This window comes from Equus quagga, chromosome 3 (assembly GCF_021613505.1).
Source record: "Equus quagga isolate Etosha38 chromosome 3, UCLA_HA_Equagga_1.0, whole genome shotgun sequence".
Lineage (NCBI taxonomy): Eukaryota > Metazoa > Chordata > Mammalia > Perissodactyla > Equidae > Equus > Equus quagga.
In genome coordinates this window covers 42,423,180-42,711,537 of record NC_060269.1, presented here as the reverse complement: position 1 = coordinate 42,711,537, position 288,358 = coordinate 42,423,180, and the positions used below count along the sequence as shown (strand labels likewise).

At 37.4% G+C, this 288,358-nt stretch overlaps 5 protein-coding genes across 15 annotated transcripts in view; 2 read left to right on the top strand and 3 right to left on the bottom strand.

Moving 5' to 3' along the window:
- Window positions 1–48,596: 48,596 nt before the first annotated feature.
- CTSO (cathepsin O) lies at window positions 48,597–72,031 on the top strand. The gene is made up of 8 exons (XM_046656826.1): window positions 48,597–48,758; window positions 58,488–58,596; window positions 59,195–59,334; window positions 61,705–61,872; window positions 63,099–63,220; window positions 68,377–68,540; window positions 69,118–69,210; window positions 71,568–72,031. The coding sequence occupies exons 1-8, from the start codon at window positions 48,621–48,623 to the stop codon at window positions 71,600–71,602; spliced, it is 969 nt and encodes a 322-aa protein (XP_046512782.1). The 5' UTR covers window positions 48,597–48,620; the 3' UTR covers window positions 71,603–72,031.
- Window positions 72,032–76,242: 4,211 nt separating this feature from the next.
- On the bottom strand, window positions 76,243–93,771 carry TDO2 (tryptophan 2,3-dioxygenase). Its single transcript, XM_046656639.1, has 12 exons — window positions 93,640–93,771; window positions 93,321–93,426; window positions 91,728–91,818; window positions 89,717–89,787; window positions 88,482–88,609; window positions 87,102–87,288; window positions 85,498–85,605; window positions 81,962–82,073; window positions 80,741–80,798; window positions 79,460–79,539; window positions 78,674–78,764; window positions 76,243–76,782 (listed from the first exon to the last, which is right to left on the bottom strand). Exons 1-12 carry the CDS (start codon window positions 93,672–93,674, stop codon window positions 76,629–76,631), a joined length of 1,221 nt encoding a protein of 406 aa, XP_046512595.1. The 5' UTR covers window positions 93,675–93,771; the 3' UTR covers window positions 76,243–76,628.
- Window positions 93,772–112,644: 18,873 nt separating this feature from the next.
- ASIC5 (acid sensing ion channel subunit family member 5) lies at window positions 112,645–149,094 on the top strand. 3 transcript variants are annotated; one of them, XM_046655645.1, is made up of 12 exons: window positions 112,645–112,803; window positions 114,605–114,827; window positions 115,426–115,933; window positions 118,636–118,942; window positions 130,298–130,535; window positions 132,217–132,342; window positions 134,127–134,276; window positions 135,189–135,336; window positions 137,569–137,625; window positions 139,903–140,071; window positions 146,793–146,884; window positions 148,384–149,094. In XM_046655645.1, the coding sequence occupies exons 3-12, from the start codon at window positions 115,888–115,890 to the stop codon at window positions 148,572–148,574; spliced, it is 1,524 nt and encodes a 507-aa protein (XP_046511601.1). In that variant the 5' UTR covers window positions 112,645–112,803; window positions 114,605–114,827; window positions 115,426–115,887; the 3' UTR covers window positions 148,575–149,094. The 3 variants fall into 3 exon arrangements, with proteins under 3 accessions (XP_046511601.1, XP_046511602.1, XP_046511603.1); XM_046655646.1 differs by lacking the exon at window positions 114,605–114,827; XM_046655647.1 differs by lacking the exon at window positions 114,605–114,827 and having other exon boundaries at window positions 112,760–112,803; window positions 115,673–115,933.
- A 24,609-nt stretch (window positions 149,095–173,703) lies between these two features.
- On the bottom strand, window positions 173,704–220,557 carry GUCY1B1 (guanylate cyclase 1 soluble subunit beta 1). 2 transcript variants are annotated; one of them, XM_046656923.1, is made up of 14 exons: window positions 220,076–220,557; window positions 219,351–219,424; window positions 204,036–204,136; window positions 202,397–202,515; window positions 190,670–190,867; window positions 186,319–186,549; window positions 184,934–185,050; window positions 183,843–183,976; window positions 181,150–181,347; window positions 178,337–178,574; window positions 177,168–177,308; window positions 176,505–176,659; window positions 176,090–176,180; window positions 173,704–174,886 (listed from the first exon to the last, which is right to left on the bottom strand). In XM_046656923.1, exons 1-14 carry the CDS (start codon window positions 220,076–220,078, stop codon window positions 174,863–174,865), a joined length of 1,824 nt encoding a protein of 607 aa, XP_046512879.1. In that variant the 5' UTR covers window positions 220,079–220,557; the 3' UTR covers window positions 173,704–174,862. The 2 variants fall into 2 exon arrangements, with proteins under 2 accessions (XP_046512879.1, XP_046512878.1); XM_046656922.1 differs by having other exon boundaries at window positions 176,054–176,180; window positions 220,076–220,549.
- A 25,140-nt stretch (window positions 220,558–245,697) lies between these two features.
- The window catches only part of GUCY1A1 (guanylate cyclase 1 soluble subunit alpha 1), a 67,761-nt gene continuing 25,100 nt past the window's right edge, over window positions 245,698–288,358 (bottom strand). For 4 of the 8 annotated variants that reach the window (XM_046656840.1, XM_046656839.1, XM_046656841.1 and 1 more), the window contains 8 exons: window positions 281,612–282,025; window positions 275,663–275,724; window positions 272,388–272,446; window positions 270,378–271,087; window positions 268,575–269,060; window positions 264,915–265,058; window positions 260,417–260,571; window positions 245,698–252,502 (listed from right to left, as the gene is read on the bottom strand). In XM_046656840.1, coding sequence (XP_046512796.1) covers window positions 252,301–252,502; window positions 260,417–260,571; window positions 264,915–265,058; window positions 268,575–269,060; window positions 270,378–271,087; window positions 272,388–272,446; window positions 275,663–275,724; window positions 281,612–281,866 — 2,073 coding nt within the window. In that variant the 5' untranslated portion in view covers window positions 281,867–282,025 and the 3' untranslated portion in view covers window positions 245,698–252,300. The remainder of the gene's footprint in view (window positions 252,503–260,416; window positions 260,572–264,914; window positions 265,059–268,574; window positions 269,061–270,377; window positions 271,088–272,387; window positions 272,447–275,662; window positions 275,725–281,611; window positions 282,026–288,358) is intronic. The other 4 variants (XM_046656838.1, XM_046656845.1, XM_046656844.1 and 1 more) reach the window with 1 other exon arrangement.

Here is a 288,358-nt window from a genome sequence, read left to right as displayed (position 1 = left end):
TTAACTCTAACTATGACCCTTGTGAAATAAGCACTTGCTATAGAAATTGATTTGAAGCTGTCAATTGAAGAGTCAATATGCATAATGGAACTAGCATTTGGGTAGCTATGCAATAAAGTTAATGGCTGGAGAAAAATTATTACTCATACAGGCAGATTTTTCAATTTTGAAAATACAGAGCTATGCTATTACATTAAAAATATGATTTAATTTATGAAAATTCAACTTACAAAAGCCTTTTCCTGTATAATTTCCAGCATTGAGGTGTTACTTCACCATTACATCTGTACAAATGGAAATGACTATTACATATAAGCACCATGCAGCCTGGCAACTGCATGCTTGGGCATTTATCCCAGAGAAACAAAGACATGTTTACACAAAAACCTGTACACAAATGTCAAAGCAGCTTTATTAATAATAATCCCAAACTGAAAAGAGCCCAAATGTCCTTCAATGGACGAATGGTTAAAAAAAAAACTGTGGTACATCCACACCATGCAGTACTACTTAGCAATAAAAAAGGAAAAACTATTGATACACACATCAACTTCAATGACTCTTCAGAGAACAAAGCCAATCACACAAGTTTACATATTGTATGATTGCACTTATACAAGATTCTTGAAACCACTAAATTATAGAAATGGAGAACAGATTGGTAGTTTCCAGGGGTTAAGGATGAGGGTGAGGTGAGCAGGAGGGAAGTGGGTGTGGTTATAAAAGAACAAGTGAAGGAATCCTTGTGGTGATGGAAATGTTTTCTATCTTGATTGCGTCAATGTCAATTTTCCTGGTTGTGATAATGTACTATTGTTACAAAGTGTTACCACTGGAGGAAACTGGGTAAAGGGTGCATGGAATCTCTGCATTATTTCTTACAATTGCATATGAATCTCTAATTATCTCAGAATAAAAGATTAATTTTAAAAAGCATTGTTGAAAAATTGAACAGAAAAAATACTATTATAAGCGAATTCCCAAGGAATTACATATATGCATATATAACTTTAAATTAAAAGCATGAAAAGTATCATCATTAAATCATATTCATCCAACTTTCAGATGAACAAGTGCATAGAATTATTACACTACCTAATAAGTGTTAATGCTGGTTGAACTTCTGATCCACTTCTCTTTGGCTGGAACAAAAGACAGAATTGGTCTAATTACTAAGTATTACTAAATATTCTTTCAATAGAAGCAAATTCAGGCCAAATAGTAATTTTCTAAATGTCTATCTAGTTTATGGAAACTTTCCAAAAATTGTTATCACATGAAAGGCTACATTAGATGTGTCACTTCATCAATAACTCTGTTCAATGGGGACATTGTAAGCTTGAACCTCAATTGGAAGTCACTTTTATCAACAAAAGTGGAAAAGCCATTCCTCTTTTTCCTACCGTAAGGTAGAGGATGCCAATAAGGCACAATGTAAGTTGACAGATAAGAGTGAAATAGAGCAAAATGGAGACCAAGAAATGAAGTTCTTAGTTCCCAAAGACTCATGCAAGTCTCGGCTCCTCGCCAAGCGGGAAGAAAGAGAATCCTGAGCTGAGGTGCACAACACAGAAAGGATCAGAGGAAGCACCCTCTGAGGCAGGTCACTGGAGCAGGTGCACAAGCAGAGACTGAACTTCAAGAACCTTGATGTGAAAGAGCCATCTCTCTGCACACATTAGCACAGGGGAAGCTGGATCGTATAGGTGAAGAGCGATCTAGCAGAGCTTATCTTCCAACAACCTTGGCTCACAAGTTTTTATCAGGTCCTTAATGAAAAGAAATGGAAAGCTTATATCAGAATCCTCATGCATATCACTTGTGATTGTGTATAAATTATGCATACATTAATTGTGCAGTTTTACATTAATTGAATAGAATACGTCTTATTTCTAAAATTAAGATTTTTCAGATCTCAGCAAGTCCTTTCTTATGTTCACAAGGTACCAAGTTAAAAAGAATTACGCCGTCCAGATATTATTGGTTGGTAGACACCAGGAACACACAATGCCAAATAATGACTGCAGTTAAGATTTGGTGCCCAGAAAGGACAAAACCAATTAAGTAGCATAGGAAGGCTGCTTTTGTAATGCTTATTGACAACTGTTTATCCTGTAGTGTACACCATTAAGGTTAGAAAATATATTGATAAAAAGTTGTTTTATTTTTACGGAAAATCTATTTCACATTTCTCAGAAGGAATATACATTTATAGCCATTATATATAAAACTGTAAAAAATAACAGTATTATTATGTTTTTATTCAGGGTTATTCAATAACTTTTGAAGAATCAAATCAGGTTCCCACACAATTAATGTCTTTACTTCAATGTGTTATCATTTAAAATTCACAATTCCAACATGAAGTACTGTCACATGTACCAAGCCATTCACATTCAGATGAGCCGGGTGCATTTATTTTCTGACGTTCTTTTTGGACCAGGTTGATAAATAAGTCAAGTTGCAAGTAAGGGAATATACAAGTGTTTCAACAACCACATCCAAAGGATGCTAAGTTATATCCAAGTGTGAACTTGCAAAGAGTCGACAATGCAATTCAGAGACAGCAGAATGATAAACTTTGTATTTTCCAAATCAGTGTTAGGAAAAGAAATTTTAATCCTGCGTTTGATTTCATAACACCAAATTTGCAAGCCCAGGAAAGGAATGGGAATGAAACTAAAAAAAAACAAGGTAAGAACAGAATAAAACCTGAAGTGAAATATTCGAAAGTTTTAATAAATGTTCAAGAGTTCATCTGAATGTCTCTCATGTACAGCAAGGACTGGTGGATGGTGATGGAGCTGGTTCAATATAATGTGAAAGCACTGTATTCAGTGCTTCCCAAAGAAGTGGGTTTCCTTGGAAGGCAAGTTCTCAATTACTGTATGTTCAAGAAAAGTCTAAACAATCATTTAGTGAATCTGTTGGATAATGTATTCAGGCATTAGATGAATAGTTGTAATTACATGAGAGTAAGGGATCTAACAGGGTCTAGTGGTTAAGATGCAACGCTCTCATCGCCACAGCCTGGATTCGTTTCCTGGGTTGTCTGTCTGTTGCTGTGATGTTGAAACCTATGCCACTGGTGTTTCATATACCAGCAGGGTCAGCCATGGTGGACAGTGTTCAGTGGAGCTTCCAGACTAGGAAGAAGGACTTGGCCACCTGACTGCCCACTTCCGAAAAAACTGGCCATGAAAGCACTAGGAATAGCAGGGGAGCATTGTCAGATATACAGCAGGAAGGTGAGAGGATGGTACAAAAAGACCAGGCAGGGTTCTGCTCTGCTGTGCACAGTTGTTAGGAGTTGAAATCGACTCAGTAACACCAACAAAAAAAGGATCTAATAGTTTTTAATAAACACTCTGTATGTGTCTGGTAATTACCACTTCAAGGGACTATATGTACATCTATTTATAACTTGCATGTTGTTTGTCTCTTACAAGAATATATGATCCATTAGAACAGGGACTTTGCCATTCTTTCTCCTCACATTACTCTCATGACTGGGAAATCATAGGTACCCCAGGAATGCTATGGAATGAATGACGGCTCTTCATTTAACCATCAAACAGCTGTATTCAGTAGGCACTGCTATCCCCACTTCACAAATGATGACAATTAGATGACACTCAGACTTAATAACTTGCCCAAGTTGCTCAGCTAGGACTGGCCTTGACTCCAAAACACATGCTTGGTATATTATATTTGAAATTTCCAAGAAGGAGAAAAGCACAGGAAAAATAACAGGTAAATAACTCTGGTGTATTGCTCTGTAGAATGTCCCTCCCTACTTCCCGGAGTCAATGGTTGCCATGGTTTCTTTTATCAGCACACCTACCATGACAGTTTAGCTATCAACCTGCTAACTAAAACTGGGTAACATTTTCAAATACATTAGAGCTAACTGGGTGATCTATTTATACCTTCAATTATATTTCTTTAACTGCTCTCAATTTTGACACGCAAAAAAGGGAATAAGAATAAGATTCTACTTGGAAGTGCATGCGCCATGCTAGTAAATGTCAACGTTTTATTAACTCTGGCATGCAGTGCAATACTGAGTAAACAGGAATTCTTTGTCATTAGATTTGGCTTATGCAAAATACGTAATACAGTACCATTCCTCTACAACTTAAAAAAAAAAGAAAAGTGATACCAAGGCATTTATCATTTTTATTATTTTCTCCATTCAATATAGGACTTTCATGCAGTGGGTCAGAACTTTCAAATCAAATAATATAAAACATTCTAAAATAGCAAGGTATATGAGGAAGGAAAATATATTTTGTGCATCTATATTCTTGGTAATTTTGTTGCTTTACCTAAAAAAAGTTGATAGTTCATCATAGAACATTAGATCTAGAAGAAAATATAAAATCATGAGCTTTTACTTGTGTTGTTTTGCAATTTGTGGAATGTTCAGGCCCAAAGAGTTTCAGTGATCTGAATTGCCCACCAAGTCAGCGGCAGATAGGAAAAAAATCAGAAGTCTCTTAGCTTCCATTCTATTGCTTTTCCCGCCAAAATATCCTGCTTCTTATCTTCTAGAGATGCTTCAAAAATTTACTAAAAAAGAACTAGAACATGTTAGCTCTCCTCAAAACACAACCTGTGTCTATTGGAACGTTTGGAGATAAACTTTTTTCACTTCAACCAGCAATAAGGCACCAACAAAAATAAAAATAAAATTACAGCAATTGTAACATAATATTCATACCTGACACACATTGCATATTTAGATAGTTGGCTTCTATAGATGACATCTCATATACTTTGAAAGGTGGTTTCTCTGTTGGTTGAAAATGTGTCATACACATGTTTGCGGAGAATTTTTCTCTCTCTCACATACATACACATACACACACACAAGCACGTGCCACAAAAGAAGTGCAAAGCAGAGCCGTTATTAATTTTTAATGACAAATGGGAGAACAGTAGTCTGATCTTTGTATGCCATCCACGTGACAGACTGGTACTTAATGTAGTTCAGGAAAATAAAGCAAATCAAAGTAAAACATTTTTAATTAGTGGTTTAACTACGTGATTAATGATGCCTTTCTAAAGAAAATGCCTGTACCAGTAAATGAAAAAGTCATTATTTCTAAAAGCTGGTTTCTTCTACTTAATGACTTCTTCTAATAGGCAGATAAATTGAACAACAACGTATGAAACCTATTAGCCTGAGCATTTTCACAGGGAACAAAATTGAAAGTTGTGTTGCAGGTTGTTGATCAACTAATCTGAAAGGAATGAAACAGACAACATGATACAAAGGCTTCTGTTCAAATGGTGCGCAACTAGCTCTTCAACAACCATGCACCAGAGCTGAATTTTAATTGCATAACAGACTAATCTGCACGAAAATGAAAAGCACTTACAAAAAGATTAAATTAGCCCTCGAAAACACAACTCTAGTTTTGTTGCTATGCTTTATTTATTTATTTGGGGGAAATTTCAACCATATTTGAGAGGTCCAGAAAATAAAATTTATCCCAGGAAAAGAAGTCAAACAGGTCTTGAAATATCTGGTTAAAAATACTGGTAGTCTGCAGAATTCAAAGGCAGCGTTCTCTCAAAAGTCAGTAAAACAGTGACTTTGTCATTAGAATCTAATAAGCAGGGACTTGGCCTCTAGGGCCAGAGGGGGCTTTGTATGACTCCAGCTTAGCAATGTCACAGATGAAAGTAGCCTGAACCTCACTGAGCCTCAGTAGACTGATCTGTAAATTGGAGATAATAGTATTCTATTTCAGAGGGTTATAGTGAAGAGTGACACGATGCACGTAAAACTTTTAGCACGTATTAGTTATAGACACTGTTTTTATGAACCATGTTATTGCTCGACTATATGCCAATAAAATATGGCTAATATCTTCGACAATTGATTGTTCTCACTGCTATAGATGAGGGTCAGAAAGCTGGGATGCTCAGTCTTTTTCCTTGGAAATGTAACCAATTTCTCCTGTGTTGTTTGTACAAATAAATTCCCAAAATAAAACGTAAATATGACTCTTGTCATCAGAGTTTTTCTAGGGTGGTCATATGCCACCCATGAGTAAATATAGAATTTGGTATGTGCTATTTTAACGATTGAATTCCACTTTTTTGGGGGGAGGGTAATATGTTTATTTAGGGTAGGAGAGTATTTATTTACTTAATGTTGTTTAATACACTATCCAACAGCACACTTTTCATTGGAACTAGTTATTCTCAGTCTAAAAATTGTGGAAAGCACTCATCTCCTTTCTCCCCCTCTATTGAAAGTGTAGTCATTCTTAAGGCATAAATGTTATTTTTTTCCAAAAAAGATTTATGCCGATGCCCAAGTCAGATTAGATTGTTCTTTTCTCTCTGGTGTAACATTCAGTTCCTTGTACCTCCATTTGGCCCTTCTTGTATTCTGTTTCCCATTATAATTGTCTGCTTGTGTAGACCGTAGGCTGTGATCTGAAATGGCTTCCATGTGCATCTCAAACTCGTCAGAGGGTTTACAAGAACAGACATGGTGAACCATTGTCCCCACTGCCCATACTCCAGTAACTGGTACCCACCGGTACCTGTATCTGTCTGGAAGGCTCTTTTCCTGGCTCCTCATGTGTCTGTTCTCTTCCTTCTGGTTTTAGCTCAAATGCTGACCCTTGAGAGAGGCTTCCTCTGACCATACTTTCAAAGCATCCAAGCCACTGTTATCACTCACCTGGACCACAACAATAGCTTTTAGGCTGCTGTCCCAGTTGCCATTCTTGACTTGCACCCTCAGCATTATAGCAGCCAGGGTGATGATTTAAAAAATAAGTCAAGGGGGCCAGTCCTGTGACCTAGCGGTTAAGTTCAGCATGTTCCACTTTGGCAGCCCGGGTCCGGTTCCTGGGCGTTGACCTATACCACATGTCAGCGTCCATGCGGCGACCCACATGTGAAATAGAGGAAGATTGGAACAGCTGTTAGCTCAGGATGTATCTTGCTCAAGGAAAAAGAGGGAGATTGGCAACAGGTGTTAGTCCAGGGTGAATCTTCCTCAGCAAAATAAAATAAAATAAAATAAAAGTCAAGGGAAGATGGTGGCAGCTTCATAGTTTTTGAAGATCCTTAATTCTCCCAAAAAAAAACAGAGCAGAGCAAAAGGAGAGAAAAATGAATGAATGAATGAATGAATGAAGAAAGACAGAAAACAAGAGACAGAGAGAGAGAGAAGGGAAGGAAGGAAGAAAACCTACAGGCAGATGCTACATCTAGGAAGAAATGAATGTCTAGGTATCTCCCAAGAACTCCAACAGGCAAGTGGATGGGGCCAAGCCACCAAAAGCAAAACTATCGGGTTGTGTATCAGCAACTGTGTGGGAGGAGGACAAATAAACTTCCGACAGTTCCAAGACCCTCAACAAAAAAAAAAATCGCGAACAGGTAACAATCTGTAAATTGAAGGGTCTCCACTTGGTGTGGAAAGTTCAATGAGCTAATCTGAAAACTGGAGCCAAATCTGCAACTAGGTTCGATCATGGGCAAGTGTGAGGGACACTCACAAAGTTTAGAACAGTCTGGGCTCTAGCAACTAACGAACCTAAGCAGGATGCCCTGAGGAAAAACACTCAAACAAAAAGGCCAGAAAAGAACTGCCTTAACCAAAAGAAAGGAAAGGAGAGGGACTGACTGACAAGTTAAAAGCAGTAATCATTGAGTTTGAAAACCAAATGAAGAAACAAAATAGATAAATATATCTAAAATCTGGTGCTTTGGCAAAAAGAAGAACAAAACAGACAAATCACTGGCCAACCTAATCAAGCAACGAGGAGCAAAACACAAGCACACAAAACGAAAAATGATGAGAAAAGGAACCATAAAATTAAGGGAATGTATAAAATTATAAGATATTGCTTTTCATTAGATTAAGCAAATAAATTGAAAAAGAAAATGAAATGTATGATTATCTAGAAAAAACACCTATAATATGCAGGGCGTTGTTGTGTACACCATTATGTTCTCTAGTCTCTCAGAAATATACACACACCCACACCTGCACACGATATTGCAATCTTCAGGGCAGAAATGTAGATCTGTTGCAACATTTCTATAATGTAATCTTCATCTTTGGCAGTAGATCCTTCATTCTTATCCGATGAAGTCATTCTGGATTTGTATAGGAAATTTTTCATCTTACGAAAAAGAAAAAATCTATTTTCTGTTGGAAACATAAGCATAAAGGGCCCCAAAATCTTTAAGCTCCTCTTCTCATTACCATATAATAAAAAGAACGCTCCTACCTTGCAGAGAAAATGCAGCCACAAAAGGGATGCAGAGAAGGTTGCTGACGTTACAGGGAGAGACAGCTGTAGTATCTTGTTACTGTTGCGAGTATTTTATAAGAGAGCAAAGCAGATCGTTCCTCAGTAATCAAGAGGTAAAGACTCAGTATTAAAGGCTGTGCATTGAATAAGTGTGTATTATCACGTATCGAATCCTACGATCTAGTTATGAAAGTCCTGAAGCAAAAGATGAGCTGGTTGAAGTCAAGCATGGGACACGTGGAAGAAGATATACTTGGAACCCTTAGAAACAAGCATTAAGGGTTAACACAGGTTCCCTAGAGGAGAGGTTGATGTCAGAGCTGTCTCTACGTATCTATTAATTATAGAACTGTGTGGTAGGAAATATGGGTGATTTTTATGCCAGAGAATAGGTTCAGTCATTATTAACAAATTTCATCAATGAGCCCTTATAGATGTTTCTTAAAGAAGCTCATTTCCCTCTAGGTATGCCACATGTTACACTCACGCATTAAATACTTACCCAGCCATGAGTATGAGCTTCCCAGACCTCTGACTATGTGGAATGTAACTGACTGACTGAGAACTTCAGCGGCTGCTCTCTGAAATGTATCACCTTGTTTGTGCCCGGCCCCTGCTTCCAACAGCCAGCTCCCCTCAGTGAGGGAGCCCAGCAGGGATACCAGACAAGCCTGAGAGAAAGACCTTCTTTGATGCCCAGCAGCCTTGCTAACCCTTTCTCATACTGCACGGAAGCAGAGAAAGCTTGCATCTGACCTTCCTTCCCTCTCTCCTTCACTCAGGGTTAGCCTTGCAGGGTGGGCTGACTGCTCTCCCAGCTTGATCCAACGCTCTCCCAATTTTCTCTCGCACAAGACTTCCATGTCATAAAATTGTGCGTTTAATCCCATCGTGTTACTTGTTTCTCAGAAGATTTGGACTGACAGAGCACAAAAAAGTTCTCGAATTGTAACAAAAATACTTTAAAACAAATATTGTTTACCTTCTGACTTCTGCCTTATAAAAAAATGAATAGAAGATATTATAAAGATAATATTGAATTATCACGTTAGATTAGGAATCACCTGCCCACGATCTAAAGAAAGAATCATTTGAAGGAACACATCATACCTTATATATGGTATCTGTTGTTTAGCATGTTTCTGGAATATAGTGAGTATACAAATAAATGTTGATTGAATGAATGAACTGCATTTGAAAATTAAGTATTTTAAGGACAAACGTAATATCCCTATGATATTTTGAAATTGTAAATTACTTAAAAACTATGTAAACTCTGGTAATACTTATGCATCTAGGGTGGAAGCGGACATGATGATATATAAATGCTAACTTTTTTGTGTGTGTGGTAAAATATATACAACATAAAACTTACCATATTAACCACCTTAAGTATACAATTCAGTGGTAATATATTCCCACTCTTGTGCAGCCATCACCACTATCAATCTCCAGATATTTTTCATCAACCCAAACTGAAACTTCGCGTGCATTAAACAGTGACTCCCGATTCTCCCCTCCCCCCAGCTCCTGGTAACCACTATTGTACTTCCTGTCTCTATGAATTTGACTATTCTAGGTACCGCGTGTAAGCGGAATCATACAATATTTATCCTTTTGTGCCTGGCTTATTTCACTTAGCATGTTTTTAACTTTCATACATGTTATAGCATGTATCCAAATTTATCCAAGTCCATTCCTTGTTAAGGCTGAATAATATTCCCTTGTATGTCTTTACCACATTTTGTTTTTCCGTTCATCTGCTGATGGAAGGTTTGAGTTACTTCCACTTTTTGGCTATTGTGAATAATGTTGCTGTGAACATCTGTGTACAAATATCTGTTCAAGTCCCTGCTTTCCATTATTTTTGGTATATATCTAGAAGTGGAATTATTGGATCATGTGGTAATTCTATGTTTAATTTTTTGAGGAACCATCATAATTTTTTTCCACAATGGCTGCACCATTTTACATTCCCACCAGCAATGCAAAAGGGTTGCAATTTCTCCACATCTTCACCAACACATCCATTCTGCTGGATGTGAAGTGGTTTCTCATTGTGTTTTTAATTTGCATTTCCCTAATGATTAGTTTGGTGAACATCTTTTCATGTGCTTATTGGCTGTTTATATATCTTTTTTGAGAAATATCTATTCAAGTCTTTTGTCCATTTATTAAGTGGGTTGTTTGTTTTATTGTTGTCAAGTTGTAGGAGTTCTTTATATATTCTGGATATTAACCCCTTATCAGATATATGATTTTCCAGTGTTTTTTCCCATTCTGTGGTTTGCCCTTTCACTCTGTTGATAGTATCCTTTGATGCATATAAGTTTTCAATTTTACTGAAATCCAATTTATTTATCTTCTTTCTTTTGTTGTCTGTGTTTTGGATGTCATATACAAGAAATCATCACTAAATCCAATGACATGAGGCTTTTCTTCTAAATGTTTTCTTCTAAAAGTTTTATAGCTTTATTTCTTATGTTTTGGTTTTTGATCCACTTTGAGTTAACTTTTGTGTATGGTGTAAGGTAAGGGTCCAATTTCACGCTTTTGCATGTAGATATCCAGTTTTCCCAGGACTATTTGTTGAAAAGCCAGTCCTTTCCCCATTGAATGATCTTGACACTTCTGTCAAAAATCTTTTGACCATACATGCAAGGTTTTAGTTCTGGGCTTTCGACTTTATCACATTGGTCTATATGTCTTTTTTTATGCCAGTACCACACTGTTTCGATTAGTATAGCTTTACAGTAAGTCTTTAAATCAGGAAATGTGTGACCTCCAAATCTGTTCTTTTTTATCAAGGTTATTTTGGCTACTTGGGGTAACCAAAATATAGATGTCCCTGGAGGTTCTATATGAAGTTTAATATGGATATTTTTATTTCTGCAAAAAACATCATTAGGATTTTGATAGAGACTACATTGAACTTGTAGATCACTTTAGGTAGTATTGTCAATTGAGCAATGTTAAGTCTTCCAATCTGTGAGCATGGAACGTCTTCCCATTGATATGTGTCTTCTTTAATTTCTTTCAACAATATTTTGGAGTTTTTAGTTATTAAGTCTTTTCCCTCCTTGGCTAAGTTTCTTCTTAAATTTTTTTTTTTTTTTTTTGATGCTATTGTAAATGGAATTGTTTTCTCGCAACGTTGTTTTTGGATTGTTCATTGTTAGGGTATAGAAATGCAACTGAATTTTGCATTTTGACTTTGTATCCTGTAACTTTGCTGAATTCATTTAATATTTCTAATGGTGTGTGTGTGTAATATTCAGGGTTTTCTACATACCATGTCAACTGTGAACAGAGATAATTTTATTTCTTCCTTTCCAATTTAGATGCCTTTTATTCCTTCACCTTGACTAATTGCTCTGGCTAGGAGTTCCAGGACTATGTTGAACAGAAGTGGTGAAATCAAGCATCCTTGTCTTCTTCCTGATCTTAAAGGAAAAGCTTTCAGTCTCTCACCATTGACCATGATATTGGTTTTGGATTTTTCATATATGAGCTTTATTAGTGAGTGGTTTTATCATGTATTTTGTCAAATGCTCTTTCAATTATGCATCAATTATGTGGTTTTTCTCCTTCATTTTATTAATGGGCTGTGTTACATTGATTGATTTTTCCTGCTGAAACATCTTTACATTCCAGGCATAAATCTCTCTTGGTCATGGTATAATCCTTTTCGTGTGCTGCTGAATTTGGTTTCTGGGATTTTATTGAAGATTTTTGCATCAATATTAGTATGGGATATTGGCCTGCAGTTTTCTTTTCTTGTAGTGTCTTTTTCTGGCTTTGGTATCAGAGTAATGCTGACCTCATAGAATGAGTTAGGAAGTGCTCTCTCCTCTTTAATTTTGTGGAAGAGTTTGAGAAAGGTTGGCATCAATTCTCCTTTAAATGTTTGTTAGAATTCCCCAGTGAAGCCATCTGGTCTGGTAGGACTTTTTGCAGCACAAACACAGACTTGGCAAGCCACTGGTAATCTAACCCAGCAAAGCCCCAGGGGGAAGTGGCAATTTCTTAGAGAGCTTGGATCATACAAAATACGGGTAATTTGGTCGCTTCAATTTGATTCTGTATGGCAAAGCCTCTGACTGTACAAAATAAAGTTAAGGTCAAGTTGGTGAATTGAAAAATATTGTTAAGTGAGCTTATTCAGTGACTTATTCTCACTGTTATCTTTGGAAACCTCATTAAGAGCATGGTTACACTCACTACATGCATAGTCTTTCTGAATGCTTAGGAATTGACTGAAGCAAACTGAGAGATAAAGCCATCTTTTCTCTAATAAAAATTAACTGTATTTTTACTTACTTGGCATCTATTTATAAGCAATGGGATAGAATGGTGTGATGTGATGAATTTCCTTTATTATACCTATCAGGGCATCATAACACTAGTTTCCCTACTCTCCTAGCTTTTAGGTAACACAAAAGAAATGACATTAATTTATGGTTCTGAATCTCTGGTTCAGTACCAAAGGACCTAATTTTTCCTCAATGGTTTGGTCAGACTTACATTTTTACAGCCCACTTTGGGCCTCTATATGATCTAACAAAATAGTAAAAGAGTGTTCCACAGTAAGCCCATAAATACATAAGCTCTAAGGATTGAACTAATTGTGAGGAAAATATGGATTCTACTGTAAATACAATAAATTTTCTAAATGCATACAGTAAATAGTAAGCATTATATCCATGAATGAAGTTTAATTTGCTAAAGATGGGCTAATAAATTTTTATTAAAGTCTATTTTCAATCATATCAACATTATTCCAGAAAGACTCAAAATTACTATCTCTATTATTTACTACAGTAACAATTAAATATATTTCACTTAATTCTTACAAAATTTAAATATTACAGAAATTGTTTTAAAAACTTCATAAAACTAACTAAATCACCAATACATTTTGGTTTAAAATCTTTATTTGAATCAATCTCTGAGCCTTGATACTTTTCAAGCAATGCACATATTCCTAAAAAATAGTGTTTGTATAGAACTACAATGTTTGCAAAGTGCCTTTACAAATTCTGGAAAGATGGCAGAGTAGATATTAGTATTTGGGATTAGAGAACAAGAGTGAGTTGACCAGTGTTTCTTGTGTATCTTCCTTATGCATTTATAAACTGACAGTTTTCTCCATCTCGGCATGTTATAGCTATTCACATTTCACACAGGTTGATGTGTTATATGAGACTGTTCTTCATTCTTCGGGCTGTTTAGTATTCCTGGGCTTGCTAGGTAAGTTCTGCTTGAGTTTTCTTAGACGTTGAAGCAGCAAGAAAAGCATGCACTCATTTATCCAAAAGCCCCTAGGAAGCATCATGCTCCCAGGTGAGAACCTCTGACCTGGAGGCATTCTAGTGCTCAACACAAGTTCTGAAACCTGTTTTTGTTGTTGTTGTTCTTGTTGTTTTGAGGAAGATTAGCCCTGAGCTGACATCTGCTGCCAATCCTCCTCTTTTGGCTGAGGAGGACTGGCCCTGAGCTAACATCTGTGCCCATATTCCTCTACTTTATTTGTGGGACGCCTGCCACAGCATGGCTTGATAAGCAGTGTGTAGGTCCACACCTGGGATCCAAACTGGTGAACCCCAGATCACTGAAGTGGAGCACATGAACTTAACCACTCTGCCACCAGGCTGCCCCTGAAACCTGTTTTAAATCACTCTATAACAAAGGCTTACTTCATGGTTATTTTGTGATTAAAATTTTCATAATAATTAATTGTTTGTAACTGGGGATAAAATTGATTAATTGACTAAGGGAAGAGTAACTAAATGACCTCTTTAAAACTGTGTTTCAAAGGTGGTGAAATTCACATAGACATGGATAATGATGTAGCTTTTGAAACAAACTTTCCAAATGGTGAAACACTGTTTTAATCATTTGTCAATACTTAATTCATTTTTATTCAGACCAAAATTATCTTTTCAGATTGTAAAAGTAAATGGTGATCATCAATCTCTTGAAAATGGATTTAAGCTTACAATTTACATAATTAAAAATGTTTTTATTTACAAGATAAATGATCAACTGTTAAGTAGCTAAACACTGGACATATGTTTTGGCTATTCATTCCAGGACCTTAACTTGTTAACTTCCCTAAAATTGCTTTTAAAAGAGTAGAAAGGAGTTACTGGGTTTATATAATGTTATTTACATAATGTTATTTCAGAACTGGAAAATGTGAAGATATTTACAGGAATAGTTTTTGTTAATTTTTGTCCATATTTAGGCAATGGTACCATCACAACTTAGTACTGCAGAAAACGTTAAAGTATTCTGATTGTTTCAAGTTGGGTTTTGTGGGAAGCAGGCTAAGACTAAGACGTTTCTCAGGGAGTGCTCTTGAAATTGAGCTCGCGGAAGAGAGGGAAAAGCAGGATTAGGCAGCGCTGAAGCGCAGCCAAAACAAGGACCATAGCTGACCTCAGGGAAGCTTCAGGGCTGGAGAGGGTCTTGAGAGAAAGATCCATGTGTTGATCAGTCATTGGATCCAGGATGTCCCTGGAAGGAGGTGTGACCAGGACAAGGCAGTTACCTTTAATTGAAGCTATGCGCACTGACATGATTGACACCTGAGGGGCATCTTCTGGCTACACTTCCATCTGTTGGGGGAATAAGCCCCTCATTCCTAAAGGGAGAAATGCTTGAATAGCGGATAACTGTTCATTACTATGGTCTTCTAGTGTCTAGTATGGCTGAATGTTTCAATGCAGTGAATGGCCATATATTTCACCTCTCTTTTCTTTTGCGTTGTGACAGTGATGGCTTGTTGAGTCCAGTATAGTTTGTGTTTCTTACATGTCACTTTTCAAGACAGTGCTATTATGTTTGCTATTATATCTGCCATGGCTGCCTGTGCATCCTCATGTCCATTAGGCCTTGCTACTTCAACACATCCCCACTCCCCCACAGATTTCCAGCTGCTCATATCTGTATGTTCTTGCTGAATAACTTTCTCCAAAATCCTTGAAGACCAATATGTCTATGCACTGTACAGCTGAGAAGTGCCAGGGAATTAATATGCCCCGCTTTTCCCAGCTCTCCATTCTCAACCAGGGACTATCTTGAAGGGTAAATGTCACAGCGATCTCATCCCCAGGTGGCCCATGCTTTATTCCATTACCGGGAGTTTCCCAGAGGGTGTAAGTTCCAGTCACCTACAGCAGGAGCTGACCTAATAATGCTGGCTGCCTGGTCTTTCCTGGATCAATTCTCCATTTACCTGCTGTTGTTTCTTACACCTTCCAAAACAACTGCTTTTGCTCTTATCCTTGCCTAAGGTCCTCTCGGGGAACCCAAACTAAGATCATATCTTTTCATTCCATATCTTTATGAAACTGCATAAAGTGAACTGAATGGATCCTGGAACCAGACTATGCTGTCAGGATCCAGATATCAAATTCTCTACACATTTGCTCCAGGATTTTGAGTAAATTAACTAATCTAATGTTTTGTTTCCTACCCAGGGTTAGCCGAACTCAAGATTAAGGACACTGCCTTCCAGACTGCCAAATCTGCCCAAATCCTGCAGTGAGATTGTCAAACTGCAAAGTCTGAGGGAACAGTCTCCACAAAACTGCCCTCACTTCATACACAAGTTGTTAGGTTGAGGGTCCCCAGGACTGCCCTCATATCAGAGCAGTTGGCTGCAAATTTGAGGGTCCTCACAACTTCCTTCAGGATTAATAATTTGCTAGGACAACTCATAGAACTCAGAAAAGTTATATATACTTACTATTTATATACTTACATTATGTATACTTACTATCACAGTTTTATTATGGCCAAAGGATACAAATTAGAACCAACCAAAGTAAGAGATACAGAGTGGAATCTGGGAAGGTTTCAAATGTGAAGCTTCCTTGTCCTCAAGGATGTGCATAGAATATGGCCAACCCAGGAAACTCACTGGAGCTGAGGGTTCAGAGTTTTTATTGGGGTTTCATTATGTAGTCACAGTTGATTGAATCAATCCCCATGTGGTTGAAGTCAGTCCCCAGCTCCTTTCTCCCAGGAGGTTGAGCTGATATCACCTGGCCCAGAGCTCCAACCCTCTAATCACATAGTCAGTCTTTCTGGAATGGCTTGCTCACACCAAGCCATCTCATTAGCATAAAGTATCAGGTGTGGTCTCAAAGGCCCACCATGACTAACAAGGACATGCCAATCACTTTGGAAAAGCTAAGAGTTTAGAGGCTACTTTCTAGTAACTAGGTTCAAAACCCAGACTTCTCTTTGGACTGAGATCAGTCAGTTTTTTATTATGCATTTCCCAATTTATAAAATGAATTCAAAAACTGTACCTGTGTATGGAGTTTTAGAAGGATTAGATGAGATTTCTGTGTAAATTAGTTGTGTATTTCAAGGTAAACACTAAAAGATGTTAAGTTCTCTTTTATTATCATTATGATTATGTTTTCTTTTCCAGCCAGTCTTAATTCATTTACTCCTTTGACGACTATATAAGAACTTTCATAGTTCAATTCTCTGAATAAAGGATTGGCAGTGTACATATTTGCAAAGAGAGCGATAGAGATAATCTAGGTGTCACTTCGAAGACTTGGCAAAATTCAGCTTTAGTGGTTTTTGGCAAAGACAGATTAAGTGTGAAAGTAAAATATGAAATAGTAGTTTATAATACTGAGTGAGTCTGTCACACGCAGATCACCATCCAAAATAAAATGTAGAAAAATGTGGGGTGATATTTCAGAAAATGATTGCTAGGTTCAAATATAGACAAAATAAAATTTTTTTCTACTTCAATTTTTTCAAGTTATGGAGGAAAAATAGTTTTTCTCTTCTTTTTTGTTTTCTTATCTCACACTAAAACATGGAAATGATGAGCAGTTTGTCCAGCTATTATTGATCACAAAGTACATTTAGACTATGGCTGAGATAAATAGTTACTTATCTAATGTGCCAACTCATCAAATGTGCAATACCTGTACTGTGGGAAAATAAATCAAGACTAAAAGAAATATACGAAGGCTATCAATTTCACAGATGAAACTAGTCCAACAAATTCTCATTTAATTCTGTACTAAAGTGCTCTGTGAAACCAATTTGTGTCTTGCCAGAATTACATGTTTAGTATTCTCTTTATAATTTTAATTTGTTCTCTATCTTTTCTCCACAGCCCTTGATATTAAAATTGGAAACTCTACATCACAATTATAAGTTTAACCTTTACCTCTATCTGATTCATGCTCGCTTTCGCTAAAGTGTAGAGTGACGTATGGTAGACAAACAGAAAAAGTATTTTTTTTAAATTTCCATGTGTTTTGTATGTAATTGGCATATCTAATTATGTTCCCAGTGATTTTAAATAATGAATGTTACATTAATTGTGTCACATAATAGAAAATAAGTTAAAATGCTTTATTTATCTCACATAGTAGGCAGGGTCTGACTTAGAAATATTATGAACACATGAATTTGCAAAGTCCTCTTCTTTATATTTCCACATATGTATATTGATTTAACTGACAGTTTTCCATCTAGGAGTTAGTTCAATTTTTGTTCCTGGGTTAAAAGCTTGGATCAAGGACTGAAAGGAAGCCTATCTTTGCTTTTCAGTATTTCCAAGACTTGCTTTACAATCTCATTTGAGTAAGTACCTCGGGTGTGGAGGGTGGCATAAGTTCATACGCGGTAGTGAAAATCCACTCTGATCATAGATGTGTCAATTTCCCGTGTATTTCTGCCAAGTTTGGTTTCATATTTTAAGACTCAGAGACCTTAGAAATTTTAATTTTCATACTAAACTTCAAATGATACATTGAGCGTGGAAAATTTAACTCTGATTTTTATGGTATACTTATTGTGTATTTCAGCTTTATTTTCTTTTTTTTTTTTACTCCAGAAGGTAGTATTTTATATACTCAACGTTTATTTAAATATGCCCTTATATTTACTACTTTGCTTGCTCATCATGGCTTCTTGCATATTAGACCTTTCAACTAGGATTGCTTTTGGGATAGAGAGAGGCTGGAATATACTCTTTACTTAAGGTCTATTTGCAGCAAATGCTTTAGTTTTTGTTTATATGAAAATGCAGTTAGTTTGCTCTCATGTCTAAAGGATGGTTTTGTTAATTATACAATTCTATGTTCATGATTATTTTCTCTCAGGATTTTAAAGTATTATCCCATTGTCTTCTGGTTTCTATTGAAAGACTAGCTGACAGTCCAATTGTTATTTCTTTGATTGTAATCAGTCAGTTCTCTGTGGTTCCTTTTAAGAACTCTGTGTGTTTGGTGTCTGCAGTTTCACTATAATGTGTCTCTGTGCATATAACTATTAGGATAGGCTACGCAGGGGTTCTCAACCTTGGCACTACTGACACTTTGGGCTGGATACTTCTTTGTTGCGGAGGTTGTCCACTATCTTGTAGGATGTTCAGTAACAATTCCTGGCCTCTACTCAATAGATGCCAGTAGCACCACCACTACCTCCCTCCCCCAATTATGCCAACCAAAAATGTACCCAGACATGGACAAACACCTCCTGGGAGGCAAAATCACTTCCCATGGAGAACTGCCCAACTAGTTTAAACTGCACTAATAGAAAAACTTCAAAATCTATCACTAGATTATAGCAACAAATGTCTATATCTCACCTGGGCTACATGTCCACGGTGGCCTGCCTATGGCTTTGCTCCACGTCTTCATTTGTTTTGGATCCAGCCTCATAGAGATGATTTTATTAGAGCATCTTCAGTAATCATGGCAGAAGAGAAGGCAAGCCTGACAAAACATGTGCTAGCTCAGAAGGCTTCAGTTTAGAAGAGACCCATGTCACATCTACTTCTAGTTCATTAACTAAAGCAAGTTACATTGTCAAACTCAATATTAATTGAGTGGATAAATATTTTCCACCAAAATATTTGGGAATAATAATACAGTCTCACACAATGTGGATTTGCTTTTATTTATTTGACTACTTGAATCTTCAGATTATAATCTTGTATCACTTCTAAAATATACTCAGTATATCTTCAAATGTTTTCTCTTTTTGTCATTCTTCTCTTCCTCTGGAACTTCAATTAGTGGTATGTTAGACTTTCTAAAAACTCTGCAACAAACTCTCTTTCATTTTTAGGTATGCTTATTCTTTCGATCGCATTCTAAATAATAGCATTAAATATATCTTCTACTTCACTCACTTTCCCTCAAGCTTTATGTAGGATCTTTTCTTTTGTTGATTACCCTTAAATTTTAAAGTACATATTGGACTTCATAAAGGTGCACATTAATTAATATTTTTGTTTTCCTCTTAAATAACACAAGGGACTTAAAATGCTTTGATCCATCTTCCACTGTATTTTTTCCTGTATAAAATATTAGTTCCCCTTTGTATCTAAAATCTCAAATTTGTTTTTATAATCATTAAATAGTTATTACAGTTTACACACATTTTAAATATTATAATGTATATACATGCACCAGCTTCTTCTTCTCCTTCTGCTTCTTCTTTTTTTTTTTTACTAGAGCTCTTTTCTGGGCCCGGTTTCTTTCTAAATAAGTTTCGTCCCTTAGCGGTTCTTACTGTAAAATTCTATGAGTGATAAAAATTCACCTTTGGGTCAACTGTCTTTATTTTACCCTCACTGTTGAAAGATGCTTAAAATTGATAATTATTTTCTCTCAGTATTTTCAAGAACATATTTTTTTCTGCCCTCAATTTTTGCTAATGTGATATTTGCTGTCAAATTGTAATTCCTGTGATTTACTGTTTATAATTTGTGATTTACCACTGCTCATTTTAATATTTTTATCTTCAGCTTTATTGTTCTGCAGTTTATCAGTAATATATCTTAGTGCCTATTTACTGATCAGGACTGAAGTTGCTTCTACAACCTGAGGGATCATTGATCAGTCTGAAAAAATCATCTATTATTTCTTCTAATTTTGCTTCTTCTCTCTTTTCATTTGTCTCTTTTTTTGGAACCCACATTAGATAAATGTTGCCTTTGTCTTAGTCCACCTTTGACGTCTCAGCCTCTTTGTATTTTCAATCTCTGAATTTTTTTTTCCTGTGCTCTGGAAAGGGAGATAGATTCTTATACAGTATACAGGACATTTTAAAAGATGCTATAAGCAGGTGCAAATAAATATAGCACAAATGGACCACTAAATATGCAGAGACGAGGAAAACTTTCCTGTATCATATAAATTATGAAAAATCCTTTCAATGGCAAAAAACAAAAAAAGAAGCCAGTTTTTTAGGCAAAAATATAAAAATAAACATTCCCATATGTAAAAGATAAATCACTTTGAAAATGAAAATGAGTGCTCTTTTATTTAAAAATATATATTCTGTGTGGTTTTTCATTATTTTGTTAAGAAAAATCCTAACATTGTAATGTGAAGCATAACATGGAGGTTTACAAAAAATAGAAAGGAAAGGATCTATGAATATTTCTAAGCTTTGTGATTTTCCACCTAGATTTGTGACGTCTTACCATCCTCTCATTGTACACTGAAATAAAAAGGAAATAACAGTAAGAACAGTTCTGGAAAGTCCATTTCGTTCATCCCTGCAGTAATTCCTGCGATAATCACTACAATTCCAAACTTGGAGGTGCCAGGCAAACTTGACTCCATGCTCACCGAATCTCTTCGTTTACACCTATGCCATTTCACTCCGTCTTCTCTTTGACCAGGAGTTCTCTTACAAGATCACTCTCAGCTACATTGCAGTAGGATTGCTCTTCTACTAACCAATAGAAAATGTGAACAACTTTAAATCTTTGACCTTTAGACCTGAAAAACAGCAAAACAAGAAAATTTTTCTCTGAACCAAAAGAATTGCGATCATTAGTGGCTAATGCTACGTGCAAGAGATGGAGATACAATTGAACAGAGGGAAGCCACATTTGGAAAATTCAGTTCGGCTAAAAGAAAACAAAGGTCAAGATATTTTATGTGGGTAAATAACTCTGACAGCTGTAGAGGATTTTCTACTTTGTGTGGAATAGTCTCCAAACAAAAATGTCCGAATACTCACTATAATAAATACATTACCAAGCTTTGCACATATCCACAATTAATTCTTATCTTTCTCAATTTTACCAAAAAAAGCAGCATTTGCTGAGAAACTATGGTGGTCAAGGTCATAAATTGTTCCTATGCTAAACACACCTAAGTGGATTTAGAGCAGAAACATACTTAAAGAAAAAAGAAGAGAAAACTACACTTCTATATATGGATCATGTAATTAATGTTTATAGACTTCAGAGAGAAGTAGTCTGAAAGAAAATTTCTTCACCTTTCCATAATCTCAAAACAGACATTTCCAGCTAAACAATCATTTTTCTCTCCTTTCTTCTGACACTGAGAAAAGTGACCTTGAAAGCACATAAATGATGCATTTGTCAGAGTTGAACATTGAGATACTCTGCTAACATTTAGCTTGCCTTTCTTTCTACAGATTTGGGGAATAGACATGCCATTGTAGCACAACAAAGAAAGGATCTAAGTAAGAATCATTTAAAATGACGTTATATAAAAAAGTTGTTATCCCTCACTTGGCGAGTGAAAACTTCAGATCCTTCTGCTCACTAAACTTGCCATAGAAATCACATCTTTATTTCCACCCTCGTACATCTAGGAGAGACCTGGCAGCTAGTTTTGGAAGAAGATGAGAATAACCTTAATTAACATGCCGTAAGTACAATAAGAGGTAACTCAAGAACAAGCCTGGAGCCTGCGACTTCATCGTCTCCGCATTTCCCTGACTCAGAGAGAACCAGGTTTTCCTGCTTATGGTTCTTCCTTTGTCTCTTCTGCTCACTCTGACAGCCTTGATAAGACAGAAGGTGGATTGGCCCTTCTTCTTGGGGTCTTCTTAATATATTTACAAATGTGGGAATGGAAGAACCAAGAATCGCATTCCACAGTCTTAGCCATCAAAAGCAGTATTGTATAGGCAGGAGAAAAATAGAACGTCAGCAAATAGTCCTCTACTGGGCAAAAATTAACCTGAGATAACCCCATTCTAAACTGTTCAATTACACTAATACAGACATTTAAGAGAAATAAAAACATTAACACTGATTAGAGTATGTAACAAATTGTTATTTTGAAGTTTCCCTGAAGAATGCCATCTCTCTCATTGATACAGACAGGCCTGCAAAATAGCTTTGGCATTTTAATTCTAGTGAATTCTAAAGTTCCAGATGACAGCTGCATAGCCAACATTTTAAAGCGATCAGAAAATTCATGGTACACAATGGTCACAGCTGGACCCATCGATCAAATTGTTTTTACTCAAATGAGATTCAGTAGTTGTTGGATAATTAAACAGTGCATGTTCTGGACTTTAGAATTTTAGCCATGGGAGCTAGATTTGGAGGAAAACAAAAATTTAAAGCTCTCCCTGTTGCTTTAGCCTGAGATGAAGGTTATTCAAGCCCTGCACGACTCTAGGACATTTAATAATGTCTGCATTCAGAACTGTACCCTCTAATTGTTATCAGCGATATTTGTCATGAAAGTGGAGAGCATTTAAATGTTGAAGATTGAATTAGAATAATAATGTTCAACCTTGTGAAAGCAGAGTGTTCAGTATGAGTAAGAATTTCTCCTTCCTTCCTAAGCAGGGTCCACACTAAAGTATGGGGGAGAAAGAAGCTCATGGCTCCGATGACCTCAGCTGTGATGGACGTCAGTTCCACTATGTCTGCACTTCCGGGCAATATGTCAGTTATGACGATTTTCACTGGAAGATAAAGAAAAGCCTCATTCTAATGTCTCAAATTATGGCACAATTTTTTAAAAACCTAATATAAAAGCATTTCAAGGTTAAGATAGCTCCAAGTTCAGTACAATCAGGGCTTCAGTTCTGCTTCCATGAGACGACCTTGGCTCTGCCTTCCTGCCATTTTGTTTTGTTTCTAGTTAACCCTTATTAACACTATTCATGTGCGAGCCTTGGTTTGAGTGCCTTGGATATGTTTAAATTCATGTAATGCTCACAATAGTCCTACGAGGTAGACTTCTGGTTGTTCTTATTTACAAGCGAGGGAAGTTTAGATACTAATAACTCATTTATTCTCAAAATATTCCATGAAATAGGCTCTATTATTACCCATTTTACAGAGAAGAGAAATGAGGCACAGAAAGATTAACCAGTTAGCCCAGGAAGCCATGGCTAGCAAGTGGCAGAGTTGGAAATTGAACTCAGAATTCTAACTCCTAAGCTCCTATTCTTAACCATTAGGCTGTCTAACTTTATTGTTGCAAGATGGAATAGCAGCTGTAGAAATTCCCTTCACATGTGATCACGTCTAAGGGCAGAGGAGGAGCTCACTCTCTTGTTTTTATTTTTAAGAGCCCTCCCCTTCGCCAGAGGCCCCCATGCAGACTTTCACTCAGGCCTCTCTTACCAGAATTGTCACACTTGCATGACCTGAACGATCATCAGCAAGGGGGACAGGACCACCGTGATGGGCTCAGGCTCTCACAGTTCACCCTGTGGGGATGGGGTACAGCCAGGTCCTCCTGAAGTCTCCTTGAGAAGGAAAACTGGGACACCCAAATAGTCTGCCAGCAAGGACACAAGGGACAATGAATGTGGGTTCAACAGCCAATGGTGTCTGCCATGGGTGCCTACCACAAAAGTTAGGTTTTGGCATTGTTGAATTATGGATTGAGTATGTGAAGGCAAACAGTCCCCAGCCTTAGCCTTCCCTTTGGAATTTAAGATCATGAAGTCATTATACCAGACATAGACCAAAGAAGAAAAATGTCTGGAGCAAATTCATTCCCCCTACAATACCTCTTACACCAAACATTCATTCTTTCCTCTGACAAATATTTGTTGAAAACCTTCTATGTGCCATTTTTCTGGTGCTAGAGATACAGTGGTGAACAAACAGATATATTCAGCCCTCTGGAGTTTACAGGCAGTAGAGGAAAGATTTAACATGTAATACATAAGTGAAGGTCATAATTGCAAGGTAAGGACTAGGGAGTAATTGGAGTGTAGTGGGAGATATTTAGATAGCATGGTCAAGTATTTTCAGAGACGGTGACATTTGGACAAAGTCTTAGATGACATGGAGGAAAAAGAGAAGGGGTTTGACAGTGTTCAGCATCAAGGCTCTGAGGTGTGACTACATCAGTTCAGATCCCAGGGCTGCCACACACATGCCTGTCCATCACAGCTTTGTGCCCCTGGTTCCTCACCTGTAAAACTGGGACACCTCCTACGTTTGTTGGGAGAATTAAGTGACTTAATACATTTCACAATGGATGTACCGTGGAGTGCCTGGGACATTGTGAGTGCTCAGTAAATGTTAGCTGTTGTTATTATCTCAGAAATAGTAGTTCAGGTACAGGTAACAGCAGGTTACCCTTGGTGAGAATGATGCTACTTGGGAGCATATGCCAAGACGCGGGTAGTGGGGAGTTAAGTGAACATAGGACAACAAGGTAGAGAATGAGGTATGAAAGGGAGGCAGGGCCTGACCCCTCCACTAGTAAATCTCAACTCTGGCTCTACATGAAGATTACCTAGGGATGAATTAAATCCAAAGCTCTGGGAATGAAAGTCAGGCATTAGATACTGAAGTTAAGCCAAAGAGGGAAATGACTGCTGTGGACTTCCTATACTGAATAAAATAGATAGAATTTTATTCTAAGAGCAAAGTCAAGCCATTGGAATGTTTGTGGTTTCAAGCCTACCTCTGCCCTCAATCTCATTTCTGCATATCAAATTCTTATCTTTCAAGGATAGCACATTCTTTTAGATTAGAAGATTCCTATGACAATCTCTCCTTCCTCTGTGCCCTCCAACACTTTTTCTTTACCTCCTGATAACATGAGCTTCATAGATTGTGTTGTGTTGTGTACATGCCTTTCATTCCCCAATAGAAGCTAAATTCTTCAGCAGCAGAAATCATGTATCCTCAAATGGTGTCTTGTACTTTAAGACACGAAGAGGTATTTTTAATGAGTGAATTTAAGGAATTATCTCAGAAACAACTGCTTAGACTAAAGGCTGATGTTATACCAAAGGCCCTATTGCTTTAGCAAATCAGCCCATTCAACAAACATCAAAATTTTCAGCACTGAAAAATGAAGAGACCAAAGATGGTTACAGCTGTTTGTTGAAATAGGGAACACAAGATGCAATTAGGGACAGAAGGACAAAATAAGAATGCAAACTACATGATCTAAGTGTAATTTCCTCCAGCAAGTTTAATAAAGTAACATATACGTGATGAAAGTTCTAGGTTTTGTATCATCATGGCACCAAAGAGTGATGAATTCAATATTGGAGTAATTTCAAAAGTGTCAGGAAAAATCATGGAAAAAACATGGGATTCCTCAATTTAGACTGATTTAAGACAGAATTATTTGAAGGCTTGGTGTGCATTCTACTTCACAGATAAAACTGCACCTAGTTTTACGTGTACAATTTATATTTATTTACCAAACATCATCTGATTTTCATGGCTGTGATGGACATCTGGTTTGTCATAAATTCACAGATGGATGAATATTGAAGGAGAAAGAAGACAAAATTACTTTCTAGAGCTCCTAAAGTGTTTTGCGAAGTAATAAAGAAGAAAAAATTAGATTGTCCATCTAACAAATAGAAGTGAACTCCGTGTGGAACAAAGCCAGTCGTTTTACGTGGAACTTACCTTGGACAGCAGTCTACAAACAAAATAAGGCTAAAAATGGCCTTGTAAGTTCAGGGCTGGAAGAGCATTTAAATGTCTGGCCAACTCTAGTTCACATTGTGATATACAGTCCTCTTGGGTACAGACTGTCAAACTGAGTTAGTGTCAATGAAAGAAAATAGGAGATGGACTTTCAGATGTTCTCATTCAGCTAAAAAGAAAAATACAGTTCAAAGAGCTTTTACCCACTGAGCCTTTCAAATAACCACTCAGTAGGATGGATATGGTGCTTGGAAGAGAGGAGTCAAAGGGAATACCAAGAGAACTGGATATTCGTCATCATTTTTTAAAGTGAATCCAGCAGTTGCTTCTGATCTTCGACCTCAAAACAGTAAATAGATGCTCAAGATAATATAATCACCTGATTCACATGGTCGCTTAACTGGAGAAGTGAATTTAGAATAGATGCTCTTAAGCAGCGTTCAGCCAACTAACTCCCTGCATCGACCAACTGATGGCTTCCAGTCCATCTAAATACCTCCCAGCAGATGTTGGCCACAGCCTGTGACCTTCTGAACTCCACCTTCTACAGACATTAGGTCAGGAAGAGCACCACCAATGGACCTTAAAGTTGACAGCAGGGGCATTCAAGATACTCCAGGTGGGATCTTTGTAACTTTTTTCCTCTGGGCATACAGCAAAACTTAGACTTACTGTGGTGAGATGCAAATATAAAACTTAAACTGAAATTTTCTTAAGTTGAACTCTTATCCAAACTATACTTGCATATATCGTTGGTTGGGAACCCTAAGCCACTTCTCATTTGCCAAATTTAGACATTTATACAGCATCTTGCAGTTAAATATTTTGAATTATCTCATTTTGGATGGTCCTCTGACCAACCACTTAATCTCCGAACATTGCTGTATTTATCAATACAGAATGTGGATGTGATTATTTGAATGTTTTTCTTGTTCATTGGCTTTTATAGGGCATATACTCTTATGCTTTATAAAAGTAGAGTGAAAACAAAAATTAAGTGCTGATGCTTGTTATAAGAAGTATAGTCTCAAAAACTTCACAAGGATGGATAAGATTAAACTGGTCATCTGTCTCAATTAGCCTACTCATCCGGCCTTAAGTTAGCCAACCATGAGTACAATTGTGAAGGTAGAAATCAAAATATAAGACATATATGCTATTCTGGAAATACAATTTCAAAGGTTATATCTTAAAAGTTCCAGGTATACTTAGAGATTTTATTTACTTTTTTTTCCTTTTTATTGTCTTCAGTACAGAAAGTTGATTAAACCTCTCAATTTATGATGTATAATTAATAAAGTCTATATAGGTCTTTTTTTTTGTTTTCTTATTTTTTTTCCTCTTCAACTCAGAGATATCTTTCTGTGCACTGAGGAGAGACTAATGCTTTGCCTACCGCAATGAGACCAGCTAATTACTGGTTGAAATGAATGCCAGGTCATTTAAATTGCTACAGATATGCGATTGGAAAAAATAAACTCCAAATGGATATAAATGTTAAGACTAAAAGCAGATGTGATCTTAAGGTATGAAGCTACTGAATATCCACAGTATAAGAGGAAATGTCCCTGATTGGCTCCAAAGAGGAAGATCCTACAATATAGGAGCAAAAAGAGACATTTGACGTAATTCACTCTTAGCTCTAATGATAAACTAGTAACTTTAAGTAGACTTAACCAAACATGAAGGTACTAGTAAGATTTAATCAGATACTGAGCACAGAGTCAAATACAAATCCTCAAAACCTGGAAATAATTTAATTCAGGGAAGCTAAGGGAATAGATGAATATCAGAAAAATTAAGCTGTGATTTCAGGATGTTGGAATTCCAAAGATGGGAAAATCTGAGTAAATCACTTGGTTGGTGCTTGCCTTCAGAGTTGTTCTGCTAAGAGCTCCAGCATGAAAAATTCTTAAAAGCACCATGCCATCTTCTCTGCACAGCCCTTCTTCTTGCCTCTCCATCCCCCAGCATTCTTCAAAATGGAAATTGAAACATGAACTTCAGAAATCTGAACCAGAAGCAAACAAAAAAGAAGCTAGTCATTCAAAGTGAAAATGTGTCAAGAGAGAAGGTGTGAGTCAAATCCAGATGGCGATGTGCCATGGAATGCTAACAGGAGTCTTCATTTTCAGCAGAGAGCAAGAACAGGCAGTGTTTACACTGAGGCCTTAACATCTGTCTGTGAATATCATCTCCATGGTACCAAAGCACACTGCCCAAAGAGAGGAAATTCACAGTGAAGGCCAGATTCCATACTTTTTTATAGGGAATTAGTATTTGAACTGACAAAGAATTATCATATACATTTGACAAGTCCAATTAAAGTATACCATACCTCAAAGAATGACTTTCTGTTGTTGCTTTTTGTTTTTTTTTTTTTTGAGGAAGATTAGCCCTGAGCTAACATCTGCCAATCCTCCTCTTTTTGCTGAGGAAGACTGGCCCTGAGCTAACATCTGTGCTCATCTTCCTCTGCTTTATATGTGGGACGCCTACCACAGCATGGCTTGCCAAGCAGTGTCATGTCCCAACCCGGGATCCAAACCGGCAAACCCCGGGCCACTGAGAAGTGGAACGTGTGAACTTAACTGCTGCACCCCCGGGCCAGCCCCAAGAATGACTTTCTTACCAGATTAGACATCAAAAAAAAGCAGGCGTGAAGGAAGTTTTCACATGGAGTATGTGTAACACCACACCTCAGTTGGTAGCAGTGGAGGGCAGTAAAGTTAGTACTGGTTTTGAGATCATATTTACTTAAATTTATTCCCAGATCCATCATTCATTAGCTGTGTGTTCCTGGGTAAGTTGCTTAACTTCCCTCAGTTTCAGTTTCACTGTTTAAATGAGGAGAATTGTGTGCAACTTTTTGTGAGAATAAATAAGATAATGGATACCGACTCTTAGCAAACTACCTACCTGTTAATACGTGCTCAATAAATGTTAGCTTTCTTACTGCTTTCCTTGTAAAATAGTCTCTGTTACTTTCACTTGGTTCATAATTGTTCTTTCATTGTAAAAGCAGTTCATTGAGGCTATAACCATGAAATGGTTTTGTTTTTATCCAGTCACTACTTTCAGTAATACTCGCTTAAATTCCCTTTCCCATCCCTGAATGTCATCTCAGGCAGACTTCGTAAATTTCTGAGTATTTTCCTTATTAGAATTCAGTCCAGTCCAAGTTAAAATTCCAGTCTCATATCTAATTTGATGCTTTCCCTTCTGCCGTCTCTGGCTATGCTTCTGAAGTGGTCTGGGGGAGAGAAACGGTCAGCTCTTTCACAGTCTCCCCCACGCCCGTGTAAACTTTAAGCCCTGGATCATGGTGACCAGGAGGATGGACTCGGGGGAGAGGGAGGATGTGACTAACAGAGATCAGCTGCAGTCCTCCTGGGGTGGGTTGTTGCCGCCCCTCCAGCTAATGCTGACAGGCCGTCGGTGATTTCTATGAGGCACACATCACTGTGCTGGCCCCCTCCTTGAGCACATGTGTGAGGTCCTTGCTGGGCGCTTGGAGCCTCCTAGTGTACAGTTCCCTGAAATGAGAAATTTGGGTCTAGTTCAGTCTCCAGTCTCCAGTCCACTCCAGCTCCAGCACCCGATAGTTCACCCTAAGCCCACTGCTACTAGGGTCCCCTTATGTAGTGAGCATGCTAGAAAACCAGCTCAGCTCAACTCCCTCTGGAGGTTTCCACTAGACCCATGAGAAACACACCTTCTTGCCATGCCAAAATGGTGGGCGCAGTCTGCTCTGTTTCTCTTCCCTCTCTCTGTCCCACCTTTTCTCTCCCAAATCACCCCCTCTCCCCTGCTCAGGTGAGCATCACGCAGAGAAGCAGGCGTGTTGCCTAAGCAGGCATCCAATTGTGGATCAGAATGCCAGGCTTCCTTTATTTTCTGTTTTCACAGACAAGTCCTCTATCTTTTATATCCTCCCCAATAAGGGGAGATCAATAAGCGTAGGGACTGGGAGCAGAGCGCCTCTTCCTTAGTTGGGAGTAGAGGGACCCAGTTCTCACCACTAACACTGTGAAGGCTGATGACTTCTTCTTCGCCTCCTCAAGCATCCCCTCACAGAACCTCGGAGGGTCGGAGGTTCTCATTTTCAAGGAACTGATTCTGCAGGTGTCTGCCTGTGACAGTTGGTAGTTCTCTTCAAAATGTAGGGAATGTGCTCTTGTTAGTCTTCAGCTATGGACAGAGGCCACCAATTTTAGGGTCAAAAGGAAAGTGCTAATCAATGTTGGATTTTAATATCATCGCAAATACAAAGAATGGCAAAAAAAAGTGAAAAACAATGAAATTGAATAAATGGAAGAAAGCATAAATATTCTGCATATACACAGCTTGATTTTCTCTCTGTGGTGTGGTCACAAACTTTCTCCAACTACAGCTTTATAGCTAGTCTAGTCTTCTTCACAAGCTCCCACGCATGATAGTAGGAAAAATTCAGCCTCTTAGTTCTACTCTCCAGCTCCCCTTCCCGTTCCTCTCCAACACAGTGTTTGATGTGTGAGTGCAAGAACACTCCTGGGATCTTGAGGAAGCATGGGGAATGGATTCTCAGATCTGTACAGTGTCCCTGAGGTCCATTCCAGACTTGACTATACAGTGAGTGGTCAGCCTGATATTTCTTGGGGCGCACATATCCTGGTTCCATCTCTGGGTGTTCTAACTAACGTCTGTGCCTGAATCAGCAGCTAAGTGCAGACCTACTGGTACTTAGCTCACTTGTGGCCAGCTGTGTCTCCATGTGGTCTCAGCCTTTGCCAATCTTCTGCAGAGCTAGACACCCCACATTCTCTACCAGGTCCCCTGGCCCTACCAGCTTTTGAGGCAAGTTCATCTCACCGCTACCGTGGTGGGTACCATGACAGGCCCGCCAGCCCTCTATGCAGCATCCATCACGTATGGGAACCAAGTAAGATTAGAGGTCCCATTGAGAACCTGTATATCTGGCCATTCCATTCCATTCTCTTAAGGAGGATACTGGCTCCTCTGTCCGCTATGGGATGATTTTAAAACCATGCTGTGCATTTCCTATTGATTCCCTATAACTGTAAGTTTCCCTCAGAAATTTCCAATAACTTTTAGACTAAGAGACTGAGCCGTCAAACAGTGAGTTGACTGAGATTCTTCAGGATGGTCATCACCTCAAGAGTAGTTTATAGAAGAAAGAAGCCATCATTATTTACTTGGTAATTTCTAGTAGGCATTTTATTACATTATTTGTTGCTTCAATTTAATATAAATAAGAATCTTCCTACAGTATTATAATATGATTTGATTGCCCTCATTAAAAACAGAGAAATAGTGGAAAACAAAGTTTGCAATAACCGTAAAGCTGGGAATTGTGTTACCATTGTTTTGTGTGGGGTCTCTACATTTATAGAAATTTAGGGAACAGAAAATAAAAGTGGCACTTAAAAATAATCCCAATTACTACAGAAAATAAATATTCCTCCATAATTTCTGGAAGTTTGCTCCTTTTTGGAAAAGATACATTAGCATCATTGAGATTTTTCAAATGCATGATCTGTAATTTGATAGTTGGAAAAATCTAATTATACTTAACATCTGAGAAATGAGATACTTGAGCTGAAGGTCATTTTTTTCTTCTAAGAAATTCCATTGTATATCATAAAAGAGATTTTCTTTTTATTATTTTTTAAAAGGTTATTTAAAAAAAAGAAACTAGCGCCATTATCTTCCCAGCCTCTTCACTGATTTTGCACTGTAAACCCTATGGTGTCTAACTTTGAAAAGCCTCAGGACCAATATTTCAAAGCTGCAGCTGGAGTAGATTTAAAAAGTATTTATGTCCCAAACTATCTTCGAAAATATGCTTCTGTTAATTTAACTGGTTTATTTTTAAAGTTACTAAAATTTTCCAGGTTTGAGTCAGTTTTGCTACGTTTTTAAAATAAAATAGTTACTGGTGTGTGAAATGATGACCTGTGTTCAGCCAATCACATAAAAATGTCTCAGAAACTCTGAATTTTCAGAACAGTAAAATAATTTGGCCTTTAATTGGATCGTGGCTTTTTAATTCATGCCCTAACTAGAGCTTTCCTTCAGTGAGTGATGGGTATTTGCTAGTTTTAAATAGCAATGTTCGCTTCTGCCGAAAGGATGATTATTATCTGAATAAAGGTAGTGGCCATTCAGACAAAGAGTCTTTGGCCAGGTCTGTAGTAGCAAAGTGAAGTGGGGAACAGAGGTAATTAGCAACAACTTCTGAGTACTCACTCTTCACAAACATTTCTAGCATGTCCTGTGGATAATTTTAAAGAAAGCGAGAGTTTCTACCTTCACAGTGTTTAAAATTAAATACGAAAATTCTTTTAAAAAGTATCTGTACACATGAATGAATATGTTAATAATTTAAAAACATGAATGCAGCAGACATAGCTTTTGTTTGTAGCACACATACTTTCAGAGATGAGAAAATTGCTGCAACTCTTTACATGTTTGCAACAGACAGTTTAAGAAAGAAGAGTAGGGTGCAAGATAATACAGGAGCATTCTATTATAATAGGGAGCAATAACCATAGGCTCTCCACATTAGAGGAATCAGCAGGGCCATACATTACATGGGGTACATGGTTTAGTCAAACTGGTAATACGGTGTTCCTCTGAAGAGCTCGCTGGGAAAATCCAATTTGGAAAATCCCAATGCGCAGATACCCATGTCCTGGTCTGAGTTTACTGTCTGTCCTTCCTGAAAATAGAATCTTGCCCCAGGCTTGCTTTCTGGCATGAAGAAAGAGCTATAGCAGCTCAAAGGCCAGAGTTGTCCTCTCCAGCTTGGGTTGCTTTTAGACATTGTTGTAGGTAAATTATTGGAATCATCCTAAAGAGATCTTGTCAACTATATTGGATACGATTTTTCAATTTCTATAAATATTTTTCATTTAGCCATTTTATATTCTCTTCAGTAAATTCACTATTTTGTTATTTTTATCAGTTGATGAATTAGTCAAGTTTCTGCTATAAGCATGCTGTATAACAAACATCTACCAAATTTCTGTGGCTTACAACTTTTTTCTGCATTCATTCTGCACATGTTGGTAAGATATCTGCCATTTGGCTGATGTCAGCTGGGCTTGGCTCACCTTTCCAGAGCTAGGCTGGCTCATGGGTTTCAGATTAGGTTGAGTCTTCCTTTCAGGATACAAGCTGAGGAAGAAATCGCTTCATGAGATTTGCTCTTCTTATGGCAAAGGGCAGGTGTTCCAAGAGTATTGACTGAAACTTTCCACTAAGACACTAGTTTGGAAAAGCACATGATAATTTCTGCCCAATATTTCATTAGCCAAAGCAGGTGCCACTTTGCCAAACCCAAAGTCAATGGGGCAAGAAACTACAGTGGTCCCCTCTTATATGAGGGAGATATACTCTAAGCCCCCCAGTGGATGCCTGAAACTGGAATTTAAAACATATTAATTGTTTATTTATGGAATTTTCTATTAATATTTTTGGACCGTGGTTGACCACAAGTAACTGAAAACACAGAAAGCAAAACTGCAGATAAAGGGCTGTGGGGGGGACTACCATATAGTCCATCCACAGGAGAGTGATAGCACAGAGGAGGACGGAGGAAGAATTATGGACCCATAATACAATCCACCCCAGTAATGTAAGTGAAGAGATAGATAATAAAACCCAGTGTCTGGTGATAACCTGCAAACACCACTCTAAGAAAATCACAATTGCATAAGAAGTCAGGATGTAGCAATTTAAACTGCTTCATAAGGATGACCCAGGCTCATACCCGGCCTCAGAGCGGCTCCAGGCCTGTTCAGTCATCTCTTTCAGGCGCTGATGTGGATGCTTCCCTGACTCAGTGGGATAGCACGCCCTCTTCACCTTCATTTCGTTTAGTATTTCGGCAATAATTTCCCACACAACAACTTTTCTTCTCAGTTTAGCTCTAGCTGCTCACATATTCACTCTTATCAAATCCTTCATTTTTACTCAACCTTGATCAGGTTCTCCAAGCATACAAGCTCTCACCATAGGCCTTTGGCACTCAGAACCTGACAACCACGACTCCTGACTGTGTGTGCTCTACCTTTAAATTATTCAACTGCTTATTGAGTGTTTATTCCCAAAATATGAAAGTTATCAATCAGTGGAATTTTAAGTTTAGACTACTTTATCAATAACACTTAAAGCAAAATTGTGACTAGATTTTTTATATTTTTATTTTAAACAAAGAGTAAATGTAAGCTATTGGACTTCCTAAATACCAGAGAAGTCATGAAATATGGTAGAATAAGATAGCTTAGATTTTTACCCTTGCCTCTGTCATTAAGACTTATGGGTCCTTTTCACATGATGTATACCTCTGTATTTGATCTCTTGGTAACCTCATTCACATGATGGCATTATGAGCTTCCAAGGTTTCATATAATCCTATTCAACTGATACTATTTGAGACAAGATCACAAGATTATCTTTATTAATTAAAGGCATACATATCTTTTATTCAAAATTAATCCCAATCACACTCACACTATCCCTTCAAATTGAAAGTTTAGAAATTCCATACAAATTTAACAAATAAATTTAAATAACGCAGTTTCTGATTTAGATGGCATTTAAACATTTGAAGTTTTTCTTTCTTCTTTAGTCTTGAATCATATTTTCAGATGAGCATCTGATGTAGAAGTCACATTGCCAAGAAGTGCATTTTCATATTCTTTTTTTCTTTGAATCAGAGTCACTCATTTCAGGGAACATTCACTGATCATCTAGCATGGAAAGGGCATTGGGCGCTCTACCAAGTATGAGGCAACAGTGTAGACATCTGTCTATCTTGGAGATTATAATTTATAGATATTATGTGCCAGGGATACAGATAAGAAAGAGCAAAACGAATTAAAAAGAAAATATACTTTGGGATAGTTTAATGTTTTATGAAGAAAATAAACAGAGAAATAGGATAAAAAATGACTCCCCGTATGTTGTGCTACTTGAATTATGAAGGTCAGGGAAGACATCTGAGCTGAAATCTAATGGAGGAAAGGGATGAGCAATGTGGCTCTCCAGCCGTGATGAGATCTGGGAGAAGAGATCTGAGGCTCAGAGGAAAATAAGGGAAAGTTCCTCGTCATGAACGAGCCTGTGGTGTCCAAGGGACGTGGGAGCGAAAAAGCAGGATGCTGATTCTCAGTGAGCAAGGGGCAGCGTGTACCTGGCAGGTAGGAACCAGGTCACTGAGGGAGTTCTGACATAGATGATGGTGGTTTCCAAAGGGTGGCGTATGCAGGCCAACAAAGAGAAGCAGTTTGCCTAGGAAGAAAAAGCAAGAAATGGGTATTTGGGGACATGATTTCAAGTAATCACTCTCCTTCACCACCTATACAAACTTGGCCAAACGAACCACTCTTAATGCCTCTCATCTTTCTGTGGGCGTCTATACTGTCCAAGTGCCATTATAGATTTTAATAAATAAAATTTTTTAAAAGTCCAATGATCTAACATTGACTGACAACTAACCCTGTACATTAAGCCTCTTTATCTTATGTTAATCATACTTGGCAATCTGCTTTGTCCTTCAGCCTAAAACTCTAATATGCATAGCTTCGTGGCTGGACAAAGTGGTATCTTAGTAACAAAAATAAGCACTTTCTTTGCACTAAGCTAGCAACCTTAACCTGCTCACACATAGATCGAAGGAAAAATGCTGGAGCTCTGATAGAAACAAAAGTCCTTTCACAAGATAACAGATAGAATTTAGGTATTCATTCATTCAATACCTATTTGTTCAATGTCCACCAAAAGCCAAACACCATGACGATCACTGAGCACTGGAGGTCAGTGCCCAGCATAAGGTAGGGGTTCCATATTTAATAGATTATTTATTAAACTAATGAATAATCCTAATTAGTCATTATTATACAAATGACACTGTGGTTTTCATTGAAAGTGTATTGAAGAGAGCCAAAGTGGCTGCATTAGTGAGGGTTTTCCGGAGAAAAAGAATCAATAGGATTATATGTATGTATGTATATATAAAGAGATTTATTATAAGGAGTTGACTCGAGCAATTATGGAGGCTGGCAAGTCTCAAGATCTGCAGGGTGAGTCAGCAAGCTGGACACCAAGGACAGTCCACAGTCCAAAGTCTGAAGGCCTGAGAGCCAGGAAGGCTGATGCTGTAGTTTCAGGCCTGAGAGCTGCGGGCTCCAGACCCAGGAAGGGCTGATGTTCCAGTTCTAGTCTTAAGGCTGGAAAAAAGCCCCAGTGCCAGTTTGCATGCAGTCAGGCAGGAGGAATTCTCCCTCACCTGGGAGGATTAGCTGTTTTGTTCTAGTCTTTTCCTGCAGCTTTCAACTGATTGGATGAGGCCCACCCACATGATGGAGGATAATATTCTTTACTTATTCTACTGATTTAAATGTTAATCTCATTCAATAGCACCCTCACAGAAACACCCAGAATAACATTTGACCAAATATCTGGGACCTTCATGTTCCAGGCAAAAAGACACATAAAATTAACTATCAGGTGTCCGATTTGTTGAGGCTGATGGAGTAATCCTGATGAGCAATAATGATGGCAGTAGAGAAGGAAAGAACTGCAAAGATTTAAAAGGTATTAAGGGGGGACTGGCCCTCTGGTGTAGCATTAAGCTCAGCGCACTCCACTGAGTCAGCCTGGGTTCACAGGTTTGGATCCCAGGTGCAGACTTATACCACTTGCCAGCCATACTGTAGCAGTGACCTGCACATAAAGTGGAGGAAGATTGGCAGGGATATTAGTTCAGAGCTAATCTTCCTCAGCAAAAAAAAAAAAAAAAAAAAAAAGATAGGGAAGTAGAGGGAAATCAGGACAGTGGGGTTATACAGCAAACATATTCTATTTACCCATATATCTGATGTTTATTCGTAAAGTATGGAAAGGGGTATGTACAATGAAGGCTATGGGTGCAAAGTGAAAGCATTTCTCTGGCCCCTAGATACTTTCACTATGGTACTGTCACTGGTGAGTATGCATTTTTTTTGCATGTTTCTGGCTGTATATGTGTATGTGTTTGTATGACTACCTGACTGGGGAGGGGGATGCTGAGAAAAAAGAGGTTAAAAAAAACCCACAAAAACGGGGAAATTTAGTAGGCAAAACTGGTGTGCCCTCTGCCTTTGCCAGCTCCTGCTTCTTGGAGACAGTGCTGCAGTTTCAAGGCAGCTAGCAAACACGTGGTTGTGAGCAAAATATTAATGACAACCTTGAGAAGTTACAGAGGTCAATCTTTTGCCTTTAGGTACACTGTTAAGTCTTCTAGAAATGAGACTGTATCTTTTTATTTCTCTATTTCTCCAGAAAGGAGCATTCCTGTGGCTATTCATTATGAGGAATATTTGATTTCCTCTAAAATATTGTCATACAAAATATTAGCGTGTAATAAAAAGTCTCTTAGAGTACCTGGGTGCTCCGATGATGCAATTACTGTTGCTCCTATGAATGCTGTGGCCCGGCCCTTTGCTCTCCTTTGTGTTTGCTAGGATTTGTATTTGCATGACGGGACTTACTAATTGGCCTCTTTGGACCTCAGTTCCTTCACTTGTAAAATGAAAGTTTGGATTAGAGAATCATTATGGAGTCTTCTAGTTTTAATTTTCTATGTATGATTTCTATAGCTTTAATACTAGATTTTTCCCCTCTCCCTCCAGGCTGCGTCCCTATCTTCAAAGGTACCATGCTGCCCTCATGTGCTCAGACTTGAAATAACACACAGTTACTGGAACCACCAAATACATTTTTTGGGGTTTTAATTAACGGCAAATGAAATTCTGTACTTTAAAAGTCAAAATTCATGAAAGATCAGTAACAAAATCAACTTGAATCACCTACCCACTGAAAGTGTCAAGTTTTACCCATTCTTGATGATGCAAAATTTTTATGTAGGAATGATAATAAGAATACTAATATTAGTTAACATTACTGAGCACTATCTAAGTCCTAGGCACTATAAATCTTTTATGTATCTTATCTCACTTGATTCTTCAAAGATAGGTGTTTTTTCAATATGTGATATTTCAGATGTGGAAACTAAAACACAGTGGGGAATGTGCCAGGACGTCACAATAAATAAATGGGAAGGCCAGTATCAATCCACATTGTCTGACTCCGTAGCCCAAACTCGTTCACCACTATACTCTCACTCAATCATTTCATATTTACGAGAGCTCATTTTCTAACATTCCTGTGTTTCAGGAGACATTCATAAGGAAATGGCAAAGAATTCTTGAAAATGTGATGAGATAATAGATCTGAAAACTTCACAAATGCAATACCTGATAAGAAGATAGAAGCTCAAAGAATGTTACTTTACTTTTGAATTATTTATCCTATTGCTAATAGTACAATATGGCTTGTTTAGTAATTAATATTCACTATCAATCGTGGTGTGAATCAATAAAGAGAGTGAATTTCTTTTTTTTTTTAAAGACTTGTTTTTTGGGTTTTTTTAAAATGCTTTTTTTGGTGAGGAAGATTGGCCCTGAGCTAACATCTGTTGCCAATCTTCCCCTTCTTCTTTTTATTTTTCTCCCAAACCCCCAGTACACAGTTATATATGCTAGTTGCAAGTCCTTCTAGTTCTTCTACGTGGGATGCTGCCACAGCATGCCCTGATGAGCTGTGCTAGGTCCATGCCTAGGATCCAAACCAGCAAACAGTGGACCGTCAAAGCAGAGCACACTGAACTTAACCATTTGGCTACAGGGCCGGTCCCAAGAGAGTAAATTTCTTACACTAACCAATGAGTAACCATTTTGTCAACTGTTCAAACTCTATTACTAGTGAGTGAGAAAAGGTTTGTCAGAAATTTTGTAATGAGAGGGGATTTTTTTTATAGCTCTATTCGATGACTTCATCAAGCTGATCAGCAGTCGCTGGGTTTCAAGTTGCAGAAAAGAAAAATAGAGTCATGCCTAGTTTTTAAAGTGGGAGAACATATCCACTCAAAGAGGCAGCGTCAGATATCAGAAGTTTGATAGTAGGGACCAGGGGACCATGTTAATCTCTGGCTCTCCAAGTGCTAGCTATGTAATGTTAGGTGCTCTTTGCTCTTCATCTCATTAGGAAATTTCTCACATGCAAATTAAAGAGATTAGACTCTAGGATTTGTATATGTTCTATTAGCTTCTGCATTTCATTTTCCTAGTGATTCTAAAAAGTCTTGGGTTCAGATATCTACCTGCATTTTGCTCACTTTGTTTAATGACGTCACAGTCATCCTTGACTGTATGGGTTAAGTTACAAAAAGCCCCATGGTGGGAGGATTTGTGTTTGATTAGGCTTTCTTTAATTTACTTAGCTAGTTCTCTACCACCTCCCTAAGACTTGAGCTTAATGGTCTTATCTCTGCCCATAATAACAATGACAGAACATGTGCCATCAGATCCTTTTAATGCATCATATAGTCACAGAGAGCTGGGGATTCACTGTTATGTAAACATTCTCTCTCCCTAAATTCCATTCAGAAATCATGCTTCCGGCTCTGCCATTCATGTTATTCTGCTTTCCATTCCAAACTCCAAGAACCTTATTTCCTTAAATATCTCTAACTGTAAAAATGTAAACAAATAAAAATGCTCTGAATTTGCTGGGTCAATGAGAATGTCTAGGAGGAAATTATGGCTGTATTTATAAAGCTCAAACAAGTTAGAGTCATTAGGAAATTACCTAGTTCCCTCATAATGATGATAGCTAGCTCTTATACTGTATTACTACTAATGTAACATTGACAGTGAAGAAGATCACTTAGATGGAGAAAAGACAGAGAAGGGCTACAATCTTCAAATATGAAATTATTTTTGTCTGAAGATTTAACACGGCAGAGAGTAAAGTCTAAAAATATTGGTTCTGAATCTTGTCCCCAAAGGAAACTTTATAGCCAAACAATTACAGCTACTATTAAGAATCAACTTCTATGACCCAAGCACTCTTTATTTATTATCTCTAATTCTCATAACAACACCACAACCAGAAATTATTTCCAATTTATATACAATAAGATTGAGGTTCAAGAAGGATAAATAATTTCTTAAGGTCACAGAGACAATAAGTGAACAAGTATAATAACCCATGTTTATCCAAATCCAGCGCTGGGTTTTATCCTCTATGTTATGTCACATCCACTTTGGCATTACCTAGGGTCTTAGCCCAAGCTTTGCAATGCACAAATAGAGTACTAAAAATGGCTAACATCAGGAAAAAGGCAGAGATGTTCTCTTTCAGCACTGCTTTTCAACATTGTATTTGAAGTCCTAGCTAATGCAACGACAAGAAAATAAAATAAAAGCTATACAGATTAAGAGGGGAGAAATAAACTGCCTTTGTTCACAAATGACAGATTCATCTGTATAGAAAATCTGAAAGAATCCATCAAAAAATTCATGGAACTAAGTGATCATAGCAAGGTTGCAAGATGAAGTTAACATATAAAAGTCAATCTCTTTGTTATATACCAGCAATGAACAAGTAGAATTCGAAACTAAAAATACAATATCATTCACATGAGCACCCCAAAAGTGAAATTGTTGGGAATAAATTTAAGAAAATATGTACAACATCTATATGAGGAAAACTACAAAACTCTGATGAAAGATATCAGAAAAGAACTAAATATATGGCAAGATTCCATGTTCATGGAAAGGAAGATTCAATATTATCAAGATGTCAGTTCTTCCCAATTTGATCTGTAAATTCAACACAATCCCAGTCAAAATCCTAGGAAGTTATTTTGTTGATATTGACAAACTGATTCTAAAGTTTATATAGACAGGCAAAAGACCAGAAGAGCCTACACAATATGGAAGGAGAAGAGCAAAGTCAGAGGACTGACACTATCTGACTTCAAGACTTAGTATAAAGCTCCAGTAATCAAGCCAGTGGGATGTTGGTGAAAGGACAGACAAATAGCTCAGTGGAACAGAATACAACCCCCAGAAATAGACAAACATAAATGTAATCAATTGATCTTTAACAAAGAAGCAAAGGCAATACAACAGAGGAAGAAAGTCTTTTTAACAAATGGTGATGGAACAACTGAACATCCACATGCAAAAAAATGAAGCTAGACACAGACTTTATCCCTTTCACAAACATTACCTCAAAATAGATCATAGACCTAAGCGTACAAAGCAAAACCATAAGACTCCTAGAAGACAACACAGAAGAAAACCTAGACGATCTTGAGTATGGTAATGACCTTTTAGATACAACACCAAAGGTACAATATATGAAAGAAATAAATCATAAGTTGGATTTCTTTAAAATTAAAAAGTTCTGCTCTTTGAAAGAGTGTCAAGAGAATGAGAAGACGAGACACAGACTGGGAGAGAATATTTGCAAAAAACACATCTGATAAAAGACTATTATTCATAATATACAAAAACTCTTAAAACTCGACAATAAGAAAATGAACAACCTGGAGCAGGCCCTGTGGTGCAGTGGTTAAATTTGGCATGCTCTACTTTGGTGGTCTGGGTTCTCGGGTTTGGATCCCAGGCATGGACCTATACCACTCATCAGCCACACTGTGGTGGCAACCCACATACAAAACAGAAGAAGGTTGGCATGGATGTTAGCTCAGGGCCAATCTTCCTCAGTGAAAAAAAAAAATAGAAAATGAACAATTTGATTAAAAAATGGGCAAAAGATCTTAACAGATACCTCACCAAAGAAGATACACAGATGGCAAGTAAGCATATGATAAAATGTTCAATATCATATTAATATCATGTTAATCATATAGTGATTAATTCATTAATCATTAATGAATTGAAAATTAAAAGAACAATGAGATACTACTATACACTTATTAGAATGGCTGAAATCCAAAACGCTGACATCGCCAAATGCTGTCAAAGATGTTGAGCAACAGGAACTTTCATCATCAATGGTAGGAATGCAAAATGGTACAGCGACTTTGAAAGGCAGCTTGACAATTTCTTACAAAACTAAATATCCTCTTACCATATGATACAGCAATGTACTCCTTAGTATTTACTCAAATGGAATTCAAAACCTATGTTCCCACAAAAATTGCACATTCTATAGAATTGCAAATTCTATAAACAGATGTTTATAGAAGCTTTATTCATAATTGCCAAAACTTGGAAGCAACCAAGATGTCCTTTAGTAGGTGAATGGATAAATAAACTGTGGAACATCCAAACAATGAAATATTAATCAATGCTAAAAAAAATGAGTTATCAAACCATGAAAAGACATGGAGGAAACTTGAATGCATATTACTAAGTGAAATTTAAGCCAATTTGAAAAGACTACATAGTGTATGATTCCAACTATATGACATTCTGGAAAAGACAAAACTGTAGTGACAGTAAAAACATTAATGGTTGCCAGGGATCAGGAGGAGCTAGGGATGAATAAGAGTACAGAAGATTTTCAGGGCAGGGGAACTATTCTATCACGGTGGCATATTCTGTACATGTCACTACACATTTGTCAAAACCCATAGAATATTCAACACCAAGAGTGAGCCCTAATGTAAGCTACAGACTTTGGGGAATAATGATGTGCTAATGCAGGTCATCATTCATAACAAATGTACCACTCTGGTGGGGGATGTGGATAGTGGGGAGGGTTGTACATATTGGGGGACAAGAAGTATTTGGGAACTCTCTGTACTTTTGGCTCAACTTTGCTCTAAACCTAAAACTGCTCTAAAAATAAACTTTATTAATTAAAAAAAATGGTAACCCACAAACTTCCTCTGTGGTTTGGCCGCAAGTGGCTCTCTTTTCACATGCTACCTGAGCATCAGAGTTTTCTATAATTGCTAAGCGTAAGGCTAGATTTACAGTCAGGATGAGTCACCCTCATTTATACAAATTCCACCTAAAGACTGGTTTTTCTCTGCTTGCCCCCTGCTGTGAGCCTTCCTTTCTTCTCACATCTCATCATTGGGAAAATGTGATTTTTGCACAGGCAATAGAAGTCACAGGTTTGTTATTCTTGCAGGCTACATCTAAATTAACAGAAATGGAGAGCTATTAAAACGGAATGTACATTAGTACTAATGACATACTCAGAATAAAAGATACCAGAATTATTTTCTTAGGTGATGAAAATGACAAATTTCTGCTCTTTAAAATTATAACATGAGAGAGAAAGTTTTAGGCTCCTGTAAAACGTTATTTTCATGTAAAATGTATTGTTTTTACCTATTAATCTCTGACTTTTCCAAAGTACTTAAGACTACGGGCTAGCCTACATCTATGAGCATGGCAGTGACACTATTTTGCTAGAGTCGTTAATAATGGTTCTAAAATAAACCCATTAGCTCTGTCTCCACAGTGCATGTAATGCAGCAGAGCTAAAGCATGCCTCTGTTCACGTTTATTCAAATGTCAGCAGAATAGAAATGGATTGAGGTTTCCATAGAAACCAGTCGTGTTTTCAGGTGTTTCTCAGGCCATTCTGTTCCATTAACTGTTTGGAGAAAGAAGGTATCCATTATGGCTTTTCATTAAAGGTATTTTCCCTCCTCGTTAGAAGCTGGCCCGTGCAGTTACCACATTCGCCTTTGTTTTACCACATTCTTGGCAGCCTCTGCTGCAGCCTTTCCCCTCCAGCTGAGAAACTGGAGTGATCTACTTCTAAGGTCTGATAAATCCTGCCCATTAGCGGTGGCTGTTCGGACAGCATTTCTTCTGTTTTGGTCAGAAAGGAAATTTAAACTCGTACCTAGAAATTCATGTAACACATTTTCTCCTTCAGGATTTATATAGTCCCTGTGAAGTGTTGCCAGTACAAGAGGTGAAAGACAGCAGCAATGACTCTATGAACTCAATCAACAGCAAGAATAACAAACGGGGGTGAGGGAGAAGATTTCATGGCGTTAGGAAAATTTTCAGTGTAAAATCCTAGGCTGGAGCTAATCAGATCTCTCAATGCAGACACTAGCTAATTAATTGCCTAGAAGAATAAGATCCCTTCTCATAGTTTATGGAGAAAAATTAAAAAGGAATAAACAATTCCTCAACTCAAAGGGAATACAATGACTCAACTGCATTACCCAGTGTCAAGCTTTCTTATAAGTTATATTAGAACATAGCTTATAGTGGACTACAAAAGGTATGATTAATGAAATGCTAATACAAAATAAAAAGAAGAAGAAGAAGCAACCGCAAGATATGCCTTGGAATAAGTGAGGGCAGCCTGGCGTAGCTGGAAAAGCATGCGTGGACTCTGAAGCTTGACAGCTCAATGTAACCTCACCGTGACCACCTACGACTTAGGATCTTGAATAAATTCCTTAATCACTATACAAGTCAGTTTCCTCTTCTGAAAGGTGAGGATGATACTTCCTACTTTGCAGGGTTGTTATAAGGATTAGAGGTAACGGACAAGATTCCTTATCGGTGTGTTCATAATCTGAACCCTGCAGTCCTGAGGTTGTGCAGGGAGGTAAAATCCCTCACATCACAAAAACAGTCACTAAAGAACTAATCTCTTATAAAATTAATAGCCATTCAATCATTTTTCCTAGTTTAACACTAACGTCTTTCTCTGCTTGTGTTTCAAATTATTTGACAATCTTTAGTTGATTATTTGAAGCTACAGTATCTCATCCAATTATAGTGATCATTGCTAATGAGTTAATGATGCATATCTTGAGAAGATGCAGAATTTCATGAAGTATATAAAAGTGATGACAAAGAACTGGAGAGGCTGCACAGCATACGCCAGTGTAGACTCCATGGATTCAAATACTGGATTCACCAGTTACTAGATTGTATAACCTTGAGCAAGCACCTCAACTTTTCTATGCCTCAGTTTCCCTATCTATAAAATGGAAATGATAATACTATATACTACAAGGGTGTCTTATGAGGATTAAATAAAGGTAATATTTGCAAAGTGCTTAGCACAATGCGTGGTAAATCATACTAACCACATGAGAGTTTACTAAGTAAAAATAAAAACAAACAAAATAACTCCATAACAAAGCCGTTTTAAAATGAAGTAGAATGCTTAAAAACTGAAGAAAAATCAGACGGTTCTTGACAGGATAGAAACAACAATAAATAAGGTATTGAATATCATAGAGTTGGGAAGCATTTGTGAAAATGGATGAAGTCCTGGATTTTTATCATACACAAAAAATGACCACATTTGTTACCGGGCTACTAAAATCAAAGATGAGCTTCTGGTAGCTGGCTTTCCAGATGACACTCACTGAGCCCCACCTTCCACACTATACCAGGCTTGGTCTGTGTAACCAAGAGTAGAAGAGATGGCATGCTACTTTCAAGACTAGGTTCCATCTTAGTCATTCCCTTGCCAATTCTCTCAGTCTCTCTAAGCACTCACTTTGGAGAAACACAGTTGGCATGCCACAAGCTACCCTCTGGAGAGTTCAGGTGGTAAGAATCTGAGGCTTTTGTCCAAAAGCCTGGGAAGAATTAAGGACTCCTGCCAACTACCATGTGAGCTTGAAATCAAATCCTCCAACCGCGTAAAACCTTCAGATGCCTATAGCCACTTTTGACGGCCTGTCTGCAACCTCATGAGAGAGCCTGAGCCAGAACAACCAGGCGAAGCCGTGGCCAGGCAGCTCCCCACAGGACCTGTGTGAGATCAGAAATGTTCGTACTGGTAAGCTGCTAAACTGGGGGGTTATTGGTATGCAGCTATAGATAACTAATACAGGAGTGAAGGAAACCCTATCTACCATTTCTCAAATTTAATGAAAACAATTACACCTCCCATATAGATGCAATTTATAGTGTTTATTCTAAAAATTAGCAGATACTTCTAACCTTCGTTTTTCAAGATAATAGCCTTTCAAGCCACTTTTTTTTTTTTTTACTATTTAATAGATCATTTTGATTCCCTTTTAACTAACCTACAAGGATATAAACAATCTGTGTGCTTCTTATTTCTTCCATCTTCTACTTTCCCCCTCTTTCTCTCTACTCCATCCACACAGACTTCTTTTAAGTTTCTAGCACAGGCCAGGCATTCTTCTACCTCAAGGCCTCCGCACTGACTATTCCTTCTCTCTTAGTTTCTTTTCCCCGAAACATCTGAAGATCTCACTCCTCCCTCCTTCAATCTTTGTTCAAATGCCTCCTCCTCAGGAACATCTCCCCCAAACACCTTACTTAAAATTGCAACCCCCAGCCCTGGCACTCCCGACTCTCCTGAGCCCATTTTATCGTTGCATAGCACTCACTAATTGCCCTGTAGCTCTCCCCACTGGACACGGGCTCTGTGAGGGCAGGGATTTTTGTCTCTTTACTCACTTCTGTGCTAATGCATCCTCATTACCTAGAACAATGCCTGGCACTTACTAGGCGCTCAAAAAGCTTTCGCTGATGTGGGCTTAGGAAGCCAATTTAGTTCAAATGGCTCTTTTACTGCACCAGTTATCCTGGGGTAAGGATGGCTGCGTGTATTTAAATTTTCTGACTCAGTAAGTTGTCAATAAACAGTAGTTAGGATCTAAAAGCAAACCTGCATTTAAAAATAAAATGTGTTGGCTTGAGAGACTTACAAGACGACGCTGGATGAAGAGAAACTGTCCAGGTTGAGGTGAACATTGATCTGTGCACTTAGTACCTAAATTAAATCTTTATCCTCACACATTCTAAGAGCAATATATCTCATCACACATGCATTTACAAAGTCTTCCATATCTTTCCTCGTAATATTCAGAATAGAGGTACTTATTTTTATTACCAATTTTGCATCAGAGAATAGTATGACTCACTTTAGGTAAAAACTAAAGATATAAATCAGATGGTGGTTCTAAAAAGGCTAAGAGGGCTATGGCAACAATTTTGAATGCTTATGGAAGCCTTGGTAAGAAAAGATTATAGGAGCTGTCCCTTAGCCAACTAGTTAAGTTCTCATGCTCTGCTTTGGTGGCCTGGGGTTTGCCAAAGTGGATCCTGGGTGCGGACATGGCACCACTCATCAAGCCATGCTGAGGTGGCATCCCTCATGGAAGAACTAGAAAGACTTAACTAGGATATACAACTATGTACTGGGGCTTTGGGGAGAAAAAGAAAAAAAGAGGAAGATTGGCAACAGATGTCAGCTGTTAGCTCAGGCCCAATCTTCCTCACCAAAAAGCTTAAAAAGAAACGGTTACAACAAAAGGCCCAGTAGAGATTCCTTCATGGATGTGTGGCCTGTGCAGTCGAAGAGGAGCCCGTGCTTAGAAGCGCTCATCGCTTGGTTTAATGCTCTGCTGCTGCCGTCTTGAAATTCTGAACAATTTATGAATAAGAGGCCTCCATTTTCATTCCACACTGGATGCAGCAGATTACACAGCTGGTCCTGAGGCCCAGAGAAGACAACATCACTCAGCTACTACTTTCGGTCCAAGGACACAAACAGAGGAGGAATGCCCATAAAAGCATGCAGAATTTTCTGAGGTGGATACCCCAGACCTCTTCTCATTTTCCCCTTGCATGAGGAGAACTGGAGAAACAGTGGCGGTGGCATACTGCTTGCTACTCAAAGCGTGCCCTGTGCCACCAGCAGCAACAGCAACCCCCGGGAGCTTGTTAGAAAAGCAGAATCAGGACCCACTCCAGACCTACTGGACTAGAATTGGCATTTCCTGTGCACTTTAAATTTGAGAAACAAAGCTGAGCTGATTCAAGAGTCATCCAGCACTGCTGTGATGACAGACATCTGAAAGGGACTTGCTCCCCTTCCCCCAGAAAATCCTTCCCCTGAGATGCTGCCAGGTTGGGATGTTAACTCATGTGAATATGACTTTGTTCCTTCTGCAATCTTCTCTAATATTGGGTTACCATGAAGTGAAATGCTTTGAAAAAATAGCAAGGAGAAGAAAGCATGAAGAATGGTTATTATGAACTAGGCTGTGCAGGTGGAAAGCAGTGTAAAAATAATAATATAACGGGAAAAGCTATCTTAAAAATTAAAATCAATAGCTAACATGGAGCACTTAAAATGTGCCAGGCATCTTACAAAATGTTTTACGAGGATGGTTTTATTTAAATTTCATGAAAACTTAAGTAGGTGCTATGCCTATCTTCCTTTGCAAGTGGAAAAACAGGCTTCGAGAGTGTTGAAATGGCTATAATATATCAAGAAATTGTGTATTATTTTCACAACTGTAAATTTTCGTTATGTATTTATAAACTTCTGCTGAATGAATGAATGAAATGTTTGTGTGTCAACTCGCAGCATTATTTCAGAATTAGGTCTTGAACATTAGGAACCACTGCAGGAGGAACAGGGTGAAGGTCAAGCTAAATTCAACTACCGCCTGAATCTTCCAATCTGAGATAAAAAGAAAAATAAAGGACTTCATTCTGGAAGTGCAGATCACACAATTATTTGTGTTTTCAGGCTTTTCTTTAAAAGACCGGAGATGAAACCAGAAAGCACGTGCTCATACGCCTGATGCTTCCACAAAAACACAGCGAGGAGCCCAACAGTATCCAGCCAACCAGACTTCCAGGGACAGAGTGATGGGGACTAAGGAAGCGTCAGAGTCTCCAGGACGCCGCACCCCGCTCCGCTGCTCCCGCCCCTCAAACCCTGGGAGGGGCGGAGCAGAGGAATCGAAAGAGAAAGTGGCGGAGGCTGGCGCCCCGGCCTTGGGCTCAGGGATGGAGCTGCAGGCGCTGTGGCGGCTCTGGTTGCTCTGCTGCTGCTGCTGCTGCTGCTGCTGCATCTGCTGTGGCTCCAGCGCCACCTTCACCTCCAACCGGCCGCGGAGCGGTGACCGACAGGCAGCCGCCTTCCGGGTACCAAGCGCGCGCCTCCCTGTTTCTGTTTCCTTGTCGCCCCTTCCTGTCCCGGGGCTGGGCTGGGGCAGAGGCCACCGAGAGCTACCACTCCTGGTGGTCACTTGGCCCGCAGTTCTCTGACTTGTCTGGGGTTTCGGAGCCGGCTGTACACAAGCGATCTTCTCCCCGGTTCCCCACGTGCCAAGGTGTCGCCCTCTCCCATGCCTTTGCTAACCGCAAGATTTGATTTTCCAGGAAGGGTTTGTCTCTGTAGATTTATATGACGCGCCCTAAGTCATCAGTAGATATGTCCAAGGTATTTTTGATTGAGAGAAGCACCTCCTTTTTGCAGTCCCCGCGACGGTACTCACTGCCTTCCAAAGCTGTTCCATTTCGCCTCCAGAAGGAGGAGGAAGAAACCCGCCGTTTTTCTTCCGGAGGGGGGCGCTGGTAACCTCCTTCTGTAATTATAATTTTATAAACGAAGTGCCTGCATTTAGCAAGCTCAGAGAATCTTGCCCATTTATGATTTTTCTCAACTGGGGCTCCTTAAATTAGTGCGGTGCTTTCAAAATTCTTCCTGACTTGGTGGAGACTGATTTAAAGAAAGGGGAAGCATTTCATTTCCTTTTCAGATTATTTTGAAAAGCCTCGATAATAATGCTTAGATTTTACCCCAGCCTTAAAACTCTGGAAGGGACTAGTTAGCTGAGTATAAATAAGGTTTTTCCTGAAATCAAGGAAACTGAAAGAGATACTGATTTAGTGTGCTGCACTGTGTTCTGTATATCTAATACTACTTAATTTTTTTAAGTCATGAAAGATGTTGTCGTGACTTAAAGAAAATTCATTCATTCTGAATCAAAAATAAGTATGAATTTAGTAATACTACTGATTGGGGTTGTATTTATTATTTTTCCTGATATTTTCTTGAGATTTGTCATGGGATTCTATAGCTGTGGGCTTTTCTCCTCCTCCTCTTCCCTGGAAAACTCCAGTGTTTAGGAAGACCCAGCCTTGCCTGATTCTGTCCATTCTTATTTTTTGCCCAAACCAAGGTGTGTCCTTTTTTTCTCTTGAGTTCCATTCTAGCTTTGAAAACCAGAAGCACGGGTACAATCAGTTGAGAACAAAGTTTCTGTCTTGTATTCTATCCCTGTCTTTAGCTTTGTTGCATACAGTGGTGATCCAAAACCCTTAGGGAGAAAATAGTCAATCTTACCCATACTGGTAATATGCTCATTGGCTGAATAAATAAAGGGGCTGCTATAATCCTCAAAAATATCGTATTTGAAGATTGGACGCACAATGGGGCCAGAGTAATAAATATATGTTTAACATCTGTAATTTATACAATTTATGTATATATTATATGGTTATTCCTGTTGGTCCTGTGAAGAGGCCATACCCAAGAGATGAATGTCTAGAAAATAGAACTCTTCTTGGAAGAAATACCAGGATCCAGGTTGGGAGATGGAAAGTTGTAAGTGGAGGAGGACAGAGTTATGAAGATTCTTGGTACATTTTAAAAAGCTTGAGTTGAGAAAGCCTGGAAGAGTTTTCAAAGCAACTGCTTCTAGTGGAAGTTACTTCATGAGTTGGAAGCCCAGAAGGGACAGCATTTAAGCCCCAAGACGTAGTAGGTGGAAGTTGTGAACACCTCTTAGTGTCTGAATCTAGGTGGCTGTTTGCATGTGAAGTCGAGAGCTGGACACAGGCAAAGATAGAAAGGGCCTTGCTTTCTTGGGACCCATGAGCATTAAGAAGGATTCTTCTGGCTTGGCAGGATGGATTAAAGTGCGTGGTAACTAGAACTCGGTATAACTCTAGAAAGCTTTCTCTCTCTAAAATTATGTCAGATTGTGAATTGGTTGAGACTGCCCACTGTTTACTTATCAGGTAAATTATGTTCAGAATCTAGAAAAGTTTCTTGCTACATAATGAAGTTAAAATTAAAAAAATAAAGTTTAAAAATTAAAATAGAATTATAAAGCATACTGTGTTGTGCTTGAGACAATTTATAAACTGTAGCATGAAAAGTAGACAAATACTAAGGACCAACAGCTGCAGTCTTTGGATCTTGGTATCTTAATTAGGGGCAGCAAATAGGTCTCATCATGTTTGCAAACTGATTGATTAATAGTGGCTGCCTGGAACATGGTGTTGAGAAGTATTCAGGGCATTGCACCTGGAGACAGAGTTGGAGAAAGTGCCTGATTGATTAGTAATGTCTTTCATAGTCATGGGTTCAGAGAATGGTGAAAAGTTTTTCTCATCCCTTAGCATGTATTTTCATAAGCTCCCCAGGAATATTCCTTAAATGGAAATTAGGTGACCTGTGACACTTGCCCACAAACCATCATTACATTATTGTCGGGTGAAGATCTGGCTCCTCGTTGGTTTATTATGGGATGCTGTAATCTAGGATTACCGACAGCAGAAAGAAGGGATGGCAGCCCTTGTCTCTGCTCTTTCACTCCTTTAGAAACTTCCAGTGCTCAGGAAGCTCCTAACTGTGGGAGTCAGGTTACTCCTCCTTGTGCTAAAACCTAGGGGTGCACTGGTATTTACTGATGCTCTTTATTTTACCACAGAGCAGTAGGTATTGAGATCCCTCTGGGGGCCACAGATCCAATAATGGAGCTAATAAAAGTTGTATTTACTCACTTCAGAATAATATTTACATGCCAATACAAATGTGATTTTGCATAAAATTTCAGAAGCTTCACCTTAAAAATTCTTGCCGTAATGACACATACTGCATGCTAATTTTTATAAAATTATGTATACTTTTAGGCATGTTTGTTTGTGTGTAAATAGAAGATCATAGCATTTTACAACGGATGATCCTAACTCATGAACCACAGATTTGTTTGCTGTAATTAGCCCACTGAAATCCGGATTATCTCCTGCAAGTAAACTTTATCCAAGACTGCTTTAAGCCACATTTTCTACCTAACATAAAGATGAAGAGTGAATTAGCTGTAAGATACTGATATTCAGATGGCCATTTCTGATGTTTCTAGCTTAAAGCGTACATTGTCTAAATGGAAATATATCATGAACTTGAATTCTTGGGCCAGAGTTTGCTCATTCATTTGTCCATCTCTCCATCCATTTATCCAATACTTTAGCATTTACTGTGTACAGGAAGCTGTTCTAGGTTTTCTGAGTGATTCAGTGTATAATAAGACATGTTCTGACCTCTAAGAAATTATACTCTAATACATGAATATTGTTATGTTTAAACATTGTACTATAATCCATTTTCCAGTGAACAAACAGAAGAGTATAAAGAATGGTACACTAGAAAAATAGATTGCCTCAACCAATTCACAGAGGAATGTCTTTTTAATTCAGTATTTATGCTCAGAACCACACACACAAATACTAAATGACTACACGTTTCTTCTTATTTTATTTTGCGTAGTAATTATATATAAGTATTATTTGTACATGGACATCAGCACAACATATATAACATGCTTTGTCCAAGAAACTTTTCTAAAGCAGTAATTTATAAAAGTATATCCTATGAAAATTTTTTATTATTCTAATACAGGGCTTTTTAACAGCGGCACTGTTGATGTTTGGAATGGCTAATTATTTGTTGTGGAGAGCTGTCCTGTGCAATGTGGCATGATTAGCAGCATCCTTGGCCTTTGCCCACTAGATGCTTGTAGCCTCCCCCCACAGCAGGGTAATCAAAAATGTCTCTAGACACTTCCGGTGTCCTTGGGAGGGAGTCCGGGGAGGACGGAGATTGCCCTCAGGTGAGAACCACTGATCTCAGGTTCACAACTCCTAAGTCTTGAGAGAAGTTCTCAGCGATGCTCCAACATTGTATGCTAATATTTTACCATTTTTGCTCATCCCTGGGCATACTGCAACTTTCAGAAACTAAAGCACTAGCAAGGAGAACATTTTAAATCTGTGTGTCAAACTTATGATTTATTTTACACCAAACTTCAGAATCTGCAAACAAGGGCTGTTAAGAGAAAAATGTAAATAACAGAAGGGAAAGGCGGTGAGTTCAGAGTGTTCAACAACCTTTGTTTCTCTAGTAATTTCCTTATACAACTTATCCCATTGATGCGTGGGCTTCATGATAAGGAACATACACACCATATTGATAAGTACAAAATAAATCACTATTAATAGATGAAAACCAAGGTACCAGTGAGAGAAGATTTCAGATTCTCACTGCCTTCTCAGCCAATAAAAGAGACCAGAAGTCTCTTAAAGTTTACCACCCGTCTGAGGATCTCCTAGAACTTAGCCACACCCCTCCACCAAATACTGGCCATGTGACCTTAGGCAAATTAGTTGTCTGCACCTCAGTTTTCTCATCTGCAAAGTGGAATAATATTAGCAATTACCTCATACAGGGCTAATTTAATTCATATAATAAAGCACCTAGAAAAAATACTTATACTTGTGTTCAATTTGATAATCCCTTCAACCCTGTGTATTTAGTGTACCCAATAGCTAAGAAATTTATTTCAGAGCCCAACAATTTGGTCTTAAAGGATTTACACTTACTTAGAAGCCATTGAGTATGTGCAAGAATAAAATGCTTGATTTAATTTACTCTTGCTTAGTGGCAGTCTAGGAAATGATGTTACTGATTTTTCTTCTCCAGAGGGTGGGGTAAATCCTCGCAAAGAGCTCAGAACCCCCTGCCCACCCCCCACTCCTATGGGTTTCTGCTTTCAGATCTTTTTCAGAATGACCATTTCCCTCTCAACTTGCCCTAAACAGAGTAACTTCTGAGGTCGTTGTTACCTGCGATTGGAAAGTTAGGGGAGTTAAGATGCCTGGGATGGAAGGGGGGGTTTTCTGATCCTATAAGAAAAATGTTGATTTCTGAAGAATTTTAAAACTCCAGACTAATCTCCCCATGAGACTGCCTTAGGTCTCTTATCAATAGAGTTGTCTTTTATTATTATTAGACTGAACAATCCTGTTTCTTGTTTCGAGCAAACAATGCCCTTCCTTTCCTCTATGGGTTGGTAAAAGCTGTAGAAAGTTAATGAGATATCCTGACTAGACCGGCAAAGCAGCAAATTTGAATACAAAAAAGACTGCTTAGGAACGTATGACATGGAAATTGTTAGTTGGAATGTGTGATTACCTAAACATGTGCACACATGCATGCACACACACACACACAAACACACACAGAGGCAACTTTAAGTACAAGAGATGCCAGCCTTTAGAAGGATGACTGGCTATTAGAAGTCATAGTAAAGGTACCTTCAGGGACACGCCCTAAGGTATGATGGTGATTAGAGAAATTTAGGACAATATCTATTAATATCTACACAATATCTGTTAATGTGAAAAGAACAGGTTTTCACTAGTTTTATAATCATAGGATAATTTCCTAAAGTTCTTTGGCCCAGGTAGGAATCTGGTTTGTCTTATTGTAACTCATTCAATTAAACACTTTCAAGTAAACAAACTAAACAAAACAAAAAAATATGTAAACATAATTTTTCACCAGATCTGTTTAAAGGCTATTTTGATTTATCAGCTCTAATTTCTCTCCTATATGATCCATCTGTTTTCAAACTTCTACACCTTTCAGAGCTACTAATGATGTTTCCTGTATATTGCTCAAAACTTCACATCTTTTCTTTCCTAAATGAAATTAAGGTCTTTCGTTTTACTATTTCATATGGCTGTAGGGACGTTTACTATACAGTGGATCACAGCTATATCCTGTATTGCTTTATGTTAAGAACACATGCTAGGGGCCAGCCCCGTGGCCGAGTGGTTAAGTTCACGCACTCTGCTTTGGTGGCCCAGGGTTTTGCCATTTCGGATCCTGGGCACTGACCTAGCACCACTCATCAGGCCATGCTGAGGGGGCGTCCTACATAGCAGAGCCAGAAGGACCTACAACTATAATATGCAACAACTATGTCCTGGGGGGCTTTGGGGAGAAGAAGAAAAAAAAAGATTCGCAACAGATGTTAGCTCAGGTGCCAATCTTTAAAAGAAAATAGAACATATGCTAATGGGTCCTTTACCTACACTTGATTCTATGACAGAGGCTGTTGACATGATGAGGAGCAGGCTTTCACTACAGACTCACAGTTTGTGATGCTTCTGTGAAATCCGCTCTGACAGCAAGAATTGAAGTAGACCAGAAAAGTCACTTGAAAGAACCAATAATTCCAGAAATGAAATATAAGGCTTTTTACAGTTTAAATGATTTTGAACCACTGTTAGGTGGACTTGATATGCGTCCTATTAGAAAATAGGAGAACAAATATTCTTAGATACACTAACAATATTATTTTACTATGAAAACAGTCTGTTGCTTTCACTAGATAATTGGTCATTTCTAATTCCATGCAAAAGATTTACTCCACGGTAACCCAAGAAACCGTGAAAACACGATCTTTGAATAACATTTTCTATAAGCCAAGTATTCTATGTTTAAAGGGAAAAAAGGTGCAGCATGAGAATATTTAATCAAGTATTTTTCTGTTAGGCACTGTAATATGTGTTTTCCAAACATTATCTTATTTAATCATCGCATTCTGCCAGGTCACTATTACCTTGTTTGTCAATGAAGAAAATAAAGCCCAGAGAGGTTGAGTATAAAGCCAAACACTGCATAGCAATGGGGTGTCTGTTGACGTAGTAAGGACATTTCAGTCGTTCAGTTTGTTGCAAAGTTGAGAAGAGATTAGAGAAACCCAGTGTGTGTGTGTGTGTGTGTGTGCTTGTATAGATGTAGAAGAGAATCACGCTTTGTTCACAATGCTCCAGGGAAGTACTTTTAATCTTTTTAGTGGTCTTGCAGAGTCAAAAGAAGGGGATAGAGAGATTAGTAGCAGGCAGAGGGCAAAGCAGAGCACGTTGGGGTTCAGAGTATTTTGTTCTTGGCAAGAAGTGAGATTATAAATATCAAGGAGCCTTGGTACGGGCTGTAGACAGCCATGAAATGACAGGAGTGACTGTACTGGAACGACATACAAAATTCACACATGAGGTTCTTTTAGAAATTGGCCTCTGGTTGACACAGGCATTTCATAGATAGTCTCAGACAAGTTGAAGAAGTTTCCCTTCATTCACTGTTTGCTGAGAGTTTTTATCATGAAAGGGTGTTGAGTTATGTCAAGTGCTTTTTCTACGTCTATTGAAAATATTGTATGCTTTTCCTGCCTCTTTTGTTCCATTAATGTGGCATATTACATTGATTTTAAAACATTAAACCAACGTGGCATTTTTTAATAAACTTTGCTTGGGCATGATGTATTATACTTTTTATATGTTGTTGGATTTGATTTGCTAATATTTTGTTAAGGATTTTGCCTCTATATTCATGGGGGCTATCGAGCTATAGTTCTCTTTTTTTTTGAGATGTTTTTGTCTGGTTTTGTAAACAAAATACTGGCCTTATAAAATGAGTTGCAAAGTGTCCCCTTCTCACTTATTTTCTCAAAGAATGTGTGTAAGATTGGTATTATTTCTTTTTTAATTACATAGAATTCACCAATGAAGTCGTCTGGGGCTGGAGTTTTCTTTATGGGATGATTTTCAATTATGAATTTAATGCCTTTCGTTGAAAAAGGGCTGTTCAGATTTTCTGTTTCTTTTACATTCAGCTTTAGTGATTTGTCTCTTCCAAGGAGTTTGTCCATTTCATGTAGGTTGTCAAACTTATTGGCAGAAAGTTGTCAAAATATCATTCTTCTAATGCCTGAAGCATCTGTAGTGATGGCCCGTCTTTCATTCTTGATATTGGTAATTTTTGCCTCTCTTTCTTTTTTTCTTCATTTGACACAGGAGCAATGATTGATAGAAAATGGTAAGTGGGTTATGGTGAGCTATCTGATTACAGTGCAGTCTGACTTTGAGTGAAGGAGAGAGGAAGGAGAGGTTGGAGGAAGTGCCCTGGACTGCACTTGGATGCAGCCCAAGGAAGGGTTGGAGAGGACTTTGGGAGCTCATTAATCAAGAACCAGCTTTCGGGAGAGTTCCGTAGTTCCCCCAAATAGGACAGCCTTAGTGCTCAGTCATTGGCTAGGTGCAGCATGTGGGAACCATGGCCTCCCTTAGTGTAATCAGGGTAACTCAGCGTGCAGCAATTACACTCTCTGTAGGAGGTCTGTGAGGCCCACTCTCATGACTACCACATGCTCTGTGCATTCTTAACGTCCTACGTTCTCAATGCCTTCCCTGATTACTGCACCTCACAATGATGGTCAATAAATACTTACAGAACAAATGAATCCTCTGAATTCCTTCGCAGTTAGCACTCTCTGGCTCATGTTTGTCACTTGCCATGTTCACACTTGCTTTGTATTTCAGTTCTATTTTTATATTTAAGCATCTATTCTCCAAATTATATTCAAAGCTTTGCTTCATGAGGGATTATTTATTTATTCAGTTGTTTTGAAGAAGGTAAGCCCTGAGCTAACGTCCACTGCCAGTCCTCCTCTTTTCGCTGAGCAAGATTGGCCTTGAGTTAACATGTGTGCCCATCTTCCTCTATTTTATATGTGGGACACCTGCCACAGCATCGCTTGATAAGTGGGGTGTAGGTCCATGCCTGGGATCTAAACCCATGAACCTTGGGCCGCCGAAGCAGAGCGCATAAACTTAACCATTACACCACGGAGCTGGCCCCTCAAGATTATTTTTAAATGCCTAAAACTCAACAACAGTTTATTATTTCATTGATTAGCAGTCTTTCCAAGCATGCTTAATAAGGAAAAAATAAGATTATTATAAGTCCCAGTAATAATTTACTTCAAAATAAACAGCTTAAAGCCGTTAAGTTTTATATGACATATATGAAATGTCAGTTATGTATTTATTCAACAACAAATATTAATTAAGCATCTTTTGTGTGCCAATCATGTGCTCGGTGTGGGGTATATGGTGATGAATAAGTCAGTGAGGCCTTACCTTCGTTTGCTAATAGGTTTATGAGACAGACACACAATAAACACATAAATGCATAGACACATATGGAAGAGCTAGAGTCTGAAAGTTACTATATGGTGGTCTCCTGACGTTTTATTTATCCTACACAATTTGTTAGTTTTAAGAAATAGAGGCATGTACACATATAAGGCAAGCCTAAGATAAATGATCATGAAATTCAGAGCTGAGGAATCTGTATATAATCATCATATTTTCCCTCCAGATGGACAAGCCAGTCTATCTTCCTGGTAAATTTCCAGGATTGCATCTCTTTCCCAGTCTTTTACCCTAAATGAGATAGAGTTATCTATTAAGCTCTAATAGAATCAGATTTATTTATTCATTATTTACTCATTTCTTTTTTCATGCTTTGTTACTTTGTGCTGGGAAATACAGAGATAAAGAGGATACATTTTCCAAATTCATTATGGTTTAATCAAGTGAGTGTCTATTGGTGACAATTTCTACTAGTTATCTAGTGTTTATTTGCAATTTATTTTTTCCACCATGTTAGACAAGCACATAATTAGTCCTTTCAACATGGTTAGTGAAGGGGAATTACAAAAGCTAAGACATACCTTTCCCAGCCTCAAAAATATACCTGAAATCAGATAGTAATTCTTATACAAAACGTTTGTAAATCTGATCTGGATGTCCTGTGGGCCCTTTCACTTGTGATCTGTAGGAAATAATCAAGCTTTGACTTTTACACCTCAAAAATATCCCAAGTTAGTTGTATGCAGATTGTTCTGGAAAGTTAACATAGGTGATATAAATTAGCTTTTTGTTTTTCTCTTTTAGGAAAGTCTTAATAGACATCGATACTTGAATTCTTTATTTCCTAGTGAAAACTCCACTGCTGTCTATGGGATAAATCAGTTTTCTTATTTGTTTCCTGAAGAGTTTAAAGGTATGGTGTGATGGGCCTATTAGTTTATTAGTTTCCTGGTTTTAATTTGTTTCCTTAATTTTTGAGGAATTGTTTAATTGTGAATCTTGTAAATTGAGTAATAGTTAGCCTTTATTAAATGCTAAGTGTCAGATATATACCAGGTGCTAATAGAAAAATAAATTCATGGCCATTCTCTTCTAATTATTACTGAAGAACTAAATATTATAATTGTAGACATTTCCATGTGGCTATAAGGGACAATACCTCCTTCCTTCTGCAGTACTGCAGTGTGATTTTCCATTCAAGACACCCCTGGTTCCATGAGTTATGATAAAACAAATGATGTCAATTATACTCATTTTTATTATTGACCTAATTCTATCAAACAAGTTATTTTCTGTGGCAGTCCCAGGCCTATTGTAGGAATTCTTATCTTTGTAGCTTTCAGCTGAATGCATTTCATGTTAAGGAAAAGCATGAAGGAAAATTACAAGTGGCAGACTCTGCTAGAAAGCTACTGTTTCTGTTTGAAAGTTCCTCCAAAAAGAATCCCAAGGGCCCCTTCCTGTAATATAATATTGATTGTCTTGTCTTTTCATTTCATGTTTCTACTCAGCTATTTATTTAAGAAGCAAACCTTCCAGATTTCCCAGATACCCAGCAGAAGTGCAAAGATCTCTCTCCAACGTGTCTTTGCCATTAAGATTTGACTGGAGGGACCAGCATGTTGTAACACAAGTGAGAAACCAGCAGGCGGTAAGTTTTAGGTTTTGGGGGGTTCTTTTTAATCATTTCTCTGAGTAAAATCACACCCTAATCATCCAAAAATGACAATGAAGGGAGAATCTCGGGTGAAATGAGAGGCAGATGTCAAAGCCCAACTTTTATTCTGAAGATAAACCTTCCTTGGTGTGTTCTCTCACTAAATGCCATTGTCACCAGCACAGTAACTCGGAGGTGCTTCCCAGTGGCTGTATCTCAGTTACTAAGCCTTCTGTAAAATAGCAGATGAAGGTCAACTTGACTACTAAGTGCTTGAGTAGTTTTCAAGGAGAACAACAATGAAAAAGTAACATGAAACCAGATATACTTACCCAGAGTGTGGCCTGATCTCTTGGGTTGTCCGGCATCATCCCTTGAGCTCCATCAGAAAACCCTACCTCCATCCCCACACCCTACAGGATCATACACTTTTTATCTGTGATCCTTGAAAAGGCAGTCAGTTCTGATCTAATGTGACATATACATTCCTCAAGTCACCTTGTACAAAATTGTGCAATGAAAACGAATGGGATTATGGGAGAAATGACCTTAGGGCACAGCACTCAAAAACTTAGTGACACAGTAAAGAAAACAAAGTATTAAAAATGGCAGGACAGGTTTACACTGTTAAATGATTAAGAAATGTGTAAGTGCTGGAATAAATATAGCAATTTACCTTGAAATTGACCTGAAGTGGGCCTATGAAAGTGATCAATGGAAGGTCTGCAGCTTGTGAGTTATTGTGAAGTGATGGAAGGAGGGTTATCTGAAATCGGAAGGAAAGTGGTAACACCAGATGTGAATGAGTGTGCTCGTAATACATAGTGAGCAATCTAGCTGGTAGATATTTGAGGAGTGTGCGTACATGCTTTGCTGACATTCTCTACCCCTCTGCACTCCCTTGGTTGACATAGGGAATGTCAGCTGACCAGGGAAAGTCAATCCCTTAAACTCAGGAGTATAGTCTCAATGTGTCTGCAGTAGAAACCTCAAGAGGTCACTCAGCCTCCCCTTCTACGGCAAGTGTTTGGGACCAGCAGTTTTTCAGTCACCATCCAGTTGCAATGATCCTTTTTACTTCTCAGATTCTATATCTATTGTTGTGAATGAAATTTTACCACCAAATCATTTGCTTTAGTGGTGAATTCGTAAAGAAGTGTGAATTAGTCAGAAACCCAATCCTTCCGGAAAGTATCTACATTGTATAAATGGGAAACATTTAGTTAGGAATCTTTGATTAAAGGAATATACTGGAGAGGTATTTTTGAGCAGGAACTGCCATCCTGGGACAGCTACAGGTAGGCAAACTAAAGCTAGTGGTACGTATGGTGTCAGCAACCTGTATTGACATTTCTCAAGAGGTGGAGATCCTACAGTAGAGTCCATTAGTGAATATTTTACTATGCCATTGGCCCTGGAGATAGAGACATAAATAAGACTATGTTACGCCATAAAATTGCACAAAAGTTTACTCCACAAAGACAGCCAATTGTTTTCCTTCCTTTCTTTGCCCAACTCTGCAGCACATGTCCTATGATTAAGTCACTTCTGCCCAGTTTCAAATCTTACTCTCACCTCTGCCTTTTCCATGGATCCTTCTTCTTTGTGCATGATTCTTGATTTCATTCCCTCCATGTCTTCCCTTTTGTCCCAGACCAGCCCTTTTATTTTTCTGTTCTAGTTGGTCCAATAAAAGCCAGTTAATAGATTCAGCATCAAGAAGATTGGGTCAGCCAGTATTTGAATGAGGAATGACTAAAAGGGGTTTCTATCGTTAGGACATTTCATGTGCATCCATGATATGCCCTTGCTGGCATCTTGATGGCCTAAAAAGTAACTCCTTCAGCTCCCGTGTCCATCAGATAATGAGTACAACATATACGACGTACATCTTCACCTCACCTCACCTCATCACTGCCCCTCACCTTTGCGGTGGAGATGGTGGGTAGAAGCAGAGTGTCATGAGAGAAACAAGAGGGAGTGAAGAATGGGGTGGGAGTTGGTCCACTTCATGGAAACAGAAATCACATGTTCAATGAACGGACTAGCCTTTTAAAAGACCATCAGTTGGTCCAAATGTTTTCCCAATCTCTAAAATTCACTTTTAACTTGCATTGGCTAATTTATAATCATGATACTACCAATTTACCTTAACTGATAATTATATTTTTATGCTTAAAAGAGAATTTTGGTTTTCTTTTCTTTTTTCAATTTGGAAACCTATAGGACGGGCATTTATATTTTGTAGGCCTCCAGATTTTGCTCAGTTTACTTGATTTGGTAATGTGGTATTTAGAAATGTTGCTAAACTTGATTTGCACGTTATTTGATAATAACTACTACTCTGTTTCTATTTTTAAACAGTGTGGAGGATGCTGGGCCTTCAGCGTGGTGGGTGCAGTGGAATCTGTATGTGCAATAAAAGGGGAGCCCTTGGAAGACCTGAGTGTACAGCAGGTCATTGATTGTTCATATAATAATTACGGCTGCAGTGGAGGATCTACTCTCAATGCTTTGAACTGGTTAAACAAGGTGACCAATTTCTCAGCCTTTTAAACTCTTTGTTTCTTCTTTTGCTTGTTTAACGTGTGTTCAGAATTAAAACAATTTGCTCTCACATTCTAAGGACTGTTTCTAAGTTTAGAAATTTAGATGACCAAAGCTTGAATTAATCAGAAAATTTACAAATGATTGTTCAGGCAAGTCAACCATCGAGAAATCAATATGTGAATAATATTACCTGGGATTTGTTTTCAGAAAAATATTTATGTTTATTTCTTAACATTTCTTAATAGGTAAATGCTCTTTTTTCACAAGTATGTGTCACACAATAACCCAGAAAGATGATTATTTGTTTCCATAGAATTCTGAATATTTTAGATTAAAAGGGACATTTGAGATCAACTGTTTAGTAATTCTTCATGTAGATGAAGAAATGATATCTGAGAGGTGAGGTCATGTTCCCACATCAGTAACTGAGCCAGGACTGCACTTTAGTCCTCTGTCTCCCACTGGAGGCCCTTATCCAATTTACCAGTGTCCCTCAGTGCTCTTAGGACTCTCTCTGACATTGTCCTAGATCCAGTATCAATTGCATGAAATCAGCCAACGAGGTGCTATTACGTTTTGTAGAATGTCAAGCTAGAGTTTCCCAAACGTGAATATCCTCCCCTTGTTCATTTGCTATATTTTGAGCCACTGCGTGCCACACCCCCTCTATCACATCATGTGCAACCATACGTTGTGTGTCCCCTGGCTTCCGTAAGCTCAGAATTCAGGGAGGGGGGATTCTGTATAAAAAATCATAAAATATGTGACATATATGCCAGATGAATGGCACAGAGAGAAGTGGATAGAAGAATGCTGGGCCTACCCATTGCTGGTACATAAACCACTGGGCTAAGGGAGTCTCAGAGATTTACTAACAGAACCAGAAGCTCTGGAAGGAAAGTGAGTTGCCCTATTATACTTGCAAGAGAAAGATGACAAAACTTTATTATCAAGTCGATAGAGATTCTAGGGAAGGAAGATATAGGAGAAACAGGAATAAAAGAGAAAGAAAGATTCTGAGTTTAATTCCCTAGGATGTCCATGACGAACACCTAAAGATTTAATTTGAGACCTTCATAACCCAAAGAATATCCACAAGATGAAGGTGTGGCCAAGTAAAATCTTATTTTGACACATTATGGTCCGTTCTACTTGATTTTTAAAACAACTGCTTGACAGACAACTTTTGGGCGATTATTTTCTTTTAGACGCAAGTAAAACTGGTGAGAGACTCAGAATACCCATTTAAAGCACAGAGTGGCCTGTGCCATTACTTTTCTGATTCACATTCTGGATTTTCAATCAAAGGTTTTTCTGCATATGACTTCAGGTAAATGTTTCATTCTATTGTGTTTTTCTCTATATTTCTTAACTTATGATCTATTGACTATTGGGAATTAATAACTTGATTAAAGACGTCACAGCATACTCTTAATTGTTTGAAAACCTACTTTTTACAAGAGAGGCTAAGTGGCAGGCACCATGGAGTGCTATGGATGTTGTTTCTCAAATACGATCTATTTATTTTTCCATGTGTCATTCCAATAGAAAGAACAAATTAATACAGTTAAATCCAGTTTAAGGTTTGATGTATATTACCACCTTCCTCTTACCAAATTTAGGTGTTATAAATACTATTAGCATATTTCAATCTTACTCCTGAGTCAATCAAAAATTGCTTTGTATAGACTCACCAGCTCATATGAAGCAGTCTACTTACCAAGAAGCAGTTTTGGAACACCTGCTATGTTCCTTGCATTTTCAAGGCATCGGCTATAAGAAAAGCATAAACTGCAACTTTCCCATTAGAAACAAGTAGGCAAGAGTGTGTTCCTGGAGATGGATGATGTGGCAGGAGGGGAGAGCAGGGACAGATGAAGATGGGCTGAGGAAGAGCATTTGTGTTGGAACTTGAAGGGCAAGATGACTTTGGACAAGTTCAGGGGAAAACAGTCATTAAAAAATGCCTTAAAATCACGTGAAAAACTCAAAGCTGGCTAGAGAACCATCGCGACCACTTGACGTTGTGCAAAATAGGTGTTCAGGGGTGATAAGGAGAGAGGAAGATTCAACCAACTCCTGGCTTCATTTTTTTTTTTTTAAATATGAATGGAGCTTTGCACAGTCTTTGGAAACAGAGAACAGAGAGAAATTAAATTCAAATAACGTGACAGACAGCCCTATAACTTGCTGCTACTGAAAAAAATCTCTTGGTCCAGATGGTGTCTACCCATGGGATCTGAGGGAAATCATGGGTGAAATTGGATCCTTGAACAAAATGGAACCCCTCTAAATAAGCATAAGTGTGTCAAGGGACTGGCAGATTGTCAACATGGCTCCTGTCTGTAGCAAGGACTCTCAGGGCGACCCTAGGAAGCATACACCAGAGAGCCTTAGGTCCACAGTTGGCAGGATCATAGATTCTATAATAAAATGTGCAGGGTCGCTGAGTACATGGGTCAGCATCTCCTTTGAGGGTAAAGGTACCACACTTTCTAAAATGAGAAAGTGTGCCGCTATAAGCTATCAGTGCCTTGAGAATGTAAGTGAAGCCTGTGCGCACGAAGGAATTAGATTTTCAAAATGTCTTTAAAAAGGATCAGGAATCCTGTGTCATGAGTAGCAAATTGAAAAAGCTAAGAATGAACAAAAGAATAATTGGCATTAGTCTGAATTAGAGAGAAACTGAGTGTGAGAGAGAGAATATGCAAAGATCATTGGCATTGGGCCTCAAACAGGATTTATCCAACTCGGATTAAAAAAGAAGAGATCCCCATAAAAATCTCCACGTTATTAAACTCTCTGAGGATGCAGTGCTAAACTAACTGTGCAGCAAAAAAAAAAACAGACAAAAACCCTACCCTCGGGATTATATTCTAGTGATAGAGACAAGCAATGAGCAAGACAAATAAAAATATGCCTGGTATGTTAGATGTAACAGCTTCTAAAGAGAACAGAATAACACAGTGAGAGGAAGAGGCAACATCAGAGGGAGGAGAGGGGAGCATACATCTTAGAAAGGGTGGCTACAGAGGGGCTCCATGAAAAGACATCTGACTAAAGATGTGAAGAAGTGTGGGAACTTAACCATGTCGAGATTTGGGGAACTACTGTTCCAAGCAGAAGGAACTATCAGTGCAAAGGCCCTGAGGCAGAAGTGTGTCTGGCATATTTAAAGAACAGTAAGGAAGCCAATATGACTAGTGGAGAGAAGAAGGACAAGACTAGTAAGAGATGAGGTGATAAAGGTTGATCAGGTAATAACCTTAGAGCAGAGTGTTAGAAGAAAGGTCTTAGATGTGAGAGATAATAGTTAATACCACTCACAGAGAATAAAGCCCCACAGGGAATATTGAAGGATTTTATATAGAAGATAAAAGAGAAGAGAGTTGAAGATGACTCCAGGCTTTTCAGTCTTATGACTGAAAGAATGGGATTACTGCTAATTGAGACGTGAAATCTAAGACAGGAACAGATTTGGGGGAGAATATCAAGTTCATTTGTGACATGTAGAAAGTGATCCCGGGAAACGCTGGCAGGGGAATGGGGGAATGAGACAGAAGAGAGAAAGCAGGTTTCTTATTAAGCAGGTGAGTACAGAGGGTAACGTGGCACTTAGTCCTACTGGGGAACTCTGGGGCCAAAGTCAACTGAGCATTTTGGAGTGAACCCACCCAAGCTGAGGCTCCCACCTCCCATGATTCCTTAGTGGAGGGTGCAGCTGGGGTCTAGGTGGGGCAGGCTTGATTTCTGCCTCTTTAGGAGAGCGGGGCTCAGGCAAAGAGCTGCAGGGTCTCCTTGTTGGAAGCTCCTTTTTGGCCGATTGCACTGCGGTGGGATGTGGGAAGGCCTTTGACAGCATCTGTGATAACCAGGCACTGGACCAGGCCCCTGGCACTTAAATATCACTGCTTCCCTCCAAGGTGCCTGAGACTCAGGGAGGGTCACCCAGCTAGTAAATCATAGGGCCAGATTAGAACTGTCTCTTTCCGACTTGAAGCTCATACTTTTTTCCCTACCTCTATTTTTAAGGTCATGAGCTCTTAGGTTTTTAGTATTCTCAGACAACATCAGCCCAGGGTACAACGACCAGCCAAAAACTCCATAAATCTTGTGCAGAACCTGAAAATATCTTAAAAAACAAAACAAAACAAAAAACCCACTGAATCATAAAAACGTAATATAGTCTTATAGGAAAATGACCATTCACATGCAGGCGTCTTCATGCATTTTTGCTCATTAGACCCAGAAAAGACATTTCAGAACTCAGGATAAAATATGAGAATGACTATTTAAATAAGCAAACTGGGAGGGAACCTACCTCATAGAACAATAGACAGAAAAACTAGGACACAATATAGCACACTGACTTCTAGGGACGGTGAGATGGAAATCTACATGCTTGTCAAGGACCTCTAACAGATAAGACATGCCTTAATCCCCAAATCTTGATGACAGTAAAATTTAAGAGAATTTTTTAAACACTGTAGAATTTGTATCTTGCTGATCTGTGAAATGAGTATTAAGCTCATGGGACAATATTTGATTGACAATATATCCATTATCAAGGTACATTTTGATAGTAGTTCTATATTGGGCTAATAATGGAAATAAAGATGCTGTTTGGAGTGTGTTTTAACTTGCTAAAAGCCAGTACTTTTCTGAAAGACAAGTGAAAACAATGCTTGTCAGTTCTGGGGCTACGTGGAACATTTGCCTGCTGGTCCTGACTATGTCCTATTTCATATTTTCCAATATCTTTGATATCTTTTCTTTAGCCCTGCCTCAAAGCCGGGATTACTACTAAATTTTTTCTTTGATCTTACAATGTGAATTACCCTTTACATTCTAAAAAATATTTCTCTGTCTTGATCTTTCTCTTTCCTTCATGCTGTTCCTGTCACTGGACCTTTGATGTCATGTATTTACAATCTATCTCTTGTTATCTTAAAAAGGTGGCGACAGCTGTGTTCTGGATAATACAGAGATTATCAAATTTGTCATATTTGGATTATAAAATATTAAAAAAATTTGAATACAATAAAATATGCATTGCACACTAAAACCTATGCTGAACAAAATTAGTTTATTAGATAACTTAGAAATGAGGGAAGGAAACAATTTTTTATTATAAACCTAGAGTATGATTTATGCGTGAGGTATACTACAAAATTTGTACGTATAATTTATCCTTATACTGATTCTGCAAAGTAGATGCAATGACTCTGCTATACGGCTGAAATTTGAACCCAGGTATGCGGACCTTCAAAGCCTGTTAGCCTACCATGATGCCTTTTAAGAATTTTCTAATTTTGCCTGTCTCAGTGAATACCAATTATTATTAAAGTATCAAAAATTAAAAGTGACTGCTTATAGATCTACACAAAACAGAGCTTCACGTTAACAGGTAACATGAATAAATGTTTAGAATATATGTATAGTTTCTATTTCAATAAATGGCACTGTTATGCACTAAATTTTTTTCCATATCTGTGGACAAAATATCCCCTTGACGGAACCTGCTCTCCAGCCGGGCGTGATGAGGGCTTATTGACTCCTTCGCATTCCTGCTCCATGCATGCCTTGTTGCCGCAATAAACTACCAAAGGCTATTTTAATGGTCTGAAATATCAGTAACTTGGTTTCAGTGTCCTTTATCCACAAATTTGACCTTTAGAAATGTAAATAATGCCTTAATCACATGCTTCTAAGATCGATGAAGGCCAAATGTTAGGTATCATAAGATTTTATCAGTAGATGTCCGTGTGTGACAACAATAACTGTATCTTTTGCAGTCTTCACAATCTAGTACTAGTTCTCCTGGCATCTTAACATTTCTTCCATCATATAATTATATTTGCCACTTTGGGGTAACCCTTCCCAAATGTAAATTCTGTATTCGACATTCACTAACATAAGTTGGCCAGTCTCTTGATTCTCACATGATGTGGCAGAGATACCTCCTAGCATCCAGTCTTCCCACTTTTCTTATTAAAAGAATCCTTATATTATAACTGGATACTTTGCCAGTCAGCTACAAAACTCCATTTCCTCTCTCCTTGAAGCTAGACTCAGCCATATGACTGAGTTCTAGCCAATGAGATCCATGCAGAATGTATGGGTTACTTCCAGGAAGTCTTCTCAACAGGACTATAGCATTTCTCCTTCCTACTTCCTGCTGTCTGAAATATGTGTTAAATAGCTGGAGCTCCAGCAGCCATCTTGGACCATTAATTGACCTTGGGAATGGAAACCTCACATGGCAGAACAATAACATAGAAAGATCCTGGGTTCTTGAGATCCTGGATCCCCATAGCAGTCCTGCACTGCCATTCTCTCAGACTTCTGTTAGCCTCCATCAGTTAAGTCTTCTGAACTTGCAACCAAATCTACTCCTAACCATATACAGATTAAATAGATCGTTTTTATAAAATATTTTCACCTTAAAAACTAAACTCCTTAACCAAATATTTCCTCTTTTGGTAGTGACCAAGAAGACCAAATGGCAAAAGCACTTCTTACCTTTGGCCCTTTGGTAGTGGTAGTAGATGCGGTGAGCTGGCAAGATTATCTGGGAGGCGTAATACAGCATCATTGCTCTAGTGGAGAAGCGAATCATGCAGTCCTCATAACTGGGTTTGATAAAACAGGTAAGTGCTAATAAGACTTGATTGATTACTTTCCAGCTTGGACTCTGACTGACAAATGATCGCCATCTTTTAAAATGCTGACATTTGGTCCTGCTCTAAGTCTTCCTAAGACCTTTACAACTTGCTAGTAGACTTCCATGTATAAATGCCCTGTCGTGTTCTCCCTACCAATTTTGGTAGATACCTTGTTAAAATGATAATAATTCTTGATTTAAATAATGTGTATTGTCCCTCTGGACTCTTTAGGATAATTGTTGGGAAAAGTGCTTATTATTTAATCATACATATCTAACAATTATTTTTTTCCTTTTCCTAATTCTGTGAAAATGTGCATGTGTTTTCATTTTATGCAGTCCCCGTATTAAGTCAAATGAATTCAACCATATATTTTCCCCGTAATTGGAGTGTGACACTATGTAAAGCTCAAATTTACTTCACTAGTTTAAATTAGCATTATATTGCATTTTTAATCTTTTTCTCTGAGGTACTATACTTACCAAGACCTAAACTCTAAATAAACATGCATTCACAACAAATTGGAGACTTTCAGGGTTGTTTACCATCTCATGTTTTGCAGGAAGTACTCCATATTGGATTGTGCGGAACTCGTGGGGAAGTTCCTGGGGAGTAGATGGCTATGCCCATGTTAAAATGGGAGGTAATATTTGTGGTGAGTCAGAAATTTATGTTTCAAACTCCAGGCTAAATGTCAAAGCAGATACTTTGAATATATTAAAATTATAAATCTATTCAGTCCGTAATATGCTTCCAATGTACTCAAATCACTTTTACAGCAACAATTTTCATCCTTTAACCAAGCAATAAAAATAAAATAGTGTTTTAAAAGAGACAATATTGTATATATTCACATTTTAAAAAGGAAGAAGGACAACGTAAAAAACTATATAATCGACAAAACATTGTAAGATAAAGTAATAATTTACCAAAGTTAATTACTTCAGTAACCAGGTAGGTGCTCAACTCAGGAGGCTGAAATTCCCCAAAAACATCTCCTAGTTCCAAATTTACTTTTTATGGTTGTATGAATTTCCCTTAATTTGTGTCCTATAGTACCTGCTCAAGGATTATCGAGAATCACTTTCTCGTTGTATCAAAATGTATGCAAATCTGAGCATTAGGATTGTTTCTGCTTTAATGTGCTCCAAATCACCTACAAACTTCTAGCAACGCATTCTCTGGAATTGAGAAGCTTAAGCAAATACCAACCAGGCTCTTTTATTGAATAACAATTTTTTTTTTTTGTTAATTAACCATAAACCAAATTAAAATAGCTGAGTATTCTAAAACCTAAACTCAAAGCTATATTCTGAAACTTTTGATCTAGAATATCAACATATTTTCTGAATCAAATTAGACTCAAACTATGTTGCATATGACAGCAACCTTTCAATTTCTCATTACAATTATTTCAAATATATATACAACTTTTTAAAAATTGTTGAACCCTCTAGATTGTGAGACTGATAAAAGACTTATAGATAAGTTGGAACATTTATGTTTTGATTTAATCAAGACCACTGTCCAGTTGTTCCATCAAGTAGATCCATGAGAGTTCATAAATGGCCTGTTCTGTCATTAAAAAATATTTATAAAATATTTTTCATAAATTTTTTATTGAAGAGAGTGAACATCACGGAAATCTTTCACCCAGAGCATCAGCATCCCGATCAGGCCCCTCCTTTTCACATCTTTGGGATCATTTACATTGTTGGAACCTGTAGATAAATTACTGCTGGCATTCGCTCTGCCTCTGCTACTAAACACAATTCTCTCTGTTGAAGTGGTGGTGCCTGGATCTGGGCTGTTGGCTGGCTGTTTTCAAAGCTCTGCCAGGAGAGTGCAAGAACCTATTCAGACATTCACTCAAAACTGCCTCAATAATGACTCTGTATCCCCACCACCACCTTCCCCCAGCCACCAACTACCAGGAGTGAGTTGGAATAATTTCTCCTCTCTACCTGTTTCCCAGTTTGATTCTCCAGGAGTCTGCCTGGTTAGTAATTAAATGGAGATCCAAATCCTTCCTAAAGTGAATATTTCCTGAAAGTTACATAACCTGATGATGAGAACTTCATTCTTATGAACAATGGTATTAGGCACATAGCATTCCATAGCCCCAAGAGATTTCAAAGACATAGCTAATTACAATGAAATCCAGTCTTCAAATGGACCACTTATTGCATTCACCATGTCTTAGATTTGTGTTCTTGTTTGCGAAGAAAGCATAGCACACTGTGATTTATTGAAATTTTGTTAAAGTTCAAATCTTAGAGTCTGCATTTCTAAATTGCATTTAAAATAATCATAAATTATTTTATTGCCTCTAAGCAATATATGGCAGTCAAGCTGTTAAACTTGGTACCCTCACCACCGTGGTGCAGGTTCATTTCCAAGTCAGGGAACCACACCACACGTCTATCAGTTGTCATACTCTGGCGGCTCTGTGTTGCTATGATGCTGAAAGCTATGCCACCAGTTATTTCAAATACCAGCAGGGTCATCCATGGTGGACTGGTTTCAGCAGGGCTTCCAGACTAAGACAGACTAGAAAAAAGGACCTGGCCGCCCACTTCCCAAAAAATTTGGCCATGAAAACCCTATGAATAGCAGTGGAGTATTGTCTGATAGAGCGCCAGAAGGTGAGAGGATGGTGCAAAAAGACCGGGCAGGGTTCCGCTCTTTTGTAGGATTCGGAATTGACTCGAATGCACTAACAGCAACAAAGCAATAGATATGAGTGCAATAAAGATTTCAGATACATTCATCCATTCAGTTAATAAGTGGTTTTGGGATTTTTTGTAGTTTCTTGAAACAAAAATATTAGTCATCTCTTCTAATATCTACTTTTGAGGTTGCCATGTTTATACTGATAGATAGCTACAACCATTAAATTCTTTTAATAGACATTAACCCTTTCTGAATCCAAATGAAAATTATTTTAATTTGCTATTTGAAAGGCATATAAAAAGGAAATAGACTAGTATTAATAATTTATTTTTTTCTTAGGTATTGCAGATTCCGTTTCTGCTGTATTTGTGTGATATGTTGGGAAGATCAAGAGACCGCTACAAACATGCAGGTTCATCATGAAATGTAGTGTGGTCCTTCCTTCTTACCATCATTTACCTTTAGGCTTCAGCAACCACCCACAAAAGGTTCTGCTGCCTAGTAGTATTTAAACTACGTTGTAAAATTATCCCTTCTTCTGGAGAGAGAGACAACCAAAGTCAGTAGGAAGAACACCAGCACCTGGCCTGGGAGGAAATCTTTGGAAGTTTCCTACTCTGAGATGAAGGTCAGATTAGGAGATATTTTAGGTTTCTTCAATTTGAAGAGGCTATTATCTGGTTTTGTCTGATTGTTGTTTTTGTTTTTTTCCCCTTTTTTTAAATTTAATTTTTTTTCTTTTTTGAGTAAGATTAGCCCTGAGCTAACATCTGCTGCCAATCCTCCTCTTTTTGCTGAGGAAGACTGGCCCCGAGCTAACATCCATGCCCATCTTCCTCTGCTTTGTATGTGGGATGCCTACCACAGCATGGCTTGACAAGCCGTGCCATGTTCACACCTGGGATCCAAACCAGCGAACCCCGAGCCACCAAAGCGGAACGTGTGAACTTAACTGCTGCGCCACCCGGCTGGCCCCCATTTGTTTATTTTTAATGACGTACTTCTGGTAGGGTTAAAGGGGTGATAAGAAATTCTTTTCCTTTCTAGGATATAATCACCAGCCTTAGCTTACTCCTTTATGCAAGAATAGCCAACCTAAAATTATCTGCACCTCTCACAATTCTATCAGCAACCCTCTGAGATGGCATATCGTAAGGATTTTGAAATACAAACTGCTTTACCTCAACAAACGGTGCTTACTTCTTGAACTGTAGAGTGATCATGTAGAAAGAAACAAAAGGACAGAATCACTTTTTAAGAGAAACAGTTAATGAGATTGAAATTAAATGACCAATATGGCAGCTATGTGATAAGAAAAACTCGCGTAGTGTTGCCTGAGAGACAAATTGTTATTTGGACTTTGTCATTGTCAATAGGACTCCAGTAGATTTTGTTTCTTATTTTGTCTTCCCTCCATTGGAGAACAATGTGTTTTCCCACATTTTCACACTCTTTCTCATACTCTTTTCTGTGAAACTCCGAAGGTTTCCTGGCAGTTGGCTTCTCGGGCTAACGAATTGTCTCATTGTCTATTTTCCTTTTCTATTTTATAACCATTTATTATGGCTCCATTGGTCTCTAAGCCTTTATCGACATCAGGATCTCACCTTTCTCTTCCTCCCATCATTCATAGGCACCGCCCCTTTCAAAGTCCAATCTCATTAATCTGGAGTATCAGCCAAAATGCAAGTTCCCCAGTCTCTCTGTTTTCCCAATCTTCTGCTTATTTTTCCTAGACTCCCATCCTAACTACTTTTTGTGCATCCCTTTGGCTTTCACCTGGTTTCTGGTTCTTAATGCTTGTGTTCTCTCTTGCATAAATCATGATGTGTGGTAATGTGAGAACCTCAGAGCATAAGAGCTGATCTTCTGTTTGAAGACAAATACAGCCATATTAAATGAGTTCATATAAGAAAATCATATCAAATACTACATATATTAATATTTCTTCTCTAAAATTTAGGGTTTCTTTCTAATGTGGAATATCTTAACAAAAACAAAATTTTAAATGTAGCAGCAACCACTAAAAAAAATTGAGGGCATCCCATTTTTCCTCTCACTGTTGGCCTTTATTTATCTATCCGTTTTATTAGAAGAAGAAAATAAAAAAAAAAAACTGTATTTATTTTTCTCACACCAACCAGAAGCAATCTCAAAAGAACGTGTGTTGACTCAGGTTTAGAAATCTTCCAGGAAGACAATATTGATGTTTTAGTCGATCAATATTCTAATTATCCAAGTATGTCAAAAAGGAGCTTTGTCCTCGTTGTTGTAGTTTGTGTTCATTTCCTGATTTCTATAAGACATAAATGGTTTTATGGTACTCTTTTTTAAATGCTAAAGAATTCTTACAAATCAAAGTGATAAACACCTCTCGGCTCTTCTGGATTTTGATGACATTTATAATAAAACAACCTATATTTAACTTTGGATTAAGAAAAATCTGTCCATAAATGTATGGCTTACATTTTGTCAACAGTGTCAGTGTGCTTTACATTCACACAGAGTTTCCTCATCTCCAAATCCGTATAGCTAGTTTTTGGCTTTCTTCTTGGACAGCTTAGCCTCACTGTCTCCAAAACCCCATTCATCATCCTCCTTTCTCCTCCTTCTAAAAAAAAAAAAAAAGCTTCTGCACCTCCTAGAGTCTCTATTTGGTTAACAGCATCAACATTATATAATCTATAAATTGTACAGTCAACATTATACAATCAATAGAATTGAGGGAAATGTTAGATATTTAATCAGGTCAGCTATACCCCAGTAATCCATCACTTAATCACCTTCCTCCTCGCCATTTCTACTGTTCCTTCCTAGATGCATGTTCTTTAGCATCTCTTATCCCCACTGTTGAGTAGTCTACCCACTAAACCCATGTCTCTTAATCCAGGAGTTCTCAATGTATAGTCCCCAAACTAGAAGCCACCTGGCGACTTGTGCAACACTATGATTTAATAAGCACTCCAGGTGATTCAAATGATTATATTATAATCTATCTACTATACATCCCCTGGATTTACATTTCTAGAAGACAACATTATCATGTTATTCTCCCATTTTTTTATCTGTTTGTTTTGGATTTTTCTTGTTTTTTTTTTTTTTTTTAAGATTGGCACCTGAGCTAACAGCTGTTGCCAATCTTCTTTTTCTTCTTCTTCTTCTTCACCCCAAAGCCCCCCTGTATATAGTTGTATATTCTAGTTGTGAGTGCCTCTGGTTATGCTATTCCCCCATTTTAAACCATTTAGGGCCTCCCCAATGCCTAAGAGATAACCTGCCAACTCTTAGAAGAAGCCCCTTTCTCCCGTCTCAGCCTCAATAGCTGCTCTTCTGCACAGGCATATGCTGTGCTCCAGCCATAGCAAACTACTTGAAGCTCACCCAGTGAGGCTAAGAGGAAAGCAGTAAAATCTACACATAATAATTAGGAGTCATAATGAAAATCATCAAGATGTTCCTGGGCATGATTTCACGAGGCTCTCAAAGTGGATACTAAATTAGACAAACTTACAGTGACTTTGTGACCCACTTAAAAATTATAATTTAAAGTGGATCATCAGCACTAGAAGCGAGTTTGAAGAGGGGCAAGGGGAGAAGCTAGCGCTGTAAGTTGTTTTGACATTTACATTAAGAATGACTGATATATCCTTTGAAGAAAGCTCTTAAAATTGTATAGCTTGGTCACACCAAGAAATATGGATAAAAAGAACTAAATCCAACCTTTTAGTCTATTAAAAGAATAAACCTTGACAAATAGCATTTACTTCAAGATTCCAAGGCATGTTGGTGACAGAACATCTATTAACATATTTTTTATTACTTCATGAGAAAAAGCAAAGATTATAAGATAAGTATTTTTATCCCCGTTATGTAGATAGGAAACTGGGTTTAAACTGGTGTTTGTACCAAAGTAAATGGTTAATAAATGGCAAAGCCACGATTTTCTCCCAAGTTTGCTGATTTCAAAGCTAGTCCCCTTAGCCATTATGCTACCTTATCAGAAGAAACTTGCAGTTGAGGGGCCGGCTGAGTGGCCAAGTGGTTGTTTGCGCGTACCGCTTTGGTAGCCCAGGGTTTCACTGGTTTGGATCCTGGGCGTGGACCTAGCACTGCTTATTAAGCTGTGCTGCGGTGGCGTCCCACATAGCACAACTAGAAGAACCTACAGTTAGAATATACAACTATGTACTGGGGGTCTTTGGGGAGAAGAAAAAAAAAAAGAAGATTGGCAACAGATGTTAGCTCAGGGCCAATCTTTAAAAAAAAATTTTGCAACCAAGACCAAAGTATAGTTCAGTTCCATCAAGAACTTGCTGCTTGCTGTAAGCACTCCAGGTCAAGATTGATGTACATTTTAGATCTTTTGATGATAATTTCTACTCTCCTCATAACAGAAATTTAACTAAGTATTAATATCCAGGATAAGCTAGAAAAAGAAGAATGAAACTCATGTCTGATCTAAGCTCTTAGCTAAATATTTTTTCGTTAGAAACTGGGTCATTGCCGAGTTTGTTTACTTCTCCTTTCTTCGGGAAAGAACACTCTTCTTCACTTGAGGGAGCTACTGCTCATTCCTGCCTCAGTCCTGTTGTGTATTAGAGTTGACTCTACCTTCCAGACCACAAGCCGTGGAGCTGGGAAGAGCACCTTTGTCCTTCTGGGAGTCCAGAGGTGCTGGAAGCTGGGACCCAGCCTGAGGAACGAGCTGATCTACAACAGGGAAAAATAAAGCCAACACCCACAGAAAAGAAGAGATGAGACGGAGAGTCCTCAAAGTGTGCAGGAATCTAGTACTCCAGGAACTAGATCTATCCCGTTGGCCTCAGAGCTCCCTAGACTCCCTTCAATTCTTCAAGCTGGTGGGGTAATTGTCCAGTAAATCCCCTGTGGGAAAAGCTTCAGATAGATTTCTGTCATTGGTCATCAAGCGTCCTCACAAATACAAGTGATGTTTCCTAAACAATATATGCAAAAAGACTAATTTTTATTATTTTAAAAAAATTTTGATTCATCATTTTTGTATAGAATGATACATTTTATTGCATAAAATATTTGAAATAGCAGAAGTTTACAGCTTATAATGGATTAAACAATGAGATGATCTGTTAAATGGTTACATTAAGGTAAGTATCAGGGAACATTAGGTTCTTAATAGGAAAACACCCTATGTACGATGTTCCAATTTAATGGAATTAATTTCTTATTTTAGTGCTTACTCTTATATCATCACAAAAATGAAGGAATAAAATTGTTTCCAAGCTTGAATCAGAGTGCCACAGTGCTTAACTATGTATATACGTATCTTACAATAAGACTTGTTGTGTATTCATGATAATTCATAGAAAATTTTAAAAAACGGACTGATAAATTGCTGTTCTTCAAAGATTTTTGCAGATGATTTTAATCTGATTCATCACTGCTGAAGTAAGAGCTGTCACAATATTCAGCCGTGTAAAGGAATTTATGAATAATCGGGTTCATCTTCGGTATCCAGTGTCGAGGAACCAGATATGTTGAAAGATTAAATAAATCTACAAATACCTTGTACCTGTCACTGGAAAAACACATATATACAGATGTTTTAGATTTATTGACATGAAATATTTAAAATTTTCCATCAAAAAATTTCATTTCTCAGAAAATATTTTGCTGTAATTAGTATTCAATATTATATTTTATTATATATTACATGTTGTGTGTATCATATATGTTAAATAGTATTAGAATTAAGATTGCCTCATTTTTATTCCATATCTGAATTCATGCCTGTAAAGCAGTATTATGTGTTTCATTGATCTTGACCAGTCTTGTTCAGATTAAAATCTAGAGTTTTACTATTGTCATGCTATCTCCTTAAAGATAAGGGTATGTTTTTGTTTGTTTTTGAGGAAGATTAGCCCTGAGCTAACATCCATGCCCATATTCCTCTACTTTATATGTGGGACCCTGCCACAGCATGGCTTGATAAGTGGTGTGTGGGTCCGCACCCAGGATCCGAAGCAGCGAACCCCAGGCCACTGCAGCAGAGTGCAGGAACTTAACCGCTGCACCACCAGGCTGCCCCAATAAGGGTGTGTTCTTGTTTCTGACTTTTAAATGACAGTATGCAAAATAATAAATTTAAAGCATACAGAGTTCTTAGTTGTTCATTTAAATATATTTCCCACCTGCAGAGTAGCTGCTAAGTAACTACCATGAATGGATTAATAAATTGAAATGCCATTTTAGATTCATAATAAATGTCTATAGGAGGGATTTTGACATTTAAAATTCCTTTTATGTTTGTTAGTCAACTATTTTAACTGTTTCAGTCTTATAACAGAAGAGTGTTTGCCTTTGAAGTCAAATTTTGGTTCAAATTTTGTTTGTCACTTGCACATCATGTGACCTTGGACAAGTTGTCTAAACCTCAACGTCTTGGTTTTTAACTCTGTAAAATAAAAACTACAATCTCTTCCTCTGGCCAGGGCTTTGTGAAGACTTAATGAGACAGTGACACACTAGAAATGCTGTTTGTGTTCATTATTCCCACCACCCACTGATGTGTGTGTTCGTTTTGTACACCCAATCATTTCATGCCTATAGGATTTGCTCCCAGGGAAAGAGGAAATATGTAACAATTGTGAAAATTTGAATCAATAAATTTTATAAATCATTCAGTTTAGAGTTTATTCCCAGGGAAAGTGAAAGTGTGTAAAAATGATGAAAAACAGAACTTGGTGCATTTTATAACTTAGTCTGGTAGTAAGAGTAGTGAGGAAAACAATGTGCTGTAAAGAATTCTGGAGACTGAATGTGAAATATCTAATTTATTCTTGTGCTTATTCTCCTGCCGCAGGGGCCTTGTAAGTTTCCCAGTTTTCAGGTGTATCTGTTTATATATCCATGTATCTACAATGTTGTGAATATTAAATAAAATAAGGGTACGTGTAGAAATCTGTCTATCATTTTAAATGCTCAATAAATGTTGACCTTTTTCCTTGTAAACAATATGAAAATGGCACTTTTTGGAGTAGATGGAAACAGTTTTTATACTATAAAATAGAGTCATATCAGGAAACAAGACACTTTTTTAGGTGTGTCAGTTACATTAGTGGAATTAGTGATAACTGTTTTAGTCTAGTCCAAACTTGAGCCGGATGAGTTGAGAACATTTCTACCTGGATTAACTCCTTCATATCCTCACAGGTCACGCAGCCATTCGTACTCTGCCCCTTTTCATCCCAGGATCAAAATGATGAACTTTCAGAACTAAGGATTTTTTACAGTGTCCTCCAAAGGTTCTAACAGGAATACCTTAATCTATCTACAAATGTGCTGTCAGCAGTTCAGACAGGAGCAAGTATAAATGACTTTTTCTAGATAATACACACATATATATATATGGAGAAACAAAACATTCGTGACTTCCACCAAGATAAAAAGGTGAATCTCTCCCATCTTACCTCACTGTTGAGCGCAGGTACTGATAGCCAGAGGACCCACCAGTGCCAGCTTTGCTGCCCAGCATTCTGTGCACCATGCACACGTGGTTATCTAGGCAAACACACAAATTAACTCCATGGATATATTTCTCCCATTAGTTACACGATGTTCTAAATATAAGAGATTGGTAATGATAATTGCTTCTGAGAAAAGGCTCACACCTTATCACTTAACCATATGGAAGTTTCACGTGTGGGAGCCAGATGAGACCAGTAGGTTGCCTGGCACCCCACTTGGCACCCAACTTCATTCAGGCTACATGCATTTGACTCCAACCATCATTACATTTAGCCTGCCAACACAATATGGGAGAGCAGGGCCATGTTATGACCTTCATGAGCCCTCACCACTTTTGTCTTTATAGTTTCCTTCCTCTATTTAAAAAAAAACAACTATCAAAATTATATTTTAAAGTTGTATTGGCATAAAGATGAGTAATTATTATATATTAAAACATTTTCTTTGCCCTAAAGTTCATTTTTTTCCTTCTGATTATCAAATAGAACGTTTTCATGGGCCCCCAAAGCTACTGCAGGCCTAGGCATTGTGCCTGCTGTGTATTCTGGGCAAGATGGCCCTGGGAGAGAATAACTGTCAAGCTGATTTAAAAAAAGAAAAAACAATCTTCTCACATACAAAGGAGAGAAGAAAAGAGAGAGAGGGAAGGAGGGCAGACAGAAGAAGAAATGGTGGGTAAAGGGACGGGATAGGGGAGAAGGAGTCTGAGGGTCAAGGGGAGGCCTTACATCTCCATTTGGTCATGAGTGTGTCTATGTCCATAAGAGACGTCAGTAACTGAAAAGGGACCTGGAATCTAGGCTCTTCCCTAAAGGAAAAATGAGAAGAAGAGATCTATTCAAGTAAATCCAGTGTATTAGGAAGAGCTTGAGTTTATTATAATCTGTTGGCTCTGGAAACAAATGTCAACTTTGCCTCTTAAGAGCTGTGGCTGCTTTGGATTACTCTCTCAGTCTTAGTTTCTTCATTTCAAAAATGGGGATACTACCACTCAGCTTGCAGCATTTGTTTAAAAAGTCTAGAACATTCCATGTAATATACATGAAGTAACCAGTCAGACTCACACCTAACATCAATCCTCATTAAAAGGCAGACATATATATAATCTCAGATTTCCCAGCTAATTATAGTCAATAACTTCTAGGCTGAGATGTTAAAACAAAAAAACAAAGACAGCTTTTTATTTCCTCTAATATATTTTACCCCCTTTTTCATCTAATCTTTCAACTGTCTCAGTGCATTTTCTGCTTAGGATTCACAAACTTGAGTGGCATACATTTAGTAAGAGTTTAGGAAAAGAGTCAAAGGATTTTGCTTGTGTTGCCATTCTGAAGAAACAAGTTCGAGAGGATTACAAAATTAAATAAATACAGGTAAGCAAGACCTCCAATAAACATAGATATTTTATGTTTGCTTTTTGCTTGTGTGCTATCCATTGTTCTGACACATTTATTTAATTCATGGAACATGAAGATGGAACTTTTGTAAGATGGAGTAGGAGTACACGGACATTTAAGGACACTTCAAATGATTTAGACATCAAGACAATTTTACTTGAAACTGCTGAATAAATAGAACAGCGGTTTAGAAGGTGTTTTTACTTTATCCAGTTTTGCTTTTCATTTTATAGAACAAAAATAACTCTATAACATTATTTAATGACAACACATTTCATGACTGAGTTTCTGAGATAGATTAAATTTTGGCACTTTAGGACACTTAATGCCACATAATACTTGCTAGAATTTAATAAAAAGAATATTTGATTAATTTGTGTATATATATATATGTGTGTGTTTTTTAATCTACTACAGAGATGAAGTTATTCTCTTACTATTTAGATTAAAAAAAAAAACCGTGAAACTTCACAATTAATTATTTTGTAAATTTGCCCCCAAACTAAATTACTTTTTAAAACTGTAATTACAGTTTATAAGCTTCATACTTGATGTGCTTTCTATATCCACTCCTCGATTTTAACTTCTACTTCTCTTCTGATTTGCTTTTACCTGTAAAAATATATCATCAAGGCCCCCTGAAGCGCTCTATATGATAATCGTCTGTCACCTGCAAGATACACAGTAAGTGTTTATTGAATGGGTGATTTAAGGCAGTCTTGTCTTACTTTGGCATCATTATCTTAAATAATTGTTATATGTTTTTTGAAAATGATGTGTTAGTTTAACTTTCTTATTCTTTAGCTTGAATTTGGAAAACTAGCATTTAAAATATTATTTTAATATTGAATGTTAAAAGGCAAATTAAAAGTATATGTAATCTTTAAAATTTCACTTTTATGTCATGTTAGGAAAACATCATACAGAAAATACTTAACTTCCATGATAGAACATATTTTTCAAATAAAATAATACGATGACTTACTTTTCAAAAAGTTAAACCAGATTCTTTCCAAGTTTCATTTGAAAGTAGTTTTCTCTAATTCACTTAAAATTACTTAAAATCTCCTGGCTTCAAGGAGCACAACCGTCATACAAAATCTCATATATGCGTTTTAAGGAAAGACTTTGCTCTGTCTGCAGGAAAACAAGGTTTGCTATTCTTTACTGAGGTTTTATAGAAAACTGAGGCTAACAACCTTTAAGATTATAGAATTCAACACTAATTTCATATACTGCTCTGCCTTGTACTTGTATTACCAAAATTAATTTTTACTTCTATTCTGTTGCCAAAAGATTTATAGGTACTTTATAATAAAAGTTCCGAATAAAAATGAGCACAAAATTTTCAAACAGATTAAAGAGTTAAATGATGAAAATATTAATTACACTTATCAATTAGTTTCAGAAAATAATAGCTCAATATTAATTATGCCAGAAGTCTAAATGTGTGCTTTTCCTGATCTGTGGGAAACTTATTTCCTCTGCCAAGCCACCCCAGCCTCATAATAGAGTTAATCCTTTCCTTTTCTACTGCTACTGTAGTATTTACAACTACACTGCTTGTCTTCACTTCTGTTCCTATTAATCTGTGAACTACTTGAAAAACCATATTCGATTTATCTTGGTATCCCTCATGGCTGACACAGATTGGGAAGGTTTCCGCTAATGTCTTTAGGCATTTAAACCTGTTAACACAGGGCTATCATTCATAATATTAACCCATTTCTTGTTTCTGAATGGATTATTGATTTTCATTTTATTTCTCCCAAGTCGGGCCTGATATTTTGATCTGCTCAGATTGCAGGGTAACAATCCACAGATTAAAAATACCTTTACTAAGTAGATGTTCATGACGTTTCTCATCAAATAAGGAGAGTAACACCTCTCTTTGCTTTTGAAATTCAGCCATTTGTTCCTCCTTTTCCTCCGACTCTTCCTTAGCCTTTGGGGAAAATACTGCATTAATATTCCCGAGAGAGAATAGATTCTTATTTTAGAAAACACTGTTTGTGAGAAATAGCCTTGCCTATTGCAGAAAGGATGCACTTGGAATATTTGCCATATCATCTGACGGTACAACTTGGAAATTATGGCTTATGAGAGGGATATTCTTCACACTTAATGATTCTGTTTTTTTATTTAAGTTTAAATGATTTGTCAATCTTAAATATTTTCTTCATAAATATAGTGAGAAAAGAACTCAGATGGGTGAAACTGGAGGTAACTACAAGTGGTCAATAATGATCTAATTTTAGATAGCAATCATTTAACATAGGAAGTAAAGTAATTCTACTTAGGAAAAGTCAGGAATTCCTAGTCAGAAAAGCTATTAACTCTATTGAAATTCTATATTTACTATTGTATTCTGTAAATATAATTTCTTTAATATTTTTTACTCAATATTTTTACTCTTTTGATATCTATTGATTTGTTTAAGGAAATTCTTATTTATTTATTTATTTATTTTTTTTTGCCTACAACACATGCTCTTCTTATAACTCAATTCCTTGAGATGGAGCAAAAATTAGTTAACCCAATTATCTTCAATTCTGCAGAACAACCACACTGTGTGGTAAGAACTTGTATGCACGTTATTGTCGATTAATTACTCATGTACTCAGTAAATTTCAGGCTAAGGTGATAGAGATAAAATTGCGAGCAAAAATTGAGTTCTCTGATCTCATGCAGTTTATTATCTGGTGAGAATAAGACATTGAACGAACAGTCACCACAGCGTTAAATTGCTACCAGGGACGGTGGTATCCAAGAGCAGGATAGTGCTGTAATCACTGACAGTAGAAGGGAGGTCAGGAAAGACCTTCCTAAAGGAGTTTTCCTTGAGCCAAGACCTGAAGAATAGGAAGGAGTTACCTGGGAAAGAACATTCCAAGCCAGAGAGAACATATAAAAGATTCTATGGTAGGAAATTCAAAGAACTAAATTCAGCATAAAGGAAATCCAGGATGATTGGACCACATGAGATCATGAAACACCTTGCAAACCATGTTGGGAATTTTTGTCTTTATCCTGAAAACAATGTGGAGACATCAAAGGGTTTTGTGCAAAAGGAAAATGTAATCAGATTTGCATTTTGAAAAAATTGCTCAAATTGCTGTTTGGAGAATAAATTGGAATGGAGCTATATATATATAAAAGTGAGAGACACAGAATAATTGAGAGAATATTACTTTAGTCTCAGTTGAAAACAACGGCAGTTTGTACTTGATTGATGGTGGTAGATTAAAGGCAGATATTTCAGAGCTATTTAGGTGGTAAAATTGGTAGGATTTGGTGATAGCTTAAAGAAGTGGTTGAGGAAGAGGGAGGTGCCAAGTATCAATGGTACACGTCTGACTTGACAAACTAGATGGCCTATAGGAGAAAAACTTCAACTTGGGGGCTGGCCCAGTGGCGCAGCAGTTAAGTGCGCACCTTCCGCTTCAGCGGCCCGGGGTTCACCGGTTCGGATCCCCGGTGCAGACATGGCACTACTTGGCAAGCCAAGCTGTGGTAGGCATCCCACATATAAAGTAGAGGAAGATGGGCACGGATGTTAGACCAGGGCTAGTCTTCCTCAGCAAAAAGAGGAGGATTGGCAGATGTTAGCTCAGCGCTAATCTTCCTGGCGGGGAGGAGGGGGGAAGAGAGAAAATAAAAAAAAAAAACAAAAACAAACTTCAACTTGGAAAGACCAAGTTGAAGAAGAGTAGAAGGAAGGGGAAATTTTTTTAAGTTTGGCTTTATCAGAGTGTTTTTGAAAGAAGCAGGAGGAAATGTAAACTAGGGTGTTAAATATATGATCTAGCTATCTAAGCTAGAGATAACTTTTGAGAATTATTGGTGTGTAAATAGCTACTGAAGCAGTGGGTACCAATGAGTTCATCTAGTGAAAGAGCACAGAGAGAGAATACAATGCATCTAAGACAATGCATTGCAAGACCCCACCATTTATTGTTCTGAGAGAGGAAAATGAGCCAATAAAGGAAATAGAGAAATAAGGGCCCGAGAATTAGATGAAGATAGAATGTTGTGTGCCAAATCCAAGGGGGAAAATGGGTTCAAAAAGGAGTAAATAATCATGAGTATTGAATGTCACTGGGAGGTCAAGTAAAATGAAGATAATAAATGGCCATTGGATTTATATATAGGGAGGCCATTTGTGAATCACGGGGCAAGAAGACGGATTGGATTGGGTTCAGGATTAGATGGGGGATAAAGAAATAATTACGTTAACTACTCTATATCCCTGGTGGTCTTGTGGTTAGGATTTGTCGTTCTCACCACCACTGCCCAGGTTCGTTTCCCGTCAGGGAACCACACCTGTCTGCTGGTTGTCATACTGTGGCAGCTGTGGATTGCTGTGATGCTGAAAGCTATGCCACCAGTATTTCAAATACCCACAGAATCACCCATAGTGGACAGGTTTCAAGCGAGCTTCCAGACTAGACAGAGTAGGAAGAAGGACCTAGCCATCCACTTCCAAAAAAATTGGCCGTGAAAACCCTGTGAACAACAGTGGAGCATTATCTGATCTAGGGCCAGAAGATGAGAGGATGGTGCACAAAAGCCAGGCAGGGTTCCGCTCTGTTGTACACAGGGTCTCTAAGAGTTGGAATCCACTGGATGACACTAACAACAACAAACTATTCTAAATACTTTACAGATATTAAGCTAACTTAGTGCTCATCATAATTCTTTGAGATAGATCCTCTTATTTTCTATTTTACCAATGATGAAAGTGAGGCAAAGAGAGGATAGCTAACAGAAGAAGTTCGATGTCTCACAGTTGTTAAGAGGTGGAGGGGAGATTTGAATACATGGAGTGTGACTTCCAAGGCCCTGCACACAAGGACTACCTGGCACAGCCTCTCAAGAGAGAGAATTGAAACAACTCTTTCAAGCCATTTAGTCATGAAGCCAGAATGAGGGGCTTGTAACTTGAGGGCAATTGAGGAATCAACAGTATTTTTTTTAAGTGAGAGAAACTTGACATTGTCTGAGAGCCAACGGGAAGGACCCAGCAAATATATATAAAAGTGAAGGGAAAATTAAATGGCTAAATATATTTGGTTAACTGGTCTTTTGTGTGCCTACTTCTGTCAAAAGAAACGAAAGAAAAAAGTCTAGTAATCTCATTTCTTTAGCACAGACAAAATCTTGTCTACAATGAACTCCTTAACTTAATATGATTTTTATTGCACATAAATAAAATGAAATAAATCTTGTAACATATTTCAAGCAAAGGCACTTGGAAGGAAAAATATTGGAAAAATGAAAGGTTAAGAGAAAAGTGGAGAATTGTTAAAATAAAATTCCCAATACTTTTTCTGTAGTAAACTTAAATTTACTTAAAGCATCGTAAATACCTGAAGTTTTGTGAATTCTTCTTGCAGCCCTTGGACAATATTTGTTTCTAACTTTTCCCAGAAGTTAAATCCATGTGGCTCTAAACCTGGTGTTCGTTCCAGCCATGCCTTAAGAAAATATTATTTTTAAGTGAATACATTGTAAAAGTTAATATATGTAAAATAAATTGTAACTAACATTTAGAACTTGAAACAGGAAATCTTCACGGTTTTGAGAAACATACATCATAAGTTTTCTATTTGTAAATATTTTCTCTTTCCTTTCAATTTCTTCATTTACAAAATAGCAACTTATTATATTTTATTTTCTTCATCTGTAAGGCAGTCATATTAATAATGTTTACTCTTTATTAAGACGTTACTATAGAAATCTCTATTTTGTTCTGTAAATCTACGCACATATCTAAACATTGTTTCAATGAAGTCTTCTGCTTTATCCTCAAAATACCTTACGTCTTGGGAACAGAAGGAATTATGGCATGTAAAAGATAGGATCTCTTCTAAATGCATGGTGAACTTAGTCACTTTGAAATCAACTAACAACTCAACTATTTTAAGATTCCCCAAGACTTTTTAATCCAGAAATAAAACTGAATTCATGCATATCTGTGGGTTCTCATTTAACCTATTTTTGGTTTTGAAATTAGCTTTGTAGTTCTTTCTCTCTCTATCTTTATAAACATTTTTATGGCATTATATGCAATATATTAACCTAAATCTACATTTACAATACCCACGGGATTAGTGAGCAGGGTATAATTCACTAAAAGGAAAGTTTTATTTGCAAAGGAAAGGCTTTCAGAAGGAAATCAAGACTATACAATCCTTATTCAGTAATTTATGTGTGAAGAAACAAATTAATAATTCCTCAAGACTATTTATAGACCGATGGGAAATTAAAATATGAAGGAAAAATTCTGAAGAGTATACTCTTAGTAGCTGAGTTTAATTGAGAAAAATACACAACTTTCAATTACGGAACATTGTAAAGAAATAAACTCAGGGCCGGCCCGGTGGCATAGTGGCAAAGTTCGCATGCTCTGCTTCAGCGATCCAAGGTTCACTGGTTCAGATCCTGGGTGCAGACCCAGCACTGCTTATGAAGCCATGCTGTTGCAGGCGTCCCACATAAAAAGTAGAGGAAGATGCGCACAGATGTTAGCTCAGGGCCAATCTTCCTCAGCAAAAAGAGGAGGATTGGCAGTGGGTGTTAGCTCAGGACTAATCTTCCTCAAAAACAAAAAAGAAAGAAATACAAATAAAAAAGAAATAAAGCTCATTGAATAACCATAGTCCATTTAAAAATAAGCTAGTTAAATGTTGCTTAATAAGAATGCTTAAAAAGTTTGTTTTAAGAAGATAGTTATTAAATATTAACATCATTGATTATGCAAATATTTCTGAAGTTCTCAAGAATTCTTAATATTTTAAATATATTAATTAGTTGAATTTATGAGTTTAAGTATTTTTACAAATTCTTTCTGTTTTTATTTCCAATGACTGCAACCCAACTTTGAAGATGAGTTTTAAAATTCTGATCTAGTAAAAGCTAAATTAACAAGATGTATTGAATTAGACTTTAGAAATAGTATTTGAGCACGTGCCTCCAACAGTTGCAGAAGTGTTTTTTCCTGCTCGGACTTCAGTAGCAGTTCATTATCTTCTCCTTGGAAGTTATCGCGGTAATGTCTTCTGTTGTAAGGGACTCGCAAACTCTGAAGAACACCGATCTTGTTCTCTAGTAGTCGGAACTGCAGACTCTGGAAGCCTGATGCTGGAGATAAGTACTCTCTTGGAGAATAAACAGGGGAGGGTGAGAGAAGACACAAGAAGAGAAGAGTTGACATCGTGAATTCCTGCAATGATTTCTTCTATTGCAAAAGGTTGTCAGTTTCACTCTCCTAGATATCACCAAGAACACAGACCCACAACTACTTAGAGTTGGACCTCGATTTGGACCTTTCTGAAATAAGGAAAATGAACTACTTAAACATCATTGTCGCTGTCAGTCAATTAGTTTAAAGTTGGAGTGCATTTTTAGTTTGTGAAATGTCACATTCGGGTGTGCCGAGTACTAAATTTTTTCCTAAGATAAAGACAAGTGGTTATTGAGCAATATTTTCTATTCAATGGTGCTAAAAAACTCTTTATAAATATTATTCAGTCCCTCCTAAAAGTTATGTTCTTGGATATTACTGTTAATTTCACTGCCTAGTATTATTATGAGCACCAGCGAAATACTGCAAGTAAAACAAATGGGATATTGCCTAGCACAAAAACATCCTTTTGATTGCCTAGGCCATCAAAAAATGTTATTACTCCCACCTCACACAACCACTCAAATTCTTGTACTCTTGTAAATTTCCTTCACCTAATTTGTACTAAGACTTCAATTTTTTAAATCCACCACAAAGGAATTCTACTACTTTTCCTTTGGTTGTCAAACATGTTGGAGACACTGCCTATTACATCATTGAATGCACCTGATAAGAACATTTGTTCTCAAATTTTGGTATGGAAAATCCTTTTTTTTTTTTTGATATATATATGGCTTTGGCTGCCTGGAAATGCAGAACTGAAATTTATGTTCAACCTATAAATTGTACTGACACTTTTGGTGACAGGCTTTTCTGTATATTACTCCTATTTCTCTTTTTAGTTTTTAATTATTTTAATTTAGTTATGTGTATTATATTATCCATTTTAGCCATTTTGGTTAGTTGTCTGAAATCCTTCTTGGATAAAAACATGGCACACAACAATGAATTGAAACTAATTGACCATATTATGTTTGTATGTAAAAGTGAGCGATGAAATGTTTTCGATAACTTCTCAAAGTCTTTGTGATTAAGACTCTCAAGTGCTTATAGTGATGAAGTGTCAGTAGAAGAGGTTTCTCACGTCACACAACACACATGTTCTCCTTTTCCCCCACCAGAATGAGAAGGTAAATCCCACTGCGTTATTACACCACAAGTGCACACCTGAAGTCATTGAAGTCCAAGGCTGTCATCGTTTCCAGAACAGAAAACTGCTGTACCAGCAGCTTAAGGATCACGACCACTCGGTGCATCCGGGTAACAACCTTAAGCATATTCCTTTCATCCCTGACCTGATGGTTAGGAAATGAAACACTGAGTAATCAATTCTACTTATTAGAAGATACAAAATAGACTATAAATAGCAATGCATTCCTAATCATTTTATCCATATTTTAAAGAAGAACATTAGAACTAAAATTTACCATAAGTATATGTTGAATTAATAGCAACTCTGAATTGTGTGCAAGGAATATCTGCAAAATCAGAATCAAATCATTTTTCTTTCTTTTAAAATAGAAAATTATATGGAAACAAGTTAGAAGCAATTCTGGAACACAGGTTCCACTGATTTCAAAACAAATTTCTCTCTAGTTTTGCTTTAAAGAATAAAGTTCAAGGTATCACAGAAGCTTCTGGGTGAGGATTAAGCAACACCTGGACAAATCTGCTCTTCACTGAGGGTCAAAGTTGCCATTGACATCAGTGGGAATTGTATGCACTTATGTAAGAAGAGAACTGTCTGTGTTTGGATGTTCTATCTTTTCCAGCCCCTCTTGGAGCAGAGGCCCAGAGGTAGGGGACCCAAGGGCGTGTCGGGAAGGTGTGTGGGAGCAGGAAGCAGGCTGGGAGGTGGGAAGGTGCAGTTTAGATTTCTGCAGTCACCTGAAGCTCTGCTCTGCTCTTGATGCCCCTTGTCCTTTTCTCCCTTAGTCCCCTCCTCTTTGCCTCTTTTCTCTTTTTCTTCCTCCTGCTACTCTTTTCCTACCTTCTCCTTCTCTTCCTGTTTTATTTTCCTCATTATTGTTGCTATCTTCCCACAGCAAATATTCATCGGAAAGACAATTCTGGCACCTATTAATTAAAGGATCTCTCTTAGCTCTCCTGGCAATCTACCATCATTTATAACAACATTTTGTTAGGGCAAAAGAAAAAATTGGGGGGGGGGGAGTTCTAAACAAGGGGCCTGAAACTGAAATTTGATGGGAACCTGAAAGCAATGTGTAGTTCCAGTGTAGCAATGGCACTGGAAAATATGACTAAAATCTTGTCCACTCAGAAAGGTATTTATTTTCAGTAAGTAATAATTCTAACATTTGATGTTAAAATGTTCTCACTAATAATATTTTCTACATTCTCCAAAAAAAAAATGAAACTAATATTGTGGCATCATAACTCACATGGCCATTCTGAAAGATCTCTCGAACAGAGTCTAATTCCCACAGGATTTGCTTAAACCAGAGTTCATAAGCTGCAATCAGAAAACCATTGTCATTCGGAAAGTTATGGGAGCCTCTTTGACCATAATGATATGAAAGACACGGGAAACACATTGAAAGAGGAATAAAAACGTAACTTAAAAATCAATAAAGGCTGACATAACCCTATTTTGTGTTATAAACAAATACTAATAATCAAGTTATCATAGCTTCCTTTTATTGAATGTTTTAACATGCCAGGCATGTTATCTCCATGTTTTATATTTGTTATTATTACATTGATTTCCCTCAACAAATCTCTTCTTTAGATCCTTTAGAGTATAGCACATAACCAATTTCTAACTTCCCGTATGGAAGCTGGAGGGATGTGGAGAAGCAGAAGTAATACTCAACTTCATCCATAAACTGAGGAACTAGTATTTGGTGTCTAGGGTCTTAGAATATTATGAGGAGGACAAGCTTATGAATAGTTTAAAACTTTGTCACATCCATCTATTTCCCTCAGTATCTAGCACAGTGTTTGGCATAAGAGAAACACTGGGTGATTATGTTATGAATAAACGAATTAAATAGCCAGTGTAGTTATTACTTCAGTGTAGAAAATCAATAACCTCAGACTTCTCTCGTGTACTCCATTTGGTGCTGTTGTATGGGTAAAGGCTATATTTCTGTACTAATTAGGGAAATAAATTACAACTTTAACATTTAAGGAGAGTTTCAGGGATTTGATTTTCATATTTGGACAAAGAGCAAATCAAATATTTCTTGATCAGTTTATGTTTCTATTTTTCAAGTTTAACTTTGTGTGGCTAGTCCCATGACCCATTGAAGGATGGGAGAAAAATCTCCTTATCAAATAATGCTGGCTACTATTTGTTGTATGCATATTATGTGCTATACCTTGGGCTAGGATCTTAATGCACATTATCTCATTTCATCTTCATGAGAACTCTATGAATGTGAAGATACAGTTATTCTTTCCATTAAACAGATGAGGAAATAGAGAGCATTATTGGTGAAGAAACTTGAGCAAGCTCACACAATTTATAATGGTAGACATGGGATTCTAAACAATTTGCTAATTCCGAATTGGTGCCACTCTGCTATGATTTCTCCCCTATTGATTCTGTTTTGAAATGAGCTACCAATAAAAATGTAAACATAAAAACAGGAGAAGTAACACATTAAGCCAATTGTTGTCCATCTTTAATATTTTACTCAGGGTTGACCCTTTTTGCCAGTCAGTGAAGCAAACAAACATTTGAGGAAATGACACAAAGACTGGTAGGGAAAGGTAACACGTCTAGAAATTGGGCACTGACTAGCACGAGCCATTGTGCCCTCATCAGCCAGAGGACAGTATCATGACACCAACAGTCTTGGGGTAAATCTTAATGTTTAGGCGTCATAGACCTTTTTAAGACATGTATTCCTGAAATTTTGCTCACAATTCCAGAGAGTTCAGAGACTTTCTAAACCCCAAAAGTCATGCACTCCTACACTAAAAATCACTGCCCAGAGGTTAGAAGTCTGGGGAGGATAAACACACATTTCAGATAAAATTTACATTTCTGTTTAGTAACAGATTGATGTACAGTTATGTAAAGTCACAATAAATATGTGATCTATTTCTTAAAAGTAGTTTTTTTTAAAGTCCCAAGTTGAAAATAGTAACATCTTAGCTTTCAAATTCTTTGTGAATTTCAAAAGATAGAAAGTTTCCTTGGATTTATGACAAAGCTTAAGTCCTACTGGATCCAATTAGCAGAGAAGTAACGTAAAGAAAACTGTTATAAATCCAAGAGGGAGGTGCTAGGAGAATTTGTCTGGCAGCAAAGTATTCTCAAGCATTTCTAACAAAGGTGATTTCTTAATCTTTCACCATCTTATGGTTAAAAGAATTGCAGCTTTCCTCATTCTTGATACGAAATGCCTGTGGGATAGTTATTGGTCAACCTTCTGTGCAACTTACCTTGGTGAGTTATGATAAAAAGATGTTCATCATGGATTTTATTTCCTTTTACTTCACTTTGAAGTTCCTGTGCACTCAAAACTTTTTCCAACTTTAAACAAAAGAAATAGAAAGACTGATTTTGTACAAACTTCCAGTTATAGGATGAATAAATTATGGGGATCTGATGTATAGCATAGTGATTATAGTTAATAACACTATATTATACACTTGAAATGTGCTAAGAGAGCAGATCTTAAGTGTTCTCGTCACAGGAAAGAAATGGTAATTATGTGATGTGATGGAGGCGTCAGCTAATGCTATGTTAGTAATCATTTTGCAGTATAAGGTGTATCAAGTCAATGTGTTGTATGCCTTAAATTTGCACAATGTTAGATGTTAATTATCTCTTTAAAAAGCTAAAAAAAAGACAAAAGAAAGACTGATTTTTAAGTTGCAGATTTTTTTTTTTGAGGAAGATTAGCCCTGAGCGAACTGCTGCCAATCCTCCTCTTTTCACTGAGGAAGCCTGGCCCTGAGCTAACATCCATGCCCATCTTCCTCTACTTTATATGTGGGACGCCTACTACAGCACGGTGTGCCAAGCGGTGCCATGTCTGCACCCGGGATCTGAACCCTTGAACCCCGGATCCCAGGCCACCGAAGCGGAAAGTGTGCATTTAACTGCTGCGCCACCTGGCAGGCCGTGGAATGTTTTTTAAATTAACTTTAATAATAAGTAGAATACAATACTGAAAAAAAGTCCCCCAAATTCCCAAATTATCAGAAACCAAACTATTTTCTTCTAAACAACTAATGAGTCCTGTCATAAAGAGTGAGTTGAATTTATGATTTTTATTCTTTTCAGAAGTAATTATATTTGGTAAGATTCTACCATAACAAATGCTATTATGACTCATTGAGAAAATCATATCCCTTCTCTCTCTTGAAATGACTATGATAAGAGCTTGATAACTTGCTTAGCTGACTGTGTATCTTCCTCTCTTTTATTCCCCCAAAGAGCCTATTCTGGGAAGATCTTAACATTTTTTTATCCGCTCATCCTTAGAAACCCATCAATGAAGGCATCAACGGCTATAATCATTTCACTTCTTAAAAAATACAGAAGGCAAACAGGCTGAAACTTCCCTTGGAATAATCTCCAAATACCTCATTTGTTAATATCCCTCTTTTACTTACTAACGATTTCAAGAAAATATGTACCCTCAACATTTCTACTTTATTATAAGGGATTTAAAAGAACATTTTCTCTGGATGTGTTTGCAATTGTCCAGGCTGGGATTTATTGACCATGTCTTATTTATACAAGTTACGCAATGCCTGTCAGTTATCTGCGCGTTATCTTATCGTTTAGGGTCTTCAGCCAGATTCCACATTCTCTGCTTTTACTGTGTCTCTTCACGTAGAAGACTCTAGAATTGTTCTAACACAAGTTGAAACAGCACATATTTGTATGAATAGCGATAGCTTTCGGTCCAGAAAACTATTTGGTAACTGAGAAAAAACCAAAAAGACGAAAACATGAAAATGTAGCTTGGGAAAATGTAGTGCCGACTAATGGAAGTGGAACAGTGTGACGACTCTGCCACTTACGTGGAGGTAGTTCCCATAGATCAGTCCTCCTTTGCTGGCTCTATTCACACCCGTTTGTGATTTGTCTTCTTCACTGCCTTCTACAGATAAGTTTTTAAAAGTATACCTGCAGATTAAATAAGTGAGGAGAAAAAAAATAGATCTTGAGAAAGCACAGTAACTAATAATATGAGTGATTGAAATTCTTATTGCTAATTTTTTTCAAGTAGATGATTTTAAAGGTGACGGTTTTCAACGCTCTGAAAATTCAGAAATTAAAGCGTTTATACTTGCCGTTTCTAAGAGCCTAACCGTACTTAGAATAGAGGTAAATACTCACCCAAAGCGGTTTCCTAAAAATGGGCACCCACTCATGGTGAAAATGCACTGGTTGAGAAGCACCAAGGTTTGATCTACAGCTGGCTTTTATACATCCTGCCCACCCTGCACCAGCCAATCAGCTCTCTCCGTGTACTCTTAGCTAGGCTCCCATTTCAATTGGGACGGAAGCTGAACCTCTGTAAACTTTAGGGTGGATTTATGTTGGGGACAGTTTGTTTGCCAGAAAAGTGAGTATTCAGCCAAACTGAATTATGTGACTTGCCAAGTTTCACTTTTGTATCCAAAGCAGCAAACATTAACTAAATCAATAGAGGACAAGTTTTAAAAAAAGATATTTAACTATTCTATTCCAAAAACACATCTGGCGTAGTATTAGGGCATATAAGATGATGACATTGTAAAACAAACATTTGTTTCTCAGTCTTAAATTTGGGTATTCTTATGATGCTTAAGCCAAAAACAGAACTTGAGTGTCTCTGGGGAAAGAAATTCATTACATAACAGAGGCAAGGTACATATTCAAACCCCATTTCCATGCCATCCTCACAGTTCTTCTGGTTTAAATCTCATCTGATAATTTGCATCAGTTAGGCTGCTGTATCATATTGGAACTTAAATGGACATTAGTAATTCACTGTTGACCTGTGGCATACCAATTACAGGGCAGTGGGAATCATCTATATTGGGGTACTTCATCTGTGGAGAATTTAAAAATAATAATAATGTGCCCACAATTCCAAACAATGTCAGTGATAAACTATTCTTCCTAGAAAACATGATTCATTGGCCTAAGTTTTAAACAGTTGCTATGAGGACTGTCGATCCAGGGCAGAAACTCCATCACCCTGTCCTTAGGACACAACTGCTACTCACTCAGAACTACACGTAGACAACATGTCCCATTTATTCAACCCTCTAAAATGGTCAATTATGTCTAATTTACCCAAGTAACTAGAAATCAGAAACCGTTTCTAGTCTTGGCTCTACCACTGACTAATTGTGTGACATGGGAAAAATTGCTTTAACTTCTGTTCATATCAACTTCCTCACCAAAAGAAATGAAGGTGCATACCATTGATTGCAATTTCAAAGATGCTGATCCAGCCTAAAATCCTGATTTTATGACTCTGTAATAAATTATAATGTTTAAAGCAGTTTTACAGAAGGATAAGCCACATGAAAATGCTATGTTATAAAAGAACTGGGAAATCATCAAAACCACATCCTAAACCCCTCATCTTCTCCTTATTTTGTTTAGTTTTTCCTGCAGGGGAAGATTCACCCTGAGCTAACATCTGTTGTCAATCTTCCTCTTTTTTCTTCTTTTTTTCTCCAAAGCCCCAGTGCATGGTTGTATATTGTAGTTGTAAGTCCTTCTGCTTCTTCTATGTGAGCTGCCACCACAGCATGGCTACTGACAGATGGGTGTTGTGGTTCCACAACAGGGAACCGAACCTGGGCCACTGAAGCAATGAAAGTGCTGAACTTTAACCACTAGGCCATCAGGGCTGGCTTCTCTTTGGGTTTTGACAGATGACTCTGGCACTTGTCTACACACTGGATGACGATTTCCCTGCAAGAGAGAGGAATCACTGTTTCTAGTGCCCTGGCCCAGAGTGTTTAGAAGCAGAGAATGTTTAATAGCCCCCATTTCTCCATTTGATTGTTCAACCAGGTATGTATTTACAAAGAATATAGCTAAATAATGTATTCTACTCTCTTTAAGCCTTTTGGGTTGAGAAGTGCTCTTCACTTATTGGTCAACACACTAATGAAAGAAATAAGGAAAAGTTTTTTCACTATAAATTAGAAAAATTAGATATTCTAGAGCAAAAATCATTTTCTTTCTTTTTTAAATAGCATTCTGCTTGGGCCTTTTAAGTAATGCTAATTCAGTGGTTTGCCTTAGCAACACGGGAACTGATTATTCAAAGATTTGAATTCAGTGCATCAGACAGATTATAAGCTAATCTAAGGAAAGCTTGTTCTCTCAGCCAGGACTGTATAATGACAACCCCCCCAAACACACATATCCCCATTATTTTTTGCAATAGAAAGTATGAAATTCATGGCGGGTTATATTCTGCTTGGCATCTTGCCAATACTTAATTTTTGCCACTTGGAAACTATTTTTCTTCATGATCAGATTTAAAACTTCTATAACCAATATTGTATTTACTGCTCCCGATATATTTTATGTACTGGATATTTTGCATAAACCTTCTAGAAATATACTTTAACTCAAGGAATCAAATCTAAAGGTGAGAACCTCAGTCAGTGTATCAGGTAAAAAGAGGAGAATATATGGATACGAGCAATGATTTATGGTAAGCTTTTAAATTCATTGTATGTCCATATGTACACAACTCTGTGTACATATGAGTTACAGAAGGAAGGAATATGGTAGAGGCAAGACTGACTAATGAGCTTGCTTACAAGACACAAATCGTGACAAATTCTGGGTCTAAAAAAAGCCCCTAGAAACCATTTAATCCGTTTTAGAAGTAAAAATACTGAAAATCTGAGTGATAAAAATAACCTTTTTTCCTTAGGTATGTCATAAAAGAATATTAAGAATAAATTAAGACTTTTAAAACCAAAACTCATGTCTCTAATTCTTTCTTTGTGATTTCTAAGGTTAGGATATAGAGAAGAAGTGAGCCTGTGAGATAGAACAAACAGAATAACTAGAAGAACTGGTATTGGGCTAAATTTAGAAAGTGAGTAGGAATTTACTTTATTCTTTCAACCATCACAGCATTGGTTTCTAACAAAAGGCCAAGTGTCATCTAATCTGGAATGTTATATTCTCCTCTTTCCCATAACCCTCAAAGCTTAGAACTGTTGCAGCTCCCCCACTTCTACTTAGCAACCCAATTGTTCACATTTTTCTTACTCAAGAGTTAAAGATTGTAGCAGACACAAAAACACTAAACCAAGAGAGGAGTTCTCACGGATAAATGCTCCAGCATCCTATTTTTCAGGAGATAATTCTGAAGGCAATGAATCTTTCTCCAAATATCCTAGAGGAATCCCCAGTTGTCCACAGTGTTGACCCCAATGATGAATCTTTCTTTTGGCGTTTCCTCCTTCTCTTCTTGTCTCCCGTTCCCTATTCCTTCACTACTTCTTCCTGGGAACACCTCCTAAATAAGTTCTCTCCACTCAATTCCTTGTCTCAGGCTCTGTTTTGTAGAAAGCCAGACTCATATATACATCTCTTAAAGATCTCTTATTCATCATGAGATCTAATACATTTAGTAAACTGAATAGTTACTTTCTGTTTTTCAAAGTATCTTTCCTTTCTAAGCAAAGAAGTTTCTGGAAACATAGCACCCATTCAATAAGTCATTCATAGTTGATATGGTGAATTACCATTTGTTGTATGAAGTAGCAATTATTGTCGTTTTGTTGTTGTTGTTGATGTTTTGTTTCATTCCCATAGATGGGAGTCTGAAGAGAATTAAAACCCCTTAGCTAGGATTTAAACTTAGTTATATAAGTAGGAGCTTTTCAAAGCCTCTTTGATAAAACTCAGGAACAGTCATTGAACAGTTGTAATTATTGTGACCGACCCAAGAAAAAGCAGAAAAGAAAATATAAGGACGCCAATTTCAAGGGAAGGGCTACTTATGTTGCTAATCATGGATCAATTAAGGGATTATGTCTTTCCTCTGTGTGGCTTCAGGATGACTAATTTCCAAGGGGAAAAGATGAACAATTCTTAGGAGGTGTGTTTATCTCCTTGTTTATCTCACCAAAACTCGGAGCCACCTTGGAGGTAAAGAAACTGCTGTGCCTTGCACCCAAAGCATCCCAAAGGAGCAGGGAACCAGGAGATCTTTTCTTACCCTGGGCTGTGACATGTGGTATTTGTAGAGAAATGCTTACAGATCAACTCGCTTATTATTTCCTAATTTATTAAAACCGTGAACGTTATAGAAAATAATTCTGCTGAGACTTTAAGTGTAAGTTGTAGTGATTTTAAACCCAAGGTTATAAAAACTGTTTTGGTCCACTATTGATGGTATAATTTGTAGTGAAACACAAATAACATTTTAATATTTGTTCTTCCTGCAGGTCAAACATGATACAATGCCATTTAGAATTTGTCAAAAAATCATGTTTTTCTTTATGCACTTTCACACAGTTTTTCAAATTAATGTACTATTTGTAAATGTGAAGTGGTTGAAAATTTATATAGTGCGACTTGTATAAAAACAAAGTTTATGATACAATCTCCATGCATTACATAATTTTAAAAAGTACTAAGAACACATTTTACATTCAATCACATAAGATCAATAAAATGATGAAAAAGCTTAGGTACTGTAACCATAATGTACAGTTTGAACCATATGAAATTGTTAGTTTTGCAGGTCAGAATGGTTGAAATCAACAATTTCATGTGGTTCATCTTATTACTTAAAACTAAACATGAAAATACTATTAAAGGGGAGGCCAGCCTGGTGGCACAGTGGTGAAGTTCACAGGTTCCACTTTAGCAGCCCAGGATTCACCAGTTCAGATCCCAGGTGCAGACCTACACACTGCTGTCAAGCCATGATGGGGCCGGCATCCCACATATAAAGCAGAGGAAGATGGGCATGGATGTTAGCTCATGGCCTCAGCAAATAGGGGAGAACGGGTGGTGGATGTTAGCTCAGGGCTAAGTTCCTTCAAAAAAGGAAGAAAAAATACTGTTAAAGGGAGCTTTCAAGTCAGGGAAAATTTGTAAAAATGCTCAAATAGACAAATCTGTTCTTTGAAAAGGAAGAGGACAGCAAATTCTGATGCTACCAAGATGAACTTATATCTTTACATATTCAGCAAAGCCTGCACAATGCTAAACTTATTAGCAGAGAACTCGAGTTCACACCTTTACAACAGACTGTGTAATTTTAAGATTTCACTTCCCATCACTTCCCATGCAAACATCTTGTAATAAATGCAGAGTATAAGGACCAAGTTCTGGAATCTCTTAATTCTCCACGCTGAAAGTTGTCTCCTTGCCCTTGTACCTACTGAACTCTTACTCATTCTCTAAAACACACTTCAATGTGGACAGTGATGGATGGTAATTAGTCTTTGGGTGGTGAACATCACGTAGTCTTCACAGAAATTGAAATATAATCATGTACACCTAAAATTTATATAATATTATAAACTGGTGTTACCTCAATTAAAAAATAATAATTAAAAAAGCATACATTTCAAATAATGATTCCTCTGGCATGCTTTCTATGATGTCCCCAGGTGGAGTAATTTCTTCCTCCTCAGTGGTTCAACAAAACTTTTTTGTATTTAAATTCTTAGTATTTACCATTTAATTACCATTTGGTTTTGTACCTGACTTGCTCACTAGGCTGTATGTCCTCTGGGGAAGTACCTGAGTTCTTCCCCTGGAATCTTCTGTACCTAGCATGGAACCAGGTAAATAAGAACACAACAAACATTTCTCAACAGAGGTGAATCTCATTGTTTGATCACTCTTTGTTAAACAGAGTCAAAGATGAATTTAAAAGTCTAGGTATTTAGCAGAGAAGTAGCCTATTGATAGTATTTATAACCATGAGAAGGAATAAACATGGATAACCTATGAAGAAAGTCAATAAGCTTTGTTTTAAAATTATGAAACTTCTGGTACTATGGATTGTATTTTTACACCTAATCTTTGCATACAGTCAGGTCAGTAAGTCAACACCTTCCTGAGCACCTTCTCAGTAAAAGTTGTTCAGGTGTAGCTACCTATTTTCTGAGAATTTTGAATTCTCATGAGGCCAAGATTAAATCGATCACTCCCAAATAATTGGCCAATATTTGTGAAATTATTTGCACAAATAGATGGAGAAAATTCAATAAAAAGAAGGAGAAAAGAACTATAATTTTGTAATGCCTACAAAATACCAGACATTATGCTGGAGTTGTTCCATAGGTTCATACAATTAGTCCTCTGAGAACTGACGCTACATATGATGGTGATTGACAGATCCAGAATATAAACAGAGGACTCTCTCACTAGTCCTTGCCCTTTCTCCTACATAGGCTGTCTTGTAATTCCCAACTGTTAGACTTCAATAACCTACTGTGAGATAATAGAAAATACATATTGATCTCTGGCCTTGCTTCCTGGTACAGAGCTCCTGAAACCCTAATTTCCTAAGTGATAAGAACACTAGGAATGTCTTTTGTTCTTACATTTGGTCTTTGATCCCAGTTCCTGACAAAGCTCCTGAAACCCTTGTAATTTCCTGGTTGACAGGAGTGTCTTTTGTCCTAATGAAGTGACTCTGGGTGTGCTCCTGGATGACGATGGTCACCAGAAAGAACAAACCATGATTGGTAGCTTGGAATTTTCAGCACTCCTCCCCATTCTCCTGAGAAGCGGGAAAGAATGAACATGGAGTTAATGATTGGTCATACCTACATGATGAAGCCTCCATAAAAAGTCCAATAGTGTGAGGTTCAGAGAGGTTCCAGGTTGACAAACCAGTGGAGGTGCGGGGAGAGTGGCACCCTCAGAGGGGGCATGGAAGCTCTGCACCCCTACCCACATACCTTGCCCTATGTACCTCTTCATTTGGCTGTTCGTCTATATCCTTTATCACAACCTTTAATAAACTGGTACACATATGTCAGTGTTTTCCTGAATTCCATGAGCCACTCTAGCAAATTAATTGAATCTGAGGAAGGAGTCGTGGGAAGCTCCAATTTGCAGCCAAATTGGACAGAAGTTGTGGGTAACCACAGCTTGGCTGAAGTGAGGGAGAAGCAGTCTTGTGGGACTGAGTCTTTAACCTGTTGGATTTGACACTAGTTCCAGATAGATAGTGTTAGAGTTGAGTTAAATTGTAGGACAGCCAGCTGGTGTTCAGATTTCCTTTTCTTTCCTTTTGGATGCTTTTTGTTCTTTCCTCCTTTCATGTTTTTGGTTGGGAGCTCTTGGCAGCCTCTGTATCCTGTTGCTCTGAGGCAGAGACCCTGCCTGTGAGGACCACTTCTTACCCTCCCAGTAGGCATTGTCTGGTGGAAACACAAGTGACCATGGATTTATTGGCCTCCTGTCTGCTTAATCCATGGTTAATTTGCTGTCTACCCTTTTTCTGGTTCTGACTCGATGTCCAGGTAGGATTTTAAAGTCCGCATTGGTTGTAATAACTGTTAGTAATTCCTGAAAAAAAAAAAAAACCAGAGAATAGTTCGGTGTGGGGGAAAAATCACCACACATTTGATGGCCAGAAGTGAAGTGTTCCATGTAAAAGTAAAAGATACCCAAGTTGTGGAAAACTTAGTTTTTTGTTCTTAACTTTTTACCTTTACTGATTCTTCTCTTTATCAAGGATTAAGTCTCATGTTTTGTACTGCTGTAAGTGTAGGAATACCCTTAATTATCTTATGCAATAAAAAAATCGGTTTTTACAATAATGATTTGTCGATTTGACTTTGATTTTAGCTTTTATTTTATTGTGTAACAAAATTGCAATATCCAGAATCTGACCCTTATATCTATCCAATAATGAAGAATCTTGTAAAATAATGCACCAAAATATAAATGATCTTAAGTGTTGATTTAAATTTTACTTATTATAAGTTTTTAAAAATTTGAACTGAAAACATTCTCACTCAGAATATTGAGCATGATGACTATGTTAAGAGCAGTGTTCTAAACCCTAGGGTCACAATGATAAATAGGTTCAAAATATGCATTCTTCTATGTAGCTAATACTCATAATGAGAGGAAAATGGCAATAAAAATTAAGACATTAAAAAATAAGATGATGATTTTAGATCACGCTAAGGGCGATGGATGAGTAAAATAAAACAGGGTAATGAGACAGGAAATAGCAGGGAATGGGAAGGCTTGATTGATAAGGAAAGGCTCCTTTAAGAGGGTGACGCTAACTGAATCCAAATGCTAAGAAGGAGTCAGCCAGGTCCAACCTAGGTAAATATAAAATCAAATATAAGGATGTTTATCTCTTGTATAGAATTTTAACTCCAAAGCAAATTTATAAAAACATATGAAAAATTACATATCCAATAAATTTAAATTCACAAGTCTAACAATATTTTGTTGAAATTGTGTGATCACCCACAGTGTGACTGTCTACACTAGTTTTAACACAGGTCTTTCTGAATTTTGCCCACCTAAAGCGACAGGGTCATGTGATGCCTTGATTCTGCCAGCACTTCTGTCTACATAGACAATCGTTCCAACGAAACACAGTGATAACACCCTGGCTTTGCTTGGTGTGAACAGTCATATAGTTATATATTCTCACTTGCCTAGGACAGATACCGAAGTATTCGGTGATGGGTGATGACATGAATATAAATGCAAATGCATAGCTCCTTATATCACTGGTGAAATATAATCAGAGATTTCCTCTGCCTACATAGAAAGCATCCCCAAGAGTGGGAGGGTGGCAGGAAGACTCTTCATTAGCCCTGACCCATTGAACATTCTTGCCATGAGTACGTGCACTGCAGTCAGCTAAAATTCTGAAACTAGTGCAAAAATATTGACATTTAATGGGAATAAACAACTTATTTTAAATATACAATTTCTCAACCTCTGACATGCTATTTTCAGAATAATTTTGAAAAAAGAAGGAGAAGAAAGATCCATTTTTTGAATTTTTTTCAAACTACCCATTCCACTTCAGATACTGGAAGTAAGTTATTGTGTGAATCTGTTTTTAACAACAATTCTGGTTTAATAAAAATTTGTTCTTCCCTGCTCCCATCTAACAAGCAAATGAGGAAAAACCAAAAACCAAAACAGATCTGAAAAAGACACCCATTGAAATTGCCACCAAATTAGCTAATTCTAGTTGCCCACGTATCTTTAGACCAGCCCTGTTTCTACATCTGGCAGAAGCTAACACTATCTCATTCTACTTTTTTCTCCAGCTGGCAGTACAAGTTCAATTATGCCTCCCAGCCAAAACTTCCTGGCCTGCAATCTTGAACCTAGGCTATTTATTTCTAATCACCTGACTTCACAGATGAGGAAATGAAAGCTCAGAGAATTTCACAGTATTGCCTAAATACAACAGCTAGTTAGAGATAGAATTGGGACAAAGCCATTTAAAAATCTTCTGGTTCCAAGAATGTAAGGATGATTTTCCTATGTTATACTCCTTCCCTAAAAGGAGACTGAGTTGATTAACCAAAATGCCTGCAGATAGTTTGGTAAAATATAGTTATTTATTATTTGTTTATACCCCTCCTGTTCTACAAAAAAAAAAAAAAAAACACAACTTTTAAGGCAATTTACAATATATACTCAATAAGCATGAAAGAAAATGCAGCTAAAACTAGGCAAATAAAGAGGGCAAAAGGAAAATGAATATAGGAAAGTATGATTAAGCCAGGAATGAGATTATGGCAATGTAAACTGCAACAATCTAGACAGTTTGTAGAGGTGGGCCAAAATTTGGCTCTAAGTTTTCTAGCAGCCAATACAAAGAAGGAAATTAGATAAGTATGTGATTTATAGTCCCATTAACATAAAGATAAATCAATTATTCAGGAAATCTACAAAAAGTCCTGGTAACAAGATAAAGAGAAATTTCCTTTGTTCTAATATAGCAAGATTACCTAGAATACGGATGATGATGATGGATGGATGGATGGATGGATGCATGGATGCATGGGTGGATGGATGGATGGATGGATGGATGGATGGATGGATGGATTGATGGATGGATGGTGATAGATGGATGGATGAGTCAGGCACTAATTTCAATCAATAATTATTTTATTGATGATTATGATGTGCTGAATAACTTAAGAAGATCTAATAACACACTGTAGGTTTAACTCATCACTTTAGGGAGTGGTCTGGAATAGGATTTCCTTCATTGATTTCATAGAAGTAATAGAAATAAAGGTTTCTGTAATCAAAGATAGCTTTACATAGGCAGGTTTAGATTCTGCAAGGCTTCTTAAAACCTTTAAAATTGCCGAAGTGCATGGTAAATCACCAATTTAGTTGACTCAAGTTTAAAAATCCACAGAAATTTAACAAAGAACTACTATTATGTAGAACAAAATTTTGGAACTCCTGTACTGAAAATCCTAAATACTGCTTCCCTCTCATCAGAAACGACCTCTCTTCTGGTGAATTTATGTTTTCTTGTGTCAAACATGGTGAAATAAATGAAATACAAAGAAAATCACTGTGATAATACAACAATTATTGACTGGTGTTTGGGTATTGTAATTTCTATGCAGGAGACAGGAGGAAAAAGTAGAGAAGTAGGAGTCTCTGATGTTAGCAAAAAGTGGAATTTAAACTCATTGTGTGCAGTCTCTTTTACTGCAGCAAGTAATAAAACACAACTTAATACGATGTTTTCATGTGGGGCAAAATTACTTGGATAATCTCCCAACGCTTTCCCTAATTCTTCAAGATTTGGTTAAAATCCTTCCTTATCCTGACATCTTCTTGTAGTACCATCAGCCCACAGTGAAATCAAATCCCTATGATTTCAGAGGGTTTATTATTTATAAATCTCATCTGACAAATCTCAGCTTTGTCTGTTCACCTAGAGTGCAACCTTTATATCCTCCAGAGACACAATATCTTGTCTTACTCATGGTAGACTCTGTAAAGTTTTGTGATTACATAAAAGATTTCATTGAATAATACTAAAAGATAAATGACTATAGACTGCATGTGACTTTAATGATTGAAATAGTTATGATATCTGTCTTTCTAAAAATTAGAAACACATGCTTGTAATTACAATTATTATCAATCTTTTAACCAAAAAAATTGTTCAAATCATTCCTAACTGACAAGAGGGGCTAATCTATAACAACAATTGGCAAGATGTGTTGAACTTACCCTGTAGCAGGCATATGTATTTTAATTTTTGCAGGAACTTTATGAGATGCCATTGTACTGATTATACAGAAGGAGAAACGGTACCTTGGAGAATTTGAATGACCTCACATGGTTACACCATCAGTAAATGGTAGAGTCAGGATTCCAATCCCAAGTCTGAATTCAAATACTGTCCTAGTCCATTCAGGCTGCTATAACAAAAATGTCACAAATTGGGTGGGTTCTAAACAATAAAATTTATTTCTCAGAGTTCTGGAGGCTGGGAAGTTCAAGATCATGGCGCTGGCAGATTCCATGTCTTTTGAGAGCCTGCTTCCTAGTGGATCCTCACATGGTAGAAGGGCTGGGAGCTTTGTTGGGCCTTCATAACAGAGACTAATCCCATTCATGAGAGCTCTGTGCTCATGACCTGATCACTTCCCAAATCCCAACTCCTAATACCATCACCTTGTGGGTTAGGATTTCAACCTAAGAATCTGGGGGGACTCGGTCCATGGCAGATACTATGCTTTCTATGCTGATATGCTGCCTTGCAATAATAAAGTAACTTTGTCTCCTAAATCAGTTTATTATCCTGATATTTGTTCAAACTGGTTGACAAAGTATAACCAACCTGTTAAGCTGTAATAACGGCAAATAGTACAACCAAAAAATATTAGAGAAAGAAATTCTATAAAAACAAAGAGAAAAATAATGGCAACTCTAGACTTTTTTTTAAAGTCAAATTATCATTCTGATTTGAGGGAGTTGTGGCTTATTTTAAGTAAAATCTTTCAGTCACCTCAGGCTAAAAAGGCCGTCATAAAAGAACCATAGGCCCTGCCATCCATACCTGCTGCCACCAACCAAGGGCAGATTGCACTTTATAGAAGGGAAAGAACCACTGCTCTCTCATTGATGGCTAAATCCATTTCAAACATCAGAAGCAATTTCTCAGCAACTCTGCAAATACGCTTAATACCAATAGATCCCAGCTTCCTTTTAGCCACCTGCCTTAGTGTCTCGTCTGAGAAACATGCCTGTCCTGGTGAAGGCTGGTGCTCAATTTGAGGACATTGAACACTCAGAATTGTTACGGTAGGGGAGGAAGAAATTTTCCTCGACCCTCTTTGGGTCCCTGACTGAGTCTGAAAATTAAACTGACAAAGACAGATTAACAGAAGAATATTATACAAATTTTATTGAATTTGCATATGCACATGGGAGACTTCACAAGAAAATGAAGACCCAAAGTGACCACAGTAGGAAGCTATTATACATTTTAGACAAAGAAACAACATATTTATGAAGAATTGACAAGACAAAGAGGTTTGGGTTAGGAGTAGTAAATGGTGAAGAAGTAACCAGGAAGATAGACAGTTGATTAACAAGAGTTATTTACAGATTTCTCTGCTGCTTTCTCTGGGCTGATAAGAGAATGGGCCAGTAAAAGGAGAATTCATTTCCTGCCTTTAGGAAGAAAAGGGGAAGCTTTTTCTTCATTTACTGCTCTTAATTGCCTTCAACTCGAAATAATTTTTACGTCAAAGAAACATATTTTGGGGTGACATATTCTGGTTTCCTTCATTATTGACTGCTTGGTCATTTTGGTTGTCCCTTGTATTTATGACCTAAGTATTTAACACACACACACAAACGCACGCACGCACGCACAGGCACACACAGAACAATCTCATTCATTTAACAGTTCTTTTGAAAACCCCATGCTTTCTTCAGGAGAGAAGTTATATCAAATTAAAAGTCCTCAAGGAAAGAATAGGCCTTTGAATTTTTCTTTATTTGAACAAAAATATACATATCATAACAAAATATCAGTACCAAAATGTGCCAAGTCAAAAATGAAAGTTACCAGAGTTCCACTTCCCAGAAATAACCAATCATTAACTTGAATCATATGTTCCTGGAATTTTCCCATGTCCAGAAAAACAATTGTTTTTAATGTAGGTCTAGGCAAAGCTTTCTTTACTTCTGTTGAAAATGTCAATATGTATATATTTGACAATTCCTATTGTGCAATTCTTCAACTTCAGCAAAGATATCGTAAGAGCTATAAGCAAACAAGTATCTCTTGATGAACCTGTTATTTTTACTCTACTGAAAACCTCCTCTAAAGGTATTGATTTTTTTTCAGTAGAAGGAGACTTTTCCAATGATGGCTGTTTTTCTCCCTCAACCCCTGTGTCACGGAGAAGGATAGAAATTCCACTCAATTTTTGTTGTTTTCATACTATTCTCCTTCCTTTCTCTCTAGAAACTTCATTACTTCTCACATTCGCTATTATTTACTGACTCTTGCATCATCCTCCCATGTTTCTCAATGATTTTACCTACCTGCTTACTGTCATTCTCTTCAAAAGTTCTCTTCTGTTAGTTCTTTGAATTGTCAACAGATGTGTAGACGGTCCTACCAACAGCCTGGCCATTCAGTTCCCTGAACGCTCCTCGTCCTCTGAGGATCTTGAACTCCGCTCTCCTTCAGCCAGTCACTCCTGCAATCACCACGTAGTCCTGCACTACGAGTGCAGTGGCCATTAGCCACATACGACTATCGAGCACCTGAAATGTGCTTGGTCCAAATAGAGATGTGAGTGCAGAATATACATCAGATTTCAAAAACCAAGCACTAAAAGAAGAATGGAAAATATCTCCTTAACAATTCTTATATTGACTATAAGTCAAAATAATACTTTTATTTATTTGTTTAAATAAAATCTGCTACTAAAATTAATTTCACCTATTTCTACTTTTTTGCATCTGCAAGAAAATTGAAAATTACAAGTGTGTCTTGTACTTGTGCCACACCGTAGATTCACTTTAAAATCTTAACCATGAACCTCTAGGGGGCTTTTCACATTGCCAGGAAGCTGCATGAAACATTCCTAGACCATTCATTTTACCACTTTTCGCACCTTCTCCTTTCTCCTCTATCCCTACACTCAGCTGCTGATTTTGATTTGATTCTCATGGAGAAATTTGAAACCATCAGAAGAGTATTTGCATTTTGACTTCCATCACCTCTCGGCATGAGTACATGTACTCCCATGTGCTCTGTGTTTCTGTTCATTAGCAAAAATGAACTATCCATACCAAACTCTCCATTTGTACATTGCATCATGATCCATCTTGACTCCTCAAGAGGTTTGCTTCAATGGTTATGCCCTCTTCCTCCTACAGATTCACATTTTCACTCTTAAATGCACTGCATTTATAAGGATACAAACATAGTATTATTTCTGAAACTTGTGAAAATTTTTATTACTCACATTTTGTGTGCCAGCACTATTTTATTGTTCCACTTAATAGCAAAAATCCTCAAGAGCTGTTTATATACACTATCTCAAACTTCCTTTCTTGAATTCTTTCTTAAACCACTTGAATATTTTCCCCCACCACTCCTCTAATGCTGCCACATTGCTAAATCCAATGGTCAATTTTCAGGCTTCATCCTGCTTGAACCATCAGCGGCATTTGACACAATTAATTACTCTTCTTCTCTAATTGACTTTCTTCACTTGTACAAGGATATCTCACTCTCTTGATTTTTCTCCTTTCTCACTCTCACTGGTCATTCCATAGAGTCTTCCCTTTTCCTGTAGCTTTTAAAATTGAAGCTTCAGAGGTCAGTCCTTGATCATCTTCTCTTCTCTAGCTATACTCCCTGTCTTGGTGACTCATTCTAATAATCTTAAATCCACTTGCTACTGATTCCAAAATGTCTATCTCCAGCTCACACCTCCTTTCTCAACTCCAGACTTTTATCTCCAAGTGCCTACTCGACATCTCTATTTGGAGGGCTAATAAACATTGCAAACTCAAAAAAATCTAGAACTGAGCTAATCTTTTCCCTTCCACAAAATCTACTCTACAGAAAACCTTCCTTATTTCATTTAATAGCAATTCCATCTTTCTGGTTAGTGAGATCAAAATCCTACAGTCATCCTTAACTACCAGCTACATATAATCCACTGGAAAATCCTTTTGGCTTTATCTTTAAAAATGTATGAAGAATCCAACAACTTCTTTCAACCTTTCCACCACCCACTCACCTCCCCCCAACACACTATTCTCAATATTTTAAGCAAGAGTAAACGTAAATTGGATTATATCACTCCTCTTTAAACAAACTTTCAAAAATTCTCAATTTTATTAAAATAAAAGACAAAATCCTTACAGGAGTCTACAAACCCAGTATTATACGTCCTCCATTACCTTCTGATCTCTACTCTCTTTCCCTTACTACAGTCCAGCTATACTGGCTTCTTTGCTCCTCCTCAAAAGCAAGTAGCTTCTACCTATGACCTTGTCTCTAGCTATGCAGAGTGCCTAGAATGTTCTTCTCCTTTTAAGTAATTCCTTCACCACTTTCAAAACTATTCAAATTCCACCTATGAAAATGGTGAAAGTATGCCTACACTGACTACCCCATTTCTTACCATAATCCACCCCATCTCTTCAAACTGAAGACTCTTGATCTTTCTTGTCATGTTTTCCTTCTTTTTCTTCTCTAGCACATTTCATCTTCTAACTCTCGGGTAACTTACTTACTGATTAGCTTTATTGTCATCTCCTTTTAAACTAGAAGCTCCATGAAAATATGGATCTTTGCTTTGTTCATTGATGCATCCTGCACAGCTAGAAGTAGCACCTGGACCACATTCTATCTTTGTTGAATGAAGATAATTATCTCTGGGAATTTAGTGCTAAACCCAAGTAGAGTGTAAAAATATTTCTCATCGTTCTTCATTTACTGAAAACATTCCAAAGATTTTGGCCTTAGATTGTGATGTAGATATTCATGAATTATTTTTTACTATTGGAATAATGTTTATATAAAATCTTCTACGTCTATCCTGGCATTCATCTAGATTGTTCCATTTGTTTTGCCATAGAGCTGCAAGAGTTCCCTCTTACGTATAACCTCAGTGGTCACCTTCGAAAGACACAGCAAAACCAGCCTAAATCATCAGTCTTAAAATTCTTGTAGGCGCAAGAGAATCTCACAACTTTTTATGAATCCTCAGTTAAAATCTGATTGCTCTTCAGTGTGTATATTGGTTTCCTAGGATTGCTATAACAAATTACCAAAAGCTTTGTGGCTTAGAACAACAAAAATTTATTCTCTCACAGTTCTCCAGAAGTCCTAAATCAAGGTGCTTCCAGGACCATACTCCCACCAAAGGCTCTAGGGGAGAATTCTTCCTTGCCTCTTCCACCTTCTGGAGACTCCTGGAGTTCCTTGGTTTATAGCTTCCTAACTCCAATCTCTGCCTCTGTCTTCACACGGCCTTCCTCTCTGTATGTCTCCATCTCCAAATCTCCTTCTCTTCTCTATAAAGACAACAGTCATTGGATTTGGAGCCCACCCTAAATCCAGGATGATTTTATCTTGAGATCCTTAACTAATCACATCTACAAAGACTTTCTTTCCCAATAAAGTCACATTGAAGTTCTGGGTGGACACGAATTTTGGGCACAATATTTATTCCACTATAGTGTGTAAAAATTTAAAACTTTTTAAATCATTTATATTAATTATCCCTCATGATTTGTGCCTCTTGAATGTTCAGTTTTTAAATTTTGCCATCTTTGAGTTGTTTGTTTTGCTTTCTTTTTTGTAAGACACAATAAGCACATGACTTATAATCCTCCTTTGGAATAGTTCCCAAAGGTATGGAAATAATGACAAATCAATATTTGTGTTCCAAGTAGTTGGAGGCACGTAAGTTTCTCCCAAATGTCCTATTGCACAAAGAGATAAAAGATCAGAGTTGAGAAAACAGGAACATAGAATCGCAAGTAGAATGTTTGGATAATTTGACCCTGTCCAGGTGACCTTGACCCTCAATGTCATGTACGGTATGGACATGTAATTTTGCAACCTGCTGGGCCCTGCAAGTTAAGCATTAGTGGAGTCCTTCCCCTTGCCTTGAGCAATAACAAGAACACTTTCACTACTATGAGGAAAACCACAGAGGTGTTTAAACAGAGGCTGTTCTGATGATGATGTGGCTGCAGCTGAGTGACAAACAGTAACCTCCCACACACTGAGCCAATAGCAGATCACAGCAGCGAACTGTGTATATTACTCCTATGTGTATTACAAAACAGTTACTTTCTAAATTTAAAAATCTAAGGATGAGCATTTCATTCAATCAGTACATGAGAACACAAATTGGAAGAATTCTATTTGGATCATAAGTTCAACAAGTTATTAGATATTGTCAGGTAATGAGAAATAGATTAAAGAAATAGAAAATATGTGACTCACTTTTGTTTTGATACAAGAAGTTTGGTGTCTAGTATAGCTGCTATAAAAGTATAAAATAAATACAGCACAAGTGAATTTTTGAGTTATTTAAAAGGAACCTGCAGAAGTTAGCAATTCTACGTATCGCCTTAGCATTCTTTTCATAACCACCCGAATAACTGAGAACCAAAGTGATCAAGAGCCCTATCTCCTCTTCTACAGCTAAGTATTTTGGTGCTTTAAATTGATTAATCTAAGTCTAAAGCATCACGAGTTTTTATTCTCAAATTAGCAATGTTTTTCTACTAAAATATATTTTGAGTCACTAACTTCTAACAGATAATTATGGAAAATGAGATAGCAGTAAGCACAGTAAACTTATTTTAATTAGTCATTCCAGAAAAGGTGCCAATTTCAAGAATTCCCTAAATGAGTAACCATGGGAATGTTTTACTGTATTTACTTAAAGTAATTCATTAATTTTTTTTTTTTTTAAAAAACAGGGAGATCAGAAGTTACAGCTCTTCTTTACAGAAGAATGCCAACAAAAAAATGAGAAAAATGATAGAAAGGGAATATCATCATTTTGTAAACACCGTGCAATAATTAACTCAGGCAAGATTAATTGATTTATGCTAAACTCATTGCATGAAAGGTTGGGTATAAGATATTTCGATCACAAAGAATTGTTCCCACAGATTGCTTATTATAGTCATGTGCTGCCTAACAATGTTGTTGTCAATGAAAGAGTGCATATACAACAGTGGTCCCCTAAGATTAGCACCATATAGCCTATGTGTGTAGTAGGCTATACTATCTAGGTTTGTGTAAGTACACTCTATGATGTTCACACAGCAACAAAATTGCCTAGTGATGCATTTCTCAGAACGTATCCCTGTAGTTAATTACAAAAGGGAAAAGGTCCATTTACAAAGGAGAAATATGACAGACACTGCTTTAACCAAGAGATCAAATTTACTGTCACTAGTAATAAGAGAACTAAGATCACAAAAATCTTTTGATGCTTTGTGAAGAACATGCATCACCTATGTGGTACTCCAATAACTTTAAATATTTGACCTGAACCTAATCATGAAGAAGAAACTGCACAACCCTGAATTAAGAGGCATTCTTCAAAACATGTGATGTGGCTTCTTCAAAAATAGTAACGCAACGAGAAGATAAAAAAACAAGAACTAAATTAATGGCTAGGGAAATGTTCTTGATTAAAGGAGACTAAAAGGACATGACAACTGAACACAGTCTATGATCTTTGATGGGATTCTGGGTTGGGCAAATAAATCATTATAGGGCTCCTTTTAGGAAGAATTTGGAAATTTTGAATTTGGAATGTATAATAAATAATAGTGCTGTATCAAAGTTGTTTCTTTTTTTTTTTTAAAGATTGGCACCTGAGCTAACAACTGTTGCCAATCTTCTTTTTTTTCCCTGCTTTTTTTTTCTCCCCAAATCCCCCGAATACATAATTGCATATTTTAGTTGTGGGTCCTTCTAGTTGTGGCATGTCGGACACGGCCTCAACATGGCCTAATGAGCAGTGCCATGTCCGTGCCCAGGATCCGAACCCTGGGCCGCAGAAGCGCAGCATGCCAACTTAACCGCTGCGCCAACCGGACCGGTCCCCAAAGTTAAGTTTCTAGAGTGAGATTTTTATATTGTATTTATGCAGCAGGATATTCTTTTTTTTAAGCATAAGAGGATGGTGCCTTTAGAGGTGAAGATAAAGCAAATGAAGGAAAACATTAAGAGTCAGTCAACTACAGTAAAGAGTATATAGGTATTTCATTGCAAAATTTTTGCAACTTTATTGTAAGTTTGCACTTTTCAAAATACAAAGCTGGAAAAAATGCATTTTCTTTAAATATCATAAGAGTGTGTATAATGAAAAAGTACAAGGCTAGCACAAACTTTTTATTCATTCAACAAATATTTACTCGCTGCCTCCTATCTGCTAAACATTTTCCTACCCAGTCGGATGGATCAGCAAATGAATCAGGCGAAGAGCCCTGCCTCGTGGAATTTACATTCTCTCTCCTCAGGTCTGTGCTTCCTCCTCTATTAAAGGGGTGAGGGCGGTGGATAGCAATAAGAGTTGGGGTTTGTGATATTGTAAGGTCTCTTTCTACATGAAATGCTATCATTTTAGATGCGTGAATTTCTTTGCTTTGAATAGATATGGTACAGTGGCTAATTTCTTCCACTTAGTGCTTTATAAAAAGAACATATTGTAATGGATACAAAGACACTAACCAACAATGCTTACACACAGGGCATAACAGAAAATAGCAGTATTAGTTCTGCTTTTTATATTATTACAAACCCAAAGCAAGACACCATTGACGTATTTATTTAAAACATGCTAAGTTGTGTGTTTGCTTTGGCTTTTCTTTCCAAGATTATTAAGGAAAAAAATCTACTTTCAATAAAAGAAAAAGTATTCTTTACATTGTCTTCTTTTACAGACCCTGTAGTCTTTATCAAATCTGTCTAAATCAAAAAGAGAAATTGTGTCACTACTAATGGTTATACATTGCCCCAAACAGAAAGTAAAATACCAAGTTTTAATTCAAAGCTAAATTTAAAAATAGTACCCGTAGATGAACTTTTTTCATACCTTTACATATATGCCATTACAATAGAATCAAAATTTTTATTAAAAACACATAAGACTTTTTGAAAAATACAACAAATAGGAAATACTTAAATAAGACACATTTATGTGCCTGCCTAACTGGTACTGAGCCAGAATATACTTCTCTAGACACTGCATAAAATTCTTAATGTTGCTTATGCTCTGAATTCAAATGTAAGGTCAGATAACAGGGTTTTTTTTTTTTTTCGTACCCAATCTTTTATTTCATCTTTTGCATTTATCAGCAGTAATGAGTGATTTTTCTGCCACTGATGCTACGTGCGCAAGGGTTTCAGATAACAATAATTCAGAACGCTCTTGATTCTCCTTGGATTTGGTTTTGTCACTTAATTACCCATTTTTATGTTTGTGTGCATGTTGGGATTGGTGATGGAAGGGATTTGTAAATCTATGTTTTGCCAAACGCACTTGCTGTGTGCACCAACTGCAATGAGCTGGGGGAAAGAAGGAAGGAAAGTGAGAGCTTCCGCATTTAGTTTTAAAGAGATACCTTAGAGAGTTAAGAAAGTTGAGGTCACAAAGGGGAAAGAAGAGATGACTGGGACAAGGATGCCAGGCTTTGATTTCAAACAGGGAAGATAAGGGCAAATGGGAGGGAGATTTCCTCACTAGACAGAGAAGATGAAATTCAAATTTACTAAACGTCGCTAACAGAATGGAGATGAGAGTGAAATATTTGTAAAACTGAAGAGCGAGGAAGAAAAGAAAACACCATTGGAAAGTTCATTTTAAAGCAGAAGAGAGGTGAGGAGTTATGAGATCAGTACAACAAGAGTAAACATATTCAGCACTTTAAAACACCGCAGAGGAGAGGAACAAGCTTGGGCAGCTGAAAATAAGATGTCTTCTTTTCTTTTATCCTTTATCAAGTAAAGGATAGATAAGACAGAGCAAGATCTTGCCTGCGTGCCTTTCTATCTGTTTTGCTCTTTTTTTCTCTAAGGCACGCACAAAGGCACTGTGGGGAAGTCACTAAAGGGTGTGGACAAGGGGAAAGAGGAAGTGAAAACGTCAAATGAACTTAAAGAAAATTTCTAGTTATGCCTGAGCCTTGGTTAAATTATGAAGCAGAGAAACAATGGCTTTGGAAGGTTCTTTGCCTGTTTTTTCTCTTGATTCTTCTTCCTGAACTTCCCCCGACAGGAGCCCCCTCACCTCACTGTCTTTATCTTGTCCTGTTCCCCCAGCCTGGCCTGGATCCTTCTGCACTAGCCCTACCAGTCTGTCCCCAGACAAATCAGCTAACAACTGACTCTGTCCTTAGAAGCTCTCCCAGCAGAGAACTGATAACTAGGCCTACTTAGCCCACTGAAAGGTAAACTTGTTCATCATCAGGGCTCCACAAAGCTGTGGAAAGATGGTACAAGGAAAGAAGGAAGGAAGACTAGCAAGAGACGGAAGGGTGAATAGGTATGTTGGCTGGTATTTCTCTCAGAAGAATTTTAAACTAACTGAAATTGTGAATTAACTGAAGTTGCAGTTTCACCCGGAAGAAAAGATGTTTGTTGGAGAGATTCACACATCTTGAGACTGACCCTCTTCTTGAAATTTTTAATTTGGTGATTGGGAAATTATTCTCAGGACTTTTGTTTACGTTGCTTGATATTTCTCAGTTTGCCTCCGTATAAGACTAGTTTCAACTTAGAGTACCGAGTTTACGAGTTTCCAAGAAAATCTATGTAAAATCTACATGACAATGTTAATGGTTAGTGGTTATTTACTTGTAAACTGTTACCATGGCAATTCTAAGAGGCTCTAAGTAGAGATATATGCAATTCCTCAGTTGTGTCAAGAGATGGTGCCATTTATACACAATAATGCATATTCTCCTTTTTATTATTTAATATAATAAATTCTAATAATTTTTCAAAAGTGTTAATATGAACAAATAATTGGATTTTGTGCTTTATTGAATTTGCATGCTTTCAGTAATCATTTCTTCTTGAGGAGATATTTTGTGGTGTTTTGTTTTGTCATTTTCATTGATTACCATTTCTGTTTAAAACAGCTTCATCTGCTACAAAGAAACTTCATTGGGAAAAGACATCTTTACCCTGAAAATTTCTACATTTTGATCAAAACTTTATAAGAATAGGTAGAAATAAAAGCTAAGGAGACTTTACCTGGTAGGTCCCCAGAGTGTCAACTTGCCTGGTCAGGGCTAACTCTAAAACCACAGAAATTTGTAGGAATTGTCCCTTTAATTCTGAAAAAATGATTTCCTAATGATATTTTTTGATTTCACTTTACACTAGCTTCTCAACAGTCCATAAATGCCCATCACTGGTTCTATCAGCATCTTTGGTTTGGAGATTACGTGCTTTATCAGGCAAAACATAGCAACATAAACATTTAAATTGCCCCGTGTTTTACAACCTCAACTGCTGTATTTTATATAAAGGCCACAAAATGAATAAGGTTTTATTGGTGAAAATTGAATTATACCACAAGGACTCTTTCTTACTGAATAATGCGAATGGAGAAGGTTGAGACATCAAAAGCACATGCTGAGAAAGGTGGGTAAGGAGTAAAAGCCTCAGAATAGTTACAATTTTCATTTCTAAAGGCTAGAAATTAGCAAACAGAAAAGGGGATTTTTTTTTTCATTTGGGAAAGTTGATTTCTAATATTATTTGTATATAATGTAAGTAATACAGTTTTTCTTACTTAGGAAAAGACCAATTTGTATGAGAGAATTGAAAATAGTTTTAAAATATTACTATATGCTAGGAACTGGTCTTTGGTTTTATTTTGTTTTGTTTTTTTGGTTTCTGTTTATCATGTGCCTAACGTTTTACTTCTAAAATACAGCAAAATTGGTTTGCTGTTCCTCAAAATGCTTCTATAAAGATGAGTATTGAAGGGCCACTTGCCGTAAGTCCATAGCATGTACTTCAGTCCCGTTTCCTTATGGCTGGTGGGCCATTTATGAAGCCCATTGTCATCTTCCTGACAGTAATACACCACCTCATTTCTCACTATTCATCTAAAATAATATTTTAGGAAAAAACTATTTTGAAACTCTAGCAGGTGGATGATTACTCCGGTAAGGCCAAAGCAATTGTCAAGGAATAAATTTATATTAAATGGGCTTATTTTTGACAGATAAACTTGAAACATATTTTTCAGGGTAATGCTCACAACCAGCACTACTTGCTAGGTCAGTGACTGACTACCAGATTATTCTTCCCTTCTGAAAGCTTTGGTCCCTATAGCAAGGCAAGGGCCCAGTGCCCAGAGACGAGCTGTCCTTCTGTCAGAGTTGCTTCTTCATATGTGTTTGTAACTAATGACTAAATAATATGAGATAGAGCATTATTAAATTTATTTTGCTGATAAATAACAGCAATAGCTTGTCTTCTACTTCTGATTTTGCCTTATGACTATGCCAGTTAGTTTATACATATGTACATATGTATAAATAACCTAATTTGATATTAAAAACAACAGTATGTGGTGCTTTTGTCAAGTTTATTAAAAAAATAAGCTAACTAGATTAACACAAACTTTCCCGTTTAGCATACAGTCTCTGTAAAATAATCACAATATAATTTGTAACTGGGTCTTAACATTGTGCAAATGAAATTGACTCCCTTAGAAAACGTTCGTAGGTGCCTTCTATCTATTATTATATACCCCATGACTTCAGCGTAGCTCAATGATTGAAGATTTATGAAGTATTAAATAATGATTTAATGATAAGTTACACTTGAAACCTTTTAGAGGTAAATTAATACTGTTAGTTGACAAAAATAATACTTTTTTGTAATAGTGAGATAAAAGTATGTTAAGGATCATGAATAAAATATATGTATGCACATATTTTTTCTAACGCAAACATTTTTTCACCGTTCCCCATGCAAGTGTGTCTAACCATATGGCCGCTTGATCTCCATTGATTTCTCAGCTTTATCACGTTCCCATAGCCTCCCACACATCTAGTTTCCCCCCCTCAATCCCCACAGATATCCTTACTTCTTGAATACTTCTTGAATTGAAGCAATAAAAGTGGATTCATCTAATTACGAACATTTACGAGGCCAGTGAGAATTCATTTCTGACATAAGAAGTTTAGACAGTGTTCAAAAGTCCCTGAATATTTTACCGTTTACCACATCACTACTAAATTGTAGAAAAGCAACAAAAGTAGCTAATATTAATTGAGTTCTTATCAAGGTCCAGGTAATGTGCCAATCTGTCCCCAGGTATTATCTTATTTAACACTCACAACAAACTGAGGAGGCAGAGACTATTGCTCCCATTTGACAAAAGAGGAACAAAGTATTAGAAAGATTAAGAAACTTACCTAAAAGTCACACAGGTTACAAGATGCAAGGGCTGAACGAGAAGCAATATCTTTTCATTTCAAAGGCCATCTCATTCTCTGAACTGTATTGTAGCCTTCGCTTGGCAAAGGAATTTTCCATGTCTTCTTCTACAAAAAAAAGAAAACAAATTAAACCCAAAGAGAATTCTGAATATGTTATAGATTGCCATAAAAATGTTAAGGCCACCCCTACTGGTCCTTATCAATCAATATCAATAAACATGATTTGATTGATTATTGATGATCTTAAAAGGGTAAATTTACTTTCAAAAGAGGCAGACAATAGATTACTTAACTAATAATGTAACTTTAAACATTCTGACTAAAAACCAACTGTAGTAAAATAGTTGTTTATCAAAGCATATGAAGCTATGAAAGTTACATTCAGCCATACAATATCCTACCACAAGACTAAGATTAATTCAAGAACAGAGTTCTTTTTAGCCCCACTTATGACTTTCAGAAGAATCAGCCTGATTTTGCTTATGACAGCTACGGAAATTCATGATTCTTCAGGGAAAAAGAGTATTTTAAACATTAGAGTTAATTTTTAAAAGACTGTGAGTTGTTGTAAGCAACTTATTCAAAGTGGGTTCCTTTCAAAATTGGAAGTAACAACATATTAATGTGATTACACTAATACATTTGCACTAACAAGAGGCACTCTCTACATAGCATTAGCATATTCTCCTTAGATGCATTTAGTCAACAGTTCTATTTCTTGATTCCTGGATAAACCATGCAATTCAAGGTGAATACTGAGTCCTTACGCATGACACATAGAAAGGGAAACCTGTTTATACTTATGTTAGTTGTGTTGTTTACAGACAGCATGGATTTCCTAACTCATTACCTTTTTTGGTTTAATTATATTATGGGCAAAACCTTAAGGACTTTTGGAAAAGATAAAGCTTTGCCTTTCAAAGAAACTGCTGCCATCTCCCACTGACCAAAAGAAGTTTCACCACGATTTTGCCATCTCTACTTCCTTTCATGGGGTACATAATGTTGTACGGAACCGGAGCAAAATTCGCAAGGTGATCTGGTTGCTGGTGGTCCTGGGCTCGGTCTTACTCGTGGTGTGGCAGATCTACAGTCGCTTGGTCAACTACTTCACGTGGCCAACCACGACATCTATAGAAGTTCAGTATGTGGAAAAGATAGAGTTCCCGGCTGTGACATTTTGTAATCTGAACAGGTAAGAATTACCCTTTAATAATAATAAGTCTTTATAACTTTGCTCATATAACCTTCCTCAGATGACTGAAATAGAGTCCTACTGTGCGATAGTTAACATATGTGACACTATCGAAGTTCTTAAATTGTACTTAAAAACACAAATTTGGGGAAGCAAAGAAGCACATTGATTTCTTCTTTCATTTGTTTTCCTTCTGCTTTTCCTTCCTTCCACAATCATATGCTAGGCAACACGTCAATTCCTGTGGTCAAATGGATGTAAAAGTCCTGATCTCTTTACTTAAAACATTTGTTAATTAGCAAAAAAGAGAGAAACATAAAAAATCCCAATGTAATGTGTATGGTGATTGTGCAGTACAACAAAGATATATGCAAAGGCTCTGAAAGCACAAAAGACACAGTGACAGTCTCTGTCAGGTTGTCATGGAAATCTGAGTATTAAGGATGCCCAGGCAGTTTCTAGGTGGAGACATGGAAGAACTTGAAGAGGAAGCTACTGTGCAAAAGTGTGGAGAGATGAAATGCCCTGGTGTGTACCTGACGAGATATTTAAAGTAATAGAGGCAGGGCCAGCTTCGTGGATGCATGATGTGTGCAGTCAAACAGGGCCCTGTGCTTAAAAGAGCCTCACACTTGGTTTAATGCTCTGTTGTCACAGTCTTGAGTCTTTGACTACCAATCCCTCCAGAAAACTGCAATTCACTGGCTGTGCACCAAGTTGACTACAGGAATGGCACCTTTCTCTCAGGAGGCCTTCCAGGCAAAGCCTTGTAATTGCCTATTGTCGAGTGTGAAAGATTGCACAAAGGATTTTCACCCTGGATGGGAGTATTGGGGATGGTTTCCTTACGATCCACCACTTATCAGCCATTTGACCATAGACAACCCACTTAACATTCGTAGCTTCAATTTTTATATGTATAAGATGATGAGATATCATCTACTTTGCACATTTGCTGTTACATTAGATGAAGTAATATATACACCATTTGTCTCATTCCTGGGGCGTTCCTTGGACGGTGCTCACAATACAGCATATATTATAGCATGTTTCTGCAACTGTTAGATATGCATCAAGGTCCAAAAAAATAAAAACAAATAACCCTCCCAAAAGATTTTCAATACTATTGCCTCGTACTACTTTAAATGGTATATGTTCTAACAAAAGCAAAAATTGGTTAAAGACATTCTTTGTTAAAAGAAAACGTATATCTCATTTCCAGAATGGCTGTATAAGGAGATCCAAAGACCCTTTCCCCAGAGAAATAACTATAACAGCTAAAAATTTATTTTAAGAATTCACCCATTTAGGGGTTAATCTCCAAAATATGTATGGAACTCCTACCACTCAATAGCAAAAAAACCTAATAACTCAATTAAAAAATATACTAAGGACTTGAGCAGACATTTCTTTAAAGAAGACATACAAATGGTCAAGGTATATAAAAAAAAGCTGTGTCACTAAGCATCAGGGAAGTGTAAATCAACACTACAATTAGATATCACCTCACACCTGTCAGGATGGCTATTATCAAAACAACACAAAACAAAACAAAGGCAACAAGTATTGGTAAGGATGTGAAGAAATTGAAACCCTTGTACACTGTTAATGGGAATGCAAAATGGTGCTACTGCTGTGGAAAACAGTATGGAGGTTCCTCAAAAAATTAAAAATAGATCTATCATATCATCTAGCAAGCTTACTCCTAATATTTGTCCAAAAGAATTTAAATCAGGATCTTGAAGAGATATTAGCACTCCCATGTTCATTGCAGCACTCTTCACAATAGCTTAGCTGTGGAAACAAGATAAATGCCATGGGTAGACAAATGAATAAAGAAAATGTGCTATAAATCTACAGTGGAATATTACTCAGCCTTAAAAAATAAGCAAATTCTGCAACATAAAGGAACGTGAATGAACCTTGAGGATATTATGCTAAGTGAAATAAATCAGTCACAGAAAGGCAACCATTGCATGTTTCCACTTATATGAAGTATCTGAAAAGTCAAATTTACAGAATCAAAGAGTGGAATGGTAGTTGCCAGGGGCTCGGGGAGGGAGAAATGGGAATGAGGAGTTACTAATCAACAGGCACAAAGTTTCAGCTTTGCAAGATGAATAAGTTCTACAGATCTGCTGCATAGCATAGTACCTACAGTCAACAATACTGTATTGTACACTTAAATTTGTTAAGAGAATAGATCTCATGTTATATTTTCTTACCATATAAAAAATATTTTTTAAAAATTAGCAGAAAATCATTGTATCTACTATAATAAATAGAATACAGCCATGTGCCACTTAATGATAGAGATATATTCTGAGAAATTATCATTAGGTGATTTTGTCATTGTGTGACCATCACAGAATGTACTTACACAAACCTAGATGGTATAGCCTACTACCCACCTAGGCTATATGGTACTAATCTAATGGGACCACCATCTTATATGCCATCCATCATTGACCAAAATATCATTGCGAAGTGCATGACTGTGTAAGAAAATGTACTTAAATATATTTTAAAAAGCAACCATTTAAAGTATCTGGAAATTGTCCTAGGGAATGTAGTGCTTATTCAAGTATTTATTCAAGAAAATCCACTGTTTTAGTAGAAACAGCAAGAATATGTAGAACTTGAGCCAAAAACTACTCTCTCTGTCTCCCTTTCTGTCTCAGCATGACAGAAACTATACTCTATGTGGGTTTGACCAAGAAGACCAGGCTCCTTCTCCTCGCAGTTTCCAGTCAAGGGCTAGAGCATACTCCAGGAGATGCATGCTGCCAACATTTCTCATCCAATCCAGCTCCATGTTGCAGAGACCAAATTTCAGATGAGAACAGTTAAGAGGTTGGCAGTTCCCTTCCTCCATGTGACCCCCTCTGGAAGCTCTACCTCAGGCATGGTAAGCTGAGATACTCAATTGCCCTCACGCGAGCCTGCTCAAAGATGGAGGTTTCATATTGAGAGAAGAAAGATCAGAAGAACAGAAACCACTGCCCTTCCCAGAATTCTGCTCGTAAAGATTTTGCCCATTGGGAGAGGCAGGCCATGGGCACAAACAATTCTGAAGCTCTCCTTAATGTAACTCTGCTTGTAACAGTGTGGTGAACTTCAATTTTGCTCGTATCAGGGTATGGTAAAGTTCAAGCCTAAGGATGCTCTCCAAAACAACATAGATTTTGGTGGTAAGCAATTAAGAGGTTAGTAGGTCCATGAGAACAACAAGCTAGACTGTAGGTCAGCTAGTTTTCCAGTGAGAAATGAATGAAGAAAAATGAACAGAGCCTTAGAGGAATGAGGGATACTATTAAACATAAAAACATATGGAAAACGGGAGTACCCAAAGAAGAGAGAAAGAAATAGAAAAAATATTTTAAAAATATAATGGCCCCAAACTCCCTAAATATGCAGAAAAGCATTAATCTACACATTCAAAATTTCAATAAACTTTAAATAGGACAAATGCAAAGAAATTAACAGCTGGACATATCATAGTGAAGACATTGAGAGCCAAAGAAAAAGAAAAGAAATCTTGAAAGTAGCAAAAGAAAATCAACTCATCACATATAAAGAAATCCAATAAGACTAAGATCTAACTTCTCATTATAAACAATAGAGGCCACAAAGCTGTGGGATGACATATTCAAAGCAATGAAAGAAAAATAACTGCCAACCAAATATCTTAACTCTACTGACAAAAGCTTTTAAATGTGAAAGCAAAATAAAGACATCCAGAGAGAAACAAAAACTGAGAGAATTCATTACCAGCAGACCCATCATACAAGAAATACTAAAAGGAAGTTCTTCAGGCTGAAAGCAAGTGAACTCAGAGAGTAATTCAAATCCACATGAAAAATCAAAGAGTGTGACTAAAGACAATTTTGTAATTATAAAAGACATTATAGATGCATATTTCTTACTTTTCTTCTCTTACCTGATTTAAAAGGCAATTGTATACTACTTAGGCTTAAAATGCATAGAAATGTAATATACTTAAAAACAGCAAAAAAGATGGAAGCAAAGCTGCATTCGAGTAATGAAATGACACCAGATGGTAACTTAAATCCACAGGAACAAACGAAGAGAACCAGATAAATAAAAAGGTTAATATAACATTGTCTATAAATATACACTTGATTTGTGTTCATCTCTCAACTTCTTTAAAAGACATAAAATTATACAAAACATGGGGCTGGCCCGGTGGGGCAGTGGTTAAGTTTCTACATTCCACTTCAGTGGCCCAGGATTCACCGGTTTGGATCCTGGGTGCAGACATGGCACTGCTTGGCAAGCCATGCTGTGGTAGGCGCCCCACGTATAAAGTAGAGGAAGATGGGCATGGATGTTAGCTCAGGGCCAGTCTTCCTCAGCAAAAAGAGGAGGATTGATGGCAGATGTTAGCTCAGGGCTAATCTTCCTCAAAAAAAAAAAATTATACAAAATAGTGATAAAATATAGTACTTAACACATCTATGTAATGTATATAACATAAATAGCAAAAAATAGTGAGAAGAAGAAAAAACTGTATAGGAATAATGTCTCTATATCTCACTGGAATCGAGTTAGTATAAATCTGAAATTAATTCTAAGTTAATGGTAAGTTCCAGAACAACTACTAAGAAAATAATTTAAAAATGGTATATTGAAAAATTATTAAAGGAATTCAAATTTTACACTAGAAAATAAAGACAATGCAAAAATATCAGTAAATAAAGAATATAGGAACAAAAGACATGAGATATATAGAACAAACAGTAGAAATAGTAGATGTAAATCTAACCATGTTAGTAAGAAAATTAAATTTGAGTAGATTAAACAATAAAATAAAAAGGCAGAGGTTATCAGATTGGATTTAAAAAATATGCATATTAGATTGAAAAATGCAGACAGGGTAAAAGGAAAAGGATGGAAAAAGATATATCATGCAATGAACAATTATCATTAAGCTGGAGTAGATATCCTAATATTAGAAAAAAATTAAAATAAAATATATCACTAGAGATAAAGAGGGTTATTTTATAATGATAAAAGGGGTGGTCTATCAGGAAGGTATAATGCAACATCTATAGTTGGATACTCCAGTACTCCACATTTGGAAATCAGTAGAACAACTGGGTAGAGAATAAACAAAGATGTAGACTTGAATTTAGAAAACTTGAACTTCCATATAAACCAATTAGACTTAAAATATATCTATAGGCCACTCTACCCAACAACAGGGGAATGCACACTCTTCTCATGTGCACATGGAACATTTTCGAGTACAGCTCATATGCAAGACCATAAAATAAGCTTAAATAAATTTAAAAGATTTGAAATCATTCAGGGTATTTTCATCAATCACAACAGAATGAAATTAGAAATTAATAATAGAAAGAAATTCAGGATATTCACAAATATGTGGATATTAAACAACACTCACCTAAATAACCAACAAGTCAAAGAAGAAATCACAAATGATATTAGACAATACTCTGAGCTGAATGAAAATAAAGACACAACATACCAAAACTTATGGGATGCAGCTGAAGCAAGGCTTATAGGAAATTTATAGCTGTAAACACCTGTATTAAAAATGAAAAAAGCTCTCAAAGAAAATATTTAATACTCTATAATTTAAGTACTTTCATAATTTTTAGTATGAAAATTTTGTTCCTTTTACATAGCTCAAATCTCAAATCAATGGCTTTTGTGCTAGATGGTATCATTGTGAACAACTGATAGTGTATCCTAGCTCAGTTAGATACAGTAAATACTCAGATGAAAAAGGGGATTCAATATTCTAGAAACTATAATTGTAGGCTAGAGAAATTCTTAATTATAAGAGCATTATTCTTCCTTAGGTGACAAAGAACTAAGGCATCATTAGTACCGTAGGGGTTAGAGACATCTTCAACTACCAATGTTTAATTTTACAGCTGGATTCTTTCCATATCAGGTCATGAGTATCTTACCCAACAATGTTCAGCAAGTTATTGACAGATCCTGAAAGAACTCAAGCTATCTACTGTCTGGTTCTTCAGATCACATACTCTATCAGTCTATCTTCAAGTTGCTGATTCTTTCTTCAGCCAGTTCAAATCTATTGTTGAACACCTCTAGTGGACCTAGTGAAATTTTAATTTCAGTTGTATTTTCAGCACAAGAATTTCCGTTTGGTTCTTTTTTATCATTTTTATGTCCTTATTGATGTTCTTTATTTGATGGGACATTGTCATCATAGCTTCCTTTACGTCTTTAAACATGGTTTCTCATAGTTCGTTGAACATATTTATAATAGCTGCTTTGGTGTCTTTGTCTGATAAGTTTGATATCTGTGCTGGGCAGTTTCCGTTGCCTGCTTTATTTTTTTCTGTGTTGGAGTCATAATTTCTTTTTACTTTATGTATCCTAATTTTTTTGTTGAAAATTTTATATTTTATGTAATACACAGTAGCAAGTCTGGATACCAATTGTTTTAGTTTACTAGGGCTACCATAAAAAAATTTCCACAAACTTACTGTCTTAAAACAACAGAAATTTGTTCATTCACAGTTCACTAGGCCAGATGTCTGAAATCAAGGTGTCATCAGGCCTATGCTCCATCCAAAATCTCTGGAGAAGTCTTCCTTGCTTTTCCTAGATTCTAGCAACCTCAAATATTCCTCAGTTTGTGGCAGCATAATGCCAAATTCTGCTTTCTCCTTCTGTATCTCTGTGTGTCCTCTCCTCTCTTTATAGGGACACTAGTCATTGGATTTAGGACTCACTCTAATGCAGTCTAATCTCATTTTAACGACTTACATCTGCAATGACTTTGTTTTCAAATAAGGTCATTCTGAGTTTCTGAGTAGATATGAAATTTGGGGAGACACTATTCCACCACTATACTAATCCCCTCCTCTGGAATGTTGTTGTTTTTTGATTTTTTAAATTTTCTTAATGACTTGGATGGACTATTCTGGCAAACTCTATTTGTCTCCACCACCCACTCCATGTGGTGTGAATTCTCTGATGTCCCACCCAGAAGGCACAATCTTGGGCACAAGTACAGTCATCTTTTGATGGTAGTTGTTTTAGCAGGTCTATTTGAATGTCTCTTTCCTAATCTCCCTGTTAGGCCATCTACTTCTGTTGGTATCACATCCAAGTGTTAGGCTCCACTAATTGCTGGTTCAACTATTTTTTATAGGCTTCACTGTTTTTAGAAAAGTTTTTGATTTTACAGCAATTTGAACAGAAGTTACAAAGATTTCCCATACACTCCCTGCTCCCACATGTGCTTAGCATCGCCCATCATCAGCGTCTCCCACCAGAGTGGTACATTCATTATAATTAATGAACCTGAATTGACACATCATCATCCAAAGTCTATAGTTTACATTAGGATTCACTCTTGGTGGTGTACATTCTATGGGTTTCAGCAAATGTGTAATGACTTGTATCCATCATGATAGTGTCATCAGAGTATTTTCACTGCCTTTAAAAGTCCTCTGTGCACTGCCTATTCATCCCACCGTCTCCCTTAATCCACGGCAACCACTGATCTTTTTACTGTTTTCCTTGTTTTGCCTTTCCCAGAATGTCCTGTAGTTGGAATCATACAGTTAGGAACTGGAACAGAGGTCTGCTGTTAGATCCCAATTCCTATACTCCTCCTGCTAAACTACTTTGTCAGCAGGAGTGGATACCCGAGATGAGGGAATTTTGCTGAGGGACCTCAGCTTATTAGGAAAGGTTTACTTTGTATTGTGGGTATCAGGACCTATCCAGTGTATACGACAGTAGAGTAGATCATTTTTTAACATTCCCCTCCTCCTTAGGCCAAAATTATTTCTGGTTACAAGTATGAAATTAGACAAATTATAATAATGCCCTATAAGTATTTGTTCCACTAAAATGTAAAATAAATATTAATGAAAATAGGAAAGAAGTAATGCATTAATACTTTTTAACATTAATGTATTTTTGAAATGAAAAGGAAAGACTTTAATTTGGATCTGTTATGATGATGAATAATAGCACTGTCATTTCCATTTTTCAGCCTTTTGTAAATTTGTCAATGGTTTTGTCAAAATTAATCTTTATGTATTCGTGTTTCATAGCATAGCTAGATGGCATCGCTCACAGTTGATTGAAGAATACTTATTAATTTTAATTTTGACAAGTTTCTTTCACATGAAGAAATGGCTATTCAAAGGAAGACAAACTCATAAGGGTACACTTGACAGAGATTTATAAGAATCATGTCTCACAAGAAATTCTGAGAATTGCAGGACTCTTCATAACTTTGTTTCTTTGGGATCAATCCTAGTGACTTTCAAATATCTTTGTCAAAAATTTCCACTAAAATATCTTCACCATAAAATTCATCATAAATTTCCATTATATTTGGTAAAAACTTCTGAAATTTGTTTGCTTCTACTAAAATCAGAGATAATGGCTGGATATAGTGAGTACTGATATTATTTGATCCATTGTTCTATGGCAACTAACTCAAGTTCTGTTTCTTCATCTTTACAGTAATTACTGTGCTTCTTTGTTTTTTCAAAATCTACTGTTTAAATGTAAAAAAGAAATGTTAAAGGATTTTAAATAAAAGATAAAATCATGACTCATAGAAATATAAAACAAACATTTGTCAAGGATTTTATTAATTAATGAATTGTAAGACATTAAAATTGGTTCATAGGAAAATCCAAAGAGCAGACATTCTGTGCCATTTTCCATCTCCATAAAATGGTCTGTAAAATATACCTTTCTTGTAAATACATGGTAGACTTAGATCTGTTTGGATGGGATTCAATGAAGAGCTGCGTCAGGTGTCAACTTCGGCACCAAATGAAACTTGTTCATTTGGGTCATATAATTTGGGAAAGTGTAGTTAGAGGCATTAATCTACTTAAGGAGGACAGATTTAATAACTGGTTATCGGTTATTAAATTTTTTAAACAAATCAATGTATTTTTATTATCTTCTTTTACTTGTCTCTCACCAGTATATGTTAAATAAAAGAGTAGGGCAAGCTTTAATCAAGCAAGTTTCTGAAAACAAAAAGAAGGGTTATTGGAAGCGTTTTGAAGTTTGAATTAAAGTTGAAAATAAACCCAGAGCAAAACACTTTGGTTTTATACTGAACAATACGTCTCACAAAATTTGTCACTTCCTTTGTTCCAAATATTGTTAGACTCTATTCGTTAAATTTAATTTATCTACCTTAATTACCCTCATGGTCTCAACTATTATTCTTATAATAATAAAAGTTTTAAAAGAATATTTTAAAATGCCCTTCCCTTTAACCTTTTTATCTATTGTATTCAGACCTCCTACACATGTGATAATTTTTCCATTTCTCTGCGTAATCATTTTGAAAAGAATCGAGCGAGCATGGTGTGAGGCAGCACTGACTCTGAGTCTATGTGGGGTCCCAAAGCTGCAGAGTGTTGGAGCAGATCCTTGGTACCCTGTCAGTCATTCAGGGAGTTAGGAAGCTGAAGAAAGTTAAAGATCCATCCTTCAATTTAAGGCTAGCATCATTCTTCTCCCCCAAATCTGCTGCTAATGTAGACTATTAACTCCTCTAAAGATCACTAGAAACACTTTTGACGAAGAAAATGAAGATATACTGTAGTTAGTAGAATACACCATGATAAAAGCTTAATAGTGTCTCTAAAGAAAGGAGCAGTTGAAGGAGGATATTTATATGTTTCTAAAGCCTGGGCTAATGGTTTGACGACAGGCCTTGCAAGGCTCAGAGCTGGTTAAGTAAGGTATTATATTAGGAGCTGATCATGAAAACAGTTTCTCACCTCTGAAAGAGGATATGATGCTGGTTTCGTTTTTTTTCTCATTTTTTGTTGTGTGTGTGCTCTACCTTGACCCAGAATGGGTTTAATGTGGCTTGTATGAGAAAGAAAATGTACATGAATGATAACATAAAGGAAAGTGAAAATAAAATACAAAATCTGGGACATAAAGGAAGTCCAGGAGAGACATTATGTACAAACCATGTACCACATGGCCCTGGACACTTACCAAGAGTGGATACACATTTCATTCTATGCTTCATAGCATTCCATTTGAAGAGAGAAAGTTTGTTCAGTCTTAAGGTTTGTAATGTCCAAAATATGAAAATACTAATCACATTTTGAAAGAAACGTAAGGTATGCACATAAAAAGCCATACATAATGCAAGGCAGAAATTGCTCAGCAAAACACAAGAATTACAAAGTACTCACAGTAGTTAGGGCAAATAGATTACTCCTGCTTTGATTGCCAGGAAAATATTCTGACAATAAGGAGGCATTTATTTAATGAATATTTACCTAACACTCACTATATTCCAGGCACCCTTCTAAATGTTTTAGAAAAAATAACTTAATCATCAAAATAACATTTTGAGGTAGGTTATATTAACATTACCAATTTTGCAAATGAGGAAACTTTAGTCACAGGGAGATGAAGAAGTTTGCTAAGTGGCACCATTAAGCGGCCATGACATTCAGGGCTCGACTGGAGAAATGCAACCACTGTGAGCGACAGAGAATAAGGGATTTATTATAAAGATTGAGCCTCACTAAATTACAGGGGCTGCTTAAGTAGTCTTCGTAAGTCTGTTGCCTCTATTTCTGGTTCTGGGCCTGAAATCAGCAATCAGAAAGGAAGATGGATTTGAAGTGAAGGAAGCAAATACAAGTGGAAATGTGTGTTTCTCTTTTTCACTTCCACCAATCTTGATGGTGCTGGTGACCTGCAGGGTAAGTTGGACCTTCTCCACGTCGCAGTCTCGCTTGACCCAGTGTTTGAAGGAGATGAAGGAAGACATTAGACAGGAGCTGGAGGAGCTATAGTCCTGGCTATTGCCCCATACAAAGTTGAGTCAAGAAATCAAGCACAGTGTATGTGAGTGACCATAGCTCTTGCCTTACAATGAACTTCGGATTGTAATCAGATACATACAAGGAAGGAGATGTTGGGAATTATAGTTCCAGCATAACCAGGCAGATGCAGTACAAAGCCACAACAATGGCACAGCTGGGATTTGAACCCAGGAAATCTGGCTCCTAAGTCTATATTCTTAATAACTATGCATTCCCACCTCTATGTTTGGTCTTAAAGATCCATTAAGATGTATCCAGAGCAAGGTCTGGGAGCTATTCTAGATATATGAAACTCATGTATAATTACAAGGTAAATTGCAGGAAGTGACAAAGACCTCTTAGGAATCCAATTTTACTTTAATGTATTATGAATGAGGGAGAGTATACGAGATGAGCTGGAAAAGCTGAGAGGGTCCAGATGTTTGGTCTCTGACCTCTGGATAATGACAAGTTTTTATTATTCTACAACTACTTTTATTCCTACTAATAGGTTCCAAACAGAGGCTGCAGCCAAATTTGGTGTTATTTTTTTCTTATGGAATGTTGTATCCAAAGTCCTCCATCTTCAGGAAATCAATGCCAATTCCACCGGTTCTAAAGAGGCTATTGATTTTCTTGCAAGTCACCAAAACTTTAGCATTACAGAGTTCGTCAAGAAACATGGTTTTTATCTCAACAACAGCACTTTGTTGGACTGTGACTTTTTTGGAAAGCCATGTGGCCCACAGGTAATGATTTTGATATTTCTTCAAATATCATCAATATAATAAGCTGCTTCATTGTACTGTTTCACACTGAGATAAAATTTACTCTCATGAGGAATCAATCTAAATTTGCTCAAAGATTATATTTCATTAGCTCAGCCTTATAATATCAGAGGTGTGAAATGAGGCATTTTTCCTTTTCAAGTAGTTATATAAGAAAAGACAGAAAATACAAATCTTTGAATATCTTTCTTGAATATCCTTCCAAAAGAAAAGCTATTTTAACACAACAGGATATTTTGTGTATTTTTTGATGTTTTCCATTCATCAATAAACAGTATATCCCAAGATAGCATTTTTATTATCATTAAGCAGCCAAAATTCTAGTTCTTTCCTTGTGGTATCACATTAGAGGCTACAGAGGATAAGAGGGGCCCAGTATTTGACTACTAAAATTATATATATTTCTCTCATCACTCATAACATCCTGCTTTCATTGTTTATAAAATTAATCTACATTTAAAATAAAGTGTTGGATATATCTGAATCTATTGGTAAAGGAATATGTATTCACCTTGACCTGCTATTTCTTGTCTGAGGAGTTTTTGAGCATATGTGGTTAGGGATTCCAAGTAAACTTCACAAATTCATAGATCTGGTATACAATTCCTTAACATTTTGGTAGCCTCTCTTAGTGCACAGTAAACAGAAAAGAAAAGCCTGAGAGACATGTGACAGAGACGAAGCCCTACTCTAAACTCTTAATTTAGAAAAGATTTTTTATGTCACTTTTTATTGACCTATATATTTAAACTCATCACCAAGAAATTCTGTATTAGATATGAATTTTTCAGTTGCAAATTACAGACACTCAACTTTGGTAAGCTAAAGAGTAAAAGAAATGAATTCGTTCAATTAACGGGGAACTCTAAGAGTAGGACTGGCTCTGAAGCCAGTAGCTCAACCTGAGCCAAAGCTCAACCAAGGAACTCTGATACCATTATTAATTTTCTGTTTCTCTTTCCATCTCATGACTCAGGTTGGCTTCTTTCTGTATGAGTTTTCCCTACATGGAGCCAACAGGGCTGCTGAGAACCCTAGCCTCTCATTATCACTGGTTAATACTCCAGTATTCACTTAAAAATCCCATGGAAGACTCTGATTAGCTCTACTTGGGACACACATCAATTTCTGAACCAATCACTGAGGAGAGGGAGTAGGGTATTAAGATTGGCCGAGTTTATGTCACATGCACCTCCGTAGTGTGGGTGGTTGGAAGAGAAGGGATAAAGGAGCAAAGTAACGTGACTGGCTGCCCAACGGTGACCATGCAGGGTGGGAAAGGAGTGGCTGCGCAAAGAGAGGATGCTGAGAGAGTTCCCCATACGTAAAAATATATGTTTCCATGAAGCCTTAGTAAGTATAAAATAAATTACTTTTAAAATACTTTAAAAACATGCTTATTTATACCTTAAAATGTCTCAGTTAGATGATCACATACAAATTGACAAATGCTTATTACAAAAAAATGAAAACTATCATTGAATACAAACCAGAACCACCAGATTTTCTATTCTTTCTGCTATTTATGCATTCTCATTTAGACATCTGTGATTAAAACAAAAAAGTTATAGCAATTTGAACTTCAAAAGTGATTAAAACACCCAACTGATTGTGTTTTATTTGGTTCCTTTTCATACTGGAGGATTTTGCACATATCTTCACTGAATATGGAAATTGTTTCACTTTTAATCATGGTGAAAATATACAAGCAAAGAACAAAGTGAGTGTCTCTGGAAGAGGATTAAACTTGCTCTTCAATGTCAATCAGGTATTGAATTTTCTTAAATTTAGACAGGATTCAAGACAAACCAGAATGGGCAGGGTTTTCAAAAGATTTGATTAAAATATTTTGTCCTGTCAAATTGTTCCCACAAATTGGATATTATTTCGGTTTTTGTCAATTTAGCCTAGAATCTCATGGATGCAACTACTGACTTAGAGATTAAAAAGACAAAATTTAGAGGCATAACCTGGATATTTTTAGCTATCCTACTGACTAACATTATTGTGACTTTGGAAATGTTCATGCCACAAAATGAGGAAACTGGAGGTTTCTAAATCACAATGTATATAGTTAATTTAAGATGACTTTATGTATTTTAAAAATAATTTTTAGATAGATTTTCATGTAAATAAGGCAATATGTTTTAGAAAGAAGCCATACATACACATTTGATAAACCATAGACTCTATAGTCTGAAAAGGTGATTAAAAAAATAAGTGCTATGTAAAGAACATTGTGTAAAAAGACTTTGCCTAAGACTAGCTTTTGTAAATTTGTAACTAGTCCAAAAAGTCTGTATTTACGTCTGGGAGGAAGATGTTGAGACACCTAAGAAGTGCAAGGGTTGTACCTTCAAGGGTATCTGGTATAGCTCCCACCCGAGGTTAATTCTCATGTCTGTCTTGCACAACTGTTTCTAATATTACACATTTGGAGAGATTCGTCTCAATTATTGTCGTTTTATAAATGAAGATTCTGAAATGCTGATGAATTAAGTATCCAAAACCACACAATCAATGGCAAAATTGAGAAATAAACCTACTCTCCCCAAAGTCTATCAAACTATTCCACCTCCCAATCCAGCTGACTGAGGCCATCGGATATTTCGAAGAATTTCTCTTCAGATGTGTTCCAATATAGCACTGCACAGTGCACTGCTTGTCCCCATGCTTGCATATGTATTCTATAAATATTTTCAAATCATTCAAGTATTAGCCATATGGTCAGCTCAAATATTATATTATGAATTTTACAACCTAGAATTTCCCAAATATTTTTAGAATACAATTAACACCTTCAAATTCAATGCAACATTTCATAAGTAAATGGCACTTAAATATTTCTCCAGACTAACCAGTTAAGTATTTCTTAGAGTCATAATAAATCCAGGAGAAATAGGGTCTTGAGTTACAAGTAGAATATTAAGGATGTTTATTAAATGTAATTACATATGCAGTGGACCCATTCACGGGAAAATTCATCATATTCTGAGTCCATTCCTTCTCCTTATAGCCTGAAATGACAACTAATAACGAAATCACCAGAAGTTTAGTCTTAACTGTCTTCATCTGACATAGATTTATGGAAGAAGAGCGCTGGTGTTAAATAAATAGTGCTTAAGTCTTTACTGTTCTGGGAAAATGAATTTGAATTTTAAATAAGGCTGGAGATTTTAATTGCAAAGAGGAGAAAAGGGCCAAACGATTTTCTAAAACAAGTGAAGCAAAGAGAACAGCCAAGGAGGAAGCAACTAGAAGGTAAGGAGAGAGCCAGAGGAAATCGGCTGATTAACAGTCATAACACGTACTACGGCCTTCGTGTAAGGCGCAGTGATCTCCAGAAAACTGCCAAGGCCTTCAAATGTGATTCAACCGCGGCAAGTATGTCTTAGGTGTTTAATTTTCACAGCATTTATATAAAAAGGGATTGAATACTGATATGAAATATTTGACTTTAAGTAATTCAAGTGCTGTCATAAGATGAAATGAAATCTTAAACGTGCAGAATTATCTATTTGTAATTTGGTAAAAATTGGATTTTTGTTACAGGCGAAATTCACTGATGACCCAGCCCTTGGTTTTGTTGATGCTGGGGTCATCTTTGTCATCCATTCACCAAAGAAGGTGCCACAGTTTGATGGTTTAGGCTTGTTGTCCCCTGTGGGAATGCATGCACGGGTAACAATCCGCCAAGTGAAGGTAAATATTGGCAAAATGTAGAGTGAGGGAATTCGGTGGGGTAGTGAATGCATTTATACGTAAATAATACTTTTCACTAGAAACTTCTTTCTCCCATGCCCTTAGAACATCCCGGGCATTCTGCAGTTTCATTTCAGATTCTTCTCCTTTACTAGGATGCATATATTTAGTAAAAACAGTGAATTCACACATACAATGTAACTGAAAGTTGGCAAGCCTAGCAAATCCAAGGTAACTTTAAGTGCCTTAGAGTTGGGAAGTGTCAACAAGTATGAGGAGACACAATTGTATGTTTTCTCTACGGGATGTTCCAGAAAGGGGAAAAATAAGTGGGGAGAGTACGAATCTTGGAATTAGACGTGTCTGGCAGACTTCCATTTGCCAGCCACTTGCTCTGCAATTTTCTTAGTTAGCTTGCTAAATTCCCATCTCCTCTCTGCACTGAGGGAGAGGGATAATATTTCTTTTTCACAGTTATTATGACGTTTAAGTGAAATAATATAAAGAAAGCACTTATCATATTGCCTGGCACATAATCGTTGCTCAATAAAGAGTCTTTTTTGGTGATTTTGGTTGCTGTTTTGTGAGTGGGCTGATTGATATGCTAACACGTTTCCATAAATCATATTATTTTTCCTCAGATCAGTTAATTTTCAGAGCAATTTGTCTGATTTTATTGATTCACTACAGGTACAGAGCATTGGGACATATATTAAAGGACCACTATAATAGAGATTTTCAGAGATTTTCAGGTCAATAGAGTAGGCAAAATAAGCAAGTGTAGTCAACTAAAAAAAAAAAAAAAAGAATCCAAGAGCTCTCAGAGAAAAGTAAAATCATCTACCAGCCTCTCTTTTGGGGGTAGATTGACTCAGATAAATCTCCTGAACCCAGTGTTTATTTTATCTTAAGACAGTTCATCAAGAATACCCTTGGGGAGAATGCAACCCCAACATGAAGCTGCAGAATTTTAGTACCTACAGCACGTCTGGTTGCTTGAAGGAATGCAAAGCACAGCACATAGAAAAGCAATGTGGATGTTTACCTTTTCTTCTTCCTGGTAAATAAAGAATGACAACTTTCCCCTCATTTAGTTATATTTACTTAATTTGAAACATAGGAAATCAGCATATCATAAAATTGTTTTCCATTCTTATCAAATTCCCTGTAGGAAAGTCAACCACTTGACAAACACAACCTCGACTGATAGATATTAAATCATGGAATCATGTCAGAGATTTCTGGAAAGGAAAATAAAACTGTGTTCTCAGGGCTAGTCCCCAATTCTTATTTTCAAAATGTAAAATTGCGTGCTCTCAAATATCTAAAGCTGTTCATCGTGGTTTTCTAATTTGAAACAAAAATTAGACCATCTATACAAATCTGACTATGAAGATTTCATTATTGGGAAATTCTTTGCTTTGTGGCTAGAAATGAGACTCCAGGCTCCCTTTCCACACAACTCGAATCATTTCCAGAGCCGGGGGTAGCTGAGACAAACATGAAAGGAGGCAGCACAGCAGGGTGGGTAAAAGCTGGACGCTGACCCAGGCTGCTCGTCTCAGCTCCACAATTTCTCGTCTATGTGTCCTTGGACTTAACCTCTCCGTACCTCCTGTGGAACGGGGAGAATAGTGTACTACCTTATGGGGTTGTCACCAGGATGAAAGGAGCAAGTAGTTTAAAAAGTACCTGGGGCAAAATATATAAAATACTTTCTAAGTGTTGGATATTTTTATTCAGGTTTCCTTCATTCCCTCTTCTCCAGCATATTTATAAAGAAATGTAGAGCGTATTAAAGGCAAACCAGTTTGGCTGTGTAAATTTGCCACTATGGTCCCTCGCACACAACACTACACTAACTTTCACACATAGATATACTAATGCTACCTCTGCCTTTAGAACAACTCTCTCTACTTGGCAAACTACGTCTCAGGAATTTTGAGAATCATCACTTTTTTCTTTCTAGAATTCTGATTATTGGTCTCTGGCCCCTCCAAAGCTGCCATTCTGTAAAGCTACTATCTCTGGCTCTGATTTATCCTTCCTCATTATCTTTCCAAAGTTGCTGGAAAAAAGTCTGAATTGATAGATGGGAAATAATGTTTATAATTTAAAAATGTATTACTTCTTACAACTGAATAAGTAATATGGACCAGAAACCAGGTAAGATGAAACATAAAAGACAAACCATGACACGTGCATGAATTTCAGGGTGGAAGTGCCTTCAGGATCATGTCTTATTTGGTTTGATACTCACATATCCCTCTTAGTCTGCTCAGAGGTGAGGAAAGTGAGATCTGGAGACACTAAGGGAAGGAGCTAAAGTGCCTCCACTAACAATTTTGCAGAGGCAATCCCCCAAATCAGCTTTGCAGATAGGAACTCTTTCCAAAATTTTATTGTTCTTTGTAATGGGAAAAATATCATTGCACCAAGTAAGGCACGCTTTAGAAAAGAGAGGCTTTTTGTTCATTTAACGTTGGAGGAGGATTTTTTTTCTTTCTTTGCTTCTTTCAGTCGCTTCACAAAGAGCATTCCCTCCTAGTTAGCCAAACTTTTCCACAAATTGTAAAGGGACATTCTCTTTTGGTTATTTTCAGGACCATTGACTAAACATTGAGGCAAATCCCAGGATCCCATGGGTTATAGCAACAGACCAATACTGTATTAAGGTGCAGAGGCTAATGCTTTCGAATCAGCCTGGGATTAACCCCAGCTCTGTTAAATATTGATCCTAAATTTGTCTGAAGGTCCATAGCGAGTGCTTAACAAATCTTGGTGCTTACCTGCCCCATCCTGCTGTTAGAAAGGGCAGCCCGCCAGGTGTGTGAGGGTGTGAATATATCTATGTGTTTAAAGCAATGGATAGAGAGAGGAGGATAGAAAGTGAACAGAATGAGCCGAGGCCTCCCAAACTGCTCCAGCAAGCCACTTTCTGAGCCTCAATTTCTTCATTTGTAAAATGATGATTCCCACATCACAGGATTAGGGTAGGAACAAATGAGGTGATAAATATGAAAGTAATTTTAAATTTCAAAAGATATCAACATTTTAAAATTGTTATTACCACTTAAAAGATTTTAGAATGATATAGACAGATATAAATAAACAAAAACATTATTATTCTTCCTCCTAACGTATATTTTCATTGGGGAATAGCATATTTTCATACGGTTTTTGCAAAAGAATAAATGTACAGGCAGATGGATGATTGTAATAAAGGTATTTTTGTGAGTGTGTCACATTTCATTCATGTAAAATCTCTATATTTGCACTTATTATTTTTAAGGAAATGGGACAGAGTGTAACCTGCAAAAGTTTTACAACTGTGTTTCTCCTACACTTGGTAAGTGCCTTAATTTATTTCCTTATTTTCAGGATTTATGTGAAAGTTGCTCAGAGTAATACAAGACATTAAACCATATTATGGAGAGTCCAGAAATGAAACAGAATAGAGACTATAAGAGGAAGTTTTTCAATGTTTTTAAAATTAAGAACAGTAGCTTACATAGACATAGACAGTAAAACAAAAACTCCTTTAATTTCAAGATGCATCTGAATTAAACATATGCAGTGACAAAGTAACAGCAAGAAAGGTCTGGGTTTTATTTCTAAATTTTTATGTTTTTAAAAAAAACTTTTATACATTTTTTACAATCAAAATAGCTTTGTTGTTTTTTTTCGTATACATAAAGCATGCTTGTGATTAGTTCAAACATCACAGAATAGAAAAGAATCATTGGAAAGTCAGCAGAAGTTGCATCACTTTGAGAGTTACTGTCATGATTTAGGTGGCCATCCTTTCATTCATTCGTTTCATTATACGTATACTATATATAAATACAGATATAAAATTTTTACATAAATAGAATCACAGTCATACATGCTATATTTACTGGGGACACTTCTTAAACAGCATTATTTTTGCTTACGTATCTCTTGTCTTAACCCCCAACCAACGTTAGCAATCTAGTATATTCTACAATCATTTTCTCCACATATATAGCTTCATAGTCATGACTTTAAGTCACCTATTGCTATTAAAATGGCATCACATTATATACCCTTCTATGAAACTTGCTTTTCTAACCCATTCTGGAACTATCTCCAGGACAGCAGGAGTAGATTTAACAGTTTCTTTATAATGGTTGTAAAATATTTCATGGTCTGGGCATGGGTAGAAGAGATCTTATATTTTTTTAATAGCTTACAAGCTCAATACAGGCATACCTTGTTTTATTGTGCTTCACTTTATTGCATTTCACAGAAATTGCATTTTTTACAAATTGAAGGTTTGTGGCAACCTTGAGTCAAGCAAGACTATCAGTGCCATCTTTCCAACAACGTTTGCATTTTTTAGCAGTAAAGTATTTTTAAATGAAGATATGTACATCGTTTTTTTTAGACATAATGCTATTGCACACTTAATAGACATCCAGTATACTGTAAACAAACGTGTGTGCACTGAGAAACCAAAAAAATTCACGTAAATCGCTTTATTGCGATACTCTCTTTATTGCAGTGGTCTGGAACCAAACCCACAATATCTCTGAGGTATGCCTTGTGCAGAGGTCTCATTACTGACCATTGGAGTTGAAGTTATGTTGCCGAATTTCTTGTGGTTTTCTATCCTTGATGGGGGCTGGGGGGGAAGCTTGGGGAAGTGAATCATGCATGCAGTTCTTCAAGGACTGTTGTGGGATAAGGGGTCAGAAGGGTGTTTGTTGTGGGTGTACGCGTATGTGTGAGTATAAGGCAAGCGTGGTGTTTATTGCCAGTAGTCTTAAAGAACTAAGGGATGTGTGCTGAAGTCACGCCCTGAGAAGTAGCAAAGTTAGTCTGGAAAACAAGCCCAAAGTTAGTCATTATTAGTGGGTCTTGGTGAACAAAGGGTCGCAAGAGCAAAGAGTTTCAGGAACAAAATCGTGGGGAAAGCAAGAACCAGAATATCTACCCAGAGTGAGGAGCGCTGAGATCAGACACTGGGAGATGGTCCAAAGGAAAGCTGGAAGCACATGTCACCTCCTGCAGGGACTTCCCCAGGACGCATTTGCATGGAGAGCTCGGTTGCTCTACAGGGGCCAAGAGAGAACAGGGGACAGGACCTAGGAGGCTGATTTAGAAGTCCCTGGGGTCCAGGGAAATAAAACGCTCTAAACTTCCAGCAGCATGTTTCACACCTTTATAAACTGAGATAACCCCAAGGATACGTTTAGTTTAAACTTGAGTCATTGGCTTTCAGGATTACATTTAAAAGTTCCTCTCAAAGTGACACAAGGTCACACGAACAACTTTGCATCTTTCTTCTGCCCAAATGTCTGATAGTCTTTGGAAATAGGCCCAGAGACTCTCTGGAAAGAATTTCTTATTTCCAACAAAGATCTGAATCCAGTGACTCAATGAATGCAGCATAGCAACTATGTTTTATATTCTGTCTCCTTTGCTGTACTTATACTAAAATAGAAATAAAATATAATCACCACTTGTTAAGAAAGTAGTGATAGAACTTGTTAACCACTTTTTTTAGCCCTGAAAGCAAAATGATAAAATTTTAAAGAGCTCTGTCCTTCCCACTGTGAAATAGTCCTCTTGTCTGAGTCTCCTGTCCTGCTTTTCGTTCCAGACCACATTGAAGTTCAGGGACTGTGTACAATGGGGACACATAATTCTAGCTGCCCTGTTCCCTGTGAAGAGACAGGATACCCTGCTACTATTTCCTATTCCACTTTTCCAAGTCTAAAAGCTTTGAAATATCTTTCCAAGAAGTTAAATCGAAGCCCGAAATATATCAGGTAATCTTTTTAGTCGTGTAAATTCTTTGTAATTAACGTGAATATTGTCTTTACTCAAAACTTTTGAAGACTCAGGAAATAAAATTCTGATCAAAGGAAGCAAGGGCTTACGTCACTGAATTAACAATGAAAGCCTAGAGTTTAAAAAGTAGATAAAATCACCTCTTTCGATCCCTTAATTGAATTGTGTGAAAAGTAGAATGAGGCCTGCTTGACAATTTGCTCACGATCTTACCTTTATTGGCCTAACTGGGGAGAACAATAATGCTGACTAATATCTGTTAATGCTTTAAAATATGACAATTCCTTACTCGCACAGTATATAGTTTGAGTGTCCTAACAACTGTAGAAGGTAGATCGAGCACAAGTTATTATTCTTATTTTACAGTTGAGGGAACTGAAGCACACTGTATTTCAAGTAACTGTCCTATGAACATAGTCAGAGGCACAGAGAGAACTCATGCCCAAGACCCATGACTCTGGTCTCCATGTGTTAACCAGGGAGACATACAATTACAATTCTGATTGACTGAGGGTTAGATTAGGTCTCTTTCTGCTTCACCATACTGCACAAATCAAACTTCTAAAGAGTTCTCTCTTTTGAAATCAGGGAGCAACCTTAGCATTTCTCTTTGTTTTTGATTCATGTTTTCAAGCCAAGGATCTGAAACAGCAGTACATAATATAAATATCTTGACTAATTAAAAGTTGATTTGCTTTGGAACAACCAAGTAGGTAACTTTGAAAGCAGGTTTTGATTCCAGGGTTAGCTTGGTGTTTATTTTAATGAAGTAAAAAAATGCTCTCCGCATATAAATGCCTAGATAATAAAATGATCTTTACAAATCAAGAAGAAAAAGGATTTTCATCCAGAAAGGGTTGCTAGGGTATGATTTCAAACACTTAGCAGATAAAAAAATGGAAAGCTAGAAAATTTGCAATCATAGCTTTGTTAACACTTCTGTCTCCAGTGCAGACATCAATTTGGATTCCATTTTAATATGCGAAGCTGATTAACATAGTATTATTCCTGTTATACTTAAATATGACTGAGAAGAACACTCTGTGTGACTTTGACTAAAAGGGAACTCCTGAGTTTTATAATTATTTAGTATGCAGAGAATGTAGGCATGATTTTGGAGACATATTGGCAAATGAGAAAAGAAACCCATGTATAAAATAAGATGACTGTGGAGAACATTGGGTTTTTTGGTAAAGCTTATATTTTTATAAATAGCTCTCCAATTAATCTTATCACGTAATCGATTTGTAGGGACTTTACATGGTTGTAAATCATAGAGGCCGTTACCGGAAGGACTAAGGCGAATAGCTGAATGAATGCCGCTGGGCTCAGGGGTGTCCAAATCCTGGCTAGAGCCGGGGGTTAGAAGGCGCACATACAATTAAGCAACTGGTTTGTGCACATGTGCCAGAAATCAAAGAGAAGTCAATCAGAAAACACAAACGCAGTTTGTCAGGAGAGCAGATGTGAAAACCTGCCAGCAGTCAGATTTAAAACAAAGAAACCCCTAACTTAATTATCAAGCTTGTATTTGTTTCTTCCTGGGGTGCAAACCAACCCCAGACTATGACCAATGCAGGGCCTCATGTGGCAGCTGCTGAATCCCCTGATGAAGATGATAAGAAGCTTAGCTTGCTAGAAGCAGGCAGTGTGGAGGTGAAGATAGGGGTCAATTGTGGTTGAATTGAGGTCAATTTCACTAGTAAAACAAGTGGATTTTTTTTTTTAAGGTATGCTTTTTGGTGAAGAAGATTGGCCCTGAGCTATCATCTGCTGCCAGCCTTCTTTTTTTTTTCCCTCCCCAAAGTCCCAGTGCATAGTTGTATCTTCTAGTTGTAAGTCCTCTGGTTTCTCTGTGTGGGACACTGCCACAGCATGGCTTGATGAGCAGTGTGTAGGTCCACACTTAGGATCTGAACTGGCCAACCCTAGGCCACCAAAGTGGAGTGCATGAACTGAACCACTTGGCCATGGGGCCAGCCCCACAAATAAATTTTTAAATTGTTGTTTTAATTTAATAAATGTTCAAGTAAAAGTTGGATAAATTATTGGCTTTCGGCAAAACCAATTCATTCCCCTAATGCAGTACTCATGCTCAAGCACCTGGAAGCATTTCTTTAGTCTTTTGTACATGTAATAAACACAATTTTTATTTGATCTCCTTATCCTTATTAAAATCTAGATTTTATTTAATAATCGTGCCTCTCCTGATACAAACAAATATTCTTGGCCCTAAATCCTAAACAATGGCCACTATTAGCCTGAGGCACAGATTCAGTGAGACTCAAATTACTGGGCAAGTCACCTGCGTCAGAGAAGTTGAGTAAATATGACAGTATTTTTGTGAAGGATGAATTTATCTTCTCTCAAAAACAGATGGATAATGCTTGGAAATGGTTATGAGTTTTGTACTTTGGAAGTTAAACAGTATTATCAGCATACATGTAAATTAAATGCACAATGGAGGATAAAATGATTGCAATATTATTAAAATTTCTGGACTTCCAAGACAACTTTAGTATTTCCTTCACTTTGGCAACTGTTTTATTATTTGTAAATATTGCTCTATTCCCTGATTATTTACTTAAACACAATACATTCTCCTGTTACCCAGGGTTAAACCAATGAAAATTAAGTAAATATATTAATGATATATTTTGAATTAAGTATATTTGGGAATATTGATTTCTAAAACTGTAAACAAATAAAGAAAGCGATTTACAGCCATGTTCCTTAGATATATTAAAGAACACCACATAATTCCAGGAAACTTTGCTAATAGAAGCCATTCTTTTTTTTCCTAACGATGTATAATTGATATACCACATTATATTAATTTCAGGTATACAGCATAATGGTTTGATATTTGTATATATTGTGAAACAATCACCACAATAAGTCTAGTTAACATCCATCACCATGCATAGTTACAGAATTTTTTTTCTAGTGATGAGAAATTTTAAGATCTACTATTTTAACAACTTTCAAATCTGTGATACAGTATTATTAACTATAATTGTTATGCTGTACATTACATCTCCATGACTTATTTTATAACCAGAAGTTTGTCCCTTTTGACTCCCTTCACCCATTTTGCCCACCTCTTCACCCATTTCAAACCACCAACCTGTTCTCTGTATTTGTGAGCTTGGTTTTGTTTTGTAGATTCCACATATAAGTGAAATCATGTGGTGTTTATCTTTCTCTGTCTGACTTATTTCACTTAGCATAATGCCCTCAATGTCCATCCATGTTGTTGCAAATGGAAAGAATTTTTTTCTTTTTTATGGCTGAGTAGTATTCCATTGTGTATGTGTGTGTGCATCTATAAACTGTATTTTCTTTATCCATTCATCTGTTGATGGACACATAGATTGTTCCCATATCTTCGCTATTGTAAATAATGCTGGAATGGATATGAGGGTACATGTATCTTTTTGAGTCAGTGTATTCATTTTCTTCAGGTAAGTACCTAAAAGTGGAATTGCTGGATCATATGGTCTATTTTTAATTTTTTGAGGAAATGCCATACTATTTTCTATAGTGGCTTCACCAGTTTACCTTCCCACCAACATTGCACAGAGGTTTCCTTTTCTCCACATCCTGGCCAACACTTGTTTTTTCTTCTCTTTTTGAAGAATCCATTCTTAAAGACAATTATTATTGCCATCTGCAAATCATCAGGTGGTTGGTTTGCACCTAGGCTTATAAGACAGAAAGGTTAACATTTATCATTCATTCATTGGTTTCATCTTAATTTGTTCCCTTATTTGTCCATTTTACAGATATACAGTGAGCACCTATTCTGAGTCAAGATTTGGGGCTACTAAGCAGTAGGGAGCCCAGTGTGCAAGAGACAAAAACCCTGCCTCCTGCACTTATTTCCCTTGTGTGGAGATGGACAATAAATACATATCATCATGTCAGATGGTGTGAAGTGCTGTGGAGGGGAAGAAAGCAGAAAAATGGCCTGGGGAAGCCAGAGTCAAGGAAGGTGTTCTCAGGGTTGTGGATAGTGACCAGGTTAGATATTCCTGAGAAGGTAACAACTGAGTAGAGACCTAAAGCAGAGTTTCTCAAGCTTTTTGGTCTCAAGTTCCCTTTGCACTCTTAAAAATTACTGAGGAGTCCATTGAGCTTTTCTTTTTGTGAGTTGTAAGTATCAATGTTTGCCATATTAGAAATTTAAACTGTGAAAATTTTTATTCGTTAATTCAATTAAAACAGCAATAATAAATTTATTGTATGGTATCATAAATAAGAGCTTGTTACAAACAGTAACTATTTTCCAAAACAAAAAAATTTAGGACCAAGAGTGATATTGTCTTAGAGTTTTGTAAATTTTCTTTTGTGTCTGAGTTAAAAGAAGACAGATTCTCATTTTTACATTTAGTCTGTTGCTTTATGTGTTTTTGGTTGAAAACTGTAAAGAAAATCTTACATCAAACAGATATGCAGTTGGAAAGGGAGGCATATTTTAATAGGCTTTATAGATAATTGTGGAATTTTTCTTCGATAACATATCAAATCTCAACAAGTGGTAGTTCCTGAAATGTTGATTGTAATATGTATCTTGTGGTTGCCCTGCAGGGAGTGTGGTCAACTCCTCACTCCAAATTTGATTTGGATGTTGAGATATAAGATGCCACAGATGCATCAAGAGGGCACGATGAAAATTTACTCCTCACATGATGAGACTGTCTGGGGAGAGTAGGGCAGGCTCTTGAGCAGATACCCTCTTGACTTGTGAGTATAAGGAGAGGCAATCAGCTTTGCCTTTCATTGTGGTTATGTGGTGGGACTTGGATGAGAGATCTCAAATATGGGTCAGAGGTTGTGTGGTTTAAACTTCCCCGGTGTAAAGGAGGAAGTGTGTAGGCATTCTTATCAGTTTACCTCTTTGGGGCAAGAAGAGGGAAGGGTGGCATTTGAAAGCTGTCAGCAATGAAATATCAAAAACATGTCAATGAATTTTTTATACTCAATTATATTAATATCCATTGATCTTGCACTTTGAGTGGATAGTTTACCCATGCATGATTTTGAACATCATTTGATGGTCATTAGAAAAATTTGCTGCATTATGCAGATTCGCCAAATACTGATATATTTTGTTATACAATATACATTTCATTTTGGTATCAATTTTTAATTAAATACCATTAATATCACTATCATAGTTTGTCAATCATTCTTTCAAGTAAAAGTCATGTTCCATGTAAAAAGTGGCTGGTGCAGCTTTTCTTGAAATAACAATCATAGTGAAAATGTCAAATAATATGTTAGTCTATTATGAAAATAATTTAGACCTCATGAACCTCCAAAAAAGATATTGGGGAACCCCTAGGGGTCTATCACCACACTTTGTAAACTGCTTTCCTAAAAGAGATATAAGAACTAGCCTCCATAGTATATGTAGGAAGAACATTCCAGAAGGAGGGAAAATCAAATGCAGAGGAAGATCCTAAGCCAACAGCGTGACTCGTGTATGGATAGACTAGAATGGAGGCTGGTGTGTCAGGAAGAAGAGTAATCAATGGCCAAGAATGGCAGGTCACGAGTTGAGGAAGGTCGAAATGAAGAGGTGGGTGGCAGAAATCTTATAGGGCCATGGAGGAGTTTTACTTAGAGTATACCGCGGGGTTTTTAGCAGAAGAGTGATATGATTTGCAAGTGGCAGAAGTATTATTTTAGTGATTGTGTGAAGAACAGAGAGTGTGTATCTGTTGAAGTGAAGTACCTTAGTAGGAAGCAGAAAGACCAGTCAGGAAGCCATTGGGAAAATCCAGGTGAGAGATGGTGGAATCTTAGGCACAGGTGGCAGCAGTGAATGGGGTGAGAGGTTGGATTCTGGATATGTTTTGAAGGTATAACAAATATTTCCTGATAGGTTGGCTGTGCAGTGTTATAAAACTAAAAATGGAGAAATATCAAGAGTTAGAATTAGAATATATCAGTTTGAAATACCTATTGAATATCCAAGTAGAAATACAAAGAGGCGATTGGATGTATTATTGGAGTTCACGGTAGAGATCTGGGCTGGAGATAGAGAGTGTGAGGGTGTCCAAGACTATATAAAGAGCTATCATTTTAAAATACTGTTTGGCCGCTCAGGTCACATATAAAGATTTCTAGAAGACATTAAGAAAACAGAGTCTCTGTTCTAATATATTAATGATGTAAAGTTAATGACTGCCATTTATTGAACACCCAATACATGCCAGGTTCTGCGGCAATCCTTTGTATACATTATTTAATTTCTCCTCCTCACAACTTTTAAATCCCAACTCTAAAATGCTGATTACAGAGGAGGAAACCAAGATTCAGGAAAACCGCGTGGTTTCTCCAGGCTCATATACGTAACAAAGGACAAGACAAAGATTTGAATTAAAACTAGACACACACTTAAATGTTTGCATCTACTCTGTAGATATTTACATTTAACATCTTTCTCCAGTTTCTTAGGAATGAGATATAAAAAATTATTGGGTCAGAGAAAACATTCTTTTCTCTAAATACCAACATGACAACAGTGCCCTCCAAATGAAGCTATTGTGGTTAGTATTGAATCCAATGGTGTATCTAATTCAACATTAAAAAACACCTGAACCAAAAAAGGATATCACTGTCCTTTGTCAAATAGGAATTAAAAATAGTGCTGACAATCTTAAGCTAGCTTAACTCTGTTTTCATCCCCAGGGAGAATCTTGTGAACATTGAAATAAACTATAGTGACTTGAACTATAAGATAACCCAGCAGCGAAAAGCAGTGAGTGTGTCTGAATTACTCGGTGAGTGTTCTTTCTCTGTTCCTCAATATTAAAAAAATTGCCTATCAGGTTATTTTTCCTTTCATGTTTAAGATTTAGCTTATCGACGGAGAAAAAAAAATCAACAGGGCCTGCCATTAGACTGCCATTTAAATCTAACACTTTTTCACTCCCAAGGCACATCTCCAGGGAACCTCACACGGGCTTTCACAAAGAAAAGGCTGGTGTTCATCATCCCATACTCACACTCAGCATCTTGCTTTCCCCTCAGACATCCCCCGTCAGCAAGTGATTGTTGTGTGGTGTTTCGGCAATGCCACATCTGGGTGGAATGTCAGCCACCTCAGACTTTCACACACAACTGCACCCAGAGTGGGCTGCAGAGAAGATCCTGAGCAAGCAAAATTTGGCATTTAAGGTATAACCACTGTATGCTCACACTCTGTCATCCTATAGTCCTTAATAAACTTAATTGCTCATTTTCTGTATCTTACTGCACGTAGAGGAAGACACGTAGGAGACAGAAGAGGGTATCAGTTTCAGGCAAAAAGACAGCAGTCAGACGCTGGCAGCTGAGTTCTTGAATAGGGAGGAAATATACCAATTCCTCAAAGTTCTTGGGAAAGCTATGCTTGATTACCACACTTTACAAAAATAGCGTGATCCGAAGAATGGCCCGGGGCAATGAGAAAAAGATTAATAATGTAATCTATTTCACAAGGCAGTGCTAGAGTAGTCAAATTCGTACAGTCAAAAAGTGGGATGGTGACGCCAGGGGCTAAGGGGAGGGGGCGGTGGGGAATTATTGCTTAATGGGCACAGAGTTTCAGTTGGGGAATATGAGAAAGTTCCCGAGATGGATGGTGGTGATGATTGTACAACAATGCAAATGTGTTTAATGCCACAGAATTGTACACTTACAAATGGTTAAGTAAATTTTATGTTGTATACATTTTACCACAATAAAAAAAGCACAAACAATAAAGACATATGTCGATTTTAAAATTTTCTTCAGAAGAAGGCAGTACTGTGTTAATAGATTTGAGTTTAGTGAAATGTTACAAGTGTTTAAAAAGAAATAGTTTGGACACTTGAAGGCCCAAACTGCTTGGAAATTTATGTTTCTGGGAAACATCATCGCCCAATAATGCCGTGTGAATCCTGCGTTTCTGTTCTTCATTCAACACATGAAAATGAATTTGTAGTTATTAAGGATGTTTAATAAATTTTCCTAGATTTAATAGCCTCCAAAGACTTTGAGTTATACTTTTGAAAACAGATTTTATGTTTGCTTTTTCTCTCTCCTTTTTGAGATGATTTATATGAATATTATTTCAAGCTATTATTAATTGCTATTCCTTTGTTTAAACCCAACTGAAAATAATACAATTAACTGATCTTTATATAATAACATTTATGATTAACTTATTAACTTCAAATAATTTAAATTCTAGTCGTGTTTAATTTGCTTTTGTGAAAAAACGTGATTTATTCAATTTCTTTTATTGGCTTTATTACAGCAGATGTTGGCGGTCAACTGGGCCTCTTTTGTGGGGCCAGTGTGATTACAATTATAGAAATTATTGAATATTTATTCACCAGTTTCTACTGGATATGCATTTTGTTCTTGCTCAAGATACCTGAAATGACTCATGGGGCTCCTCCACCACAGAATCAGCTGAGGGATGAAAATGGTGTTGAGGAATGCTGATGCTCCCCAAGGACAAAAGTCTTCGCTTTCCTCTCCACAATACCTTCAGATTTATTCCTGACTAACTCATTGTTATGTAACATTATGTTATAGTTTTGGGGACTCAACACAATCCATTGTAGATATCTATCTCTTTATACATATCTTTATCTTTGTCTGCATTTATGGATGTATATTCCTTATTTATAAAAAGAAACAGGCATACATGAATTCCCAGCACCTAGAACAGTAGACATTGTGTAGTAGGCATTTCATAAATATCGTTTTAATGAATGAATATTTGAATAATGGAAAAAACATTCCTTATGACTAAATATGTAAATCAGATCTGATAAACAACCTGTATGTGAGGAGATGAGATACTTCATTTAGGAAATGATATAGGCAATCTGTACTTTATAAAATCTCTGAGAATTTTTACTTTCACTAAAATTCAACATAGTTTTATATTCTTTTGCCTGGAGTGTTCTATTGTGTAATTGATTTTTGGAGTGAAAAGCTATATATCTATTTCCTATACAAGCAGATGTTTAAATCTATTTGAAAATAAAGTTAAATCTGTAGTATATTGGAAGTACACAGTGTTTTATAATTTTCTCCAAGAACCTATATGTATTTATTTAATCTAGAGAGGAAATTCAAAAGTCGTAGTTTTCTCATTACCCCTCAGGCAATCAACAACTTTCAGACTCTCAAAATATTCAATCAATGCTGAATTGTCCAGAAGCCTTATCAAGCACTGTCAACAAATCATCATCAAGTCATAGAATTCTAAACCCAAATTCATTTTGTCTAGTATTGCTGGGTCTCATTTTCTTTCCAGCCACACAGGAACAATTTCTGAAAATCTTAATATGTTGTTTTCAAGTTTAATTGTGTGCTAGTGGTGTGGGAATGAGGCCAGTGCAATCTGAGAGTACTTACTCACATTAGGAATATGTATATCTCAGGACCCAGAAATCCCAGTCGCGGATAAATAGTCCAGAGAAATTCTCCCACAGAGATATGACATACTAAGATGTTCATCTTCTACATATTCATCAATGGGGAAGTCACTGTCAGCGGTGTGAGTGCCTGCTATGGAAGACCAGCAGCAGAGAGACACTATGGATTAACCATGCCCCCAAAATATTGCTAAATCTTAAAAATAATGTGATAGGTAGAAAAAATGTTTTAAGAAACCCCACACACACAATACAGCTATAATACAATAATTTATGTAAATTGAATATGCATGCACACAGAACAAGTACATCCATCTTAAAAGAACATATATTTAAAAGGTATATAAATATAATATTAAACATTTACGTAACAAACACATTAGAAAGATTGCCTATAGTGGAAATGGAAATGGGAAGTGGGAAAACAGGATAAAATGGAACAAATAAAATGAATAAATGAATAAACTAGAAATATAAGACTATCGATGATAGTGCAATGTGAGAATTCATGTCTCCGAAGAGAAAACTCATTTCTCTGCCCTGTGGCCCCAAAATGAAATAAAATATTTGGCTGCAAAGCCATGTTTCTCTTGACAGTTGAGAAGAATCATTTGTTGTGCTAATATTAGTATGACTGATTCTCAGGCTTAGTGCAAAGAAGCTTCTTGTTTCCTATATAGCAATTCTTTTCTCCTCTGCTTATCCAAATATGTTAGGCTAAACCAAGGAGATACTATTCTTTCTATTTTATTGCCATATTGAAAATTCTTTCAACAATTTGTATTGTGAGTGATTCATGGACAAGGGACTCTTCTAATTTTGTTGTATGCCCTACATGAAATGGGCAAGTAGCAGAATGTAATTGGGATGACTTTCCTATTTTTTGGACTTGATGAATCCCAAATTACAAGAAATTTGAGATATTTCGTATGACTCAATTTATCTTCCTATGCTCTAAAAATTACAAATATATATATTTTCTTCAAAAGAGATTAAATAAGGATTGATGTAATGAAAGAGCTAGCTAATTAAGAATGGAGATTCTTAGAATTTAAGCTTCACGTCCCTTAATCCAGACCCAAGACCCTGCACCCTAGATCCTAGACTGGTAATGCCAGTCCAGAGCAATACAAGGAATGACTTTTGGACCCTCAAATCAATGTATCAGAAGCATTTGGGGGAAAAAATGAGTATTGAGGATTTTATGAGATTTTGATGCCAAACAATTGTCATCCTACCCTTGGTTTAAAGTAGCCAAAGCTCTAAAGCAGATTCCCAGGGACCAATCTTAGCCATAGACTTTGGCTGATACAGCTTTGACCCCTAAAACATTGGCGAAGTGGATTGAAATCAAGAAGCTGAATGAGGGGGGAGATGCTAGAAATAGGAGACTCCTGTTTCTGCTAATCAGTCTTATGAAAGTGAAATCACTGACAGGGAAGGGAAAGATAATAAAACACAAAACAAGGAAAAATGAGACTGGTGTATGAAACAAACAAACAAAAGTGCCTCATTGTTTGCCCAAACGTCTACCGGGAACTTGGAAAGATAGAATGTTTCCTCCTGAGGCTATTTCCTTACGACTCTTCGTGACTAAATGCACTATCTAAATACCATATGGTAACAGACAGGTCAGGGGTTGGGCCACTTGGCTGAAAAGTACCATCAGTTGCCTATGAATCTTTGCTATCTTCATTTCTTTGCTTAAATGATCAAGCGGCAAATAATCGATGGTAAACACAACGGAATGGAGGAGACAGTTCTAGATGAGTATTAATCTTTGTTTGGTTGCCATGTTCAGTCCAAACAATTCCCCAGAATTTTAAATGCACAAATGTTACCTCTTTTGGCATTGATGGAGGTGGGAACACAGAGGGTTTGTGCGTTGAGAGTCAAAGTTGCAACTCTGTCACGTACTGCAAAATGGAACAGTCCTTCTGAAACATTTGAAATATTGCGGATACAGCAACTTCAGGTTTATGAGATGATAACCTGTAATGAGCCAGCCTCAAGTGATATAACCCTGAAGCAAATAATGGTGGATGTTAGTAAAGGTTTAGTGCCCTTATATAAGGGCACTGTTATGAAAGGACAAAGCCATAAAAGAACCTGAAGCTGTGGAGGGCAGTGTCCAAAAGCTGAAAGCACAACTTGGAGGGCCCAGGGCTACTGCAGTGGAAGGCATTAGAGTTACCAAGGAATTGCAGATTGGAGAGAAAGAAAGAAAAAGACATCTTGTGGCATCACTTACACACGAGCCCATAATCGGAATGCATTTATTATGTAAAATAGAGGGCTTTGCCATTACTGAATTCTAGATTAAATACGTCAGTTTCACCTTTCGCTCAATTTTAATTTGTCATGCTAAATGAAAACCTTCAGAATTGCCAGATTTCCATCCATAGTGAATATATCAACTTTAATTAAAATAAAAATCATTTTGGATGCATCATCAAATGGGTGTATGCAAATTAGAGTTTCTGCTAATATTGCATCTCAGCATAAAATGCTGGAACTTTAGAATTGTAAGTCACTAGATGCAGCAACTACGCATAATTCTTTCAGGAGTCAATTGTCGATCTATTGTTACTGGGCTCTGGTGGGGACAGATCCTGCCACTGAGACATCAAATAATTCTAAGCCCCCAAATAGCTGCAATATCAGAGAGACCTTCCAATAAAGACAGAGCAACTCAGCAGAATTTCCTGATAAAATGGAAATGGTGCTTACAGGAGCATACTTGATGGCAGCTCTGGAGGAGGGGAAGGGAGGGAGAATATCGTATTCAAGAACAGGTTGTAGCTATGCAGTTAGGGCCAATGATGAAATCCCTCAAAAGGCCAGCGCCGATTGCTGAATGCTTAAACATCATGATTCTCTCTTTCCTATAGCAAAGAAAGCTGCCTGATGTGCTGATCATTCACTGAAACTGTAAGTCAGTTTGGAAACCAGCCACCGTTTACCCTGAGAATGGTAAAACCTTGGTTGAAGAAGTCAAGGCTAAATCCACACAATGGGCATAATAGAAGGCGCTATATTTGGGAATACCGAAACTTGGTACTCCCACCCTAGAATAGTGTTTGGGTGTTAATAGACTAATGGGATTGCTCAATTGCCTTGCTGTTTGGCCAATCAAATGGGCCTTCAATAACTGGATGATTAAGAATATCTTTCTGGAGGGAATGCAATTTTAGAAATCTCTGCAGGAATTCTCAAGAAGAATCAAAATGGGTCATGTAGATGCCCACTTGGAAAACCACCTTGCTGACTCAAAAGCAGTCTGGAACGCAAGGATTGAGGCTTGTTCTGGCCGCTGGAGCTAGTTACTTGGTATATGAAATCAGAGCATAGCGGTGTTAGAAAGATGACACATTTCTTCCTCATTTGGTAAAACACTGCCCAGAAGGCCAAGAGGAAAGGAATTGCTTTAAGAGTCTTTAGGCAAGATTCTCAAGGGCAAGAGCTAGCAGGTAGGTTAGTAGAACCCTAACCAATAACTCCAGGTGGCTTCAAATGGGTTTTGACTAGAATAAGCATGATTTCTACTTCGAGCTTTATTACCCTTTGACTGAAGCCAATACTCTCAAGGGTTTGAAACAACAGATTGTGTTTCTGTTTGATTCTACCAACTACACTTCATAGACCAAGATGACATGTCACTGCTGTTAATATATCAAAATGGGGTAAAAAGCTTAACATTGTATGGACTTAGTATAAGTCCTACCACTCCCAATCCAGAATCAAAGCTCCTTTACTAAAAATGGGGAGACTGTGTTAGAGGTATGAAGAGGAGATCTGACTCGTGGGCAAATACATACTTTATCTGAATATGAGAGATCATGCAAGAGGAAGATCTTTGAAAAACTTTCTTTTGGGGGAATGAAAGAATGAGAGTCAAGGAAATGAGAATGAAGGTTGGAGAATGATACAATCACACACTATCTGACTTTCTCATCTCAAAAACATTTCCTCATTTTAGTGGGCCTAGTTGTCCCAGGTCAAGGATTGCACTTGTGTGTCCTTGAAGAGGGAAAAATCCCCATGCAAATATTTGACACCATAATGTCAATTTCTCTGAAAGTGTAAATATGCCCGAGGGAACAAATGCCCTGAGTGAAAATTCCACATTATGTGGCTCACCTGCGATTGACTGGAAGTACTGGTTCACAGCCTATGGTAACGATAGTCCCATAACCTTTACCTTTCCAGTGGCACTCCCTCCTGGGAATGGACAAAAGGAACATTCTAGAAAGGCTATTTTTGCTACTTGCCTGTGAGTGGGCAGTGTGGCTGAATCCACAACTCTCACCTGGCAAGGCCAAGTCTGAGTTAAGACACGTGAAAAATGGACAGAAAGAAACTGTGTAAGATGGGAAGGGGGCACATAAATGACAACATAGGAAGAGGATACTATCATCCTTTTCCTGAGAGAGGGCTTCAGAACAAGAGAATCAATACTCTTAATTCTCTCAGGTGTGGTGATAGGTCATGATCCATGCTGAGAAGTCTCCTGGATTTGCTTTTCTTCCGAGATGGAAAAGTGACCTGAAGCCAAACTATAAAGTTAACCCAACAATGTTACTTGAGTTATTTGAAGAAAAGATATTGATTGGCATCCTTTGAGGACCAGCCTGAAAAAAGAGCAGGTAGCACGGTTGGGGGATGCTGCCAGGTGGCGTAGTGGTAAAGTTTGTGTGCTCAGTTTAGGCGGCATGGGGTTTGCAGGTTCACATCCTGGGTGTGGACCTAGCACAGCTTGTCAAGCTACACTGTGGCGGCATCCTACATAAAATAGAGGAAGATTGACACAGATGTTAGCTCAATGACAATCTTCCACAAGCAAAAAGAGGAAGGTTGGCAATAGATGTTAGCTCAGGACCAACCTTTCTCACACACACACAAAAAAAAGAGTAGGTGGGAAACATCATATGGGTTTTGTTTTTCAAACTATGTTCATCATATGTTTACTTTTGTATAGACTTATGATTCACTCACAGAACCTTCAGAAAAGACTGTACCTAGAAGCTGAATATTTTCAACTCCCAATCTCCCAATCTCTGAGGGACACTACTCATGTGTATGCATAAAATACAACAAGTAAAGGGGCCAGACTGGTGGCATCGTAGTTAAGTTTGCACGCTCTGCTTCCATGGCCAGGGGACGCACCACTTATCAAGGTATGCTGGCAGGCGTCCCACATATAAAATAGAGGAACATGGGCACAGATGTCAGTTCAGGGCCAATCTTCCTCAGCAAAAAGAGGAGGATTGGCAGGATTGGTGGCGGATGTTAGCTCAGGGCTAATCTTCCTAAAAACAAAAACAAAAACAATCCAACAACAACCAGTAAAAGTGGCAACAGCACTTATGGGGCTTAGCCAATGTTGGTCTACACATTCTAAGAGAGACTAGGTGCCAGGGAGACAAGACCTGGTGTGTTGAGCCAAGTGGTTCAGACATTACCGGAGGCTGCCTGGAAGGATAATGCATAGATATGATAGACTATAGATATTTCTAACCTGATGGTGCCTCATACTTGCCGACCAGTTTGGAAAGAGCTTGTATCCTGAATCAGGAAGGATTTACTGATAGCTTGATTGTAATAACATCTGGTGTATTAAAAGTGCAGTGGCATAGAAAGAAGTAAGCTATCAAGTCATGAAAAGACATGGTGGAACTTTAAATGCATATTATTAAGTGAGAGGAGCCAATCTGAAAAGACAAGATACTGTATGATTCCAACTATATGACATTCTGGAAAAAAAAACTGTGGAGACAGTAAAAAGAAAAATCAGTGGTTGAGAGGGGCTCAGAGGAGGGAAGGGAAAATGAGTAGATGAAGCACAGGAGATTTTTAGGATCATGAAACTAACTCTTCAACATGATGCTGTAATGGTGGACACATATTATTAGACATTTGTCAAAATTCATAGAATTGGTGCTATTCCTGGCACTCATGAGACCTCTCCAATGCTGTAGGCATGAACTCTCAGTTGTTGCAGAGTGTGCATTCCTCTTCTAATCACAAAATCCTGTCATTTATCCTTGGACATTTTCTGTCATTTCTCATTTCCTCTCATTTCCCACTGTCACCATCCTAATCTATGCCTTTATGACAGGAATTGGACAACAGTCTCCTGGAACTCGACATCTCCTTTCAATAGTTTACTATATGATAATATTGCAAGAATAGTTTCTTAAATCTTTCTTTTGTTGTGGCATTCTCTTATCCCAAATAATTTGTAGTTTCCCATTTTTTCTCACCCTTTATAAGCTAACCATGTTATGTATTCAGTATCATTTTTTAACTTCTTCCTCGACATGCTTGTCTAGGGCAGTTCTTTCTATGTCCCACAAGTTTATCATGATGATTTATTCCTCAATAACTCTCCTCACTTTCTCCTCTTTTACAGCAATACTCTTCCCTTTCATGGAAATTCCAAAATCTTTCCCATTCTTTTTTTGCTGGGAAAAATACTGCCTGAGATAACATCTGTTACCAGTTGTTCTCTTTTTTTTTTCCTCCCCAAGGCTCCAGTGCACAGTTTCATATCCTAGTCATAAGTGCTTGTAGTTCTTCTATGTGAGCCTCTGCCTCCGCACGTCAACTGATAGATGGGTGGTTTGGTTCTGCTACCAGGAAACAAGCCCAGGCTGCCAAAGGACTGAGAGCACTAAGCTTTAACCACTAGGCCACCAGGGCTGGCTCTCTTACCCCTTCTTGTTGGGTTTTTTGGTTTTATTTTTTTTGAGGAAGATTAGCCCTGAGCTAACTGCTGCCAATCCTCCTCTTTTTGCCGAGGAAGACTGGCCCTGAGCTTACATCCATGCCCATCTTCCTCTGCTTTATAGGTAGGATGCCTACCACAGCATGGCTTGCCAAGCAGTGCCATGTCAGCACCTGGTATCCAAACCGGCGAACCCCGGGCTGGCGAAGCAGAACGTGGGCACTTAACTGCTGTGCCACCAGGCTGGCCCCCTCTCTTTCCCATTCTTTAAGGTTATATTTTCTCTGTTTTCCCTCAGCTCCTTCAGTCTCTTTTGGCTTCTTTTTGTCTAAATATGGTAAAGCATTTATTCAGTATAGCATTTTTTCTTAATGCTACTTAAATATTATAATAAATAAGTAGTTAAATAAGATAATTGAACACTTTATATCAAAAATACACAAAATTGGATACATGCAGTTCATACTTTTCTTTTTGATTATTAAGCATCATCAAAAATTGGAAAATTTAAGAAAATAAAATGAAGAGCCAGGTACCTACCAATCAGATTTAACTAATATTATAATTTGCCATATTTTCTTCAGACTTTAGATGTATTGAATTATGCTATGTATATTAGTCTGAAACCTGCTTTTTCATTTCACATGTTTACTGTGTATTTGGGCTAACACATGAAGATCTAGTTTATTTGATTATTGCACACGTTACATCAATGAACATACCATGATTTATTTATTCATTTTCCCCCAACTAATTCATATTTACATAGTTTAAATATTTTATGTATAGGAAAGATATTGCAATGAAACTCTGTGCACATTTCCTTTTGATTATATTCCTAAAAATGAAATTGCTGGAATTTTTTGGTATATGCCTCTTCACCTTGACTATATATTGCCAAATTGTTGTATAACTTAACTGCACCAATTTATACAGCCAACAGTAGCATATGAGAATTCACAGTTCCCATTGTAATTTATTCCCCATTAAATTATAATGGGAGACTTTTAAGAGTTTGAGGCGTTTTTGTTTTGTTTTGTTTTTTCTTGTCCATTTGATGTGTATGCACAGGTATCTTATTTTTGCTGTAAGAATCCAGCGGACCTTAAGGGACAGGATGAAAGTTGAGATGACTTAGAGGAAAAGAAATTATGGAAAAATAAGGAGAAGCTGTAGCAGAAATATAACCAGGTATCTGTGTAGCTTTGATTGGACTCAGAAAACAGTAAAGCTGCTGGGGAGATTGTGATGCCAAAAGAGTCAGGGGGGGAGTACTACTTATACTCCGTGCCCTGTAACATGGTGGAGCATGTATTAAATGGCCCTTACATAGCCTAAAATCAATACAGGTGTTGGCCAACTTCTCAGGTTCTTTTGCTGTGGTGTGAGAAAAGTAATCAGGGTGAACGTGATGCTTACTGGAGGACAGAGCATTCTAAGTGGGAATTTACTCCAGAAAATTATTGGTCAATGTATTATGTTCTGACTGGCCTTCTGTGAGTAGTCATCCTCCAAAATTTATTACAATTTTTCCTCTCATGAAGAAAGAAGAATGAGAAACCATGTTCAGAAAAAGAAACAGTTATTTAAAATCATTCAGAAACTCAATAAATTTATTTACTCGGTAAGAAATGAAAGATTGGCTTTGAAAATGGTATCTAATGTAGGGACTGTTCCATCTTCTTTGTTACTTATTTTACTAAGTCATCTCATTACTAAAATTCTGAAAGTCTGCCAGAGCGTCGCTCTTCACCTGAAGGCACAGTGAAAGTTGGCATATGAAGAATTACTTTTAGATTTAAGGTGATAGGAAGCTTTCCTCTAAGATTTAGCAAGAATGAAAATGATCTCGTTGGAACGCTTATATACAAAATCAGAATAAAGGATAGAAATGGCGAGAACACAAATCAGATGCGACAGGATTTAAATCTACAAGTCCAATTAGAATCGGTTGAGACAGATTTTCCAAGAGCTAGGGGTTATGAATAAAAAGAAATTAAAATTAATACATAACAAAGAAACATAGTATTTTACAATGTGTAGAAAGTACTGGCTAATTCAATGAGTCACTGAAAAATAATTTTCAGATACAACAATTAAAAAGAAGAAAAAACCCAGTATTACATGTAAAGGTAATAATTGCCCACATAGAAATACCAAAAGAATCAAGCAAAAATTATGAAAACTAAAAATACAGAATACATAGGAACTAACAAGAAATATTCAAGATTTTTACAAAGAAAGCTGTAAAATTTTACTGAAAGATATAAAGTAAGCAAATATTGGATGAGACACAAAGGACTCAAAGACTGAATTTTGCTAAATTGTAAGTTTCCCAAACTTTTAAATAAGTTTATTATTCTAGCCTAAATTCAATTGGGATGGGGTTTTTTTTAGAAGTTAATAATACTAAGATTTACTATCGTTTAATGATATAAATTTAGTTATATTTCAGAGAAAAAAAGCAATAATTGTTGGGGCAAAGGGTGGGGGTCTTTTTTACCATATATTTACAGGTATTATAAAGAATATATTATAACAACAAATTCTACAGTACTAAGTCAAGAGATGACTAATAGGTACATGGCACAACTATATAACCCTAAAATAAACCCTGGCGTATGTAAAAGCTCAATACTTAATAAAGGAGGCATTACGAAGAGTTAGGTGAAAGAAGGGTAATCGGAATTGAAGGCTGCTGTTTGGATTTAAGTTCCATTTTTATTTCTTATCATATACCATCATAAATTTAATGTGAATTAAGATGAGTACAAGAGCAGTAGAATGTAAAAGACAATATAGGAAACTATGTATACAGTCTTCAGATGGTTAAAATGCTTTCTACATATAGAGGCAAAGAAAATTCATAGAGGTAAAGATGGTATATTTAGCAACATAAAACTCTGTATAGCAAAAATTTAATAAAGAGTATTCAATAACAACCAAGAACCTGGAAAAAATATTTGCAACAAACATGACAAAGAGGTCAATGATTTATAAGCAAGGATATCACTGTAGCATTATTTACAATAATGGAAAATTGGAATTAATCCAAACATCCAAGAAGAGAAAAATTATGTGTAAATTGTGAATCAGCTATATAACGAAATAATAATTAATTGTTAAAAACCATGACCAGGAGATAAGAAGCAGACTGTTGCAAAAAGCATACAAAGCTTTCATGCTTGAGGGTGGCAATGCATGCTGGGTACTTTCAATATCTATCTATTACATTGGATCAAAGGATGATTATGAACTAACTCAGATTCCCTGAGACGTACATTTTCTTTCTTATAGCTAAAGAAACTAGACAGTGCTGGAAGGCCTGATTGCTCCAGGTACACTATCCTTTTGGTTTCTGGAACACATGTCTCTTGAAACTGCCATGGGTCCAAGCACTGTAGGTGCCCTCCCTGGGCTGCTCTTCCTTCAAACATTTGCACTAATTACCTCACACTCATTTGCCTCTCATTGTGGGCAACCTCAACTCCCATTTTCAAATTACAAGCAGCCTCACCCCAATACCTGCACTCCTGATCCCCCTTATTATGTTCTTTATCTTTTTCCCCTAGAAAGCATCACCCCCATCATTTAATTTACTTTTATATTAAGTTTATGGTTTATTATCTGTCTCCCTCTGCTAGAATGTAGGCTCCCGGGAGCAAGGAAACTTGCCCATTTTCTGTTGATCCATCCCATGCTCTTAGACGAGAATCTCTGAAGAAACCCAATCCTTTCTTCTCTTGGAGACTGATGTACACCTAAGAGTGAATATTTTATATTTCAGTGTCATGGAGAGTCTGGCACATCATGGGAGCTCGATTACGATGTGCTGAATGAACGAGTAGGCCCCACTTCACTGTGGTAGGGCTGCACTAGGTAAGTAACTGATACACACCAGAAAAATGGGCTGGATCTCACTCCTCCCTCTGCCCCCAACTTCTAACTGAGTGCTGATGCCTGCCTATGCTACTCTGGTTGAAGAAATCATGGTCCAGCCGCAGATGAAATTTTATGAAAACATTACATATTCACTCTACAAAAAAATTTAGACGTGGAACAATGCTTACATGTGATATTGAGTGGAGAAGAGAGGATGCTAAATTGTCTAATTTTTAATACTAAAAATACAAACCAGGAAAAATACTATAAATATATGTATAGTGTTGTTCCCTGAGCACATTTTGAGAAAAAGAAAATTTTCTATTATACTAAATAAAGTGTAACACAGTGAATTACTTTTAAGAACTCAAACTACTTTTTATAGTGAAGAGAGTCTCCTAGCTAAAGGTATGGAATAGTTCATTCCAGGTACCTGTTATTACTTTGACTTCACTTTAAATTTATTACTTAGACTAATCAGATTTTTCCCTTCCCTCCTCAAGTAGATGATCCATTCATAATTATTTCTATTGAAATTATTCTATAAGAAAGAGTTTTCCTTCTATCTTATTTATGTAATTTTTTTTTTTGAGGAAGATTAGCCCTGAGCTAACATTTGCTGCCAATCCTCCTCTTTTTGCTGAAGAAGACTGGCCCTGAGCTAACATCCATGCCCATCTTCCTCTACTCTATATATGGGATGTCTGCCACAGCATGGCTTGCCAAGCAGTGCCGTGTCTGCACCCGGGATCCAAACTGGCAGAACCCGGGCTGCTGAAGTAGAACGTGGGAACTTAACTGCTGTGCCACCAGGCCAGCCCCTTATTTATTTAATTATTTTAGTCATTTGTTCATATCAATATAGATTCAGGAAGTTTTTGTATACTTTGAGTTATAATCTAATAGTCACTATTATTATTGTTTTTTTTCCTGAGAAAGATTCGCCCTGAGCTGACATCTGTTGTCAATATTTCCACCCTTTTTTTTCCTCCCCAAAGCCCCACTATGTAGTTGTATGTTCTAATTGTACGTCCTTCTAGTTCTTCTACGTGAGCTGCAGCCGCAGCATGGCTGCTGACAGACGAGTGGTGTGGTTCAGTGCCTGGGAACCAAACCGGGGCTACCGAAGCACTAAGCGTTGAACATTAACCCCGGGGCTACCAGGGCTGGCTGAAATATTACTGCTATTTATTTTATTTTGCTGCTCAAGTCAGATTCACAGTATGAATCACTGAAGAAATCACACCTTTAACTTCTCTTGGAGACCAACGTAACACCGGAAGAGTGAATAAGGATTTTATATTTCAGTTTCATGGAGATATTTATATTCAGTCAAGTTTGACAGCATAAATCACTTATGCTTGAAAAAGTGAGGCTTTTCTGTTATGAAAATAATATTATTCAACATTAGTGATGTTAAAATGTTGATACTTCTGTTTTTGTTGTTACCTAGTTTAACCTGTACTTTAATTTAAAAAGGAAAAAAATTTTTAAATGTTTTTTTAATGATTTAATGATTTTTTAATGATTAACCAATACAGGAGATAGTAGTTTAAAAATTGACTTAAATTCAGTCATTAAGATTTGAATAAAGATATACAATCCCAAGTAAATAGTGTGTAATTCCTAAATTACTGAGTGAGAACCAGGAGGGCAATATAGCTTATCTTTTCACTTACAGGGGTTGTTGCTTATGGCAAACATCTGCAAAAATTGCCAAGGAAAGAAGAGTGAATTGGCAAACTCAGTTATTCATGTTTTTAAAATTTTGAGAAAAACAATAGGTAGTTAAATTTCTGAGATAATTTAATATGTGCTTTAGTTTTAGAATGAAAGGTCAGCATAATTTTGTTTGCTTTGGACAAAAAGAAGTTGAATACAATAAAAATATTTTATATACACAAAATGCAAATTAAAGTGCTGATCAGCAAATTGTCTACTGGGATCTCATATTTTTGAAAGTAGTGAAGTGTTAGGAACTAGTTAAGTTTTTTTCTATTGTCCCTTACTATCTAAGTTAAATACAGATTTGTGATATAATGCAAATTTTTCCTAATTTAAAATACCTTTAAAACAAAGAGGGAAAATTTAACAACAAAAATTGAGAAAGGCTTTGAATGAGCACCACAGCAGAAGCTGAGCAGTGAGGGTTTAGGGTTTCCTTCCACGAGGCCTTCATCGGGTGTCACGGGTGAATTCTACCACTGAAAGCCAGCACCTGGACAGCAGTGCGTGTGGGACCTGCCTGGCATTTACTCCCTTACTTGAAGCCCAGAGATGAGGAAATTTTGACCTCATTTCCAACTTTCCTCTTACAACTATATAAGAAAACAAAGTAAGTGTGTACATTGTTATGGAGTTACAGAGACAAGTACAAAAATAAAGATGTTATTACTTTTAGCTCTATTTAAGGAAATATTAAAAGTAAAGAAAAAATCCAGTTTTTGAGTCTCTTTAAATTTTCAAGACTTTAAAATTCAGATCTCTACATCTAAGTGTGATTCAGGTTTATTTGGTTACATACAATTACCACCTTAAATCTGGTAAATATCTTACAAATTCTCTAAAATGCATACACTCATATATACACACTCTTTCACACACTTGTGCTAGTGGTGAAAATGGAAAATATTTATGGGGAAATCTAGGTGAATTTAAATGAATAAAAATAGATAATAAAATAATTATGCTCTAAAAATAACATTTTACTGCAGTAGTCAAACTGAGTACATATATTAAAACTATATAAAAGATAAACCCACCATATGTATATTTTTTGCTACTCAAGTCCTCTTTCGATGGCATCATTGAGAAGAGAGTGCACACATGCCCTTGAAGGCTGAGATCTGTTCACATAAATCAACAATATTTTATCTGATAGTAAGAATAATTGCCAACAATTTAAAAATTCTTCCCTTAAATTAATGACAAGTTGTAGGTTTTCCAGAAATCATTAATAAAAAGAAATAGACAATTCCTCCAGGTGGACCAAAAGAGATGTGGGGGCATTGGGACTCTGTGAAGAGAAATGGTAGAAGAGACTCTGAGCTGAGGAGTCCTTTGGCTGGCACTGGACGTACTGTGATTGAGTACAACTGGTGAAATGTAGAAACTTGAGAATAATATTAATCATCTTTAATCTTAAATTTTTCATAGTTTTCTTCTGATACCATCTTTCAAATCTTCCGTGAAGTTTGTTAAAACTACAACTTGGTATTAGCCATGAAGGTGCATGTGGAAGACTGTTTCAGTAAATAAATCTACAGTCAGCACAAAGAACAAACCGCTAAGTGGAAAGCACAGACGCTTTACAAATTGTTCAAATATACTCCCTCCCCAACAGATTCTCTGGTATTTGGAAGGACACCTGGCAATCCTAAAGTCCTACAATATGGCAAAGCTCTGGCCTGGCTGTGGGGACTAACGAGCGGATATGCAGTCTCTAAAATGAGTTCTTTCACAGTCAGTTTGACTAGAAGACAAGTCATCAAAATTATAACAGAAGAATGGCAATGGGTTATACCCAGGTAGTACTATGGAAATACACTTCAGTTGGACAATCGGGGAAATTTATTCTATATTTCTGGAGACCTTATTAGAAGCCTTAGAAAGAAAATCAGAAACAGTTGCCTTGGTCAGAAACCCCTACAAATAAAGTGAAAATGCTAGTCGATGGTGGCAGGGTGCAGGTGAGTGAGGGGGACCACCTTCACAGAGGATTCGCTCCACACCCAGGGAGCCTAAACTCTTAGCACATGCCGTACTGGAAGGATACAGTGAAATGACATTCTTTCCCTACTTCCAGAGCCCATCAGCACTCTCTATTAGAATTAATCAATTCCACAACCTGAAAGCTCTAGGACCAATCTGGCTTCCAGTCAAAATATGAGCCTTTATACTTAGAGGGGCAATTACTATTACGACATCTCTCCTACTGTGTACCACACAGGTTCTCTCATTATGTCCTTAGGATTGCTGCCTTGTGACCCACGTCGAGTGTTATCATGTTCCCCTTCTGTAGACCTGTTTTGGCCCCAGCCTGTGCCTGAGGCCTCCACATCCTGTTCTTCAGTGTTAGTCATAGGATATAGGGCCAAAACCACCTGTCATATCTTCTTCACACTCCTTGCCCACTTGTCCAGCTAGAACTTTGCCGGCTGACACACAATCATCTAATGTTACAACACTCACCAGAATCTCGCTGCTTGCCAACTGCTTTGCTTATCTACAATTGGAGAGACATCAGAACATACTGGTTGGAAGGATAGGTTCTGGCATCTAGCAGCTGCCCATAACTACTGCCTTTTCCACTTACTCTCTGTTGAACTTTCAGCAAGTTACCCAAACTTTATGTGCTCCAGTTTCCTTTTAAGTAAAATGGAAGTGATAATAGACGTATCCATTCAATGTGTTGTCTCAGGATTAAATACGTGCAAAACGTTTGAAACAGTGTTGGGGACCTAAGTGTATGTGGTGACTGTAGTATTGTCCCCCGATTGCCATCTGGTGGTATAGATTTCTTGTGAGCTTGAGAGGGAGCAGGGGTTCTGATCACCCCTCATGTTAACATTTTCATGCCTATTAAGTTCTACTGGCAGTGGTAATACAGACATTTAAAAAAATTGGCTGTTTAAAAAGGAGTTTTGTAACTTTTCTTACAGTGTTAACACTACATTTTTTTTTAAAGAAATCCTTTTAAAAGGGCTTTACATGTGGAGCTGGCCTGGTGGTGCAGTAGTCAAGTTCAGTGCATTCCCCTTCAGTGCCCTGGAAGGGGTTCAGATCCTGGGCATGGACACACACTACTCATCAAGCCATGCTGTGGTGGAATCCCACATACAAAACACAGGAAGATGGGCATAAGATGTTAGTTTGGGGGCCACTCTTCCTCAAGCAAAAAGAGGGAGATTGGCAATAGGTGTTAGCTAAGAAGAAATCCTCTGCACAAAAAAAAAAAAAAGAAAGAAAGATTTTGCATGTTAAGAAATGCAAAGAGCTGTATTTAAAGAGTTTCGAATATCAAAAGTTCATAAATCAGGACCAGCATTTTGGCAAACTCACAGAGAAGGGCATGTGGTCAATATGGGGGGACATTTTGTTGAGCGCAAGTCAAGTAAAAATTGTTCATGTGTACACAAGTGTACAAAAACTTCTAGTAATCATCTTTTGCATAATTCTCATTTAATACTTTGATAATATTTCTATCAAGTGCAAAAATAGTAAGTTGAGTCAACAGGGAAAGAACAACCTTTAACAGGAATACAAATGAAAAGGAGAAATGGAACATGGGTGGTAACTGACTGATGAACTAGATCTTTATAAAGAGTCTTAGCTTTGTCAAAAGATAACAGGTGCTGCTGAGGGCTTTATAATTGCTTCTTATGCAAAAGTTGTAGAAGAAATGTCAAGTGAAAATGTAAAGTCCTTTATCATCTCAAAATATCAAATTGCTAAGGTTAGCAATTTATAAAAAAGGTCCAATTTCTTTTTCCTTAAATATTTCTCTAAAAACCTCTCAGAACTCATTTTCTTTTATTACTCTTATTACTATTTATATTATGTTTTAGTGCATAGAGTTTAAGTTCAAAAGAGATATTCTGTTCAAAACTACCAATTAAAATCAAAAGGTAAACATGCATATACTTTTTTCTTTATTCAATGACCACTTTCACTTCCAACTAGTCAGCTACTTGTCTTGTTTTGTTTTTGGAAATAACCAGGTACGATTCAATGTGCTGGCAAGGAGGAGACAAAACAATCAAACATCTAAGATGACTATTCGTTTTTCGTGGACGATCTAATCAGTATCCTGTATAGCTGGACTTGAACTGGCCAGCATCAAAGTCACCAGTTTCATCTGACCACGGAGCACTTGATATGTGGCTGATCGGAACTGAGATGTCTTGCCGTGTAAAGTACACTGGATTTCAAAGTCTTAGTATGAAATAAAGAATGTAAAATGTCTCCTCAATAATTTTTTATATGGATTACACATGGAAATGGTAATATTTTGGATATGTCTGGTTAAATAAAATATCTTATTAAAATCAATTTCACCTGTTTCTATTTTTTAAAGTGTGGCTACTAGACATTTTTAAATTTGAAATTTCATGTCATAGGTGACTCGCATTTGTATTTGACATTATGTTTCTATTTGACCATGGTGACAGAGACTCCCCTTGCAGTTTTCTAAATAGCCCTCACAAATATTATGCTTTGGAGAAAAAAATAATTATACTGATACATGAGGAATTGTAATCACCCCATTATTTAGTATCCTGTTTTATACTTAAAATTGAGGATATAAGATCATTAAACAGATGTATTCCAAAAGCATCATTGCACACACACACCAGCACCCTGCAAAAGGCTTTGGATTCCAGACACACTTAATTCCTGAATTATTCTCGCCTCTCTCTAAGCTACTGGCTTCATTTGACAGGCCACTGGACTTTCTTGTGAGATCCTGAATTTGAATTCTACATACTTCCTGAGACTGGTTTTTCTTCAGGCCCCGCCCTCCCCTTGTTTTAGATTCTAGAATATAAATTCTTCGTGAACCACTCTGCCCACTCCTATTCAGAGTGCCAATTGCCCAGCAGAGGAAGTAGTAGCTGGCTCAACCTGACCCTTACAACGTAATGGTTTTTATACAAAGATAGCTAAAATCCTTTTGGTTTTCTTATTTGTACTAGTACATTCAAAACCATATGTAATCACAATGTCAGGTTTGGGTGCTGTGGTAGCCCAGAACTTGATGATTGTATTATATTCATGGGTATATGTAAATTACATTGAAGTTTATTTGTGTGATACAGAAAACCACAAAAGGGAAAGTATTATGGATTTTTTTAAAGCTGGTAACACCATTTTTCCCAGCTTTATTGAGGTATAGTTGATAAATAAAAATGCATATATTTAAGGTACAAAATGTAATGTTTTGAAATATGTATATGCTGTGAAATGATTACCACAATTAAACTGACATATCCATCACTTCACAGATTTACCTTTATTTTGTGGTGAGAACACTTAAGGTTTACTGTCTTAGCAAATTTCAAGTATATAAGATATTAATTATTAACTATGGTCATCATAGTCTACATGAGGTCTCCGGTACTTACCTTATAACTGAAGGTTTGTACCCTCCGATCAACCTCGTCCCATTTCCCCCACTCCTGAGCCCCTGGTAGCCACTTTTTTTCTACTCTCTGCTTCTATGAATTTGACTTCTTTAGATTCCACATATAAGTGAGATCATGCAGTATTTATCTTTCTGTATCTGACTTATTTTATGTAACATAACACCCTCAAGGTCCATCCATGTTGTCGCAAATGGCAGAATTTCTTTATTTTTAAAAGCTGAATAACGTTCCATTGTATATGTATATACCACATCACCTTTATCTATTCATCAATCAATGGACACCTAGGTTATTCCCATGTCTTGGCTATGAAATTTCTTTTGAAGGGAAATGTTTTGTAAGTTAATACAAAATGGGCAGTAAATTTCATTAATAATAATTTTAAAACCCTATATGTAACACTGACACTTCCTCTCTTTAATTTTTAAGAGGTTCTTTTCTATTCAAGAGGATGACTGCTTGAAATAGACATACATTTTCTTTCCTTATTTTTAGATAATCAAAACCACAATTCTTTCTTAAAGAATTTGAACTTAGGTAACATAATTAGGTAAATATTATAGGGCCAATTTTTAATAGAAATACATACATTAATATTCTCATACACTAATCTGGATCTAGTCAATCTGATTTTAACTTAAAGTCAAAAGTCCCCACCAAGTGTTTGCCTCATTTGTTTATGTCTTAGAAGTTATTTTAAAATCTTTCAGTTGATCTACTCAATGTTCTTAACAGTTAAAGCAAGTATACTTAAGCCTTTGGTTGTCTTTCCAAGTGTTTCCAAAAGGCCTAGTCCAAAGTCCTAGCATCAGTGTGCTGGAATTTTTAATAAAGAAATGATGGAATTTTAAAGCAAGAATTAACTTTAGAAATCATCTTGACTGGCTTCATTTTACAGATTAAGAAACTCAGTCCTAAGAAGTTAAATGATTGTCAAGACCATAGGGGTGGCCCTGCAGGAACTGGAATCAAGCTCTCCACTCTCTGTCCAGTACTTTTGGTTTTGTTTTGGCTTTTTAACGTACCCTATATTATTTCCTCTCTCCAATATGGTAGAAGTTGTCAGGAAGAATCATTTAAATGAATTTTTTTATTAATGCAAAACAATGGGTTTTCCAATTTTCTCCTCGTAAATAAAGATTCCTTTATGTGTATTTGATAGCTTTTAACATGAGCTAGAATGCAACTTAGTTTGCCAATAATAAAACTATACAAAATTATAGCTTCTATTACAAATTGCCTGTTTTAACAAACGTACACAGATGCTTACAGAAGTAGCAGGAAATATTTGGGTGAAATTTCTGAATGAGATACACGTGAATAGATTTCATGCTACACAATTGGTCATAATGTGGTAGAAATAATTATTTTTATGACATTCCTTTGAACCTTGGAGAGGGTGGAAGGGATGAATTCAAGGTTGCACACAGGACGTGACAGTCAGTTGGGAGCCAAGATGGTGAACTGCACTTCTGTGAGAGACCCTGCGTCCTTCCCTGTTCCAAATTGAGACTCTAAACAGCATTCTCTGCTGCCCTCTAGAGGTTCTAAGAGCCATTAGTGAAGGCAGCAAAAGAAGAGACACTTAGGGAGAGGCAATAATTAATTTTTCCCCTCAACAACAAAGAAAATAGAACCTATCATTTAGTGAATCAATCACAGATTTAAACCAAAGGAAATTATAAATTAGTTCTGAAATACATGTGTACGTGTGTATGTATAAATTGGTGTTCTACTGTAAGAGTTTAAAAACACGTACTTACATCTTCAATACAAACTGATAACCTGATGTTTTCATAACACTGGTTCTCATTTTTCTGGTGGTTTTCACTGAGTTTGTTTCAAGGATCTGCAAAGTTAAAACATGTTCACTGGTTTTCCTTGTTGACCCACTTGTTTTCTCAGGACTTGCACTGTCCTTGAATTAGTTTTAATAATAACTGTTACTAAACGATTCACAAATCTGCATTTCTAAGATTATCATTCTAGTACTCTCAAAGAGAAAACAAGAGTTTGCCAGCAGAGTATGGGTACAGGGCATTCTAGACAGAGCAAAGAAGAAAATTACAAAAGTCACAACTAGCAGATGCGGCTGGTAAAGATGACAATTTTGTATGCTCTGCTAAGGTGTATAGACAATCAACAGCAACTAAGTGGTGTTAGGCAGGAGAGTAATCTGGATTTGTGAAATATCACGCTGGCAGCAATTTGGGAGTGCAGAATGGAGAAGGGAAAGACAGGAAGTAGAAATACTAACAAAGACAATCTTGCAACTGTTCAGGTTAGAGATGATGAGTGCTTGAAGTAAGATAGTGTAGGCAGAATAAAGTCGACTTTTAAAAATATTCAAGATGTAAAAACTGGAACGCATGCTCTTCAGAGGGAAGGATGGTTTCCTCATTGATGCATCCCAAAGCCTAGAACAGTGCCTACCACAAGTAGATGCTCAATGACTACATATTGGATTCAGGGAACGTGTCACTGTAGTTTTTTAATGTTTTGGAATCACCCTTAAAAACAGGCATAACAACAAAAATCAGAAAGCCAAACCCCATAGACACCTAAGCCAAAATTAAAGTTATTTAATTGCTACACAAATATTCCAAAAGCTTATAGATTGGGAACAAACCCCTGATAGGTAGAATCACCAGGTGATGGTGTTATCTGTGTGAGAGAAAATAGGGGGGAAGAAATAGTGCTAAGAACAGGAGAATCCAAATATCATAAAAATATGCTTACTAGAAATTTTGCTCAGTGGACCAGTGCAAGAATATAACAACCAAACCTGAGACAGCATTCTACAGACACCAATTCTTTTCTTTTCTTTATATATTTGCTTGTGCTGAGGACAATTTGCCCTGGGTTAACATCTGCACCAATCTTCCCCTATTTTTTTGTATGTGGCACACGGCCACAGCATGGCTGGTGAGTGGAGTAAGTCCATGCCCAGGATCCGAACCCGTGAACCAGGGCCACCTAACCAGAGTGTGTGGAACTCTAACCATTGAGCCACAGGGCCGTTCCAAGACCCCAATTATTGAGTGAGTGTAAGGAGACCAGAGTAAATCTCAAAGTGATGGCATGGGATGGGTTCTAGGATATCGGGAAATAACGAACAAATTCTCCTTTCCAGGAAAAATAATTGTACAGAAAGAAGTTGCTAGGAATAGAATCCACACTGATCAGAACAGAACAATTGGGACAAAGAAAAGAGAAGATACAGAAAAAAGTGGAAGTGAAAAACACATGACTAAACAAGTCTTAGAACAAAAGGAGAATACCAAGTAAAATTGCAGAATTTTTTTGAGAATAGTGACAGCTAAAATATGAGAAATCAGAATATGTCCAAATGCTTTTACCAGAGGAAATTTTACAACATTCAATTCTTAAAGAATTTAAACATATAACTTGAAAAGCTGGACAAAGAAAACTTCACTTAAATAAAGTATAAAGAAGAAATTAATAATTAAGACAAATTAATAAATTGGAAAATAGTAAAACTAATTAATCAATCCAAAAGTTGGTTCTAGGAAAACATAAAGCATAAAAAGTCACTAATTAACAAGATCCAGGAAAAAAATAAAGAAAAAAACACTATTTGAGGCAAAATCACCTTCAAAAGCAAGAAAAGTTTTAAATATCATAAAGGTGTATTTTGTGTACTTATTAAAATACATTTAAAAGTCTGAATGAAATGAATAATTTTCTTAAAAAATAAAACTTACTAATATTGCCCAGTAAAGTTAAACATTCTAAAGAGATCAATTACCAGAGAAGAAACAGAGAAAACAAAAGAGATCCTCCACACACAAAAATGCACTAACAAACTACAGACTATTCTTCCTTATAAAAATGAGTGCAAAAATCTTAAGCAAAATGTTAGCAAACAAAATACAATAGCATATTAAATAATAAAACGAACTTAGCACTTAGATGTTAGGAAATTGATGAAATAAACCTCATAAAGTGGCAAGAATAAAACCTTGCATAAAGTAAATGTGTACCAATTTGTAGCCATGATTATTAGTAGTCGCAGATTTAACAATTGAGAACATTAAAGGAGATAAGGAAGGAATCTTGAGGAACACCAACGCTTAAGAAGCTGGTAGAGAACAAAGTTGGAGGACTAATAGTTCAAAAATTCAAATTCACTACAGAGCTACAGTAAACAAGACTGTGGTACAGACATAAGGACAGACACAAATCAGTGGAAGAGAATTGAGATTCAAAAAATAAGCCCTTACATTAGGCTCAGTTGATTTTCAAGAAGGGTGCCAAGATAATTCAATAATTAAAGGATACTCTTTCAACAAATGATGCTAGGACAACCGGACTTCCACAAGCAGAAAGTTAATTTGGACCCCTAGAAGCACCATATACAAAAACTAACTCAATATGGATCAAACACCTACTTGTAACAGCTAATAGCAGAAGACTCTTAATAGGAAAGATAAGTGTAAATCTTTGTGACCTTGGATTAGGCAATGAGTTCTTAGATATGATATGCAAAGCATAAGAAATCAAAGGAAAACAGAGAAAATTGTACTTTGTCAAAATTAAAAACTTTTGAGCTTCAAAGTACACTACCAAGAAAGTGAAAAAATCATCTACAGATTAGGTGAAAATATTTTCAAATCATGTAGCTGATGAGAGTCTAGATCCAGGATATAAGAACTCTACAACTCAACAATTAAAAAACAAATAATCCAATTTAAAATTGGCAAATTAACCAAACAGGCATTTCTCCAAAGAAGATATACAAACAGCCAATAACCACATGAAAAGATGCTCAACATCATTAATCATTAGGGAAATACAAATCAAAACCACAATGAAATACCACTCCACACCCACTTGGATGATTATTATCAAAAAAATGGACAACAAAAAGTGTTGGCGAGGGAGGATACAGAGAAATTGCAACCCTCATGCACTGCTGGTGGGAAAGAAAAATGGTACAGCTACATTGGAAAACAGTTTAGCAGCTCCTCACAAAGCTTCATATGACCTAGAAATTTAAATGCTTACGTATATATGCGAAAGAATTGAAAACACATGTACACACAAATACTTGTACATGGATGTTCATAGCAGCATTATTCATAATAGCCAAAAAGTAGAAATAACCCAAGTGTCATCAACTTAACGAATGGATAAACAAAATGCAGTATATCCTTACAATACACTATTATTCATCCATAACAAGTAATGAAATACAGATTTATGCTACAGTATAGATGAACTTGAAAACATTAGGCTAAATGAAAGAAGCTGGATACAAAAGGCCACGTATTATATGATTCTATTTCTATCAAATGTTCACAATAGGGAAATCTTTAGAGACAGAAAGTAGATTAGTAGTTGCCAGGATCTAGGGGAAGTGGTATTTGGGAGTGACTGCTAATGGTTACAAGATGTCTTTGGAGGATAACGAAACTATTCTAGAATTAGATGGTTGTACAACTTTGTGAATATACTAAAATTATTGAATGATATACTTTACAAGAGTGAATTTTACAGTATGTAAATTATATCTCAATTAAAAAAATAGAATCCAGCCGACTACAGAAAGTTAGAAAATGGATTAAAAGGAATTGTCAGAAATATAGCAAATTTTTAATAATTGTAGAATCTAGGTGGTGGTGTACGGTTGTACCTTGTACAATTCCTTTAAGTTTTCTTTCTGTTTTAAAATTCTCACATACACACAAAATTGTATGGGAAATAATTTCACAGAAACAATAAAAAGAGAATGAAAACAAACAAAAACACTTCATAAAGTAGTCCTTGGTGCCAATGCAACAAAGAATGATCAGTTCACTGAACTTAGAAATTAGGGAGATAACCTGATGCATAGCAAACTCAATGCACAGAATGCAATGCTGTGCATAGGATTAAACAGGAGAGGAACCAGAGACGCTGAGCTTCAGCTACCTGCCCAGATGCAGGTCCTGGCTTCCATTGCATTAATTCATCTTTAAACTAGATCACCATGACACCCAACTAGCCTCCCTGCCTCCTCCTACTCCCACTCCACCTTGTCCTCTCATTTCTCATTCTCTAAATATCCTTTCTGCATCTTGAGTGTGTTTTATCACTATGAATATCACACATTTTAATTATTTGTATACATATCTTTCACTGCTCAAAGATTACAAGCTGTTCACGAGCTGATGTCACGCCATATTGATCTGTGTATCCGCCCCCTCCAGGTCTAGTTTTGTTTTTCTCATTTTGTTGGTACTAAAGAAAAACAGAATTTGAGAATATGCCTATTTAAGAGGAGCCATTCAACTTTTTAACAGCAGTGGATCAAAATTAATATAAAGTTTATGAGGTAAAATTATAAAATGTATTTACAAAAATGGAATTAATAAAATGCAAATAATAACATTAATGTCATTCTTTTGGAAATAAAAACTGTCTCGAGACAAGTGGAAAAAATAATTTATTGTAGATTGTTTTACACATTAACACGGAACATTTATACATATATTGATGTGCTGATATGAAATACTAAATTTAAAGACAAATATTTTTACACAAAAGTAGTTGCGCTATATTTTATAAAGATAGATTTTAATAAATTATCAGAGACATTTAAGAATAATAGGCCAATTATTCCCATAGGAGTGTATTCCATGTCAAAATTAAACTAACTTTTCTGAACATGATGCCCTAGATATAGTCTCATTCTTCTAAGCTAAGAAAAAGCAGCTCGTTTCTGGGAATAAAAAGCCAGGAATGGCTCTAACTGGAGTAGCCCAGCAGGACTTCTAGTTTATTCTTGGATGTGGTCAGAGCCCCTAACATTATCCCAAGCTAATGTAATAGCTCAGTGTGAAACTTTCTATGACGGCTGCATGTGGTTAATGAAATTTAATACAAGGGGAACAATGCAAATGAGAGCCTTTTAGAGGAATTATATTTGCCACATGATTTGAATGAGCAACCAAATATTTTAGTAATAGAAATGTGTATTCTATATTTCTGAAGGGAAATTAGCACACTTCAAAATAGTCACTATTTGTTTAGCACGGTATATTAATTCTTATTTGGGGGGGGTCTGAAAATAAATCACATTTTTTCCTAAAACTTAGAATTCACTCCTTTAGAAAATGATTTCTATAGTGATACACAACACCACGATATAAACTTTGTTGTATGTTATAATCATTAAAATATACATATATATGAGGTACTAAACAGATTTGACAAACCAGGGTGTATATACACATGGCCAAATACTGTTTCATTTAATTAAATTCAACACATATTGATTGGGTGCCTACTACTTGCAAATTACCATGTTAGGTAATACTCACAGTAGATTTTAAGACACATGAGCTCACATCATCCACATCAAAAGCCAACGTTTAGATAATATATTAAACCTTGAAAATAATCAAGAGCAAGAGCTAAAGTTGTATAATGTATAGTGGAAGATATACCTAGGAGAGAGGCTTGGGATAATCGAAAAGGACAAAGCAAAATCTGTATCGCTGGGGGATAATTGCTCCTAGGCTTGGTATGTATTGGGGGATTAATCGGAACCTAGTCTGCAGTCCTCTCCATCCCAAAGTCCACAATTCAGTTCTCATCCTGCTGTGTTTCCTGAAAAAAGCAGAAGAAACAGGGGATTAATTTTTAGTGATAATAAAGCTTGTCGTAGCCTCCTTCCCCAAATATTTTCCTTCTATAAGAACGTGATCTGCATTCATATCTCCAGTCTTTCTAAGTCATTCCTTCCATAATTCTGGGTGAACCAGGGCCGCCCTACTAAATTGACCCACCCTTGAGGTGTAGTTTAACTTATCAGAGAAACATCAGTAAGCATGCCAAAGCTGGAAGTAAGTTATTTAAAGTAAAAACAGTTGAAAGAAGATAAAGATAAATATTTTAAAACTTGGCATTCCATTCCTTTTAGGACTTGTTATACTTTAAAAGCATTTTTAGGGAATTAGTATACATATAGGAAAAGAAATATAATCAAGTAGTCTCACCCCGTCTAAAGAACCAATACATCAGCAGGAGAACAAAGCATCAAACTGGCTTGTGATGCCACACGCTGTGAGATGGCAAAGGCAGGGCATGACCTCGGTGTGCACAAGCCCACTGGGGGTGACAGGACTCCAGGCTGGAGCACCAGTGTCCTGAGGTCCGGTCTAGCACAGGGATTCTGGATGGAGTACACCCATAGCACCAGCACAAACCTAAAGCTTCCCTGTGGAAGCATTGGGATTCTGGGAAATTAAAAATCACTCTTCTTTCTAGGAAAAACACACGAGGAACTAGGATTTCCAAAGATCCCTAGACGTTCTGCAGGGTGACAGGCTGGCCCTTAGATGGATCTGAAGCTCCATGGTTACGAAACTTCCCATGAACTGCAGTCCTGCCTTGGCCCTGATGGCGATCTCAGCCCAGCTCAGGGCACTGAGGCGAAAGGGCCTGGGGAGTCCCCTCACAGCCCGCTCCCCTCAGTCATGTGTGAGCAGGACTACAGAGGAAGAACAAAAACCAGGTCTTCTCCATCTATAGCTTCTGGTTTTAATTTCAATAGAGGACAAACAGTGGTAACCATAAACTGTCCCCTAAGAAGTTTTTATTGTTCTAACTGGCTCATTAATGTTTCAGGATTTCCGCTGCTTTACTTAAGAATTCATGTCTGTAAGCAAGAATTCTTTTCAAATGAAACATATTTTCAGTGATTACGATTTAGCCGCCCATATTTATATTCTGTCTTGAAGAAAAAAAAAAGAATGACGTTCTGATTAGTCATACCTCTGTGCCTGTATTTTTTCTGGATAGAAACCAAACCTGCATTGGTTCTTTTTTCCCCTTCATGGACACCGGGCCTCTGTGCTCCAAATGGAATTGTGGATCTGAATTTTCTGGTGTCATGAGACATCTAAATACAGGGGACAGGGAGGAGGGAGAGGTATGGAGAGATGACATGTACCAAAGTTATCAACTGAGACAGCAAAGCCACACACCAAAGTTGTTTGTAAAGGCAATTCAAGGTTTTAAGAACAATGATTTTATCAGAAATTCCTAAAATGGTGTGGAATCATTTAAAATGGAAATAAGGATGCCACCTTCTCAAATACAAAATAAACAATCCTAAGAGCCAAGATCATAACTGCCTAAAGGTAACAAAATCACTCAGAGAGTTAAACTATATGGAAAGAGACATTTTTCTTGGAAATCAATATAGCAAGACATGTTCTCTTACCTGTACGTATATTCAGACACATTTATTTTTCCCTTTTCTCCAGTGGTTTCTGTTCTGCTCGTGAGGTTGACAGTATTTCCAAAAAGACAATATCGAGGCATCCTCTGTCCTATGACACCTGTAACTACCTCTCCAGTGTGTATCCCTATGGTTATCTGCAGAAATCAAAGCTTTGCTTCAATAACTTCTATCACGAGCACGCTAATATTTACTTACTTTATACTACAGAATAATGTAGTCATCATATAAACATCATAAGAATTCTCTAGAGTCCAAGTATATTACAGACAAAACCAAAAACCCTCATAAAATCTTTCTTCCAAGAGAAACATTCTTTTTCTAAAGTCTGAAGATTTCAGAGATGTAAATCTGGCAACTTACATAAGATACAAGAAAGAGATTTTTAAAAATAAACCAGAAAGGACAGGAAATTTTATCTCATCCTCATGACTTCCAGTACATGGGACAGACTAGGTTTCAGATGGGGGAAAGATTTCCCATCTCTATGAAAGAATAGGATACAATGAGTTCAATAAAATAGCATAGACTTTGTTGTCAAGATGTCCTTTCTTGTACATAATTAATGATGCTTGGTCAAGAATATGAATCAATTGTCCACAAAAGTCTACTACCACTATTATAATATCTATTTTAATTACTAACCTGAACAGATTCGCCATCCACTTGAACCTGGCCAGCAATTTCCATCATGTCCAAGGCCAGATGGCAAATGGATCGTGCATGGTGGATGCACGGCTCTGGTAAACCGCTCACTGTCATATACTTATCACCAACAGTCTCCACCTGACACAGCACATATATTTACATGTTCATTGGTTAGCAAAACATGACCATTTCATTTGCTACTCTTATACAAAAAATAGTTTTCCAAGGCTATTGGTAACTTTAAGCTTTCCTTCTCCTTAACTCTCTTAAAATTCTAATACATTCAACTCCAATAAGATGAAACTGTCATTATTTGAAATTTACACACATGGCACTTGAGGTCTTTGATGGCAAGCAGGTATAGACAGTATTACTTTTCCTCTAGGAAGTTCTGGTTTCTCACCTCGGATACCCTTATAATTTAGTAGAACAATTTATTACCCTATTTCCCCCTAAAACAGTGATGGTTTGATGGCACAAGAACCACCGCCTGAAGCTCAGTGATTTATCATGGTCATTAACCATTTATTTTTATGATGTGCTCACCAAGTGTTACATTGTACCCCAGAAAACGACTATAAAATAGAAAATAGTCTTTCTGGCACTTTATTATTCCAGATGCCTGCTGATGGTTAACATTCTTTATGAAGCAATATTCCACTGACTTCATTTTTCCAATATTATATTTGTTTCTAACTGAAACAAAGGGCCGAAATGCCATATAAATGTTTATCTTCAAGTTGAAGTTATCTAAAAGCAAATCTGAGTCCCAGTACCCCTTCTCATGCTCCGTGACTTCTTTACTGTGCAAAGCATTTATATATTTCAGTAAAAACGTCTCTTGCAGACCACTAAAAATAATGCTATGTTTATATTATGTGATAAACAACCTGTGCAGATTTGTTCATGTAAGAGCAAATAAGCTGCTGAATATTTTATTTTACCTTGGGAATCATCTGATCTATTCATTTGGGCTACAAGGAAGAGAAAGTTTTATAACAAGAGGTCATTAGTGAAGAAAATGGCAAATAACAACTACATGGAGACTGACTATACCAAGGCGGCAGGACTACAGTCAGAGACCTGTGATTGCAGTGCTTCTGGAAGGTAGGGTCTGAAAATTCAGACTGTCACTAGTAGTGCATTAGGATATCATCTGGACTTGCCTTATAAACAAATGGATTTTTCCGGGAATCAGTCAGTGTGTCAAATCTGGTGTAAAGGTCATTGAGAAGGTTTACAATCTTCATGGCCCCTTCTCCTGATGCGTGCTTGCTACAGAAAGCATTGAAGCCCACAATGCCACTGAAGAGGATGGTCACGTTGTCATATCTTTTGGCAGGCACTGGACGCTTGTGTCTCAGCTCATTGGCAACAGATGGAGGGAGGACAGAATATAGTAACCTGTTCAGTGGGATTAGGAAAAAGCCATAGTAAGCAATTCTGGGACCGGCTTTAGAGCTTCTCCTGTCCCAGTCAGAGCTGCCATGTGCACTGTAAAGGCCTGGATTCTGATAGGATACCCGTTATTAGCCATATTTATAAGTAAAGTATAGAAAATATAAATAATTTGTGTTTTAATCACATAAAACGTCCCCAAATCCAAAACAATTAAAATCAAGTCAAAATAAGCCAAACAAATAGATCAGACGAAGGACTGGCAACAGGAAGTCCAGGTTTTCATGAGCAGTCTTGCACTCTGACCCTGCTGCTGCCATGTTCCCAGTGTGAAAGTTGTCAACACTAGCACTTACAACACTGTGTGAATAGCACAGTACCAGGAGCATGTGTATCTCTCTCAGGAATAAGAAATTTATTTCAATTTTTGTAAATAATATTAAAAGAAGCAGATTTCTCTCCAGTCCCATTCGCGCCTCACTCCTCTTTGTAAGACACTGATAAAAAAGGTTAAAATGGGTCTAGACAAGAAAAGATTTTCTTTAAATAGACAATATTGAGACCATTACAATGGCCTCTGGGATTACGTTGAGGGGACAAGTGTGCTGAGCACAACAGGAGGAGGATGAGAGCTGAGGGAGAGAAGCAGAAACCAGGGAGACCCACGGGCTCTTGACATGGTAACTCAGAGGAACAAACGACACCTCCCCACCTTTTCCTTCCCTGTAGCCAGAGGGCTTAATGTGTAAAAATGGAGCTGAACTCTCATTATTTTTCCTAGCTTTAGTGAAATTTCTCCAGCTTTTCATTTTGAACTTTTAAACAGAAAACACTTTATAAAATATTTTAAAGCTATATTTGAATATTAAATGTGAATAGTAGGGGCCAGCCCCATGGTCAAGTGGTTAAGTTTTGCATGTTCTGCTTCCATGGTCCAGGCTTTGACGGTTCAGATCCTGGGTGTGGGCCGACACATTGTTTATCAGGCCACGCTGCGGTAGCTTCCCACATAGAAGAACCAGAATGACCTACAACTAGGATATACAACTATGTCCTGGGGCTTTGGGGAGAAAAAAAGAGGAAGGTTAGCAACAGATGTTAGCTCAGGGCCAGTCCTCTTCACCAAAATAATGATGATAATAATAATAATAATAATAATAGTAGTAGTAGTAAATGGTTTATAATTAAATCAACTTGAAAACCAAATATCTACAAAAAACAAAACCTATGTGGTTTTCTAATATAACAGCCAGAACAGGATACTGAGTAACTCAAACTTACAAATCCACATGACTTTGAATTATAGTCCTAAGTACTATCCTACAAGCTCCATAAAATGTGTTATTTTTCATGAACGAAGTTGTACCACATACCAATAAAGTATACATTTTGAATTGTTTTTCAAGCAATGGGAGGAATTTGAGCTCCCTGCCTCACAGGCTTTCTGAAATTTGCAAAGTACCTGGATAGCCTAAGGGGTTCAATTTAGGTCATAAGGGAAGGGAAGTGGTCTCAAAGAAACTAAACACAACTTTCAGCTTCATTATATAAAGGCGAAGACAAGTGAATTAAGAAGCTATGGATAACGACAGACATTTAAAAGGCATTCTCTATTTCATCCATGCCATTAATAAATAGTTAACTGCTGTGTTTGTGGGTGGGCACAACATTCATCCATGGGCAACTACACATGTACCAATGAAGGAAAGGTATAGAAAGCAATGCTGTTACTGATATTCTGGGTGTTCAAGTAGAGGGAAACAGTTCTTACAGGAAGTAAGGCAGATCAGTTCAATTCTCCAACAAGCTAGCCTTCTATCTTACAAACATTAAAAATGAACACACAGGACCTTGGGTAAAACCTCTTATGAACATCAGTGATTTAGTACTTTTAATTAATGTACACAAGCAAGGCCAAGTAGTATGAACAACGAGTATTTGTTTAAACAAATTACTTGAAAATGAAGTATTATCTTAAATGTTACTTGCCCAGTATTTCATAATTTAATGCACCATTAGTAGAAAAATAATATTTTATTTTGATATTTTTGATGTGTGTCTTCACAGATGCAATGGTTGTCATTACAGATGACATTACAATCTGTCAGATTCACTCTGCCAAGTCCTAAGATAATTTGGAGTCCAAGAAAAGAAATCTTTTAAATTAGAAGGGCCAATTCCAAGTTCAGTGTTCAGTGTAACCCTCAGCCCCTGGCCAGCCCCTGGTACAAAGAGCATGCTCAGGTCATACTTCTTGCATGAAGGAAGGAATGAATGGATAGTTGGACTTTAAAGATGCATTTGAATTAGTCTAACGATTTTCAGAGAGATGTTTTGGCATATTTCTTTCAAATTGGTTTGTAAGATTAGAAGACATATTCCCACTGCCATTAAGACTGATTTAGTTCGGTATACAGAATTTCTTTTTAAGAGATGTGGAAGAGTTTATCTACTGCTCTAGAACTACAGTGGGTTCCATGCCTGTTAGTCTGGTTATCAACCTTAAGTCAACTACAGTAGAGTCACAATATACTATGCATAACAGCTGTGCCCTTCTTTAATAGCAAAGTTACATTCTTACGTGTCCGTCTTTTTCTTTTCATCTTCCAGGGCTCTCAGCGTAAGCTGCAGCCTGTCTGTGAGGATTTCCAGTTCTTGAGTCAGTTTGTATTCCTCTCTGAATTGTTCTCCCAGAAGAACGAGATCGCGTGTGGCATCGTGCAGAGGGATGTCACTCAGATACAGACCTCTCCTTGTCAAGTCATCCAGATTCATCACACTGTCACAGAGAAATGAGGCAAAACCAGTCCCAACTTGTCCGTGCACGTGACAACACCGATTCTGATTACAGTTAAGGAGGATAAGCCTGCCATCTCCTACCATTCAAAAGGGCGAGCTGAAGAAAAATATTTGGAGAATCTCACAAATAACGTGACTTCATGCTTTCAGATATTGAATAACCTATCACAGAGCAGTGGACTTGAAACATGTTTTGGCCAAATCGTGTTTTTTGATGTCATCAACCTAAACTGAAAGATAATGTAAAAAACTGCCCTGTAGAATCTGCATTTAATACAAGGCTTTTATTTATTACCATCACATTTTTTCCTGATTATAAAGAGATGAGCAAAATTTTATCTTTACTCTCCTTAACAGGGATAATAGTGCTTCTTTTGATAAACCAGTTCATTTTTGCCTTAAGGGTTTGATGACTCTTTTAACTAGATTTTCTCTTTTAGACACAATGAGTAAAAGTTTACAACCAGATTTATGACCCATCTTCAACATGAATTTTATGTCCTTAGGACTTTGTACCATGTATTTTATATGCTACTCCTACCTCTGGCTCTAATTTCTTCTACTACTCATTTTCCTTGACTAAATTTTCTCATTTATTTGAAACATTATTTGATCTTGCTGAATTTTATGCATCTTTGTAACTGAAGTCATTTTCAGAACAACATAATAATGTATATTGATTCAGTGAAGATCTCGTGAGTGAAAAGTTGACTGCCTTTTTAAAATTTATTCTTTGGTTAGGATGTCTTGAGCTTATATTACTGGTTTGATTTCTTTAAATGCAAAGTGATTACTTCTGGTCATTCACAATAGTAATTCCTCTAAAATGATATCATTGAGTTGTGACTTTATTGAAGAATTTTGGATTAACAAAATGTCTCTCTGCGATATATTCTCAGTAGAAATGTCCAACAATCAAAGCAAAAATTAGCATGTCAGTATAGAAAAATAAAATGGTCAAAGGGTTTACTAAAGAAGAACACCTCTCTGGAAAGAGGCCAGATGATCTACCAAATGTTCTATAAGACGTGACCCCGAGCAGAGAAAAGAAATGATTACAAGCTTAAAATGAAAATAAATGGCTTAAAATGCTCATATTGTTAGAAAATTTAATGAAATTATGTCTCATTGTTCTAAAAAATGTATTTATCATTATTTTAAAGAGTTAACTTTTTTCTCAATTTAACTGATCATCTTGGAATTATTTATTTTATAAGTAAAACTCTTTTATTTGATCTCTTATTTAATGAGAGTACAAATCTTTCTACACACACGAGCAGGACCCATATGACAATCTGTGAAGGTGTTACTACATAACCAATTTCCACATATGGTAATTAGCAAATAGACTCCAAACTTTCTGCTTCTATTACCAAAAAAACCTTTCTCTCCCTGAATAGAAACTGTCACTAATGAAAAGCTGTCATTCTACTGAAGGTGAGCTTGGAAAGAGGCAAAAGAAAAAAGAACTTATAGACAGCAGATGAAGATAGAGTTAGATCAATGTAAGTTATTAATAAAAGAATGTAAAGAGTTCGTATTCTCTAATTTTGTCTCTTTTATTTTCATGATATATATTCTTAGGGAAAAATCATTAGTCATACACAGTCTTTAATACTATATTAATAATATTAAAAGAGGTTGTTACAAAGTTCAGTGCATTTTTCAGAAATTTTAAAACAGTCTTTTTAATTGAAAAATGATCATGTGGACTTTGAATTTTTAATCAATAGGCCACCAAAACATGCCTTCTTAAGTGTATTAAAAAGTATGTTACTGCATACCTTTTGGTTATACAGAGTTATAAACACACAAAATATCACCTACCAATTTCCAGAACTATCTCTTTCTACTGTTCTAAAGCAAATTCAGATACACTTTCGTATTCTGAATTCCCATGCATCTTTTAGTAAAATATTTTGTCAAACTGGCAAAATACTAACCTACAGTTTTACTTCCCTCTGATGTTTATTACAAATAACATAATCGACATAAATTTCAATTTAATAATACATTTTGAATAGTACATCCCAATTAAAGTAGCTAAATATTTTAACATAAAATAGTTCAAACCCAGAAATAATTAGAAAAGTAATTTCATGGTGCCAAATATATTCGTGCATTTATGCCGTATATTAGATGTTACGCAGAATTACTCTTCTACGTGGTGCCTCTGTGGAAGGTACAGAGCCATAGAATTAGCTAACTGCAGATTATGTACCCCATGACGCAATGGCATCAACATTCAGCAAATTGATTAAGACATAGCAAATAAAATAGAATACATGATTTCTTCTGAGTTCATTATAAGTGTTAAATAAAATTATCCCTGTTATAAAGAGGTGTATAATGAGAGTTGTAAAATCTAACTACACTTTAGGATATGTAGACATGATTGAATAAAGTGTTACTGAATTCCTTTGTTAGCTAACGACAAGTACTTATATCCACTACAATTCATCTAAAAATTCTCACCTTGGTGAACACAGAAAAAGTATGCTATCTGCTTCGGGTAAGTAGATCATCTGGCCCTTGAGACGCAAGCAGCTGATCTCAGTCCCAGTCAGTTCATCCTCACATTCTAATTTCTCGACATCCAACAATCCTTCCTTGAAAAGGCAAGACATAACCATTAACTGTGCCTGTCTCCCTACCCAGTAACTCAGGAAACAGAAGGCCACACATACTTCATTTCCCACCAAACCGTAAGGGAGAATAAATGCACCAATCAGAACAGGAGAGGGCATTTCGTCAGAGTTCTGCCAGGTAATAAGCCTAGTGGCTACCTTACAAACACTGCAGAAAAGTGAACTGATTATCACCCGTGAACCCAGATAGACAGTAGCAGTGCCACTGTTCACATATTTATTTAAAGTTTCCATGAATCTTATTTCTGATTTCTCAGCATGGTTATATCATGCTCTATCAACGAATGAACCAAGGCTCTCCATTCCCCACACCCACATTCATAGAACGGCTGGGAGTAGTTAGTTCCAAAAACATCAAGTATATGTAGGTTAGACCTTTGGGAGGGTTGTAGGAAAGAAGAAATGTATACTCTCGGACACTTTTGCTCTAACAATCCCCAAAACAGAAACTATGAGGTCTGGGCACTCCCTAAATTATCAACGGAACCAACATTTTCTCTCTTTTATTTTCCCACAAAAATGGCACCAAGAATAATAGTTTAAGGAAGAATAATTTGGCCGCTTTGGGTGAAGTAAAAAATAATCTTTATTAGTTCTTCTGATTTCTAAAATAGGACACCTAAAATAGGGAATAGAAAATGTTGGTTTTATTATATGAAACTGGGCTGTCCTGGCAAGACATTCTTAAAACTTATTTTTGTTAATTCTCATCAGTCCACAGAGTTCCACCACCCCTCAGGCAAACCAAAGATGAATAACATTGCCTTTGAAATAGGACTCCCTTTGAGGTTTGGTTTTGATCTCTCTATGCCTTCTCCATCTCACAGAATGTTATAGGAGCTAATTTCCCCTCTGGAACACTTCTAATTTGTAACATACCTTACTTACTCACATTGAGGGAAATCATATCTTGATTACCTTGCTTCTCAATACGAAAACCGTATTGATATGTGAAAGGATCCCATGGAAACTAATGTCAATATGAGGACGAACCAGAGAGAAGACAGACAAAAGGCTGCAATTCCCAGGCTGGAGCTAAAATATAGATAAAAAGAAAAGAGCACTTTGTCAAAATAGTTTTTACAATTTGATATTAATTATTAGAGTAAACTACCTCAGTAATACTTAAAAACAGAAAATCACAATTATTTTGTAGTCAACTTATCTCAACTATGGACTTACATCTTCACCTGTGCAACTCAGTGATTAAATTGCCATCAAATAGTTGCAAGAACACATAACCTAATAAGGATTCAGATGACTGATATACAAATATAAGCTAATATGGATAAAAGAAGCATTTTCAAAGAAGAAGGAATGGAACTGATCTTTTAAAATGTATCATGAGGTGCTAAATGCCTATGGCTTAAAATGATATTTAAATATCAAAACCACCAGCCAACACATAGTTTATCAATAGACAGCTAATAATAACAATAGGTAACAGTTAATGATGGCTTACAGTGGACCAGGCACTTGACCAAACGTGCTTCACATGCTCTCTATCCTCATACTATGACAAAGGGAGAAGAGGCAGAGAGAGAAGCAGCAAGAAGTTTGAGGTCATACCATGAGGGAGAGGCAAGCTGGCAGAGGAGGCCAGGCCATGCACCATTTTGCTTTTGGATTTATAGGTGTAAGCCTGATCCCATTTGGGCTAATTCTGAATTATCAAGTCTCTTTAATAACAAGCAAAGACTATCTGAAGACACATATCAAGTACAACTCCAAAAGTTAGTAGATGAGAGAAACAAATAAGCAGAAAGGATGGATTTTATCAATGGGTCTGAGAATCTACGTCGAATGTAGGCTCTCGTCCTCATCCCAACTGTTGTCCTTTGATGCTTTTTCTACTAAATCCCATGATAATCTCTATCATTCTCCACCTTAGTGTTTTTTAAACTCCTTTCTTTTCCCTGAAAATGTCAATGGTTGATTTTGAAGGCTATTTTTAGACAGTAGATATCCAACGAATATTTACTTAACGTATGAATAAATAAGTGAAAGCTAATTGTTACTAGAAAGTTATCCATTTTCTCATTAAAGCAAATATACCATTCTCACATCGTTTTCCAACTGTTCTTGTAAGTGATTAAAACAGAAACAAATAAATGGCAGTCCTACGGAAAATCGCAGTGTGCTCCAATGCACTTAGCTCACGTTTAAACAATGTATGTGATCTGCAATGTGCTGTACATTGCCGATACACAGACAAAGGGTTAAATGAACGAATGGCCACATGTAACAAGAGTGTCTTTATGGCCTTTTGTCTAGGGCCCCAAGGAGGCGTGATGTCGTTTTACCTGGGGAAGCACTCTGTAGATAGCATTGCCACACTGAGTGACCACTAGGTCCCTGTCAAATATTATGTGAAAAGGAAAAGCTTTGCAGAAGGTATATGGGCTGATGCGTGATTCCTGGGTACCGTTTTCTTCAAATCTGTCAAGATCTTCATAAAAATCTTCTTCTTTTGATTCTTTTTCTTCAATTAAAAACTGAGTATGATCACATTCTTCATTTCTTTGCTGAATAACCTGGATGTCAAAGAGGGAAATGGTGTTAATTGTCTGCATTTCTTTTTTTTTTCTTTTAAAGATTGGCACCTGAGCTAAAAACTGTTGCCAATCTTTTTTTTTTTTCCTGCTTTTTCTAACTAAATCCCCCCAACACATAGTTGTATATTTCAGTTGTGGGTCCTTCTAGTTGTGGCATGTGGGGTGCCATCTCGGCATGGCTTAAGGAGCGACGCCGTGTCTGCGGTGCCCAGGATTCAAACTGGCGAAACCCTGGGCTGCTGAAGGAGAGTGTGCGAACTTAACCCCTCGGCCACGGGGCTGTCCCCTGTCTGCATTTCTATTTAGTTAAAATATCAAAATATCTAAGGAACTGGTTGTGAGAATTGTATTTAGAGAGTTAACTATGAAAATTTAATACATGCAAATATCATACATGTCTAAAATAGAAAACTATTTCTAGAAATTGATTTATGAAATTTGAAGACTGAATAATTATTCACAGAAAAATTGCAAATCTGGTACCAGTCCACCAGTAGCCCATGCAGCCTCTTTTGTAGAACTGGGAGGAAAGCAGCCCATGGTCCTGGTGGGCTCAGCTCCCTGTGCCAGGCACACGTGTACAGTGAATGCCCTATAAATTGCACAGAGTGACACTATTTAATATGTAACACAATGAAAATGATGTTTAAAAACAGTGGGACTGGTCTGCCTGGTGGTATAGTGGTTAAATTCACATGCTCTGCTTCAACGGCTCAGGGTTCACAGGTTCAGATCCTGGGCACAGACCTAGCACTGCTCGTCAAACCACACTGTGGTGGCATCCCACACAAAATAGAGGAAGATTGGCACAGATGTTAGCTCAGCAACAATCTTCCTCCAGCAAAAAGCGCAAGACTGGTGACAGATGTTAGCTCAGGGCCAGTCTTTCTCACCAAAAAAAACAACCAAACAAAAATACTCCAAAAAACCAGTGGGAAACAAAATGATAGAGATGCCTATTTAAAAATACAAACAATGTCAGTTTTTATCCATCAATTGTCGAGTATATAAAATTACAATACCAAATTGGGCAGGATGCAGAAAAAGAGTGGTCTCAAATACCACTAGTGGGAGAGTATTTTGATAAATCTTTCTGAAGGATAGATGGAGAATATGCATAGACATCTCTAAAAAATTGTATATTCTTTAATTGAGTTCCACATCTAGGAATTCACTCTAAGGAAGTAATCAAAATTGTGAGCAAAGCTCTATAATTTAAAGAAATAACTATACTTCTAAAATATTATTCACAGGCAAATGCATTATGAAAACATAGAAAAGATTTTTTTATTTTGAGTTTAACAAACTGCAAGTAACACATCTTCTTGTAAGGGGAAAAATTCTATCTCAAGGTAAATAGTTGGGGCAATATTTCTTCGGTTACCACTAAATGAAGACAAACTTTCACTCCTTGCTCAGGAGTTCACTGCAACATACTCTGAGACATAAGAACAAATCACAATCAACATGAATACCATTATATATTTTCTTTAAGTTATAATTTCTGGGCTAAATTTGGATATTACTACAATAAGTGTCACACTAATATACTACACTGGTTAAATATTAATATTCTTAATTCTGATTTGAAAACTTTGGCCCATAAAGGCTGATTTCCCTAAACTCTCATAAACAAGAGTCAATCTTAAAATTCAGGCCTACTTTTGATGTTCTGCTCTGTTTCCATTTTAACTAGAGGTACTCAATCGTATGCACCTGAAATTTACTAATTAATTCCTCAATTCTACTCTTTTGCTTTGATCAAATTGGCAAAAGAAACTACTTTTCCTTTTTTTTAACCTCTCCTTGGTATATCTCTTCACGACATGGTGTAATATTTCTCCTGTCGTTAAATCGTCTAGAAGCTCTGGAGCTGTTAACCCTATGGATTTGACATAACAATACTTCAGGAAATTAGAACAGTTCCTTTGAAAAAATACATACACGAAATATAATTTCAAAATGCAAATATTTCAAGAGTCTATACTGGAGCGCTTGAATACATGAGGGCCAAAAGACAACCTAAATATTGTATAAAGTAAATCACATAAGACTTGAATTTTATATAGAGTATGCTAATGCCATCAACCTCCCATTCCAAAAGTCTCTGGAATGCTTAGAATTCTGCTTAGAACTGCAACAGCAGCTTCTAAGTATGCACTAATTTGTGTTTCTTTCATGAAATTTCTACGCACTTGTTTCCTGCTCAGCAGGGCCAAATAAAAAAAAAAAAACCAAGAGCAGACACAGTATGTGTAAAGTCCTTGATCTAGGCTCACTCAGTATAGACATAGTGTTAGTTTGATGTCAAGTTCAAAGGTTGGAAATGAAAGGCAGATAAGATTTTGATTGAATTCCAGTGAGATCCCTAATCATGGATGAATTTCGCTCCTTTACGCAAGGTTTTGGTTTTCAAAGGGTTCTGGATTTGATAATGTCATGTTACACATAATCCCACTTTTTGGTTTTAGAAAAACTAAGGATGCACCTGGGAATTGCCAACAAGGGCCAAGTAAGAACTGATACCAACTCCCAAAAGAAAGAAAACCATGAAATCTAACATGATGTTACGGGATTAAATATATGGGATACTTTTCTAATATAATCAATTTAAATGTTACAATTTTTATTTGCATAATACCATACTTAAAGTGAGGGCTTCCCATATGCGTTAGAACATAACTATGATGTCTAAAAAAACACTACCTGTTAGATTTTCCACAAAGAAAAGCTGAAGCAAGGTATCCCTCTCCTCACTTCTCTCAAACATAGAGCCACAGAAAAATGGCTCTTGGGGTTGAGTTTGCTGAGCACACAAAAAGCAGCTGACTGGGAGAGACTATCTGGGTCAGAAAGATAGAAAAATGATGTTCTCTTTATTGCACAGTTGCTGGATCAATACCTTGAAATTGTCACTCAAAACTAACAGTGTGTATTATCAATAACAAGACTTTTTGTGTGTGTGTGTGAGGAAGATTGGCCCTGAGTTCACATCTGTGCCAATCTTCCTCTATTTTATGTGGGATGCTGCCACAGCGTGGCTTGACAAGTGGTGTGTAGGTCCGTGTCCAGGATTCAAACCTGCAAACCTCGGGGTGCTGAAGCTGTGCACGTGAATTTAACCAATATCCCACCAGGCTGGCCCCAGCAACACATTTTTAAAGTATGAGACCTGGATTCTTTCACAAAGTAATCTATCTAAAATAAAAGAAAAACTTTTAGTTCACAAAATGAGAAATTTCAACTATATTTCAGGGACAGACTGAAAAAATCCACTAAGAAACAATGAACAATAAAATATCTGATTTTATATTGTTTGGGAATTTGACTGTCCATGTTCTGGGGATTTTGTATTCTGAAGGCCACAGCTTAGGCAGTCACATACCCTCCTGCTTCCCAGCTAGTGTGTGCTCACAGAGAAGGCAAACTAAAATTCATGTTGCCTTAAGCACTGTATAATTAGAAAGAAAAATCTGCTGCCACAAGGAAAGAAATATCCTGTATAATGCATTCCAAAGCCAAATATAGAAGATTGCTGGTGGTGCTGCTGTTATGGCTTATCTATAACTCTGGTGAGGTCCACTAGCAGCCACAACTAAAGGGAAATTCACAGAGTATCATTTTTCATGTTCTACGTGTCATCTCTGTGTTCAGAAGAGTCTGCGTTACTGTTTTTGTTGTTGCTGTTAGTGCCGTCGAGTTGATTCTGACTCCCAGTGACTCTGTGTACAGCAGAGTGGAATCCTGGCCAGTCTTTTTGCACCATCCTCTCACCTTCTGGCTCTATATCAGACAATGCTCCACTGCAATTTGTAGGGTTTTCATGGTCAATTTTTTTGGAAGTGGGTGGCCAGGTCCTTCTTCCTAGTCTGTCTTAGTCTGGAAGCTCTGCTGAAACCTGTCCACCATGGGTGACCCTGCTGCCATTTGAAATACTGGTGGCATAGCTTTCAGCATCACAGCGACATGCAGCTGCCACAGTATGGCAACTGACAGATGGGTGGTGTGCTTCCTTGACTGGGCAACGAACCCAGGCCACAGCAGTGAGAGCACCGAATCTTAACCACTAGCCCACGAGGGCAGGCTTACTAATTATTACCTTCATGTCTATTTCAGTGCCGTGTATCTGTTGAGCTACTGTTTTGATGATTCCGATGACAATATCCTGAAGTCCTTCTCTCTCTGAGTAGTAGTGCAGAATGAGTCCTTTGCCCTTTTCGGCATCAGTGCACCTAAAGGAAGGCGCACGCATACCTGGGTAGATAGTAGCAAGGTGGTCATGCAGAGCATCAAGGTTCTGCAATAAAGAGGAAACGGTGATGAATAAATAATGCTTCCACAATGGCAGCCGACTCTGGGAACACAAGGTAAAGAAACAAGGCTCAAATCTGAGCTTAGTGGGCAGGTGGGCAGAGTGACATTCACATGGCACGTCCTTCCCTTGCTACACTAAGACATCTGTAAGGCAAGAACCGTAAAGAACCTGAACCTAAAGTAGCGTAATGAAGGAAAACATCTGCGGCTATTAATAGTTAATTCACCGAAAGGAAGGATAAATCCACAAATGAGATCTAAGAAGAATGCCTGAAACAGAAAAAAGAAACACGGTTATGAGCTAAAGCAAAGATAAGCATATTTACAGGAGTCTGGGGCAGCTGCATATGCATGTTGTAATAAACAATATGAAATGCCCACAGTGAGCACATACTACCTTCTGTTTACTCTACAATCCTCAAATGTAATTATTAATTCAAAACACTATATCAGAGTTACAAATGTATGCAAACATAAGCACATTATTTTGTGACACCATATTTTGGAAATTAAAAACATTTTAGAAATGAAAGCAGTGTAATTTCTTCACGTTCATTAGTAGTCTCCAATCAAGGTACAGCTTCATGACTAACCTGTGAAATAATTACCTTTTGGAATTGAAGTCTTAGAAAACTAATAAATTTGCCAATAAATTCTTTCTGTTCTTATAGCCTTGTATTAATTTAGATATGCCAAATTCCCCACCATCCTGTATTACTCACTATTAAAGAAAAAAGGGATTTGTAAAAAGATCAACAGAAGAAATGATGCAAACTATACCTGTTTCTTGGTCCAACATGGTTTTTCAACACTTAGTTCATAATGCGTGTGTGTGTGTGTTGCACATATTAGTAGGATACACACATACCATAATATGATGTAGGAATTAAGAGTAACATGGCTTTAGAATCAAGTAGACTTGGATTGAAATCATGACACCGTCATTTCATGGTGGTGTAGCCAATTTGCCCAACTTTTCTAAGACTTCATTTCTTCTGATAAAGGGAGACAACTAGGGGCCGGCCCCGTGGTCGAGTGGTTAAGTTCATGCACTCCACTTTGGCATCCAGGGTTTCGCCAGTTTGGATCCTGGGCATGGACCTAGCACCACTCATCAAGCCATGCTGAGGCAGCATCCCACACAGCAGAACTAGAAGGACCTACAACTAGATACAACCAGAATAGAACATACAACTATGTACTGCGGGGCTTTGGCGAGAAGAAGAAGTAAAAAAAAAGAAAAAAAAAAGAGTGGCAACAGATGTTAGCTCAGGGCCAATCTTACAACAAAAACAAATGGAGATAAGTAAAATGATGCCGTAAAGCACTGAGCACATCCCAGGTGTAGCAGGCAAAATAACGGTGCTCTAAAGATTGCCATGCTCTAATCCCTTTGAATATGTTACCTCACGAGGCAAAAGAGATTTTGCAGATGAGATTAAGGTTCTGGATCTTGAGTTGGGAAGATAATCTTGGATTGCCTGGGTGAACTCAGCTTAATCACACGAGTGACGGAGTCCTTAAAAGCCAAGAGCCTTTACCGGTTATAGAGAGAAAAAAGTGGAATGACAGAATGTCAAAGAGATGGTAGCATGAGAAGAAAATGACACCCCGTTGCAGATTCTGAGGTGTAGGAGACTATGTGCCACGACCAGAGAGAAGCATCTAGGACCTTAGGGCAGCCCCCAGCTGATGACCATCAAGGAAACTGGGTCCTCAGCCCTATAACCATGTGGCACTGAACTCTGTCAACACCTGAATGAGCAAGGAAAGGATGATCCCCTAGAGCCGATGTAAAGGAATACAGCCCTGCTGGTATCCCGATTATAGTCCAGTGAGACCTGCTATGGACTTCCAACCTCCAAAATTGTGTGATAATAAATTTATGTTGTTTTAAGCACTTACGTTTGTGGTACTATGTTATGGTAGCAATAAAAATCTAAACATCAAGCAAATATTAATGTCTCATAACTGGTGATTATTGCTCCAGAGAATAGGAAAAACAAAAGTCTCAGAATGCCATGGGCCTAAAACAACGCATTTAAAAAGAAGGTGCTGGAGATGGGCCAAAATTGAACTAAGGTTCTTGTTCCAAAGGTCTCAAAGAGGCCAATTTAGGGAAACAGAAATATCAGCAAGATATTAGGAAGAAACTAGAGTGAGTACGAGGTGACTCCTTGGGTGCCGAAATGCAACAAATTCTCTGCCAGGGCACCTAGGGCACTGTGGTTTAATTTTCTGTCCCCTCCATTCAATCATCCATTCATTCTATAAAGTGATTGCATGTGCATTACATATCATAAGGTGCAGGCTGAGGGCAGGGTAGAGGGTTGGGTACAAATCTGCATGACACAGACCCTGACTTTAAACAGTTCATGGTTTATATCACACACAAATACGCAGAGTGGCTTTTGATGTATAAATAAGGGAGCCAACAATTCAGCCTGGAAGAATGGGGTCCAAAAATTTCAAACTGAAGATCAGATCTGAGCTAGGTCATGAGGTGATGACATTTTTGTGTGGGTAAATGTTTCAATAGTTTCCTCTACTGGGTGAATTGCTTTTTGAAATGCTTTCATTTTTAGTGCTTTTCATTTTTTTCCCCAAAATTACACCTGTTAGAATCAAATCAGGCCAGCTCATTACAAAAACATTAATTTGTCCGGATTGCCTCTAGAGGCTGCTATTGCCATGGAAAAGGAATCCAATATGGCAGATACTAAGTATTGGACAGTTTGTATAAACTACAAGCCCATGAAGGCTTACAACTATTTCACCTGGTTGAGTAGTATGAAAGGTTCTTCTATGACAAATTCTCACATGGGAATTCTTTCCTGAGACGGGAAGACGTAAGGACACTCTTCAGAACCCTCCCAGAACACTTAAACTTCTGCTGATGTTGCAAAAATGTGAGAGAAAATCTGGTGAGAAAAAAAATCACCAAAAGAGTTTTATATTTGGTGCCGGCCCCGTGGCTGAGTGGTTATGTTCACTCACTCCACTACAGCAGCCCAGGGTTTCGCCGGTTCGAATCCTGGGCACAGACGGGGCACTTCTTATCAAGCCATGCTGAGGTGGCGTCCCACATGCCGCAACTAGAAGGACCCACAACTAAAGAAAAAAATATGCAACTATGTACCAGGGGGTCTTTGGGGAAAAAAAGGAAAAATAAAAATCTTTAAGAGTTTTATATTTATCTCCATTTTCCACAGTCAAAACTGAGCTTGTTGCTGCATTTAGGAAATTCTCTCACATAGCCCAGCCTGAGTTGTGGCTCATTTTAAAGAAAACAAAATGAGTAAAACAATAACAATATATTTTAATAATTTTTCAATGTTTCCTCTACAAAATGCTTAAATATAAGTCAATATGCCTATATCACTTTCATACTCATTATTTTCTTCTCATGTTATATTATTAGCACATCTCTATATGCAGCTAAATAGACAGGGTGAGGCAGTGACAACTGCTACCGTTTACATTAGCCGCAACATTGATGTGCATGAAGGCCAGAGACTGGCAAGGATGGCCCAAGACCACTACTCCATGAGTCACACAAAGATAGGCACTACACCCTAAATGCGGAGCCATTTTAACTTAACGATATTGATAATACTATGGTATTAATATTGATAATAAAATATTGCTTAAATGTATCACTTCAAAGCAAGTGGGAAACCAAAACATGGGAAGTCAGAATGTTCATCTTTTAAGTCTTTGTGGTAACCAACTCTCCAGAGATTTACTGTTTTATTGAGTCTACTATTAATTAAATGGACAAGTAAAGTGCTTTCTTGGAGCATAAAAGATTTAACACGACTTACTGTAATATTGATTTTCTTTAGATAGTATCTAACATAACAAAATACTCTTGGGATTTCTTTAGTTACAGCTTTCCTTACTTGGTTTCATTCTCTCAAAATTAAAGTGATTACCACAGCCCGTCTATTATGAGAAATGGAGCTCATGATTAAAAATTAAATTATTTTCATTTGAATACATTTGTACTGCAGAAAACGTGCCTTCTTCGTAGTTAAACTATAATTATTTGCAGCAAGCTCAAGGCCATGAAAAAGATTTCAAAATAGCAAGGGAAAATCTAGTTTGCATTTTATCACATTATCTATACAAAGCTAATTATTCATCCGCGTGGCTGTAGCAATGCATTCTGGACAACGAGTTTCATGTTAAAACTGGTATTCTGTTTTATTTCTAAATATACCCATGGAAGCAGGTATGTAAAGAAAAGAGCTGAGTGGCCAATTACCAAGAAGCATATACATAGAAGAGACACGAAAAAAAGTGTAAAGACATATATTCAGCACAAGTAGATTCCTAGGGGGATAAAAAAAGCAAACTTCAAATATGCTTTCACTTCATTCTCCTTAGCTTTGTGAAATTAGAAAACAGGAACAGGACAGAGAGCAGGTCCATCCATCTATTTTTGCCTCAAGATGCCAAAGGCTAGTCTGAGGCCTTCATCATATTTCTTAATGTTCTGTTACCATTTCACTGCATTTTCTACAACCAAAATGAATGTACTTTTTCTCTGGAATTCCGCTATCCAGTTCATCTTGTCCCCTCGCACTTATCATTTACAGAAAAAAAATTTTGTGCTGGCATCCTGGGAGACTGTACTGGTGTCCTAGCTTTAGTACACTTCACAGATTTAGGAAATAAAAGAGAATTTATTATTCCTGTGAGAAATACTTTGAAGTTTCATATTTGTAAAGATCTTGGAAAGTTTCAAAATAAATATAAATTTCCTCTTGGTACTATGCGCGGCAACAATAAGCTCTGGCAATCACAGAGGCAAAGTTTGCAGGAATTAACTACCTCATTTCCCTGCTTCCAGGGCATCTAATTAAAAATTCCCAAATGATCCACACAAATGAGTGGGGGAAGACCTTGCCTTGAAAGTTTTGAGAGAGAGAGATTTTTCAGTCTTCAAGAATCCTTATCCTAATGGACAGGGAGAAGAGAGTTGTCTGTGTTGTTCGAGAACATCGCTGAAGTTTAGATCTGGAAGAAATGTTAAACATCAGTCATTGCAAATCTCTCTCTCTCTTTTTTTTTTTTTTTTAAAAGATTGGCACCTGGGCTAACAACTGTGGCCAATCTTTTTTTTTTTTCTGCTTTATCTCCCCAAATCCCCCCGGTACATAGTTGTATATCTTAGTTGCAGGTCCTTCTAGTTGTGGCATGTGGGACGCCGCCTCAACATGGCCTGACGAGTGGTGCCATGTCCGAGCCCAGGATCCGAACCAGCGAAACCCTGGGCCGCCGCAGCGAAGCGCGCGAACTTAACCACTCAGCCACGGGGCCGGCCCCAAATCTCTCTTTTTGTAAGGAAAGAGGATGAGACCCAGCATTTCCTTTTGTTTTATTCCTCACACTTCTGAAAACCAAGACCAACGCCAACATTTATTTATAGGAGTCACGTAATCGAAAAACATTTTAAGTTTTATAAGAAAGAAGTCATTTTAGAATTTGAACATGAAAAATTGAAACAAGCAAGACCTAAATAAAGTAGAAAACCCCAACCCCATATAATAGGAAGCACCAAGGTCAGGGTGTAAGTGGCATAAAAAGAAATTGTACCAGAGTCACTAAAATGATTTAAATGATAATATTTTTTAAATGATGTATACTTATCATTACTATCCTCTCAAGAGAAGTGTTCTAATTAAAGAAAAAAAGGCAAATAGCCACAGAATGGCTTGTGTAAAATATTTCATTTATTCTACTGCTTTTAAATTCATGTTAAAAAAATCCCTCTTATATAATACCACATTTGACAATCAATATTTTGTAAAACTGTGAAAATATATACGAGTTAATCAAAAAGAAAACAGTCTTACAATTCTAAAATGCTTATCATCCTGTAAAAGTCCTCACTAGTCAATTTTAAAATTGCATGTTAGAGAAATTGGCATTTTGGATGTTGAGAAAACAGTTCCTTTTGAAATTCAAAGTTAAAAATAAAGTGGATGGTGCATTTTTTCCTAAGAAATATTATAAATAATTTAGGGAAGTATTAGAATTTCACAGCTGTTCAGGAAAATCCTCATATTTCTCAAAATAACACTTTGCACAAACATTTAAGAATTTTAGATTGGTCATCAATCCCAGATTGCTCCTGGTGGGTTGGCCAAATCACAATGTTGTGTTTTAGAAGCCAAAACCTGGAGCCGAGATGAATTGAATGAAATCCCATTGCAGACCCTAACAGAGACACTGGTAGAGGAACTCCCACATATATGAACGGAGTGAATGAGTGAAACTACTGTCACACCAAAATTAGCTGAAGGAGCTGGTGTTTCCAGCAAACTATGACAGAACATTTGTTTGATTATTCAACTGAGATTCCTATGCATATCTAAACAAGCTCATAATTTAAATCCTGACTGGTCTCTAAGATTGCATATTTGCTCATTTTTTTCCTCAATAGTCAATGTGGCAGCCTTCGACACTCATTTTAACTTCATTTTACCTCTGTAAAAGTATTGCAGAGGTAAAGAGCACATAACGTAATAGTAATGTAATACCACTGAAAATGATTGGTAGCGCTGCTGTGACTGACTTGGGTTCCATTCCCAGAGGCCATTTATTATCTTATCTTATGAAATACGGCCTAATCAAAGCTCCTGCCTCATCTGTGAATGTGTACGATTGTACACAAACATACTAATACAGACATAAAAAAATAACGAGAAAAACAGCACACAGAATGCTCTTTCAATTATCCATCACTGCATATCAAAGCACCCCAAAACATACTGGCTGGAAACAATAATTTATTATTATCTCCCGACTCTGTGTGTTGCCTGGACTCAGAAGTTCTTGGGTTGGAGTCCGATGGAAGTTGGGGATGGAGTCATCATAATGCTCTACCGTGCTAGTTTCCCAAGATGGATCACTCAAATGGCTGGAAGTTGTTGCTGGCTCTTTGCTGGGAACCCAGCTAGTCCTGCTGTCGGAAAGCAGACACATGTCCTCTCCATGTTTCCTGGGCTTCTCCTTTCCTGTGTCTGGGTTCCAAGAGGGAGCATCCCAAGAGCAACTGTTCCAAAATACTCAGGTGGAAAATTCAAGGGTTCTTTTGAAACAGCCTAGGGCGTTTCAAAATGTTTCTTCTACTGCATTTCACTGGTCAAATAATCACTAAAGCTGACCCAGATTCAAGGGAAGGGGAATTCTACCTCTTGAATGGGGCGAGGCAGAACCATATGGCAAAAGAATACATGAGATGGGAGATATTAGTGCACCGATTTGGGGAAAATACAATTTGCAATAATGCAATAGGACATTGGAAAGTAGAGATGAGCACGTTTTAAGGTGGAAATACCATTAAATTGGACATTCCTACTGGCTGTTTTCTCATGGAGCTTTCAAATCCTCTATGTTCTCTGCGGTGTTTTAATCCCTACACTAGAAACTTCAGATAGAAATTTACTACAGCAGCCGTATAGAGCCACATGTTTTATTCTTAATTGAGAAAAAGAAAGTGGTAGAATAGAGAAAAAAATTCCTGTTGAAATATAGTCTTATCTTTAAGACAATATATCCAGGTAAAATGTATAAAATCCAAAAATCAAAATAAAAATATCTTTCTATTTTTCTTTATGTTTCTGATAAATCATGTTTTCACTTACTAAATCAACCAAAGGATAATAATAAATTCCAAAGGTTATCTACTTTTATCAATAGTCCACAAATTGATGGTTTTACAAGAGATTAAGAAAAATCAATTCCAAACTATGTAATGTCTAGCAAAAAGTAGTGGTGTTTCTAAAAAGCTTCCTCTAAAAATATTTCCTATATTTTATTACTTTTTCCATTTAGGGTTTTTAGCTATTTTTTGTTGAGGTCTTGAGGTAGATTAAAAATAAAACCGATGCAAAATTTTTAAAATTGAATTTAGAAGCACAAAGAGAGATTGGATAAGCAAGGTCATGAATTTGGTATTTGTAGCAAACCTTTCAAGGAGGGGCTTTCCACTATGTAAGCAGTTTAAATTGTTAAATTGTTTAAATTGACTAATCAAAGGAAATGAAAAAATCCATTTGAAAAACAATTATTTTTTTGGAACTAAACTACAGATAGTAGCTGTAGCTATACAGTTTGTCCTTGAATAAAAAATTTCTGTAAAAGAACAGAGGTATTATCTCAATAAAATAGCCTGGGCCATATAATTCAAAATTAACTAATTCTATCAGTAGTTTCTCATGTTGATTTCAGCAAATATTTTATTTCAGCCTGAGAGTTTCAACTGGAAATATTAGGATGAACATTTAAATGGTTTCAACAAATACAAGTAATATAACTTGTAAATTACTTAATAAACAGTAATTTTCCATGTCCACAGGAAAAGGAAATTGGTCTAGGGTGTGTCTGTTTATTCTCCTATATTTCCACCCATGATTCATCTAAATAGTTATACAGTCTTACTCAAAATGAGTTTTTGTTATCCTTAATAAAAGAATTAATCTTGAGCTTTTGGGTTATCTGTTGTTTGTACAAGCAACAAATCTTCATTTAAAAACAAACACATATATATATATTCATTCATTCCCAGATATACAGATTGTACCAGGGGAGATACCATCATTAAGAGGTTATACACGGTCTCTGGTCTCATGAAGTTTACATTCCAGCCTGACAAACCAGAAATGATAATATAGTGTGAGAACAACTGTGGCTGGAAAAATAGACTGCACTCTGAAAACATGAGAATTGCCAATTACCCTGACTCAGATAGGGTAGAGAAGGGAAAGAGAAGTGGAGTGTTTCTGGAAGAAGTAATTTGACCAGCAGGATGCATAAGATTTACCCAGGTGAAAGGATCAAAAACAGTGCTCTGGACAAAGGGAAGAGCAGGTGCCAAGACTCAGAGGATAAAAGAGCAAGATTAAAAGAAAAAAGGTTCTCAAAGAAGCTCTGCGTGGCTGGGCTGGGAGAGAGGGAGAGGAAGGATGGGTAGGGGAGGTAAACAGTTTCAATCTTTTAAATTATTTTGGACATTTTCCAGTGAACAATGGGGATCACTGGCGGGTTTAAACAAGAAATGGTATGATGAAATATATTTGCATTTCAGAAAAATCACTAGGGTCATAGAGTAGAGAAGAGACTGGAGGGGCCATGGGGAGAGGGAGGGAAACCATCCAATCTCTAGATGATGGCAAACTGTCCCATGGAAGAGAAGGGGAAATGAAGAAAAGCGGCAGAATTCTCAAAATTCAGTATTTAGGAAACAGACCGTAAGGATTTGGTGACTGGTTAAAATCAGCGGGTGAAAGAGAAAGGAAAGTCTTTAGAGTCTCTTTAAAACCAGGCCTAGTTTATCTTACTCTTTAGCGAAGGACCGAAGTCTACTATAAAGAGTTCTATTAATTCACACGATGACAAATAGCAAGTTCTATGTGTGAGCTAGGATCTTCAAACAATTTATGAAAATCAGTTGTTTTATTTTACAATCACTTATACAGAAACAAGTCCATTTAATTTCTATGTAATTAGCCTAATAATAACATAAATATCTACTCTTTAAAAAACAGTATTTTAATGCATTCAATTTGTTGTTAATATACGCAATTTCAAAACCAGGAAAAAAAAGAATTAGGTCAAAAATGTACAATATTGATGAAAACTTTATAGTAGTATAACTTTCTACTTTCTTCATTATTCATACTCCCACTGAGAGAAAAATAAAATAAAACAGTATACAATTTAAAAATGTATTAACTAAAGCTGCCTATTGATTTTGAGGAAAAAAGTCTTAGAACTATTTAAAATAATGATGCCCTAATGGAAATGAAAGGCAATAAAAGCCACTAAAGCAAGTCACAAATACTAGTCACATATGTAATGTTAAATTTTCTAGTAGCCATGTTAAAAAAAGGAAAAAAATACAGGTGAAATTAATGTTAATGACATATTTTATATAACTCAATATATCCAAAGTATTGTAATTTCAACACCTGACCAATGTAAAATATTTATGAGCTATTTGGCATTCTTTTTTACTGTCTTTGAAATTTGGTGTGTATTTTGCACATAGCACATCGTGTTTCAAATGCTTAGCAGCCACATGTGGCTAATGGCCACCCTACCGGATAAGGCATTTCTAGAACACAGAGAAACACACCAGAAACTGCTGCTCTCTTACCGTGCCATTGAGATGGTCACAATGAGTAAAGGTTAAAAACTAAAAAAGCAATTTGTAAATCCATTTAAATATCTGTTTCCTTATGTACAGGTAGCCATTGAGAGAGAAAGTTAAAATTAAGACAGAGAAACTGCAAGTTGAAACTTTGCTGATAAGGTGACAGGAGTCAACCAAAGTATTAAAAATGGAATATGTACTAAAAAATCCAAAATCCCAAAATACTCTTAAATATCAAACTTTAATCCATTTAAAATAATTCACTGAAACACAGCCTGTTAAAGTTTAATTTAAATATCTCCTGGCAGCTATTTCTTCTGGAAGTGGCAGCTTTTTTGGTCCCCAGTAGTTTGGTAAATCCACGGCAGGGAACTGCAAACCAGTTTCCATCTTGATTTAATGCTGTTTTAAGTTTATAAGAAAAATGTCACTATGTAAACAACAGACATTTTGATTAAACACTAAAGTTCTTATTTTGGCTGTTAAATCAATAACGCAGCTGGATTCAAAGTAGTTTACATTCCCTCAGAACTGGGCTCCAGTTCAGCTAGTATTGCACTGACATCATTTTCCAGCAAGATCTGGCTGCTTTCAGCAGCCAGTTTAGAAATATCCTTTACAAACAACCACATAATTTTCAATGTTAACACATTTCAAAAGCAGGGTCTCTCAAATCCCAGCGCTTAAAATAGGACAGTCAAGCCCAAAATAGTCTCTCGTCTAATGTGTAATTTACTAGGAAAAACTTTTAAGGTAATTTTAACAAGAATAGAAGACAAAAGCCTTTGGCAACATTATTTATCTTTTACTTCACCTGACCCTGACTTTGGAAGGTCCCCTATTTTCCTTTCTATAGTAGGTTAATTAATATGTAACTTGGAGCAATGGTTCTCAAATTTGTTTTGGTGGCAGAGCACCTGAAAGCCATGAGGCTTTCTCCTCAACAACAGCTCCGGGTAGAACGTCACAGATTCCGATATACTATTTAATTACGCTATACAAACTAGGAACACCCTACAAATAGAAAGTGAGACCATGGTGTGGATCTAAAACACAAAAGGACAACTACTAGCCAAAGGCAGGTGAACAGATCACAACAGGCTATGTTGAGTTTTTCAGACAACATTAATTTACAACTTGCATATTCAGCGTTAGCAACCAAAAGTTAAGGGGAAAACATGAAGCAAAAATGCTAAAATGTATTCAAGACCATCTCATATCTATTACTTGATGTGAATTAGAAAAAAGTTACCATGATTCCATTTCGGCAGCAAGACACTCGTCCAGACCTCATGTTTAAGAATCCCACGCTCACAGCTTTTAACTGCAGCAGCTCCATTCTCTTACCTGGAGAAATTCTCTGACGTTAGATCCCAGCACGCGCAAGATGGTATCATAACCAGATTCTTGACAAAAGACAAAAAACATCTTCCCAAACATTTGGAGGATTTCTCCAGCATTGAGATCTATTTCATAGATTTGAGAGAACAACAACAACAAAAACAAAATGTATTAGAGCTAGAAGATTGTTAACGGGAAGAATGAAGAAAAGTGCATAATAAAAGAATTTTAAACATCCTCAACTTTTGTGCAGCGCGAACATAGATCATGTGAAAAAATTCTGGTTCGGACAATACAATGAAATCAGAGAACACAACATATTAACAAGTTAACAGTGTAAATTTGTACTTAGAAGCAAAGCAGTTTCTCAGCTTCCATGAGAAACTACTTAATTAATTATGAGCTTTTTTAAAACATATTTAATCTATTACTTATTTTTTCTGAAAAATAAGGAAAGATCTTGAAAATTAGCAAGAATGCATTCGACAATATTTTGGTGCAAATAGTTTTTCTTTATCTAAATATATATAATTAATAAGTTTGTTGTATATAGTATATATCCAATATCCATTTTTCTTAATATCCAATGATTAATATGTCCTAACATTTTTAAATTTTTTCTGCAATATCAATTTTATTCCCCATCTTACTCAACATAGAGATGCAATAATTTATTTATTGAAATTAAAAATGCAGGCTGTTCCAATTTTTGATAAAATAAGTAACTCCGAAATGAAAACATACATAAATCTTAATGCAAATAAATCTAATAATTTCTTTATAAAAACTTCCCAAAGGATTTGAACATCTTTTTAAAAGACTTTGATGATGCAAAATTATTTTCCAGAAAAGTTGTCTTGATTTCCCATCAGATTAAAAGTGTGTATGATTTCCCCTTTAACTCTTCCCTTGACCACACTAGATACTTAATTTTTTTAATTGCCAAATTGATATGAAAAAAATTATTTCATATTTGTTTCAATTTTGATTACTAATGAGGCTGGATATTTTTCTTATTATTAAAAATTTACCATTCTTTTTTCGTAATTCTTGTATTTCGCAATAGATAGTATTTGCTATTCTAGTCATATTTGGCAAAGCTAAAAAGCTTCTTTCTAGTCCATTCACACTGTAGCCTAGTTATAAATTAGGCACTATGAGAATAATGGAGACGACTTTGAGAAAAACTTTTTTCCATGAAGTTTTCTTTTGAACTTTGCCTTCTGTGCATGAGCTTTGTCTGATGTAGATCTCAGTTTCCTTTTTCTTTGACCAATAGCTAACAAAACTTACGATTGCAAAAGAGATTTGAGAATAACATTTTCTGCACACTATACTTTTGTAATTACTGCATTGTTGATACTGTAACTGAAGTTATTACTATATTAAGTATCAACAATTTTTTTCCTTCCCCACACATGACTTTTTGTGGGGAGGGGCAGAGAGCTCCTCCTTTCTCTAAAGAGCTTTAAAAGAAAAAATAGCACTCAGGGTAGCCTGAGCGTAACATTATATGTGAAGGTCCTCCCCACCGGGATTGTGCAGTGTACAACCCGTACAACTATTCAACGTGATCCTGGCCCACGCATTCCTTTGGGCTTCTATGTGTAACTTAGCCAAAGAACGAAAGTCACTTTCAACTTACTGAGCACTTTGCTTGCAGCAGCAACCAAATCATAAGTTTTAGAATCATCATAGATTATTCTGACAAGAAACTGTCCTTCTTCATCTAACTGTGCCTCTTTTCTGGAAAACAAAAATGAGAGAGAGACAAGGGAAAAAAACTGAGATAAAATAGCTACTACAGCTACAATGACTGTGTAAACAATGGTTTTATATCTGTAGTAAAATTTGCTTTTGGCGAATTCACTGAAATCAATGTCATGTACCTAAACATTTAGTGATTAAGAAGAAATTATTTCACCTCTCCCACCTCAAATTAAAATAACATATGTATTTTAGAAAGACTAATGTTTATATAGTACTCTAATGCCCAATACAATACCTGATATTAAACATAATTAAGAAATAAGTTTTGGTTTAATATAGTCAGCAAATGTTTGTTGAATCTTTATATGTGCCAGGCATTGTTACAGGCATTAGGGATACAGCGTTTAGCAAAATAAACAAAGATACCTGACCTCTTGGAAGATATGTATTCTAGAAGGTGAGACAGACGAGGTATAAAATTAATAAGTAGCATATATAATGGTAAGTAGTTTGGAGGAAAATAACGCAGAGAAGGCGGAGTCTGAGCTACAGCCCAACAGCCAGGAAGCTTCACTGAGAAGCTGGCAATTCAGCAAAGTCTGAAGGAGCTCTGGGAAGGAGCCAGGGGTAATCTGGGGAAGTGTGTTCTGAGTAGAGGGAAGAGCATACGCAAAGGGCTAGTTGGAAGCGGCCTGGGGGGGTTAGAGGAACAGCAGAGGCCAGTGTCGCTGGAACAGACGTAGGGTCAGAGTAGCTGTAAGAGAATGGATCAGAGAGGTAACAAGGGGCCTGGGTGGACACTGGGGTGACCTTGGCATTTACTTGTAAGAGATGGACGGTTTGGGCACTGTGACATGAGCAGTGAGACGAACTGACTAGGTTAAAGGGATCAATCCTGCTGCTGCATTGAGAATGGACCAAAAGGGACTAGGACAGAGCAAGGGGACCAGTGAGAAGGCTACTGCCACCATTCAGGTGAGAATGCTGGTGACTTGATTCAGAGCGGAAGGAGTGGAGGGAGCGAGAAGTGGTCCAAATCCAGACAGATTCTGAAGGCAAATTCAACATGATTTGCTGACGGACTGGATACAGGATGTGAGAGAAGGAAGGGACACAGGATGGCACTGAGGTTTTGGCCTGAGCAACTGGAAGGATGCTGTCATCAGTAGCTGAACTGGGAAAGACTGCTGGAGGTGGCCTGGGGAGTAAAATCAAGACCTGTGTTTTAAACATGTTAAGTTTGAGGTTCCACGTGGACTGATAAAATCTTCTAACATATCCTTAGCTTATTAAATGCAGTAGCTCAAAATATACACATGATTAATGAAAGGAAATTATAGTTATTGGGGTTTTTTAAATTAATTTAATTTTGTTTTTGAGGAAAATTAGCCTTGAGCTAACATCCGCCACCAACCCTCCACTTTTTGTTGAGCAAGATTGGCCCTGAGCTAACATCTGTGCCCATCTTCCTCTACTTTATATGTGAAACGCCTGCCACAACATGGCTTGCTAAGTGGTGTGCACATCTGTGCCCTGGATCCGAACCGGTGAACCCGGGGCTGCCAAAATGGAGGGTGCGAACTTAACTGCTCTGCCACTGGGCTGGCCCCATAGATATCATTTTTAAGAGTTGTCATGATTGTTTGAATATATTTATTTTGATAGGATTTGGATTATCTTTCTCAAACAAGTGTCCAAAGGGGAGGGGAAATGCAAAATAGTGCCAGCGGGAGAAGAGAAGTGACAAGTTCCCAGGTATCTTTTCCAATGTTAAATTCACAAAAACACTTGGAGCTTGGATATCCATCTCTGACTCTCGATCTAATTCATCTCAATCCCCGTATGCTGCCAGGAGAATACAAGAGAAACTAGGCACTGTAATTAGGTGCACTTTCAACACGGTAGCTTGAATAGTTCCTTAAATACTGCCAATGCAGGCCACAACCTCTTTCTCTCCCACTGAAGCTGTGCTATCTCAGCTGCTGCTCGTGGCTATAACACCAGTGTCTGCTCAAGGGAAAAATGCCAAATGGTGGCATGTCTTAGGTCCCGGTGGCATGGAGATATCCTTAAAAATACCCTATGTTCTTCAGAGCATACTATTTATTTGCCTGCAGTTATGCATAACAATGCACGTGAAAAAAAAGAACATGATTTTAGTAAGCATGGAGAACTGAATTTCAGAGGCCAGAATTTACTAGCTGTATGAACTTGGACAAATCACATAAAGCACATAAACATTAAAATCGCTCTTTTCTAAAATGAGGAATAACATAACCCATCTTCCACAACTCTAAAGAGATAAAGTGTGCAAGAGTATGTTCTAAGCTGTTGAAGCATTAGATATATTACTAATGACCACAGTGCTTTTCATATCTACATATTCAAAAAATTAAAGAGTCATACAGAAGACGTCAAATTCTTCTCCCTTTTGCTGCACATGCACAGCGATTAATTGAAAGAAATACATGTTCAAAACCTTGTCTTTTTAATACCAGAAGTCAGTGAAATATCTCAAAATTATGAAGATATGATGTACAAACACTGACATATTTTGATAAACGCTATTATATATCTTATTAATTCTAATTTCCAATTGCATAAAAATATAAAACATAAGAAAGGAAAAACTTAAAAAAACTTCTCTACTCTTTTGAGATAACCACTGCTAACAGTATATTCAAGTTGTTTACGCTCGGATATTCTTGCACAGATAACACACACCACATCATATTGCTTTCAAACCTCCTTCTTTGACATACTATTTGATAGATATCTTTTCACATCAATAAATATACTTCTATACCTTGACTGCATAAAATTGCATTGTATGGACATATTAAAGGTTAGTAGACATTTAGATTGCTTTTATTCTTTTCAAAAGAATATGCAATGTTGTGATGAATATCTTTGTAGCTAATAATTATATTTCTGTGTAAAAGTAGAAAGAATTCTTAGAAATGGAATTGTTGATTTGAAGAATATGGACAGCCGGATTTTTCTCATTTTGCCACTAATATTTTTTTATGAAACAGCACTGGTCTACAGGTTGGAATTTTGAAGCCTCTGATTTAGGGCATTCTAATTAAATATAAATAAACTTTAAATATATAATAAAGTATACATTAATTCACACTCTCACGGTGCCCTATTCTTTTTCTTCCAACTAGGATAAATCAAAGGATATAAATTTCTGTAATAAACTCAGTTTCTCAGAAACACGCACCAATTCATAATACCTGTTAAATGAATGAGGTACAAACAGAATACACAGTCCCACGGCATAAAACAGAGGAATGGCCATTTCTCTAGAAATCCCCTCACCATGAGTCAATGCATTCCTTCTTTCCTTTCTCTCGTTTTTATAAAATAAGCTCCCTTATCTTTGAAGCTTTACTTCCTGAAGTGATAAGCTCAACATGCTCCCTGGAAGGAGGCTGAGACATAACTCAAACAGTAGTACAGAGAAGGAAATAACCAACTTCTCTTTAAAATTTCACGCTGAATTCCAATGAATTATTCCAAATACTTAGGATTCCTTATTTACATTTATCTTAGAAATTTTGGGGAACTTAGGGTCGCCTTCTATTCTTTTTTTTCCCCCAGTGTTTTTCCATAAATAGTTGAGCACCTATTACGGCCAGGCACTTTTCTAAGCATTTTATTATTATATCAATGAATGAAATAGATAAAGATCCCTGCCCTCATAAAGCTTACATTTTAGATGGCAGAAACAAGCAATAAGCAATAAACATAATATAGACTCAAATTTTATAGTCTATTACAAGGCGACAAATGCTACAAAAGAAAGTAGATCAGAATAAAGAGATGAGAGCAGGGATGGAGAAGAAAGGAGCAGGATGCAATATGAAATATAACGATCATGGGGGCTTCCTGGAGAAGTGAACATCTACCTGGGCAAAGACTTCAAGAGGCAGAATTTATCTCTATGAGCTCATCTTTCTGGACCCATTTCCCTTCCTTCCGTAGCCCATTCTTCATCTTCTCCCCTTTTCAGGGGAAAAGCTAACTGGAGATACTACAAACACTTTATTGAAAATTTGTTTAATATATTAAACTTATTAGGAGAATTTACAGTGCAAAAAGAGTAATATCCAAATGAATTAATTTCAGTCAATATGGCCATTGGAGCTAGTAGAAATTTTAAGGTAATAAACCTTTCTCTGTGTCTCTCAATTCTCAATACTATTTTCCTTCTAACTTCTAGGTAAATTTATATTTGTTCAGACTTCATGCTGTCAATTGTTTTAGCTTCCAGAGAGCGCAGAGATGTGATAACAGCAAACTCTCAGATATATCTTCTAGATACATCCGACACGATTCTTTGAGGGAAGTTTTAATGGTCTCCCTTCCAAAATGACAGTCTTCCTTCTCTCCTTCTTTGAAGATATTTTTTTACCGGCTACGTGAAATCTCAGAGGTGACTGGCAAACGTATGGAAAGTTGGGTAATAAGCTAATATGCAGATTACATAAACAATTTACATAATTCAGATAATATTACCTCATAATTCTCTATCTCGCACTTTGTCATCCCATAACTTTCAAGCTTTTTTCTTAAAAGAATGAATCAGATATATAGATATTTCTAACAACATTTAAGGTTTATTTTCTTTATACGTAGAGTTTCTTTCATGCTTAAATTATCCAAATTCAACCAAGTACACTAATCAAATTTTCTAGAATGGCTCATTCTTTCAGAATATATATATGTACACATATATATGCATTTTTTTCATGAGTAAGACTCATCCTAAGCTAACATCTGTTGCCAATCTTCCTCTATTTTATATGTGAGATGCTGCCACAGCATGGCTGATGAGCGGTGTGTAGGTCTGTGCCTGGGGTTTGAACCCACAAACCCAGGCCGCTGAAGCAGAGCCTGCTGAACTTAACCACTCGACCACGGGGCCCACTCCCAGAATATATTTTTTGAGCATCAACTTTGTTTATATTGTTGCATTACACACAAAGTTAATTCCCTATTATTTACATTATATTTAATTTACACGTGAGGAAAACCACGGGTTACTCTGAGAAATAATTTAAAATGTTCCCAAAAATGAAAGATTTTGGACATACTTTTTTTCAATAATTTTTAGAGGACAATGAATATCATGTGAAGCCAAAGGTAAACTGGACTAAAATGTATTCAATAGTGCTCATCTATCAAATGGCAACCAATAGAATTGCTACCATCATATATCCGAGTTTGTGCTTTTACATTCTGTTGCTTCCTATTATTACTATTTTAAAAATCCCTTGAATAACCCCAAACGAATACAGTCCTCACCATTTCCAAAAAGTATGACTTGGAGTAGTTCGTGTTGTCTTTACTTAAATACTCAATAACTGTGTTTGGGTTAAGCATCCAATTTTTCTACATGGTGCATTACTGGATGAAAGAGGTCAGCAGACAGTATACATATTTAGAGAGTTTATTTTTAAGTTGGCCTACATGAGATGGGATGAGGTAAAAAGGCACGTCCTTTGGTTCACAAGTAAACCTTGACAGAGAGAAACTCACTTGGTTTCATCCATATCATAAATCGGGGTCTTTCCTCACACAGTGTGCAAAAGAAGCAACTAAGTTAATCTCATATGTGGTTGCACTAAACTCGGGCAAGTTCACTTACTGATTTTTCAGTTTCCTCATCTGTAAAATCGAGTGACAGCAGTACATACCTGGAGTCATGTTAAATGGCAGAATTAATCTATGTCAAGAGCTGAGAATATGTTTCTCAGACACTTAATGCCCAATACATCTAACTGGCAATTGTCCAGTAGTTGAAAAAAGATGAAGGACAAGGGGTAAGATGAGGAAGAAGAAATGGCAAGTGGAAGAAGAGGGAAAGAAGAATGACAACAATGTCTTGGGAATTTTTATTCAGCCTCGATATAATTAATCTAAAGGTGCACTTATGTGTTAATTAGTTGATAGAATTTATTAATTCAAATAGCCAAAAACAAACAAGTTCTATCTCTCCAAAGAGCTTTAAAAAATAAAGACCGAACTCTCATCTGGGGACAAAATGAGAAATAACCATATTCTACATATTTGTAGCCACAATAAGTGTTTAAATATTGAGTACATCTACACGAAGAATTTTCCCAGTAGCAATTCATTTCCTACTTACTTTTAGAGATGGTTATTTGTTGGAATTTAAAATCATCATTTATTTACACTAATTACCTCTCCCCAAAAAGGTAGTAGGTATTTTTATTATGGTGGTATTTTGTCATTTTGTGGGTTTTGTTTATGTATTGTGTTTTTTTAATCACTAGTGCCTAACTCAAGTGCCTGGAACAGAGAAGGTGCTCAATAAATATGTACGTGTTTTAAAAGAAATGAAATAATTAATTAAATATATTTACCCCACATGTTTCTAAACTCCCTGCTAAAAAATCAAATACTCAAATATTATTGGCAAAAGTCCATAGTGTGTTTTCAAATGCGTGGATTTTTTATTTTTTAAAATCTAGCTATATAATTTGTCAGAAATATCCAGGCAGCATTTCTCCTAACTCCATATTTAAGGAGATATTCCTTAACTACAAAATGTGAATGTACAAAACCTGAAATCCTATTCTGACACTGGGCTCCTGCAATTATACATTTTTTTTTTATTAAGTTTAGTATACTGCAAGGACTGCTGGCTTTTAAGTAGTTTCCCATGGAGATATGAAAAGAGGTGTTCTGAAATGGGAGAGCCTAAATACAGGGATCTTGAAAATGGAGTCACAAAATAAGTTCTGGTTTCAGGCAGGAAAGGTCAGTATACATCAAAAAATCAACCTGACCAATGACAGCTCAAAAGGGTCCTGATTCTTTAAAAATCATTCTCACAGCACACAGTGTATTAAAAGACAGTATGTACACGTCATATTGACAATAAGTCTCAGGATGGCCCTTTTGTTTCTTTTTCTGTTGAGGAAGATTAGCCCTGAGCTAACATCTGTTCCCATCTTCCTCTATTTTAAATGTGAGATGCCTGCCACAGCATGGCTTGATAAGCCGTGTGTAGGTCCACACCCAGGATCTGAAACTGCTAACCCCAGGCCACTGAAGTGGAGTGTGCCAACTTCACCACCATGCCACCAGGCCCGCCCAAAGAATGGTCCATTTTTAATAAGCTGTAAGGACATCATAAATGCTGAATTGTGCTCAACCATTATTAAAATTAAAATCTCCCACCATAAAACACAGATAATTATATCTAATATCTGAAAAATTAAAAAATTTGCATTGCCTTTTTCTGAGTAGCTGTGAAGCATTAATGGTCTGTCCATTTTCAACAGCCCAATCCAATGATTCCAAATGAGTCTGAATCCCTATAGGAGAGACTCTAGTTTGAGGGAGCTGCCAAGGGGAGAGACAGGCCCTATAAATGCAGCCCATGGCTTCCTAGTTGGACCCTTTTTCAGGTGGTAAAGTCAATTCTTTCAAGTCAGTGCGTTCACTCATCCAAGTGCTGTAAACTGCAACAGCAAATGCTCTCAGGACTGACATGGATTGAGGCAAAGTAACATTGCTCTTGATATATCATTGCATTTTTTTCTGGCTGTGTCCAGCTTGCCACAAGAGCCTCATTAGTAATTGCCGGAATTCTGAAGACACATCCACAGACATTTCCTATGAGCCAATTTCAATAGCTTCATCAGACAAATGAATTCACTGAGACCCTTGTGTGTGTACTTCATCAACTTGCCTCGTGAGCACACTGAGTCACAACTCTTCCAAAAATAAATAAATTGCTCAAAATTTCTGAGACTCTGCTTTTCTTTAGTAGATGTCCCGGTTGGTGAATAAAACCACCTTTAAAAACATGATAGTCAAAACCACCTGTATGAGTGTTTGAATATTCCAATAAAACAAGCAAACAAACAAACAAATGGGTAGTACTAACACACAAATATGTTGCCAGGTCCACACTAAATTGTTTGTCTTTGGACAGGAGAAAGTCCTGGGTCCTTCTCTTTGGGGGAAAGCACACAATATGATCATTATAAGCCTACCCAGGTCCAAATCCCTGCTCTGAGGATTAACAGCTGAGCGGTCTGAAGGAGGGTCTTAAAGTCTTAAAGCCTCAGTTCTCTTGTTTATAGAATGAGAATAACGAACCACTCTGCTTTCTATGGTGGTTCTGAGGATTAGGTGAGACAATGAATATAAAGCAGTTAGGACTGTGACTACAGAACCATAAGGTAAGTGTCCAATATATATAAATATACATCTATGTTGATAATATATATTAAATATACATTCAAAATTGAATGACATGGTGATCATTCTCATCTGGTTTTTAAATTTAATTTCGGTACTGCAACCATTTATCTATAGTCTATGACACTGACTTTAAACAGCACCACAGACACCCGCCTTTAGACACTTGCTAAAGGATTCCACCTTGTCCTGAATCCAATCAAATAACTGTCTTTTGGTATATGAAATTGATAACCCAACAGCAGTGTCCTTGATCCTTCCATTATATCCATGTACGAACTCTGACCCTTCCAAAAGGAGATCCCATCATTTATTGCTAAATCTTCTGTCTTTGCTGATACAACAAATGCCCATTTCAACAGAGCTTATATTTTATTAAATAGTAGTTGAAGATGCCACCATTCTGACATAACAAATCCTGGTTACAGAAAAAAAATATCTGTGATGAATACACACATGCTCTATTCTCTGGAAAGTAAAATGTGTAAGATAATTCATATATATATATATATACACACACACACACACACACACGAAAGAGAGAGAAAGAGGGAGGTTTTCTCTGAGGCAATAGTCGTAGAGGCTAAAGTCTAGTGAGACAAGGCAGACATTAATTAAATAATAGTAGTAACGCATAATTATAAATGCTTGCATGTACTATGAAGGAAAAGCACAGTTTTGGAGATGAGAGAAGTCTTCCCTTAAAAAGTGACATTTGTTTGGCTATCTCAAAGCTGAGACTTATTTATGTTTATGGGAGGGGGTGGGGACAGTGCAGAAAAGGAGACCCTCCTAAGCCCAGGCGTTATCCTGACACGTGTAAACACACAGTATGGTTCAGGAATGAAAACAGGCCCACGAGGCTGGAGTGCTGACAGCAAGTGGGACATGTGGACTGAAAGGTTCCCACGTTTGGGTGATTTAAAGATTGACCACAAAGAATTTCAATACAGCAACAATTTAATATTTCATGATCCAACAATGAGTGGCAAGTAGATCAGAATATGCAATAAAACCAAAGCCATAGTACCAAAGAGATACAATAAATACTTCAGAATGTTTACCTTTTGCTTGGAGTGGAAAGCTCTTTAACCTCAACATCTTCTGCTATAGCAAAAGGTACTCCCTTTTGCTAGACTTAAACAAAGACCCCATTTTCCCGACTGTTTCCTCTTTAATGAACAAAGAAGCAGAGGAGCCAATAGAAAAGCTGTAAGTAATCACATCTTCTAAGGAGTCACCCTCCGAACTGGGCCAGTTATGCAGATTTCTTTAAGTGGGTTTTCCTGTTGATGTCTGCACAGTATTGAGCCACAACTATCGCTTTCCAACACATTGAAGAGAAACATTTGCTAGAGTCCCTTGTTCTGGGAGAGGCAAGAGAGTTGAAAGGACATTGTTCCTTGCTAATAGCACCAATGTCTAGTTAACATTTGCCATAACTAGGTCTGAGTATGTTAAGAGGGAGAATACAGATTTTCCGATTTCTCTTCTGTTGCTCATTTTAACGTGCAAAGCTCCTTCTCTGACACACCTAATTAAATAATATGCTCCTATGATTTTTTTTAATTCTCGAAGATGGCAGAGTGTAAGGAAAACAAAGACCCCGCTTGATCTCTGGGGGATACTTCAGATTGTTAAAGAAAAACCCTGAGACAGGGCTATGACCACCTGGCTCATCACTTAGGGGCCATGCCGCTCATCAGACATAGTCCAGCTCCCAAGAGAACCCCATGCAAAGAGCTCACTGGTAGGTCCGTGAAGGAGTTTATACAGGATATTTAGTTCCACCTGCAGAAATAACTTCATATGTTAGTAAGCTTATTAGCTAACATACTGTGCCTTCCTTTATCTTTCAGGCCAACAAGCAGATCTTTCTACAGAAAAAGTTCCTGATCCTAACAATTACCTAGTTTGCCTATTTTTCATCTGTATATTAACTTGTTTATTTGTACTGAGAAAGTTTCTAGGTACAAAAATTAATAGAGTTTCCTTTTTAGCTCCCATTCTATCTTAAAAGAAGCAGTGGACTTGGCACCAGAAGAGCAGGGTGGGAGTTCTGACGCTTCAGCTTCTTGTGTATAATTCCCTAGACCACTCATTTAACCTCTGAAAACTCAGCTTTATCATTAAAAAAAAAAAACAAAAAACATTGAGCTCACTTATATGTGGAATCTAAAAACGACAAATTCAGAGAAACAGAGGATAGAGTGGTGGTTACCAGGGGTTGGGGGGTGGGGAAAATGGGGAGATATTGTTCAAAGGGTACAGACAACCAGTCACAAGATTAATAAGTTTGGGGATCTAATGTACAGCATGGTGACTATAGGTAATAATACTGTATCATATACTTGAATATTGCTAAGCAAGTAGATCTGAAATGTTCTTACCACAAAAAAGAATGGGTAACCGTGTGACAGGATGGAGGTGGTAGGTAAGACTACGGTAGAAATCATTTTGCAATTTATAAAGGTATCTAATCAACACATTGCACACTTTAAACTTACCCAATGTTATGTGCCAATTATATACCAATGAAGCCGGGGAAAAAATTGAGCTAGAAAGTCTTTCTCATTTCAAATGGATGTTTTAGCACTCACGTGAAATTACAGAGAGTAAAGGACTCAGCAAATTTTAAACCGCTTTTATAATATAAAGTATCGTTAATATTATAAAACCTACTTGAGCATGGGTACAGAAAGTTATAGAACTTTGTTTATAGAGCCTCATGAATATGACAGCGAAGTTATCCCAGCGTGATGAGGGCGCATTTACACTAGTGTAGTATGTAGACTTCAATGAGCTACTGTTATTTAAAGGAGAGCTGCATATCTTTCAGGTGAGCTGGCGAAGAAAAAAGTTGAAAACTGTTGATTCCGGAGTAAAATTAATAATAGCTACTACCATTTAGTAAGCAATTATATTTTAAGAACGGTGTTAGGCAGTTTATACAGAAATTTTTCAATGCATTACAACAATCCTATAAGGTAGGTGTTTTTTCCTTATGCAGCTGAGGCTTGGAAAATTTAGGCAAATAGGAAAGTCACATAACTAGCCTATAGCAAAGCATTTGCTTATATGAACCATAATGATTAATTCATGATTAGCAAATTCAACTAGATATATTAATTTCAAAACTGGAAGAACAGAATATACTATCCAACAGTCAAATGTTTCCATATTTTACAGCAGAAAAATCAAGAAACAATAAGATGACAAATATCCTGTATCTCTGGATTATATTTGAAAGCAAGGAGTATAGCACTCACATTTCTATTCTCGCTGCCCAAAACACTAGACTATGCTCATTAAAAATAAGCCTAACTAGAGAATGAAACAAGGAATGAATGAATCAATGAAAAAGTATGCTGCCCCGCTATAGGTAAATCAGATAAAACCATGGTAAACATATATGTAATCTTCACTCAGAGATGATTGACCCTCTTCTAGAGGGATTTACTCCAATGTTTATCAACTAAGAATGTTATCACATCACTTTCAAATCTCACACCAAAATTTTGATTCAAATGTTTATCTCAGATCTTTTAGTACAAGAGAGCAGCATTAATTAACACACTGTGTAGCCCTTTGGAATTTCAAATCTATTTTTAATTTGTTCCTAAACCTGCTTGACTCCAGGCAAAATAATTAGTTTTCAGAAGGTGTTTTAGTTTGTTTTTAACAGAATTTTAATCATCTTCTGTGTTTTGTTTTTCGAATCCATCTTTATGTTCCAGTGAAGTTAGAAAATCTAAAATCGAAGCCAGGAATTTGATGCAATGATTAGTTTTGCCAGTACTGATGGTAGGATGACAGAGATGATTAAGTCAAATATTTACACGCTTTCTAACATGTATTTCCTGACTTCATGCTTTTTCTGAAATGATGATTGATTTTTCTCCTCACTTAGGAACCATGGTTTCTAGAAGGACCATCTGAAAATTAAAAGAAATCCAACAAAACAAGATTTGAAGTAGATTTGGAGGTCTCCTTTGTGTTTGCACATGTATTTATGGTCAAGATCAGAGGTTCGCAATCTACAGTCGGCGGGTCAATCCAGCTCACCACCTGTTTTTGTGTGATCCGGGAGCAAAGATGGTTTTTACATTTCTAAATGGTTACATTTTAATAGTTACATAGGTACCTAGATAATATCCTCAATATTCACTCTTGCCCTGCAGCACCTAAAATATTTACTATCTGGCCCTTTAAGAGAAAGTCTGCCAACTCTTGGTCTAGAAATTTTTCTTTTTCTTAAAAAGAGGAATTTAAAGCTCTTGCGAAATAGTTATATTGTTGGTGAGAGTGTAAGTGGATACTGAATTTACAATGAAGTATTTTTGGCTCTTATCCACTTAGAATTTTCTGTCTGGAATCTGTTACTTAGGTTTTATTTGTCATTAAATGTTTGGCGTCCTTTCTCATGAAGGATGGATGGCCACTTCCTACTAAACAAAAAAAGTATTATATAAAATTTTATAAACACCAATTTAGACAGATTAAAAAGGAAGATAGAGGACTTCAGTACTTAAAGAAACAACGTACAATTTTTTTTTCATATATGTAGCTTTTCATAAAAAGTTAAAAGTAAAAGTATTGAGGACCATTGACTGAAGCGGTCTTCCCTGGAGTAGAGGATGAGATTGGGAGGAAGGATCAGAATCTTCCAAGGAATATTTTTTAAAAACTCCTCCAATTTCTCCTCTCCTGAGCCCAGGCAGTGGGAAGCTCTCTGCTGTGCTAAACATGCGCTCTTCCGCTGAGCACACAGCAATCCCTCTGGGGTCCTGACTGGGTTGGAAACCAACGGGTTGCTTTACTCCCCTCAATGCAGAAAGCTGAGCAACGTTCTCTAGTTCACATACTAAGCCGTATCCAAAACTACATAGGCTCCACCAAAAGGGATGCTTAGACAAAAAAGAATCAAAATTAACACCTGGATTACAAATGCTAGTTTAACTAATAGTATTTTCCTTGCAGGGGCACACAGTCCTGAGGTAATTTTATAAGAAAAAGACCCATATGATTCGTTTCATTTTACCAGAAAAAAAAATGTTTCGAATGATTTAAATTGTTAGCACTTGAACACATTAAGAATACTGTTCAAAGCAACTTAGAAATAAATTAGTTAAAAGATATTAATTAAAAATTAATAAATTGTTTTTCAAAGTGGGATGCAACAGTATCCTTAGTGTGATTTGGCAGAGTTAAGTTGTCACATCAGCAGAATTTGTTTATTTTTAGATATTCGACCCTCTCTGGGGAAAATATGGCCAAGACAACAAATTGCTTGATAATTTAATTTTTTAAATTTCTGATACATTTCTCCATGAGGTATAATTTTTCACCTCTTTCATCATGATCTAAATTGATAATTAGTAGGACATACATTCTAAATCTGGTTAAAATAGATAATGACTGTTCAACCATAACAGCCATCTTTTATCGTGCTCTCAAAATTCTAAACATACTCATTGTCATAGCATATCCACCAGGAAATTTGGGAATTTCCATCTACGGATGAGAAAATATCATGTGGGGGATACACATGATGCTTTATTCACAAAGACAGCCACTTACGAATAACCCTAGCCTTAAGCTACACTGTTTAAAATCTCGCTCTTGGTGTCTGCCTTCTCTAGAACTCTAGCAAGTAAAACCAAAATTAGTAAGGTATTAAGATGGACAAAAAATCCAAATCCCACGCTAAGCTTTAGTGCCTGGATTCTCGTCTGATTTAACCACACGTTTCTCTTTGTATTAGTGTGTCGTGTGGGTAACACAAATAGCCTACGGAACGTGAAACAGTGCTCAATGATACAGACCCAAGGGAAGGAAAAGTTGCATTCTAGAGCTTAATAGTTAACCCTGGTCATTTCCATGGAAACAGATATTTATAAGAAATCACTATCATGTAACTGCATAATAAGGCCTGTTAGAATTGATTGCTAATAATTGCAATGTATTTGGGTAAAAAAATAGCATGAAAGTATCACCTACTTGATATAACAAAATGAAATCAGTGAGTACAAGAAATGAGAGTAAATAATAACCACGTGTTCTCCTCTGCCCTCCCAGTAACCACTCCCTCTACCTCTGTTTGAATGTGACAGATCGTTGTTCTAATAAGAAAATCCATATATATGGGTTTGGTGTAGCTAGTTGGTTGTGGTCATCTATACAAGTGAAATGCAAATTTCACCAGGATAAGAGAGAAGAAAAGATAGAGAACTTTCTCAGATTGCAATGCTCAATGTGCCTGCAGAGATGACCCATTATTCCAACAGGCTTAAACTCGCAGGCGGCTGTGGTATTCCCCTTCACATCCAGAGCACTGGGCTCACAACTCTAGACCGAATCTAAGATGCTCTCCCACAAGTGACAGCCTTCACCACAGGGGAAACCAAAAGAAAGCGGGGGAGGAGGAAGGGTTTGGAAAAATGAAAGGAAAAACAGTCCAATTTCACTTTATTTCAGATGAATAAATGCACTTGATTCACAGTGGCTCAAGAAATAGTCTCAAGTGAGTTTTAGTATATGGAAAAGGCTTAACTATTTTATGTGTCTGCAAGGTGTGTGAATTACAAAGGAGCCCAGGTCTTCCATTTGTTTCTAAGGCCTCTGGGAACTTGAACGTCGCGGAGGCCTTTGTGGTCCCCCGGCCCCTCTCCGCGTGGGAGCCGCCGGCCTGCAGAGCCTGGGAGCCGCCCCGGAGCTGGCAGCGCGTTCCCACGCTCCGGCCGGGTCTGGAGACCGCGGTGACCCGGGGGCTCCTTCTCCTGGCTCTCGCGCTCCGGCCCCGCCCGCCGCCCCTCCTCTCCGGGTCCGCGCCCCGGAGCGTGGGAGCGCAGCTGCAGCCGGCCGCGGCGGGCGGAGGCAGCTCCGAGGATGCGCGCCCGCGACCGACCGAGCAGGAAGCGGGGGACGAAGCGAGGGGCGGGGGCCGCCCCGGACCCCCCGAGGTGGCGCCAGCGCCGGGCGGGAGCTAGAGGAGCCAGTCACTTACTTGATGTCTTCCCACACCTCCGGGCCGTAATTGCGGATCACCAGCAGCTCCAGCGCGTGATTCACAAATCCGTACTGCGGGGACAGGGGGAGATCTGAGCGTCAGGACCCAGTTGTGGGTGGGAAGGGGCTTGAAGTCGAGGCTCATGCATCTGCTGCCGCTGCGGTGGTTTAACCTTATACCTCACCCCCGGGTTCTGCTCTATTCGGGGTACTTGGTGCTCCAGAGGGGCATCAGAGGGTCGCAACCCCCGCCCGAATCAAGGGCAGATCCTCTCAGTCACCATCTGCCCCACACCATGCCATCTTCTGACCCTGCTCACCTGTCACCGTTCCGACGCCGGCTGGGCATCCGGGAAAGCGTGGCGGAAGGGATGCGAACCCGGCGCCTCCCCAGCTGCCCGCGCTCAGCCTCTCGCACCAGCGAGGCCGGCAGAGCCGGGAAGACCCCGAGCCTTGGCCGCACGTCCCCTTCCCGAGCTCGGGAACCCGCGGCGCGGCGCAGCGCGGCGGACCCCTAGGAAGCAAAGGCACCCACCGCCCGCCGCGACTCCCGACGCTCCCACCTCCCCTACCCCGGACGCAGGCAAACAGCCAGGCTGCTCCCGCGCCCCGCGGTGCGCTCCCCGGGCCCCCGCGCCAATCTCCGGGCGTGCGGCCGGTTCCCTGGAGCGGCCAGGCCCGGCGCGACAGGAAGATCCAGCCTGACCCGGCGAAAGCACTCACCATGATGTCTGCGCCCGGAGCCGGGGAGGCGGCCCCCACGCAGAAGCACGGCTGAGGGGACCCAGGCGGCGGCTGTAGCGGCGACAGCGCAACAGGACCGCGGCGGCAGCGTAGAGTGGAAGGAGCACAGCAGCTCGGCCCGCCCTGATTGCCACCTCTCCGCAGCAAATGGCGAGTCGAGGGGCAGGGGCTGGCCGCTGCCTCCCGGTTTTCACCCAATCAGCAACAGAGGAGGGAATTCGGATGCTCTCCACGCTACTGCGCTCCAGTGCCTTCCCACCTCCGCCCCGGTGACAAGGCTTTCATTTGAGGCCATAACAATGGCGACGGAGAAGCCCCACCCGCGCCTCTTGCGTGTGTTCCAGCCAGGTAGAATGCAGCTATCGTGGTCCCACCAAATGTATTCTTATCCAGAGTTCTGTCCTCAGGGGTAGCAAAAACTAAGGAGGGGTGTGTGTGCGTGTTTGCGAATTTTGCAACGCACAAGCCTTAAAAGGAATATACTCTCGTGGTCAGCATCCTCATGTTTTATTGTCATCTTGCAGATAAACATTTCCTTTGTGGCTTGGTCTCTTCAACAGTTATGGCAAACTGAAAGCTAATAATACTTAGCGTAACACATTTTACTTTTAGTCAATGAGACTAGTTGAAGGAGCCAGCTGAAATGTTCATTAGTATAGTTGGGTGAGTGTCGTGTCAAAACGAGCTCTGCGCATGACTAAACGTCCCTGCCAGATCCCGTGACGTTCTGTGTTTGATCCTGGTGGGACATCTGATCCCACACCACGGCCGGGAGTCACGACTCCAGGGAGTTGTTAACTGTCCAGATCTTGGCCTCCGTTGTTTCTCAGAGGTAACTGATGCACTGGAAAAGGCCCAGTACAAAGTCAGCAGACTTTTAATTATCTGCCTCCCAGTCTGCGTTTTACCAGGCACTTAGGTCAGTTAATGCTCTGAGCCCCAGCACAGCCAGGAGAGGAGAGGAACGGGAGCTGTCTGTTGATTAAAACTCCGCCTGAGGTGCAGAGATTGTGTGGACTAGTGTTAGGTCAAAAGTGAGGAAGGAAGGCAGGCATTGCTTCTCCTCACCAGTCTGAAGTGGACCTGAGAAGCCGGGGTGGTATTGTGTGATGTGAACACTTTGCTGTGATAGCAATTTCAAAATGATTAGAGAAAGTGTCAAAACAATAAAGCCGTACTGGTGTCTGTGCCCAGAATCCTATGTTGAAGCATAATTGATACAAAAGTAATTATATAGCAAACAGACAAAACAACAACAAATAACTTATAAAAATACTAATTCCTATCAATAGTGGAAGGATTAAATAAATTAGAGGCTTTCATGTAACAGAACACTTTATTCTATACAATTATTAAAATATTAAACCATTATTTTATATTAACTACTAATTTTTAACCATTAAAATAGCCCATTACTCTACATAATCATGAAAAAGTTAGATACATAATGATGTAGAAAGATATGGTCAAATAAACAAATGACATGTGAAAGCTATCACCCTCAATGTTTTAGTGGTTGGATAGAGTAAGGTGCTATTTGGATAATAAGGACACACAAATACACACACACACAGACACACACACTGCTATAAGCGTAACCTTCTGGGAAGAGACGTAAGAAAGTTTCAGTAAACCTATGGTCTGTAATTAGAACCAGCAGCTGGAGGACGAAGATTTTACTTTTTGTATTATGACATTCTGTACCTTTTGATTGTTTTCCATACAGACGTCATAATTGTTTAACGTATTAAAAAGAGTTTTTATCATATCTAAACCAGTCTGCCTTTGAACAGCAGTAGACCCGTGCTTTGTCTCAGTCTAGACTGTGCTGCAGTGTACCTTAGACCTGTAGGTAAAAGATGGGGAGAGAAAATTGCTCTCTGGTGATGAAAGCTAAGGAAAGTTCGCTTGGAGAAAAATGTGAGAGAAAATGGAGGAGGAGAAAACCTACCAACATTTTTCTCTCTCTGGAGTTCAAACTTCCAGCCTCATTGTTCTTTTTGTCCAATACTTTTTTGCACCCATCGCCCTTTTGTCCAACACCTATTTGCATTTGTAAATATATTGTGCTGTTTTGTTTTCTGATTGTCTTATAATCACTCTGAATGGAAAGGAAGTTCTGTTCTCGAAAACTTTGCCGACTTTTGTTCAGCCCACAAGATACTACAAAGGACATGACGTTTAGGGAGGGACGGGTGCCTGCCAGCCATGGAGGAACCCAAAAGGGGTTCACTGTGCTTCTGCAAGCACCCTACCCATTGTCACCACTGCTGACAAAGGAGCAGAGGAATCAGGCCACACGTAGATTATTGCGTGTTCTCAAAACAACATACTGTGCTCCTGTGTGTGGCCCAAGCTGAGGAGAATCAGGTATGGATGAAAAGGAGGAGTTTAGAGAATGGCTTAGCCAGTGCTAAAGTCAAGACTAACTATTTAAAGATCAGTCCGATGCATGAAAAATATATAAATAAAAAGACAATGTGTGGCTTTCAAAAAACTCAGCTGAAATGACTCACATTTTCAGTTCATGAAAATAAATTAGTTGGGTAGGTTAAAGATTAAATGTATTGTAATCATTGTTTTCAAGGCTTTTCCAGTGATGTGAAAATAACAAACCTCAGGGTGAGGATAAAGGGGAACAGATTTGGTGGAATGTTCTCAGGTCTGTGCATGTGTTTTTCAAAGCTTTGATGTTTTGCTAGTTTTTTCTATCATGGAATCAGGGCTTCTATTTTTAGCTCATTTCGTGGAGCCGCATGTTCTTTAATTTCAACAATTCCTTACACAATGATTTGCTTTATAGTCACATGCTTCTTCAATCTGTGTGGCTCAGAGCCCCAGTATTGTTTCTTAGTGAAGCTTCTGGTGCTCCTATTAGATAGGCACATAATAATCACACCTCTTATCGTGAGTTTTGCTCATAGTCACTCAGTACTTAAAGCAGGGAATTCAGAATGCCTATGAGCAAAGAGAAAAGTATGTTCTAAATGACACATATGTGATGTGGTTCTAGACTAATGGAAAAATAGAGATTCAATAATTCAGATTCCTGAAGAGAGGACATCCAAATTTGTTTTTTATTTGCCAATCAACTGTAAATTTAGTCACATGAAGAAGGTATTATTGAATATTAAAAGAAGCACTTTTTAAAGGTACGTTTTCTATACCAAATTATTTTAAATGTTTATCTTGACATAATTTATAAACAAAGCAAAAAAAAATGCAGTCACACACACATATACATATATAAAATGTTTGAACTCTGTAAGTAAATGGAAAGAAATTAAAAGAAAATTAAAGATGATGCTTAGAATTGATGTTATAATAATTATAAGCATTAAGGTAAATCAACTCAACACCATATTCATACTGGAATGTAGGGAATTAAATAAAAATGTTTTATTTCTGAGAAAAGCTTATGAAAACTAGATTCAGCCCTAATGCTATTTTCTGGAGTCAAAGTGATTAAAATAAAAACTAAATGGTCTTACTTTGGCCATGGTCCACACTTATTCATGGCTGGGAGAGATTATCAGATTATTTTATAAGGGTAGATCTACCAAGATTATGTCAAAGATTCATCTGATTTGAGCACTGAAATGTATTTTAGAGGTCACTTTGTAAAACTTTCTTTTCCTATATCAGGAAACTTCTTATGCACCATACTTTGTTGGGAAACAATGAAAAATTAAAATCTTATCCAAGGAGTAAAATTAGTGAAGTAAAGAATTATTGTCCTCAGAAGCCCTAGAAGATTTCAAGATTCCCATGAAATTTGAGCTGAATATACTTTCTTTTACTCTCACCCAGTGGTAGTTAGAATCTAGCAGTTGAGCTACGCGTGTCTATTTCAAAACCATCCATGGCACTTAAAAGCCTCTAGACATTGCATTAAAGGATTGCTCTTTTCTATTCTATGTTCCGTTACGTACTATTACTGACATTGATAAATAAATGAAAAGCGGTAGGATACATTTCAATATATGAGGAAGCCACTTGGTTTAAAACTATTTGGGCCTGACTTTGTCTTTTCAAAAGGGCCTGAGGTGGCCTGTTGAGCATGCATTGTACATCTGCTATAAATATTTACTATGTCCCAAAGACAACAATGATGCCCTTAAAGATAGGCATGTAACTTCCCCCCATATTGGCATTTCTTTAAGGGTAAACATCTCTCCCCAAACCAAGGATTAATTACCAACCAGTTGTGCTCACCTTGTGACCATTCTACTACTGTGTTCACCCATCTGCTGTCCTAGCTAAGCATCTCCTGACTATTGTAAGAGGAACATTCCTATCATATGTGATGTATGCTGTTTGTTCCAAGATGATATATAACCACTTTGTATGCCCCACTTTTTTGGTGCCCTTCTTCCCTTGGGAAAGGAAGGCCTCAGGTTAGTACTCAGATCTGCCTCATAATAAATCACCCCAATTTGATTTTTAGATTGATTATGGATTATTCGCCTCAACATTTCTTGGCATAGTCAGCAGAATTTCAGAGAAAGCCACCAGAGACCACGTAGGATCTTACACTAAACCAACATTCGGTACCAATAGGGGCCCATTGAGCCCCCCTGGATCACTGCATTCTTTAGGTGATCCTGGTGAGTTCCCCTGAAACCCAGACCTCTTTAATTTAGCTTGATGGCCCGCAGTTTACATGAGCTGTTTCAAGCCTGAAGACCAGATGTCTTAAGGAGGTATGGATACATACTCTAGGTAACAAGAACCTAGGAGGGAATTCCTAGGAAAGAGAAACCTAGGGGGAATTTCCTGGGCCAGGGGAACCTAGGGGGAGCTTTGGAGTGAATGGGGAAGGCTGACCTTTTTCATTTGGCTTTAAAATTGGGAAGAATTGCACTTATAAAGTCTGAACAAACTGCTTGATAGAGAAATGAGTCTGAACTTCTTCAGCTCTGAAGAAGAAGGACACCAGCTCCTCCCGGCCAGAAGGCATTCTCAGGAGACTGAGAATCTTGTGGCACTGTCAGAAGATCAATCCTCAAGATGGGTAGTGGTCCCATTGAGGACTCCACTATCATTCACTTTAATTAATTAAAGGCTCATCTGGGGAAGCATGTATGAGGGTTCATTGCCTACATGCTCTGAGCCCCCAGGGTGGTTTTAGACAGACAGTGGAAGAAACTGAGACATGTAAGAGAGTGTTTAAGACGTTTCTTTAGGGAGTAACATTCACAAGCAGCACATTTTCAACCCACTACACCGTCTCTAAAAATTGTTCAGACTTTATAGTGAAACTAAACTAAAAGAAAAAATGGGATGGGGCCCGCCCCATGGCTGAGTGGTTTAGTTCTCGCATTCCACTTCAGCAACCTGTAGTTTGTTTGTTCAAATCCTGGGTGCGGACATACACACTGTACATCAAGCCATGCTGTGGCGGCATTCCACATAGAAGAACTAGAATGACCTACAACTAGCATATACAACTATGGAATGGGGCTTTGGGGAGAAAAAAAAAAGAGGAAGATTGGCAACAGATGTTAGCTCGGGGCCAGTCTTCCTCTCAAAAATAAATAAATAAATTAATTAATTAATTAAAATGGTTAATTAAAAAAATAGGAAATTGAACTTCTAAAAGCCAACCACTTCCCAAATGGGCAGCCTCCCCTTGGAACTCCAGCTGACTTCATGCTGAAACTTACAAGTGTTTAACAAAATAAGGATAACTGTAAACAGCTTGCAAGATTACCTGGCATAGTTTAAAATTACAGTGGCCACTGTGGGGCTCCTTTTTAAGAGTCAGGTAATAGAAAAATTTTTAAAGAGTCGAGCTCACCAACTTCTGGCATAATTGCTCAGACTAAAAGTTCTGGAAGCTGTAAATATTTACAAAGAACAGCCAAAAAAAAAAATCTTACCAAGCTTGTTTTGTGTCCTGAGGGTTTGGCTGAGTAGTCGTCAGGTTGAAGTCCCAAAATATGGTCAGACAAAAAGCAGTAGGTAGCACCCCATTTTGAGGTCAGAGAGAGTCAGACAGAAATGTGGGTTGCACTCCATTCATGGCTAAGGATCCTGCCAAACTGGTGCCAGCCTCAGGGGAATTACATTGACTATTAGAAAGAATGTTCCATGTAGATAAGATCATTAAAGAAATGCACTTAACAAAAACTTCAAAGTTCCAAAACAAATTATTGAAAGTTTTGTTGCAAAAAGCTAATAAAAATTGTTATGAAAGGCACATAAGGAAAAACGTATTAGGCCGTGGCTTTACAGACACCTCCCTAATCTATTCCTGGAGTCAGCGAGACTCTGAGAGGTTTTCTGAGAAGCTGCTAAGTTAAAGATATTGGAACTGTTCAGTACAGCCAGGTAGTTACTGTTTGTCCTGACTGAAACTTGACAAGTTATTTGAAAGAATTTAGCAACTTACAGCCAGAAATTCAGCCAAACTGGAAAATGATATTCAGAGCCTGATAAGATTTTCTTTTCAGGTCTTCTTCCCTAAGTTAAAATAAAACTAAACACCCAGAGGGAAAGAATCAAATTAGGGATGATATAGTTGGACAGGTAGATCGACCTATAATGCCATTTAAGTTACAACCCAAATTTCTGAGAAATTAAGAGCAACTATCCTTAAAAAAACTTTTTGTAAGACTGGAAAAGCAGCTCTAGAGGCAATTCAAATTCCACCCAGTTCCTTTATCCCAAAAAGAATTATCACCTCACATCTCTGGGAACAGTTATCTAGCCCATCACTAACGCTTCAGACTGAAGGAAAAAAAGAGTAAAAAGACAACAAAAATGGCCATAAAAACACCCTTGCCCAAATTCTAGCATCTTGAGTGTCTTCTTCACAAATATTAGTAAAAGAGGCTTAAAACAAAATTTGGATTCATAACTAGGGAGGCTTGTATTACTGTACCTGATTCATGTCAATAACTTTAAAACAATGGCTGTGGAGTCTCTATGTATGTGTGTCTATAGGTGTGCTATATGTAGGTGATAGATTTACCTCCGAATGGCATGGCCAAAATTAAGAGCTCAGTTTAGTTGGCTTAAAGTAAGTACTTATGTAAATTATTTCTAAATGCAACTAAGCCAAATGTCTTTCAAGTTAATGTGATATGAAATACTCTTTCATAAAGGAAATATTGTTTAAATTTGTTAGTTTGATTGAAATAAGCATGTCCTCAAAATTGTCAGTATTTGGGTGTGACATAAACATGTAGCCTGGGTTTATTAGCCAAATAAGCTCACGTTTACCCCTGTTACAAATTTGTCAGCAAAATAATAGTTTAGAATGATAATTAATTTTGTCTATGTTTCAAAGTCTTTATAGGCGATCTAAATAATTATTAGAAACAGGTAAACTAAATAAACGTAGAAAAGGTAAAAGTTTTGGAGGAAACTTTTTAGCAACAATTATGTGTTATAACGTATGTACTTAAAACAACTTAAGATGATCACTAACTGCTTTAGTGTCACATAAAGATTTTGTGAGCAATCTAAATATAATTGTTACAAACAAATGGTCTAGATGTAATTGAGATAAGAATTTATAATAAACTTTTAGCAATAATTATAGTTTAAGACATGAGTACTTAAAATAGCTTCCAAAATCTCTTTGGTAACTTGAAACTTTGAAGTTTTGCTAGGTTAAATTAAATGATAAAAATTCATTTAGTATCTACGTCATTTCCACATAAGAAAATATTAGACATTAATTACTAAATATAGATTTATCTACATTTGGCTTCTTATTACAGAGAAACCAAAAGATGTTTGGGTCTATTAGTAAATATGTCTTCTATTTTATTAAAACTATACTATGAAGTAGCATGTGTCTAGAAACTATAAAAAGTATTTATAAATTTTCCAAGCCACAGTATGCTAATGCAAAAGACAGTTTATAACTGCTTACTTCTTAATTTTCACTAGAAATTAAGGTTTCTAAGGATTAAAATTCAAATATAAGTGATTAAAATTTAATAAGGAAAATATCTTTATATTCAAGGAAATTAAGATATATGTTTTCACTAAAAATGGTATAAAGAATGGAAATATTTTTGTTTGTTTTGTTAAGAATGATAAATTTGTCCTAAATTACTGGGAAGAAAAAAAAGAAGGCATGGGACAAATTCTGAATATAAAAGGAAAGTTATAGAAGGTTTGTTGAAGAGAAACCCTGAAGAAAGAATTTTGTACATGGCCAAGTTGGCTAAGATTAAAATGCATATAATTCAGTGAATAAGGTTTAATATCAAAAGTATGCTGGTACAAAAATTAGAATTTGGTTTTCTCTTTCTTAAAAGGATAATTTTCCTGGACTTTTAGTTCGCTCTTGATAAAGAGATTATAAAATGTTTTCTTTACTTTTGAGCAAGTCTCACTTTGGCTAAATGGATAACTAAGCATTGTTTCACAGCAACACAGATCAACAAACATTTGATCTTATTTGACGAAGCCTTTTAAAATCTTTTGATATTTTTGACAAGCTCCCCAAAATTCATATCCTAAATGAAGTTTTTCTTTGGACCCAAAAAAAACTTTCTCTGAGAATTTTCAGAGGGGTCCTCATACTTCTTAAAGAAATGGTTCTCTCTTCCTGTAAAGAGGAAGATACTAAACTAATTAGGCTTGTTTAGTAAAACTACTAAACAAATTTACCAATTTGCTAAGTTGCATGGGAAGCATTGCCACGTAAATAATAATAAACTTTCTTAGGTTATACTTTGTAGGTAAATATTACTTATTATCTTAACCCCAATACCTTGCTTCCAGCACAAAAGGGGGAAAATGACGATGACTGCATTCTGTTATCTAATTTGGTTTACAGATAGGTCTTACTTAAATGATAAGCAAGGACATTATCAAGCTGGATATGCTGTCCAGCCTCAAAAATGCCTGCTACGTTTTATTAACTCTGCTAACCCAGTAAAAGACTTCTTTCTATAGGTTCAAGAGATTGCCATGGAAGAAGAGAAACCAAGGTGACAACAAAAGAGGGAATTTTTGACACCACCATGCAGATGTTGTTCAGGCTCAGGTAACAAACCATAGTACCTCCTAGAGCACCAATTGCCATTGTTCCTGCATATACACCTATTAACCCAATGGGCACCTGAAAAGATGATTTCATGGGGAAAACAATACTTTTGGGAGCTTTCTCCCATGGTGGCTGATAAAGCCTATACTTGTTGTCCTATATGCCCAACTATTAATCTAGGTAAACTATTTCATGGATCACAAGGCCATTTTCCTCTTCCTAAGGGGCCCTTTGAGGTATAGCAATTGGACTCCATTCAAACACCACCATCTCAAGGATAAATATATCCTGTAATGATCTGTATGTTCTCACATTGGGTTGAGGCCTTTCCGTGCAGAAGAGCAATGACTTTAGGTACATTATTATTGACAAGGATAATTCCTGTTTGAGAAATTCCTACTGAGCTGCACAGTGACCAAGGAACTCATTTCACCAGACAAATAATTAAATCTATTTGTGACATTTGGCAGTAATGCAACATCTTAACTAATGAGACAATCAAAACTCAATTGGCAAAGCTTTCAGAAGCATTTAATCTCTAATGGCAAAAGCTCTTCCACTAATGCTCCTCAATCTTAGATCTATACCCTTTGGTAAATATCAGCTGTCCCTTTTTGAGATAATAACTACATGGTCTATACAATTAGATGAAGGAATAGATGATCCAACTTTGCTTAAAGGAGATATTTTACATTATTGTCAAGATCTCTTTGAGACACTTGAAAGAAATGAGAGGTTGCTAGTGGATTCTTTTCACAGTGAGCTACGGGAGATGAAGACCTTGAGGATCCTGAACTTCAATCTGGAGATTTTGTTTATTGAAAAAAACACCAGATAAAAGATTCTTTGCATCCCTGTTGGAGAGGACCATACCAAGGTACTTTTAATCAATTCATGCGCTGCAGAATCAAAAGGCATAGACTCATGGATTCATGCTTCTCGTTTTTTTAAAAAAAGACTTTTCCACCAGGGTGGGTTTCAGTTCCTATTTTGATATCTGACCAATGCAAAATATCTCCAAACCAGGAAGAGAAGAAGATGGCAACTGTTGTAGGCAGCTGTCCCAAGACTCTGAACCAAGCCTGTATTCCCAACCTTACATCTCCTCATTTAAACCTTTGTAATGCTTAAAATATATAGTTATTTTATCATTGTTCCACTTAAGTTTTCAGAATGCTATCAAATTAAAGAAAGTGATTGATTTGGAATAGACTGGTCTTGAAGGCCAGGCATTTATTGGGTGGCTCCAAATGGAACTCACTGTTTACGTGGAACAAATCTCTGGCCTTGGCTACTGCCTGGATGGCTAAAACACCACACCCTGAGCTTCCCTTGGCTTCAGGAAAGGATTTGCACTGAGCTAACACTTGTTGCCAATCTTCTGCTCTCTAAGGCCAGATGGGCTCATTCAGTGTTCCACTGGTATGGCCACCTAGTGGCTATATTTGTTTCTTTCTTGGGGCTAGAAGACATCATTTTCACATATAGAAGCCCTGACTAAACTTATTCAAGAAGTCCTTAACAATAGTCAAGCAGGAATAGCCTTATTAAATACTAAAAGATTTTTTATGAAAAAGGTTGTCCTTAAAAATAGAATGGCCTTAGATGTTCTAATAACATCCCAAGGAGGTATATGTGCAATCATTTAAACTGAATGCTATGTTTTTATATGTGATGAATCTTTGAATGTGTGATCTCTGCTAAAGAACATAAAAAGGTGAATATCTTAAATGAATCTTTATTAATTGTAAAATATCTGAGCATGAGGAGTCATGTAAAACCACATGTACAATGTTTCTGCAACAATCTAAAATTAATTCAAAAATTATGTAAGTTGTGAAGTGCTTCCTCCATTAATACATACCTCTATGCTTGTTTATTTCCCCTGAATGTGGCTAACAGGGCAAATAAATGAGATAAGGCCTAGCACCAAGGGACATGATGGACTGAGGGCAGGCAGCAACCACCCTGGCAATGAGGATCATCAGTACTTTCTATTGAAAGATTATAGATCAAAAGGGGTGAAATGATGAATAAATCAAAAGTAATAGGCTATATTGAGGTATATGAGAAAGCCATTTGGTTTAAAACCAATTCAGCCTGACCTTGTTTTTCCAAAACGGCCTGATGTGGCCTGTAGAGCATGCATTGTACATCTGCTTTAAATATTTACTTTGTCCCAAAGATAAGAATGATGCCTTAAAGATAGGGATGTAACTTCACTCTATATGTGCATTTTTTTAAGGGTAAACATCTCCCCCTAAACTAAAGATTAATTGCCAACTTGCTTTCCTCACCTTGTGACCACTCACATTGTAACTACCCACCTTCTGTGTTCACAGATCTGCTGTCCCAGCTAAGCATATTGTGATAAATGTAAAAGAGACATTCCTATCATATGTGATGCATGCTCTTTATTCCAAGATGGTATATAGCCACTTTGTACATCCCACTTCTTTGGTGCCATTCCTTCCTTGGGGAAGGAAGGCCCCAGGCTAGTCCTCAGATCTGGCTCATAATAAACTCACCCCAATTTTGATTTATAGATTGATTATGGATTATTTGCATCAACAACACAAAAGGAAATAGGGGAGAATAAGAGCCACAAGTTCAATTGTTTGGTTACTTCTATTGATTGAAAAAGCAAAGAACAAAGTTAGCTATGGGGATAGCACAGTGTAGTGGTTAACTGCATAGATTCTTTAGTGAGACTGCCTTGTTTTGACCAGTTAGTAGAGGTATAACATTGGACAAGTTACTTAATTTCTTTGAAGTACAGTTTCCTCAATCATAAAATGGGAAAAATAAGTCACTACACTCCAGTGTTGAGCGGATTAAAAATATTACCTATCTCACAGGTTTATCGTGAACAGCACATGGTTTAATGCAAGCGTGATGCTTAAAGCAAGAGTGGCATCTGTTAAGTACTCAGAAACTATTGGCTAATATTATTTTTGAGCTTATTCCTTGTTGTTTTTAGAATCAGCCATTAATATGACTAACCCTTATGTCCACCTTACAGAAATCAATATGTCCACCGGCAGTGAATGCATAGAGAAAGAAGCTGAAACACGGCAATCAGGATCTAGACCAGTCTTCTCAGTTACCTGTTGCAAGTTAACCTGAGTCTGGAATTCCCCGTTTTATGTGATAATGTTTCCTGGCCCACTTTTCTCAGTGAAGTTACTAGGCGATCAAATGAGACAATATGCTTGAAAGCTTCTCATAAACTTTAAAGAGCTACACAAGTCTGTTACTGTAGTTTGTATAGAATTAGTAACTGAATCAGCCAAGTGACAAGTGACAATCTGACAATCACTTTGCTACATGTACTTTTCACATTCAGATTGCTGCTCTCTTCTTTTTTATTAAAAATAAAATTCAGGGACCTGCCCGGTGGCATAGTGGTTAAGCTCACGTGCTCCACTGCAGCTACCAGGAATTCATGGGTTCAAATCTGGGGTGCAGACCTACATACTGCTCATCAAGCCACGCTGGGGCAGCATCCCACACACGAAATAGGGGAAGATTGGCACAGATGTTAGCTCTGGGATAATCTTCCTCAAGCAAAAAGAGTAAGGTTGGCAAGAGATGTTAGTTCAGGGCCAATCTTCCTCACCAAAAAATAAATAAATAAAATAAACCCAAGCCAAATTAGGTGATACCATAATATAAATTTTCTAACAAACATATGCAAAAATAGTGAAAAGGAAGTAAATTGTCCATTAATCCACTTACACAAGAGCATGAACTTTTTTTCCGAATAGGTGCTTTCTTAGTGTTACAAAACCAGGTTCATTTTTGCCCGCCACCCAGAAAGCCAAACACTGAGACGAGATTGCAGCTGAGAGATTTACTCATAAGGCAGCCATGTGAGGAAGTGAGAGCATGAGCCTCAAATTTGCTTCCCCGAAAATGGGGACTCAGGGATATTTATGGCATGGGGGCAAGGTGGTCTGAAATGTGGAGATAGGTGATTGGAGGTGAGGAGAGGTGAGGTAATTGATTATCTTTGCAAGCATAGTCAGACTTCATGCCTCTTCATAGGACCCATGTTCACAAAATGGCGGCATTAGCATGATCCGAGGGTGGAGTTTTTAGCCTCTTGACATCTAAAGGTCACCTATCGGACATCTTTGGGGGCCCAGTTGATGAGTTGGTGGTTTCAACTGGCCTGAAGTGCACAAAGGGGTTCTAATTCCTGAAAACAGCTCACACACCCATTACCATGGTGACCCAGGCTCCAGGCAGATGTTATCTATAGGAGCCTAGTGGGAGTCAGAGAGCATATTGCCTAAGCAGCGCCCTTAACAATGGGTGGGTTAAACAGCTAACAGCTATAATCAATAATTGCAAAAAGGAAAAAAACTTTAGTTCCTAGCTACTTAATCATCAATGGTTAACTCTCTGCCTGTTTCATTAGCAACAAAAGTTGAAATTAGCCTGTGCCAATGTGATAAAATCTTACTCATTTTCATTGACATCTGAAGCAAAATAATTTCGTTGAATATACCCACTAGTATGTTTATAAAATATACATATTTAATAAAACATCATTTAGAATGCATTTTGAAGGATCTTCAACTATGATTTCTGGTGTCTCCACATGATAGTTTCCCCTACAAGACAAAGATCATCAAGCTGAAATCCAGAAAGGAAAAGCCCTTAACTGGTTTAACCAGATTCAAAGAGTTGTTAACGATGCTTCACTTGAGAAGCATCAATACCCTATTGAAAAGATTACAGTGTGAAAACAAATTTGCCCCACTGGAACAATTCTAATGCTATTTAGTTAAAAAAAAATACCTTACCTCTAAATAAGTTTTGCAGTTTACCAAGTACTTCCACACACATTATCTCCTTGTCTAGGAGGAAGATATTTGGCTCATTTTAGGTGTGAGGACCTGAGGCCCAGGGTAGCGAGGGATTCACATTAATAAGGGGCATGGCTCGACACATTGACCCCATTGCAGTTCATTAATTCTAAACCCATAGCTCTTTCTTCATGGTATCATTCCTTTCCCTTATGTGTCTGGAGAAATCGGCAGTTGGTGTTTGTTAATTATAATGTCTAGTAAAGTAGAAAGAAATCAAAAGAGAAGTTATCTGCAACTTGATAACTCTGTAAATTTGGGAAATGAATATGATTTCCCTAAACTTTACTTCTTCTGTTTGTAAAACAAGAACATTATAAATAGTAACTTGTATGCCTTCTATAGGGTTTTTAGTAAGAATCAAATGAGTTAATATATATGAATGCATTTTATATTCAGTACAATGTAATTCACATGGGATTTGCTATTTTATTATATGATTTTCTGGTGGAGTTATACTAATTTTGAACATTCTTCATGTGAGAAGATACCACAAAGGAGATAAGAGAACGGGATTCGTAAGACTTCTGGCCTTTGGCTCTGTTGTGGACGAGTTACTCAACTTCCCTGAACCTCTGAAAAGAAAGTAGTTGTGGAGATGAATTATGATGATATATGTAAAGGACATATTACAATGCTTGATACGTGGTAAAAACCCATCAGAGGTGAACTTTCTAATCTATTTGAGAAATGTGTTCATAAAAAATGTAAATAGTCCATTTTCACATGTGCTGTTAGAGTTAAGATAACTTGCTTATTGAGAATATAAGCCCGTGGTTTCTTGATCCCTTCCTTTATTACCACTCCAGCCCCACAGATAGGAGCCAAAGTCAGCAGAATAAAGTGGCTCTAGATTTGTTCCATTCTATTATCCTAATTGAATGAAAATCAAAACACCCTGGGGTATGTTTTTATGTTCTATCTACCAAAAATAATGTGCATTCATTTTATTGAACTGCTCTTATTTCTTTCTTCTTTGTACTCTGTTGCTTTCATTTTCATCCTTGCCAAGAAATCAATTAAAAAAAGACCACAAATAATGGGCCATAATTTTCAAGGCTATGCAGACCTACTTTTTTGATGGGTTATGGAAATCTGTGGTTTCTTCAGTCGAACCTGGAGAAAGTGATTTTAATGAAACCAAGTTTTCTCACTTGAAAAAAATGGTACGGTTGAGTGAACTGTGAACTGAGTTAGGGAGTCCTGAGCTGTGATGTGGATCTTACCACATATGTAGCATTAAGTATGCTGTGGTAGACAGAACAATGCCTTCCCCTTTCCACCCTTTACCCCCACCCCAAGACGTCCATGTCCCAAACCCCAGAGTCGATTAATATATTTCTTACCTTACATTGTAAAAGGGACTTGCACACGTGATTAAGTCAAGAATATTGATATGAGGAGAGGAGCTGTATTTTCTGAGTGGGCCCACTGTAATCACAAAGGTCCCTATGAGAGAGGCAGAAGTGTCAAATTTAGAGAAGATGTGACGATAGAAGCAGAGACCGGGGTAATGTGAGGAAGGAGCCATGAATCAAAGAATGCAGGCAGCCTCTAGATTCTGGAATAGGCAAGGAAATGGATTCTTCCCTAGAACCTCCGGAAGGAATGCAGCCCTGCTGACACCTTGATTTTAGAACTTCTGACCTCCAGAGCTGTAAGGTAATAAATTTCTGTTGTCTTAAGCCACCATGTTTCTGGTAATTTGTTACAACAGCAGTAGGATACTAATACATTGTGCTGAGTATCTTTTCTGAACCTAATTCTGAGATCTCGGGATGTTCATGTCCCCTAAAATTCATATGCTGAAGCCTTACCTAACCCCCAATGTGACGGTATTAGGAGATATTGCGGTCTTTGGGAGGTTTAGATGAGGTCATGAGACTGGGGCCTCTATGATGGGATTAGTGTCCTTATAAGAAGAGGAAGAGTCTGCCAAGCGAGAACATAGCAAGAAAGCAGCCATCTGCAAGCCAGGAAGAGGGTTCTCACCAAGAACCAAATCTGCCAGCACCTTGATCTTGGACTTCCTAGCCTCCAGAACCGTGAGAAGTAAATGTCTGTTGTTTAAGCCACCCAGTTATAGCATTTTAATAGCCCAAGCTAAGACAGACCTATAAGTTACATTTCTATGTTAATCTTTCAGAGAGTCAATAAGACAAGAAATTCTCTCACTCTGTTCCATACGTACTCCGTTACTGTATGTATCCATCTCTTGTTCTCCTGTTGGCCATGTTATGTTTCACATATACATCACACTGATGTAGCTTATATATAATGTAGGACATCATCCCCTCCCCATTGGATAGCCACAGGCTTATATGAAAAAAGGATGTTTCCCAGGGATTAATTGTCATGGAAATTGTTGGTCTCTCCATCAGTCAAAGTTCTACATTGCAAGCCACAGAAACTAGCTGTGGCTGACTTAAACAGCAAAGAAACTTATGAAAATTGAGTTAACTCACAAAATCACATAGAAAACTGGAAAGATAGTGGGAAAAATTTAAATCGTGTGTAATTCTACTCATTTTCTACATGAGAAGTGATCCAAAAGATATTAATTAGAGTCAGCTGTATTGCATATATTACATAAGTATGTAGTTTTTTAGGGGGTGACTTTTTACAAGGACAGCATTATTTAATAGTTTTTTATTTGGGGGGTTAAAAATAGTATCTTTTCTCTTTATTCTGGTAGGTGCATTATAGGATCTAAAGTTGTTTTTTCCTGCCTGTCTCTCAAACCCAGAAAGCCTCCACCCACCACCATCAAAATCATTGGTCTGTTTCCCAACACTAATTAATTTTTCTATTTTTTTCATTACATTTGAACATCAGGAATGTGTAGAGAGAGATAGTTCATCCTGAGAGTGGAGAATGAGGTTTTAGAAAGCCAACAGTGAAGCTAGAAGACCGGGAGTGGAGAAAGAGAGCAGCGTACGAAACTATTCATCTTGGGGTAGGGAAAAAATCCAGAGGGGAAGATGTCACATTTCAGTGATGAGCCTCTGAATAGGAATCAAAAGTATTATTTCTCATGGATTGAGCCAAAGGTACTGACGATACGATTGAGAGTAAATGCAGTAAAACCCCTGTAGGTCAGTGATTGGCTTTTCTAGATCTAAATTCTATCATTTCAACTTCTGCTCTTGGATTTAGCTACCGCCCCTCGGCACAGATTCCTAGCAACTGTTGTTTACTTTTGGTCCCAGATGTAACCTGATGGTGGATGATATGGCATTTTAGAGTCTACCTATCTCTTCTACTCTAGCCTCAGTGTACCAGATCATGCTTATCATCCCACTAACCTACTGAGCCTGGGAGAGCTAGGAATAAGCAAAATGGAAGGAATCCAAGGATACTTGATGTTCTTCTACCTCCCTAAATACTGCCACGGTCCAGTAAGTAGGGGAACTGTGGGTTGAAATGCTTACCTAGCAACCCACTCAGTTAGAAAAATGTTAGCTGTTAGCTGACCTTTCCATCCAGTAGGTGAACACTGAGTCATCCCAATGCTTTGAGAAAGACTGGAGTAGTCTTCTGGGATTGAAAAACATTGATAAAAATCTCTTGAAGAGTTTGTTTAAAATGCAGTTGCCTGGGCACCAACCCTGCCATTCTAGTTGATAGATCTGTGGTTGTTTCCAGGAATCAGCAACTTTAACAAGAACCTTCTTCCTCCAAAGATCCTAAAGCAAATGATCCACATTTAGAATCCACCGTCTGGTTCCCGGGTAAAGTCTAGTGTGCGGTACTCCTGGTCTCCTCCCACTTGATGTAAAGGTTGAAAAATTAATGGCACCCCATAAGGCAGGGAACTCCCTGTGAAAAACTATAAGACATTCTTAAGCAGGTTGCATCAGCTACAAGAAAGTTGTACAGCCTATTTCCAGTTCTGGCAGGAATGAGCTTCTGTTAGCAATTGCTTGGCAGGGCTCCTGCCCTTGGTGTAAAACTCATCCTGGGAAGGCAACCTGCTTGTAGGAATTGATTGTCCAGAGCATCTGATTAAGAGAGAATGAACCCCTCCAGGGTTCCTTTTCCACCCGTACTGCAGCCAAGGAGAGGTGACACCCATAACCACACTAACCAAACAGTCAGTTAAGAGACTCTTCCCTGCCTTTGCCAGGTGATAACAGGCCTCTTTGTCTGGGTGTCTCCTTTCAGGGGTGCCCTACCTTCTCCACTTGGGAACCACCAGGTTTGTAATGGGGGGGGCATGTTTTGCTCCTAACTCACATGTGTTTTATCTCTTCCTGGAGATTAAAGGACTCTGGATCCTGGTCTAGTAGGCTCAGCAAATGATGGATACAATCCAGAGCACCATCAATGGTTGTCCTGATTTGGGAGAAGGAAGAGGGGTCATCCAACTCTCCCCATGGAGGATTAGATGGGTTGTCACATTACCTTCTTCTTTCATTGTCACCTACGCTCAGTGCTACATTGCATCCAAGCCTGATGATGGACCTGATCTGGCCCATTTAATCTCCTGATTATATGGAACTCTTAAAAAATGTGTGTCACAGAGTATAGAACACCGCCTGGCACTGGGTAAGCCCTCAATAAATATCTGTGCCAGAGATTGTGCTGATCACCCAAGTGATTACCATTTCTTCCTAACTCCTCCCACAGCGAGGCTGGTCATGTCACTTAGTGCAAGCTAACAGAGTGAACAGAAGGGATGTGTGTCACCTCCAGGCCTGAATATAAGCTGCCACAAGTACTTTCCCATTTTCTTCCCCATCTCCTCCGTGGATACCTATGCTCAGGGTGAGACTGAATATGAGAGAGCTCTGTTGGTCCAAGCCCTGAATGATTGGTAGAGTATCACCCCTCCCCACACTCCAGTATGTGAGAAATAGACTGCTCATGTGGGCCATTAAAATTTCGGGTTTTGTTTGTTTGAGGATTAACCTATCTTAATTAACACAGTACCCACTGACAGCCTTGCAGACTGAAGATTGCTTTCCTACTGATACCTCTGCTTTCTGTACCGTATACAGCCTTCCCAGGGTGGGAAGCTGAAGAAATTATTTCTCCCATACTCTGTGCACTCAAACTGATGTGGGACTGCCCTTGTGTTAAGAATCCAGATTTCAGTCAAAAGAGTCACTCCTTCCATAAACAGGAAGCAAAGGTGTGAGCTGGGACTTTATCTGGTCTCAAAATCATCAGGCGGAGGGCTTGGAATGAGTCACAGTATTCGAGCTGTTGACACAATGACACTCTGGGGACTGAATCTGGGGCTACTAAGGTCTGTACTAGTGGGCCAGCTCCAAGATGCAAAACTACCACTATGTGTCATCAACAAAGTAAATACACACAGGTACATCATCTCAGTACTATGGGAGAACTCTATTAAAGTAAACTTCACTTTAGAGAAACTGTGTTCCTAACAACTACATACAGTTCTTAAAACCATGAATCAAACCGCTTTTAGATATACCAAGGAAAGAAATTTAATGGAATCTTAATATGAACTATGGGATTCTGTAAAAAAGATTCTTTTTACACATTGAACTTTCCATTTTATCATAATTTTCGTAAAGCAGGTTTGCTATACTAGAGAGGTATGCAAGAAGCACAAACTCTAAAGCCCATAGGGCTGGGCAGATAGTATAAAGTGATGAGGTGGTTTGGGTAAGTTTAAGATAAAAGGGAATGTTGGGCGGCTGGCCTGGTGGCATAGCGGTTAACTTCGCGCGCTCCGCTTCAGCGGCCCGGGGTTCTCCAGTTTGGATTCCCGGCGTGGACCCATGTGCTGCGTATTAAGCCATGCTGTGGCCAGCATCTCACATATAGAATAGAGGAAGACAGGCACAGATGTTAGCTCAGGGCCAGTCTTCCTCAGCAAATAGAGGAGGATTGGCAGCGGATGTTAGCTCAAGGCTAATCTTCCTCAAAAAAAGAGAATGTTGGAGAATGCAGTGACCTGGTAAATATTTACCCAGCCCAAATTAGGTGGCTGCTATTCAGGGAAGGCCATTCATTGACAGGACAGATTGTGGGCCCAGTGATGCCAAATATACTGAAAATTTCTTAGTGATATTTGTGATCTAGATTTCTATGCAAAATCATGTGATTTTTAAATTTGGGCGTCCTCTCCTAACCTTATCCTACTTGCAAGCTAACAAGTTAACCTGCTACAGTTTCAAGGATACTAGTAGAAGACAAAGACCCCTGGGACAGGACTAAGGACTATACAAGTTACAGCAATGCCAGCAGCCAGAGTAGCCAGTTTCCTGAGTCCCAGTTCCCACAGTGTGATACAAAGAGGGCCAGGAGACATCTGTGCACGCAGTGGCTATATTACAAGATAGGAGCCCTGAATTTAGGGAACCTGAATCTATTATATTGGTCAGTAATCATGCCTCCCTTTGTCCAGAGGGAGATACTATCTTTATCTTCCAAGGCAATTTGCTATGCAAACATTCTTGAAAAGATAGCGTGCAGCAAAGGCAGTCAGAGCCTCTGGTCATCAGACATGCATAAATATGAGGGATCCATGGAGAACTGCCTTCCAACAGTATTTACCCCTCATTTCTACACCATCTTGGCTTCTGGTGAATTTTTGAGTCTAGCACTCTGACAAACCTGGTTGAAAGAGCTGGGCAAAAATCTGTTCAATTTGGCTCAGACAGCATTTAATTACAGCTACCGCCAATAGGATTCCAAGCAGCAGAATGAGGCCACCCTGCAGTACTGACCTTAATTAACCGTGCCCTGCCCCCAGGGCTCTGGACCCAAGCAGCTGAACAAGTCCTGTAAACCACCAGGTGTATCTTAGAAAGCCAGGTGGCTTTCTCCTCAAGTTTCTGTATTGACCTCTCCACTTGGCCAAGTTAGTGATTGTATAGATTCCACTTTGACCTGCAAGGGGAAAGTCTAGGGCAATTTATTAGCATTCATAACAATCCTGACCAGGGAGTTGAGGGTGAACGGAATGTCTTTGAGGGCCTGGGTGGAGTGAGTTTATTATAAGCCAGATCTGAGGACTAGCCCAGGACCTTCTTTCCCCAAGGAAGGAATGGCACTAAGGATTCTGTGGGTGTCCAGAGTGGTTATATACCTTCTTGGAACAAAGAGCATACATCACATATGATAGGAACATCCCATTTACAATTGTCATGAGATGCTTAGCTGGGACAGCAGATCAGTGGGCGACAAGTCAGTGGTCACAAGGTGAGCGGTCACAAGGTGAGTACAGCAGGTTGGTAATTAATCTTAATTCCCAGGAAGAGATGCTTATGCTTAAAGAAATGTTGATGTGGGGAGAAGTTACATCCCTATGTTTAAGGGCATCTTTCTTGTCTTTGGGGCATAGTAAATATTTAAAGCAGATGTACAATGCATGCTCCATGGGCCACATCAGGCCCTTTTGGAAAAACAAGGTCAGGCCAAATTCGTTTTAAACTAAATGGCTTCCTCATATACTCCAATATATCCTACTGCTTGTCATATATTTATCACATGGAAGGTCAGTTGAATAATTTGACTATCAGCACATTGTTGAGTCGCTTTTGCAATAAAAAATACACCATTGTTAGACTGTAGATGTTCCAAAAAGCTGAAAACAATATACAGCTTATTTTCAAGGGCTACAATAATGTGACTGTAGTGAACTGATCTGGCTGAAACTTCAACACTGTGACCCGAAAAAAGTGTCAACATTACCGGTGCAGCACTGATGGTCTCAAAGGGGGATCGAAGGTCTGATGTAGTCTATCTGCCAGGATTGCGGGAAAGCCAATTCTCCAAGCGTTATGGCCACTCTCACCATGTGACAAATGGGTCAACTTTTGGCAAGAATCCCAAGTCTGACAGGCAGTGGTAATTGCACAATCTGAAACTTATTGTTTTGCCTGGCCTATGATGGCAAATGTGCTGCTCCGTTTGGTACAATGACGGATCCAGGTAGTGATGGTGGGAATCAGGGTAGTTCAGGCTCACTCAGCCCCCGGATTCCAGTCAGTATCCTTAGGGAACAGGCCCTTAGCATAGGCATTTCCATGAGTGATGCAAATAGCAATCAGCAATTGTGACTTGTTTCCACAGTTCATGGCCCCAAAGAGAGGTGGCTTTAGTTTGCTACCATGTAGTTTTCCAAGCAGCAGACAAAAGAGCTAAGACATTAGCAACAGGAGAATAAGTCAAAATATAACAACACACTGCTGGGCTTCAGTTTAGCTGAATCATCAGTGAACCAGGCCCAGACTGAGCAGTAGCTTTGCTATAGGAGGTAGAGTGGGGGATAAAATTTTCCCCACAGTTATGGCTGCCACTTTTTCCTGTAAAGCTGAGCTGCTGCTGGGGTCAAGTTAGCTGCATGCTTGAACATACCATTTCCATCTACCAAGTGGGGCTTGTGGGCAACTCCCGGCTTGTTAATCGTTGAGTCTGGGTCAACTCACTCCGAAATGGGAACATCAGGCTGGAGAGTCACAGACCCTCAGGGGTGAGGCATTCAATTATGACAAGAGCCTAGTATCAAACTAATAGAAGCTCGATAATAAGAGTTGTTCAGTAACTGTGTCAGGGAGGCAACAAGTCTAAACCTCAAGGAGGACCTCTGGGGAAGGCTAACTCCCTTTACCAGAAGCTCTAATCACCAAAATTATCAGACCAGAGACTTGTAGCTCAAAGACAGACATCATTAGAGTTCTGGGGCGCCAGAGGTACTAGCACTTATCTGCACGCTGCTTTTACTGCACTAGGAGAACCCCCTCTGGCACTTACGGGGCAAGGAACACATCAATTCTTAACATTCGCTCAAATAGAGATGTGACAACAATACACTGAATTATCCTAAAAGGCCCCAAGCTAAAGGTTCTCCACTATGATTCCTGCCTAAATCCCATTAATTGAATTCACATGCCGTGTCCTACCAAGGAACCTGGTAGGATGGTGACTTGTATACAACAGAGGCACAAAATTTTGATTCCCTTCCCTCCCCTCCCCAAAGTACACCCCCGCCATATTCAGACAAATGCTCCTGACCTTTGATCCCCATGGGGCCAGGGGGATCCTGGCCTCACCCCTACTTGTCTTTCTCTTTTAGAGCAGCTGCTATCAGAGTAGAGAAGGAAGGATGGGTCAAGGAGTGCAGAGAGAGTGGCTCCAATTCACTAAACAAGGAATGTTTACTTTTAGTTTAGAGTACCTGACGGCAGCTCATGGCTCAACCAAATGAGCTTCCAATGCCTTCAGCCTGCCCAACACTATAGCAGGTGGTAAGGTCCTCCTTACTGACACCGTCTGTTTCAGCTTTGGGGATCCCTTGACTCAGCAGCCACAGCCACATTGCATTCCAACTAGGGGCACGGAGTTTGCTCACTTTAGCTGACAAGGGATTGACTTGCATAGCAGCAACTTCTTTTTAAGGAGATCACCTTAAACTGGGGCATTTCTTGCACCATTACCAAGAAAATATCCTTAAGATCTTACCCAATTTAAATGCAAGGTCTAGGGGAATTTTCCGGGCTGCAGGTTGACCTTCAATAATTTATCTATGTCAGTCTCTTATTCTCCAGTGAGTCACTTTGATCAGCATCGTAAATCCAAATCAGGGTATTAAAGATCCAAATATAGGTCAATGCCCATATTAGTTTGCTTGGGTTGCCGAAATAAAGTATTTGGGTGGCTTAAACAGCAGAATTTTATTGTCTTCCAGTACAGGAGACTAGAAGTCTAAGATCAAAGTGTTGGCAGGGTTGGTTCCTTCTGAGGTGAGGTAGAATCTGTTCCACACCTCTCACCTATCTCCTCATTGTTGCTTGGCAATAATTCGTATTCCTTGACTTGTAGAGGCATCACCTTGATCTCTGCCTTCATCATCACGTGGCATTCTCCCTATGTGTCTCTGTGTCCAAGTTTACCTTTTTATAAGACTATCACTCATATTGGATTATGGGTCTATCTACTCCAGTATGACCTCCAATTAACTAATTACATCCTCTATGTCCCTATTTCCAAATAAGCTCACATTTTCATGTACTGGGGACTGAGACCTCAACATATGAATTTTCAGGTGATGCAACTCAACCCATAACAATACCTTATCTATGGTTTTCCATGGGAGATTTTCTGTCTCGGGGGAATCTCCTTAAGAGAATCAAAGTCCCTTATGGCAGCCAGGACTATGGAAAAAATTTCAAGGCCTTTGACTATCATCTCTGAAAAGATCTAAGGTTGGCATGAAAGGCTGCAGGAAGGGCTAAGCCTTCCCTGGGAAGACTTCCCAGTTGTTGCCATTCTTCCTTAATAAGCATTATGTATGTAGCACGCTCATCTCCCAAGTGAACTAGCCAAAATTTTAATAATTCACCTAGTTTCTGCTCATAGAGCACACAGATTTCCTTCCTTTGCATTGAGTGTAAATGTACATCTCCATAACTTTTGTCGGAAGAGCGTCAGAACCTTCCTCTAACCCAGGACTGTTCCTTGTGCTAGTTATGACAATGAGGTAGACCGAAGGCTGGCAGCCTGATTGGGGAGAAAGTCTTTTCACATAGAGGAGTGTTAGTAACAACCAAGCCATTGTTCAGGCAGCTGTCTTTGAACCTCCTTTCGGACACTTGACAGGCAATACCTTCCTTAATTCTTTCTCACTAGCAGACAATAAAATGGGGGAGCATTTAACACCCCATTGAACATACAATTTCATCACCATGTTTGCTGATTCTCATGGACTCTTCCCTCAAATCCTGTTATCAGCCTCCAGGACCCTCGTCCTTCTTCTTCCAGGGAGCCATGTCTTGGTCAGCATCCCATCCTCACTGCCAAAACTGTCAATAACTATGAAGTGTGAGATTTACTCTACTTGCAAGTTAGCAAGTTAAATGGCCAGTTTCATGGATGCTGGCAGAGGACACAAGATTCTTTGGTCAGAGACAAAAGACTTCATTACTCACAACTATGACAGCAGACAGAGAGCATCAGCTGTATCTTGCACTGGCTCCCTGGGCCCCATTTTTCACAGGACAATGTGAGGAGAGCCAAGTGATCCCTGCACACACTGTGGGTTGCATTATAGGAGAGAAGCCCTGAACTTAGGGACATAAATCTTTTATAATGGGCAGGAAATATGCCTGCCCTTTGGTCTGCAAGAAGAAATTATCTCTATTTTCTAAAGCTGCTTCCTGTTCAAACATCCTTGAAAAGATAGTTTAGAACAAAGGCAGTCAGTACTCCTGTTTCTCTATAAAATGTAAGAGGAGTGGTGGAAAACTGTCTCCTAGCAGAAGGCATTTGAGACAAATTGACTGCAGAGCTTGTACTACTAACCCTTATACTTGGACAAGCCAAGTACGGTACTATTCTTAAATTTAGTGTTTCTTTGACTTTTGATTTTGTGTGTGACTTGAAAAACTTGAATATGGGTTTTGTTGCAAATAAGAGCTTCACATACCTAAAGAAATGTATTTTGATTATATTAGTACTGCATTTAACAATAATTTTTTGAAAAGGGGTTTTGGATGCATTGACCTGTACACGGCAAAGGCCTGAAATAATAGTTGTTGGTCCTGTTTTTCCACACTGTTGTGTTGAAGCTTTCCTCTATCTGTAGCAACAAGACCTACATCAGAACAAATGTATTTGTATGACTTGGAACAATATTGTTTTTACTTGATTCAATGGTTCATTTTTCTTTTTAAACAGAACTCATTTTAAATTTTAAAAAGGTTTTTATTTAACATTTTTATTACAATATTTATGTGACAGTAATATCTAACAAGCTCCTGAGACACAGGATAACTTTTTGATAGACTTTGCAACTCTGCCAGAAGCAGAACTCAAAATAAATGTGTTACTTAAAGCAACTGTGAAAATAGTAATAAAAAGGAATACTGATATCATCAAGAAGGTTTTCCATGCAAGATCCAACAGCTATCCTATTTTACATAGAGGAAAAGTGAAAAGAAGTACTTAAATTAGGTAAAAAAGTTGGGATACCTATAGCAATGCACATTGACCAAAAGCTAGAGAAGAATTTGTTGAGACATATATTAAATATTTTGCTAAAAAGAAAACTTATTTGTTTGTATGTGAAGCCCCGTGCATCATTCCACAGAATATGACCAAAAAATCTAATTTCCTTTATTCATCAAAAATCAAAAGTGGTCTCATCTAGACCAAAAGTCACAGACTTCTGCCGGTTATTCATTCTATTCTTGTTTCAAACATTAGTTACTATTTCTTCCCTTCTAGATAATAAGTTCTTAGTTTGAGGGTCTATGCTCCCTCACTGAGCTGGTCTAGGAGTACATTCCAGGGAGTCCCCAAACCTCTGGAAGTACATATAGGTCTTGGAGTATAAGAGCACATGCACATTTTTGGAGGGGTGATGGTTTTTATCTTTTATCCAGTTCTCAAAGTGATATATGACAATGAAAGTGAAGCCCCACTGGCCTATGTAGCAGTTTCCAAAATAAAATATAAAGATGATTCACTGGGGTAAGTGAAGAAAGTATTAGAATTTCTATGTATATTCATGCTCATTTAAAAAATAAGTTATGCTGCTATATTGTAGTCTATTAGATTGAGAGGATATTATATTTATTAACCATAAATATTAAAAAATTTATATTTATTTTTATGTACTTAGAATGTTGGTGTACTAAAAAATTTTACTAATAATGTGCAGGGATCCAAAAGGTTGGAGAACACGGCTCTACCTTAGTGACTATCAAATTCTGTCATAAGATTTTGCAGGGCATCTTTAATTTACATGTAGGAGGAGGCGAAGGAACAGTACATTCTCAAATGCTAGTAATGTATTTTCATTCACCTCAACTTGTCAAGTTACAGTTTCTTTGGGGAAGAAGGCAGCTTGCTGTGATTGAACAGCGCCTGGGTTCTGCACATCCCTGTATCACTGGGCATCACTATTTCTAAAGGCACAGAATTCCATGACCATTGTCGCTAGAACTTTTCAAAAGGCTTCAGTTTTGTCCCTCATACTCCAGGAGTGTAATACATTCGATTGTCCAACTTCCATAATAACAATTTTGTTTTGCTTTGTTTTCGTTTTCTCTGAGACACTTCATGCCTCTTTCCTCAATACAGATGGGTTTGGCAACATTTCAGACTAACAAACATCTTAGCCAATACTTCAAGGTTTGTGCATTATGCAGTCATTTTCCGCCAAGCAATTTTCTTCACATTCTGTAAGGTTTATTTGCAATTTAATATCTTGACATGAAATACTTAAAAACTTGAAAGGCAGCACAATTTTATCCAAAACGTTCTACCAGGATATCTGAGATTAAGTCCTAGATCTGCCGTATAAATTTTGTCCTGACTTCTATCCCATTGTTCAAATCTAAAACATTAACACTTTCTTTAGCTAAGTTTATTGTGATGGAAAAGAATCCTCACTGATGATGAAAAAAATCTGGCTTTTAGAATATCACTTCTTTTTTTCTTTTGCTTATCTTTTTTATTGGAATCTATGCATTTATGAAGCCTGTGCTATTTTTTTTTTCTTTGCAGGCGTTGAATACAGGGAGAAATGGGCATAAGTAAGGGAATAGTTTTGGATGAAAAATTGTGTGGATTATGTGAGCTAGTCAAACAGATGCAGTGTGACAGGTTAAGAATGAAGCTGCTTCAGGAGAAATATAGATGGCAATAAAACGTAAAATGCTTGAAGAGGCTTAATGTAAGAATACCAAAGGAGTGTACATCATCAACATAATAAAAGAAGCATTTAAAGGAAGCTAGACCTTATCGAAAATCTGCAAGCCAACAGGCTAAGAGCAGAAGGAAACTGAACTCAACAGACAAGGGACTAATTACTTCCATAAGCTCCTGGTTTTCACAACAGGAGTGATTCTTCCCTGTCTCACTAGAGGATATGAAGATTTCCCAGGACTTGAGAAGAATCCCAACAAAGAATGTAAATTATAACACTGTAAACTTTGGTTTATAGTTACATTTTGGCATTCTCTGTTTAATAAAGCAAGCTGTCCCTCCTTTTAGCCTGTCGTTTAGATGAGAAACTTGCACTTCCTTATTGTGTCTACCACACTGAGTTTTTGTTCTGCAGGAGATGGTAAGTTCTTCCTTAGAGGAATTGCAACACCTCTGGCCTAGCCCCTTTTATGACTGCCCTCCCACCTCTCACAGGTGTCCCATCCCTCCATCCTTCCAGCCTTCCAATCTGGCTTCCTTTAACTTTCCAAGTACAGACATCCAAAGTGCACAATCAGGGAAAACAAACTCTTGATGTTTTATTGTTCAGTGAAGGGCAGTGATCTATCGAGCGGTCCCAATAAATATGTGTCAAAGAGATTCCTTTTCACTTATTAATAGTGGTAAAATCCACACGCTTCAAACTACTACAATAATTCATTAACCCATTCTCTTTGGGACTATTAACTTTCCTTTGACAAGAACTAGAATGTGGGTTTAAAGTATTACATAGCCCTAGGCTTCATTAGGTCTTTGCATGCAAAGCTGCACTTTCCCAGCTGGGTAATCTCAGGGGGCCACGCCTATCCCTCAGCCACTATTTGGAATGACACTCCCTTTCATCCATCCCTTTCACTTGCTCGGCCCACTATAGAACACCCGTTCTGTCCTCTGCCTGCTTTTAACCTAACCATAGGACTGGCCTGGGCAGGGTCTGCCTTCCTGTGACTGACAGTATCAAGGAGAAATAATATAGAAGAAAGATTGGTAAAATGCTGAAACAATTCTCCCTTCTTTCCCATCAAAGGACCTGAAGGACGAACAGCCTTGAGAGTAATATGAAATTCCAATGCCACACATCCCAGCTTTATATTCATGCTTGTGGTAAAATACCTAGGATATAGCATGAATCATTTTCCTCTGAGACACAGAAGAATGTTCATTTAGTCATCTGGGCAAGGAAATAGCCACCCTTATCCATGCTGTTTCTGACGCTGCTGCTCAAGAACACACATCTGATTATACCGTCTTCTTTCTTTAACGTCTTTGACATCTCCCTTGTCTAGCAGTTTTAAAACTCTTGGGGAGGGAAGCAGAAGCCAGCGAGTCTGCTTTTTTTCTTTTTTTTTTTTTCTTTTGTAAGATTTATTTTGAACAAAGGGCTCCATGGAAATTAATAAGAATGATGATTAGTAATACTTATCATCACACACCTTAACATGGCAAACAGCCCCTTTCATGATTTATGTTCAAATGGTCTTTCTGTCATTCTCCTTACTCCCTACTCATTCCAGGCAACTGGCTGTCTGGAACATACTATACATCTCTGAGACTCCGTTTCTTTGTGTGTACTAGTTTGTTTGCCTGGACCACGTCCTTCCCCGTCTCTGCTTGATGAATTATGCTAAGACTAAGAAACACCTGCAAGCACTGAGTCTCGTACTTTGTGCTCCCACAGAATTTCGTGATTATTTATCTTATGTTCATCTTTCATTTTCCTTTCTTGAGAGAATGGGCCATACTTCTTTGAATTCCAAAAATAGCATTATTTCTGGCACAAAGTAGTCATTCAGTAAATGCTTGATGAATAAATAAATGAAAATGAATAAATGAATCTATTAGTATTTAGGTTCAAAATGTGCATTTTCTTACAAAGTCTAGATGGAAATAGAAAGGTAAGGTAAAATGGAAAGAGGCATTTTACATCGTTATTTCTCTTTGTTTCTTGATGCAAATATCTTCAGAAAACTTCAGTGGAACTCTATGCTTCCCTTGAGCACCATGTATGAAAAGGGAATTTATTTTGTGTACTGGTCACGAAATGATGGGACAGGAAGCCATGAATGGAAACAATAAAACCAGAATAGTAGGAACAGCGCCTGGAATTCTCAGAAGAAACAGGCTGGTAGGGAAGCAGTCTTGGGATCCCCACATTATTTTTCAGGATAGTAAAACTGCCAACAAGATTCAGAACAAGAATCAGAACCCCTCACCCTCCAACCTTGTCATACGCCCTCTCTGCCCATTCATTTCTCCATCCTCAAGTCTACTCCTAACCTCAGAGCTCCTATTCTGGTCCGTTACTTTCCTTGGGAACCTACCCTCTATGGTGGCTGCCCCTGGCTTACATCAGTGGTTTGGATCTGAAAATGTCTCCAGACCTCTCCATACTTCCATTTCCAAAGTGGCTAAGACAGAGAGGGAACAGGGATTCCTTACATTTTTTCGCATCCAAGTTGTGGATTTTGAATGCATTCTCTCATGGAAATGTATGTTCATCCTGCTTAAGGTCCACAAAGTATTCCATAATTAAGGAGCCTTTGTAGGCGGGCCTAGAGAATCTATCACAAATGATTTAATTTCTCCGGGAAAATACACTTTTTGGTAACTTTTTATTTAGATAAAATGTCAAACTTACATAAAGATTGCAGGAATAGTAGAAGGAATTCCATACAGCTTTCACTCTGATTCTTTACATTCTCCTACATTGGTCCACACAGACACATAAATATTTTTTGAATTCTAATTAACTTATAAACTTTAAAACAAAAATTATCACCAAATTGGGGTCTGCTTAAATATTTGATGAAGACATTTTATTATGCTTTTAATTTCCTATTATATTCCCTAAAATAAGGGCTCAGTTCCAGAAAGAAAAATGTATTTAAGTCTTTATTTTCCTTTTAAATGCTTTTATTAACTTCATATAATTATGAGACTATAACTATATTTTCCCAAGGCTTGTGGAAATCTCCAATAATAGGATGGGTATTTAATGAGACACATTCAATCCTTCAAGACATTGGGGTATCATTTAGTAAATAGTAATCTAATGGAAATATCTATAGTAGTACCCTTGGAATATGAGAGATCAATCCATAATGACTTTTTATTCCTGAGGTCATCATGAGCTAGCCTGGGCACTAATGGAGACAATTAAAAGACTTTTAAACTGAGTTCTTCTTAGAACCCCAAATGAATTCAGTGTATCTATGGCTCCGTGAATACTGATTTAAAAACTATAACGTTCGTCTTTCTCTGGCTTTGAAGTTGAGCTTTTTAAAATCAAATCCTACCCCAAACCAAACTCTGCAGGTTATTGAGTTCACCAGAGGTCTTAGTCTAAACTAGCATTAAAAACAAAAGTTCCAGCTTGAGAAAAATGTTTGGAAATTTCCATAGTGAAATCACAGCATCATTTTCTTCATCTATATCAACGTTCTCTTTAAAAAACATCGTTGAGATATTTCAACCAGAATAAACAATTCACAGATGTGTACTTAATAAGACAAAAAACTTGATGATTCCTTGGACATATCCACACACCAAACATTTTGTTGTGTGTGTGCAACAAAACTACTTAAAAATAAGCTATCAGCAAAAAGACTAAGTCTTATTTCTCACCTCCGAACTTAGATTTTCTTATTGGAACTTTTATATGGCTCAGCATGGCAATGGATGATGTCTGCTGAAATAGATTAAAATACTCCATGTGTATGTGCATGTGTGTATAAATGTTTTACTTTTGTACTTTATAGTATGTTCTCTGGATGTTTACTTTACCCCCATGTTGCTTCTGGTTAAATTCAATTAGAATAATATTATTGCATTTTAATATAGGCCATAAGCCTCTTTTAACCTAAATATTATGACACAAAAATGCATTAATAGGAATTAAATTGCTAATATGAATTAAAATAGCCTTTATCATATATAGAATTTAAAAAAATTTCAAACAAAAGGAAGTATTTATTATGATGACACATTAGGTTATGGAGAATATTTTTATAAAATAACCTTTGATATTTACAGAAGAACTATTTTATATTTATATTGCACCTAACCCATAATTGCTTATTTTCTTAAAAAAAGAAAAGTGCAATAGGAAAAAAATTCTCTTTTGTTATATATGCTGACAGTTAAATGAGGAAATGTAATAAAATGTAGAGTTGAAAGTTTCAAAGAGCTTACGGTATCAAAGACAATAATTTCTATTCAGAAAGTGTTTTTAAGGCAACACTATCACAAATACACTTGAACAACCATGGCATTCCACCAGGACACGGCACTGCAGGTGACTCCATCAGGTTGCACAGTTAACTACAATTACCTGATATATGTACAATGTGCTGAATTTTGAGTACAGGTAATAAGTGATTGTTATATACCAGAAATAGTCCCAAAAAGTCACTTTTTGAGGTTTCCCTCTTTTTCGTTTTTCACTGCAGAGTTGAAGTATTGAAGTGAATACACTTTTGTTACGTTAAGTGGAAGAAAAAGTAGATCGTGACTTAGCTCCTGAAATTGTAATACTGCTCTTTAGCCATCCACAATCCTAAAGTGCTTTCAGAGGTTCCACACATGCCTGAAGGAGCCAAACCCCAAAGACTAACAATCAGGTATATATTTTGCTAATCTATTCCGGATGCTTTGCCTAAAAAATTGGCATTGCCATCTTCAACATCTTTCTTTTGGAACCATGGTTTTGAATTTTTTCCTTGTTGATAAGCTTCCAGAAAATAACAGATTCCAGGAATTTCACTGGGGAAGTTTGGTGGAAGTTCCTCCCTTGATCGAGGAGTAAACACAAAACCAGGATAGTCTTTGAGTAATCTGAAAAGATTAAATTAAACACATTAATATTAAATTTTAACACTGACATAACTGTCTACTTAAGAAAAGACAACACAACTAAATGAATATTCTTGAGAATATTAATAAACCAGCCATTTTCAGCATGATTGTGAGAAAGATCCTAATGATGTTAACAAATATCTTCACAGAAGAAGAACAATGAAGAATCAATTCACAATCACAAAAAAATTCTACCAAATAATGGGAAAAATATTAGGAAAAATAAGTATAAAATATTTTTGTAAAGTTATAATCTATAATATAACAGTGCAATTCAGAGTAGTTGGAGAAAAACCCCAAATAATTCAAAAGTCTAATAATAGCAAAAAAAAAAAGTTATTGAATAAGGCTTCCTAAGTTGAAAGAGGTAAGACATTATCCATTTATCAATTCATTCATTTTGTACATATTGTACATATGATTAGGAGAGGTAATCATGGGCAAGAAGTTGTGAAAGAAAAGTTCTATATAAGATATATAAAATAATATGAGAATAAATTTTGGGTCTCTCAATAGAATTTTTATGAATTCTAGGTTAGTTGGAATAAAATGAGATTTCACTGTACATATTGACACTCTACTTACTATCTAGTATTTACAGTATTTTTTCCTTCTTAAATTCATCTGTTTTACCGAATTTTGTTATTTGCTACTAACGACTTGTCCCTTATGCTAAACTCATTTTAATCCCAATCCTATTGATAAAGTTAGTGGCTCCTCTTCTCATTTGCTTCCCTAGCTTTCTGTCAAATACAAGCTTAATAAGCATCTCTTTAATCCATTATTCAGGCCATGGATGAAAAATGTTGACTAGTTCTGGGCTTCAAACCAATTTCTACAGAAAATCACTTCTCATGTCTGCCCAACCAGACCATGGCCCTCCACTGACAAGTCTGCAATGTCACATCTAAATGAAATAGAATGATAACGGTGTATTGGATCTGGTGCTGTGACACCCTTCTACGTACTGAAGAAACCAAGTAAACAGAAATCTGGGTCTCAAGAATGACAGACTTCCAGGAGAATAAAACACATGAGTATTTAATTAACTAATTTTTATCAGTGCATCAATAAATATATAATCTGCAAAATAATAAAACTAATAAAATGATGCCATAGTCATGAAATTATAAATATTTTTGAGTGTCTATTTCTATAAGGCATAGGATCTGGTAGTATATAACGAAAAGTTACGGAATTCCATAGTATTAATAGTACAAGCTTCAAAGTCTGGTAGATCTAGGTTTGAATAGCAGCAAAAATGTCAGTTTTCTAGTCTTTAAAATGGGGATAATAATAACACATGTCCCTTAGGATAATTGTGAAGATTAAATAAATTGACTAAAGAAGATTGATTAAGCATCAATTAGATATCACGTAATACTCATTATATTGGTAGCAGTTAGTAAGTCTGATAATATCAGGCACTAGGGAAGAGAAACCTTCGTATCCTGTTGGTGGAATATAGATTGGTAAAACCAGTTTGGAAGCTGATTGATGCTTAGTAAAGCAGGAACTGGGTAGAGCCTATGATCCTGGAAATCACTTATAGGTATCACTAGAGACATATGTATAAGAATATTTATCACTTTTTTTGTAATAATGGAAAACTGGATATACTCTGGTTAACCATGGGTAGAAGACAGACTGGATTATTCATAGCCTAGAACACGTATCATATCACGCTAGATCTGGCTCTTACTGGCTTGTGTGAGCCAACTGTTAAAAATTCAGGAATTTTGCAGGCGATTTAAACCATCACTAGCCTGAAACCTGCCATGGTGAGAGTATTTACACCACAGAAATGGGCAAATGTTAGAAATCAGGAATTCTCCACTTCACTCCCCAAAGCTGGTTTATCAGCATACCACTGCATTAAGAAGAGTTTAAATAAATGAACGAGATTTACGTTTCATCAAGAAAAAAAATCTCAAAAACATAATATTGAGTGGATTCAAGGCAAGTCTTAAAAAGATCTGGACAGGGTGAGTGGGAATCTATTTTTCCCTGGCTTTGTTTTTCTATCTGGAGGAATCTAAATAAGAGTTACATTCCTGGCCTCTCTCTGCCCATTTTCCTTCCAGGTAAACAGAAGCCACATATCTTAGCGGCAAATTTGGGGGAAGCTGCTAGTATTTCTAAAATTTTTTCTTCTTAAATTAATCTGTTCTACCAAATTTTATTATTTGCTACTAACTACTTGTCCATTATGCTAACCTCAAGCCCTACTCAATGCCTTTCTGCCTCTCTCTTTGGGAGCCTGCCGGTCCGCAGGAAGTACATGTTCTCAGCTGCTCCCACAAACCCTAAGGGGTGAAGAGTGCAGTGTGTCCGAGTATGGGGGCTAGGGGACTGTAATATTTTATTTCTTTTATAAAACAGGGATCTGAAACAAATACAGCAAAATGTTGACATTGGTTAAATATTACCATCGGCTACATGGGTGTCATATTTTCTTCTATTTTTTCTATATGTTTGAAATGTTTAAAAATTAAATATAGGGGCTGGCCCCATGGCCAAGCGATTAAGTTCACGTGCTCCACTGCAGGCGGCCCAGTGTTTCGTTGGTTCAAATCCTGGGCACGGACATGGCACTGCTCATCAAACCACGCTGAGGCAGCGTCCCACATGCCGCAACTAGAAGGACCCACAACGAAGAATATACAACTATGTACCGGGGGCTTTGGGGAGAAAAAGGAAAAATATAAAATCTTTAAAAAGAAATTTAAATATAAAAATGTATAACACTATAAACGTTTAATAAAAAAAGTATAAATTTATAGGTGATTGATAAAGGATTTATTTTTTCTATCCACATCCACCCAATATTTCCTGTTAAATATGGTAATTATAATCATCATCTTGTATTTAAATTTATATAAAAATAGTCAGCAGTTAGAAGTTGCTTTAAAGTCTATCATTTGAATTTACTGAGTGCCTTGCTCAAGATCACGCATCTGGTAAGCCCTGCACTTGGGACTGTAAGACATTCTTCTGAATACAAACCCCACGCTTTTGAAAGAAACTTACAGATAAACACAACTAGAATGTCATGGAGTTAGAAATGCTCATTAAATCATCTTTAAAAAAAGATCAGACTTTATAAGAAAAACAGGTTGGAAAAATAAAACCATTTAGATGAAAGCTTGATGGTAGTAAGACCCGAGAACAGCAGCAACAGTCCCAGCGCAGACGTCCACATGTGGTGGAAGTTTTCCTTTACTCCCTCTACACCAGACACCATTTCCCCTAAATTGTGCATCAACTCTCCTATTTTCTGTCATCTCCCCCATATTCCCTTATTCTCTGTGTTCTTCCTCCTTAAGGGATTCAAGTCCTGCTTCTCTGGCACTATGTTCTCAGACTCCTCCTGCAAATAGGAGTTCCTAGGTCAACTTACCCCCCCACCTTGGACAACATCCATTTATATTCCCCCATCTACCATTTTTGTCTTTAATGATCCCTGGATTGCCACATAAACCTCTCAATAATCCCCTAACCTGAAACACAAACATTACCTAACCTAGTCTCTGTCAGTTCTCTGCACTTCAGTAAAAACACACCAAAATGCAGAAAATGGTCCCCTAAAATAAAAAGTAAAACTCCTCCTGATGTTTAAAAGAAAAGAATGTATAATTGTCATTACATTGGTGCATTCTAAATGACTGATTAGAATTTGGAAGCGGAAGTTTGAAGGTAAGGATTTTTTGTGTGTTTGGGAATGTACTCTGAGTCCTAACTTTACATGTTTTTCATAAATATATCAAGGAAGCTATGCTTGATATTATTTTATTATTTGAGAAATGCCATCTCAGAATTCAATGTATTACCATAAAGCTCTCCAAAGAAATAGTTACCTTTTATATTTGTACAACTTCTAATAGAGCCTACTGCTTGTCCTGAACTTTGAGTAAAACTAATATTTTGTCTTTATTTTATAATCCAATTATTAATTAAATTTCACAAAGTATAGACTTTTGATTGAAATTTAAATCATCTATTTCCCTTCAAATTTTCTTTCTTCTGCCCTTTTTTTTTTTTTTTTTTTGGTGAGGAAGATTTGCCCCAAGGGAACATCTGTTGCCAATCTCTCTCTCTTTTTTTTTTTTTTTTTGAGGAAGATGAGCCCTGAGCTAACGTCTGTGCCAATCTTCCTCTATTTTTTGTATGTGGGATGCCTCCACAGCTGATGAGTGGAGTACGTCTGCTCCCAGGATCCAAACTTGTGAACCCAGGCCGCTGAAGCAGAGTGTGCAGAACTTTAACTATAGAGTACTTCTAAAGGAAAGCATTTTAAAATGTTATTAAAAGTATTTCACATTAAATATTTACTTCTTGCCTAAATAAAGCATTTTAACCATCGCTTGCCCTTTAGATAAGATATAAATATTTCTTATATAAGAATAAAAGATAAGTAAATTATTACTGAAATCAATAAAAAAGGAAAAAGTCAGTATGCCATACTTTATAAAAAGTAGAAATGACTTTAGTATATTTATTGAAAGTCAATATAAGTTAAATTTTCATTATCATTTAGGTGTACATAAACATATACTAAGAAATGAAAAGAATGTGAATACTTATTGTCTCTGGATAGTGAGATTATGAATTATTTTTGTTTACTTTATAATGTTCTGATTTCATAAATTTTCTAAAGTGGGCATATATTACTATTGTAATAAAAATATTTTATTAACAAAAAGGTTAACGCTATCTATAGTATAAAATCCTATATGTGCATTTCTAGTAACATTGTCAATATAGTGAATCTAAAGACGCAAGTAATGAGCCTTGTCCTGTTGCTGGAAATGTATATCCAAAAGTCAGGCTGCTCCGCTGGGAGAACCAAGATCCTGAATTATATTTTGGGAGTAAAATGACTAGCTAATATCAATGTCTCCTATCATGACTCAAGACCTTTGAGACATAGAACAAAAGACAATTTTTGAAAGAGTTAGTTTCATACTGCTTAAAAACAATTAAAATAGGAGAAACAGAAAGCTACACTTTTTGTATGCAAATGATATACACACAAGGACTCTTCAATACGCATACGGATGCATATTATGTTACTGAAAATTGAGAAAGCAGCATAGGTATCAGAGACTGACTCCTATGTTGTAATAGGATGATTCCTCTCAAATCTTGCAGAGAGCAGAGTCATGTCCTCTGAGGGCACTGAGTCTTACCCCAACTGGCACACCTGGTTTGACTTTAGGTGATTATCATGACAATGATCCAGAGGGACTTTTCCAGTTCTCACGATATACTGATTCACCTTCATGTCAAAGAGTCAACAGTCAATTAATAAACACTTATTGCTTCCCTAGTGTGGTCCAGGCTCTGATCTAGGAGCTGGGAACACAGAATGCTTACCACAGGAGGCTGATATTCCACACAGGGAGGCAGCAATCAACACATAAATAAAAGCCATTTCAGACAGAGATATGAGCTGAGATGATAACATGAGGGTGTATGAGGGGAAGCTTGTTCCTCTAGCTACGGCAGTTGAGGAATATCTCTTTGAAGGGGTGACATCTGACTTCAGGTCTAGCTATGAGAAGGAGGAAGACACAGGATGATCCAGGAGGGAGGTGTAAAGCAGAGGAATCGCAAGTATCCTTGATGCAGGAATTGGTTTAGCAAGTCTGACGAAGAAAACTGAGGCCAAGGAGGCAGAAGACCAGTGAATGAAAGGGAAAGTGGAAGAAAATGAGGTGGCAGAGGCCAGCAGGACATTGGTTAAAGAGAACATTTTAGTCTGTGGTCACAAGTTTACATTTTCTTCTGGTTGCAGTGGGAGCCATTGGAGGGCTTTAAACCCAGGAATGACAAAATCTCATTTGTACTTTAGGAAGATAATCTGGTTATTGTGTGGAGGATGAACTGTAGGGAGGACATGTGCAGGAAAGTGAGCAGGAAGAAGAGTGAGGGTGATACTGGGTTGGCTGAGCTAGGAGAGATCAGGGTGGCCTGGCGTGGGCTGCAGTACTGAAGGAGGTGAGAAAAGCTGTATTCAGGATATAATTTATAGATGGTGGTGTTGGGCTGTGAGGGGGAAAGAGGAATGATCACTCTGAGGTTTATGGTCTAAGTAACTAGGTGGATGGTGGTGCTATTTTAAGGAGATTGATAAAGCTTGGCTGGGTGGGAAGAAGGTTTCGTTGGGCTGGTGGGTGTGGGAAATTACTTATGACCACATTAATTTTAATATGTTAATTAACCAACCAAGTAGAATACAGAATAGGAATATATGCATCTGTTACTCAGTGGAGAATTATGGGATGAGCTAGAGGTAAAAAACGTGAGTCATAAAATTTCAGACAGAGAGGAGAACAGGGACAGAACTCTGGGCACTGGAACGTTCAAAGGTCCGTTAGGGAAGGAGCATCAACAAAAGACACTGACAAGGGGTAGCCGTGGGTTAACGAGAAAACCAGATGACCGTGGTGTCACAAAAGCCTCAAGAAGAAAATGTTTAAAGGAGGGAATACTCAAGCTGTTCAATTGCTACCGAGAGGTTGAGGAAGATAAGGAGAGAGAGAATTGACCATGATTTTAGCAAGGTCCACCGATGACCCTGATAAGAACCATTTCAGAGGAATGCAAGGAACACACCCTGGTTAGAGTCCGTTAAAGAGCTAATGGGAGGTGAAAAAGCAGAAACAATGAGCATAGGCAATTCTCGTAAAGAGTTCTTCTGGAAAAAGGAGCTGAAATATAGGGGGTAGCTGAGACAGACTTGGAAACAAGGAAGATAGATAGATATATATTTTTGTTGTTGTTGTTGAGGAAGATTGGATCTGAGCTAACATCTGTGCCCATCTTCCTCCATTTTATATCTGGGATGCCTGCCACAGAATGGCGTGATATGTGGTGCATAGGTCCGCGCCTGGGGTCCAGGCCAGCGAACCCTGGGCTGCTGAAGTGGAGCATGCAAACTTAAGCACTAGGCCACCAGGCCACCCAGAAGATACATATTTTTTAAGAGGTTTAATAGAAAGATATGTCTGTATTATGGGAATAATCATTCCATCCAAGAAACTGATCAGAAAGAGAGAGCACTTATTTTCAGGAGAAGTTTTGAGAAGGTGAGAAGAAGTAGCACTCTGAGCAAAACTGGAAGAGACGATCTCAAATGGGAACAGGGCAGGTGGCGAACTGTGACAGGAACAAAGGTCCCAGACAAGGGTACTGGGGCAGCCATGCGGAGGGATGGCATGAAGGTGGTTTAGTTTATTTGACCGCAACATTTCTTGCTGTGAAATATGAAATGAAGTTATCAATTTAAAGTCAGAGCTGGAAAGGAAGGGTATTGGAGCTTTAAGGAGAAAGAAGATGCTGTAAAATAGCTGTCTCTGAGAACAGGAAATTTAATTTGCTTGGTGTAAATTAGCTAGCACATAGATCCGGAAAACTTTTTTGTTTTCAATATAATTGGATTTTTAAAACAAGATCAAATTTATAGACAGCTGGCGTCTGAATGAAAGGGAGTCTTGTTGGGGACCTTGACCTCTAAGTTGTAGGGTCTGTGCTAACTCTGGGTAGTCAGTGCCAGAATGGTGCTGCAGTAGGCTAGTTGGTGTCAAAATTCCTGCCAAAGCACTGTGAAAACTAATACATGCTTTGAAAATAATAATAATGGAGGAAGATAGGGTGTGTGTCAAGGATTACAGCTGGGCTACAAATCTCTCAAGAGAGTCGTTCTCAAGAAGCTAGCGAGTAGTTTTAAAAAGGTTCAAGTGAGGATGACAAAAGCTATTGCTTTTCTTTCTCCTTTAAGATTATCTAAGCAAAAACAAATTATGGAGAATGAAACAAACCAATGAAAAACACATGACAATCATATGCAGATAAAAATAATAGATTTCAGGTGCTCAGTGCAATCCGTACCTGTAAGTTGTTGGACTGACATTGATTTTCCGTGGCACACTGCAGGACTCAAATTTGTTAGCCAAGGTGACATTGTTTCCAAAAAGACAGTAACGGGGCATTTTAACTCCAACAACTCCAGCAAAAACTGACCCAGAATGCAGTCCAATTCGCATCTGAAAGCAAAAAGGAACACAATGTTCCCGTCATTGGTCAAACACTTCCCACTTGTCAGTGTTGTTTGAATGCCCTGTCTAAATGATTTTACCATCCACTCTCACCACACCCCTCCTCCCTCAAAACCTCCAGCCAATTTCCCTCTACTCTTCAAATCCAATTAAGAATGCCTAGTGCAAAATCAGTCAGACCCCTTAACTCTTCTACATTTTTGCACTTAGGTTTATTACACAAAGCATCTTTATTTCACCTGTCTTCAATATCTGAAATCAACTTGCACGCATACCTATCACAGGCACCGTGGTGATCAGACAAAGTGTCTAGGGACTGTTTATGTGAGCCTGCTCTGTCCACCAAGTGAGATAGACCTAATCTCTGGACTCCAGGAGTTGTTTCCCAAAACACTGCCAGAGAGGAGCAAAAGAAGCTAGCTCTCAGGATCTAAAGTGTGGGTTTTTAGGCATTTTGCTTTAAAAGAACTTTATGCCAAGCACTACTCCACTATTCAGATGACTAACAAATGGAGAAAGGGAATTGTAATATATAAGCAGAAAATGATAGAGGAAGCACAAGGTTGGAAATGCTGAAGCCCGCATTGCAATGACTATATACATGTTAGTTAAAAACATCTGGACTCATGGAAAACCAGAGTTGTGGCATGTCTAGAAATAAGAGGCAGTCTGGAATATGTTGTGGTAAAAGTTTAAGAATTCCGAAAGTTATTAATGGTTTGGACAGCAATTAAGACAGAAGATCTTAAACTGAGATCTTCTAGGAGATCTACATACTTGACGATCTAAGAGGATACACAAATTATTAAATTATTTCTACATCAAAGCAAGTTAAAGTGGGGATATTTTAAATGACAATCAGACACCAGGTTCATTATTTTCAAATCCTATGTTCAGTTGACCATTTCAAAGAAGTTTTATTAGATATATGCATTTTAAATAAAGGCCAAGTACTCAGTAACTTAGATGTAACTTACAATTCAGAAGACTAGTTTTACCTCATTTTACAGCTAATTTCAGATATTCGCTAGAAAGTGTCCAGAATCCTTTGCTTTTAAGATATCAAACCATAAATTCTGCAATTATTTTCAAACAAAAGCACTATACTATGAATCAGGAGATTTACGTTCTAAATGAAACTCTGCTAATAATTGGTAGTCTGACTTTCTATAAGTCTCTTTATTTCCCTCTTACTATTCCTTCATCTATAAAATGCAGGATCAGATTATTTTTAAAGTGCCTTCTTTGTCACAGTTTTACTTCCAGCAGCAAAACTTACATGTCTCTTATATCTGGCTTTTTCTTCTTTAGGAGAATATGGTTTTATATGTATAACAACCAAACAATAAAAACAAACAAACAAAAACAATGAGAAAAGGCTTTCTGCCTATACATATCAGCCACAATTTCAGCATGTTTAATTTAAGAAGTTTTTGCTCCCTTTGGGCACTGTTCTGGTTAAACTAGTTTCTCTCTCTGTACTTAGTTATTCCAGCTTTTTCTATGATAAATTGATCATAGCAGTTTTATTTTTCTATTTCAATATTAATAAACAAATACATTCTCCTTGTATAAATCCAAACAATGACGATACACCAAATGCTTTTTGGTTCCTACCATTCAGCTCTCCCTCTCCCTACCCTCCTCTCCAGTTCTGAACCTCACTCTCAGCTCCAAAGCTTTCTCACCAGACAACTTTTCAAATTCACGAGCAGGAAAATCCGAAGTTTACGATGCACAGCATGCCCTGAATGGAAACCTGCTGGGGGCGTGTTCTATTTGGGGACTGCTTTTGACATAGCCCATTTCTCATTACAGGCCTCTGGGAATAGGAAAGGAGGGGCACCAGAAGTTTGTTTCCCAGTTCACTTCACACTTACTGACCCACACTGCTACATTCAGCCTTCTGGTCTCTGTCATCAGTCCACCTACAGTTTTCTAAGCCTGAGTGGGTGGATGTTAGCAAGGAAATCAGTAGGAATAAGTGAGTAGATGATTTGTACATAATACATGCAGAAAAATAGAGAGCTTGAAAAGAAAAAAGGAAATATTTGCTATTCTTTCACTTTGATTTCATTCCCTGGGGTAGCAAGGTAGGAAGGAGTAAAAGTCTGGGCTTTGAAGCCAGATCGACGTGACTCCAAATCTGGATGCACAAGAGACTTGAGTGCTCTTGTCCATCAGTGAGTTGTGGATTCCTCTTCATAATGTTGTTGTACAGATTAAATGAGACAGTGTTTAAGTCACAATATGCTCCCTCTGATACATGTTAATCTTTCTCTCTCTACAAAAAATACTCTTCACTTCTGTCTCTGTGATATTTCCTGGGTAGCTCCTAAGGCCATCAGATTTCCTAGGAACTGTAGGTTAGTGCAAATAAAAAGGTATGTTTGACATCTCACTTAACAGATCATTAGAGCTAAACTATTATTAACCAGGTAATTATCTTTGAAACTAGTTATAAATAACCCTTTCTATTGCAAAACTCTAAAAATACATTTCTACAAATAACAAATATATGTCACTAATCTCCCTGTCCCAAACATACCAACTTTAATTATAAATGCTATTTATGTGGAAATCACTGGTTTTATTGCTAATCTGGATATTTTAAACATTTACATTTGATGCTATGAGTTCCCTCACCCATGAAAAAAACAGAAAGAGAGAGAAATATATAATTCTCCTCTTTTAAAAAGTGCAATTATAGAAACTAAGTCTGGAAAAGTCAGATGCTGTGATGCTTTTAAAACATAGTTGCAAGTTATTTCACACTCTTCTTATTAAGACATGGGGTCTAAGTGTCCTCCTCTCTGGGCAGGCTTATGATTGCTTTGGCCAAAAGAATATAATGGAAGTATCACTGTGTCTCCTAAAGGTCATAAAAAGCCAGGCAGCTTCTACCAATCTTGTTCAGTGGGACATGAGCCACCATGTAAGAAGTTTGACTGCTCTGAGGCTGTGCTGCTGGAGCACCACATGTAAACACTTGGGCTGACAGTCCCAGCTGGGACCAGCCTTCAGCCATCTCCACCAAGGAACCAAGCACGTAAGAGAAGCAGCCATCTTGGAATGGGTCCTCCAGTTCCAAGTGGTCCAATTCCAACTATTCCAAACGCAGTCAACCATTGGAATATTTCCAGCTGAGGTCCCAGATACTGTGGAACAAAGACAAGGTTTCCCTGATGTGCCTCATCAAAACTTCTGGTGCACAGAATCCATGCATAATAAAAGGGTTCTGGTTTTACACCACAAAATTTAGGGAAGTGCATCACACAGAATTATATAAGTGGGATGACAGCGGACTTCGAAATACTTGTGAAGGCTTAGACATATGGCTTCTATTAAGATTGAAGAGAGCCATATCTAAATTTATAAATATTACAGTTTTGATTCTTATATTTTTTACTTCTCTATATGTTTTACAGCGTATCAGATAGGATCCTATATCACTTCAAAGGCCCATTTCTGAAAGTTATCAGTTGAAGACTGTTGTATAAAAATTAAGTGGGACAAATGAAGACAATTTGCTCATATTCTATCTATTAAACCAATGCTGAGCATGTTGATTTTATTTTCTCATCTGCAATAATACATTATTATGGGGTCTGGCTCATCTAGAAATTTTGGAATGTTATATGTCCTGGAAAATGTTGGTGGCTTAGCAGTCAACATTCATGCTAGTGTAAAGTTCTCCCCTGAAGGGACTGGAAGGTTAAAAATTACATTTTCCAAATTCCCTGGCAGTTTCTAGATGGATTTAAGTTTGGTGAATCAGATACCCTACCCTTGCATGAGATTTGGAAGCCAGGATTTCTGCTGTGACTGCATTTCTATCGCTTCCAAGTGTGAGCACAACTGTGGAAGCCTTTGGGTGTTTCATGGCATGCTTAGCGGAGAGCCCAGTTTCCAGTCCCTCATTTTGTGAGGGTCATGATGCAGGACTTCCATGTTGCTGCTTCAAATTATAGTAGCTGCAGTTTTGTTCTGTAGCCAGTAGTAGAGGCAGCAACTTTTTGAACACAGCAATTTCTTGACTGTGATTACAGTGGTGTAGTTTAGGAGCCAGCTTTCTGATCCGAGAAAAAACAGTGGTTCTGAAGTGTGGCTCTGGGAGCCATTGTTTGAAAGATCAACTTACAGATGGCATCTTTAGTCCTCTTAATGATTCTGTAAGCCATTTAATACCCTATAGTAAATTTCTTCCTGCTTAAACAAGTTAGACATTTTGTTCTCTGCAACTAAACTCCAACTAATACACCATTCTTTTGAGAACTAATTAATAAGCATTTGCTCTCATGACATCTCCTGGACTATATGATCTGCCTTACCTTGATGGGTTCTCCATGGGGAGACATGACTTCATCAGAGAGCTCCATCATCTTCAGGGCCATCAGTGCTATCTGAACAGCATGGGTATCACTTTCTCTGTGTAATCCCCCCGCCACACAATATGCATCACCAATGGTCTCCACCTACACATAGCAGATTTTCCATGTTACAAATAAAAACTCAGGAAGAATCGTAGCATATATCATATAGGAGAAATCTCAGTGTTCGTGCCCTATGGAAAATCAGAGTAAATCAGATACTTTCAGAAATGGCTTCCCTTTTAGGAAATCACAAGGTTTAGATGCCTTAGATCAGGGCACTGCACTGAGAGGCAGCACAGGGCTGTGAACACAGTGTCAGGAGGTGGTTTCTACTCCCACGCTTGCCACCAACTCATCAGATCATTCCACCTTTTTTTTTTTAACTATGGAAAATGGCTTTGTAGAAGCAAATGATGTATTTTGGTTTTACAATAAATTGCTTAAAGATGTTAGGATCACTTACTGATTTCACATCCTTTCAGCATAAGATACACTGCTTTGAATGCAGTCACTACTCAATCAAAGTCATACAAATTTAGTAAGAATGCACAATGTAAAACTAAGACATGAAACATTTTCAAAAAGATTTTCAGGGTTCTCATAGCAACATGAATATTAATCACAAAGTATAGAAACCCAGATGTCAAACCAGGAGAGAGAAACAATGGTGCTTGGAAGGCTACTGGAAATCAAGCTATTATATAAATTCCAAGTATTATTATTATCATTGCCATTATTGTTGTTGTTACAGGTGATTTTTATCTGTCTGTGATAATGACCACAGAAAGCTAGCAGTCAATTTAAAGCCACAATAATTCACCAAATTGTAATAGTTGCATTTTTCTTCTCTTCCAAATATTTATTGGAACTTATCAGATCATATCATTCTTCTTATCCAAAGCCGCCAAAATGGAGGGATGGAGGTGAGAAAGGAAAAGAGAGAGACAAACCTTCAGTGATTCTCCCTTTCACTCAGAATAAATGCCCTTGTAATGTCTCCAAAGCTCTTCTTGACCTTTCTGCTAATTCCTGGCTTTATTTCCTAAGTCTCCCCCTTGCCTGCTTTGTCCCAAAGCCATTGGCCTCCTGTTATCCCTCAAACATACCAAACTTGTCCCCATGTGCTATTCCTTTGCCTGGAACACTCTTCCTGCAGATAACCACCTGGCTTGCCCCTCATTTCCTTCAGTCCCTGCTCAAACTTCACCTTATGAGAAAGTGCTATCCCGACCACTCTCTCTGAAACAGCCATCACCCCCTACCCCTTGCACTTCTCTCCCTGAACCTCAACCAGAATACTACACCAACCAGAATACTATAAATTTACTCCTTTCTTTAATTGTCTGTCTTTCCTCCAGTAGAACATAAGTTCTCTGAGTTTGTCTACCATTCTATTAACTCCCCTATCACCAGAGCCCAGTGTATTTGCTAATAAATTAACTAGGCAGCAAGGCCTCCCATCAGCTTTTCCTCAGCAACAAATACATAAAAAGTGTTTAACATAATGGCTAATATATCACAGGTGTGCGATAAATGTTACTAATGGGGAGAAGCGGTACCCTCACCCCTACTCGGTGTTAGGTGTCCATTCCCTGTGCCATTGTAGCACCCTGTACGGATGTGAACGGAATTGGGCATTCATCTTGTCATGTGGAAATCTGGCATTCGTCAGTGCCACCCTCTCATCCCCACGTGTAAACTCTGCTCACAGGGATTGTGCCCACCCATGCTGGCAAATGCTGGATGACCAGTAAATACTTGCTGAAACAGTGGATAAACAAATACTGAAATAAATAGAAAAATGACCAAAAGATTGAAAGACAAACAAGAAAGCTAAAGTCCTAGTACAATTAAGTCCTGGAATAAATAAGCTTTGCTATTCCCTGAAAACCATTGCATTCACCGGCCAGCCTATGATCACATATTCTGTATATCTCACATTCATTCCATGGTTAAGGCCCTTCCCTATTTATTTACAGCTGTCTCCTGGTATTTCTATGCAAAATCAGAGATGAAGAGAAGGGGGATATAGGGACTGGTAGAGAAAGTGATTCATTGTTTAGTTTGAGCTGTGGTTGGATTATTCAGGGAACTCTGTGGCTACCATCCTTGTAGTAAGGAGCATAGAATCTGATACTTGATAGGAATAACCAAATTCTTAAAAGTTTCAAGTTGTAGAAGAGGGCAACTTCTTCTGCTAATCATCACAGCAGTTTGCAAAGGAGGGCAAGACTTCTTTCTCACAATTCTGAGAGAGGAGCCATTCTCAAGATAGAAACTATCTACACATAAATATAGTAAATTCCACAAGAGGCCATCAAGCTTAACCTAACTGAAGCCAATTATTTTATCTGTAATTATACATGGACCTCTTTTTTTTCCCAAGGGGATCAGAGCTCTGTCTGGAATTTCCTGTTAGAAACTTGTAAAAGGAAAGTTTTGCTTCTAGCATCTAGATTGGAACAAAGCAGGGGCTTATGTATTCCCATAAATAATATTTGTTTCCTCCTCAATAATTTACTTATTTCAGGTTGGGTTAAGCTCGGAAATGCCAAATTGTTATGTGGCAAGTCACAAGATGATTCAAGCCACACCAATGAGAAGCATGCTTTATTCTTACTGCCAATAGCTAAAACAATGCAAAATACTTTAAATGAGTAAAAAAAAAATGCTTTAATTCTACAGAAACAAACAGAACACAAAATCTCTTCAATAGATCTCTTATTGATAATAATTACTTTAAAAAATAGTTTATTACGTGTCAGTTTATTACGTGTCAGTGGCAATCACTATGCATGCCCAGTGCCTAGAATGATGCCTAGTACATCGTACTCAATACATAAATCCTGCTGCCTGATGAACAACAGATATTACTTACCATAATCTTTATCACAGTCCTGTCTATGAGGATTAAGGGACATAATTTATGTTATTTACACATAGAAACTCTGTGGGTGGATATTATTTTCTCTGTTTTAGAAATGAGGAAGGTTATTTAAGTTTCTCAGCTTACAAGCAAGTAAGGTAGAGAACAAGATGTGAAGATGGGCCTCTTATTCGAGTGTCTCTGCCCCCGGCCCCTCTACAATATTGCCTTAAGTTGGTGATTTGGATATCTGTGAACCAGCCATGAAAAGTATCATGTTAACTCTGTACTGAATTAATCTATTTAAAGACAATTTGTATAATACATGTTTCTTTACTTTTACCAATACAAAGGATAAATTTTCCCTGTACAAGTCAGACTTTAAATTATTTCATGCTTAATAACAAGTCTGTTTCCCAGTCAAGTGTCAAGTTTCTTGACGTTTAAACATTACCTTTTCATGAGTCCTATATCCCAGCCTCCACTCAATCTATCACCCTTCCATTCTGTGCTTATTCTTTGAATAAGCAGTCCTTTCATGGAATAATTATCTCCATTTCTGAGCAGATTCAGAACTACTTCTGGCCAGAGAACACCCACAGGATTAATGCACAGTGCCTGCTCCCAGGATGTGGCTTGCATGGCCCTGCAGAGAAAGCCTTTCATTGATATCACAACTCAGGTTCTAGTTGCAGTGCTTTTTCTCAGTGACTTTTCCCTCTAAAATGGGCATTGCCCTGTTCGACCCCTACCTTGTAGACATCCAGCTCTCCACACTGCCGGTCAAAGCGAGTGTAGAGTGCATTGAGCATGGTGATGACCTGCAGTGGTGAGCACTGGGAACAGATGGCAGTGAACCCAACAATGTCCGAGAAAAGCATGGTGACGTTACTGAACTTCTTGGCTTGTACAACTTGCCCTTGCCACAGCTGCTGCGCCACCTCGCAGGGAAATATGGAGCACAGAAGATCGACTGTCTTCTTCTTCTCTTCCTCCAGGGCTTGGTGGGCTTGCTCCAGGGTGGCCTTCAGCTTGCCCAGCCTCTTTTTTAGGCCATCTTGAGCTCTGGCTTGTTCGCCTATGAGGACCACATCCCTCAGTGCATTGTGAATTGGGATGTCTGAGAGGTAGAGCCCTCGTCCTGTAAAATCTTCTAATCGGTCCACACAGGGTGACCCCAAGAACAAGATGGCACTAGATTCAACAATGTAGATCATTTGGCCTTTGAGGTCCATAACCTGTGAAGCAAAGCAAACCAAACCAATTTTGGTTTATTCAAGTTTCCAACACGTTTTCGAGATGAAAGGAGAGGAAGTAGATATAGTGACGATCCTTTTGTATTTAAACTCTATGTTCTCTACCTGCTGGAAAAGAACAATATGCTTTCTCAGAGTTTCAATTTCCTATGAGTTCTAAAATGCATGCAGACTTTTGAAAAATGTCTTTGAGGATACTCTCCACAGAAACCATGCTTTTCAATGAACAATGCAAAAAATTCTTGCTTCAAGGCTTTCTCACTAAGTGGCATGCTCATGCTTTTGTTACTATAATCTTTTGATAGTAGCAGTGAGCAGAAAGGATTGTACCAAGGGAGCCTGGAGAGACGTGGGGTTTCAAGTGATCATCCTGGATCACAAGATCTCCTTGTATGAGGGTGGACAAATATGTCTATGTGTGTTCCCTGCAGCAGAGTCAAAGCAACCCAAATGTCCTTCAACATGGGGCCAGTTGAAGAAAGTAAAGAACAATCATACAATAGGATACTACACAGCCTTCAAAAAAGCGAAATAGACCTATATCTAATGACATGGCAGGATGTGCAAAATATATTGTTTAATGATAAAAAGAAAAGTTGTAAATAGCATTTTTTTGTTTTAAACAAAAATCTACATAACTAATGTTTTTGATTTTTTGCCGCAATGAACATCTTTAAATATTACCTATTTTTTAAATATTTAGCTATATTATTTTTATCATAAAAAGCAATGAAGCTGTTTTCATTTGGGGGAACAAATTGAGCATCTCCTGGGGTTATGCCTGTCTAAAAGTAGGCCTTTCTATTAGCTTTGCTTGTACTATCAACCATGATGTAGCAAACTTTCTTTCCTAAGACTAAATAATTGCCAAAATTTCCCACCATAAGATATTGATTAAAAAGTCCATTTAGTTGCCTCCTATTAGAAACAAGTACTTTTTATTTATTGTAGAACAATACCTCATTATTCCAAATTAAGTCAGCTATTTGATGATGATTGAAACCAATTGTTTATAAACATTTATCTAATTCAGTTATAAAATATTCTGTAATGATTTTCAAAGGTAGACTGCACTCAATAAATATCTGAGAAGTAGTGGGTCAAGTAAGCACGCAAATGAATGCAGAAAGGATTTTGTTTTAAATTTATTCCAGCCTTAAAAGTGTTTTTGAATTGTTTTAAACATAAATATTTTATCAACACATTTGGAGTGATGCATATATTTCTACCTTTTTTGTTTCTAGTCCTTAAATACGAAACAATTTATTTCATACTGAAAATATGACGATGTTTTCTTACCTTTGAAGATTTCTTCACAGAGTTATCCCATCTCCTCACTCGAACAATGAACTGCATATTCAACATAGTCATGATTCCGCTAAACGTTTGCTTGATTTTTGGAGTCAGAATTTCAAAGTACTCTTCAAAATTCGGCTTCCCTTGAAAGTCCCTCCTGTTCATCAGCCTCCTGATGCCATTGCCAAATTGCAGAACCGTCATCTCTCTGTCAAACATGAAATGGAACGGAAATGTCTTACAGAAGAGAGAAGCAGGGATGACCAGCGAGGACTGGGGTTTGCCGGGGGACAGGAATGGTTTGGTGCTTTTGATGTGAACGGAGTATAACAAATAAGGCTGGTTAACAAACTCGCTGCAATCGTTACGGAAGCAGGGAGGCCTCACAGACACTTCCACTTCGGTTTCGTACAATGTGTGAGCAGCTGCCTTAATGATGCCAGGAAGAATCAGGGACGTGGTTCTCTTAGGGAAGAAATAGTAAACATTTAAGAAGTCGTGATCTTTATCCAGGCATAGAATGGAGGCGTCTTCCAGCCTGCCTCTCTTTTCTGCTTCTTGGCAGTGGCTGCTCTGTTTCAGAAGGGTGCTGAAGCTATTTAAAAAATCTTTGAGGGTTCCTCCAACCACACCCAAGATATGTTCATCTTCCTCATAGCATATTTTAAAAAGCTCTTCACCAAGAGATTCTTTGACGATTTCCACTGGAACTCCTGAAAGCATAGAATACATTTTCTACCATATCAAATACGTCAATCTTTGTGGAGCTGTGCTGTTACTACTATTTTTAACATTATTGTATTTGATGGTTTAGTTCCCTTTATATCTGGTAGTAAGAGTTCCAATCAAAACTAATCTATATAGATTAGTTTCTAAAATTCTCATAACTGAATGAAGATCCTAAATCAGTTAATTAAAAAAGAATGATTGATTGAGTATAATCCACAACTTTTTATCTCCCTTAAACTTAACAATAAAGAAAAATTGAAATTACAGGATCAAGTACATTTCAGAAAAAGCTCTCCCACCTTGTTAACAAAAATAGTACATCTTGATGAAGGGTGACTGTCCCCCTTAGAGAGCCTCCAGGAGTAGACGCATCAGGTACAGGAATTAATTTGAAATCACCGATTGTGAAACTCAATTTTGTCATTTTTCTTTAGAGATGATATAAAGTAATTTTTTTCTGAGTAAAATAGCATTCTTGTTGTTTAATGTTAACTGAATGACTATGTGTTTGGAATATATTATTTAGTTTCTACAACTTCTTCTTCCCTAACCTGTATTTTTTAAACTCTGTGTACCACGTTTTTCTCATCTGTAACTTAGGAAACACAACCATGCTCTCTTCATAGCACTGTTGTGATGTGTGGAAATTACGTTTAGAATAGTGTCTAGCTCCTAGGAAGGACCCAATATAAGTTAGCCATCATCATTATTATTATTATTAAATTCTTAATATCTCGTACTTTCAGAGAGATTTAATCTGTGGGCCCCTATACTCAAACTTTGAAAAAAACAGTATGACAAAGTTACTCATCTACTTGTTTCCCCCAAACTAATTATTAATATGAGAATTTGGTTAACCTTTTTCCCATGATTGTTTCCAACTTAAAAAAAAATTCTTCATTTTAATTTGTTGTGTTGAATTTTTCATGCATAAATGAAGAACACTTAATTCTAAGCTCAAAGCCAAAGCACGTAAATGTCAATGAGTCAGCCTCCCATGCAGCTTTATCTACATCTCAGCCAATAAACATTATAAGAAGAGGAAATGTTTTAGGTCAAACAGAAATATATAGTATGAAAAAGATTTATTGTTTATGTTAATACAATACATAATATTGAACACTTCACACTGGAAGAAACCAACAAATAAATATGAATATTTTTGAATAAAATATTAGCTCTACAGGTAAATATTTTCCACTAATAGAAAATATTAATTTACAGGTAAAATATTAATTCTACAAGTATAATGATCTCCTAATTGCATATACTTAATTCTATTACCTGCTGCAACTGCTTGGTCTGCAATTATTTTTTCAAAGTCTTCTCTTTCCAAAGATTTCCTGAAATTATTTCAATATCTTAAATTATAAACTGACAAATGAATGCTAAAACTTCATATTATAACATACAGAAATGATGACAGAAAATAATTTAAATTACCCTTTCTGTAGAGACAAATCTTGACTATCAAATTTACAGGAAAGGAGCAATGACACGTACAACCCAAAACAATGTTGCAAAACCCCAAAAGATACCTGATATTGAGTGTTTCATCAGTTTTTATGAAGCACATTAACCTTTTACGTTAACTTTACATAGGTTAAGACTATAGAAGTTTGCACTGGTAGGAAACCAGGAATATGAAATGGCCCAGAAGGAGATAGCAATAAATCAGACCAGGGTTTTTCTGATAACCCAGCCAAGAAGATAAATCTACATACTGATGGATTTCAGTTTTAAGTATCACTATCTTTTTTCCTAAAGCAAATACATAGTATATCCTGCTTTTGAGTTTTACATTCTATATATTTAAGTCTCAGATATCATTACATTAAACTTTCATTCTTGATCTTGTATAAAAATTACTAACTAAATTTTATTCAATTACTGCACTGGATTCTACAGCATAGAAGTTGATAATATAATAGCACACATTTCGATTGACAGGTTTTGCTAACTTCAACAGGGCTACTTGTTGATTCATGTTTGCCTAATTGGTTTTTGATGATTTCTGATACTGATGACTGATTATGACCAAATTTGCCAAACTACTAAAGCATATTAAAAGACACTCAAGTTCTATTGGTGGTTCAGTTTGCTATTAGGCAAGCCAAGTTTACAAACAGGCATAAATCTAAAATTTTAAACAGATTTCAATAAAGCATGATACTTGTATAGAGGTTTCAAAAGGAAATACTTTTGAGAAGGAAAATTGCTCAGTCCACTACTTTGTCACACAAAGGTATATTTTTCATAATTATTTAAAATACTAGTAGAAATATTTTCTTATCTAAACTGGTTAAGGGTCACTATACAGTATTATATCTAGTTTGAATGTGGAGATCCCCAAACCCCTTGTTATACATTATTTTATATTAATCAGTCTTTAGATTTGCTTCTTTTTCTCATTCAACCAGCTTCTGTTTTTTATCTAAAGAATGAAAGCAAATCTGCTCAGAGAACTCTTAATACTGCCCATTCCCAGCGCCGTGAAATGAGATGTGAGCAAAGCTTAGCTAGTCCAAACAGTACGTAGTACAATTCAAAATAAGTTCCCTATTTTTACCTCCAAAAAAAAGGAAGTGTAAGCTTACAAGTGCACCAGGAAGTGTGTGTGTGTATTGTGTAACATACACACCCACACACACCCCAGCCATGAGTTCATACGTGCAATGATGTGATGAAAAGGTCCTAGAAAAAGAAATAGGGCAGAAGCTCTCTGTGCAACCAACCCAGAGAGATATCATAATGACTATACTAAAACTCATTCCCCTAAAAATAGGAAGGGGGAGGGCGGGGTCCAGTCCCTCAGTTAGGGACAGTTTATTGTTGAATATATTGATTTTTTGCTTTTCAAGTTACAGAAGATAATAAGCAGGCCACAAAAAGGAGTTAAGGTGTTTTCAACAGTTGGCAAACAGAACAGCAGAAGTGGCAGCTGACTTGCCAAAAAGAAGATGGGGGAAAAAACAGAGAGACCAAGAATATACCCAAGAACCAAAAAAGCAAAGCAGAGAGAAGCCATTTAGCACATCAGCAGGCAGTCTTATGTGAAAAAAGGTCCCTGATCTTCCTTCAACAACTGAATAACTACATCTTGGGCAATTTAAAAGTATGATCAGCTCTTTAAGAAATCAGGAAGTAGTCAAAGATTTTTTAAGATTTCCAAATAAAGTGATTTATTTTTTAAGTTTTGAGATTTTTTTAAAAGAGAAACACTACCGGGAACACATCCTAACTGAGTATCTGCATCTAGCTTAGGAACATTTCAGAACACAAGGCCCTGAGAATAAATTTTCAGTAAACTGGCTGCCAACGACTTAAGCAGACAGACACAGTAGCACAGCTACAATGACTTGTGGCTATCTTATCAGCTTGACTGAGAATTAAGGTCAGAGGCATTCTGGAATGCTTTTCCTATCACTCATGTAAACAAAACTTCCCTCAGACACATAGATTCACGCTGTCTCCTTCTGGACCCGTCTGTGACCCATCTTGGCTTGCCTGCTGCCTGCAGTCTGGGGCCAGTTACTCAGCAAGGAAAATTAAGCACAGATAATCCACAGAACAGATTATCCACTCATGAGTAGTAGACAGATGAATGAATTTATAAAATATTCCCGAAAATGGTATTAGTTTGCAAAACTTCAGTGTTCAATTCTGCAAATTTGAACTCAAGTATTCATTCTATTATTTACAACTGAAATAATCCTTGAGGCTTCAGGGAATCAAAAACAAGGCCAACCAAGTGATCTACCAGCAGTAAATGTGCCAAGATATATTTGAAAAATTAACTATATAAATCAGATTTTTAAAAAAACCACCTTATAAATTAAGCCTCTAGGGCAAACTTTCTTAAAGAAAATTTCAAAGACGGAATACAAGAAGAGTATAAACAGAACTGATATTCAGCCAGTGCACACTCCTATGACCAAACTGGTTAGGAAAATACAGAATCACTTTTCACAGGATTAATAAAGAGCTGCTGCCCTAAGCCCCCTGGGACACCCCCCTCTTATACCTTTGATCCTTCCACCTCCAATTGAGGCAGCAGCTAAAAGATTAATCTGTGCGAGGTGGGGATGGGGTTGTTGAGGCCCTGCTTGAACCTTCTGGCAGTATTCTTCAGGCAAGGAGTCTATTCTGATTGGTTGGAATCCATGCCTTAGCTGATGTTAAATATTTTCGAAATTACACCTTAGTTTCTACCAGTTTCTTTCTAGAATAGGCCTTATGGGAGCTGGTTAAAAGCTGCAGTATATTGCCACATGGTTAAAATCATGCGCTCTGAAAAAGCCAGGCTTGAAATTCAGTTCTGCTTTTTCCTAAACAGCTGTAAAATCCTAAACATTTGATATAAACCTGAGCTCACTGACATAAACTGTGAAAAAGAAATGCACTTACTTTCAGATTAGGAGCAGAGAAAACACTTAGTCTAGTTTCTAGCAGACCATCATGATTGAAAAAATGTGGATAAATTCAATAGGTGTGGCTTATTAGTGACAGTACCAGCAATTATAATAGGCAGTTCACACAGCTAAAGAGGTTCAATTTACCTGCTTTCTTTTATTTTGTGTTTTGCCAATGTTCTCTGAAGCGCAAGGTTCAGCCGCTCAAACTGAAAATTGAAAAGAAAACTTTTAGACATTCCCTTAAATAATAATTTACTTGAAGAGATATATTTTAAAAATTTGTCCTGAAAGTTTCTTCTGAAGAAGCAGAAACATTATTACTTTAACGGTAAGTATAGTGAACTCACGCTTTGGAAACAGGGACTGATTTTCTATGGGTTTTCCAAGCTTGGGAAGAAACAAGGAGCTCAGACTAATTTGAGTTTGGATGTGGGTTGTGGCCCACTGGCTTTGGTTGGTGGGTGGTCTCACTAACAGCCACAAAACAAAGTCGAGCTGAGTTGGAATCCAAATAGAAGACTCCAGTTTGGTAATGTCAGGTCTTCCATGAAGGAATCCTGGACATCACGTCCTCGGGGTCAGGAAATCCCGTTGGATGTGCTGCCACTATTTCACTGTCAGCATGGCTCAAGCCAAGCAAATTCCTGTTGCTTTCACAAACTCTACACCCAGCCACCCCAGTGAATCTCTGCCCCTAACTACAAACGCATATTTATGTTTCGTACATCCTTTCTATCTCCTGGTCTAGAAAACTCTGCAGCTATCTCTGTCTTAACCCTTTCTTTTTTTCCCTTAAATCTAATCTCTCACTAAGGTCAGTTCATTGTTGATTTGAAACAAATCTTGGAAATACCCTAACTTGTACTAATTTCCTTTCTTTGAACTAATAATCTTCACCAAATACTTACTGTCTTACTCTTTTGTTGATTTCTGAGTATTTTTTTCATGAGTTTTCCCATACTGCAAGATATCTGCATGTAAGTCTCAAAACTTCATAAATACTTGTTGACTATTAATCTCTCTTAACAGCTCATTGTCTCCAACTAGTTGATAAGCGGGTAGAGCACTGATAACAGTGTTGCCAATTTTTTGCGTTCCATGTAAAAACCGTCTGTATCTATATGTGTATGTGTAACCGTTGACTCTTTCCGTAGTTTACCCAGAAGAAAGTGAAGAATGTTTTGGCTATGTTCCAAGTTGGGAAATTCCTTTTTCCTTAAGAACTATTTATATCTCTCTTAGAATTTCCACTGGTCAAGTGAGGTAGCAGCGTTAAGCAAAACAGAGCAAGCTTCTGTTTTAATGAAATGAGTTATGAAAAGGACTTTCACTTTTAAAGTGCATATAGAGCTTAGAAAAGAAATTTGAAATTTATTGAAAGAAAACACAAATGCTGAAAAGAAAGATAAGAAAACGTAATTTATAACGTAGAACAATTTGTCTGACTGTTCAGATAATGAGGCGGGGGTACGTCTGCCTCATGATGAAAGAAAGATTGACAGGGGGCTTACACAGTGGGCAGATTCTGAGCAAGGTCCTGGTGACCTACATGGCGGCAAAGGGCAGGAAGCCCGGCAGGTGAGGAACGTGCTCAGGGAAGAAAATATGGGCACGTTTCTTAGCAGTCTTTTATATCAAGGAAAGAGGAAGGTAACATTAATTTGGAGACTGTAAATGAGGTAGATCAGCCAAGGGGCTTGAAAAGCTTCAATTTCTCAAGGACCTTTTACTCGGTAGAAAGTTCCTCTGGCATTACTAACACCAGAATACTAGTGTGTATTAAAACCTATGAAATCACAGGTTGCTGTGAGCTCTTTCTTCTGTAAAACACATTCATGTGGGAAAAGGGTCATCAATAAAATGAGAGTCTCTGCCTTTGTATATGAGCTTCAGTTTTCCTTCATGCATTTGCTACCTGACATTTTTTTTCTTGTTATGTGTCTCCTCCACGAGAACAGAGGCTCCAAAGGGGCAGGAAATACCTGTTTTGTTCACCACTGTATGTCCAGCACCTAGAAGAGGAGACGTGGCCATAGGAGATGCTCACTACATATTGATGGAATGAATGAATGACTGAATGAACAACACTCACTCTGTCAGCTATTCAGTCTTGAAGGCTTAATATAGAAAATTTTATCAGTGAAGCGATATAGCCAGGTACAGAGGTGTAATTCTTTTAGCTTGCTTACAAATAAATTTTGATTGTTGCCGATTTAAAATAACTTGAATTTGTTTATATATGAACTACTGTTCTGACCAGGAACTTGTAACAGGCAATGAAGAAAGAAAATCCATCCAATTTTGCCACTGAAGAATTTTTCCTTCCTTCTCCCAAACACTAGTAGAGACATCATTTTCTTCCTCCTTACCTTTCTGATTAAGCCACCAGGTACACTCTTTTACCCTTTTCAGTCAAGATCTTTCCTGGTCTTTCATTTCCTTTCCATTGTCACCAGGAGCATCTTTGTCTAGTCCTTTCCTCCTAACATATATGCTGTAACTGTAAGAGGGGAAGAAAAATGGTCCCCCTTCCCATTGCTGGGGTTGGTGGAGTAGATATATTCCTGACTTTCCATTTTGAATCAGAACTTGTTTTCCTAAAAAAAAATGTGCTGAAGTCCTAGCAAAACTTTAACAGCAGGCTTTAGTGATATTACGGGTTAACAGACTTTTGTGAGTATCTTCTTTCATCATATACTATTCCTCCTCTGGAAAACTGTTCTAAGTTCAAAACAGAACCCACAAGCTTTCCAGGCAAAACATTAATTGGAAAGGCTGCTGGTACATAGAGTTTCCTACCTTGGCACTGCAGCTTCTATAATATATCCGGAGCCTAGACCCTGGAAAGACGCAAGTCCACAATAAAGCCATAGGCAGGACTCAACTTTAAGTGAGACTTGTCATACACAGCCAATCTCGGGGCCTCATGACATTAAATCAACCACTGCAGAGCTGCTCTAGAAGAGTCAGATAATCCATATCTCAACAATTCTATATATCGATTTTTAGCTTAGTATGGTACTTTAGGACTAAATCCAATATTTCTTTCAAAATTAATTCCCTACAATTCGACATATCTTGCGTAGTAGTCATCTATAGATTTTTAGTCACCCAGTGTTCAAACTCCCTTGTATTTGGGAAAGTCTCCCTTGTGAATTTTGGAGGAATGGACTCTGCTTATATTCACAATCTTTGGACTCAGAAGTGTTGTGGAGCATGGAATTTCTAGTTCACAGAGGGGTCACTTGTCCACAAAAGGGAATAAAGTGTTGCTCTCTAGTTTGTTTCTCTTTACTTCACAATTATCTTCTGACTTGTTAAAGGACAGATAGAAATTCATTGTTAAAACAAGTAGTTTTCTCACAAAGACACCATATAGTGAGACTTTAGGAATAACTTCTATTTGATGCAATATTACTGTGAGCCTTCTGAATGGAATTTCATCGGTGTGGTTTATGGATAAGTTGCTATTTCTTTAACTTTTCTACAGTTTTTTAATGTTTTTCTAGGCCAAGGATATTTCAATTCATAAGGATAAATTATAATACTGTATCTTTTATTCTTCTTGCAGCCTAATATTTTAGAACACATTTAGACACTTCCTGATTCTCCTCTGATCCTCTTAGTCTCACAAGGTCTTTGATCTGGAGCAATATCATTTATATAAACATATTTGATTCAATTGATTCAATTCAGCAACTGGGTTCTGATGTGTTACAACTGGGGCTAACACTACATCGCAAGTTCCTAAAGACACTATGGCTGAGGAGCTTACGGGATTATTGGGGAGCAATATTGATGAAACATAAGCAAACAATATTATAATAGAAAGAGCAACGGATTATGAAAGAGATGAGAGACCTTTCTATCTCCCCAGTTCTCTCTTTTACTTAAAGCAAGTGGTCTAATTTTATGTATCTCGATTTCTTCAAACAGAAATGAAAAGTTTGCATTAGATGATCAATAAGGCCTTTTTAAGCCCAATTATGCCACTACTTTGGAATGACATCTCCTACTCTAATTTTGCTAAGGATAATGAATTTTAATACTTGCCCCCCCCCCCCCACAAACATAATTGGGGAGTGAAATCTGATTATCTAAAATAAGAACTATGATGTTGTCAAATGGTATTTTGGATTACTGATAGACCTGAAACTCAACAGCAGGCTAAGAATGAAATCTGTCCACTTAGAAAAGAATTGGTAAATAATGTGTGATTTAATCAAAAATATGTAGATGTTTGGACAGTTGATGAAGTACTCTAGATGATTATTATACAGTCCAAATGTATCCAACAGTGGGGCATTTACTGTTATCAGGCAAATGGCCTCAGCTGTTGGAGAGGAGTTCTAGTCATTTATGCCAAATGTACCCCTTCTGCTTCCTAGAATTCTTATAACCTTGCCTTCTCTGCTACATGACACTCCAGTCAAATACTGATGCTTATTCCTATGAGTTCACAAACAACACAGATTATTCTAAATAAAAAAAGAGAAAAAAGCAAAATATCATTTATATTTGGTATTCAGAATGTTTTTAAAAGGGATTCCAACAAGTGTGTGACTCTTATTGTAGGAATTCAAAATTTATCAAACAAAATAATGAAGCCAACGTGGTAATGACAAGACTCATGGAAAGCATGGATGATTTCCAGCTTCTCCATCATCACCATCTGTTCATCTTTGTGCAACTCACTCTGTCCTTGGAAGAGAGTCCCAACCACTTCCCAGACTGTGAAGTCAACCATCTCCCTGAGAAAGGCTACATCCCTTATCCCAGCCAAACTGGCTGTCTAGTGACTAGAGTAGGGAGAGGACAATTAAACATTTCCATTTCAAAGGCCATTAACCAAAGTACTATTGTGCTGATATTATATTTGAAATAAGTTCCTTGAACTTTCTGCTAATTCTAATTTATCCATCCTTCAAGCTTCAATTCATGTCTCTTCTTTCTTAGTCACTGTAGCCCATATTGTTGACAGCAGTAATCGCTCTGCCCTTTGAAGCCTGTGTGACTTTGGTCGTCACTTAATTTCTCTAGTCCTTCTTGGGAGTTAAACAAAATTACTTCTGAAGTTCCTTTCAGTTCTAAGAGTCAGCAAGTCTGTGGTTCTTGGGTGCTTTGCACAAAGCTGAGGGCTGGTATTGAGTCAATTAAAATTCATGAATGGATTATGATAGCTGGAGTCTGATTATATCAATGTCTAATTTCATAGGGTAAGCGAGTTTCTATAAAACTGTGAACCCCGACTGAGTCAGGAAGACTTCATAAAGACTTTCAGGGGCTGTTCTCCCTAGCCCTGCAGGGGGAGAGGAGCTGCCTACATGCCCTCTCTGTTCCTAAGATATTTGATCTAAGTAGGTACATGCCCTGTCCGCAGAGTTCTCCTATAGGTGGATTAACAAAAGGTACTCCAGATCTCAAAATGGCCTTGGGCTACGCAGCTCTCAGAGCTATATCAAGAAGTATCCGAGCTAATAACACATAGATATGAGCAATCAAAGGCCCATGACTGACCCCAGGGAGCAGGTCAGCCCTGGCTTGAGCAGAGACTTCAGACTCAGAGCCAACAAGAAAAGGGAGATTTTCCCACCTCAACAAATTGACAGAGAATATATGATGCTCTTTGGAATTAGAAGAAAAAAACACAGCAGAAAATAAGTTATTCTTCAAGGAGTTTAGTTTTAAAATAATAGCTAACAACTACTGGGCACTTAGGGGATGGCAAAAGCTATAGATTACTACAGCGATTGCTCATTAAAACTCTAGGGGGGTCGGTACTGTTATTGTTTCCATTTTATGGATAAGGAAGCTGAGGTTAAGGCCGTCAACCCCTCAGAGCAGTTGTTCTAAGTTATAAAGCTTGTCAGAGTGCAGCATGCTTTTGAAAAGAATTCATGGTCTTAAACATTCTAAGATAAACCCAATTTAAGAACATGATTGCCTTAAAGGAATGTTTTTATATATTTCCAGAAAATATTCTACATCTATTCTAGCCTTGAAAGTGAGAAAGCACATGTTTACATTTTCCTTAGAAAACATTCTTTTACAGTTTCAAAATCTTAGGAAAATCTTGAAAGGGCAAGTACTCACCTCGGGGAAGATCAGTTTGCAGATGCTCTCCGCCAACGTGTGAAGATAGACCCGGCTCCGACTGGTCTTTCTTTGAGGAAGATTTCCCTGTACATTCTTCTCAGCAACGTCCTGACAGATGGGCAGGGTTGCTTTGCAGCTCTCTGAGCTTCCTGCTACCTCCTCTGCCGGCTCTTTCGGAGCCTGCCCTGGTGCCAGTAAGGAGAAAGGGCACTCCCCTGTGATCTTGAGATCCTTCAGCTTCGTGCAGAACATGGTGTGGATGGCTTCTCACTTTGCTGTGGATCTCTTCCTACTGAGCTGTTGTTCTTACGTGGGATACTCAAATAGAAGCCGCTGGCAAATCAAGGACACTGGTGACTGAGGTGTCTATGGGCGGTAGAAAGTCAGAACGGAAAGAGGAGTGACTGCACACTTGGGAAAACAGACAAAGACAGGTGTGAAAAAGCAAAGACCATACAGTCATATTGCATTTTCAAGTAAAACAAGATTCTGGTGGAAAGGTCAATTATAAAATGGATGGAACATTTGGAAAAGATTTTTATTTAGTATGTGTGCATTTTAGTATACTAGTAAAATGCTTTCTTTCGATATTTTAATATTTTTCAAGTGGAATATGTCCTTAGCACAAACTACTGATTTCCATTCTTATAACCTATTTAGTCTAGCTTGATTCCACATTGTTCCATGAGTGGAACGCCATGGTTTTATGAGAGAAGCCACATCTAAGTCTAAGTTTTATCAGTGCTAGTACTACTATATTCTCATTATGCTGTCACTTCTGAAAAATCATAACAGCATAAACAATGTCTCCCAAACATACCTAAAGAAACAAATATATATGTAAATGATGCCCAAGTATATGTTTTCAGATCTGAAACACTGAGTTTTAGATGAAAAAAAAATTAATTGAAACAATTACTGCAAAAGAAGACACTTGTCTCTATAAGTAAAATAATTTAAAAATATCATCAAAATAAAAAACAAAGGTGCCGGCCCCGTGGCCGAGTGGTTAAGTCCACTGACTCCGCTTCAGTGGCCCAGGGTTCAGCAGTTCGGATCCTGGGCGCAGACCTCCACACTGCTCATCAGGCCACCCTGTGGTGCCATCCCACACAGAAGAAGTAGAATGACCTATAACTAGGATATACAACTATGTAGTGGGGCTTTGGGGTGGGGGGGAAGAGGAAGGTTGGCAAGAGACGTTAGCTCAAGGCCAATCTTCAAAAAAAATAAAAATACAAAAGTAAAAAACAGAATATTTTTGCAAAGAACTCCTGATCCCTAAGAACATGCCAATGGATCGCAGGGGTCTCTGGATCTGAATTTAGACAACAGTGGAGTAAACCAAGAAGGCCTCCCTTCCCAGAGTCCCACTGAAATTGTACACAAGGCCATTTCACCAAATTTTCTCTTGGACTTCTGGTTTTGTTGATGTCACAACCCGTTTACTGCTAGTTATTTGTCACTGGAACTGTCTGGTTGTGAGTTCAGCTTACTGACAATGCTAACAATTTTGATTAACTGTGGCCACCAACTACTTCCATTCTTAGAAAAATCACAAAACATAAAAAAGAGTGGAAGAGGGGCTGGCCCTGTGGCCGAGTGGTTAAGTTCACGTGCTCTGCTGCAGGCGGCCCAGTGTTTCGTTGGTTTGAATCCTGGGCGCGGACACGGCACTGCTTATCAAACCACGCTGAGGCAGCGTCCCACATGCCACAACTAGAAGGACCCACAACGAAGAATATACAACTATGTACCAGGGGGCTTTGGTGAGAAAAAGGAAAAAAATATAATCTTTAAAAAAAAAAAGAGTGGAAGAGAACTCCCATTTACTTACCCCTACGATGGGCCTGGCACAGTGCTGGGCACTCTGTATTTACATTTATGCCTCACAGGAACTGTTTAATCCTCTTGGCAATCACATGACACAGGTATTATTATCCCCAGTGGGCCAGAGGCTCAAAAGTTTAGGTCATTTTCTTTCATTTGAACAGCTAGACAGTGACAGATCTAAGGTTCAAATGTAGGTCCATATGGCTCCAGAACCAATGCGTTTTCTACTAACTCAAACTCGTATCACCAAGATACACTAGTTTCTAAAGAATCAGGCTTAAAGACACGGTTTACAGGTTTATCATTAGAAAGCAAACAAGAACATAATTCTGCTGCTCATTGGTTGGTGGTATTTGAATCATCCATGATAAAGCCTTATATTTCAGTATTTATAACTGGAGTTCAATTATTTTTTTCTTTTTTATGAGCCTCAAAGCTCTTAATATGTTCTTAATATGTATAAGTGGCAGCTTGTAATTTGTCACAAATAAGTTATCTACTAAGTTCAGAACAATGGACAATTTGTTTTCTGAACTGGGAGAAATAAGGAAGCTAATTCAATATCCAACAGGCCTTGAGGGGTCATGGGATATTAGGTAAGGGGAAGATTATGGATGCTTACAGATCAGAAGAAGAAGCTGCCAGTACTCTCTGTTACTTAATGTCATATGCAAAATCTGTGATTAAATGTAATTTATGAATCTTCAAGAAGGTACAAGGAAGACCCTATATATTCATGAGCAGAAAACATATTCTGCCAGAATAGAATAGGAAGCTGTCTGGCTCAGCACGCTACTGAGTGGCCCAAAGGTAATTTGGTGATAAGCAGAATGGTTACCTGCATTCCAAAAGATCTAAAAATCAAAGGCTCTCAATCACGTTTCTTTTAAGACTCAAATCCACAGATATCTGTTTCTCAGTCTTCAATACATCTCAACATAACTCTGCTGCTATTTACTAACTCCTGTCCTCATATATGGTTTAGATCAGTGGTCATGAAACTTTTCTGTAAAGGGCCAGAGAGTAGAATTCTTCAGGTCTCTATCAATGACTCAACTCCGCCATTGCAGCATGAAAGTAGCCATAGCTGATATACAAAGGAATAGGCACGGATGTGTTCCAATAAAACTTTATCTACAAAAACACGCAGAGGATTTGGCCCACAGGCCTTACTTTGCTGACCCCTGGTTGTAAAAAGCTGAACAAGTTAACTAAAGCATTTTAATCCAAATATAATTTTGACTATGGGGCCAGTTACTTCTTCATCTCCTCTACCCATCCCACTCCCAAAATATAGCAGCCTCCTTGGATCCTGTTTTATACAACTTGGAAGCAATACAAGAGAGTGTAATAGATAATATTAAATAACTATTTATTTATAAAAATTATAATACCACTATTTTGTATTGAATTTCAGGAAGAAGAGGTCTATTAATTGAATGCCATGATTTCACTTATCTCAAAATATAACTACAATAATTAGAAGAAGAAATTAGAATAAGAATAATTAGAATTTTTTTTGAGGATACTCAAAAAAAGAGAAAAGCAATAAAAATTAGAAGATTATAGGTTGGATCTAATGAAGTTATAAAACTGCTTCATTATTCTGGTGCATATTAGAATTTTAGCATTAGACTTAGGAGTTTGATATAATATAGTTTATGATAAAGTCTTCCATTAAGCTTAATCTTCTCAGTAACGTTGGATTTCAACTCTAGTCCCCAAACCCAATAATTTTATTCTAATCTTCCTATTTAATCCCACTGCAGCAGGACACAAGTGACCAGTCAATCTTCCTTGAAATTCTTTCTTCTCCTGTATTGTGCAGCACTAATTTCCAGAAAATGTGTCTAACGCTGTTTTTTATTAAGGTAAAAACAGCAACAGGAAACAAGATTTGCTTACTTGAAGATCAGTTAAGTGTTTAGTCTCATTAAATCGCATATGTATAAACAAGCTAATGAGCATTCTTCATCTGTTCAACTGATGAAATTACACTATGAAACAGATGCACACAGTGCTGATACCTTGGAAACCTATGTCTGTCTTGTGTTTGCTGGCCAGGAATACAAAATATGTTCTTTAACTAAACTAGTGATGATTTTTGTATGTAACATTAGCAGTGACTTCAGAAATGGGTTGGTCGGCTGCTGAATTCAGTACATAGCTGGTTGTAGAAATGGTAGTAACATGGTAAGGGAAAAACAAATTAATTAAAGTAATAAACTTGGTGACAAGGCCTTGGCCAGCAGTGGGATATATGGTCACAGAAACTCAAAGAGGTTAATCATCCCCAAAGTTGATGATTAAACAGCCTCCAAATATACTGAATGCTCTGTCCCTTTTACTAGTAAGTGATTAACTCTGCTATGGTGAGAATAATGACCCAGCTATTGGCTTCATATTAATAACCAGGACGCATTATTGCTCACAGGAGGGGCTCCCATCATTTAAATTCTAGGAGTGAATTAAGTACAAAAATCTTGCTTTCTACACGTAAAAAGACCTGAGGAAAATACCCTATACATACGCTCTAACACAGAAAGCCTCTTTTACAACATCAGGTCTTAAAGAGCAGATTTCAAATTAGAAATCGCCAGGGGTAGGGTGAGGGGGGTGGAGCCTGGGAATTAAGTCTCCATGGTAAAAGCAAATAGTTGTATCTAATGTCCAATATCAGACCTCTGACCTAGCCATGCCAAAATTTGTGATTTAAGAGAAGTAAGTATTTTAAGATTAAATTCCAAAGTCTAATTGTTTTGTTTTGTTTTGGTGAGGAAGATTATCCCTGAGCTAACATCTGTGCCAATTCTCCTCTATTTTGTATGTGGGACACCACCACAGCATGGATTGAAGAGTGGTGCTTGGGTCTGTGCCCCAGATCTGAATCCACAAACCCTGGGCCACCAAAGCAGAGCACGTGAACTTAACCACTACACCACCAGGCCAACCCCTAAAAGTCTAGATTTTTAAGAGTAGCTGAAAGGAGGAGAGAACTTCAAAACAACTGTCTTAGTTAAGGATAAAGTTTGCACACTCCAGTACAAATTAGAACAACCAATTTCATAAACAAATGTCAAGAAAACAGCCTAATTTTTCGGTAGACCAAAAATTCATAAAGTTTTCATTCCTCAAAAATTGAAAAAATATTAAATAAAATCCCATAAATCAGTCTTTTAAAATGTGTTTCTTTTCACTTTGAAGCAGGAAATATTTATCACACTTTCTCCTATGATATATTAGGAAAGCAGGACAAAGAAGCAGAAAAATGGGGGAGAACACCCAAGTCTTTCCACAGAAAGCTAAGAAAAACGACAAGCAAATGTAGACCCTTTCCTGCCATCATCCTCCCTAGCTTTACCGTGATCTGCTTCCCCCTAGAGTCATATTTCTTGTAAGATCAGGCCTTATGCGCTGGGTTCACTTCCTTAAACAATACTTCTTCCTAAGTCTGCCATTCTCTGGCTTTTGCTTCCACTATGTTACTGAAACCCTCCTTGCTAAATTCAACAATGAGCTCCTAAAACTCAAAGGTCAAGAAGCTTTTGGCTCTTAACATACTGGAATTTTCCATGCCATTTGCTTTTTTTTTTTTTATAGTCTCCACTCCCACAGACTGGATTGCCTTCTACTTCATTCATTCATTCATTTATTCACTTTTCATTGTATTCCACAAATATTTATGAATGGCCTACTATGTCTCAGGTACTCTTCTAGACGCAGGGGCAGAGCAATGAATAAAGGACATTGCCTGCCCTCATGGAGTTTACAACCAGCAGGAAAATTATTTCTGACACGTCAGTTCCAAGTGTGACATGTGCTACAAAAGGGGGAAGCACATAGTGCTCCAGGAGTAGTAATCAGGGGTCCAGACCCAGAAGGAAGAGACAGCTGAGCTGAGCTGTGCCCCTGAGCCAGGTGAAGAGAGTTCCAGAGAGAACAGCATACGTGGAGGTCAAGACAGACCTAGTCATGTTCTAGGAACTGAAATAATCCCAGTCTGGCTAGAGGATGGGGTCAGCGAGGGCAAGGTGATGATGGTGATTGATGAGACAGGCAGAGGTCAGGATTTTGGAGGGCTCTGTAAACCACATTAAACAAATTAGAACTCTATTCCAAGGGCAATCAAATGAATGACTAAGAAGTAAGAATGTGAATAGATTAGATTAGATTTTAAAAGATTACTTGAATGCAGAATGAGAAATGGGTCAGAGTTGAACAGGAGGCTGATCTGGGTTGGGCTAAAATGTTGACCCTGAGGATGAAAAGGTGGATCAATTCCTGAAGTATTTCAGAGATAGAATCTACAGGCCTTGACTACTGACTAGACAAAGGGGCTAAAGAAAAGGGAGGGCACATGTCTCTGAGTTTAATTCTTAATATCACAGCCAAGGAAAGACTCTAGGGTCCATGAAGAGCAATCAAAATAGACCATAATACATTTCCCATGACTTTGGTCACTCATTATAATCAAGCCCAGATTTGGGGTTTTCAATATTACACAACACTTTATAGGATTTGGAGGGCTGCAATTCTACTGTTAAAATCTCCTTCTGGAAAGCAATTTCTCTCTCTTCAAAAGCCCAGACATGGGAAAGCTGATTCCAACTTATATTACAGAACAGAGCATCCACCTTCCCAACAGACTGCACTTGCAAGCAAGGGGAAGGTGTCTCCAGAGATCTCTAGGAAGAGTGAAGGGTACATGTCTTAAATTTTTCTAACTAGAGAGCCCATACTGGTGACCCTCCCGAAACAAGCAGGTCAATTCTAAAGGCGATGGCAATGCCACCTCTAGGGACCCAAAATACCAGGAATCCCCCCATCTCCTGATGGTAACCACGTCACTAAAGCCACAGTACCAGATGCAAATTATGTTTAATAAACTACATTGATTCTTTATTAAAAATA

Bases quoted from the DNA above. Each gene is read 5' to 3' on its own strand.
- CTSO (XM_046656826.1), top strand. From the start codon at position 48,621: ATGGAGCTGCAGGCGCTGTGGCGGCTCTGGTTGCTCTGCTGCTGCTGC. The intron at 58,597-59,194 runs GTATGGTGTGAT...GTTTCTACTCAG, and splicing joins GTTTCCTGAAGAGTTTAAAG to CTATTTATTTAAGAAGCAAA. The intron at 61,873-63,098 runs GTGACCAATTTC...ATTTTCTTTTAG, and splicing joins CTTTGAACTGGTTAAACAAG to ACGCAAGTAAAACTGGTGAG.
- TDO2 (XM_046656639.1), bottom strand. From the start codon at position 93,674: ATGAGTGGGTGCCCATTTTTAGGAAACCGCTTTGG. The intron at 91,819-93,320 runs GTAAGTGGCAGA...TTTTGTTTAAAG, and splicing joins TCTATGGGAACTACCTCCAC to TTGGAAAAAGTTTTGAGTGC. The intron at 88,610-89,716 runs GTGAGTTATGAT...CCTAACCATCAG, and splicing joins AGATCTTTCAGAATGGCCAT to GTCAGGGATGAAAGGAATAT.
- ASIC5 (XM_046655646.1), top strand. From the start codon at position 115,888: ATGCGAATGGAGAAGGTTGAGACATCAAAAGCACATGCTGAGAAAG. The intron at 118,943-130,297 runs GTAAGAATTACC...TCCTACTAATAG, and splicing joins ACATTTTGTAATCTGAACAG to GTTCCAAACAGAGGCTGCAG. The intron at 130,536-132,216 runs GTAATGATTTTG...TTCATACTGGAG, and splicing joins GAAAGCCATGTGGCCCACAG to GATTTTGCACATATCTTCAC.
- GUCY1B1 (XM_046656922.1), bottom strand. The intron at 185,051-186,318 runs GTAAAACGACAT...TCTATATTTTAG, and splicing joins TCTACAGAGTGCTTCCCCAG to CTCCAGCCTGGGAATTGCAG. The intron at 176,660-177,167 runs GTTAGTAATTAA...TGATTTCTGCAG, and splicing joins TGGATGGCGAATCTGTTCAG to ATAACCATAGGGATACACAC.